At 47.2% G+C, this 251760-nt stretch overlaps 4 protein-coding genes across 9 annotated transcripts; 2 read left to right on the forward strand and 2 right to left on the reverse strand.

Annotated features, from left to right (window-relative positions):
- Positions 1-31515: 31515 nt before the first annotated feature.
- Positions 31516-60106, forward strand: SETDB1 (SET domain bifurcated histone lysine methyltransferase 1). 2 transcript variants are annotated; one of them, XM_073639569.1, is made up of 22 exons: positions 31516-31696; positions 43433-43646; positions 44011-44168; positions 44377-44414; positions 44591-44669; positions 46566-46751; positions 49450-49651; positions 50205-50278; positions 50372-50562; positions 50697-50826; positions 50898-51024; positions 51293-51802; positions 51885-52463; positions 52843-52959; positions 53254-53423; positions 54109-54644; positions 56968-56996; positions 57093-57213; positions 57306-57453; positions 57618-57832; positions 58273-58361; positions 59777-60106. In XM_073639569.1, exons 2-22 carry the CDS (start codon positions 43435-43437, stop codon positions 59892-59894), a joined length of 4029 nt encoding a protein of 1342 aa, XP_073495670.1. In that variant the 5' UTR covers positions 31516-31696; positions 43433-43434; the 3' UTR covers positions 59895-60106. The 2 variants fall into 2 exon arrangements, with proteins under 2 accessions (XP_073495670.1, XP_073495669.1); XM_073639568.1 differs by lacking the exon at positions 31516-31696 and adding an exon at positions 42750-42910.
- Positions 60107-61417: 1311 nt separating this feature from the next.
- CERS2 (ceramide synthase 2) lies at positions 61418-81271 on the reverse strand. The gene is made up of 11 exons (XM_073639570.1): positions 81121-81271; positions 66815-66988; positions 66042-66159; positions 64865-64983; positions 64561-64618; positions 64379-64429; positions 64206-64298; positions 63933-64061; positions 63539-63645; positions 63084-63237; positions 61418-62391 (listed from the first exon to the last, which is right to left on the reverse strand). The coding sequence occupies exons 2-11, from the start codon at positions 66985-66987 to the stop codon at positions 62260-62262; spliced, it is 1134 nt and encodes a 377-aa protein (XP_073495671.1). The 5' UTR covers position 66988; positions 81121-81271; the 3' UTR covers positions 61418-62259.
- Positions 81272-81336: 65 nt separating this feature from the next.
- Positions 81337-188999, forward strand: ANXA9 (annexin A9). Of its 5 annotated transcripts, none has more exons than XM_073639576.1 (13): positions 81337-81457; positions 161273-161338; positions 170523-170619; positions 171234-171325; positions 171869-171982; positions 172992-173082; positions 183917-183996; positions 184070-184129; positions 184244-184334; positions 185246-185341; positions 185673-185731; positions 188239-188361; positions 188773-188999. In XM_073639576.1, exons 2-13 carry the CDS (start codon positions 161291-161293, stop codon positions 188833-188835), a joined length of 1014 nt encoding a protein of 337 aa, XP_073495677.1. In that variant the 5' UTR covers positions 81337-81457; positions 161273-161290; the 3' UTR covers positions 188836-188999. The 5 variants fall into 5 exon arrangements, with proteins under 5 accessions (XP_073495677.1, XP_073495676.1, XP_073495678.1 ...); XM_073639575.1 differs by lacking the exon at positions 81337-81457 and adding an exon at positions 148759-148891; XM_073639577.1 differs by lacking the exon at positions 81337-81457 and adding an exon at positions 148782-148800.
- Positions 188873-202593, reverse strand: LOC141154110 (phospholipase A2 inhibitor and Ly6/PLAUR domain-containing protein-like). Its single transcript, XM_073639578.1, has 5 exons — positions 202484-202593; positions 197213-197320; positions 194789-194929; positions 193438-193563; positions 188873-192071 (listed from the first exon to the last, which is right to left on the reverse strand). The coding sequence occupies exons 1-5, from the start codon at positions 202533-202535 to the stop codon at positions 191884-191886; spliced, it is 615 nt and encodes a 204-aa protein (XP_073495679.1). The 5' UTR covers positions 202536-202593; the 3' UTR covers positions 188873-191883.
- Positions 202594-251760: the final 49167 nt, after the last annotated feature.

Below are 251760 nucleotides of genomic sequence, written 5' to 3' on the forward strand. Positions count from 1 at the left end.
GCATACCAGGATAGGGATGAGGGGTGCCATGCATACCAGGACAGGGATGAGGGGTGCCATGCATACCAGGATAGGGATGATGGGTGCCATGCATACCAGGACAGGGATGAGGGGTGCCATGCATACCAGGTCTGGGATGAGGGGTGCCATGCATACCAGGACAGGGATGAGGGGTGCCATGCATACCAGGACAGGGATTAGGGGTGCCATGCATACCAGGATAGGGATGAGGGGTGCCATGCATACCAGGACAGGGATGAGGGGTGCCTTGCATACCAGGACAGGGATGAGGGGTGCCATGCATACCAGGACAGGGATGAGGGGTGCCATGCATACTAGGACAGGGATGAGGGGTGCCATGCATATCAGGATAGGTATGAAGGGTGCCATGCATACCAGGATAAGGATGAGGGGTGCCATGCATACCAGGATGGAGGGATGCCAGGCATACCAGGATGGGGATGGGGACCACGTATAAAAGAAAGGGGGGCGGCATATATACTAGGATGGGGGATATTGTCAGAATTGGGGGACATTACCCCTATACCAGTGTCAGCAGAAGACCCCCGCCCCCTTATAAGTGCATCATGACCACATTTTTTGCTTAAATTTTTATTTTTTTATTTTCCTCCTCTAAAACCTAGGTGCGTCTTATGGTCCGGTGCATCTTATAGTCCGGAAAATACGGTAACTATATCTCCAGATTCGGTAACCAAAGACACTTGTAAAAAACAACCAGTAGTATGCCTAAGAGATCATTTCAAACTGTTAGGATCAGTCTCCTTATTTCTTAATGATTTTTTTTTATTTCCTCTTTACTTTTAAGAAATTCATTGTTGTATTTGAAACACTGAATCATTACATGACCCATCCGGCTGCAGTATGAACAGAAACGAGCAGGTGCTTCATGTTCAATTTCCTCCTTGGACTCTCTGCAGGCCCTAATTTGCATGGGTTCAAAGCCAGTGACATGGGCTCTTCCAGTGACAAAGGGGAGGGACTATAAACCATCATATCTCATATCTGGCAAGAAAAATCCTGACAGAATCGACTTCGGAAAGCTTAGTCATTCTAGGAGATCTCCACTGCCCAGTGTCTGAACTGAGAGCAGTAGTCCTCCACTTTACGATATCCCTGAACCAACCTGCGGATCATTGATTCAACAACAGCAACTTTATCGGGGTCATCATAAATGAACCCCAGAGCAGAGAAAAAAGCTTCAACAGAGGAAACACTGGAGAATCCTAAAGCAGAGGAAATGCCCAAACCTGAGGATCTCTACGGAGGGACAACAGAACAATAGCCACACGTTGACACTCTCCCCCGGACAAGGCAGATCGGAGACGAAACAGTCTGGTAAATTTGCCTTAGGCTCAGATAACTGGTTACTGTGGAGTAGAACCTGCATCGCGGTGGAAAATGCAAGCTGTTGTTCCTGCTTGATATCTGCCACTTCCAAAGACAAAGTCCGCAATTGCTTTCACAGGGCGTCCATGATGACTTCTGGGCACACAACAAGTGGAGTGAGCTGGTGATAGTGTTATGAGTGCCAAAGCATATTCACACAGGTAACATACCAACCAGGAAGACACACCTAAAGCTGACAGGTCCCTAATCACAGAGGTTGGCACCCTAAGATAACGCAATTGCAACCCCACTTGACGGCGGCTTACCCTGAATGTCCTTATCAGCTCCTATGAACGCTAGAGTAACAGTTCCCCAAGGAATAAAGGAATCACACACAAAAAACTGCAACCAACACAAACTACAGCAAAGTGAATGAATCCAAGAAAGTCTATCACCAGAAGGAAACACCAGTAAGGGAAGGTATTTAATGCTGCACCCAAAAGGTGATAGGACAGATAAACAGAGTAAATGAAAAACACCTGTTGCCCAAAACTGACAGAAACAAAGACAACGCAACAAAAACATCCAAAGAAAAGGTGTATCTGTTGTGGCTCAGAAGAAAGAGACACCGACCACAGAAGACAGAATCAAGGGTTCGAATACAGATGCATGACACTGCCGTATAGCAGGAACACCCCACAAGACCTGACTTATACCGGTAACACCCCACAAGACGTGCCGTATACCCAGAACACCCCACAGGACCTGCTGTATACCGGGAACACCCTGTAAGACCCATCATATTACAGGAACACCCCACAATACCTGCCGAATACCGATAACACCCCACAGGACCTGCCGTATACCTGAAACACCCCACAGGACCTGACATATACCGGGAACACCCCACAAGACCCACCGTATTCCAGGAACACCCCACAAGACCCGCCATATACCGGGAACATCTCACAAAACCCGCCGTATACTGGGAACACCAAACAATTCCCATGGTATACCGGGAACACCACACAAGACCTGACATATACTGGGAACACCCCACAACACCTGCCGTATACCGGTAAAACCCCACAAGAGCTGCCGTATACCAGGAACATCCCACAAGACCAGCTGTATATCAGGAACACCACACAAGACCGGCTGTATGCGGGAACACCCCACAAGACCTGCCGTATACCATGGACACCCCACAAGACCTGCCGTATACAGGGAACACCCCACAAGACCTGCCGTATACCGGGAACACCCCACAAGACCAGCTGTATACGGGAACACCACACAAGACTTGCCGTATACCAGGAACACCCCACAAGACCAGCTGTGTACAGGGAACACCCCACAAGACCTGCTGTATACAGGGAACACCCCACAAGACCTGCCGTATACTGGGAACGCCCCCCACAAGACCTGCCATATACCGGAAACACCACACAAGACCTGCCGTATACATGGAAGACCCCACGAGACGTGCCGTTTCTATGTAACATCCCACAAGACCTGCCGTATACAGGGAACACCCCAAAAGTCCTGCTGTATACTGGGAACACCCCACAAGACCTGCCGTATACAGGGAACATCCCACAAGACCTGCTGTATACCGGGAACACCCCACAAGACCTGCTGTATACCGGTGTAACAGTCCAGATTAACCCCCTGCCCAGAATACACCCGGTGTTAAAGTGGCTTAGGCCAGATTATAGCCCGGGTATAGTCTGGCCTAGGCCACACTATACCCCGGGGTATAAATTGGCATAGGCCAGATTATACCCCTCTGGGCCAGAATATACCCCGGATATATTATGGCCTAGCCCAAACTATACCCCGGAGTATAAAGTGGCCTAGGCCAGATGATACCCCTCCTGGTCAGAAATATACCCCAGCTGCTGTAGATCATATTTTTCAGGCTTTTGAGAACCATTGAGTGATATACTCAACAACGGGGCCCCAGGCAGCGCACGGGGCCCCAGGCTGCACACAGGGGGCAGAAACAGCGCACAGGGCCCCAGACAGCGCACAGGGGGGCAGAGACAGCGCGCAAGGGGGTGGGGAGAGACAGCGCGCAAGGGAGTGGGGAGAGACAGCGCGCAGGGCCCCTGAGCGCTATCTCTGCCCCCCTGTGCATTGTCTCTGCCCCCCGTGCGCTGACTGGGACCCCCTGTGCGCTGTCTGGGACCCCCTGTGCGATGTCTGGGGTCCCGTTCTTGAGTATATCACTCAATCCTGTGCGATGTCTGGGGCCCCTGTGTGATGTCTGCGGCCCCTGTGCGATGTCTGCGGCCCCTGTGCGATGTCTGGGGCCCCTGTGCGATGTCTGGGGCCCCTGTGCGCTGTTTGGAACCCCCTCTGCGATGTCTGGGGCCCCGTTCTTGAGTATATCACTCAATCCTGTGCGATGTCTGGGGCCCCTGTGCGATGTTTGGGGCCCCTGTGCGATGTGTTATGTCTGGGGCCACTGTGTGATGTCTGGGGCCCCTATGCCCTGTTTGGGACCCCCTGTGCGATGTCTGGGGCCCCGTTCTTGAGTATATCACTCAATCCTGTGCGACGTCTGGGGCCCCTGCGTGATGTGTGATGTCTGCGGCCCCTGTGCGCTGTATGGGAACCCCTGTGCGATGTCTGGGGCCCCGTTCTTAAGTATATCACTCAATCCTGTGCAATGTCTGGGGCCCCTGTGCGATGTCTGGGGCCCCGTTCTTAAGTATATCACTCAATCCTGTGCAATGTCTGGGGCCCCTGTGCGATATGTGATGTCTGGGGCCCCTGTGTGATGTAAGGGGCCCCGTTCTTGAGTATATTAAAGATTAAAGTATATTAAAGATCAGATTTTTCACGTTTATGAGCACCATTGAGTGATATACTCAAGAATTACATAATTTTTCAACATTTTATTGTTTAAAACTCTAAACACACAGACTTTTTTTTACTTCAATCAGAAAACCTTGACGGTTCATAAAAACCTTGACTGTTCAGGATATAATAAAAGTCATAACATTCTGAAACTTCAACTTATAAATGTTCCTTTACATGGGGCGATTATTGGTTCCAGAGAGGCTTTCGGCCGATAATCGTACTCATGGCTGGTGACAGGACACTACAATATAAACGTTCAAAGGTAAACACTGACAACATTAAAATGATCCTGCTTCTTTTCAAGATAAAGTGCATGTTCTGTTGTTGACTGCAGATTGAAGCTTGCGGGAAAGGTCAACCAATCCATGGTGTCACCGATTTTTGTGTGGATGACGATGTCACAACTGAACAGATTTGCTGTGGCCATGACTTCTGCATCAGTTGCCCAGACTCCATCACGAGAGATGCCAGAGGTGTTCACATATTCATTCACATCTTGATTAAAGTAGCCCTGTAGTTTTTTGGACAAGTCCGTTTTCATGTGGTGGATCACTCTAGCTCTGAGAAGGGAGTAGTTGTCCTCTGTTTCTGTCAGGATATAGCTGATGGCCCGAAAGTAGCAGTTCCCATCACCTTTGGTTTTATATGTACGCCGTGGTTGTCCAAGATCTCTTGCGCATCCAAAGTACACAACCCTACTAAAGGTAAGGTCAGGGGCGGACACAGACTGTAGTGGGCCCCTGTGCAAGAAATTTTGGGGGGCCCCCCCTGCCCTTCATAAGGCAACAAAGTTATGTAAACATAACTCCCCATGTGCATCTCTCACCCCCCCATGTGCAGCTCTCATCCCACCCATGTGCAGCTCTCATCCCACCCATGTGCAGCTCTCACCCCCCGTGCATCTCTCATCCCCCCCATGTGCATCTCTCATCCCCCCCATGTGCATCTCTCATCCCCCCATGTGCATCTCTCATCCCCCCCATGTGCATCTCTCACCCCCCCATGTGCATCTCTCATCCCCCCATGTGCATCTCTCATCCCCCCCATGTGCATCTCTCACCCCCCCATGTGCATCTCTCATCCCCCCCATGTGCATCTCTCATCCCCCCCATGTGCATCTCTCACCCCCCCCATGTGCATCTCTCATCCCCCCCATGTGCATCTCTCACCCCCCCATGTGCATCTCTCACCCCCACCATGTGCATCTCTCATCCCCCCCCGTGCATCTCTCACCCCCCCATGTGCATCTCTCACCCCCACCATGTGCATCTCTCACCCCCCCATGTGCATCTCTCACCCCCCCATGTGCATCTCTCACCCCCCCATGTGCATCTCTCATCCCCCCCGTGCATCTCTGATTCCCCCCACACCTAGTTAATTAATTGTATTTAAAAAAAATAAAACTTGTTATACTTACCCCCATGCAATCCCTGCAGAATCCTGGCGCTCGTCCACGTCGCTGCCACCAGGTTCTCCTGACGTTCGGCCATGTGACGGCGCCACATACATAGCCATCAGCTTTTGTTTTGGCCAAAAGATTTTTAAAGCCGCCACCACGATAAGGTAGACTCTTCTGGGCGGGCCCTACTCTAACCTATTAAAATTTTCTTAAAATATCCAATACTCTTTTTAGATATATTTTTATTTAGTTTTCTTTAAGGGAATGTGTCATATACATTTTTTTTTTAAATGACCAATAATACCACATACAGGGAATACCGCCACACCATGACCAGACCACATATTACCACAACATAGTGACCGAATAATACCACACAGAAGGGAGAAAAACTGCCACACCATGACCAGACCACATATTACCACTACATTACTAATATTACCACCAGTGTCATTATACACGGGAGCTCTATACATGGTATGTATAACGTAAGTGTCCAGGTAATCTAGTGATCACCAGTGAAATTATACACAGGAGCTCTGTATATAGTGTCAGTGTACAGGTAATACAGTGACATTATACACAGGAGCTCTGTATATAGTGTACAGGTAATACAGTGATCATCAGTGACATTATACACAGGAGCTCTGTATATAGTGTCAGTGTACAGGTAATACAGGGATCACCAGTGACATTATACACAGGAGCTCTGTATATAGTGTCAGTGTACAGGTAATACAGTGATCACCAGTGAAATTATACACAGGAGCTCTGTATATAGTGTCAGTGTACAGGTAATACAGTGATCACCAGTGACATTATACACAGGAGCTCTGTATATAGTGTCAGTGTACAGGTAATACAGTGATCACCAGTGACATTATACACAGTGTACATGTAATAGACTGACTCACCGGTGACGTCTCTAGGTGAAGTCCTTCATCTTCGCTTTTCTCCTTCATCCAGCACAGACCGCCATCACGTCTTCCAGCCAGGACTCGTCTCTGCATAAAATAACACAGTTATCTAGAGCACATTCCCCAACTTCTACATTACGCAGCTGAATACAGACGTGCATCCACCATCAATATATGGTTAGTTATTAGGCAACCTACCATTCCAAATATAAATTGTAATCCACCACTGTGCCCCCATTAACTGTAAATAGGCACTTAATATATAATTTAATTAGAACCTCTACTCTTTCCGCCAATTTGTTACCAGTCACACTCCTGCATCCGCAACGCCCCCTACTCTATACTTCCTGCTCCCCGCATTCAATATTTACATGCACCCCCTGCCCCAATTCATTATATCATGTCCGTGCTCTCCCCACCCCATCATCATTTATCATTTACTCTCCCCCACCCCACATTCGTTATGTGCAGCTCATTATCCCCCTACTCCCAATTCCCCCATGTGCAGCTCTCATCAGGGCCGGCGTCAGCACCCGGCGCACCCGGGCAAATGCCGGGGCCCTGAGCAGGCAGAGGGGCCCACTGGCGGTCGCGCACCGCGCTGGGCTATGGGCGGAGGAGAGCGGTGTCAGCGCCCGCCCTTCTCCGCCGCTTGCTCAGGGCCCCGGCAGCCGGATACTTACCTCTCCCCGTGCCTCCGCAGATCAGCTGTCTTCCTGGTGCGCGCTCCCTGTGACGTCTCAGGTCAGAGGGCGCGGTGACGTCTTTACACCGCGCCCTCCCCTGAGCCGTCACAGGGAGCGCTGAGCGGGAAGACACCGACAACGCTGCAGCAGCGGGCAGCAGGCAGCGGGCAGCAGGTAGCAGGTGAGGAGAAGGGAGGTGAGTATTTGATTTTTTTTTTTTTAATGTATGGAGGCATCGGGCAGTATAAAGAGAAGGGGGGGGGGGCATCCTGCATGGGGCAGTATAAAGAGAAGGGGGGGACATCCTGCATGGGGCATTATAAGGTGGGGAACAGCCTGCATGGAGCATTATAAGGGGGGGGCAGCCTGTATGGGGCATTATGTGGGGGGGGGTAACAGCCTGCATGGAGCATTAAAAGGGGGGGGGGCCTGTATGGGGCATTATGTGGGGGGGAACAGCCTGCATGGAGCATTATAAGGGGGGGGGGGCATCCTGCATGGGGCATTATAAAGAGGGGGGGGCATCCTGCATGGGGCATTATAAAGAGGGGGGGGACATCCTGCATGGGGCATTATATAGAGGAGGGGGTGACATCCTGCATGGGGCATTATAAGGTGGGGAACAGCCTGCATGGGGCATTATAAGGGGGGACAGCCTGCATGGAGCATTATAAGGGGGGGGGCATCCTGCATGGGGCATTATAAAGAGGGGGGGGCATCCTGCATGGGGCATTATAAAGAGGGGGGGGACATCCTGCATGGGGCATTATATAGAGGAGGGGGTGACATCCTGCATGGGGCATTATAAGGTGGGGAACAGCCTGCATGGGGCATTATAAGGGGGGGCAGCCTGTATGGGGCATTATGTGGGGGGGGTAACAGCCTGCATGGAGCATTAAAAGGGGGGGGGGCCTGTATGGGGCATTATGTGGGGGGGAACAGCCTGCATGGAGCATTATAAGGGGGGGGGCATCCTGCATGGGGCATTATAAAGAGGGGGGGGCATCCTGCATGGGGCATTATATAGAGGGGGGGGTGACATCCTGCATGGGGCATTATAAGGTGGGGAACAGCCTGCATGGGGCATTATAAAGGGGGGGCAGCCTGCATAGTGCATTATGTGGGGGGGAACAGCCTGCATGGAGCATTATAAGGGGGGGGCAACCTGTATGGGGCATTATGTGGGGGGTAACAGCCTGCATGGAGCATTAAAAGGGGGGAGCCTGTATGGGGCATTATGTCGGGGGTAACAGCCTGCATGGAGCATTATAAGGGGGGGACAGCCTGTATGGGGCATTATGTGGGGGGTAACAGCCTGCATGCAGCATTATATGGGGGCCAGTATCCTGTATGGAGAGTTATAAGGGGACCGGTATCCTGTATGGAGCGTTATAAGGGGACCGGTATCCTGTATGGAGCGTTATATGGGGGCCAGTATCCTGTATGGAGCTTTATAAGGGGACCAGTATCCTGTATGGAGCGTTATATGGGGGCCAGTATTCCGTATGGAGCCTTATATGGGTGCCAGTATTCCGTATGGAGCCTTATATGGAGGCCAGTATTCCGTATGGAGCCTTATATGGGGGCCAGTATTCCGTATGGAGCCTTATATGGGGGCCAGTATTCCGTATGGGGCATAATATGGGGGCCAGTATTCCGTATGGGGCATAATATGGGGGCCAGTATTCCGTATGGAGCCTTATATGGGGGCCAGTATTCCGTATGGAGCCTTATATGGGGGCCAGTATTCCGTATGGAGCCTTATATGGGGGGCCAGTATTCCGTATGGAGATGGGGGGCCAGTATTCCTAGTACCTTAGTATTCCGTTAGGCCCAGTATTCCGTATGGGGCCTTATATGGGGGCCAGTATTCCGTATATGGGGCCTTATATGGGGGCCAGTATTCCGTATGGAGCCTTACATGGGGGCCAGTATTCCATATGGGGCCTTACATGGGGGCCAGTATTCCGTATGGAGCCTTATATGGGGGCCAGTATTCCGTATGGAGCCTATATGGGGGCCAGTATTCCGTATGGAGCCTTATATGGGGGCCAGTATTCGTATGAAGCGTTATGGGGGCCAGTATTCCGTATGAGCCTTATATGGGGGCCAGTATTCCGTATGGAGCCTTATATGGGGCCAGTATTCCGTATGGAGCCTTATATGGGGGCCAGTATTCCGTATGGGAGCCTTATATGGGGGCCAGTATCCGTATGGAGCCTTAATGGGGCCAGTATTCCGCATGGGGCCTTATATGGGGGCCAGTATTCCCGTATGGAGCCTTATATGGGGGCCAGTATTCTGTGTGTAGCGATTCACCGGTTTCTGAGCTATTGTGGAATTTACAATAGATATCACTCATGTAATGTAAGAAGTTAAATCTTTGCATTGTACTATATATATATATATTTCTCCGCTTTATCTCTGCATCATGAATCGTGGTATGTGTTAAAGGGGCCCACTGAGACTCTTCGCCCGGGCCCAGAAAACTGGAGCCGGCCCCTGGCTCTCATCCCCCTCCATGTGCCCCTCTCTCACCCCCTCCCCCCCACATGTGTGCCCCTCTCTCACCCCCTCCCCCCCACATGTGCCCCTCTCTCATCCCCCTCCCCCACATGTGCCCCTCTCTCATCCCCCTCCCCCACCTGTGCCCCTCTCTCATCCCCCTCCCCCACATGGCCCCTCTCTCATCCCCCTCCCCACATGTGCCCCTCTCTCATCCCCTCCCCAGTGCCCCTCTCTCATCCCCCTCCCCCACATGTGCATCTCCCATCTCCCCCCCCACACATGTGCATCTCCATCTCCCCCCCCCACACATGTGCATCTCCCATCTCCCCCCCCACACATGTGCATCTCCCATCTCCCCCCCACACATGTGCATCATCCCATCTCCCCACACATGTGCATCTCCCATCTCCCCCACACATGTGGCATCTCCCATCTCCCCCCCCCACACACGTGCATCTCCCATCCCCCCCCCCACACACATGTGCATCTCCCATCTCCCCCCCACACACACACATGTGCATCTCCCATCTCCCCCCCACACACACACATGTGCATCTCCCATCTCCCCCCCCACACACACACATGTGCATCTCCCATCTCCCCCCCCACACACACACATGTGCATCTCCCATCTCCCCCCCCAACACACATGTGCATCTCCCATCTCCCCCCCCACACACACACAGTGCATCTCCCCATCTCCCCCCCACACACACACATGTGCATCTCCACTCTCCCCCCCCCCCCACACACACTGTGCATCTCCCATCTCACCCCCCCACACACACATGTGCATCTCCCATCTCCCCCCCCAACACACACAATGTGCATCTCCCATCTCCCCCCCCCCACACACACACATGTGCATCTCCCTCTCCCCCCCCCCACACACATACATACACACACACACACACACACATTTGTATCTCCCATCTCCCCCCCCCCACACTGCCCCACTCCCACACACACACATGTGCATCTCACTCTCCCCCCCACACACACACATGTGCATCTCCCATCTCCCCCCCCACACACACACATCACACACACAACACACACATGTGCTTCTCCCTCTCTCCACTCCTAGTTAATTGTTTAATAAAAATAAAACATGTTATACTTACCCCCATGCGCTCCCTGCGAATCCTGGCGCTCGTCCAAATCGCTGACAGCAGGTTCTCCTGACTTCCGGCCATGTGACGGCGCCGTCACATGACCGGAAGTCAGGGGAATCATGAAGGCGCTGCTGCAACAGCGCAGCTCAGCGCCTGAAATGTCCCCGGACCCGGCGCATAGCATGGGGCCGGGGGCCCCATGAGGAGAGAGACGCACAAGAGGGGGGCCCCTACCGGCCGGGCCCCATACTGGAGTCAGGGCAGTCATGCCCTGATGGCGGCCCTGCTGGAGGCTGGAGGGCCCCCTCTCCCTCGGGGCCCCCGTTCAATGAACCGGCTGCACGGGCGGTAGTTCCGCCCCTGGGTAAGGTCAAGAGTGGTGGTAAGATACTTCCTTCCTGAACTTGGTAGTGGGTTGAAAGTCTTGGTTTGCTTGTGTTTGTGTGGCAGAGTCCACTGGGACAGTCATCAGGGGACTGGGGTGGTAGAGAAGTCTCTTCATCCTGGTGAATCTTAAGGTTGCTGGCATGGTAGGTGTAACGGGTCTGGGAGGCGGAACCTCTGAGCAACTTATACAAGGGGGCGGTCCTTGTAAGGGAAGCGGGTGGCGACCAGGGAAGACAGGCAGGTAGTCACAGCGGTGACCGGGACAGTCTCTGGGTAAACGGGCAGGAGGTCCACGGCAAGTGACCGGGACAGTCTCTGGGTAAACGGGCAGGAGTCACAGCAAGTGACCGGGGCAGTCTCTGGGTGAACGGGCAGGAGGTCACGGCAAGTGACCGGGACAGTCTCTGGGTAACGGGTAGGTATGACCTGTGACGGCTGAGCCTCCAGGTAGGCTAGCAGGCAGATGGCAGATGTGTGCTCCCAGGTGAGCAGGCGAGAGTCTCTGGATAAGCAGGTGGTCACAGCATGTGACGGCGGAGCCTCCAGGTAGGCTAACAGGCAGGTAGCAGATGAGCGCTCCCAGGTGAGCGGGCAAGAGTCTCTGGACTGGCAGGTGGTCACAGCACGTGACGGCGGAGCCTCCAGGTAGGCTAACAGGCAGGTAGCAGATGAGCGCTCCCAGGTGAGCGGGCAAGAGTCTCTGGACTGGCAGGTGGTCACAGCACGTGACGGCGGAGCCTCCAGGTAGGCTAACAGGCAGGTAGCAGATGAGCGCTCCCAGGTGAGCGGGCAAGAGTCTCTGGACTGGCAGGTGGTCACAGCACGTGACGGCAGAGCCTCCAGGTAGGCTAGCAGACAGGTAGCAGGTGAGCGCTCCCAGGTGAGCGGGCAAGCTGGTCCATAGACAGACTGACAGATGTCGGAAGGCAGACCGTCGGACCTCAGGCTAGCATGCAGGTAAGCGGATAACAGGCAGGAATCAGACAGCAAACTGGCAGCAAACTGGCAGGTAACTGGAAACGGGACCTGAGGGCTGAAGCAGAGTAGTGAACAGTGCAACATTGCTCGGGCACCTCATTTTGGAGGAGGTGCCTTATATATGGTGAAGTCCTCCGGCCATTGGCCGGGGACTCCTTAGGACGGCGCGCGCGGCCCCTTTAAGAGGGGGGGAGCGCGCGCGCCTAAGCACCGTGGCCAGGAGGAGCGCGCGCTGCCAGCAGAGCGGGAGGAGGACGCCGGGGCTCGGAGCGGAGAGGTGAGGGGAACAGCGTCCCTGCCTAACAGAGGGCAGGGACGCCGACGCTACAGTAGGTGTTGCTTGGTATCTTGCCAGTCTTATTGTTCTTAAGTTTTACTCGTCCCTTGGTTAAGGATTCCACAACCAAGTAGGGTCCAACCCAGCGTGGTTCCATCTTTCTACCCATGCGATGAATATGATATTGATTCTTGATATAAACAATGGTGCCAGCAGTGATTTCTTTGTTGCTGTTGTGTCGGCGATCAAAGGCACACTTTTGGTGTACCTGAGCAGAATGGATGTTGGTACTTACAGTTGAATGGATCCTGTTATGAACGGTTGTGAGTGTATTTAGCACATCAGGGTTGGCATCATCTGAAAGAGACATGACATCCACAGTGTCATTTGCTGATGGATTGAGGTCAATAGGAAGCTTAGTTTTTCGTCCATACATGACCTCAAATGGAGTGCACTTGGGTTGAGGCATGCACAGATGCAGGGCCGGCCTTTGGGGCGTGCCAGCTGTGCAACTGCACAGGGCGCCTCAAACTTGAGAGTGAAGGGGGGCGCTGCGCTGGCTCCCTCCCCGTCGGTATTTTTCTTATGGAAGAGCAGAGAGGGAGCGCCCAGCGTTTCTTCTGTGCTCAGGCGCCGGCGCCCCCTCTCTGCTCTGAAATGTCCGGCCGGGACCCGGGCGCGCTGCACTCTCTCCTCCTCACACACAGGGGCGGAACTACCGCCCGTGCAGCCGGTTCATTGAACGGGGGCCCCGAGGGAGAGGGGGGCCCTTCAGCCTCCAGCAGGGCCGCCATCAGGGCATGACTGCCCTGACTCCAGTATGGGGCCCGGCCTGTAGGGGCCCCCTTGGGGGCCCCCCTCTTGTGTGTCTCTCTCCTCATGGGGCCCCCGGCCCCATGCTAAGCGCCGGGGCCGGAACATCTCTGTCATGATTTCTCTGACTTCCGGTCATGTGACGGCACCGTCACATGACCGGAAGTCAGGAGAACCTGGTGTCATCGATTTGGACGAGGATTCTGCAGGGATCGCATGGGGGTAAGTATAACAAGTTTTTTTTTTTTTTTAAATACAATTTACTAGGAGTGGGGGGAATGGGAGGTGCACATGTGGGGGAGGGGAATGAGAGAGGTGCACATGTGGGGGAGGGGGATGAGAGAGGTGCACATGTGGGGGAGGGGGATGAGAGGTGTGCACATGTGGGGGAGGGGGATGAGAGAGGTGCACATGTGGGGGAGGGGATGAGAGAGGTGCACATGTGGGGGAGGGGGATGAGAGATGTGCACATGGGGGGATGAGAGAGGTGCACATGTGGGGGAGGGGGATGAGAGAGGTGCACATGTGGGGGAGGGGGATGAGAGAGGTGCACATGTGGGGGAGTGGGATGAGAGAGGTGCACATGTGGGGGAGGGGGATGAGAGAGGTGCACATGTGGGGGAGGGGGATGAGAGATGTGCACATGGGGGGGATGAGAGAGGTGCACATGTGGGGGAGGGGGATGAGAGAGGTGCACATGTGGGGGAGGGGGATGAGAGAGGTGCACATGTGGGGGAGTGGGATGAGAGAGGTGCACATGTGGGGGAGGGGGATGAGAGAGGGGCACATGTGGGGGAGGGGGATGAGAGATGTGCACATGGGGGGGTGAGAGCTGCACATGGGGGAATTGGGAGAAAATGAGCTGCACATGGGGGAATTGGGAGTAGGGGGATAATGAGCTGCACATAATGAATGTGGGGTGGGGGACAGTAAATGATGATGGGGTGGGGAGAGCAGGACATGATATAATGAATTGGGGCAGGGGGTGCATGTAAATAATGAATGCGGGGAGCAGGAAGTATAGAGTAGGGGGCGTTGCGGATGCAGGAGTGTAACTGGTAACAAATTGGCGGAAAGAGTAGAGGTTCTAATTAAATTATATATTAAGTGCCTATTTACAGTTAATGGGGGCACCGTGGTGGATTACAATTTATATTTGGAATGGTAGGTTGTATAATAACTAACCATATATTGATGGTGGATACACGTCTGTATTCAGCTGCGTAATGTAGAAGTTGGGGAATGTGCTCTAGATAACTGTGTTATTTTATGCAGAGACGAGTCCTGGCTGGAAGACGTAATGGCGGTCTGTGCTGGATGAAGGAGAAAAGCGTAGCTGAAGGACTTCACCTAGAGACGTCACCAGTGAGTCAGTGTATTACATGTACACTTACACTATATACTATGTACCGGGCTCCTGTGTATAATGTCACTGGTGATCACTGTATTACCTGTACACTGACACTATATACAGAGCTCCTGTGTATAATGTCACTGATGATCACTGTATTACCTGTACACTGACACTATATACAGAGCTCCTGTGTATAATGTCACTGGTGATCACTAGATTACCTGGACACTTACATTATACATACCATGTATAGAGCTCCCGTGCATAATGACACTTATGGTAATATTAGTAATGTGGTGGTAATATTAGTAATGTGGTGGTAATATGTGGTCTGGTCATGGTGTGGCAGTTTTTCCCCCTTCTGTGTGGTATTATTCGGTCACTATGTTGTGGTAATATGTGGTCTGGTCATGGTGTGGCAGTATTCCCTGTATGTGGTATTATTGGTCATTTTTAAAAAAAAATGTATATGACACATTCCCTTAAAGAAAACTAAATAAAAATATATCTAAAAAGAGTATTGGATATTTTAAGAAAATTTTAATAGGTTAGAGTAGGGCCCTGCCAGAAGAGTCTACCTTATCGTGGTGGCGGCTTTAAAACTTTTCAACTTTTGTTGCTTGTTATTACTTGATCATTTGATTAATAAAAAATGCACTTGTTGTTTTCACCTACATGAGTTTAATTTTTTTTCTTTGGGGGGGGGCGCCAAGAGGGATTTCGCACAGGGCGCCATATACCCTAAGGCCGGCCCTGCACAGATGTGTGATAGGCAAACAAAACACCAGGGATGAACTGGTCCCAGTTGGTTCCTTGGTCATTGACAAGCTTGCTAAGAGATTCTTTGAGTGTTCGATTGTCACGTTCCCGCTGGCCATTTGTTTGTGGGTGGTAGGCAGATGAAATGCGATGATCTGTTTGAAAATGGTCCATCAGGTTGTCGATGATCGAGTTCACAAACTCTCTTCCCTGGTCGCTAATCAAAGTGTCTATACAGCCTAAGCGGCAAATAATGGTGTACAAAAATTTTGCTACTGACATGGCACTCTTGTCTGGAACAGCTGTTTCTTCAGTCCACTTGGAGAAATGATCAGTGACAGCAACTATATATTTGTTGCCGTTTTATGTTTCCTGAAGAGGACCGATCATATCAATCCCAACTAAGCTCCATACTTTTCCAGGCACTGGTATATGTTATGATCTGCTACAAGCACTAAGGAAAGACAGGAGATCTGTCCCTACAATAGAACTAAGCTAGATCCCTACGATGTAACGGGGAACCTGATCCTGCGATCAGACCCGCTAAAGTCCTCAGCTAGTCTGAACGAAGACCTATAGATGTGAGGGAGGGATCCCTACAAGAACTAGGGACTGGGAGAAAGATGGACACCTCCTAGCAGAAATTGTAGCAGTAAAAAGACAAACAAACAACATAGAACATAGAGGTCAAAAGACCTAGCTAAACTGACTGAGAAAGGTAACAAAGCACCTGGCTAGCTTAAGAGTAGAAATTACAATGAAGTCCAGCAAGGCCAGAAGGGCGGAGCAGGATTAAATAGGCAAAAACGGTCATGTGACCAGCATAATAGAAAAAACCTAACAGGAGAGTTCTAACAGTACCCCCTTTTCTATGAGGTGTAGCGCCGGCGTCCCTGCCCTCTGCTAGGCAGGGACGCTGTTCCCCTCACCTCTCTGCTCCGAGCCCGGCGTCCTCCTCCCGCTCTGCTGGCAGCGCGCGCTCCTTCCCGGCCACTGTGCTTAGGGCGCGCGCGCTCCCTCCCTCTTAAAGGGGCCGCGCGCGCCGTCCTAAGGAGTCCCCGGCCAATGGCCGGAGGACTTCACCATATATAAGGCACCTCCTCCAAAATGGAGGTGCCCGAGCAATGTTGTTGCACTGTTCACTACTCTGCTTCAGCCCTCAGGTCCCGTTGCCAGTTACCTGTCAGTTACCTGCCTGATTCCTGCCAGAGTCCTGCCAGTTTGCTGTCTGTTTCCTGCCTGATATTCCTGCTACCTGCTTGCTAGCCTGAGGTCCGACGTTCTGCCTTCCTACTCCTGTCAGTCTGTCTATGGACCAGCTTGGCCGCTCACCTGGGAGCGCACATCTGCTACCTGCCTGCTAGCCTACCTGGAGGCTCCGCCGTCACGTGCTGTGACCACCTGCTATTCCAGAGACTCCTGCCCGCTCACCTGGGAGCGCTCCTCCGCTACCTGCCTGCTTGCCTACCTGGAGGCTCCGCCGTCACGTGCTGTGATCACCTGCTATTCCAGAGACTCTTGCCCGCTCACCTGGGAGCGCTCCTCCGCTACCTGCTTGTTTGCCTACCTGGAAGATCCGCCGTCACATGCTGTGACCACCCGTTCATCCAGAGACTCTTGCTTGCTCACCTGGGAGCATACATCTTCCATCTGCCTGCTAGCCTACCTGGAGGTTCAGCCATCACAGGTCGTACCTACCCTTTACCCAGAGACTGCCCCGGTCACTTGCCGTGACCTCCAGCCCGTTCATCCAGAGACTGCCCAGGTCACTTGCCGTGACCTCCAGCCCGTTCTTCCAGAGACTGCCCCGGTCACTTGCCGTGACCTCCAGCTCGTTCATCCAGAGACTGCCCCGGTCATTTGCCGTGACCTCCTGCCCGTTCACCCAGAGACTGTCCCGGTCACCTGCTGTGACTGCCTGCCCGTCTTCCCTGGTCGCCACCCGCTCCCTTACAAGGACCGCCCCCTTGTATAGTAGCTCTGAGGTTCCGCCTCCCAGACCCGTTACAGTTTGCTCAGGCCATGGAACCCGGTGGCACCCAAGCTCCCTCGCTCTCGGACCTCTGTCATGAACTGTCCCGTCAGAGGTCCCAACAGGAGTCCATCCTGGGTCACCTGCGGAATGTCAATTCTCGCCTGGACACTCTGACTGCTCCACCAGCAACCACCGCCAGTGCCATGACTCGCAACCCGATACCATGGTATCCTACCCCGGACCCCGGCTTTCTGCACCTCCTCGCTTCGGAGGCGACTCCGCTCAGGCTCGGGGCTTCATAAATCAGTGCACCCTGCACTTTGAACTCCTGTCCCACCAGTTTAACTCCGACCGGGCCAAAATTGCCTTCATCATGTCCCATCTCACCGGGGAGGCCCTGGCCTGGCTAAATCCTCTATGGGAGAGAGGAGACCCCCTGGTGTCCGACTTGCCTGACTTTCTCACGGCTTTCCGGAAAGTCTTCGACGAACCCGGACGGAAGACCTCATCCGCATCATCTCTGCTACGCCTCCACCAGGGAAATCTCACCGTGGGCCAATATGCCATACGGTTCCGTACCCTTGCCTCGGAGCTGGCTTGGGATAACGACGCTCTGGTGTCTGTCTTCTGGGAGGGTCTGTCCGGCCGTATTAAAGATGAACTTGCCGGTCGAGACATTCCTACCACTCTCGATGACCTTATAACTCTTGCCACCCGGATTGACCTACGGTTCCAGGAGCGTGCCAAAGAGGTCACCCGTGAGAGGAGGTTTCCACGTCTAGCTCCTACTTTTCAGAAACCCGTCACTCCCTCCGTTTCTCCCCAGGTACACTCTCCTGAGCCTATGCAGGTCGACCAGACCAAGATGGTCAAAACCCGTCAGGACTTACGCCGTGCCGAAGGGAGCTGCTTCTACTGTGGCAGTAAGGAGCACCGGATCCGTACCTGCCCGGAGAGGTCGGGAAACGCCTGTGTCTAGGTTCGCTCAGAGAGGTCGACCTAGACAAGAATAAATCCTCTCCATCTCTGCTACTGTCAGTCTCTATTATCTGCGGGGAGAATCGTTATTTCGAACTAGCCCAACTTGACTCTGGAGCGGCCGGGAATCTTATTTCACAGTCCCTGGTAGAAAAATACCGAATTCCCACCAAACCTCTGGCTGTACCATTATCTGTCGCTGCTGTGGATGGGGGCCTCTTACCACGTCCCATCCAACTCATCACCGAATCCATAACTCTGCAGGTGGGAATGCTGCATTCCGAGAGCATCTCTTTTCATGTTCTGCCTGGACTCTCTCACGCCCTCTTACTAGGTCTACCTTGGCTCCAGAGACATGCACCCGTGCTTGACTGGCAGACCGGAGAAGTCCTTCGCTGGGGACAGGACTGTCATAAGACTTGTTTGGTTCCTGTTCATCCCGTCCGTCCTTCTCCTACCCCAACTAATCTACCTGGACTTCCGATTCCCTATTGGTCATTTGCTGATGTCTTTAATAAAAAGGAGGCAGAGACATTACCTCCTCATAGACCATACGACTGTCCTATCGACCTGTTACCCGGTACTACTCCTCCCCGTGGGCGTATTTACCCATTGTCCGCTGCTGAGACCCGGTCGATGTCCGAATATATTGAGGAGAATTTGGCCAGGGGATTCATCCGGAAATCTACCTCCCCGGCGGGAGCAGGCTTCTTCTTCGTAAAAAAGAAGGACGGCTCTCTCCGTCCCTGTATAGACTATAGAGGCCTTAACCAGATCACGGTGAAGAATAAGTACCCCCTTCCGCTCATTCCAGAATTATTTGATCGCCTGAGGGGGGCTAGAGTCTTCACCAAACTGGACCTCCGTGGGGCGTACAACCTGGTCCGTATCCGTCAAGGGGATGAATGGAAGACTGCATTCAACACCCGGGACGGCCACTATGAATATCTGGTAATGCCCTTTGGTCTCTGTAACGCTCCTGCCGTCTTTCAAGAGTTGGTCAATGACATCTTCCGGGACCTTCTCTACTCCTGCGTTGTGGTGTACCTGGACGACATCTTGGTCTTCTCTCCGGATCTCCAGACTCACCGGAGGGACGTTCGTCAGGTCCTGCTCAGGCTCAGGCAGAACCACCTCTTCGCTAAATATGAGAAGTGCCTCTTTGAGCAGACCTCGCTTCCGTTTTTGGGCTACATTATTTCTCAGACCGGCCTACGAATGGATCCAGAGAAACTGTCTGCCATCGAGAAATGGCCCCGACCGGAGGGGTTGAAGGCCATTCAGCGGTTCCTGGGCTTCGCCAACTACTACCGCCTCTTCATACCACACTTCTCTTCCCGGACTGCCCCAATTTCCGCGCTCACCCGTAAGGGTACTAATCCCAAGGAGTGGCCGTCCGAAGCAGAGGAGGCCTTTCTTTCCTTAAAACAGGCCTTCTCTTCCGCCCCGGTGCTGCATCGTCCGGACGGCAACAAGCAGTTCTTTCTGGAGGTTGACGCCTCCTCCTCTGGAGCCGGAGCTGTACTTACTCAAAAATCTTCTTCCGGGAGGATGGTAACTTGCGGCTTCTTCTCCAAACTCTTCTCCTCTTCTGAGCGCAATTATTCCATAGGAGACCGAGAGTTATTGGCCATCAAGCTGGCATTGGAGGAGTGGCGTTACCTACTCGAGGGGGCTCTTCATCCGGTAATAATTTACACTGACCACAAGAACTTGGCTTATCTCCAGCATGCCCAGAGACTTAATCCGCGCCAAGCCCGGTGGTCCTTGTTTTTTGCTCGCTTTGATTTTGTTCTACATTTTCGCCCGGCTGACAAGAACATCAAAGCGGACGCCTTGTCCCGATCCTTTCTGGTATCTGACCTCGAGGAAGAACCTAAACATATCATCGATCCCGCCAGAGTAATGCAGGTGGCTCCCGTGAGTCTAAATCGTCTCCCTCCCGGTAAGACGTTCGTATCGGTACCTGATCGGGAGAAGATCCTACACTGGGGTCATTCGTCTAAACTAGCTGGCCACGCCGATCAGAAAAAGACCCTCCAGCTTATTACCCGGCACTACTGGTGGCCTAACCTGCACAAGGATGTAATAGACTTTGTTTCTGCCTGTGTGTCCTGCGCCCGCAACAAGGTTCCGAGACACCTGCCAGCCGGTCGCCTCCTTCCTCTGCCAGTACCTGCTGCCCCCTGGCAGCATATAGCGATGGACTTCATAACTGATCTTCCCGTCTCTGCCGGTTGTACGGTCATTTGGGTGGTCGCTGACCGCTTTTCCAAGATGGCTCACTTCATTCCCCTGCCAGGCCTCCCGTCTGCACCCGAGCTGGCTAAAGACTTTATCCGCCACATCTTCCGTCTTCATGGCCTGCCCCGTCACATCGTGTCGGATCGTGGGGTACAGTTCACTTCTCGTTTCTGGAGAGCCACTTGTAAATTGCTAGACGTCACCCTGGACTTCTCCTCCGCTTACCACCCACAGTCTAATGGTCAAGTGGAGCGGATCAATCAGATCCTGACCAGTTACCTCCGGCACTTCGTTAATGCCCACCATTCTGACTGGGTGGATCTCCTGCCATTGGCCGAATTCTCGTACAACAATCACGAGAGCGAATCTTCCTCCAAATCCCCGTTTTTTGTAGTCTTCGGTCAGCATCCTCGGATCCCGTTTCCCGTCTCCACCTCGGTGGACAATCCGGCTGCGGAATCTCTTGTTAACAAATTTTCCTCCATATGGGAGAGTACCCGGTCCGCACTCCTTCTGTCATCCGAGCGTATGAAAAGACATGCTGACAAAAAACGTCTGGATCCTCCTCAATTCCGTCCAGGGGATAAGGTCTGGCTCTCGTCCAAGTATGTCCGGCTCAAGATTCCTTCCTATAAGTTAGGGCCTCGGTTCATCGGTCCTCTGGAGGTCATCAGTCAGATCAACCCGGTGGCCTATAAATTGAAACTCCCGGCCAACTTGCGGATCCCTAACTCCTTCCATGTATCTCTCCTCAAACCTGTGGTACTTAACTCTTTTTCCAAGTCTACAGGCACGCCTCCTGCTCCGGTTTCCGCTGAAAACGAATTTGAGGTAGAGAACATTCTGGCCACCAAAAGGGTAAGAGGGAAGACCTTTTTTCTAGTAGATTGGAAGGGGTTTGGTCCTGAAGAGAGAACGTGGGAGCCCAGGGAGAACTTTCATGCCCCTCTCATCCTTGCTAAATTTCTGTCTGGCCTAAAAAAGGGGGGGCCTAAAGGGGGGGGTACTGTAGCGCCGGCGTCCCTGCCCTCTGCTAGGCAGGGACGCTGTTCCCCTCACCTCTCTGCTCCGAGCCCGGCGTCCTCCTCCCGCTCTGCTGGCAGCGCGCGCTCCTTCCCGGCCACTGTGCTTAGGGCGCGCGCTCCCTCCCTCTTAAAGGGGCCGCGCGCGCCGTCCTAAGGAGTCCCCGGCCAATGGCCGGAGGACTTCACCATATATAAGGCACCTCCTCCAAAATGGAGGTGCCCGAGCAATGTTGTTGCACTGTTCACTACTCTGCTTCAGCCCTCAGGTCCCGTTGCCAGTTACCTGTCAGTTACCTGCCTGATTCCTGCCAGTTTGCTGTCTGTTTCCTGCCTGATATTCCTGCTACCTGCTTGCTAGCCTGAGGTCCGACGGTCTGCCTTCCTACTCCTGTCAGTCTGTCTATGGACCAGCTTGGCCGCTCACCTGGGAGCGCACATCTGCTACCTGCCTGCTAGCCTACCTGGAGGCTCCGCCGTCACGTGCTGTGACCACCTGCTATTCCAGAGACTCCTGGGAGCGCTCCTCCGCTACCTGCCTGCTTGCCTACCTGGAGGCTCCGCCGTCACGTGCTGTGACCACCTGCTATTCCAGAGACTCTTGCCCGCTCACCTGGGAGCGCTCCTCCGCTACCTGCCTGTTTGCCTACCTGGAAGATCCGCCGTCACATGCTGTGACCACCCGTTCATCCAGAGACTCTCGCTTGCTCACCTGGGAGCATACATCTTCCATCTGCCTGCTAGCCTACCTGGAGGTTCAGCCATCACAGGTCGTACCTACCCTTTACCCAGAGACTGCCCCGGTCACTTGCCGTGACCTCCAGCCCGTTCATCCAGAGACTGCCCCGGTCACTTGCCGTGACCTCCAGCCCGTTCTTCCAGAGACTGCCCCGGTCACTTGCCGTGACCTCCAGCTCGTTCATCCAGAGACTGCCCCGGTCATTTGCCGTGACCTCCTGCCCGTTCACCCAGAGACTGTCCCGGTCACCTGCTGTGACTGCCTGCCCGTCTTCCCTGGTCGCCACCCGCTCCCTTACAAGGACCGCCCCCTTGTATAGTAGCTCTGAGGTTCCGCCTCCCAGACCCGTTACATGAGGATCCTCCGGATCCCCTAGGCCCAGGCTTATCAGGAAACCTCTTGTGAAACGCTCTGACAAGTCTGGAAGCAGAAACATCATCTGCCCTCACCCATGAGTTATCCTCGGGACCGAAACCCTTCCAAGCGACGAGATACTGCAAACTCCCTCTATACCGTCTAGAATTAAGGATGCGGGAAATTTCATATTCCCCGTCCTCCACCACCGGAGAAACAGTGGCAGTGGCGTCTCTATCTGATACATAAGCTTTTTTCAATAGAGAAACATGAAACACTGGATTAATCTTCCAGGAGGTAGGAACCTCCAACCTAACAGCAGATTGGTTAACTACCTGAAGCACCTTAAAGGGCCCTACAAACTTGGGACCCAATTTTTTAGAAGGAATCCTCAACCGCAGATTCTTAGAGGACAACCAAACCATGTCACCAACCGTAAACAAAACCTCTTGACGTTTCCTGTCAAAGTACCTCTTAGATTTTTTGTTAGCCTCCTGAAGATTACCACGCACATCCGTCCAAACTCTTTCCAAATCACCGGAAAAACTCTCCTCCTGAGGCACAGCCGATACCAATTTGGAGAATGATCCAAAAGACGGATGTCTCCCAGAACAACAAAAAAAAGGCGAACACCCAGCAGAAGAGGATGTATGGTTGTTAAGAGCAAATTCAGCAAGAGGCAGAAACTCAGACCACCCCTCTTGATTGTCTGCCACAAAACAACGCAAGAACTGCTCAACATCCTGGTTCTTCCTTTCTGTCTGGCCATTAGACTCAGGATGATATCCAGATGAAAATGACAAATGAACTCCCAACCTGTCACAAAAGGCACGCCAAAAACGAGCCACGAACTGAGGTCCCCTATCAGAAACAATGTCAGTAGGAACGCCATGGAGTCTGACAATCTCCTTGACAAAGGCCTTAGCGAGTGTCTTAGCGCAGGGCAGTTTGATGAAGGGAACCAAGTGACACATCTTGCTAAAACGGTCCACGACCACCCAGATGACTGTGAAACCCTCAGAGGGGGGAAGGTCAGTAATAAAGTCCATAGCCAGATGTGTCCAGGGTGCACTAGGAACCTCCAGAGGGCAAAGCAACCCCGCAGCAGGAGTATGTGAAGACTTAGATCTAGCACACACAGTACATTGACGCACCCACTTAATGACCTCCTTCTGCCATCCAGGCCACCAAAAACTGCGAGCCACAAGTCTCTTGGTCTCAGAAATTCCAGGATGACCTGCCAACCGAGACTCATGACACTCAACAAACAAATCTCTCCTAAAGGTCCTAGGCACAAACAACCTCCCATGGGGAGTGTTAGATGGGGCATTCTCCTGTGCTTTAAGAATCTCATCTTCCAAAACGTAGTCCAATGCAGCAATCACAACACCTTCTTGTAAAATGCTCTCCTCCTCCTCAGCACCGACCATGGGAGAAAAGCTGCGAGACAAAGCATCAGCTTTAATATTCTTGGTACCCGGGATGTAAGTAACGGAAAAATTAAACCGCAAAAAAAAAGTGCCCACCTAGCCTGACGGGCATTCAAGCGCTTGGCAGCATCAAGATAGATCAGATTTTTATGATCAGTGAAAACCTGAATGGGAAAATAAGCACCTTCCAAGAGATGACGCCAGTGTTCAAATGCGAGTTTAATAGCCAGCAATTCCTGATTACCAGTATCGTAATAAAGTTCAGTCTCAGAAATTTTTTTTGAAAAAAAGGCACAGGGATGTACTCCATCCTTGTTTTCCTGAGACAACACCGCGCCGACCCCCACCGAAGAAGCATCAACCTCAACCAAAAACGGCTTAGTCACATCAGGCTGCATAAGGATGGGGGCAGAGCTGAACCTCTCCTTTAGAAACACAAAAGCTTCAATGGCCTCAGTAGTCCACTGAACCGCATTAGCACCTTTCCTGGTGAGATCAGTCAGTGGTTTAACAATAATAGAAAATTTTTTAATGAATTTTCTGTAATAATTGGCGAAACCCAAAAACCTCTGTATCGATTTCAAACCAATAGGCCTAGTCCATTCCTGCACAGCTTGAACTTTCACCGGGTCCATCTCAAAGCCCTCGCTGGAGATAATGTAGCCCAAAAAACTAATTCTCTGTACAGCGAACTCACATTTCTCCAGCTTAGCAAAAAGCGAATTGTCAATCAATAACTGCAATACCTCACGTACGCTCCGCCAATGAGACTCCAGATCCGGCGAATAAATCAAAATGTCATCCAAATACACAACCACATTTCTGCCGATCAAAGGTCTAAGGATGTCATTAATAAGATTCTGAAAAAATGCTGGTGCATTGGTAAGACCAAAAGGCATAACCAGATTCTCAAAATGACCCACAGGAGTGTTAAAAGCAGTCTTCCATTCATCACCCTCCTTCATACGCAACAAATTGTATGCCCCCTTAAGGTCAATTTTAGAGAACCACTTGGCCCCCACTAACTGGTTAAACAAATCAGGAATCAATGGCAGTGGGTAGGGATTGCGTACAGTAATTTTATTAATCTCGCGAAAGTCCAAACAAGGACGTAAACCGCCGTCCTTTTTTTTAACAAAAACAAATCCAACAGTCACAGGTGACTTAGAGAGTCAGATATGACCGGCGGCCAAGCTTGTCTGTATGTATTCCTCCAAAGCCTTTCTCTCAGGAATAGTCAGATTAAATAAACGACTTTTAGGAAGAGTCGCTCCAGGGACAAATTCAATGGTACAATCATAGTCTCTATGGGGAGGCAAAATTTGCGACTCCCCCTCAGAAAAAAATTTCCAAAAATCCTGAATAGGTACAGGTAATTCCCCTTTATCCACAGCAGCAATGCGCCCGTTACAACACTTGTCATAACACTTAGGGCTCCAGGACTTAATTTCATTGGTAGACCAATTCAGTACAGGATTGTGCAATTTTAACCAGGGCAACCCCAAAACTATTGGAGAAGGCAAATTATTTAATACCACCAAATCCAAATTTTCTTGGTGAATACCATTAATAGTGAGGGGAAATTCATAAACCTTGTGAGTAACATATTTCAAGGGAGAGCCATCGACAGAAACCACGGCAATAGGGGATGACAAAGGTTTGGGTTTTAAATTAAGTTTTTCCAAGAATCCCCCATCAATCACATTCAGAGTTGAACCACAATCCACAAATACCCGAAATTCAATTAATTCTTCCTGAGCTGCGGTAGTAGCAGAAAGAAATACACCCTTAGTGTTTAAACAGGCTATACGGGCGTAACTGACCTTTTTTTGTCTTTGTTCATACGAAGCACACAGTTCTTAATGAAATGGTCAGATTTGCAGCAATAAAAGCACAAACCTTCAGAAAACTTACGGTCTTTTTCCTGAGAGCGGGGTGACATCGCCCCAATCTCCATCGGCTCTCCAGTGTCAGTACAGACCCTCTCAAGACTCGGAGCTGACATGGCAGAGGATTTACTCTCATTAACCCTTGCACGCAGTCTCCTGTCCACCCGTATAGCTAATTGCATAGCCTCCTGCAAGTTTCCAGGTGTAGGATAAGCAATCAGCAGATCCTTAACCCTTTCACCTAGCCCAGCAAGAAACAAACTTTTCAGAGCTGAATCGTTCCACCCCACCTGAGCAGACCACCGACGGAAGCGAGTACAATAATTTTCCACATTACCTGATCCCTGCCTCAATTCCGTCTCAGCTGATGAGACACGATCAGGATCATCATACAACAACCCCAAAGCAGAAAAAAAACTATCCACTGATCTAAAGCACGGATCACTAGGTTGGAGAGAAAAGGCCCATCCCTGAGGTTCTTTGCGCAAAAGTGACATTATGAACCCTGTGCAATGTGATTCATCACCAGAGGATCTGGGTCTCAAATGAAAATACAACAAACATGCATTTTTAAAGGAAAAAAAATCTTGTTGTTCACCAAAAAATAAATCAGGCAATCGTACCTTTGGCTCCACAAAATGCGCTCCAGAACAGCTACTCACGTGTTGTTGGAGCTCGGCCACCTCCAGAGAGAGTCCCTGCAGGCGTTGAGCCAAATCCTGAACCGACACCATGATGGAAACTGGAGGTCTTTCCTTAGAGAAATTTTTTGGGCTGGACTTACTGTTATGATCTGCTACAAGCACTAAGGAAAGACAGGAGATCTGTCCCTACAATAGAACTAAGCTAGATCCCTACGATGTAACGGGGAACCTGATCCTGCGATCAGACCCGCTAAAGTCCTCAGCTAGTCTGAACGAAGACCTATAGATGTGAGGGAGGGATCCCTACAAGAACTAGGGACTGGGAAAAAGATGGACACCTCCTAGCAGAAATTGTAGCAGTAAAAAGACAAACAAACAACATAGAACATAAAGGTCAAAAGACCTAGCTAAACTGACTGAGAAAGGTTACAAAGTACCTGGCTAGCTTAAGAGTAGAAATTACAATGGAGTCCAGCATGGCCAGAAGGGCGGAGCAGGATTAAATAGGCAAAAACGGTCATGTGACCAGCAAAATAGAAAAAAACTAACAGGAGAGTTCTAACAGTATACTGTTGAGTGGTGGCACTTCTTTGCTGATTTTGGGACTTGTGACAAAACATTTTTGACAGGCTTTGACATGTTGGTGAACATTGTTCTTCATTCCCTTCCAGTAATAATGGTCAGAAATTTTAGCAAATGTTTTATCTCTGCCAAAATGGCCACCAGAAGTTGGGTTGTCGTGACAGGCCTTCAGGATATTTGGCAGTCGTCTTTTAGTGAGAGCCTCCTTTTTTCCATAGTATATAATCCCTTTCTCTGCTCGATATGGCTTAGATGTTTGTCTAAACTGGGACTTGGCATTTGAACGTTTCTCTGGAGGTAGATCGTAGATCCACTTGGGGGACTTTTGTTCTGTTGCAGTGTACGTAGAATCTCAAAAGCTGATCATACCTTCCATTGTTGTCAAAATTGGAAAACGTTTTTGTTGGAGGTGTTCCAAGTTCACTTTATATACAGTACCTTATCAGGATAGAATAGGAACTCACACTGGAGAACTTAAAGTGCATATCATAGAGAGCAGGGAGAAACATACATAACAAGTCACAACACATAACATTAACTATGCACTGATGGAACTGCACCATCTACTGTCAGTTCAATGTAATGCCTCCAACACATGCGGTAAGTCTAGTCCACCCGTTCCCATTCACTAGATTTGCTGCTGATTTTCCACAGGGAAAAAATCAGCAGCCAATCTGCATCAAAATCCGCATCCCAATGATGTGGATTTTTTGTACAGAATCACAGCAGATTTCTCCGTGTCACGTGGAAGAGGGAAATCTGCTGCAGACCGCATCAAAATCTGACAAAAGCCGCATGAAATGGTATATGGTTTGTGCATGTGCATCTATATATAGTGTAGCACTACAGCAGCAAAAACACACTAATATTCTGCCCTAGAGGAGTATAGACCATGGGTATATTATAGGCTAGGCCAAACTATACCCCGGGGTATTAATTGGACTAGGCCAGATTATACTCCTCCGCGCCAGAATATACCCCAGCTGCTGTAGATCAGATTTTTCACGCTTATGAGAACCATTGAGTGATATACTCAAGAACGGGGCCCCAGAAGTCGCACAGGGGCCCCAAACATCGCACAGGATTGAGTGATATACTCAAGAACGGGGCCCCAGACATCGCTCAGGGGGTCCCAAACAGTGCACAGGGGGGCAGAGGCAGCACACAGGGGCCCTGCGCGCTGTCTCCCCCCCCCCCCTGCGTGCTATCTCTGCCCCTCTGTGCGCTGTCTCTGGCTCCCTGTGCGCTGTCTGCGGCCCCTGTGTGCTGCCTGGGGCCCCTGTGCACTTACTGGGGCCCCGTTCTTGAGTATATCACTCAATGGTTCTCAAAAGCATGAAAAATCTGATCTACAGCAGCTGGGGGTATATTCTGGCCCAGAGGGGTATAATCTGGGCCACTTTAACCCCGAGTATATTCTGGGCGGGGGGTTAATTTGGCCTGTTTACCGGGAACACCACACAAGACCTGCCGTATACCAGGAAGATCCCACAAGACCTGCCGTATACCGGGAACACCCCACAAGACCTGCCGTATACCGGGAACATCCCACAAGACCTGCCGTATACCGGGAACATCCCACAAGACCTGCTGTATACAGGGAACACCACACACGACCAGCCATTACCGGGAACACCCCACAAGACCTGCCGTATACAGGGAACACCACACAAGACCTGCCGTATACCAGAAACACCCCACAAGACCTGCTGTATACAGGGAACACCCCACAAGACCTGCCGTATACAGGGAACACCCCACAAGACCTGCTGTATACAGGTAACACCACACAAGACCTGCCGTATACCAGGAACACCCCACAAGACCTGCTGTATACCGGGAACACCCCACAAGACCTGCTGTATACTGGGAACACCCCACAAGACCTGCTGTATACAGGGAACACCCCACAAGACCTGCTGTATACAGGGAACACCCCAAAAGACCTGCTGTATACCCGGAACACCCCACAAGACCTGCTGTATACAGGGAACACCCCACAAGACCTGCTGTATACAGGGAAGACCCCACAAGACCTGCTGTATACCGGGAACATCCCACAAGACCTGCCGTATACAGGGAACCCCCCACAAGACCTGCCGTATACAGGGAACCCCCCACAAGACCTGCTCTATACAGGGAACACCCCACAAGACCTGCTGTATACAGGGAACACCACACAAGACCTGCTCTATACAGGGAACATCCCACAAGACCTGCTGTATACAGGGAACACCCCACAAGACCTGCTGTATACAGGGAACACCCCACAAGACCTGCCATATACCGGGAACATCCCACAAGACCTGCCGTATACAGGGAACACCCCACAAGACCTGCCGTATACAGGGAACCCCCCACAAGACCAGCTGTATACAGGGAACACCACACAAGACCTGCTGTATACCGGGAACATCCCACAAGACCTGCCGTATACCGGGAACATCCCACAAGACCTGCCGTATACCGGGAACATCCCACAAGACCTGCTGTATACAGGGAACACCCCACAAGACCTGCCGTATACCGGGAACACCCCACAAGACCTGCTGTATACAGGGAAGACCCCACAAGACCTGCCGTATACCGGGAACACCCCACAAGACCTGCCATATACCGGGAACATCCCACAAGACCTGCCGTATACAGGGAACACCCCACAAGACCTGCCGTATACAGGGAACCCCCCACAAGACCAGCCGTATACAGGGAACACCACACAAGACCTGCCGTATACCGGGAACACCACACAAGACCTGCCGTATACCGGGAACATCACACAAGACCTGCCGTATACCGGGAACATCCCACAAGACCTGCCGTATACCGGGAACATCCCACAAGACCTGCTGTATACAGGGAACATCCCACAAGAACCTGCCGTATACTGGGAACACCACACAAGACCTGCCGTATACCGGGAACACCCCACAAGACCTGCCGTATACCGGGAACACCCCACAAGACCTGCCATATACAGGGAACACCCCACAAGACCTGCCGTATACCGGGAACACCCCACAAGACCTGCCGTATACAGGGAACCCCCCACAAGACCAGCCGTATACCGGGAACACCCCACAAGACCTGCCGTATACCGGGAACACCCCACAAGACCTGCCGTATACAGGGAACCCCCCACAAGACCAGCCGTATACAGGGAACACCACACAAGACCTGCCGTATACCGGGAACATCCCACAAGACCTGCTGTATACAGGGAACATCCCACAAGACCTGCCGTATACTGGGAACACCACACAAGACCTGCCGTATACCGGGAACACCCCACAAGACCTGCTGTATACAGGGAACATCCCACAAGACCTGCCATATACAGGGAACACCCCACAAGACCTGCCATATACAGGGAACACTACATAAGACCTGCCGTATACAGGGAACACTACATAAGACCTGCCATATACAGGGAACACCCCACAAGACCTGCCGTATACCGGGAACACCCCACTAGACCTGCTGTATACAGGGAACACCCCACAAGACCTGCTGTATACAGGGAACATCCCACAAGACCTGCCATATACAGGGAACACCCCACAAGACCTGCCATATACAGGGAACACTACATAAGACCTGCCGTATACAGGGAACATCCCACAAGACCTGCCATATACAGGGAACACCCCACAAGACCTGCCATATACAGGGAACACTACATAAGACCTGCCGTATACAGGGAACACCCCACAAGACCTGCCATATACAGGGAACACCCCACAAGACCTGCCGTATACCGGGAACACCCCACTAGACCTGCCGTATACAGGTAACACCCCACAAGACCTGCCGTATACAGGGAACACCCCACAAGACCAGCCGTATACCGGGAACACCCCACAAGTACACGGACTGTGACATTTCTATGTATGAAACCTGTATTAATGAGTGAATCACTTTGTAAACTAGCTAAGAAATGACATAAAAATGCCTGTTTTTTTTTTTTTTTTAACTAAAGTTTAAACCTGGCTAATTCCTATTCAGTCTACGGGAGGGCCTCTCACTTGTCAATCATGTAGTAACCACGCCCCTTCCATCCTTTAGCTACTGATTGTATGTTTTATTTGTCAATCACATGCTAGGCACACCTCCTCGACAGTTCTCAACCTTCATTGGTCTCTTTTCTTGTCAATCATATAATAACGCCTCTCTATTTACATAATCCCGCCCATTGAATGATAATCACGCCCTTATAGTAAAAGCGCGCACTTTTCTCCTCTCTGGCTCCTCCTATTTTCTCAGACTCCGCCTTTTCGCCTTGTCCTAGCTGCTGCGGTGACGTCACTTCCAGACAGTGCGCAGGTTCGGTTCCGGAGGGAAGGTTTCCGGCTCGTCACCCCGGCAACCGAAGATAGGAGAAGTACCGGAAAACGGGGAGGAAGAAAAAAGCGCGGAACTGTGCAGCTGCCGGTATGGTGACCCCTGGTCTGGCCGAATGTGCTCACAATGCAGAGACACGTGTGTGGAGCCCTGTAATCCGTGTAGTAAGAGTAGGTGCCAGATTAGCAATTAGTCTGGATTATTGGACAGGTCCAGAAAAATTTCATGCAGAAAACTAATACGAATTGTGGGTAATTGTGAAGGTTGATGGGAGTAGTGGCCCAGGGGTGTATGAGCGCTGATGTTTGGTGCGGCCAGTATCCCTCGGTAATGGTCATGTGATCGCTTCAGGGTCGGTTTTCAGCCATTGGATGAGGTGGTCATGTGACACGGGGCTGCCGGGAGCACATGACACATTTGGGTTTTTTTTGGTCAATTTTTATTTTGGGGTGAGTTTGCTTTTTAACTCCTTATTTTACAGGAAACAATCCCCCTCTACTCCGCGCACACGGTGGTCCTCTCGTCTCCGGGACAGAATTAGAATACGGCTTTAAGTCCCCCCTCAAAGGGGATATTGGGGGAAGAGTGGCAGAAAATGAGCAACTTTGCAATTTACCTTAAGATAAAAAAAAAAAAAAAAATCTGGTCTCAAGAATGAAAGGAATATATTTTTTACTTATATTGTTTACTGCTCGTTTCCTAGGTCACCGGCCATAGCTATCGTCTTATCAGAGGTGGCTTCTTTACTAGTCATGGAGGCGGCCTTCTATATACTGGGCGGAAACACTGCCTAAAAATACAAGGAGCAATGGTTTATCAATTAATTACCAAAATGAATAAACTAAAGAGGAGTGTAAATCCCATCATCATTATCTGGTGACCGCCCGTCACCCCCATCGTTCCGTATCTGGTGACCGCCCGTCACCCCCATCGTTCCGTATCTGGTGACCGCCCGTCACCCCCATCGTTCCGTATCTGGTGACCGCCCGTCACCCCCATCGTCCGTGTCTGGTGACCGCCCGTCACCCCCATCGTCCGTGTCTGGTGACCGCCCGTCACCCCCATCGTCCGTGTCTGGTGACCGCCCGTCACCCCCATCGTCCGTGTCTGGTGACCGCCCGTCACCCCCATCGTCCGTGTCTGGTGACCGCGCGTCACCCCCATCGTCCGTGTCTGGTGACCGCCCGTCACCCCCATCGTCCGTGTCTGGTGACCGCCCGTCACCCCCATCGTCCGTGTCTGGTGACCGCCCGTCACCCCCATCGTCCGTGTCTGGTGACCGCCCGTCACCCCCATCGTCCGTGTCTGGTGACCTCCCGTCACCCCCATCGTCCGTGTCTGGTGACCGCCCATCACCTCCATCTCTTATTCTCGTCACTTGTACACAGGTCATGAAGGATCTTGGCAGGAGATTGTGCCAATCATCTTGGAGCACTGACCCCAGATCTTCTGTGTATGAGGCTTGTGCGGATCCTTCTCTCTCTCCATGTGATCCCACAGACGGGATGATGTGAGATCAGGGCTCTGGGGCCGGATCGTCACCTCCAGGACACCTCGTTATTAATAACATTGGCTGTATATTGGGAGTTGTCCGGCTGCAGAATACATTTTCAGCCAGATGCCTCCTGATGATATTACATGATGGAGAAGTATCTCCTGGATTTCTCAGCATTGAGGACACCACTAATCCTGACCAAATCCAAACTCCATTAGCTGACATGCAGCCAGAGACTTCCCGGAGCATCCACCATCTTCACTGTTTCTGCAGACCCTCATTATTGTGCCGCTCTCCTGCCCTGGGGGCAAATTGCCTTCTGTTACATCCATAGATTTCACATTGTTGCCATTTTTTCTTCACTCCTGTATTTATTTTTTTCCCTCATAGTTGAGTCACTTGGCCTCGTGTCCATGTGGGGAGGTGTAATTTATGGTTGTAATTCTCCCAAGAAGACGACTTCTGGCCAGACATCTCCAAACATTAGATGGGAGAAGCTGGTCCCACTGGTGGCTGCCTGTTCTGAGCTGATGGCACTGCTGGGCATCTTCCTGTGTCTTTCATCTGCTTCACAAAGTTTCCTTGGCCAGCCACTGTGTCTACTTGTCCTCAACTTTTCCCATTTCTTGGTGTCCTCAATGCTGAGAAATCCAGGCAGATACTTCTCTATCATGTAATACCATCAGGGAGGCGTTTGATTGCCTCCAAATGTATTCTGCAATTGGACAACGACCCCCAACATCCAGCTAATGTCATTAATAACAAGGAGTCCTGGAGGTGACGATCCGACCCCGGAGCCCTGATCTCACATCATCCCGTCTGTGGGATCACATGGAGAGACAGAAGGATCCCCACAAGCCTCATACACAGAAGATCTGGGGTCAGTGCTCCAAGATGTTTGGCCTCCTGCCGAGATCCTCCATGACCTGTGTACAAGTGACAAGAAGAAGTGATGGAGGCGCCGGGCGGTCACCAGACTCTGGCTGATGGAGGCGACGGGCGGTCACCAGACTCTGGCTGATGGAGGCGACGGGCGGTCACCAGACTCTGGCTAATGGAGGCGACGGGCGGTCACCAGACGCTGACGGTGGAGGCGACGGGCGGTCACCAGACGCTGACGGTGGAGGCGACGGGCGGTCACCAGACGCTGACGGTGGAGGCGACGGGCGGTCACCAAATATTGAGAGGATTTATATTTCTCTTTTGTTCGTTGACTTTGCGTTTTGATAATTGATGAGAATAAGCTAATAACCCTTCTGTTCTGGAAGCCTCTTACTCTGTAGCTTTTTTCCCAAGTGCCTAAAACATTTGCGCAGTGCTGGAATAGCATTGGAGAGCACCAAGTTCGGGTCATTGGTGCAAGCAGACCGCTGGTGTGAACGATCAGCCCTCAGGATCTCACCGCCCTCCGTAGGTAGGAAGCCATCAGGCAGGGGAAAGTGACCCGCTGCTAACAATCAATCATGGGAAAGCCACTTTAACCCCTTCACCCCCGAGCCTGTTTTCACCTTCCTGACCAGGCCACATTTTACAATTCTGACCACTGTCACTTTGAGGTAATACCTCTGGGAGCTTCAATGGATCCCCCTGATTCTGAGATTGTTTTTTTTTTTTCGTGACATATTGTGCTTCATAATAGTGGTAAATTTCTGATGATATTTTTTGCGTTTGATTTGTGAAAATATCTGAATTTTGGCCAATTTATTTATTTATTTTAAACCATAACCTTTTTTTTAATTGATATTGTCTTTCATTTATATTATCAATATGATATAAAGTATGACGAAAATTTTTACATTTTGTAATTTTCAAACTTTGAATGTTTATGCCCTTAAACCAGAAAGTTATTTCACACAAAATAGTTAATAAATAACATGCCCCACATGTCTACTTTAATGGTTCAAAAATGATGCAGATGTAATTTTCTTTTGTTAGAACAGTTAAACTTGATTAGCGATTTCTCATTTTTTTCCATCAAAATTTACAAAATCAATTTTTTTAGGGACCACATCATATTTGAAGTGACTTTGAGGGGTCTATATGACAGAAAATACCCAAAAGTGACACTGTTCTAAAAACTGCACCCCTCAAGGTGCTCAAAACCACATTCTAGAAGTTTATTAATTCTTCACAGGAATTAATGCAATGTGGAAGGAAAAATGAAACTTTTTCCCACAAAAATGTTGATTTTTTTGCTCAAAATTAGGCATTTTCTCAAGAGTACCCCATATGTGGGGGAAAACTACTGTTTGGGCGCACGGCAGGGCTCAGAAGGTAAGGAGCACCAACTGAATTCTGGAGCGCAATTTTGTGTGGAATAGATTGCTGATGTCATGTCACATTTGAAGAGCCCCTGACATGGCAAAATCAGGAGAAACACCCACAAATGACCCCATTTTGTAAACTACATCTCTCGAGGAATTCATTTAGGGGTGTAGTGAGCATTTTTAATCCTCAGGCAGTTCATAGAATTGTATAACATTGGGCTGAGTCAATGAAAAATTACCATTGTTTCGACTAAAATGCTTCCTTGGCCCCAGGTTTTTAATTTTCATATAGAATAATAGGAGAAAATGAACCATACAGCTTGTTGTGCAATTTCTCCTGAGTGCGCCAATACCCTACATGTAATCAGGAAATACTTTAAAGGCACAGTGCAAAGCTCAGAAGGGAAGGAGCGCCATATTATACTGCAGATTCTACAGTTATGGTTTGCGGGTCCCATGACCCACTGGGAGAGCCCCTGAGGTGCCAGAACAGCAGATTCCCCCATAAGTGACCCCCATGTTACAAACTACACCTCTCAATGAATTCTTCTAGGGGTGCAGTGATCATATTGATACCACATGTGGGTCACAGAGTTTTATACCATTGTGTAGTAAAGAAAAAATAATTACAATTAAAATTTTATTTTTACTACCCAGACTTTACATTTTCATACAGCGAAATGGGTAAAAATGGCACCAAAATTTGTCCCACAATTTCTGCTGAACGTAGAAATATCCCATATGTGGTACTGTACAGTACTGCTTAGCCATGCGGCGAGACTCGGGAGGGACGGAGCGCTATTTGCCTCCGGGAACGCAGATTTTCCTTGAATAGTTTGTGGTCTCCATATACAGAGCCCCTAAGTGCTAGAAGAGCAGAATCCCCCCTCAAGCCCTCAAGTGAGAGCTGTAATTTTTCCGTAGGAAAAAGAGTTTCCAGCGTCCCGAACTTCTTTTAAAAATAATCTTTTAATGAAATATTCTTTAAAATGAAGGTAACAACCTTTACCAGAGACAAATGCATATAAAATTCCATGTAGAATTGCTACAAACAGTAATTTATAAATCTATAATTTTTCCATATTTCGGCCGACAGAGTCATGTGACGGCTTGTTTTTTTTTTTTTTTGCGGGATGAGTTGACGTTTTTATTAGTACCATTTTTGGTCACCTAATGTTTTTTGATCACTTTCTGTTCCGATTTTTGGGAGGCAGAATGAACAAATACCAGCAGCTCAGGAATTTTTTTTGTTTGTTCTTTTTCTATGCCATTTTGCGTGTGGTAAAATTGATACAGCAGCTTTATTCTTTGGGTCCGTACGATTACAGCGATACTAGATTTAGGCTATGTGCCCACGATGCAGAAATGCTCCCGATTTTTTCCTGAGCGTTTCTGCATCTCCCTGGCAGAGAAAAACACATGCGGATTGTGCATGCGGATTGTGCATGCGGATTGTACATGTGTTTTTCCTTCCAGGGACATGCGGATGTGAAGTGTTCTTCACTTGCATTTCTGCATGCGGGTTATCAAGCGCTTTTCCAAGCGATTTTAGCATCACTTGGAAAAGGGCTTGACAACTTGGTCAACCGGTATGGATTTATATAGTGTGTCCAAGTAATAGTTCAAAAAAAGAATAAAAATGGTAAAAAATAAAAAAAAAAACATTATACTCACCTTCCGATGGCCCCCGGTCTCCTCAGCGATGCGTCCGATGTCTTGGGCGACTCACGGTGGTGTAAAAGGACGTTCCATGACGTCATTTAGTCATGTGACAGGTCACATGACTAAATGACGTCATGGAAGGTCCTTTTAGACCAGCTCAAAGCCGCCGGGGAGCCAGGACAAAAGTAAGTATAATGTTTTTTTTTTTTTTTTATTTCAAATTCTTTTTTTTTACAGATACTATGGTACCCGGGTCTGGAGGAGAGTCTCCTCTTCTCCAAACCCGGGTACCATCCACACATTGAACTGCTTAATATCCGCATGTGCACATGTAGTGATGCGGATATTAAGTGATTCAATGCAAGTCAATGGCGGCAAAAACACCGCGATTACTCAATATTAATGGCAGTGTTGCGGATTTTTCCGCAATGATAATCTGCAGCGGAAATTTCCGCAGCATGGGCACAGCACATGCGGATTATCATTGGGGAACATGGCAGACCTTCTACCAAGCGTTTTTTAAGGGTTTCCGCTTCGGAATTGCCGCTTCCAGAAACGCTTAAAAAACGCATAGTGGGCACACAGCCTTATATACACTGCTCAAAAAAATAAAGGGAAGACTCAAATAACACATCCTAGATCTGAACGAATGAAATATTCTCATTGAATACTTTGTTCTGTACAAAGTTGAATGTGCTGACAACAAAATCACACAAAAATCATCAATGGAAATCACATTTATTAACCAATGGAGGCCTGGATTTGGAGTCACCCCCAAAATTAAAGTGGAAAAACACACTACAGGCTGATCCAACTTTGATGTAATGTCCTTAAAACAAGTCAAAATGAGTCTCAGTATTGTGTGTGGTCTCCACGTGCCTGTATGACCTCCCTACAACGCCTGGGCATGCTCCTGATGAGGCTGAGTATTGTGTGTGGCCTCCACGTGCCTGTATGACCTCCCTACAACGCCTGGGCATGCTCCTGATGTGGCTCAGTATTGTGTGTGGCCTCCACGTGCCTGTATGACCTCCCTACAACGCCTGGGCATGCTCCTGATGAGGCTGAGTATTGTGTGTGGCCTCCACGTGCCTGTATGACCTCCCTACAACACCTGGGCATGCTCCTGATGAGGCTCAGTATTGTGTGTGGCCTCCACGTGCCTGTATGACCTCCCTACAACGCCTGGGCATGCTCCTGATGAGGCTCAGTAATGTGTGTGGCCTCCACGTGCCTGTATGACCTCCCTACAACGCCTGGGCATGCTCCTGATGAGGTTGCGGATGGTCTCCTGTGGGGTCTCCTCCCAGACCTGGACTAAAGCATCCGCCAACTCCTGGACAGTCTGTGGTGCAACGTGACGTTGGTGGATGGAGCGAGACATGATGTCCCAGATGTGCTCAATTGGATTCAGGTCTGGGGAACGGGCGGCCAGTCCATAGCTTCCATGCCTTCATCTTGCAGTAACTGCTGACACACTCCAGCCACATGAGGTCTGGCATTGTCCTGCATTAGGAGGAACCCAGGGCCAACCGCACCAGCATATGGGCTCACAAGGGGTCTGAGGATCTCATCTTGGTACCTAATGGCAGTCAGGCTACCTCTGGCGAGCACATGGAGGGCTGTGCGGCCCTCCAAAGAAATGCCACCCCACACCATTACTGACCCACTGCCAAACCGGTCATGCTGAAGGATGTTGCAGGCAGCAGATCGCTCTCCACGGCGTCTCCAGACTCTGTCACGTCTGTCACATGTGCTCAGTGTGAGCCTGCTTTCATCTGTGAAGAGCACAGAGCGCCAGTGGCGACTGTGCCAATCCTGGTGTTCTGTGGCAAATGCCAAGTGTCCTGCACGGTGTTGGGCTGTGAGCACAACCCCAATCTGTGGACGTCGGGCCCTCATACTACCCTCATGGAGTCAGTTTCTAACCGTTTGTGCAGACACATGCTCATTTGTGGCCCGCTGGAGGTCGTTTTGCAGGGCTCTGGCAGTGCTCCTCCTGTTTCTCCTTGCACAAAGGCGGAGGTAGCGGTCCTGCTGCTGGGTTGTTGCCCTCCTACGACCCCCTCCACGTCTCCTGGTGTACTGGCCTGTCTCCTGGTAGCACCTCCAGCCTCTGGACACTACGCTGACAGACACAGCAAACCTTCTTGCCACAGCTCGCATTGATGTGCCATCCTGGATGAGCTGCACTACCTGAGCAACTTCTGTGGGTTGTAGAGTACGTCTCATGCTACCACGAGTGTGAAAGCACAACCAACATTCAAAAGTGATCAAAACATCAGCCAGAAAGCATTGGTACTGAGATGTGGCCTGTGGTCCCCACCTGCAGAACCACTCCTTTATTGAGGGTGTCTTGATAATTGGCGATAATTTCCATCTATTGTCTATTTCATTTGCACAACAGCATGTGAAATTGATTGTCAATCAGTGTTGCTTCCTAAGTGGACAGTTTGATTTCACAGAAGTTTGATTTACTTGGAGTTATATTCTGTTGTTTAAGTGTTCCCTGTATTTTTTTGAGCAGTGTCGTTTTTTATGTTTTGGAGCTTTTACACTAACTATTTTATAGAAAAAAAAATAATTATTTTGCATTGCTTTATGCGGAGAGTTGTAACTTTTTTATTTTTCGGCTGATGAAGCTGTATGGCGGCTTTTTTTTTTTTGCGGGACAAGACTTTTCAGAGATACAATTCTTATTTTCTCTCGTCTTTTTGATCATGTTTTAGTCCCCTATTTGTTCGGCGGAATGATGAAAACCATAGTTTTTTACCACGGTGTTTTTTTTTTTTTTAGTGTTCACTGAAGGGGTTAACTAGTGGGAAAGTGTTATAGGTGAGGTTCCGGACTCGGCGATACCAAATCGTGTTTTGTTTTTTTTACATATGTGTATTTATTGGTATAATAATTTTTTTTCATTTATTTTGTGATTTTCTTTTACATATTTTAAAAATGTGTTTTCCTTTTTTACTTTTTATTTAGTCTTTAGTCTTTTATTTAGTCTGTATGGGACTTCAATTTTTATTTCTCTGATCGCTGGTCTCATGCATACACATGTATAGTAATGCATGAGACTTTACAGCTTTAGGCTGCGTTCACACATTGCGTATTTCCCTGCGTTTTTTTTATGCTGCATATTTTCCTGCTTTTTTTACCTGCGTTTTTTTAAGCAGGTAAAAAAAGCACCTCCATTCACACACTGCGTAAAAAAGCGCAGCAAAAAACGCAGTGTGAAAATGAAGGGTGACGTGTACTGTCTGTGTGTCGTGTGTGTACTGTCTGTGTCTGTGTCCTGTGTGTGTCCCTAGCAGTGTATGTACAGACTATGGATACTCACCTACCCGATGGATGAGAGACGCGTCTGCTCCGTCCCGCGCTTGTAGCATCTGCCGTGAAGCGATCAGCTGATTGTCACATGACCGGCTTGTAATCAGCTGACCAGAAGCCGGTTACAAGCCGGTTAGCTAACAGCTGATCGGCTCACCGGCAGATGCTGGAAGCGCGGGATTGGAGTGGACCGGACCGGACGCCTCTCCCCTAACATCGGGTAGGTGAGTATCCATCCTGCGCCTCCGTAAAAAAGCGATGGAATTACGCAGTGTGTGAACACCGCTGCATAATTCCATCGCTTATAATGGGCACAATAGAGAGAAAGCGCAGGACGCAGCTGCGTAAAGAATTGACATGCCAGTTCTTTACGCTGCTGCGCTTTCCCACTGCGTAAAATTACACAGTGTCTGAACGGCAAAGTGAATTTCCCATTCACTTCGCTGGCAGACACAAAGCACATTGCGTATTTTCAAAAAGCGCGCGCAAAAAAGCTAGCGAAAATATGCATTGTGTGAACGCAGCCTTACACTGTCAGATCGCTTGTTATACCCTGCTGCTGGCTGGGTGTAAAAGGTCACCGTACCTGGCTGACACTGAGGTCGTCATGTGACCTCCGGCTGCCATGACAACCATCGGCTCCCCCCATGATCACGGCACGGGGTGTGAGGGGGAAGCCCCTCACAAACATCTAAATTCTGCGATCGCTATTGATCGTGGCATCTAGAAGATAACGCAGGGTTAATATCACCTGGGACCTGAGCCAATCAGATCCCAATGATGTTGCTGGTCAGAGCCATCAGTCTGCACCGGAATCTCGCTGCATGCAGGACTCTGGGGGTCCTGAGCGCTGGGAGACCGCCTGCCGCAGAGAAACGTCATCACTGTGCTACACAGTATTTGGGATAAGGGACCCGCTCTGCTTGTGGCCGCAGGGCCCGGCGCCCCGCTCTGCTTGTGGCCGCAGGGCCCGGCGCCCCGCTCTGCTTGTGGCCGCAGGGCCCGGCGCCCCGCTCTGCTTGTGGCCGCAGGGCCCGGCGCCCCGCTCTGCTTGTGGCCGCAGGGCCCGGCGCCCCGCTCTGCTTGTGGCCGCAGGGCCCGGCGCCCCGCTCTGCTTGTGGCCGCAGGGCCCGGCGCCCCGCTCTGCTGGTGGCCGCAGGGCCCGGCGCCCCGCTCTGCTGGTGGCCGCAGGGCCCGGCGCCCCGCTCTGCTGGTGGCCGCAGGGCCCGGCGCCCCGCTCTGCTGGTGGCCGCAGGGCCCGGCGCCCCGCTCTGCTGGTGGCCGCAGGGCCCGGCGCCCCGCTCTGCTGGTGGCCGCAGGGCCCGGCGCCCCGCTCTGCTGGTGGCCGCAGGGCCCGGCGCCCCGCTCTGCTGGTGGCCGCAGGGCCCGGCGCCCCGCTCTGCTGGTGGCTGCAGGGCCCGACGCTCCGACCCACAACATCACTCATTCTTCAGATGTCGGTCACTGTACAACCCCTTTAAGTACTGGTCAATTTTGCACTTTTTTTTCCTTGTAAAAATGTGGAATGCCGAAAGATTCCTAGTGCAGGTGTCATCTCGATGGAAAAGCGGGGAACTACCACGTCCACAGATTGTCAGCCTGCCATTCTCTAGGTGTCAGTGCATTCTCAGAATTGGGATTTCACAGCAGGATGGAAATCGTAGAGGAAAGGATAGAAAGTGGGGATGAGCCAATTGATTCACAGGACTCTGCTCCAAGAGCCTACGGTCTCACTGCTTTAACAGTAAAGAATCCTTTCTATCAGAGATGAGAGAATCAGTGTCCAGGACCCGTGAGAATCCTTTCCTATCTGCCGACATCCCCCAGCTTCTTCTTATTTTATTCTGCCAGGTGGTGCGCAGGGTTCCTGTTATTGGATTTTCTCCTTTCTGATAGAAAGGATTCTTTACTGTTAGAGCAGTTGGACCCGATAGAAGATAATAACAGACATGAAAAATCACGCATCTTTCGTGACATGGATCGGTTCTGATGTTGGCGAGAGGGAAAATTGCAGGTGACAAATGCCAACAAATCGAATCTACTTGATTATCTTCCTGGAAATGAGCGACAGTAGAGGCGACCTGCGCTGCTGATATCCTATATAGCGCTGCTGATATCCTATATAGCGCTGCTGATCTCCTATATAGCGCTGCTGATCTCCTATATAGCGCTGCTGATCTCCTATAGCGCTGCTGATCTCCTATAGCGCTCTTGTGGCCTGGTCCTGCTTCATCATACTTTGCAGCAGATGTCGCTTTCCAGCTTCTCTCCTTTGTGGCTCACCCTCCCCTCCCCCACCTCCTGCCTTGCACATTTTTGTGACTCTTTGTACTTGACAGCAGGATTTTTAGCTGTCTGGAAATCGGGTGGGCGGGCAGGCGCGGGTGGGGGATGGGGAGCTAAGAGGAGGAGCGGAGAGCAGCCAGACAAGAGGGGCATCAGATTACGGCAGCTGCTGGAGGCTGGCACCTCACTCACTGCTCTCCCTGCACATGCTCAGACTGCTGGTGACCAGGATTTCCCAGAGATCCCATCGTTAATCCAAAATGGACTGTAAGTTCTCCCTAAAGTACCAGTGATCGGCATATTTATTGTTCTTTCTACCACACGGTAAAAGCGTGGTGTGAACAGAGCCCGATTGCATCTTCGCTGTATGGGGTATTAATAATGCAGCCAGCAGGTGGCAGGAGCGCTCAGCCACCATTAAGTGATCATCCCGGATTAGATGGGAGCAAGTCATTATTTTTTTTTATTTTCTTGTATGGGGAAAATGAATAGTATGGCAGTAGCCATTAGCTGCCACAAGGGGGCAGACTATTATCTGTGTTTGATCCTATTAGGACGTAGATGCAGTTTTTTTTTTTTTCCTAATTTATTATTATTAGTATTAATTTTATTTAGAGTCTTCAGATGCTGTGATTATAAAATTTTACATCTTTATTGTATTTTTAAAAACTTTTTTGTGAGGGTCCCCATAGGGGACTTGAACCTATGATGGCACAGTTTGGGGTACGACACAGTTGGCACAAGTGTTTCACCACTGAAAATTATTATTTTTTTGTTTTTCCACTGCAGCCATGGATGACCCGGAGATGGCTGAACTGGAGAACATGGTGGTGGAAGAACTGGGCATATCGATGAAGGAGCTGCGGGAATTCATAGACCGGGAGGTGGAGAAGAACGAGCTGGTGAAGCAGAAGAAGGCGCAGCTGCTGGAACTGGAGGAGCTGGTGAAGCGGAAGGAGGAGGAGGTGGCCGGTGTGGACAGCCTGTACGACAACGCCTCAAGGTGAGGGAGCATCGGCGTCTACCTGGGGGTCTGCGCAGGAGCACCCTATTGGGGTGATCTGTCCTTGGGATAAGACATCAGTGGGGTCCGACACCCGGGTCCGTGTCAGCACACAGTGTACGTAGCCAGAGCACCACAGCGCCATACTCTGTGTAGTGGCCATGCTCAGTACTGCAACGTAGCTCCCTTTAAAGTGAATGGGACCGTAGGGTAGGCTGTAGGTTCCTTTCCTGCCCCTTTCCTGTGACCTGATTATGCCTCCGGGGTGCCCCTATAAGATGCACTTGTCCTGCAGATGTCTACTAACGTTGCATGATATAGCAGTGGTAAATAGATGCAGTGTCTGACGGTTCCATATTTTCAGGGCTCTGGATAACTGCGAGTCGTTAGTGAAGACCCTGTATAAAGAAATGGGCATCGCCTACAAAGAGAGCAGCTCGGACGACGAAACTTCAAAGCCGGTGGAAGTCATCGAGATTCCTGACGAGGATGACGACGATGACGTTCTGAGCATCGGATCTGGTCAGTGACAAATGTCTTACAAATGGAGATGAGGCTTTAATGCATTCACGACCATGTAACGTAACTTTACCTGCGTCATATGGTCGCAGGAGCTGAGCCCGCAGCATACCAGCAGTGACCGGAGCGAACTCTGATCACTGCTGTTTCACCTGCAAAGTTCCCTAACCGACTATAAAAAAGTAAAAGAAAATGTGTTATTCTCTTTCAGGGGAAGAAGTTAGTAAGACGCCAAAGGAAAAGCATCTAGTAAGTACGATGTAACATATACAGGTGAAAAGTCTGTAAGCCTGTGCTCGAAGAGGTGGTCTCGTCAGTGCAGCCCCTTCATAAGCTGCTGTATAAGAGCACCTCTCACTTTGTATGCTATGGTGCAGATTCAACCCCTTTTGATAGGAATGTTTTTTTCCATTTTTTTTTTTTAGTTAAAAAATGCAATGTCTGCCATGAAGAAATGCAAACAAGATGTCCAAAACTTAGTGGAAGCCATTCAGAAGAAGTCCGGTATGTACCCTACATTATACTGTGCACACTCCCTGCCCGCCGCGCTCTGCTTGTGTGCCCCGCTCCCTGCCCGCCGCGCTCTGCTTGTGTGCCCCGCTCCCTGCCCGCCGCGCTCTGCTTGTGTGCCCCGCTCCCTGCCCGCCGCGCTCTGCTTGTGTGCCCCGCTCCCTGCCCGCCGCGCTCTGCTTGTGTGCCCCGCTCCCTGCCCGCCGCGCTCTGCTTGTGTGCCCCGCTCCCTGCCCGCCGCGCTCTGCTTGTGTGCCCCGCTCCCTGCCCGCCGCGCTCTGCTTGTGTGCCCCGCTCCCTGCCCGCCGCGCTCTGCTTGTGTGCCCCGCTCCCTGCCCGCCGCGCTCTGCTTGTGTGCCCCGCTCCCTGCCCGCCGCGCTCTGCTTGTGTGCCCCGCTCCCTGCCCGCCGCGCTCTGCTTGTGTGCCCCGCTCCCTGCCCGCCGCGCTCTGCTTGTGTGCCCCGCTCCCTGCCCGCCGCGCTCTGCTTGTGTGCCCCGCTCCCTGCCTTCCGCGCTGTGCTTGTGTGCCCCGCTCCCTGCCTTCCGCGCTGTGCTTGTGTGCCCCGCTCCCTGCCCGCCGCGCTCTGCTTGTGTGCCCCGCTCCCTGCCCGCCGCGCTCTGCTTGTGTGCCCCGCTCCCTGCCCGCCGCGCTCTGCTTGTGTGCCCCGCTCCCTGCCCGCCGCGCTCTGCTTGTGTGCCCCGCTCCCTGCCCGCCGCGCTCTGCTTGTGTGCCCCGCTCCCTGCCCGCCGCGCTCTGCTTGTGTGCCCCGCTCCCTGCCCGCCGCGCTCTGCTTGTGTGCCCCGCTCCCTGCCCGCCGCGCTCTGCTTGTGTGCCCCGCTCCCTGCCCGCCGCGCTCTGCTTGTGTGCCCCGCTCCCTGCCCGCCGCGCTCTGCTTGTGTGCCCCGCTCCCTGCCCGCCGCGCTCTGCTTGTGTGCCCCGCTCCCTGCCCGCCGCGCTCTGCTTGTGTGCCCCGCTCCCTGCCTTCCGCGCTGTGCTTGTGTGCCCCGCTCCCTGCCTTCCGCGCTGTGCTTGTGTGCCCCGCTCCCTGCCCGCCGCGCTCTGCTTGTGTGCCCCGCTCCCTGGCCGCCGCGCTCTGCTTGTGTGCCCCGCTCCCTGGCCGCCGCGCTCTGCTTGTGTGCCGCGCTCTGCTTGTGTGCCCCGCTCCCTGGCCGCCGCGCTCTGCTTGTGTGCCGCGCTCTGCTTGTGTGCCCCGCTCCCTGCCCGCCGCGCTCTGCTTGTGTGCCCCGCTCCCTGCCCGCCGCGCTCTGCTTGTGTGCCTCGCTCCCAGCCCGCCGCGCTCTGCTTGTGTGCCTCGCTCCCAGCCCGCCGCGCTCTGCTTGTGTGCCCCGCTCCCAGCCCGCCGCGCTCTGCTTGTGTGCCCCGCTCCCAGCCCGCCGCGCTCTGCTTGTGTGCCCCGCTCCCAGCCCGCCGCGCTCTGCTTGTGTGCCCCGCTCCCAGCCCGCCGCGCTCTGCTTGTGTGCCCCGCTCCCAGCCCGCCGCGCTCTGCTTGTGTGCCCCGCTCCCAGCCCGCCGCGCTCTGCTTGTGTGCCCCGCTCCCAGCCCGCCGCGCTCTGCTTGTGTGCCCCGCTCCCAGCCCGCCGCGCTCTGCTTGTGTGCCCCGCTCCCAGCCCGCCGCGCTCTGCTTGTCTTTGTTCCATGCAATAAAGGCCTTGCTGCATAATCTGATGAGCGGCACTTTTCACTTTTCCTTGGATGACATTTGCTAACTCTGAGCTCCCTCAGTAGCTGCTGTACTCGGCATATTGTTCTACCAGAGAGGGCTGCTTACGCTGGTACATGTTGGCACTGGTGCCCGCATAGCCTCTCTTTGTGCTCCTTTTGTCACACTTTGGCTTGGTTAGGTCTGACATACGAGTCTATTGTTGCAGATGGACCACAGACGCGACTTTCCTCTCACCCGTCATCGCCTACCAGCTCCATGGGCGCCTCCAACCAGGCTGGCACAGCCCACGATGTAAACAAAGATGGAGACCTTCTGGTCAGCATGCGAATACTGGGAAAGAAGCGGACCAAAACATGGCACAAAGGAACGCTCATCTCCATCCAGATGGTCGGTGAGTGACAGAGATGGAGAGGGATTTGTTCTTTTCAGTTAATTAACCCCGTTAAGATTTCCAGACAAAAGGATTTGTCCTTCTTTTGGGGACAATTTACATATGTATATATTTTTTCACATATTTACTTACATAGTAACATAGTTTTTAAGGTTGAAGGAAGACTTAAGTCCATTTAGTTCAGCCCATAGCCTAACATGTTGATCCAGAGGAAGGCAAAAAAAAAACCATGTGACAAACACTAAGCTCCACATTGGGGAAAAAAATTCCTTCCCGACTCCATACGACAATCAGACTAGTTCCCTGGATCAACGCCCTATCAAGGAATCTAGTATTTATAACCTGTAATATTATACTTTTCAAGAAAGGCATCCAGACCCTTCTTAAATTTAAAAAGTGAATCACTCATTACAACATCATGCGGCAGAGAGCTCCATAGTCTCACTGCTCTTACAGTAAAGAATCCCCGTCTGTGATTATGATTAAACCTTCTTTCCTCCAGACGTAGAAGATGCCCCCTTGTCCTCGTCTCAGGCCTCAGAGTAAAAAGATCAGTAGAAAGGTCTTTGTACTGTCCCCTCATATACTTGTACATAGTAATAAGATCACCCCTAAGCCTTCGTTTTTCCACAGTAAATAACCCCAAGTGTAATAACCTGTCTTGGTATTGCAGACCCCCCAGTCCTCTAATAACCTGTCTTGGTATTGCAGACCCCCCAGTCCTCTAATAACCTGTCTTGGTATTGCAGACCCCCCAGTCCTTTAATAACCTTGGTCGCTCTTCTCTGCACCCGCTCTAGTTCAGCTATGTCTTTCTTATACACCGGAGACCAGAACTGTACACAGTATTCTAAGTGTGGTCACACTAATGACTTGTATAGAGGTAAAATTATCTTCTCCTCATGAGCATCTATGCCTCTTTTAATGCATCCCATTATTTTATTTGCCTTTGCAGCAGCTGCCTGACACTGACCACTAAACGTGACCTTGTCGTCCACCAATACACCCAGGACTTTTTCAGTGACAGTTTTGCCCAGTGTTTTACAATTAAGCATATAATTATACATTTTATTTCCTCTGCCCAAGTGCATTACCTTACATTTATCCACATTAAAGCTCATTTGCCATTTATCAGCCCAAGCTTCTAGTTTACATAGATCCTCCTGTAATATAAAATTGTCCTCCTCTGTATTGATTACCCTGCAGAGTTTAGTGTCATCGGCAAATACTGAAATATTACTCTGTATGCCCCCTACAAGGTCATTAATAAATATGTTAAAAAGAAGGGGGCCCAATACTGACCCCTGTGGTACCCCACTGTTAACTGAGACCCAGTCTGAGAGTTTTCCATTAATAACCACCCTTTGTTTCCTATCACTGAGCCAATTCTTAACCCACATACATATATTTTCCCCTATCCCCATTGTTCTCATTTTATGTATCAACCTTTTGTGTGGAACCGTATCAAAAGCTTTTGAAAAGTCCATATACACAACATCCACTGCATTTCCTTGGTTCAGTCCAGAACTTCCCTCATCATAAAAGCTGATCAGATTAGTCTGACAGGAACGGTCCCTCGTAAACCCATGTTGATATTGGCTCATGAGGTTATTCTTCTTCAGATACTCTAGTATAGCATCTCTTAGGAAACCCTCCAGGATTTTACCCACAGTAGAGGTTAAGCTTACTGGCCTATAATTTCCAAGTTCGGTTTTTGTCCCCTTTTTGAATATTGGCACCACATTTGCTAGACGCCAGTCCTGTGGTACAGACCCTGTTATTATGGAATCTTTAAAGATTAAAAATAATGGTCTATCTATGACGTTACTTAATTCCTGCAGTACTCGCGGGTGTATCCCATCCGGGCCCGGGGATTTGTCAACTTTAGTGATTTTTAGACGCCGCCGCACTTCCTGCTGGGTTAAGCAAGTGACATTTACTGGAGAATTTTTGTCATCACTAATCATGTTTTCTGTCATGCGATTTTCTTGTGTAAATACGGTTGAAAAAAAATCATTTAGCATATCGGCTTTTTCCTCATCCTCATCCACCATTTCACCCAGACTATTTTTAAGGGGGCCAACACTATCATTTTTTAGTTTTTTACTATTTATGTAGTTAAAGAATATTTTGGGATTATTTTTACTTTCTCTGGCAATGATTCTCTCTGTCTCAATCTTTGCTGCCTTGATTTGGTTTTTACAGAATTTATTTAATTTTCTATATTTATTTAATGCCTCATCACTACCTACTTGCTTTAGTTCTCTAAATGCTTTCTTTTTGTCACTTATTGCGCCCCTTACAGCTCTATTTAGCCATAGTGGTTTCCTCCTATTTCTAGCATGTTTATTCCCATAGGGTATATATTGTGCACAGGTCCTATTCAGGATGCTAATAAATGTCTCCCATTTGCTTTGTGTAGTTTTATGTCTCAGGATATCGTCCCAGTTTATGGCACTAAGATCATCTCTCAACCGTTGGAAATTTGCCTTCCTGAAGTTTAGTGGTTATTTGTGGCTAAACATAATTTTTGTAAATGGATTTCATAAAAAATTTTGCCTTCTATTGCTGGCTGCAGAATGAGTTAACTGAGAATCCATCAGTGAGCCCGTTGTAACGCTCCAATAACGCTTTCTATGGATCGTCATCTTTCTGTTTTTGTGCGTGCTGAGATGCAGTAATGTGTTCCCCTCCTCAGGGCCCGGAAAAAAATATAAAGTCAAGTTTGATAACAAGGGGAAGAGCCTGCTGTCCGGGAACCACATAGCGTACGACTACCACCCTTCACCCGAAAAACTGTTTGTAGGAAGCAGAGTGGTGGCCAAGTACAAGGACGGGAACCAAGTGTGGCTGTATGCCGGCATCGTAGCCGAGCCCCCCAACAACAAGAATAAGATGAGGTAACCAAAGAATCCATCTATTTCCAGAACTGCAACATTTTTAGTTATGGGAAGACATGTGCGTCACACACTTGTGGTCTCCAACCTGCGTCTCCCCGGCTCTCGGGGTGTCAGAGCATGCTGGGAGCTGTCATTGTCTATCTGCTGGCAAGCTACAGATGGCAACCACTGCTTCAAAGGGTTATTCTCCTCTTCATAGTCTGGCATTGTCGGATAGTGCTTGTAATAACAAGCACTTTTGCAATTTACTGTGGGTTAAAATTTTGAGCTGTTCTTGAGATATTAACACTTTTTTCTTTTGTATATAGCTCGTTGCCTAGGTGACCGACCACCGCTGCTATCAAGCAGTAAACAAAAGTGTTAATATCTTTGGAACGGCTGCAAATTTTAATTAGCAGTAAATTGCAAAATTGCTTGTTTTCACAAGCTCTAGCTGACCATATCGATTTATGAACCTGGGTTTAACCCTTTAAATATTTGGCACCTTGTATGGTTTGATTTATACCTTTGTCAGGTTCTATATGATGATAAAACATCAACTACTGTTTCTTAGGTTTCTGATCTTCTTTGATGATGGCTACGCCTCTTATGTCACGCAGTCGGAGCTGTACCCTGTCTGCAGACCACGTGAGTGTTGACCTAAGCCAAATCCACATGTGGCAGATTTGCTGCCAATTTTACCTGTGGCTGATGAGTTTTTTTCTTCTTTTTTTTTTGTAGTGGCTAAATCTTGGGAGGACATAGAAGATGTGTCGTGTCGGGACTTCATTGAGGAATATGTCACCGCATACCCAAACCGTCCAATGGTTTTACTCAAGAGCGGGCAGATGATCAAGACGGAGTGGGAGGGCACTTGGTGGAAATCCAAGGTGGAGGAAGTGGACGGCAGCCTGGTGAAGATCTTATTTCTGGTAAGGAGATATGTTTCTATCCTTCTCACCCCACTGTATCTGGAGCACACGGATAGCATTTAACGCCTACCCGACGTGTGAAGTGCATGTACATCGCTTGTCCAGATCTTCCTCCATTACCCTTTCTATTTCAGGATGATAAGCGGTGCGAATGGATCTACCGAGGATCCACTCGTCTAGAGCCCATGTTCAGCATGAAGACGTCCACCGCTACCACTCAGGAGAAGAAACAGGCGGGACAGCAGAGGACGCGCCCCAACGTGGGTGAGTGTTTTGTCTTTTTCGTGTACGGTATTGATTTCCACGTATGACTAATTCCTCCCCCCATGTGTCAGGTGCTGTGCGGAGCAAAGGGCCGGTGGTGCAGTACACCCACGACCTCACCGGAAGCGAGTCTCCATTTAAGCCCACGGAGCCTTCCTCCCCTCAGTCAATACCGTCGCCACAGCTCATCGACACAGAGTAAGTCCGATCGCTCACATGTTAACCGTCTCCACTCATCCTGATGGGCGCCATATACATAGGGAATATTTTTTTCTCTCTATAGAAAAGTCTAGTTGACAGGTTAGCATGCGAGTGCTTGGAGGTATACAGCGGGCGATACTCCTGACCTATGTGTCGTCTGGTCGTCTCAGATATCCCGCCTACAGTTTTCTGCCAGTTTCTGGTTCGGATGTAGGCTTAGATAAGTGTCTTCATATTTATGACTCCTGTTTGTTTCTGGTTTCAGCTCAGACAGCCAACAGGCGCAGTCTAAGAAGCAAGTGGCCAAGAAAAGCACGTCGTTCCGTCCAGGATCGGTGGGCTCCGGACAGTCATCCCCCATACCCATCGAGCCCGTCACTGGATTGCGCCCCGTTCTTCCAAACCAACTCAACCAGACCTTCCAGCCCATCCAGCAGATCCAAGCCATCCAGCAGATCCAGCCCATCCAGCAGATCCAGCCCATCCAGCAGATCCAGCCCATCCAGCAGATCCAGCCCATCCAGCAAATGCAACCCATACAGCAATTGCAACCCATACAGCAAATGCAACCCATCCAGCAGATCCAACCCATCCAGCAGATTCAGCAGATCCAGCAAATTCAGCAGATCCAACCCATCCAGCAGATCCAACAGATCCAGCAGATCCAAACCATTCAGACAATCCAAGCGATTCAGACTTTTCCCACCATTCAGGCCATTCAGACGCTTCATCCCAATCACACCATCCAAGCCATACAGATGGCTCAGCCCAACAGGTGAGCTGCTTTCCACTAACGGACCTCCAATATGGCTTCCAGGTGTTGGATATTGATCTTTTTCCCTCCTGTCTCCGTACAGGTTTATTACCACCAATCCCACGTTCCAGATAATCCAGACCAGCCAAATGCCGACAGAGATAAGTTACAGGGCCCCGAGGGAAAAACTCTTCTACCTACCTCACGTGTGCAACCCCAACTGCTTGTCGCGAGTCCGAGCCATTTCCCACCGGGGCAAGAACCCCATGTTGGTCCCTCTCCTTTATGATTTCCGGCGGATGACTGCAAGGAGGCGCGTGAACCGCAAGATGGGGTTCCACGTGATCTACAAAACGCCGTGTGGGCTGAGCCTGCGAACCATGCCTGAAATCGAACGCTACATCTTCGAGTCCAAGTGCGACAAACTGTATTTAGAAATGTTCTGCCTGGACCCCTACGTGTTGGTGGACCGCAAGTTCCAGCCTCAGAAGCCCTTTTATTACATCCCAGACATCACGTACGGCAAGGAGGATGTGCCCCTGTCCTGCGTTAACGAGATAGACAGGACACCCCCTCCGCAGGTAGACTACAGCAAAGAGCGCATCCCCGGCCGAGGAGTGTTCATTAACACCGGAGCGGACTTCCTGGTGGGATGTGACTGCGCGGACGGATGTCGGGACAGGTAGGAAGAAGCACAGAAGGTCCACACATGAAGTCATGGGGGCCAGTAGAGCTGCCGGGGATACCGGTATGTTCACAGGACTCTGGTTTGATGATCATTGACTACTGACGTGAACACTGGCCCAGGGTCTTGCTTGGCTGGGGCATTTACATGGCTAAACAGAAGCGATCAGAGCTAGCTCCTTTCGCATCTGTAAGAGGCAGGCGCTGGCTGTACAACATTGCGTGGATCGGTCTCCGCTCCTGAGACCCCTCTGTGCACCTGCAACGTCCCTAGGACTCCAGCTATTACATCCTTGGGAGAGAAAAGGTTACGAGGATTTTCCTTTTTACATGCGACAGGTTCTCATGGATGATCTCTTGACATATTTTTGTTTCAGATCCAAATGTGCTTGTCATCAGCTAACAATTGACGCCACCCGCTGCACCCCCGGGGCACAGATGAATACGTCCGCAGGTTACACCCACAAGAGGCTGGAGGAATGTCTGCCTACCGGGTGAGGAGCGTCAGGTCACAACCAGTTCCTTATGGGACTCATTCTGATTATGAGGGAGGCTGAAAATCTTTCCCTTAAAGTAACGCTCCAGGCTTCATGCTCCTCAGCTTATGGGATGCTGCCCGTAGTTGGTGCGCTCCTAAAGATTGACAACCTCGGGCTGGCGGCGTGTTGGCGCTGGTGGTCCACAATGTGCGCGCCTTCCTGCTGCTAGCAGCGACTGCTTTGTCCCAGGGGTGATGAGAGCTAAGGGGTTGAGAGAACCCCCTTTCTAATGTTTTCGTCTCCTTGCAGGGTGTATGAATGCAACAAGAGATGTAAGTGCAACCACAACATGTGCACGAACCGCCTGGTGCAGCACGGCCTCCAAGTACGTCTCCAGCTCTTCAAAACCCAGAACAAGGGCTGGGGGATTCGCTGTCTGGACGACATAGCCAAGGGTTCCTTCGTCTGTATATACGCAGGTACGACTCACTGACTGCCCGTGGACACACAAGGTTCACGTTTGTCCTACCCACACTGATCCGACACTTGGAGGCTACACCAGCTGTGGTTGAGCTGTTGGACAGTGATGGTGATTTGCCAATGATTTAAAGGGATTAAGCTTTTCAGCATGAGGTGAGCATAAGACGATTCCAGCAATGTGTCACTTACTGGGCTCCTTGCTGTACTTTTGATAATATCTCTGCTTCAGCTCCTCTAGTCCACTTATCCCCGCCCACACCACTGATTGGCTGCTTCCTACCTACAGTGTACCAGAAAGCTACCAATCAGTGGCGTGGGCGGGATTATACAGTGCATATATATATATATATATATATATATATATATATATATATATATATATATATTATGGAGGACTACTTAGCTGAAGTTTATTAGTGAGAAGATGAGCTTAGATGCAGCAGAAATATCAGCAATTTATCAAAACTACAGCAGGAAGCCCAATAACTTGACCCAGAATCAACCACTTTGCTTAGTGAGCCAAGTCTTTGAGCAATGCCAAAAGGCTGTAAGGTGTTTTTATTCTAAAAAAAAAAATCCATAGTGGTCTGAGAAATCTCAGGGGAGTTCAGTGGCTGTCTGATTAGTGACACCAGAAGAGCCATTTTCTACGTGAAGTAATTTTCCCGATCTATCTTCCTTCAGGTAAAATTTTGACAGATGACTTTGCGGACAAGGAAGGTCTAGAGATGGGCGACGAATACTTCGCCAACTTGGACCACATCGAGAGCGTGGAGAACTACAAAGAAGGGTACGAGAGTGAAGTGAAGTCGTCCTCCGACAGCAGTGGCGTAGACATCAAGGAGGACGGAGAAGAAAACAGCGCCAGTGATGACCAGGAGGAGTCCAACGACAGCTCGGATGACAACTTTGGAAAGAATGAGGACCTCACCACCAGTTCTGTGTGGCGGAGCTACGCCACGCGCCGGCAAACCAGGGGGCAGAAGGAAAACGGGACGTCTGAGTCTGCCTCGAAGGACTCGGCGTTAGTCCGACAAGCCAGCCAAGAGGAAAACACGGACTGCAAGCTGCCGGAGGAGACCTCCAAAAATAAGGTGGCTTCTTGGCTGAGCTCTAACACCATGACGGACACGTACATGGACTCTGACAGCCGGTCGTCTCTCAAACTTGGAGACGCATCTGATGCGGAGAAACTGCCAAAGAAGGAGGAACGCGGAAAGGTGAGGAGGAGCGAGTGTTGTTTAGAGGGGGTTCACAATAATAACGCCCATGGTCTCCCGGGCAAGTTTCATTTGTTCCTTTAGGCTGGGACTATAATAGGACTCGACAAGTCGATGCTGCCCCCTTCCTGGTCAGATTTTTAGCCCACATCTTGCAAAGCAGTCATTTATAAAAAAAAATAAAAATGCACAATGCCAGAGACATGTGAAAGTGATCACTTGTCCTCACGATGAAAGGAGAATCTGATAGCTGAGGAGTAAAAAATGGGAACAATGCCACAAACAAGTTAAAGGGGCTTCTACTACTTACCAGCCATATCCTTGCCACCTTAATTACATCAGCATTTGCCCCTTCATTGTAGGGAGCAGAGTAATGGGATTCCTAGTCCAGTACCTGTGTTTCTGTGTAGACAGGGCTGCTCTGCTTTTCTCTAAGAAGGGTCTACAGGATGTGAAATATTACTAATTTTAAAACCAGGCCCTAATGGCGCTTCCATGTAAACATCCAGCCCTGCCCAATCTCTTTGAGTGGGAGTAGAGGGTCCACCCCTGCTCTTTTGGGGCATCTGGCACCTCTGGTTATAACTCCCCCCAAGGAGTCTTCATTCCAATACCCCCCCATGCACGTTTTCAGATTTGCCATCAAACATGTTTGCCTCATCAAGTTGAACGGATCGATAGTCTAACACTGAACCTCTAAATTGCAAACCAAAATGTCATGGTTTTGTGTGTCTGATGGCGATGCCCTTGGTGGATATCCAGGATTCACAGATTTCTACATCCTGAAAGTGCTTAGCTGTCTAGGATTGCCACCATCAAATATGACCAAACCACAGACCCCAGGATTCTGTCATCATAGCCCTCCTTCACCCTCTGAAGGATCGTAACCACTCCCTACCTGGACAACATGGAGATCAAGGTTGTTTCTAGGCTGACTAGTTAGGTCTTTTTCAAAAGGGCCCTGGACACCTGGATCCTCTTCCTTTGAGTCATCAATTGGTTGAGTTTCCTGCAAATAAAGGAGAAGAGGACACCCAGGTCCTCTTCGGTTCAGTCTTCTGCGAATAGCTTTGGACACTCTGATCCTCTTAGGCTGGGTTATCAATTGGTTGGGTCTTCTGTGAATAACTCTGGACAGCTAGGTCCTCTTCTTTTGGGTCATCTACGAAGAACTCTGGACATCTAGTTCCTCTTCGGTTGGGTTATCAATTGGTTGGGTCTTCTGCGGATAACTTCAAGGGTTATCAATTGGTTGGGTCTTCAACAAATAACTCTGGACACCTGGGTCCTCTTAGGCGGGGTTGCCATTTGGTTGGGTCTTCTGTGAATAACTCTGTGGACGCTTGGGTCCTCTTTGGTTGGATCTTCTTCAGATAACTCTGGACACTTCTGTCCTCTTCGGTTGGGTTATCAGTTGGTTGGGTCTTCTTTGAATAACTCTGGACAACTGGGTCCTCTTCGGTTGGGTTTTCTGTGACTGACTCTGGACAACTGACACAACATCATTGTTGTAACTGTCCAAATTCCGTAAGTCAACCTCTGGATCGCAGACTCCCTCAGCCAAGACTGGGTCAACTCAGGAGACTGGACTATCCATCAAGATGTTTTCAAGGTTTCCGATGACAAGGACATCTTGGCTTTCAGCAAGATCACAAGCTATCCAGCTTTCTTCACTTGAGCCCAAAACCCTTATACAAGAGTCATGGATGTGCTCATTTTTCCAGGGAACTAGCTTGCCCCCTTAACCTCGTTTTCTCCAAGAACGCTGACTGAAAGGGCATGCAGGCGATCGTCCTACAGCTCTGGATTGGCTTCTAGGGCTTAGTAAAGCGATGCTTCCAGCAACTTCCTCCAACTAGGGACTCTAGCCAGGCCCCCTCTTTCACCCGAATCTAGCAATTCTTCTTCATCTGTTACAGACACATTGCGAATTTTATGAGCTGCTGATTGATACAGTGCTTACTATAGAGTGTCCCATCTCAAGGGTCAGGTCTTCAGCCAGCCCTCTCTCGTGGTCTCATCGTTGTCTTAGATAGTTGGCTGTCTACTCGTCTAGAGACGGTTATCGGGATCTGTATTGGAAGATGTCCTTCAGGCTCATGACTGAGTTAGGGTGGGTTTACAGTAGCCAATGGCCACTGATCTGCTGCCTGTTTGGGAACTGTACTTACCACGCACACAGAATATCCTTGTTTTCGGCATCTTTTGGACGATGTGTTGCCAATAACTATGACTTTTAAGCAAAAATCATTTGAGAGAAGAGCACAAATGAAAATGGCCGTGTACACTACTAATGTTCCCTTTATTCTCTGTTGTCACACAGGACGCGGATGAAGCCGGCAAGGCCGCTGGGTAGGTACAGATGGAAGTGTCGGACATAATGAGGACGTTTCTTATACCTGGCATCATAGTCTTCTTACAGTTTCTTACTTTCTCCATGCCTAAAAGGGAAAAAAACAGGTTATACGGCTACAACCCGAGCCCGGCGCAACCTCACGGTATCAGAAGACCAGTCAGCAAGACCTCCATGCACCAGAACCGGCGCCAGTCCAACACACAGACCAACGATGTACGCAGATGCCATTGTGTCTGCCAGGGACCTGATTTTGAGGGTGGTCCTTCTCCATATGCTGATATTTTATTTATCTCCTTTTCTTTTAGGAGGTCCTGACCTTATCCAGCAGCTCGGAGAGCGGCGGAAGTAAGAAACCGGCCGCCCAGACGAACGCTAACGACAGCGACGACATCCAGACTATCTCCTCCGGCTCCGATGTGGATGAGGACAAAAAGAACGTCTCCTTCAGCAAAGGTAAACCCCTATCCGGCTGGACCCCAACTCCCCCCTTCCTCCGTGATTATTATACTCACTGTGCTGGTGCTAGCTGTGTTACACTGCCGGCACCTCCAGAGCCGAGCTCTGATCGCTGCTGCTTCAGCGGGAACTTTAGTTCATGTTCTATCCACTTTTTCCAGGCGGACCGGTGGTAAAGAGACAAGTGGCAGTAAAATCCACCCGAGGATTCGCCCTGAAATCCACTTACGGTATCACAGTCAAGCCCAACATGGCGTCGGCTGACCGGGGCGAAGGAGGAGGCGGGCGCAGGGCGACCCGCCAGTTCTATGATGGGGAGGAGTCCTGTTACATCATCGATGCTAAATTGGAAGGAAACTTGGGCCGATACCTAAACGTAAGTTGCTTTACATGTTGCCGATGCCATGTGGTTAAGTTTTATTATTTAAAGGGGTAGATTAATGCTAGGAAATAATCACCTATCCCGATCACTGAGGGTTTAACCACTGAAAACCTCAGAACGGGACTCGGTCACACGGGCTTCTTCTAACGGCAGATATAGCGATCATCACTGCCATGATCACCTGCGGCTCCATTTACTCTCTTCAGCGCCCTGGTTCTCGGGATCAGGGGGGTTTCAGCAATCCTCAGTGAATGGGATAGGGCATAACTTCCTCGCTTGAGAATACCCCTTTAGCCTATTTTGAGCTGCATTAGCCGACTTCCGGGAAAAGACTTGTGCTTGGCGATGGTTGGCTTTGTGTAGAGAGGTCTGCCCTGTGTGTGTGAGAATACTCCCATCCTCCACCTCACCCAACCCTCTCTGTCCCATTCCAGCACAGCTGCAGTCCTAACCTGTTTGTCCAGAACGTGTTTGTGGACACTCACGACCTGCGCTTCCCCTGGGTGGCCTTCTTCGCCAGCAAGTAAGTAATCTGCTTAACATTCCTGCACTTTCCCACTAATTACATGACGTGTTGTGTGTGCGGAGACTGGGAACGCTCTGTGCCTCGCTCATGGCACCGTGCCTTTCCTGTAGATTCACACCCAGTCAATGGCTATTGAAGGGGGGGGGGGCGGGCATGTTGGATTTCACATGTCCGATCCTCTACCCCACTGGAGATCAGTAGCAGCATGACAAATCTGCCAGTGCTCATTCTTGGCCCATAAGCGGCGTCTTGTATGTGCCATCTGCTTCAGATTAGAGAACTCGCATCTATATTGATCGGCTTCTATTGCCTCTAGAAAAGCAAATCTCCTGATTTTTCCCTTGACTTTGCTTAAAGGGATAACATCACAAACTGCACGATAAAGCCAGTGACTTTGCAATTTACCTCTCCTTAAGAATGGAAAGATTTTTAATGCTATAGTTTACTTCTCAGGTTGTAAGTTACCGACCACCTCTGCAGTCTTCTCAGCAGTGGCCTGAAGCTGGCTGGAACCGGTCTACTCGTCTCTGTACCTGATGCTGCCTTTGCTTGCACCCTTAGAGAGCATGCAGTTTGGGCCGGGATGCAGTGTTAGACTCGCTTCTGTTAATCAAGCAGGGGCTCTTGAAGTAGACAAACTCCTTTAGGTTATGTTCACACACATTGTGTTTTGCAGCAGATTTTTATGCAAATTTTCAGCTGCGTCTTGCAGTACCAGCAAAGTCTCTGAGAAACCAGGATTCTCTGATCACACATGTAGCTTTTAGTTTGCTGTGTATTTTCTGCCTCGCTTGTGTATTTGGAAAATAGAGCATCTCATTTCTTCAGCATTTTTGCAGCATTTTTTTCACCTATCAGACGTAATGGGTGGTGAAAAAAACGCTGCAAATGCGCACCAGAAAATGCAGCGTTTTTGATTGCAAAATAGAATGGGAGTCTTTTTTTTTTCACAGAACTTTATGTGCATGCCTAAATAGAGACAGAAGGACAGTGAAAAAAAATGCAGCAAAAAAAAAAAAAGCAGGAAAACCTGCTTTTTTGATGCAGCTGTTTTTCTGCCAGAGAAAAGTTGGCAGCAGCTTTGCAGCAGAAAAAAATACGTGTGTGAACATAGCCTTGCTTTGACCCTACACCTTGGCACTGATAGAGGGACATGTCTAACCCTACCGGGTGCTAAGATGGGGGTGTATTGTCCTTATGCTTCCAAGGGGGCTGTTAGATGGTGTATTTGAACCACTTCTTTAGGGGGGAGCACCAAAACGCACAATCACTCTAATGCCCGGGTGGTAGGTGGTCTGCAGACGCACAACCTCCATGTGACCACACTACTAGAAAGCAGTCCTTGTGCTCTGTGCATGGACCCCTGTCTCCTGCGGTGTAATCATTAACCCCTCTGCTTTGTGCTCTGGTAGGAGGATACGAGCGGGCACCGAGCTCACCTGGGACTACAACTACGAGGTGGGCAGCGTGGAGGGCAAGAAGCTGCTGTGCTGCTGCGGGTCCACCGAGTGCAGGGGCCGTCTGCTCTAACGCCCTTCTGCCACATATCTGATCCTGGTGCTGACAAGACCCCCCTCCTGCCTCCGTCACATGAGTGTCCCCAGACCCTGCCACCCCTCCATTACTGCCTCCCCATCCCCTGGGGCTGAGGAGAGGTGACATCTTAGTCTTTATTTCTGGTTAGGTTTATACATACATTTTTTTTTTTCATGTTCAAATAATAAAAGTTAGTGTTATTATGACATCATGATTTCATTAGGGGGAAAGGGCTCTCTGGTCAGGACCCTCTTCCTTTTATCTCCTTACCAAATGCTGCAGAATAGCGGTGGTTTGGGGTCCTGAGACCACCGAGCTGTGTGTGGCCCATATCCTCTCTATTGAGCTTGTACGTGTTCATGCTGGAGGAGTTTGAGTGATGGGGGCGCAGGAAGGGGTATAATGTATACAAAATGTGAGATTGGGGAGAACGTTAGAGGAGGCAGGGGCTCGAACAGGTACTTCAGGTCCGCGCTGTACAAGCTCGTGTAGCCTCCATTGCAGGACACAGCGGCATAAACCCATGCTTTTTTTTCTCTTTTGGAGGCAGAAACTGGTCTGTCTCCTCGTGACACTAAGCTAAAATGAATGGCTTTTCAGTAGGCGGTTGTAGCCCGCTTTTGGAGTTGTAATGTGTATTGTCAGCCTCGTGGTGGCAGCAGTGTACACACGGTCTCCTGTATCCCCCAATGAAACAACCTGCACCCCCATTGTCTGTATTGCAGGACACTGCTGCTTACACACGTGGTTGCCCTGTGTCCCCGCTGAATTGAGGAGAGGATTTTGGGTAGGCGATGTAAAATTTCTTTTGCTGGACATAACAGCATACAGCCCCAGTGTCCTGTGTCCCCAGAGGAGCGACAGAAAAGGACTTTAGGTACTCCCCATAAATTCTCTTGTAGGCCTCATTGTCGGACACGGCCGCCTACAGCCATGTGGTTCTTGTGTCCTCAGTGACCCCCACAGAACAATTCCTTGTAGGGGCTTATTCCCAATCTCTAGGATAGCGGACCCACAGTGATCACAATAAAGCTTCACAGCCACCATGTTGGATGGAGGTGAACAAGTCCCCACCATTGTGAGGGGACTGTCAAAAGTATTGGCAGTAAATCCAGAGAAATTGATTTCCCACCACCGATGTTATAGCCCTTCATTCTCTGGAGCAGTTATCCTAGAGCTGGAGCCAGGAACACACTTTACAAAGGGAATATGGCATCAGACAATCACATTGTATGTTCAATGTATATAGATTTTTTTTGGTTTTTACCTTTTAGAAATCTTGAAAGTTTCCATATTGGCAAACAGGTTATACAAGACTATTTCACACACACATTAGCAGCAATAAGTCTGTGCCAGTATTTAGTATTGATGCATGTAATCAGTGTGTGCAAAATGTCATTCTAAACCTGACTCTGATGATAATGAGACTGCTGAAAAGATAGTAAATGGCCCCAGGGACCAGTGTGAAGAGAGCAAGATGACTTGTTTGGTTTAATAAAAATCATGAGAGAGAAGAATTTAAAAGACAAAACCTGATTTAAAGGAGAATGTGTTACTAGAAAATGACCTACTGCTTAGGTCATGTAATCACAGCCCAGCCATTATTCCAAAGATCACGGATCTCATTTATCACATTGCAATTTATTAGTCCACTAGGAAGATGGCGGCGGTCCGAAGGCCGGCCAGGGAGCAGGTAAAAGATAATGGCATCAGGATATACCCTCAAAGTTTAAAATTGACTGGAGAGAAAAATCCAATGGTCTCTGTAGAAAATAAGGCAACATCTGGCTCCAAGAAGGAGAAATCAGAGCTACGGTAATAAATACATCCGCTACCGCAATAAGACGACGACTAATTCCAGATAGCGGTCAGCGATCATCCAACATGGAGAAGGTGCAGTATTCACATTGATTGTCAACATGGCGAATCATGGTACTGAGCTAAGAAACAAACCGTCCTCATCGGTCGGGCAAGACAGTGGTTCAACCCAGGGAGCCGGGCATCAAAACTCAAGACGAAGGGCAAGGCAAACGAATAATGCCATCGCTGCGATCATCCAGGTCATCAACTCATTCTCCAGACCAAAAAGAAAGAAGAAAGTCATCTCTGGAGTGTACATCGGGAAGGAACCGGTCCCTCCGATCCAAGCAGCAGCAGGCAAAGGCGAAACAGGCTTTATACACCATAATGGGGAGAAGACAGATTTCTAGATTAATGTAAAAAAAAAAAAAAAAAAATATAAAAATGTCCAGTGGAGACACTCCACTCATCACCTTCCATGGTTAGTAAGGAAGGTCTCCGAGATGTTGGCAAGGTAGGTATCAGTAGTGTGAGAGGGAGGGGAGTCGGTATTGGGCCCTCATTCCGCCTTGTGGTGGTTGTTGTTTTGCAAAGAATGACCATTGGATACCACCCCGTTCTTGGCGGGTTCTTCATCGTCTTCATCTGGAATGTCAGTTTCGTCTTTGTCACTTCTCTCATCTTGCTCCAGCTATTAGAAAACAAGTGAAAGTTACTCTCAGACAAGAGAACAACCCTGAGAAAGGTCAGGCTCGAGCGTGGGCCGGGTACTCGGGCACATGGGCCCTCGTCCTTACAAGCCTGCGAAACGGCACAGAGTTGCAAAAGCTGACCAGAATGGTGCTGTAGTAGCATTAGGAGGTCCTGCTAGGATACATATAAAGGCTGCCCATTTAAAAGGGTTATTCCAATCATCAAAAATGAGTGTTTTTACAAGCACTGTCCAAAAACAAGTACATTTGCAATTTACTGCTTATTAAAATTTGGAGTAGTTCTTGATATATTAACACTTTTCTTGCGTTTATATCTTGTTGGCGAGGAGACCAACCAATGTGGCTTTCTAGCTTGCCTAGTGGTAAAGGGTTTGTAAGCACTGCGCATGTTTTACTGTCTTAGCAGCGATGGTCGGTCTCCAAGGAAACGAGCTGTAAATAATTGATCTCAAAAATGGCAGAAAATTGCTTGTATTTAACAGTACCTTCTAAATCATTTATAAAAATGGGAATAATCCTTTAGCATTACACTGTATTCAAATGGATTATGAAAGTGATTACACCAGCCTCATCAAGTCTAAGATCTGTTTAACACTGTGAGAAACCTGACGACAGATTCACAGTTATCTGTCAATTCTTCCCCAAAAACATACATAAACGTGTGCCTTACCTTGCCCGTAAGAAACTTGTGGGCCATGCCAAGGATAAGGTAAGCCCAGAATATGTGCAGACATTGTAGTACCCACAGCATGGCATTGAAAAAGTAATAACCAAAGAAGGCTGGGTAAATCTCTACGGGGTAAACCCAGGTGCAATGGAGGATCCTGCAAAAGATGAGAGAAGAAAAGTCTGACAACATCTGGAGAAGTGAAAACAGGCTCTAGGGCGTCTGGGCCGGCAGCCAACGAGCCAGGCGCTAGGGCGCCGGCAGCCAACGAGCCAGGCGCTAGGGCGCCGGCAGCCAACGAGCCAGGCGCTAGGGCGCCGGCAGCCAACGAGCCAGGCGCTAGGGCGCCGGCAGCCAACAAGCCAGTATCAGCGTTAGGAGGTTTCTGATTGAAAGGCCTCTGGCGGTAAAGAAGAAATGGTGGGATATTGACCGTTTTGATGACTTCAGCCACTCACCAGAACGGAAAGATGATGATCCTTGTGACGATGAAGACAAAAGCGAACACCACAAACAGGTTGTTACAGGTCTCCTTCCAGCCGGCGTAGTTAAACATCTTTGCAGACTGTAATGAGAGAAAAAACACAAACAAACACTGTCACATCCCCTTCATTGGTGCTACTCCAAAACCATGGCTGTGAATACCTCCACTGCTTTATGGAGCAAGTCAATGAGTAGATTATCCACTGTGCCTGACATTCACCTGAAAAGGAGGGTGGAGCTTCTCTCAGCCAATCAGCCTCTGCACAAAGCTCCGCCCCAACTGTCCTTTCCAGTTGAAGGCCAGGCACACCAAGTGTTTATGGTACCAACTGAGCCTTCAGAACAGATACATATATTACAAGAGCTTACCTCTAGGAAAAAATCAGAGGCGTCATGAATGACCAATACCAAAGTACCCACGCGGATGTAGTTAGCGCACCACGAGAAGCTGATTAGCACAATTGTGGCCACGTGGTGGATGATCTGCTCCTGAAAGTCCTGGATGAGACAAAAAACAAAAAAATCTTATCTAAAAAGAATTAACATTGCAATCTGCAGTATACGTCTTACACTCCATTCATAATTCTGACTTTAGCCCCCTGATGACAGAAGAGCGAGGAGTAGCTGAAGATCAACACTAACCTTCCGCTTGACGTCAAACGCCACTCTGAAGAGTAGAGACCAGTAAAATCCCAGCGAGATCATGTAATACCAGTACTGGGATGGGAGCATAGTCTGCAGGAGGAGAGAGATGGTGAGCAGGACCCACAGAGGCGAGGGGGCTCAGTACACATTCCTGGCAATATGGGAAGTACCTGCTTAGGGAAATCTCTCCACACCTCTCGCAGATCCTGAAACCAGGGTTTCTGCACAAAGGTAACAAAAATAAATAATCTATACACATCATACATCCATATACGTTACACACAAGGTCGCCCTTTACGATAACTACTATGAGCGTCAACACAATAACATCACACAGCAGAGGAGTACTCACGTCTGCCAGGACGGCAATGCCAGCAATGAAAGCAAGAAGATAATAGGTGAATCTCCAACTGTGAAAATAAGAGGCAGACCTCTGATTGGCCAGGAGTAAGAACACAAATTCCCCCCTAAAAAATGCAAGTCTTTAAAAGATCCACCCCACTTTTAGCCATGCTATGGGAACTGCCATGATTTGGAAGATCGCCGCACTACTTTTACATTTCTTGGTCCGTCTTCCATTATGACCAGTGGAATCTTGTGCTGCAGTTACTCCATCTGATATGATAGGTGGCGCTATAGACATGATCAGCATGTACCTGGCTTCCCGAAACTTTTTCTGTAGACTCGGCCGGTCCTGGTTTCTTCTCCGGCGGAACCATCTCTCCACCTGGCGTACAGTAATTTTACTTGCCCTCGACAAGTTTTCCAGCTCTCCCTGTCAGGAATCGTGCAATAATGATAATATCATACCACACAATGACATGCTGGAACTGTCTGAGCACCAAAGCCCCGGCCCGTAAGGAGGGGCGTGGGGAGCCCCCCAGCCAAAGCCCCGGCCCGCAGGAAGGGCGCGCACCCCCAGCCAAAGCCCCGGCCCGCAGGAAGGGCGCGCACCCCCAGCCAAAGCCCCGGCCCGCAGGAAGGGCGCGCACCCCCAGCCAAAGCCCCGGCCTGTAAGGAGGGGCGTGGCGAGCCCTCCAGCCAAAGCCCCGGCCCGCAGGAAGGGCGCGCCCCCCCAGCCAAAGCCCCGGCCCGCAGGAAGGGCGCGCCCCCCCCAGCCAAAGCCCCGGCCCGCAGGAAGGGCGCGCCCCCCCCCCAGCCAAAGCCCCGGCCCGCAGGAAGGGCGCGCCCCCCCAGCCAAAGCCCCGGCCCGCAGGAAGGGCGCGCCCCCCCCAGCCAAAGCCCCGGCCCGCAGGAAGGGCGCGCCCCCCCCCCAGCCAAAGCCCCGGCCCGCAGGAAGGGCGCACCCCCCCAGCCAAAGCCCCGGCCCGCAGGAAGGGTGCGCACCCCCAGCCAAAGCCCCGGCCTGTAAGGAGGGGCGTGGCGAGCCCTCCAGCCAAAGCCCCGGCCTGCAGGAAGGGCGCGCCCCCCCAGCCAAAGCCCCAGCCCGCAGGAAGGGCGCGCACCCCCAGCCAAAGCCCCGGCGCGCACCCCCAGCCAAAGCCCCGACCTGTAAGGAGGGGCGTGGCGAGCCCTCCAGCCAAAGCCCCGGCGCGCCCCCCCCCCCCCAGCCAAAGCCCCGGCCCGCAGGAAGGGCGCGCCCCCCCCAGCCAAAGCCCCGGCCCGTAGGAGGGGCGCGCCCCCCCCAGCCAAAGCCCCGGCCCATAGGGGCATCCCAACCAAATCTAGAACCCTTTATGCATAGAGGTTTTCCAGCCGACCTTTAATCTCATTGCCTACGGTGACATCAGACATACCAGACCCGAATCCCACCCAATGGTGACATCATCCCCCCCCCCCCTTCCGGCCCCACTTCCCAAAGTGACATCACACCTGCTTGGGATGTTTTGAGCAGCTTTTATAGAAGGACTCCAGGACCGGATTATGTGCCGCCCGCAGCTTCACCTTGTCCTTCACGCCCAGTACCTTGGCGAATGGGGAAGCCACATAACTGCAAGACATATCACAGGAAATTCATATACAAGACACAGGTCAGGGATATACTCCGCTCCGGCGTACATACATGTGAAGGAGCAGACCTGCAGTGCAAAGTATGAGGCCAACAGTTGATTATATAATTTAAATTAATAAAACTAAAATCAAGGAATACGATCACATCCAGGTCTGAACGGGGGCAAAAATAAAAACAATTCAAAGAAGTTTTATACTTTTAGTACTGGATGCATGCAGGCACGCCCAGTTGTTAATTTATTCACACATTTCCAGAAACAGGAATAGCAGGACACAGCGTAATAATAAAAAAGATGAGCCACAATTGTATTATGGAGAATATAAGTATTTACTAAAAGAGACATGTCAGGAGAGCGGACGGAGAGAAGGGTTCTAGAAATCATTTTGAATTGTCGATATCTTTATATGTCTGGATGACCTAAGATTAAAATGATAAAGTCTAATGCTATACATGAAATAAGAGGCCGAAAACCCCCCGAAAACAACTGGCATTGAGTGTACAAAAATAAAATTAAATAATAATAGCTGCCATACCACACTTGACCACTAGATGTCCCCAAGAGCCAACGATCTGATCGACATGGTCGAATCTCAATCTCCCCAAGTTTCATCACGGGAAACACGAATATACTTACATCTCAAAGAAGTACCGTACTATAAGGAAGAGGAAAGCGAGAGGGATGGAGATGTACAAGTCGGAAGCTTTGGCGTATACCCGGCCATCCTGATCTTCGAGGTCTGTCCACGTCAGGTTCTTCGGAAGCCAGAGCCGGTGCCACCAGAAGTAGTCGTAAGCAGTTTGCAACATCCTGCGGGGGAAGAGAGAGGTTGCTAGAAAACGTTCACTTCTGATGAGGCCGGTACACGGCACAGATAGCAGAGGTATTACAAGACCGGAACCGGCGAGCTTCAGCTCAGAATACACAGAGAAAGATTCAAGTGTAGCAAATCCTCAGCTGTATAGGGTATTACAACAGAAAACTAGAGGTCTCCATGCACTGACAGCTAGTCTCCTTGCAGAGGACATCACACAATCACTGCAGCTAATCATCGGCCACCGATTAGCTGCAGAGGTCATTTACTGATTGTGCCAGAAGAGATGAGATATTGCGGGGGGGGGGGGTCTAGTAGTAAATAATGGACAATCCCTTTAAGATTTAATTAAAACCAAGTAGCAGAGGCAGAGCAGCTTGTTTCTGTATAATGGTTGACGCCCTGGGAGAGCGGCGGCTGGAAGCCACCCCGGAGATGTCCGCACACGCAGCAGTGCCCCGACGAGTCCGCCCAGTCTCACTTCCAAGTCTTGCAGGTTCCATGTGCCGAAGGGGGAAATTATTTGCCTGAGATCTGTTTCCATTTGTAAATCTATGCAAAGCTTCATCTAAACATGAGGATCAGCAGCTTCATCAGGAGGTCGGCTCAGGCCAATCTGCATTCTAGGGAGCCACTATGGCACACAGCTTAAGGCTTTAAAGGGCTCATTCCCATCTTCATAAATGGGTGTTTCTGAAAAGTACTTGTAAAAACAAGCAATTTTGCAATTTGCTGCTTATTAAAGTTTTCAGCCGTTCGAGATATTAAATACTTTGCACCTCTGATTGCTAAAGAGGAAAAAAAGGAGGAGTTTGGAGTTTTCCCCTTGGGGTTGGTTGATCAAATGACTGCTTTCTCAACAGCGCCACTCATGTCCATAGGATGGGTCGAGTACTGCAGCCCAGCCACGAGTTTTTGAATGCAATACCATACATAGCCTGTGTACAAGGGTGGCACCGTTAGTATATTAGGAGCATGCTTTTTTTCCTCCATCAGCCAGAGGTGGGTTGTCCCGTCCTTGTGGAGATATAGCACACTATCCAGCTGATCAGTCTTCGGCAGCTACTTCCATGCAGTTTTCTAAGTCTGTATTGGAGGAAAAAAAAGTCTATTTCCACTTCCCCTCATCTCCCCAACTATATCCATCTATATTTTTTTTATGTATCACTTTTACTATATTAACATCGCTGCCCCTTTAATGTAAATTACACATGTCACATGACCACAGGCTGGTGGTCACTTAGAGCAAGCAAGGTCTAACAGTCAATAAAATGGATAGGAACCATTAAATACTGGAGCAGGAAAGGAAGAAGCCATGCCGCTAGTGAGCCCATATTGGTCTGACCCCTTGTAACAGAGACCATAAGGGCACAATTTGAGAAGATGGAGCTCCCCTTTAAGAGAGTAAGTTTTTGAGTGGAGACGGCCTGGGGCTGCTAAATGCAACAGCTCCGCCGCTTCATGCGACTCCGCTGTGTAACCTTATATTTGTTCTTTGATCATTAGCAAACATGTTGGGAGGCTTTTTGCTGTGTGGGAGCGTTGCTTTTATCTGCTGTACAACTGTCACCTTGTGACAATGGCTCTGCGCTCCCCCCATAATGAGACGTAACACTGCGCAAGATACAGGAAACTGGATGCTCAAGGTGGGCAAACCACCGGCTCCATCAGGGACCACTCCTTTCAGAACGCGGCTCAACTGACTGCCGAAATGCCACCAACTCTCAGCAAGCAGTTGTATTTGCCTTCAGGCTGTCTCTGCTGCGGTGACCGTTTATTTCGGTGGCTGCCCCGGGCAGTGAGGTTTACCCCTCGTTAGTAGTAGCCTGTGCTGCAAGCTAGGAAGAGGGGCCTCAGCGGACACAGATGAAGGGGTTAAGTAGTAAATCCTTTAATGGCAGTAGTTTATCAACCCCTTTAAGAAGGGGAGGCGTTTCACTTATCTCCACCATCAAGCCAGTTGGGTTTACATGAAAACACAAATGTAGACACATTTAAAGGGGGCCGGTGGAGATAGTTACATAGCATGGAGGACGGCGGGACAGATCCACAAGGACCAGCAAAGGGCAGAACACACCGGTAGGTAAAGGACCAGTCAGGCACCTTAGTAAGTCTGGGCCAATGGGTGTAAAGACCGCACTTCAGTCGACAGAGGAACGGGCAAAAAATAGAAACTACAAATATAAAATGGGTTTTGAATTTTAAAAAGAAACAAACTGCTACTGTAACAGTCAAGCTGAAGGCAAATGTCAGGCTCTGCCCCCAGGACCTGCACTAGCCAGCAAGCAAACCACTACTGTAACCAAGCAGAAGCCAAGTGTCAGGCTCTGCCCCCAGGACCTGCACTAGCCAGCAAGCAAACCACTACTGTAACCAAGCAGAAGCCAAGTGTCAGGCTCCGCCCCCAGGACCTGCACTAGCCAGCAAGCAAACCACTACTGTAACCAAGCAGAAGCCAAGTGTCAGGCTCCGCCCCCAGGACCTGCACTAGCCAGCAAGCAAACCACTACTGTAACCAAGCAGAAGCCAAGTGTCAGGCTCCGCCCCCAGGACCTGCACTAGCCAGCAAGCAAACCACTACTGTAACCAAGCAGAAGCCAAGTGTCAGGCTCCGCCCCCAGGACCTGCACTAGCCAGCAAGCAAACCACTACTGTAACCAAGCAGAAGCCAAGTGTCAGGCTCCGCCCCCAGGACCTGCACTAGCCAGCAAGCAAACCACTACTGTAACCAAGCAGAAGCCAAGTGTCAGGCTCCGCCCCCAGGACCTGCACTAGCCAGCAAGCAAACCACTACTGTAACCAAGCAGAAGCCAAGTGTCAGGCTCCGCCCCCAGGACCTGCACTAGCCAGCAAGCAAACCACTACTGTAACCAAGCAGAAGCCAAGTGTCAGGCTCTGCCCCCAGGACCTGCACTAGCCAGCAAGCAAACCACTACTGTAACCAAGCAGAAGCCAAGTGTCAGGCTCTGCCCCCAGGACCTGCACTAGCCAGCAAGCAAACCACTACTGTAACCAAGCAGAAGCCAAGTATCAGGCTCTGCCCCCAGGACCTGCACTAGCCAGCAAGCGAACCACTACTGTAACCAAGCAGAAGCCAAGTGTCAGGCTCTGCCCCCAGGACCTGCACTAGCCAGCAAGCAAACCACTCGTAACCAAGCAGAAGCCAAGTGTCAGGCTCCGCCCCCAGGACCTGCACTAGCCAGCAAGCAAACCACTACTGTAACCAAGCAGAAGCCAAGTGTCAGGCTCCGCCCCCAGGACCTGCACTAGCCAGCAAGCAAACCACTACTGTAACCAAGCAGAAGCCAAGTGTCAGGCTCCGCCCCCAGGACCTGCACTAGCCAGCAAGCAAACCACTACTGTAACCAAGCAGAAGCCAAGTGTCAGGCTCCGCCCCCAGGACCTGCACTAGCCAGCAAGCAAACCACTACTGTAACCAAGCAGAAGCCAAGTGTCAGGCTCCGCCCCCAGGACCTGCACTAGCCAGCAAGCAAACCACTACTGTAACCAAGCAGAAGCCAAGTGTCAGGCTCCGCCCCCAGGACCTGCACTAGGCAGCAAGCAAACCACTACTGTAACCAAGCAGAAGCCAAGTGTCAGGCTCTGCCCCCAGGACCTGCACTAGGCAGCAAGCAAACCACTACTGTAACCAAACAGAAGCCAAGTGTCAGGCTCCGCCCCCAGGACCTGCACTAGCCAGCAAGCAAACCACTACTGTAACCAAGCAGAAGCCAAGTGTCAGACTCCGCCCCCAGGACCTGCACTAGCCAGCAAGCAAACCACTACTGTAACCAAGCAGAAGCCAAGTGTCAGGCTCCGCCCCCAAGATCTGCACTGGGCAGCAAGCAAACCACTACTGTAATTGCCAAGCAGAAGCCAAGTGTCAGGCTCCGCCCCCAAGATCTGCACTGGGCAGCAAGCGAACCACTACTGTAACTGCCAAGCAGAAGCCAAGTTTCAGGCTCCGCCCCCAAGATCTGCACTGGGCAGCAAGCGAACCACTGCTGTAACTGCCAAGCAGAAGCCAAGTGTCAGGCTCTGCCCCCAGGACCTGCACTAGCCAGCAAGCGAACCACTGCTGTAACTGCCAAGCAGAAGCCAAGTGTCAGGCTCCGCCCCCAAGATCTGCACTGGGCAGCAAGCGAACCACTACTGTAATTGCCAAGCAGAAGCCAAGTGTCAGGCTCCGCCCCCAAGATCTGCACTGGGCAGCAAGCGAACCACTACTGTAACTGCCAAGCAGAAGCCAAGTGTCAGGCTCTGCCCCCAAGACCTGCACTAGGCAGCAAGCGAACCACTACTGTAACTGCCAAGCAGAAGCCAAGTGTCAGGCTCTGCCCCCAAGATCTGCACTGGGCAGCAAGCGAACCACTACTGTAACTGCCAAGCAGAAGCCAAGTGTCAGGCTCTGCCCCCAGGACCTGCATTAGGCAGCTGCAGTTTTGCTCAGAGTGACTCTTTAGGCTTCTTTAAAGATGTTGTTAGAATCTATGAATTCATAATTTTGTGTCAAAACTATAAGAGCAAGTTTTTGAACGGACGTATGATGCCCTTGTCAGAGACTCTGGCACCCCCGCTCTAGCGCAGTGCTGCCCCATGTGATACCTTTACCCCCCACCCCACTGACTACAGCTCTGTCCTACAGTGCCGCCTGATCTGACGGCGCCAGCAGTGGCCCTGGGCAGCTGCCAATGGACTTTGGTCTTATTTTTTTTCTGGGTGGTGAGAAAGTAGATAAAAACGACAAGTTCTCAGCTGTGGCCGTGGTCACCGTGTAACACACACACACACACACACACACACACACTTTACTCTATGGACCGGTCCATTCAGAGCCCCTGCCTAACCGTTACAGCACTACTGACTTCAGGGACGGAGCAGCCGTGATCAGAGACGTCTCTGTTCCCAATAAGCATCACAGCGCGATCACCGTGATCTAATATTACATCAAGTGGCAGAAATGGGTTATCCGGGATTACAAACACATGGCCATCTTCTTCCAAAACCAGCGCCACCTTTGTCCACAGGCTGCATCTGGAATTACAGCTTGGCACCACTGAATTCAGTCAAATACGATCTCAGTAAGTCGGCGTGCAAGTAACACCATGGAAATGTTAATTAATTAATGACGGGGAGGATTCGCCTGCAGATGCCACGTCCCTATGGATTTCCCTAATTGCAGAGAAGACACAATGTTTCTGTGCGTTGGGCCAGGTGCAGCGGATTAATTAGCGCGCGCTGTGCTGTGGGCGGCTGTCAGGGGAGAACTGCACAATATGGAGATGCCGGGGCGAAAGGGGCACGGTCTATCAGTGCTGAAAAACACAAATGGTTAAAGATACCTGACGGCACAATAGCCCAGAGGCCACAGTGACCAGCGCTGGGTGACAGGAGGCCGGGAAAGCCTGAAATTCTACTGTGTGTAACAAGTGATTGCAGGATCAGGTCACCTAAAGTTACTTTAAAAGTTTAGAAAAAAAAAACAAAAACATAAAAGTAAAGAAATAACCATAAAAAGTTACCACTCCGTGAGTAGAAAGATCCAAGAAATGAACATGAACATATTTGATATTGTGGCATAATAAGCAACTGTCAAAACTAAATAAAAAAGTAAAATACAACCGACCGACCCGGGTTTCTTGTAAAAGAAAAACATAATGCCGGACCATTTAGATATAAAAGGAGGAAAAGGAAAAAAAAGTTATGGCTCTTGGAAGACGGGGAGGAAAAAACTAAAGCAAAAAAAATAAAATAAAGTGATCATATCTTTAGAGTTACAGTGGAAGATCAACCGAACTACCCCATACCATATACACTGGCTTGTGAAAGTATTCACTCCCTTTTGGCTTTTTACCTATTTTGTTACATTATAACCTGTGTGTAAATATTATTGTAATCCGATTGTGTGTGATACATCAGCACTAAATAGTCTAAATTGGTGAAGTGAGAAAAATATAGGAATAAATTACATTTATGGGATCAAATAGCTATAAATTGGTATGTGCTTATGTATTCACCCCTTTTGCTACGAAGCCCCTAAAAATTTATGGTGCAAGTAATTCCCTTCATAAGTCCCAGATCATGGTTCCCCACCCTGGGAGACCACCAACGTCTAAGTATATTAACCAATACAGGCAATGACGGTTGCATGGGGTCCAAGACCCCCATCCCGTATTTGTACGTATGCTATACCCCCCCCATCCCGTATTTGTACGTATGCTATACCCCCTCCATCCCGTATTTGTACGTATGCTATACCCCCCCCATCCCGTATTTGTACGTATGCTATACCCCCTCCATCCCGTATTTGTACGTATGCTATACCCCCCATCCCGTATTTGTACGTATGCTATACCCCCCCATCCCGTATTTGTACGTATGCTATACCCCCCCCATCCCGTATTTGTACGTATGCTATGCCCCCCCATCCCGTATTTGTACGTATGCTATGCCCCCCCATCCCGTATTTGTACGTATGCTATGCCCCCCCATCCCGTATTTGTACGTATGCTATGCCCCCCCATCCCTTATTTGTACGTATGCTATGCCCCCCCCATCCCTTATTTGTACGTATGCTATGCCCCCCCCATCCCTTATTTGTACGTATGCTATGCCCCCCCCATCCCGTATTTGTACGTATGCTATGCCCCCCCCATCCCGTATTTGTACGTATGCTATGCCCCCCCATCCCGTATTTGTACGTATGCTATGCCCCCCCCATCCCGTATTTGTACGTATGCTATGCCCCCCCCATCCCGTATTTGTACGTATGCTATGCCCCCCCATCCCGTATTTGTACGTATGCTATGCCCCCCCATCCCGTATTTGTACGTATGCTATGCCCCCCCCATCCCGTATTTGTACGTATGCTATGCCCCCCCCATCCCGTATTTGTACGTATGCTATGCCCCCCCATCCCGTATTTGTACGTATGCTATGCCCCCCCCATCCCGTATTTGTACGTATGCTATGCCCCCCCCATCCCGTATTTGTACGTATGCTATGCCCCCCCCATCCCGTATTTGTACGTATGCTATGCCCCCCCCATCCCGTATTTGTACGTATGCTATGCCCCCCCCATCCCGTATTTGTACGTATGCTATGCCCCCCCCATCCCGTATTTGTACGTATGCTATGCCCCCCCCATCCCGTATTTGTACGTATGCTATGCCCCCCCCATCCCGTATTTGTACGTATGCTATGCCCCCCCCATCCCGTATTTGTACGTATGCTATGCCCCCCCATCCCGTATTTGTACGTATGCTATGCCCCCCCCATCCCGTATTTGTACGTATGCTATGCCCCCCCATCCCGTATTTGTACGTATGCTATGCCCCCCCCATCCCGTATTTGTACGTATGCTATGCCCCCCCCATCCCGTATTTGTACGTATGCTATGCCCCCCCCATCCCGTATTTGTACGTATTCTATACCCCCCATCCCGTATTTGTACGTATTCTATACCCCCCATCCCGTATTTGTACGTATTCTATACCCCCCATCCCATATTTGTACGTATTCTATACCCCCCATCCCATATTTGTACGTATTCTATACCCCCCCATCCCATATTTGTACGTATTCTATACCCCCCCATCCCATATTTGTACGTATTCTATACCCCCCCATCCCATATTTGTACGTATTCTATACCCCCCATCCCATATTAGTACGAATTCTATACCCCAATCACAATATTGATAATAAAGGGCAGAATCCACACTGACATTTGGGGAGCGCCTCTGTAGCCCAGACGTGAGTGCATTGTGCAATCGCAGCGTGTCATCGAGCAAGACTGAGTCATCAGGAGCACATGTACTCGGGTGACAGGCTGACATGACTGTCCAGCCGGGTGACCTGCGGGTGCACCGAGCGCTCTTCTAGGAGTTGCATTATTCACGCCATTTTCTCCATGCAATCCGTCCCGACAGACTGTTTTTGTAGCAGAGCAAATGCTATCGCTCTCTGTTATCAGCCATTCCAGGCTGGGGCAGGGCAGACTACGGTGATCTTTTTGTGGGATGACAAAAGGGAAATTTGGCAGTCATCTTTCTCCAAAGTAGTCACCGACTAGCCGCAGTATGTGCCGCCATGCTTACAGTCACTGCCTCGCCAACTGCAGTGATCCCTGGGAAGAAGATATGCAAATTAGCTTTAAAAGCTGGCTCTTCAGTGCCATCTTCTGGCGATAGCTGCCTTATAAAATAAAGATATTTTAGGCAAACCACAAGGGAAAGGCACCAGCCAAATGGGTGCGACATGGACGACTCTCCCCAGGAAGAAGAAAAGGGTCGGACATGCTGAAACCACATGCTCAGTCCTTCTTTCCCTGACAGATTCGGAGCCCCGTACACAGACAACAGGTCCCGCCGACGTCAATGTAATAATCATGATGGGAAACTAGGTGGAGTTCCCCTTTAAGCAGAGCTTGGGATTATAGCAGTAGTGGTGTTTACCATCACTCCCGCCTGGGGCCGGTGGAAATTTCCAGCTCGGTGTATACTGTATACAGCGCGGCCTCAGAAAAGATACAGTGCGGCTCCGATTTGCCTATTACTACAGGGCGGTATGGAAATCCGGGGGCAGCGCTCTCCGACAGCCCCCAATGCCTATTTACCTAACCGGCACCATCAAGCCCAACAATGCAAATGTTTACTGTCCTCCATAACTACAGCGCCCTCCCCAGCACCGCAGCATTAACCCCCTGGTGACTGATCCCAAAGGGAACCCAGTGCGCATCTCTTGGGGCCACATGCCCACGAGATCGGGCCACGTATTGAGGCAACATGGGGCAGCGGGCGGTCACAAGACATCAGGTACAGAGAGAGCGGCCTGGATATCCTACATTACATACGCTATACACACAGCGCGCACACACTACATACAACATTACGGTAAACACACTATATACACAGCACATGCATAACATTACACACACACCCCACACATTATACACTACATACACACTATGCACAGAACATTACACACATTATACATTATCTGTAATATATACGGTGATGGAAATGGGAAGAGGAGAAGCAGAAACCACATTCCAGCCTGTCCGTGCATTAGAATAATGTGCCCGTGGTAAATTAATAACTATGTGCCTCAAGGTCATCCCTTCAATTGCCAATATAAAGTAGTGGGGAGGGAGGGTAGTCGTCTCTAACAGCGTAAAACCAGGGCTGCTTTCTTTGAGGAACAGCACCACATCTGTTCCCAGGTTGTGTCTGGTACTGCAACTCTTCTCCACTGAACTAAATAAGGTTAAGTTGCAATACCAGACACAACCTGTAGGCAGATGTGGCACTCTTTCTGCTTCAAAGCAGCCATGTTTATTTTTTCCAGATACTTTACAACGCCTTTAAGCCTTTCCGGACATGTGACATATTGGTATCTCCTTTGTTGGGTGCTGGTGTATGGAGGGGGCTCAGCAGCTGAGCCAGCACAGGTCACAGCGTCAGCTGCGTTACACAGCCGGCACCTGCCTCTAACAGCAGCGACTGGCGACAGCTCCAATCACTGCGGACAATCTATGGCGCCCCCTCTTCTTTCCAATGTCCATTAAAGCCCACCTCCACCCCATGATGAGGTTATAGGGTATCCATGGGTGGCTCTTTTTAATGTGGACTTTGGAAAAGATTCCAAGTGTAAAGAGAAACATGTCGACTTCTGTTTAAAAGGAAATAAAAATATTGAAATTTGATTTCATAAATTAAAGCAGAGGAAAAAAAAAAGCACCCGAAACAGGAAACAAAAAACCCCAAAACTTGATTTTCAGCCTCAAAAATCCACTTAAACAGTGTGAACATGACCTTAAATGTGAATGTGGATTAATAAGGATGTAACAGGCAAGGTGATAAGAGTGAGCGCACATCGAAACGCACGCATGGTTTCACCCAACGGGGCTCCAGGGCGGTTCTAAGTTGGCGGCCATGTTGACGGCAGTGGATGTATTGTCTTTGGTCACCGGTCACCCAGAGACGGATATATATTTTTCAATTAGGATATGTGCACACAGTCATACACGTGGCAGATTGTCTGTCCAGACTTATAATCGGCTGCTCATTACAGTCCAAGCGCTGTGGATCAGATCTCCCCTAGCGGACCGATGCTGAGGATTTCACATTCGCTGTCTGACAACTTAGTCCACGGCCCCCCTATCAGTATTCGGTCAGTATTTTCTCTCAGGAGTGGGTGATAAATGCAGAATTGGTGACTTGTTTCTATTATACCTTTTCTCTGGTTGTTCCTCACCTGGTTTTGGCTCCTGAGAAAAAATACTGATCGAATACTGACCAAATACTGATAGTGGGGCCGTGGCCTTAAGCTGAAAATTTTCACAGCTAATTTTACCCTGCACACTGAGGGTTTTTTTTTGCAAAGTTTTCGAAGAAACACTCAGAAAACCACAATGAGTTTAAAAACTAATCAATTTCGATTGACTAGTTAGAGTATTTGCCTCAAAAACTCAGCAAAAAACCTTCAGTGTAAACACACGTTAAGGCTTCACACTAAGGTTAAGTGTACACGTAGCGTTTCTGATGCGTTTTCGCAGCGGTTTTTCTGCGCGGAAACGCATCAAAAACACTTGGTAATCACTCTGCCAGCTATCGTAATTGCAATCCATGATGTGGAAATTTCCACTCAGGATTTAAAACGCAACATGACCTTTCTATGCAGCATTTCCGCAGTCCATTGACTTTATAAATATTATACCTGCGGATTTGCTGCGGTTCAATTAAAGTCAATGGGCTGCGGAAAAACTGCAAAAACGCTGCATAAGTGGTACCTGGATCAGCTGGGGGGAGTAGTAGTCTCCTCAGCTGAGCTGGGACTGCGTGCGGTGTAAAGTAAAAAATTAAAAAAAAAAACACTATGCTCACCTGTCCGGCACCCCACGGTGTCCTCGCAATTTCCCCCAGCGTCCTGATTCCTCGGCGGCCGGCGGTACACTGCCAGGAGCGCGCTCGCTCCCAGCAGTGTACATCGCTGCGCTGCCAGGACCAGGGTTCACGTGACCTCTCAGCTGAAGATCAGCTGAGAGCTCACGTGGCCTCACTTTATGGCACCGGTGCTGCGTGGGAACATTCTCAAGAATGTTCCCACCAGTACTGATGAGGAGGTCACAGGGGCTGATGGCGGACAAGTGAGGGATATGTTTTTTTTGTTTTGTTTTCACAGGAAATCGAGGGATTCGGGGACAGTGTGTGAAATAAAAAATGTTTTTAAAACGGTGTGTCATTTTATTTCATTAAAATACTTTATTCTGCCCGTGTCTTTTATGGAAAAAGTGGCGAAAACTTTACTACGCTGATATAGACACCCTCCATTACTAACCTGGGCTTCAGGTCAGCCGCCAATACAAGGCCATTTCTGGGACTGCTGAGGGGTGATATTATTAGCCGCGGAGGGGGCTAGTATCCATGGCCCCTTCCCTGGTTATTAATGTCAGCCCGCCACTGTCTGTTTAGCCTTTTCTGGTTAGATTTTATAGGGGGGCCCTACGTCAACTTTTTTCTGGGGTCCCACTGTACTCTAGCCAGTAAAGGCTACACAAACAGCTGTGAGCTGTTATAAATAGCCAGGGAACATTTTCGGCTAATGGCCCCTTCCCCGGCTACTAATATTAGCCCCAGCGGTCGGCTGTTCCTCTGCTGGTTATGAAAATTACGTGGGAGCCCACGCCATTTATTTTTAATTTTTTAGGCTCTGTGCCCACGATCCGGACGTAGCAGCGCTTTGGATGCATATTTTTTCCTGCGTCCAAAATGTTGCATTCTATTGAACGCAGGTAAATCCACATGTGTTCACTGAACCATGCGTATTTACCGCATTCAATACTTTATAGTGGTCAAATTTCTGTTGCGGTGACTAGCGACTCCGCTAGAGAATTTGACATGCTGCGGTCCTGAATGCTAATGAGATTGGGCGCATGGGATTAGCTGACACCTAGCTCTTTTGTTTGGTGATGACAAGGCTAATTAAAGAGTTAAATAAACACACAGAATAAACCCTTAATTTGAAATACAACAGGCACAGACACATTCTTAAATTAACCAATATACTCACCCCAGTTCTGACATTAATCCAAGGGTTAAAGCGATGTCCCACGTTACTTTTCAAATAACTTTATTTAGCTCCAAAAAGCATGCATTGATGTACAAAAACATGTTTTTTTCCGCAGCGTTTTTCCAGCCAAGGAGATGCAGAAACGCTGCAGAAATTTCTGCTTCAAATCCTGAGCGTGCGCACATAGCCTAAGTTTTGGGGTAAGGGGTAGTGTCGCCATTTTTCAGGCCCCCAAACCTTCTGTTATTTTTCACTGTAGCTATGTCAGGGCTGAGCAGACATTTTTAAATAGTAACATATGATTTCTTAATACATTGTATTTTTGGAAAGTGCGATGACCCCAAAAAAAACAGCAATTTCTATGTTTTGCCCTTTAAAATGTTTAATGTACGGGGTAATTTTATATTTTCTTAGATTGGATTTTTACAGCTGCAGCGATATCAAATGTCCTTTTTTTGTACTGGGTAAAAAAAAGTTTATTTAAACCTTGTTATTTTTTAAATATGTGGTTTTTTTTTAACATGATAATAATAATAAATATTATTAAACTGATTGTTTGGACCATAAACCACAATGCTTTAATACTGCGACATATAGGGACCATCTTTGAATACAAATTGTGCAGTGCTCATGTACGTGGCTGCATAACAACGGTCTTTATTGATGCAAATAAAAAAAACTTAAAAAAAAAAAAAAAAAACACACAAAAAGCAAAAAAAACAAAAACAAACCTTTATAAGATACAGCCAGATACATAGAACTGGTATCATGAGTGAGCACGTGAGCAAAACCTGCACCGATGTACTGATAACGGGTCACGTTCATAAGAGGCACTTAGATAACAAAAAAAAGAATAATTCTATAGTAAAAACAACAATCGCCTACGAAGCCCGGACATAGGAGCACCAAGATGTCGGTAGCAGGAGCCTTCGGTGGAGCCCCAGCGGACGTGGTGACCCGTCGGGTGGCAGCTGTATAACACAGGAGGCACCCACAGGGTACGGAGCAGGTTCAGCTCCTGAGCCCGCTCCATACCCCGCGTACCTGGGACATTTATAAATGCTGGTGCCCCGATCTGTAGAGCGGCACCGAGCCGCTGACCTCAGTAGAACGTATCAGAACCATATCGCTCCCCAGCCAGAACATTACACCGTTCAGCTTCCCGTCTAGCGGAGACCCCGCAGCTTCTAACAACACAAGGAAACCCACCCTCAGCCAAACATTCTGGAAGGAAGCCCCCACAGCGGTGACCTGCCCTGTTCAATCCTCCAGTCTAATGTTCATTATAACTTTCCACTGACAGGTGATGGCCCATAAGTGACTATCAGAAGGTCCGTCTGACCACAAGGACCACCACTGCCTGCTCATTGAATGCTATGGGATACACGGCAGATCGTCCCCATTGAGGCTCTCAGAAGTGGAGTCCAAATCTAGCCCATTCAGTTGCCTTAAAGGGATTGTCCAACCCCTTTAAAATCGTTACAAAGCACAACCAAGGTCTTCCCTAAATAACCAGGTCAACCATTGTGAGGTGAAAATGCTACACAGAAGACTCCTTAACTAAGAAACCAAACGTTCCTGCAGACAAACCAGAACAGGAAAGAGAGGAGCAGTTTCCCATAACAGCCAATCAGATCTCTGCTTACAGTCATGCAAAAACCAAAGCTGTACTCTTATTGGTTGCAGCACTTAAAGACTAAGAAGTTTCCCATAACAACCAATCAGATCTCTGCTTATAGTCCTGTTAAAATATAACAGCTGTCATCTGTTGGGTTGTTGTGAGACTAAGAAGAAGAGCCCATAACAACCAATCAAATCTCTGCTCATAAAGCAGCAAAAAAAATAAAAAATAAGAGCTGTACCTTGATTGGTTCACAGAGCAAAGAGGTGCTCATATAAACCAATCAGATAACAGCTGTCATTACTCCCGCTAGAAGCTGCGATCTCATTGGTTGCAGTAGCGTTGCGGCCACCTGTGTGAGTGCTGTCAGTCCCAGGAGCAGCCCGTGCTGTGTGGACCGCGCTGCGCTCAGTGACCGGCGGCAGCGTCACTCACCTGTCTGGGGGCAGCGCTGTGCCGGGTCCGAGGTCTGGGGACAGAAGGGAGCACAAGTCACCGCTCTCCCCGGGAGCTCACCGCTTCTGACGTCGCCTTTCACCCCACCCCTGGCTGCAAATCCTATGAGAGGAAGGGCCGGCGACTCCTCTTCCTCCAGAGAGTCCACTCCCCTCCATCCCGGGCCTCCTCCCGCTCCTCCCGCCGTCACTCACTCCCGAGCAGAGGACGCCGCAGCAAGGCCGCACACTCCCAGCACCACAGATCCCCTGTTCACACGCTGCGATAGCTGCACTGGCGTTACTCTGCTCTCTGGCTCATTATTGCACCTTTTCAGGTAAAAACAAAGGGTTAGTTTAAAATTTTACACTTAAATGACCTGTGCGTAAATGCTGGACGGGACCCACAAAAATAATGAAAAAAGGAATTAAAGGAATGAACATAAATTATTAATCCCAAACTGTGGAATAGGAGTTTTAAGTATTTAATGAACATGGAATATATGGAGATAATAGAGGAATGAACATGGAATATATGGAGATTACAGGGGAATGAACATGGAATATATGGAGATAATATGGGAATGAACATGGAATATATGGAGATAATATGGGAATGAACATAGAAAATATGGAGATAATAGAGGAATGAACATGGAATATATGGAGATAATATGGGAATGAACATGGAATATATGGAGATAATATGGGAATGAACATAGAAAATATGGAGATAATAGAGGAATGAACATGGAATATATGGAGATAATAGAGGAATGAACATGGAATATATGGAGATAATATGGGAATGAACATGGAATATATGGAGATAATATGGGAATGAACATAGAAAATATGGAGATAATAGAGGAATGAACATGGAATATATGGAGATAATAGAGAAATGAACATGGAATATATGGAGGTAATAGAGGAATGAACATGGAATATATGGAGATAATATGGGAATGAACATGGAATATATGGAGATAATATGGGAATGAACATGGAATATATGGAGATAATATGGGAATGAACATAGAAAATATGGAGATAATAGAGGAATGAACATGGAATATATGGAGATAATAGAGGAATGAACATGGAATATATGGAGATAATAGAGAAATGAACATGGAATATATGGAGATAATAGAGAAATGAACATGGAATATATGGAGATAATAGAGGAATGAACATGGAATATATGGAGATAATAGAGGAATGAACATGGAATATATGGAGATAATATGGGAATGAACATGGAATATATGGAGGTAATAGAGGAATGAACATGGAATATATGGAGATAATAGAGGAATGAACATGGAATATATGGAGATAATATGGGAATGAACATGGAATATATGGAGGTAATAGAGGAATGAACATGGAATATATGGAGATAATATGGGAATGAACATAGAAAATATGGAGGTAATAGAGGAATGAACATGGAATATATGGAGGTAATAGAGGAATGAACATGGAATATATGGAGATAATAGAGGAATGAACATGGAATATATGGAGATAATAGAGGAATGAACATGCAATATATGGAGATAATAGGGGAATGAACATGGAATATATGGAGATAATAGAGGAATGAACATGGAATAAGTGGAGATAAAGGAATGAACATGGAATATATGGAGATTACAGAAGAATGAACATGGAATATATGGAGATAATAGAGGAATGAACATGGAATATATGGAGATTACAGAAGAATGAACATGAAATATATGGAGATAATAAGGGAATGAACATGGAATATAAGGAGATAATAAGGGAATCAACATGGAATATATGGAGATAATAGGGGAATGAACATGAAATATGGAAATTACAGGGGAATTAACATTGAATATATGGAGAATAAAGGAGAATGAACATGGAATATATGGATATTACAGGAGAATGAACATGGAATATATAGAGGTAATAGGGGAATGAACATGGAATATATGGAGATAATAGAGGAATGAACATGGAATAAGTGGAGATAAAGGAATGAACATGGAATATATGCAGATAATAGAGGAATGAACATGGAATATATGGAGATTACAGAAGAATGAACATGGAATATATGGAGATAATAGAGGAATGAACATGGAATATATGGAGATTACAGAAGAATGAACATGGAATATATGGAGATAATATGGGAATGAACATGGAATATATGGAGATAATATGGGAATGAACATAGAAAATATGGAGATAATAGAGGAATGAACATGGAATATATGGAGATAATAGAGAAATGAACATGGAATATATGGAGGTAATAGAGGAATGAACATGGAATATATGGAGATAATATGGGAATGAACATGGAATATATGGAGATAATATGGGAATGAACATGGAATATATGGAGATAATATGGGAATGAACATGGAATATATGGAGATAATATGGGAATGAACATAGAAAATATGGAGATAATAGAGGAATGAACATGGAATATATGGAGATAATAGAGGAATGAACATGGAATATATGGAGATAATATGGGAATGAACATGGAATATATGGAGATAATATGGGAATGAACATAGAAAATATGGAGATAATAGAGGAATGAACATGGAATATATGGAGGTAATAGAGGAATGAACATGGAATATATGGAGATAATAGAGGAATGAACATGGAATATATGGAGATAATAGAGGAATGAACATGGAATATATGGAGATAATATGGGAATGAACATGGAATATATGGAGATAATATGGGAATGAACATGGAATATATGGAGATAATATGGGAATGAACATAGAAAATATGGAGATAATAGAGGAATGAACATGGAATATATGGAGATAATAGAGAAATGAACATGGAATATATGGAGGTAATAGAGGAATGAACATGGAATATATGGAGATAATAGAGAAATGAACATGGAATATATGGAGGTAATAGAGGAATGAACATGGAATATATGGAGGTAATATGGGAATGAACATGGAATATATGGAGATAATATGGGAATGAACATGGAATATATGGAGATAATATGGGAATGAACATGGAATATATGGAGATAATATGGGAATGAACATAGAAAATATGGAGATAATAGAGGAATGAACATGGAATATATGGAGGTAATAGAGGAATGAACATGGAATATATGGAGATAATAGAGAAATGAACATGGAATATATGGAGATAATAGAGGAATGAACATGGAATATATGGAGGTAATAGAGGAATGAACATGGAATATATGGAGGTAATATGGGAATGAACATGGAATATATGGAGATAATATGGGAATGAACATAGAAAATATGGAGGTAATAGAGGAATGAACATGGAATAGGTAAACAGCGGGTTACTAAGTGCGCGCGTGCCCCTAGTAACCCGATGTTTACCATAGTTACCAGCCAGATCGTTGGTCCCGCTGGTCACACACAGCGATGTGTGCCGGCCAGCGGGAGGCCAACGACCAAAAAATGGTCCAGGACACTTTGCAACGATCAGCGACCTCACAGCAGGGGCCTGATCGTTGCAAAGTGTCACACATAGCGACATCGCTGGTGAGGTCACTGGTGAGTCACCAAAACCGTGACACAGCAGCGATCTCGCTATGTGAGACGGGGGCTTTAGGCAGAGTTTACAAGGCTGCGCCCCCGCTACCGGAGTCCCCCGCTACCGGAGTCCACTGTGACTGATACTAAACCGCTAAGATCAAGGAGCAAACAGAATGTGAGCAGTATATTCCATGTTCATTCCTCTATTATCTCCATATATTCCATGTTCATTCCCCTGTAATCTCCATATATTCCATGTTCATTCTCCTGTAATCTCCATATATTCCATGTCCATTCCCCTGTAATCTCCATATATTCCATGTTCATTCCCCTGTAATCTCCATATATTCCATGTTCATTCCCCTGTAATCTCCATATATTCCATGTTCATTCTCCTGTAATCTCCATATATTCCATGTTCATTCCCCTGTAATCTCCATATATTCCATGTTCATTCCCCTGTAATCTCCATATATTCCATGTTCATTCTCCTGTAATCTCCATATATTCCATGTTCATTCCCCTGTAATCTCCATATATTCCATGTTCATTCCCCTGTAAACTCCATATATTCCATGTTCATTCCCCTGTAATCTACATATATGGTATTCCATGTTCATTCCCCTGTAATTAACAAACAAACAAAGCAGCACACTGTATGAAATATGAATAGCATTACTGCTGCAGAAAATAGAAATAAATGAGAAATCTTAGTGCATAAATTGTCCAATTCATGTGTACCTGGTAGCCGCGATAAGGCGTTTCTCAAAATACCAGGACCCTACCAATGTGTGTGGAGCCGCTAGCTCCATAAAATACTAACAAACAAAGCAGCACACTGCAATGCTAAGTATGCAAACATGAAATATATGAAATTTGAATAGCATTACTGCACCTAGTAAGCACCTGTTCACACCTATTTCTTGTATTGGAAGTGCGGTCAGTTTTTTCTGTTTCTATGTTTAAGCTTTGACTGAGCACTCCACCTCTATGCTGCAGGTGGTTTTAATTGCAGAAGGATCTTACTTTCCCACACATAAGCAGACGGATGTCCCTTAGAGAGGTATTCACATTGATAGGGTCCTGATATTTTGAGAAACGCCTTATCGCGGCTACCAGGTACACATGAATTGGCCAATTTATGCGCTAAGATTTCTAATTTATTTATATTTTCTACAGCAGTAATGCTATTGAAATTTCATATATTTCATGTTCGCTTACTTAGCGTTGCAGTGTGCTGTTTTGTTTGTTAGTTGTATATGGAGGTAGCTGCTCCTAGTAAGCACCTGTTCACATCTATTTCTTGTATTGGAAGTGCCGTCAGTTTTTTCTTTTTCTATTCCTCTGTAATTGTCACGCAAGGTGTGGGAAAGACTAAGTGAAACACGAAGGGAAGAGAGGAAGGGAGCCTCGACTCTAGGGAAAGGGGGGAGTGGAGACCTCCTAGGCTGATCTGATATCACCCTTTCTCCCCTATCATCCCTTTATTGGTTCCTCACCAATCTCCACACATGAACCTAAACCCTGTATTTCCCTAGCGCTTGGCCCTGGATAGGGAAGAGGGGTGAGCAATAGTCAGTCCGCACTAACAAAGAAAGACAACAAAGGAGACAAACACAGGGGGAAAAGTAACTTAGCTTGAGCCGACTTCAGAGAGATTACTGCTAACATCTGCAAAGCACCAAAGAGGAAGTAAGCAGACTGCAACAGCTCCAAGCCTTCACAAGAGAAGAAATGAATATAACCGGCGCCTCCCTGTAGCAAACAACAAGTATTTAAACACCAAGGCCTGGGTGTCAATTAGCAAGAGGGAAGAAGCCGCTGGGTCCTAGAGTGAGACAGCTAAGAAGGTGTCTGTAATGCCAAATGAATAGATCTTCTGCCATCATTTACAGGGCGACTGTCACTTCATGACATTAATCTCAATATATTCTAAATTATTCCCCTGTAATCTCCATATATTCCATGTAATCTCCATATATTCCATGTCATTCCCTGTAATCTACATATATTCCATGTTTATTCCCCTGTAATCTACATATATTCCATGTTCATTCCCCTGTAATCTACAAATATTCCATGTTCATTCCACTGTAATCTCCATATATTTCATGTTCATTCCCCTGTAATCTCCATATATACTATGTTCATTCCCCTATTATCTCCATATATTCCATGTTCATTCCTATTATTTCCATATATTCCATGTTCATTCCCCCGCAATCTAAATATATTCCATGTTCATTCCCCTATTATCTCCATATATGTCATGTCATTCCCCTGTAAACTCCATATATTCCATGTAATTTTCCTGTAATATCCATATATTCCATGTTCATTCCCCTATCATCTCCATATATTTCATGTTCATTCCCTTATTATCTCCATATATTTCATGCTCATTTACCTGTAATCTACATATATTCGATGTTCATTCTCCTGTAATCTACATATATTCCATGTTCATTCCCCTGTGATCTACATATATTCCATGTTCATTCCCCTGTAATTTCCATATATTACATGTTCATTACCCTGTAATCTCCATATATTCCATATTCATTCCCCTATTATCCTCACATATTCCATGTTCATTCCCCTATTATCTCCATATATTCCATATTCATTCCCCTATTATCTTCACATATTCCATGTTCATTCCCTTATTAACCCTATATATTCCATGCTCATTGCCCTGTAATCTCCATATATTTCATGTTCAGTCCCCTATTATCTTCACATATTCCATGTTCATTCCCTTATTAACCCCATATATTCCACGTTCATTCCCCTGTAATCTCCATATATTCCATGTTCATTCCCCTGTAATCTCCATATATTCCATGTTCATTCCTCTATTATCTCCATATATTCCATGTCATTCCCCTGTAATCTCCATATATTCCATATTCAATCCCCTATTATCTCCATAATAGCGTTGCAGTGTGCTGTTTTGTTTGTCAGTTGTATATGGAGGTAGCTGCTCCTAGTAAGCACCTGTTCACATCTATTTCTTGTATTGGAAGTGCCGTCAGTTTTTTCTTTTTCTATTCCTCTGTAATTGTCACGCAAGGTGTGGGAAAGACTAAGTGAAACACGAAGGGAAGAGAGGAAGGGAGCCTCGACTCTAGGGAAAGGGGGGAGTGGAGACCTCCTAGGCTGATCTGATATCACCCTTTCTCCCCTATCATCCCTTTATTGGTTCATTCCCCTGTAATCTCCATATATTCCATGTTCATTCCCCAATTATCTCCATATATTCCATATTCATTCCTCTATTATCTCCATATATTCCATGTCATTCCCCTGTAATCTCCATATATTCCATATTCAATCCCCTATTATCTCCATATATTCCATGTTCATTCACCTGTAATCTCCATATATTCCATGTTCATTCCCCTGTAATCTCCATATTTTCCATGTTCATTCCCCTGTAATCTCCATATATTCTATGTTCATTCCCCTATTATCTCCATATATTCATTGTTCATATATTCCATGTCATTCCCCTGTAATCTACATATATTCCATGTTCATTCCCCTATTATCTCCATATATTCATTGTTCATTCCCCTATTATCTCCATATATTCAATGTCATTACCCTGTAGTCTCCATATATTCCATGTCATTCCTCTGTAATAGTCACGCAAGATGTGGGAAAGACTAAGTGCAACACGAAGGGAAGAGGGGAAGGGAGCCCAGACTCTAGGGAAAGGGAGAGTGGAGACCTTCTAGGCTCCTCACCAATCGCCACACAGGAACCTAAACCCTGTATTTCCCTAGCGCTTGGCCCTAGATAGGGAAGGGGGCGGGGTGAGCACTAGTCAGTCCCCACTAATAACTAAAGACAACAAGAGAGACAAACACGGGGAAACGTAACTTAGCTTGAGCTGACTTCAGAAAGAAAACTCATAATGTCCTCAAACCTCCAAAGAGGAAGTAAGCAGACTGCAACAACTCCAAGCCTTCACAGGAGAACAAGTGAATATAACTGGCACCTCCCTGTAGCAAACAACAAGTATTTAAACACCCAGGCCTGGGTGTCAATTCGCAAGAGGGAGGTAGCCGTTGGGTTCTAGAGTGAGACAGCTAAGAACGTGTCTGTAATGCCAAAAGAAGAGATCTTCTGCACCCAACTGCAGGGTGACTGTCACTTCTGATGCACCCATGACAGTAATCTCCATATATTCTATGTCACTCCCCTGTACTCTCCATATATTCCATATTCATTCCCCTGTAATCTCCATATATTCCATGACATTCCCATGTAATCTACATGGATTCCATGTTCATTCCCCTGTAATCTACATATATTCCATGTTCATTGCCCTGTAATCTCCATATATTTCATGTTCATTCCCCTATAATCTACATATATTCCGTGTTCATTCCCCTGTAATCTCCATATATTTCATGCACATCCCCTATTATCTCCATATATTCCATGTTCATCCCCCTATTATCTCCATATATTCCATGTTCATTCCCTTATTAACCCCATATAATCCATGTCATTCCCCTGTAATCTTCATACATTCCATGTCACTTTCCTGTAATCTACATATATTCCATGTCATTCCCCTGTAATCTCCATATATTCCATGTTCATTCCCCTATTATCTCCAAATATTCCATGTTCATTCTCCTATTATCTCCATATATTTCATGTTCATTCCATTATTATCTCCATATATTCCATGTTCATTCTCCTGTAATCTCCATATTTTCAATGTTAATTCCCTTATTATCAACATATATTCCATGTTCGTTCCCTTATTAATCCTATATATTCCATGTTCATTAGCCTGTAATTTCCATATAGTCCATGTTCATTCCCCTGTAATCTCCATATATTCCATGTTCATTCCCATGTAATCTCCATATATTCCATATTCATTTCCCTATTATCGCCATATATTTCATGTTCATTCCCTTATTATCTCCATATATTTCATCTTCATTCCCCTATTATCTCCATATATTCTATGTCCATTCCTTTATTATATCCATATATTCCATATTAATTTCCCTATTATGTCCATATATTCCATGTTCATTCCCTTATTATTTCCATTTATTCCGTGTTCATTCTATTATCTCCATATAATCCATGTTCATTCCTCTATCATCTCCATATATTCCATGTTCATTCCCTTATTATCTCCATATATTCCGTGTTCATTCTCCTATTATCTCCATATATTCCATGTTCATTCCCTTATCATTATATATTCCATGTTCATTTCTCTGTAATCTCCATATATTCCATGTTCATTCCCTTATTATCTCCATATATTCCATGACATTCCCTTATTATCCCTATATGTTCAATGTTCATTCCACTGTAATCTACATATATTCCATGTTTATTCCCCTATAATCTACATATATTCCATGTTCATTCCCCTGTAATCTCCATATATTCCATGTACATTACCCTGTAATTTCTATATCTTCCATTTTCATTCCCGTGTAATATCTATATTCCATGTTCATTGCCATGTAATCTCTATATATTCCATGTTCATTCCCCTACTATCGCCATATATTCCATGTTCATTCCTTTATTAACCCCATATATTCCATGTTCATTCCCCTGTAATCGCCATATATTCCATGTTCATTCACCTATTATCTCCATATATTCCATGTCATTCCCCTGTAATCTCCAGATATTCCATGTCATTCCCCTGTGATCTCCATATATTCCATGTCATTCCCCAGTAATTTCCATATATTCGATGTTCATTCCCCTATTATCTCCATATATTCCATGTTATTCCCGTATTATCTCCACATATTCCATGTTCATTCCCTTATTATCTCCATATATTCCATGCCATTCCCATACAATCTCCATATATTTCATGTTCATTCCCCTGTAATCTACATATATTCCATATTCATTCCCCTGTACTCTACATGTATTTCATGTTCATTCCATTATTATCTCCATATATTCCATGTTCATTCTCCTGTAATCTCCATATTTTCAATGTTAATTCCCTTATTATCAACATATATTCCATGTCCGTTCCCTTATTAATCCTATATAATCCATGTTCATTAGCCTGTAATTTCCATATAGTCCATGTTCATTCCCCTGTAATCTCCATATATTCCATGTCATTCCCCTGTAATCTCCATATATTCCATGTTCATTCCCCTATTATCTCCAAATATTCCATGTTCATTCTCCTATTATCTCCATATATTTCATGTTCATTCCATTATTATCTCCATATATTCCATGTTCATTCTCCTGTAATCTCCATATTTTCAATGTTAATTCCCTTATTATCAACATATATTCCATGTTCGTTCCCTTATTAATCCTATATATTCCATGTTCATTAGCCTGTAATTTCCATATAGTCCATGTTCATTCCCCTGTAATCTCCATATATTCCATGTTCATTCCCATGTAATCTCCATATATTCCATATTCATTTCCCTATTATCGCCATATATTTCATGTTCATTCCCTTATTATCTCCATATATTTCATCTTCATTCCCCTATTATCTCCATATATTCTATGTCCATTCCTTTATTATATCCATATATTCCATATTAATTTCCCTATTATGTCCATATATTCCATGTTCATTCCCTTATTATTTCCATTTATTCCGTGTTCATTCTATTATCTCCATATAATCCATGTTCATTCCTCTATCATCTCCATATATTCCATGTTCATTCCCTTATTATCTCCATATATTCCGTGTTCATTCTCCTATTATCTCCATATATTCCATGTTCATTCCCTTATCATTATATATTCCATGTTCATTTCTCTGTAATCTCCATATATTCCATGTTCATTCCCTTATTATCTCCATATATTCCATGACATTCCCTTATTATCCCTATATGTTCAATGTTCATTCCACTGTAATCTACATATATTCCATGTTTATTCCCCTATAATCTACATATATTCCATGTTCATTCCCCTGTAATCTCCATATATTCCATGTACATTACCCTGTAATTTCTATATCTTCCATTTTCATTCCCGTGTAATATCTATATTCCATGTTCATTGCCATGTAATCTCTATATATTCCATGTTCATTCCCCTACTATCGCCATATATTCCATGTTCATTCCTTTATTAACCCCATATATTCCATGTTCATTCCCCTGTAATCGCCATATATTCCATGTTCATTCACCTATTATCTCCATATATTCCATGTCATTCCCCTGTAATCTCCAGATATTCCATGTCATTCCCCTGTGATCTCCATATATTCCATGTCATTCCCCAGTAATTTCCATATATTCGATGTTCATTCCCCTATTATCTCCATATATTCCATGTTATTCCCGTATTATCTCCACATATTCCATGTTCATTCCCTTATTATCTCCATATATTCCATGCCATTCCCATACAATCTCCATATATTTCATGTTCATTCCCCTGTAATCTACATATATTCCATATTCATTCCCCTGTACTCTACATGTATTTCATGTTCATTCCATTATTATCTCCATATATTCCATGTTCATTCTCCTGTAATCTCCATATTTTCAATGTTAATTCCCTTATTATCAACATATATTCCATGTCCGTTCCCTTATTAATCCTATATAATCCATGTTCATTAGCCTGTAATTTCCATATAGTCCATGTTCATTCCCCTGTAATATCCATATATTCCATGTTCATTCCCCTGTAATCTCCATATATTCCATGTTCATTCCCCTGTAATCTCCATATATTCCATGTTCATTCCCCTGTAATCTACATATATTTCATGTTCATTCCATTATTATCTCCATATATTCCATGTTCATTCTCCTGTAATCTCCATATTTTCAATGTTAATTCCCTTATTATCAACATATATTCCATGTCCGTTCCCTAATTAATCCTATATATTCCATGTTCATTAGCCTGTAATTTCCATATAGTCCATGTTCATTCCCCTGTAATCTCCATATATTCCATGTTCATTCCCCTGTAATCTCCATATATTCATTTCCCTATTATCGCCATATACTCCATGTTCATTCCCTTATTATCTCCATATATTTCATCTTCATTCCCCTATTATCTCCATATATTCTATGTTCTTTCCTTTATTATATCCATATATTCCATATTAATTTCCCTATTATGTCCATATATTCCATGTTCATTCCCCTGTAATCTACATATATTCCATGTTCATTCCCTTATTATTTCCATTTATTCCGTGTTCATTCTATTATCTCCATATAATCCATGTTCATTCATCTATCATCTCCATATATTCCATGTTCATTCCCTTATTATCTCCATATATTCTGTGTTCATTCTCCTATTATCTCCATATATTCCATGTTCATTCCCTTATCATTATATATTCCATGTTCATTTCTCTGTAATCTCCATATATTCCATGTTCATTCCCTTATTATCTCCATATATTCCATGACATTCCCTTATTATCCCTATATGTTCAATGTTCATTCCACTGTAATCTACATATATTCCATGTTTATTCCCCTATAATCTACATATATTCCAAGTACATTCCCCTGTAATTTCTATATCTTCCATTTTCATTCCCGTGTAATATCTATATTCCATGTTCATTGCCCTGTAATCTCTATATATTCCATGTTCATTCCCCTACTATCGCCATATATTCCATGTTCATTCCTTTATTAACCCCATATATTCCATGTTCATTCCCCTGTAATCGCCATATATTCCATGTTCATTCCCCTGTAATCTCCATATATTCCATGTTCATTCCCCTGTAATCTCCATATATTCCAGGTTTATGTTCCTATTTCTTCATATATTCCATGTTCATTCCCCTGTAATCTCCAGATATTCCATGTCATGCCCCTGTGATCTTCATATATTCCATGTCATTCCCCAGTAATTTCCATATATTCGATGTTCATTCCCCTATTATCTCCATATATTCCATGTTATTCCCGTATTATCTCCACATATTCCATGTTCATTCCCTTATTATCTCCATATATTCCATGCCATTCCCATACAATCTCCATATATTTCATGTTCATTCCCCTGTAATCTACATATATTCCATGTTCATTCCCCTGTAATCTACATATATTCCATGTTCATTCCCCTGTAATCTACATGTATTCCATATTCATTCTCCTATTATCTCAATATAATTCATGTTCATTACATTACTATCTCCATATATTCCATGTTCATTCACTTATTAACCCCATATATTACATGTTGATTCCTCTATTATCTCCACATATTCCATGTTCATTTCCCTGTTATCTCCATATATTCCATGTTCATTCCGTTATTATCTTCATATATTCCATGTTCATTCCCTTATTATCTCAATATATTCCATGTTCATTCTCTAGTAATCTCCATATATTCAATGTTAATTCCCCTGTAATATCCAAATATTTCATGTTCATTCCCCTATTATCTCCATATATATCATGTTCACTCCCCTATTATCTCCATATATTTCATGTTCATTCCTCTATTATACCCATATATTCCACGTTCATTCTTCTGTAATCTCCATATATTCCATGTTCATTTCTTTATTATCTCCATATATTCCATGTTCTTTCCTCTATTATCTCCATATATTCCATGTTCATTCCTTTATTATCTCCATATATTCCATGTTCATTCCTCTATTATCTTTGTATATTCCATATTCATTCCCATATTATCTCCATATATTCCATGTTCATTCTTCTGTAATCTCCATATATTCCATGTTCATTCCTTTATTATCTCCATATATTCCATGTTCATTCCTTTATTATCTCCATATATTCCATGTTCATTCTCTTATTATTTCCATATATTGCATGTTCATTCCCTTATCTCCATATATATCATGTTCATTCATCTGTTATCTCCATATATTCCATGTTCATTCCTTTATTATCTCCATATATTCCATGTTCATTCCTTTATTATCTCCATATATTCCATGTTCATTCTCTTATTATTTCCATATATTGCATGTTCATTCCCTTATCTCCATATATATCATGTTCATTCATCTGTTATCTCTATATATTCCATGTTCATTCCCTTATCTCCATATATTACATGTTCATTCTTCTGTAATCTCCATATATTCCATGTTCATTCCTTTATTATATCCATATATTCCATGTTCATTCCTCTATTATCTCCATATATTCCATGTTCATTCCTTTATTATCTCCATATATTCCATGTTCATTCCTCTATTATCTCCATATATTCCATGTTCACCCCCCTATTATCTCCATATATTCCATGTTCATTCCTTTATTATCTCCATATATTCCATGTTCATTCCTCTATTATCTCCATATATTCCATGTTCACCCCCCTATTATCTCCATATATTCCATGTTCATTCCTCTATTATCTCCATATATTCCATGTTCATTCCTTTATTATCTCCATATATTCCATGTTCATTCCTCTATTATCTCCATATATTCCATGTTCACCCCCCTATTATCTCCATATATTCCATGTTCATTCCTTTATTATCTCCATATATTCCATGTTCATTCCTCTATTATCTCCATATATTCCATGTTCACCCCCCTATTATCTCCATATATTCCATGTTCATTCCTCTATTATCTCCATATATTCCATGTTCATTCCTCTATTATCTCCATATATTCTGTGTTCATTCCCTTATCATTATATATTCCATGTTAATTCCCCTGTAATCTCCATATATTCCATGTCCATTCCCTTATTATCGCCATATATGCCATGTCATTCCCTTATTATCTCCATACAGTGGTGGCCAAAAGTATTGGCACCCCTGCAACTCTGTCAGATAATACTCAGTTTCTTCCTGAAAATGATTGCAATCACAAATTCTTTGGTATTATTATCTTCATTTAATTTGTCTTCAATGAAAAAACACAAAAAGAATTGTCCTAAAGACAAATTGGATATAATTCCACACCAAACCTAAAAAAGGGGGTGGACAAAAGTATTGGCACTGTTTGAAAAATCATGTGATGCTTCTCTAATTGGTGTAATTAACAGCACCTGTAACTTACCTGTGGCACCTAACAGGTGTTGGCAATAACTAAATCACACTTGCAGCCAGTTAACATGGATTAAAGTTGACTCAACCTCTGTCCTGTGTCCTTGTGTGTACCACATTGAGCATGGAGAAAAGGAAGAAGACCAAAGAACTGTCTGAGGACTTGAGAAACCAAATTGTGAGGAAGCATGAGCAATCTCAAGGCTACAAGTCCATCTCCAAAGACCTGAATGTTCCTGTGTCTTCTGTGCGCAGTGTCATCAAGACGTTTAAAGCCCATGGCACTGTGGCTAACCTCCCTAGATGTGGACGGAAAAGAAAAATTGACGAGAGATTTCAACGCAAGATTGTGCGGATGGTGGATAAAGAACCTTGACTAACATCCAAACAAGTTCAAGCTGCCCTGCAGTCCGAGGGTACAACAGTGTCAACCCGTACTATCCATCGGCGTCTGAATGAAAAGGGACTGTATGGTAGGATACCCAGGAAGACCCCACTTCTTACCCCGAGACATAAGAAAGCCAGGCTGGAGTTTGCCAAAACTTACCTGAGAAAGCCTAAAACGTTTTGGAAGAATGTTCTCTGGTCAGATGAGACAAAAGTAGAGCTTTTTGGGAAAAAAGCATCAACATAGAGTGTATAGGAAAAAAAAAGAGGCGTTCAAAGAAAAGAACACCGTCCCTACAGTCAAACATGGTGGAGGTTCCCTGATGTTTTGGGGTTGCTTTGCTGCCTCTGGCACTGGACTGCTTGACCGTGTGCATGGCATTATGAAGTCTGAAGATTACCAACAAATTTTGCAGCATAATGTAGGGCCCAGTGTGAGAAAGCTGGGTCTCCCTCAGAGGTCATGGGTCTTCCAGCAGGACAATGACCCAAAACACACTTCCAAAAGCACTATAAAATAGTTTGAGAGAAAGCACTGGAGACTTCTAAGGTGGCCAGCAATGAGTCCAGACCTGAATCCCATAGAACACCTGTGGAGAGATCTCAAAATGGTAGTTTGGAGAAGGCACCCTTCAAATATCAGGGACCTGGAGCAGTTTGCCAAAGAAGAATGGTCTACAATTCCAGCAGAGCATTGTAAGAAACTCATTGATGGTTACCGGAAGCGGTTGTTCGCAGTTATTTTGGCTAAAGGTTGTGCAACCAAGTATTAGGCTGAGGGTGCCAATACTTTTGTCTGGCCCATTTTTGGAGTTTTGTGTGAAATGATCAATGATTTGATTTTTGCTTCATTCTCTTTTGTGTTTTTTCCTTGCAAGCAAATGAAATGAAGATAATAAGACCAAAGAATTTGTGATTGCAATCATTTTCAGGAAGAAACTGAGTATTATCTGACAGAATTGCAGGGGTGCCAATACTTTTGGCCACCACTGTATGTTCCATGTTCATTCCACTTTAATCTACATATATTCCATGTTTATTCCCCTATAATCTACATATATTCCATGTTAATTCCCCTGTAATCTCCATATATTCCATGTCATTGCCCAGTAATTTCCATATATTCGATGTTCATTCCCCTATTATATCCATATATTCCATGTTCATTCCTGTATTATCTCCATATATTCCATGTTCATTCCTGTATTATCTCCATATATTCCATGTTCATTCCTTTATTATCTCCATATATTCCATGTTCATTCCTCTATTATCTTTGTATATTCCATATTCATTCCCATATTATCTCCATCTATTCCATGTTCATTCTTCTGTAATCTCCATATATTCCATGTTCATTCCATTATTATATCCATATATTCCATGTTCATTCCTCTATTATCTCCATATATTCCATATTCATTCCCCTATTACCTCTATATATTCCATGTTCATTCCTCTATTATCTCCATATATTCCATGTTCATTCCTCTATTATCTCCATATATTCCATGTTCATTCCTCTATTATCTCCATATATTCCATGTTCATTCCCTTATTAACCCCATATATTCCATGTATATTGCCCTGTAATCTCCATATATTCAATGTTAATTCCCTTATTATCACCATATATTCCATGTTCATTCCTCTATTATCTCCATATATTCCATGTTCATTCCTCTATTATCTCCATATATTCCATGTTCATTCACCTATTATCTCCATATATTCCATGTCATTCCCCTGTAATCTCCAGATATTCCATGTCATTCCCCAATAATTTCCATATATTCGATGTTCATTCCCCTACTATCGCCATATATTCCATGTTCATTCCTTTATTAACCCCATATATTCCATGTGCATTCCCCTGTAATCTCCATATATTCTTTGTTCATGTTCCTATTTCTCCATATATTCCATGTTCATTCACCTATTATCTCCATATATTCCATGTCATTCCCCTGTGATTTCCATATATTCCATGTCATTCCCCAGTAATTTCCATATATTTGTTCATTCCTATTATCTCCATATATTCCATGTCATTCCTGTATTATGTCCATATATTTCATGTTCATTCCCCTGTAATCTACATGTATTCCATGTTCATTCCCCTGTAATCTCCATATATTCCATGTCCATGTTCCTATTTCTCCATATATTCCATGTTCATTCACCTATTATCTCCATATATTTCATGTCATTCCCCTGTAATCTTCAGATATTCCATGTTTATTCCCTTATTATCTCCATATATTCCATGTTCATTCCCCTGTAATCTCCATATATTCCATGTTCATTCCCCTGTAATCTACATATATTCCATGTTCATTCCCTTATTATCTCCATATATTCCATGTTCAATCCATTATCTCCATATATTCCATGTTCATTCCCTTATCTCCATATATTCAATGTTCATTCTCTTATTATCTCCATATATTACATGTTCATTCTCCTGTAATATCCATATATTCCATGTTCATTCTCCTTTATTCTCCATATATTCAATGTTAATTCCCCTGTAATTTCCATATTTCATGTTCATTCCCCTATTATCTCCATATATTCCATGCTCATTCCCTTATTATCTCCTTATATTCCATGTTCATTCCCTTATTATCTCCATATATTCCATGTTCATTCTTCTGTAATCTCCATATATTCCATGTTCATTCCTCTATTATCTCCATATATTCCATGTTCATTCTTCTGTAATCTCCATATATTCCATGTTCATTCCTCTATTATCTGCATATATTCCATGTTCATTCCTTTATCTCCACTTATTCCATGTTCATTCCTCTATTATCTCCATATATTCCATGTTCATTCCCCTATTACCTCTATATATTCCATGTTCATTCTCCTGTAATATCCATATATTCCATGTTCATTCTCCTTTATTCTCCATATATTCAATGTTAATTCCCCTGTAATTTCCATATTTCATGTTCATTCCCCTATTATCTCCATATATTCCATGTTGATTCCCTTATTATCTCCTTATATTCCATGTTCATTCCCTTATTATCTCCATATATTCCATGTTCATTCTTCTGTAATCTCCATATATTCCATGTTCATTCCTCTATTATCTCCATATATTCCATGTTCATTCTTCTGTAATCTCCATATATTCCATGTTCATTCCTTTATCTCCACTTATTCCATGTTCATTCCTCTATTATCTCCATATATTCCATGTTCATTCCCCTATTATCTCCATATATTGCATGTTCATTCCTCTATTATCTCCATATATTCCATGTTCATTCCTCTATTATCTCCATATATTCCATGTTCATTCCTCTATTACCTCCATATATTCCATGTTCATTCCTCTATTACCTCCATATTTTCTATGTTCATTCCCATATTATCTCCATATATTCCATGTTCATTCCTCTATTACCTCCATATATTCCATGTTCATTCCCATATTATCTCCATATATTCCATGTTCATTCCTCTATTATCTCCATATATTCCATGTTCATTCCTCTATTATCTCCATATATTCCATGTTCATTCCCATATTATCTCCATATATTCCATGTTCATTCCTCTATTATCTCCATATATTCCATGTTCATTCCTCTATTATCTCCATATATTCCATGTTCATTCCTCTATTATCTCCATATATTCCATGTTCATTTCTCTATTATCTCCATATATTCCATGTTCATTTCTCTATTATCTCCATATATTCCATGTTCATTCCTCTATTATCTCCATATATTCCATGTTCATTCCCCTATTATCTCCATATATTCCATGTTCATTCCCCTATTATCTCCATATATTGCATGTTCATTCCTCTATTATCTCCATATATTCCATGTTCATTCCTCTATTATCTCCATATATTCCATGTTCATTCCTCTATTATCTCCATATATTCCATGTTCATTCCTCTATTATCTCCATATATTCCATGTTCATTCCTCTATTATCTCCATATATTCCATGTTCATTCCTCTATTATCTCCATATATTCCATGTTCATTCCCATATTATCTCCATATATTCCATGTTCATTCCTCTATTATCTCCATATATTCCATGTTCATTCCTCTATTATCTCCATATATTCCATGTTCATTCCTCTATTACCTCCATATATTCCATGTTCATTCCTCTATTATCTCCATATATTCCATGTTCATTCCTCTATTACCTCCATATATTCCATGTTCATTCCTCTATTATCTCCATATATTCCATGTTCATTCCCCTGTAATCTCCATATATTCCATGGATACCACTCTGCTACGGTGCGCGGAGGCTCCCGCGCACCGTAGCAGAGTGGTATCCATGGTAAACAGCGGGTTACTAGGGGCACACGCGCACTTAGTAACCCGATGTTTACCATAGTTACCAGCCTGCTCCTGCTTCAGCAGGCTGGCAACGGGAGCAGGACATCGTGGAACGATTCTTTCCACGATATCGCTGCTCCCCTGATCGCTGGTGAGCCTGCCTGTTTGACAGCTCACCAGCGATCACATAGCGACGCAGCAACGATCCCTGACAGGTCGTATCGTTGTCGGGATCGCTGCTGCATCGCTTAGTGTGACGGGGCCCTTAGCCTCTCTGCAGGGTTAGATGCCGACTGCCCAGGTGTTTAACCTCTATTAACAGTTCAGGCATCTTCCAAACTTGCTCAGCAAGGAGCTAGAGATTGTGAAATCTTTGTGGTGGTGGGAAGGATTTCCTGCAATCAATGTTGGGCTATGAGCTTTCTAGCCATGTGCAATATTCTGGCTATTGCTAGTTTCATTGGCTCAGAGGTCGGAATATCTTCCTCGTATCTAAGGAGTTAGACATAAAGGGTCAGATCAATTGGAGTCTCATATATCGAGCTCGATATTCCAGAATCTGGATAACCTGGAACAAGACCACATTAAATCAGCAGTGTTCATTCCCCGCCTATCAAGCACAGGGAATATAATATAAACCTGTTTATGTGGAATATGTGCTCATTCCCTACTATCTACATATATTCCATGTTCACTCAATGTCTTAGATGGCCAAAAACCCTATTACACCTCTCCATATTTTTGGACCATTAAGTTGTATTTATTCATTTTCTTCATTCTTTTTAGTACATCCTTCACTTGGCGCATCTATAGGGCCCAATTACCTATAGAGGAGCCAGACTCCACTCCATCTGATGCTCAGCATTGTGCTTGGTGATGTAAGGCTGCATGCAGCTGCTCGGCCATGAAGCTCCCCGTGGGGGAGCAGTGTTTGTGCTGATATCAGAGGAGGTCTGGACTTTGCGATTATGGGGTCAGCAGAGCGGTGGCGACTTTTCTGTCCTTTGCTTCTCAGCACTCGGCCCCCCACTCTGTAACATTACAGGGTCTGCACTTTGAGGCTGAGTTGCTGCTGTTCCTTCCACTTCTCAATAATATCACTCACAGGTGATGGGGGAAGGAAGATATAGGAGGAAGAAATGTTGTGGACGGACTTGTTACACCAGTGGCTCCTATTACAGGACCGCGCTGGTCACATTAGTAAAGGCAGACAGCATGTCGGGGGACAGAGGTGTAACGAGGCGCAGAGCGGTAGTTGTGGGCGAGGTACTCGTGCTTCACACCCTGGCACTCTACATGAAGATGGGGGTCCTGGCTGGGTGTGTGGGCTTAGTCTATGGGGGTGCTACACCCTTTCAGGCCACATGATGCCGGTAACTTCGGCTGACCAGGACCGGATATTGGGAAGATCAATGCGGGAGACCACCAGTCCAAAATATACACTTGTTTACTGAACAGTAACTTGATGGAGATTATGTACAATAGATAGCTGTTGCATAACGTCACAAACGTTTCCTTTACAACACGGAGCATCTTCCGTCTCTCTACCTCGTCCAGGCTTACTTGTTTCTGCCTCCAGGTCCTCTGTCTTCCCCACAGCTCAGCCCAGTACTGCAGTCCAGTAAGTGACAGTCCTGTCTTCAACCCGCGGTCCTGCATCTTCCTCTCCCTTAGGGGAACTAGTTTGCCACTATGGCCGGTACTTAGCTTCTCTGCTTGCTGATCCCTTAGCTATCTGTGTGGCGAACTTGGGGCCGTACTGCAAGGCGTCCTATCCCAGGACCTGTCTTCGGTGCATCACTCCATCCTCCGGTCACTTCTCTCTTACTCTGGATCTCGCTATCTACTGTCGCGGTCTCCAATTATGTCAGGGACACCCACGTCATGAGGCTCTGCTGACTAGTCAGACCTTAGTCAAAAAGGCTACGTGACAGTCCTATATGGGTGCTCAGATAGGATTCCACTCCGTAATAAGCAATTGAACAAGAATCCCGCACTCCAAATGTTGTGACAAAATTTCGAAAAAATACTTTATTTACATTATCCTTAAATGTGCATACTATTGACGTTTCGGCCCAATCTGGCCTTCATCAGAACTAAAAGTTAATAAACAAAATATAACATGAATACATATTCATAGAGTATTCAAGATTATAATTCACTATGCAAAAATTGGATTTAGTGAGACATGCACATTATATGTAGCAAAAGTCGTTACAATATAACAAGAGTCAAAACCGATAAGTGGAAGACAATGGCTGAGTACATTAAATGTGGCTCACAGGCATATACAATCATATTAGATAGTATAGAGTGTTAAGGGTCCGGTTGGTGGAACCTCTGTGCTATGATGCAAGGAGGGACCAGAGGTGCGTAGCTAAGTGCCCACCCGGACCGACCCTGGCCACACGGCGGCTTAGTCGACTCCGTGAACCAAGGAGGGAACGGGCAGGTGAACCAGGTGCTACTCTGGGGCCGACCTTGTGTGAGAGTAGGCGACTCCCACGGGTCAGGTGGCTGAGGGTGAGGTACTGCGGCAGGTAGCTTGACGGGTGATCCGGGTAGGCAAGCAGGCGGGTACGGCTGGTAGCCTGACAGGTGATCCGGGTAGACAAGCAGGCGGACACAGCAGGTAACCTGACAGGTGATCCGGGTAGGCAAGCAGGCGGGCACGGCAGGTAGACAGGCTGGCGGGCACGGCAGGTAGACAGGCTGGCGGGCATGGCTGACAGACAGGCTTGTGGGCACTGGGACCTGAGGGCTGAGGAGAGTGTTAACACACAAACAACAACCTTGCGCAGGCACCTCCATTTTGGAGGAGGTACTTTAAATAGGGGTGGTCCTCCGGCCATTGACCGGGCACTCTTTAGGACGGCGCGCGCGGCCCCTTTAAGAGGGAGGGAGCGCGCGCACGCCCTAAGCACAGTGCCCGGGAAGCTGCGCGAGGTGCGCGCATCAGCAGCAGGGGAGCTGGAGGACGCCGGACCAGGAGGCAGAGACGTCGGCCCTACATAGAGTCTCACATTAAATCATGCAAAACACAGCCTAATAAATGTAGATATAAACCAGACTAACACTACACATTCAGAGGAGAGAGATATTACCCAATATCGCTGCCCAATAGATATTCAGAAAATCTGTGAGTGCTGCAAAAGAAGGGATAACATAGGGCACTACCTGTTTACACACTCTCAGCAAATAATGTGCATTCAGTGACCTCTAAATAAGTACATAGTACTCACCAGAACCATAAGAGAGAAAAGCATGGGCACAACAGCGCTGCTGAGGAAGAGCACGACCGTGCTATTGGTATAGCGCTGGAGAACTAGAACACTTAGCGTTCTTATGTAGCGTATAGGTACTTCCGGATTGTGACGTCAATCCGGTTCATAGGAGCCACATGATGTGTACATGTGCGCGTCACCAGAAGTGACGCGTCAGGATGAAAGTGTCGCCTTCAGGCGCCATATTGGTAGGTAATAGGAGTGAGGAGGTTAATGTTATTACCCTACTGTTTGCATGGTAAAGAATTAGAAGGCAAATACAGCTTAATATATTATATTTATCCAGAATATCACTGCTGATTTAGAAGATTAGAATAAAAATAAAGGGAGAGAAATCTGAGTTATTACGGAGGACATTAAAAATAAAAATAAAATCGAAGGTGGACCATAAAAAACAACAATAATTGTATGAAGGCATGTGTGCCACAATTGAGGTAAATAAGGAACTAATGTGACGGTAAATGAAAGGGAAGAAGAAGAAGAGGAAAAGGGGAAAAAGGAGAAGGAAAGGTGAAGGAAGGGAAGGGGGAAAGGGAAAAGAAGGAGGGGAGGAAAACAAGGGGGGATAAAAAGGGGGGAAGAAGAAGGAAAAGGGGGGGAGGGAAAAGAAAAGAAAAAAACGTGATATAGGAAATAACCAGATGATAAAGGCCAAAACAAAGGGGGGATAAACAAGAAATACCACCATACTAGTCTACGTGACGTGGAAGGAGAGGAGAAGTCAGCTTATATGGGTCTGTTAGGAAAAATAAGAAAAAAAACATATCATTAGATAAAACTCAGAATTTCATAATCCCTATTTAATCCATTTTGTTCTAGAGCATACAATTTGTGAATCCAGAAGGGTTCACGACACTTCATTGTCTTGATTCTGTTTCCACCACTCCTAGGTACCGGTATATGTTCAAGAGCCTGGAATTTTAGTTGGCCAATATTTTGTTTCTTTTGTTCGAAGTGATGAGGAATGGGCAGATATGTCTTACCGCATCGAATACTGGATTTATGTTGTGACATGCAGTCTCGTATATGCTGGGTGGTTTCACTCACATACACGAGACCGCATGGACATTTTATAGCATAAACCACATAAGAGGAATCACAGGTGAAAACTTTCAAATCAATAGCTTCCCCTGTATGGGGGGTGAAAGAATTTATCACATTTCTGAACATTGCCGCACTGAGGACAATGTAGGCAAGGGAATGTTCCTCTCTTAGGGGTATTGAGAAAGGTTTTTCTTGGGAGTTTTTTTCTAGAGCCAATGTCTGCACGTACTAATCTACCACAAAGATTTGTAGGTCACCGGAAACATGGTAAGAAGGGTGATTTAAACTCAACAATCTTGGGGTAGCTATCCTGTAGCAAATGCCAAAACATCTGAATGCTCTTGTGTGTCTTATACATATATGGGTGAAATGTATGTATGAATGGTATCCTTTTCCCTATTTTATCTCTTGGGTTCTTGGTTGATTTCCTACTCTTATTCAATAAAGTTTGGGGATACCCTCTGTTCAGAAATTTAGTTTCAATTTCATCTAAATATGTATTTCTAGTCTGAAGATTTGAGACAATCCAGATTATGTGACTAAATTGAGATCGAGGGATAGATTCTTACGTGGCTTTTTGGTGGCAACTAGAAAAAAACAACGGGTTATTGCAATCGGTTTCCTTCACAAAGAGATCTACCTCTAATTGTCCGTCAGCCTTCTTGATAACCCTTGTGTCCAAAAAGCTAATGGACTGAACATCATAATGTAAAACAAATTGCAGTTTAGGCCATATCTGATTCAACTGAGTATGAAAAGTGAGAAGGGAGTCCAATGGGCCCCGCCAAATGCAAAACACGTCATCTATATATCGTCGCCATAGTATGGCGTTTTGTTGAAAAATCTGATTGGTATAGACAAATTCTTCCTCAAAATGAGCCACAAAGCAATTTGCATAAGGCGGGGCCACGTTGGACCCCATCGCAGTACCCTGTACCTGAAGATAAAAATCGTCACCAAACAAAAATAAATTTTCTTTTAGTACAAGATTAAGAAGTTCCATACAAAACTCAGCTGTCTTCCTATTATCAAAAGAAGAAAAAAAGCAATCTTTCAACTGCCTCCAGACCTTTCTGGTGTTGAATTGAGGTATATAGACTACTTACATCCCAGGTTACCAAGAAGGAGGAATTCGGAACTTCTTTCAATTCATGTATCATTTTAATAAAATCTCCTGTATCTAAGATGTAGGATTTAGCATTTCTTACCAGAGGGGATAAGACTTTTTCTACTAGAATGCTAAGTGGAGATAAAATTGAGTCCGTGGACGGTACTATGGGATGTCCAGGGGGCTTATGGAGGCTCTTATGCACCTTCAGTAAAACATAAAATACCGGCGTGATAGGGTGATGGTTGATTAGAAATTCACTTACTTTCTTGTCAATTGTACCATTTTGTAAAAATGTATCAATGGTTTCTTTTATTTTCAAAGCTCCTTTAGATATAGGATTAGATGTTAATAGTTAGTACACTTCTGTGCAGGGGCGGACACAGACTGTAGTGGGCCCCTGTGCAAGAAATTTTTTGCCCCCCCCCCCCTGCGCTTCATAAGGCAACAAAGTTATGTAAACATAACCCCCCCATGTGCAGCTCTCATCCCCCCCATGTGCAGCTCACCCCCCCGATGCATCTCTCATCCCCCCCGTGCATCTCTCACCCCCCCATGTGCATCTCTCACCCCCCCATGTGCATCTCTCACCCCCCCATGTGCATCTCTCACCCCCCCATGTGCATCTCTCACCCCCCCGTGCATCTCTCACCCCCCCATGTGCATCTCTTATCTCCCCCCCATGTGCATCTCTTATCTCCCCCCCATGTGCATCTCTTATCTCCCCCCCCATGTACATCTCTTATCTCCCCCCACATGTGCACCTCTCACCCCCCTCCCCCCACATGTGCACCTCTCTCATCCCCCTCCCCCCACATGTGCACCTCTCTCATCCCTCCCACCCCATGTGCACCTCTCTCATCCCCCCCACCCCATGTGCATCTTTTATCATCTCCCCCCCATGTGCATATCTTATCTCCCCCCCCCCACACACACACACACACATGTGCATCTCCCATTCCCCCCACTCCTAGTAAATTGTATTTTAAAAAAAACAAAACTTGTTATACTTACCCCCATGCGATCCCTGCAGAATCCTGGCGCTCGTCCAAATCGCTGACACCAGGTTCTCCTGACTTCCGGCCATGTGACGGCGCCGTCACATGACCGGAAGTCAGGGGAATCATGAAGGCGCTGCCGCAGGAGCGCAGCGCAGCGCTGAGATGTCCCGGACCCGGCGCTTAGCATGGGGCCGGGGGCCCCATGAGGAGAGAGACTCACAAGAGGAGGGCCCCTACCGGCTGGGCCCCATACTGGAGTCAGGGCAGACATGCCCTGATGGCGGCCCTGCTTGAGGCTGGAGGGGCCCCCTCTCCCTCGGGGCCCCCGTTCAATGAACCGGCTGCACGGGCGGTAGTTTCGCCCCTGCTTCTGTGTCTGATAACTGTCGTATGATCTTTTCTATGTAATCTTTTTGGTCCATTATCACAACTGCTCCGCCTTTGTCTGCGGGCTTAATAATTAAGTCTTTATCCTTAATTAGAGATTGTAAGGCAAGATGTTCTGGGTTGGACATATTGGTTGGACAATGGAATTTTCCACTGGATATATCCTTTTTGAAAAGATCAACTTCACGGTTGATCAGGCCAATAAAGGTTTCCACAGGTGGACTATCCTTCGGGGGCATAAAACTACTTTTAATTCGAAGACCAAGGTCTTTTAAATTTATTGGTGTGGAGGCAGTTGAGATTGGGTTAGTTATGGAGGTATTATCCAAATCAAAATGTGTTCTTAATCTTAAGGCTCTGTAAAAACGTTGCAAGTCCATGTCCAATTGGAACGTATCCAACTTGTAAATTTGATAAAAAGAGTGTCCCTTTTGTAGGAGGGATAACTGGGTAGGACTCAAGTTTTTTGCTGAAATATTTATTACTAATGGGGTCTCCATACCTGTGACCTTGTTTGTATCGAAGTTGACGGGATTCCTGAGGTATTGCCCCCCTCTTCTCGTCTTCCTTTTTGGTATATGCATTTCTTTTCTCCTAAAAAAGGAGGACGCTTTTGATGTGAATAGTGTTCGGTATCCGAACTGGAGTAAGTTGTATCTGATGCAGCTCGGCGATTTCGGTAGGAGCCTTCTGGCGGGAAGGAATCTTGCCATCTGTATACTCTATTATTCCTATAATCTTCCGTGTCTCTCAGGAATTTAGATCTTTTTTTCTTGACGATGTTGTGCTAGTCCAGTCTCTATCCTCTCCTTCGTTGCTTTGAAATCCTCGCTTGGCATAGAAGATGATAGTTAGGATTCAATTGATTGGATACATTCTTTTACAGTAACTATAGACTTTTGTAAATATTCTAATGTGAGGGTCATAAGGTCTATCGAACACTTGTTCAAGATCTGTTCGAACTTCTTACAGACGCAGGGAAACTCTTAAACCTCGGGGTATTCTCTGTGCTCTTAGGTATTCTGCTATCGTGGCAGTATGCAATTCCAGATTTATTATATGCCTGTAGTCATGCTCGTAGTCTCTTGTACGAAATTCATGTGACGGAATTTGCAAAAGTTAATTCGAAATAGTTACATGTGAGATAATGTCAGCCACTTCAGTCGTACTATAAGAAAAGACTTCGCGGGACATTATACAAAAAATAGGGTGACCTTAGGTCTTCTTCTATGGCATGCTGGGCCCAATCTGATGTCCTGACAAGAAACAGTTTCTGTCCCTTCACCTTAGCCCCTCCCACTCCGGGCTAGTCCCAATCATTAACCCTAACTCTCCCTTCTGTAGGGTGGAATACAACACTATCACCAATAACGCATGTCCCAATACACATTACACACTACAACAATCTGTAATATAACCAGGGATGTGTCCTTCTGTCCAAAGCCTCTATAGACAGAGCATGCTCAGAATGGTGACATGACGACAATATGTCCAGGATGAGAGAGAGACAAATTCATGAGTACACCCCTATATTATTAGCACACTATATATACAGCGCTCAGCATAAGTGAGTACACCCCCCCTGTATTCTTAGTACGTTATACATACAGCGCTCAGCGCAAGTCAGTACACCCCCCCTGTATTCTCAGTACGTTATATATACAGCGCTCAGTGTGAGTACACTCCCCGTATTCTCAGTACTTTATATATACAGCGTTCAGCGTAAGTGAGTACACCCCCTTTATTCTCAGCTCGTTATACACTGCTCAAAAAAATAAAGGGTACACTCAAATAACACATCCTAGATCTGAATGAATGAAATATTCTCATTGAATACTTTGTTCTGTATAAAGTTGAATGTGCTGACAACAAAATCACACAAAAATCATCAATGGAAATCACATTTATTAACCAGTGGAGGCCTGGATTTGGAGTCACCCCCAAAATAAAAGTGGAAAAACACACTACAAGCTGATCCAACTTTGATGTAACGTCCTTAAAACAAGTCAAAATGAGGTTCAGTATTGTGTGTGGCCTCCACGTGCCTGTATGACCTCCCTACAACGCCTGGGCATGCTCCTGATGAGGCTGAGTATTGTGTGTGGCCTCCACGTGCCTGTATGACCTCCCTACAACGCCTGGGCATGCTCCTGATGAGGCTGAGTATTGTGTGTGGCCTCCACGTGCCTGTATGACCTCCCTACAATGCCTGGGCATGCTCCTGATGAGGCTGAGTATTGTGTGTGGCCTCCACGTGCCTGTATGACCTCCCTACAACACCTGGGCATGCTCCTGATGAGGCTCAGTATTGTGTGTGGCCTCCACGTGCCTGTATGACCTCCCTCCAACGCCTGGGCATGCTCCTGATGAGGCTCAGTATTGTGTGTGGCCTCCACGTGCCTGAATGACCTCCCTACAACGCCTGGGCATGCTCCTGATGAGGCTGAGTATTGTGTGTGGCCTCCACGTGCCTGTATGACCTCCCTACAACGCCTGGGCATGCTCCTGATGAGGCTGAGTATTGTGTGTGGCCTCCACGTGCCTGTATGACCTCCCTACAACGCCTGGACATGCTCCTGATGAGGCTGAGTATTGTGTGTGGCCTCCACGTGCCTGTATGACCTCCCTACAACGCCTGGGCATGCTCCTGATGAGGCTGAGTATTGTGTGTGGCCTCCACGTGCCTGTATGACCTCCCTACAATGCCTGGGCATGCTCCTGATGAGGCTGAGTATTGTGTGTGGCCTCCACGTGCCTGTATGACCTCCCTACAACACCTGGGCATGCTCCTGATGAGGCTGAGTATTGTGTGTGGCCTCCACGTGCCTGTATGACCTCCCTACAATGCCTGGGCATGCTCCTGATGAGGCTGAGTATTGTGTGTGGCCTCCACGTGCCTGTATGACCTCCCTACAATGCCTGGGCATGCTCCTGATGAGGCTGAGTATTGTGTGTGGCCTCCACGTGCCTGTATGACCTCCCTACAACACCTGGGCATGCTCCTGATGAGGCTGAGTATTGTGTGTGGCCTCCACGTGCCTGTATGACCTCCCTGCAACACCTGGGCATGCTCCTGATGAGGCTGAGTATTGTGTGTGGCCTCCACGTGCCTGTATGACCTCCCTACAACGCCTGGGCATGCTCCTGATGAGGCTGAGTATTGTGTGTGGCCTCCACGTGCCTGTATGACCTCCCTCCAACGCCTGGGCATGCTCCTGATGAGGCTGAGTATTGTGTGTGGCCTCCACGTGCCTGTATGACCTCCCTACAACGCCTGGGCATGCTCCTGATGAGGCTGAGTATTGTGTGTGGCCTCCACGTGCCTGTATGACCTCCCTACAATGCCTGGGCATGCTCCTGATGAGGCTGAGTATTGTGTGTGGCCTCCACGTGCCTGTATGACCTCCCTACAACGCCTGGGCATGCTCCTGATGAGGCTGAGTATTGTGTGTGGCCTCCACGTGCCTGTATGACCTCCCTACAACGCCTGGGCATGCTCCTGATGAGGCTGAGTATTGTGTGTGGCCTCCATGTGCCTATATGACCTCCCTACAACGCCTGGGCATGCTCCTGATGAGGCTCAGTATTGTGTGTGGCCTCCACGTGCCTGTATGACCTCCCTACAACGCCTGGGCATGCTCCTGATGAGGTTGTGGATGGTCTCCTGTGGTATCTCCTCCCAGACCTGGACTAAAGCATCCGCCAACTCCTGGACAGTCTGTGGTGCAACGTGATGTTGGTGGATGGAGCGAGACATGATGTCCCAGATGTGCTCAATCGGATTCAGGTCTGGGGAACGGGCGGCCAGTCCATAGCTTCAATGCCTTCATCTTGCAGGAACTGATGACACACTCCAGCCACATGAGGTCTGGCATTGTCCTGCATTAGGAGGAACCCAGGGCCAACCGCACCAGCATATGGTCTCACAAGGGGTCTGAGGATCTCATCTCGGTACCTAATGGCAGTCAGGCTACCTCTGGCGAGCGCATGGAGGGCTGTGCGGCCCTCCAAAGAAATGCCACTCCACACCATTACTGACCCACTGCCAAACCGGTCATGCTGAAGGATGTTGCAGGCAGTAGATCGCTCTCCACGGCGTCTCCAGACTCTGTCACGTCTGTCACATGTGCTCAGTGTGAACCTGCTTTCATCTGTGAAGAGCACAGGGCGCCAGTGGCGACTTTGCCAATCATGGTGTTCTGTGGCAAATGCCAAGCGTCCTGCACGGTGTTGGGCTGTGAGCACAACCCCCATCTGTGGACGTCGGGCCCTCATACCACCCTCATGGAGTCGGTTTCTAACCATTTGTGCAGACACATGCATATTTGTGGCCTGCTGGAGGACATTTTGCAGGGCTCTGGCAGTGCTCCTCCTGTTCCTCCTTGCACAAAGGCGGAGGTAGCGGTCCTGCTGCTGAGTTGTTGCCTCATACGGCCCCCTCCACGTCTCCTGCTGTACTGGCCTGTCTCCTTGTAGCGCCTCCAGCCTCTGGACACTATGCTGACAGACACAGCAAACCTTTTTGCCACAGCTCGCATTGATGTGCCATCCTGGATGAGCTGCACTACCTGAGCAACTTCTGTGGGTTGTAGAGTCCGTCTCTAGCTACCACGAGTGTGAAAGCACAACCAACATTCAAAAGTGACCAAAACATCAGCCAGAAAGCATTGGTACTGAGATGTGGTCTGTGGTCCCCACCTGCAGAACCACTCCTTTATTGAGGGTGTCTTGATAATTGGCGATAATTTCCATCTATTGTCTATTCCATTTGCACAACAGCATGTGAAATTGATTGTCAATCAGTGTTGCTTCCTAAGTGGACAGTTTGATTTCACAGAAGTTTGATTCACTTGGAGTTATATTCTGTTGTTTAAGTGTTCCCTGTATTTTTTGGAGCAGTGTATATACAGCGCTCAGCGTTAGTGAGTACACCCCCTGTATTCTCAGTACGTTATATAGACACTGCTCAGCGTAACTGAGTACACCCCCTGTATTCTCAGTATGTTATATATACTGCGCTCAGCGTAAGTGAGTACACCCCCTTGTATTTTCAGTACGTTATACATACAGCGCTTAGCGTAAGTGAGTACACCCCCTTGTATTTTCAGTACGTTATACATACAGTGCTCAGCATAAGTGAGTACACCCTCCTGTATTCTCAGTATGTTATACATACAGAGCTCAGCGTAAGTGAGTACACCTTCCTGTATTCTCAGTATGTTATACATACAGAGCTCAGCGTAAGTGAGTACACCCTCCTGTATTCTCAGTATGTTATACTTACAGCGCTTAGCGTAAGTGAGTACACCCTCCTGTATTCTCAGTATGTTATACATACAACGCTCAGCTTAAGTGACTGCACCCTCTGTATTCTCCATACATTATATATACAGCGCTCAGCGTAAGTGAGTAAACCCTCTGTATTCTCCGTACGTTATATATATAGTGCTCAGCGTAAGTGAGTACACCCCTGTATTATCAGTACATTATATATACAGCGCTCAGCGTAAGTGACTACACCCCCCTGGATTCTCAGTACGTTATATAGACTGTGCTCAGCATAAATGAGTACACCCCCTTGTATTCTCGGTACGTTATAAAGACAGCGCTCAGCATAAGTGAGTACACCCCCCTGTATTCTCAGTACGTTATACATACAGCACTCAGCGTAAGTGAGTACACCCCCTGTATTCTCAGTACATCATATATACAGAGCTCAACAAAAGTGAGTACACCCCCCTGTATTCTCAGTACGTTATACATACAGCGCTCAGCGTAAGTGAGTACACTCCCCTGTATTCTCAGTACATCATATATATATGCTGGACGCGTCCTTCGGTCCGAAGCCTGGAATGGGTGGCGCCTGCGCAGTGAGGCGTTGGAGTCAGCACATGTGCATACCGCACTACGGCGGCATTTTATTGAAGACACTGTATATGTGAATTCGCAGACAGTGTCTTTAAAAAGTGGCGCAGGATAGCGCTGTATGTGCACGTTCTGACTCCGGCGCCATTAACAAAATTAAAAATGTTCCAATAAAAATGCTCGCCACCCTGGCATAGAACGGGTTCAATAGCTAGTACACATATATCATAACAGTGCTCATGTCTTCAAGGGTGAACGTGGGCAATAAGACCATCTCCTTAGATAGGTTATACACCAGCAATGGGGCTGGATGTTATATATCAGGGGGTGGAGGGACAGATGTTATACCCTGTGGGCAATGGGACCAGATGTTATTGTGGTGCCCCTGAGGGTTCAGTCGCCACAGAGGTACTGCACCTCACCCAGAGGTGTGGTATCCCCTTCTCTCAGGTAAGGAGGGAGTGCTGCCCGGAACCCCAACACCAGCATCCAGCACTACACTGCTCCAGGCCGGCTGGAGGGGCAACATGCAGAGCGCAGCTGCTGAGCCCTGACCCTGGCTGGAGTGGGGGGGAACCCAAAGGTAGGGGGAACCAGTAGTGGGTGTGGGTGGCGGAAGCAGTTAAGGGGAGCACTTTGGTAGGAGTATAAAATAGGGAAGCCATCTTAGGGTGGCAGATAAGTTAAGTGGAGTGGTGAGAGGACAGTTCAGAAGAACAGTCTGGGAGCAGAGTCTCACTAGGAGCTCTGCTCCACAACCAGGGGCCTAGTGACAGAGGCCCAGGAGGGGAGCAGGGGGTAGGCTCCGTTCTAAGAAGGGATCCCAGGGGGTACGGCGAGTGCAGGACGACACCCGTACGCCCCGCATCTGACAGAAGACAGAGGGATCGTAGGCCGCAAGAAGGGGACCGGCCCCTGGCCCAGTCGTGTACTTCAAGTCTCGGCTGGAGACTCGGCTTCAAGAACACCCGAGCGGGATTGAGAGTGGGCAGCGCAGGACAGGAGGGAGAAAGACCCAGCGTGAAGTCGGTCTAGCTAGGAACACAAGAAAGTGGGGTTCTGTCCGGTACTCCTAATCTGCCTGAGGAAGTGCTGAACCCCTGCCTGGTGTACGCAGCGCGATGTGGGAGGCTGGCACCCGTACAGTGCACCAGTGGAACTGCCATAAGAACTGTGAGTAAAGACTCGGATGACTGCACCGCACGGCCTCCGTCCATTCTTTGTCTGCGTCACCTTTCCCTCACTGCACTACAACGCCCAGCGCAACCACCATCTATCCCTACACTGCCCTGGAGCTAGCTCTACCTGTGGAGATCCACACCAACCCTGCTGCCGTAACACCAGCTCCAGAGGACTGCTTCGCAGCGGCGGCTCCTTTTGGCCTCAATCCAGAGGTGGCGTCACGAACACTTTCCAAAAACACCATACAAAAGTACCCCCCTTTTGCACTGACCACCCTGGGTCACGGACCGGGCCAGCCACCGTGATACTCACCTACCGGCATACACAGAGGCCCGGCTGCCAAGTACCCCACGGCCCAGGGGGCGCGTCATTATACACTGGGGCAGAGGGGCCGGATGTTATACACTGGGGCAGAGGGGCCGGATGTTATACACTGGGGCAGAGGGGCCGGATGTTATACACTGAGGCAGAGGGGCCGGATGTTATACACTGGGGCAGAGGGGCCGGATGTTATACACTGGGGCAGAGGGGCCGGATGTTATATACTGGAGCAGAGGGGCCGGATGTTATACACTGGGACAGAGGGGCCGGATGTTATACACTGGGGGAGAGTGGTTGGATGTTATACACTGGGGCAGAGGGGCCGGATGTTATACACTGGGGGGCAGAGGGGCCGGATGTTATACACTGGGGGGCGAGGGGCCGGATGTTATACACTGGGGCAGAGGGGCCGGATGTTATACACTGGGGGAGAGTGGTTGGATGTTGTACACCATCGTCATAGCCCTCTCATCTATTGATAGCTTTTCCTGCCATATATCTGAACCATCCATGTTGTGATGTGATTGTTGCCTTCGTGAAATGAAGTCATATAGTGGATTTCCCCCTTTGAACCGGACATTTTGATGTAATATATATAGGGAGGAAGGAAGCATTGATGATGGTGGATTTTTTTGTGTGATTTTTGTTTTTATTTCACACTATTATTTTATTTCTCGTTTTCTAATCTCTTTTGGATTACAGCCGCCTATCCTCTCCTGCAATATGTATTTAAGATATATGTCACTCTGTATAAAATTATGGTGCCACGATGCGATACCACTCCATATACTCAGTGAAGAAGAAATCCAGCACTCAGAGTTGCAGAAAAAAAATCAGATTTATTAATAAAGCAATCCAAAAACAGTGACGTTTCGGTCTAAAGGATCTTCTTCAGACAGATTGCATATGGTTCACTGCTTGTAACAGAGCTGTGGGGAATAGGGGTTGAATGCCCATAGGATTTGCAAATATTTCCAAGGGTCTGTCATCTGGGTTTCCCATCAATGCTGATGAATTCATTAAAAGTGAAAATACAAATGTTCTCATTACCCCGCCAAAATAAAGAAAACAGGACAGGACCACAGAGGTCCCAGTGCTTTGAATATGTGAAATTTTGCACCCCAGTGGGACAAAGGGAACAAAATGACTGAGCAATGAAAATTTACACAATGGCAAGGTGGGTGTATAAAAGACCTCCGTGAGGTCATAGACAAGGGTACTGTCTTTTTATACGGGATTTGTCATGAATACAAGTTTTTACCCTTCCACAGCTAATTTACGAAGTTCCCATCACTGAGATGGGGAGTATTGGGCCATCGCTCGGTAAAACTGGGTCATACCCGGGATCAGAAAGGGTCCCAGTAATGGGACCCCCAGCGATCAGTAAGTCCTCTCCTGTCCTTTGCATAGGTGATAATTTGAATTCTTCGTACAGCAGACCCCCTTTTAATTTGAGGGTGCTTGATTCTTTCAATTGAGAAGGCAACTTTTTTTCCCGGGACTGACAATCACTACTTTATAGACAAACACATACTGGGTGAAATGCAATAAAAACTATATAGTCCCAACCCAAATCTTGGCACCGCTCCTGGGCATGCCCTGCCAAGGGATTAACTAAGCAGAGTTTCTCACAGGCCGATAGCGATCATTTACAGCAGGTGATTCATGCGACTCCCGAGTCATTACCTTGTGTGCACCTCATCCAGCAGTGTATGACTATAGGGAGGACATCACAATGTCTGATAATATCCACATCTGCAGAGAACAATGTGGGCTGACTGATGATCATACGTGGCCATATAATTGGTGCCGTACCCCTGGAAGGTCTATTTGTTCCCGGATCCAGAAATACTATACACAGCATTTATCATGATAGCAGTTGTCCAAAATTCTACTTGTGCCACCGCCACTAAGGACTTCTTACTTTTTTTGGCTGTTTATTCAACATTTCTCGGTCCCCCGGGAGGCCATCTCTCCCATGGCAGAAGGTGGAGAGCATTTCCTAGCAGGCTGATGTTTTTCGGCACTCAAGGCTAGGGGCTAACGTTAAGTTTCCGACGCATTCAGGAGGGCATTTCCACCCACATTACATCTGTTTTTTACGGCTTATGGATATTTTTCCTGTTTCTTTTTTTATGGCTCCCATACTCATCAGATGAAAGTGGGCCAACAAACAATTAGATTTCTTTCAGCCAGTTCTAATCATCAGCTGCAAAAAGTCCAATGTGCCCGGCCGGTGTTTTGAACGATTTGGAACATTTGCTAGTTACTCGCTCACAAAATGAACATTTGTTTATTTCTCCGAACCATTCAACTTTCCTTGGACTGATGATATTGGTAGAGATAAGGATCCACAATGTCTGATATTGGACTGCCGATCCTTTTGTTCTTGGCTAAATAAACCACCGCTAGAGTAGTCTGTCTGCATCTCTCTCGCGCGTAGAAAACACAACAGCGCTCGGCAGAACACAGTGCGCTCCTGTGTATGGAGGAATCGGGAGAGATAGCTGAACAATGGTTGGCCCGGTGGCGAACAGTCCTGAAGCTGGCCATACACATGAGATGACAATGGAACGATGAAAGGTCATGTGTCGTTCTTACAAATCCTCCTTTGTAGAACAGCAGCGTACACACATCCAATTACAATGTACAAATATCTTTTAGATGAAGCCATACACTTCTAAAGAATAATCAGTTTAATGAAGTAAAGTTTTGCGAACAATCTTCACGTACACATTACGCCAAGCACCATAGTCTTACGAAAATATCAGACACGCCCAATGAATCTATCGGACAACTACAACAAAAGTGGATCGCTTTCCACCTAAAAACCATACAAGGAACCAACGATTTGTTCGAAATTGTGTATTTAGTACAACTTTAGTATAATGTGTATTGAGGCCTTTAGTCTACTAGCAAATATTCTTTGGGATCTCTCTACAAGTCTACAGCATTTGACACTGTAGATCACCAACTTTTCCTGATCATGTACCTCTTTTCATGACAGCACTTCCTCACTCCTAAAAAACACCAGTTATCGTGTCTGACAAATTTGAGAACACATAAAATACTTATATATAGTGTACATGGAAGATTTGCAACAACTCCTTTAATTTTACGGTTCTTCGTGTCCTAATTAGACCAGTGGGTGGAGACTACTTCTGGCAAATGAGCCACTAAGACCTTCTATATTTCACCATGGCATACTACTAGGTAATGGTGTTTGCACAGGCTCAGTACCTGAGCAATAACCGTGAGAGCTTGAAATGACCGCCAGGTTTTTGCTGAACAGCTGGGATCTGGTAGGTCTCAGATTGTAAGCACCAGATGATTAAATTGTCGGCTGCCAATGAGAAATCATGGCATCTGGGGTCCTAACAAAGATCCCTAGGTCTGCTACTAGCATCTAAGTATTACACCATACAGAGGCATGCAATGTTTTGGAGTATTAAGTATTTCAAGGCATTATAGAAGTGATCATGTTCCCCCTCCGAAAAAAAACATTAACATTTTTTTTTTTAAATAGTCTACAAATAATATATATATATTTGGTTCTGCTGCAATTGTAATGACCCTTAAAACCACTGGTAGAGTGGTAGAATTTATGGTTTTTTTTAATTCTCACCTCCCCCCAAACAAAAAATATATATATAAAATCATTAAATAAATTACAAGGAACATCAATTGGTACCAATAAAAAATAAGAAACCGACACAGGAAACAACATTTTTCTTCTCTATCAAATATTATTTTATTGAACAAAGACCTGAAAAGGTATAAAAAATCCCAAAGTTAGGTACAGGTTCATCATATTCGTATCAACCCTGTAGAATTTTACACCGCGGCAAATAGGTCGGGAAAAAAACACACAAAAAAAGTGGCCAAGTTCCTTTTTTTAATCTGGTAGAGAAATAGTCGGAAGAGAAATAGTTTAATACATTTAGTTACGGTCTGGCAGCTCAAGATCAGAGTCCAGAAATGCAGCCACTGTAGGAGGCAGCAAAACAGGAGCCGAGATTAGGAGCAACAGTGGAGCAACTCCAGGTCCAAGCCTGGGGATTTAGGAAGGATTAGGGGCGGTCAGAAAAATAGAAGGTCCTAAGGACGAGGAAACGAAAGCTCAAGACGGTGAATCCAGGCTGACTGTCTCCAAGATCAGAGTAGAAAGAAAAAGGAGCAGCTGCCATCTGACAACTGTTCCATCACCTCCATAGTGAAGCAACAGCTGGCATTTGACAGCCACATTCTTCACATTCTTCTGGGTGATCGACTCCAAAGGGAATTAACAGGGTCCAGGAAGTTTTAGGACCATTGATCTATGTCTCATCTTTTGAGGGAAGGTGGGATCCATCTACGTCTCACTCCATCCACCCTGTTCTGAAGAGAAGAGGAGTAATCACCAAAATATACAACTTTTTTGGATTTGAGGTGACCAAAAAACAGTAATTCTGACACTTTTTCATGGCCCCTTGAGACCCATGAGATATTCTAAACCCCATTCCAACTTTCTGCGCCGCCCCAGCGTGGATATATGTGAAAGTGACGATTATCAGGCGGTAATTACTGCGTGGTGTAACACAATCCTGCGTAGGCTTCCATTAGACAGAACATTGCAATTACCTGCAGCCCAGACCGTGTCATTAGGTGACAGCAGAGGAAATACATTAGCGGCGTAGCTCTAATCAGATCGCGCTACTTCTTGTATCAAGTCAATTGCTCAGTAGGGTCAGCACAACCGGACAGGAAATTATTGTGATGCCGCCCGCTTCATTGTAAAGACACACGGCCATTATTGTAATCATATGCTAGGCGGGAAATCATCTCAGACTAACACCAGAAGGACCCCATTGACTATGACATCATAACAAAAACTATATGGATGCCACTGATCATGAAAGCAAAATGGAGACCAGGACCCCATTGACAATGACACCATAACGGAAACCCCAAGAATCCCATTGACTAAGACAACAAAATTGAAACAAGTTGTACCCTATTGTCTACGACACCGTAATGGAAATCAGATGGATCCCATTGACTACTTCATCTTAAAGGAAACTATAGGGACCTTGTTGACAATGATACTATAACGGAAACCCCAATCCCATTGACTATGACACCAAAATGGAAACCATTTGTACCCTAATGAATAAGACATCATATTGGAAACCAGATGGATCCCATTGACTACGACACCATAATGGAAAGTAGATGGATCCCATTGACTACGACACCATAATGGAAACCAGATGGATCCCATTGACAATGACACCATAACGGCAACTCCAAGGATCCCATTGACTATGACACCAACATGGAAACCAGTTTGTACCCTAATGAATAAGACACCATAATGGAAACCAGATTGATACCATTGACTACGACACCATAATGGAAACCAGATGGATCCCATTGACTACAACACCATAAAGGGTCTTCCGTTGGCGTAACACTACTCAGACAACACAGGGTGAGGGTAAAACAGCGTGGCAATACTTTATTGAACCACAAAGCAGACAATAAATACACAGAATAGTCTCACCCTTCCTTCTCCGCCTGCCTGGGATAGAACAGATGCGACTTTGGAGACTTCCAGGGCCGACTACCTCAACCAGTGGCCCCCTGCTTTTGACGGGCCCCCATAGAGAGGAGGTAGCGGAAAGCTTAGGAAGCTAGTAGTCCAACGAGGTACAAGTCCAGAGGCCCGAGGGTCACACCCTAGCCTCTCCGAGAGTTTCCATGGGGCCAGATGACTGGCAAGTCCCAATCTGGCTTCTCCGAATGTCTCCGTGGATTGCAGGCGACCGGTGTTTCCCTAATGGCAACCCCAAACAACATATCCATGGGGCCAGGTGACTTCTTCGTTCCAACCTGGTCTCCCCAAAATGTATCCATGTCTCTCTGATGGTCAGTGGAGCAGATCTGAATCTTTCAAGTCAGCGCCGGTACCCTTAGGCTAGAATCATGTAGAATACAAATCTGTGTCTCTTTGGGTAATGCCATGCAATCAATCTGCTGTCCTGAAGGATGTCAATCATTCTCCTTGTAAAGTCTTTCAGATACTACTTGATTCTGCTTGAAGCACTACAGACATCCCTGTTTAAATTCTCTCTGCTACAGAAGCACGTGTCCTTTTTAAGTCTACATCCACAGGTCAAGGGTCATTAGTCACATGTCAGAGGTAAAGGTGCAGGACTCAGCTATCATTGTTTAAGCTAATCTAGTGACATAGTTGGTATCACAGGGGCTGTTGTAAATAAACATCTAGTTGACTTTTAGTACAATTTGTCATTAGCATAGCAAACATGATTGATTCCAAATGAATAGAATTCAACATTCAGGCTAATACAAATACTGGTCTGTTCTTATTGACCAGACACAAATACACAAAGATAACAGAGTATTTCTCTTGGGTTAACAAATCTAAATGTCTGGCTTATTAAGATTTTAGGCTGTATCGTCACAATCCCATTGACTATGACACCATAATTGAAATCAGATGGATCCCATTGGCTACAACATCATAATGGAAACCAGATGGATCCAATTGACAATGACACAATAACGGAAAGCCCAAGGATTTCATTGACTATGACACTAAGATGGAAACCAGTTATGCCCGATTGACTACGACACCATAATAGAAACCAGACGTATCCTATTAACTACTTTGTCTTGAAGGAAGCCATTGACAATGACAGACCCCATTGACAATGACACCATAACGGAAACTCAATGAACTCCATTGACTATGATACCATAATGGAAACCAGACTGACCCCACTGGCAATAAAAATGGGGTCTGCTTGAGTTCATATGATCACTACAGTCTTCACTTTGCCCTCAGGTCACGTACTGTGCTTATTAGCATCACTTTTGAGCACCCACTGGACAACTCCTTTAAGAAAATGTCTGGAAACCCCTAGACATTGGATCAGTCAACAGCAACCTTGTATGTTATGACTTGATCATGGTTTTTCAGGATCCAACGATTATCTGATGACACGACTCATTCAAAACAATAAGAGTGAGATCAGACGAGGGTCCCTGCCGATACTGGAAATTATGCCATTCCATCCCGCCACACCAGAGATCAATAATTGTCTGCAGCGGTCAGGAGACTGAACGACGAAACATCAACACTTGACGAACTGGCAGTAATTGGTAATCATTTTTTTCTATTTATTACACATTATTTCCTTCCAATGTTATAGGCATATACTTTAAAAAATCTAAACTAAAACAAGAAAAAAAAATCTAACGAGCAACCGGAGAAAAAACTGGAGTAAAAGTCCAACTTCTTGCAATATAATATTGATTATCCAGCACTTAATCTACGGAATGGAAACTGGCAAATACTTTAATACCGGGAGTCAAAAATAAATACCGCCACAGGTGATAGGGCAAAGTCTTTAAAGGCCCTGTCACACATAACGAGATCGCTAGCGAGATCGTTATTGCGTCACGGTTTTGGGATCGTTGGGGAGATGTCAAACATGCAGAACTTTCCAACGATCTCGGCCGCCTCAGCAATCTAACCAATGATCTCGGTGGTCGTTGGGACGCTTTCACACTGCAGCTATTTCAACGATCCACACCTTGATAGGGACTGTACTGTGTCAGAAAGGCGTACATAAAATTACTTTCCGCGCTCCCCTCATCTCCAATTGGTGGACACTACTACGTTCTGACTGGGTGGCCTTGTTTTAACACTGCGTCTCTGGTCAGATGGGATCTCTACTGCGTCTCCATTAAAAATGGAAACTCATACGAGACCCCAAACAATACCTACCTCGCTAAAGATGCCTGATTTCTTCAAAGTGGAGTCACAGCCGGAGAACGCTGGTGGGTTCTGAAAACAAGGACGCAGTAGCGACCACTAATCGGGGACGAGGAGCGCAGAAAAGTCCAAGTTATGCACGCCTACATGTCTCAGTTCTGAATCGCTAATGAGGTCGTTGATAAGGTGTCAAATACAGCGATGCACACTGCCCAGCGGGAGAGCAACGACCCAGGAATGGTCCAGGAAGCTTTGTAACGATCAGCGATCTCACAGCAGGGGCCTGATCGTTGCTACCTGTCAGACATAACGAGATCGCTAGCGAGATCGCTATTGCGTCACCAAAACCGTGACTGATTAGCGATCTCGCTAGCGATCTCGTTATGTGTGACGGAGCCTTAAAGGTTCACTAAGGTCAAAGGCCAACTAAGGTGAAGAGTGATCACTAAAAACCAGTACAATAGAAATGGAAAAATACTCAACACAGGCCTTAGTCATAAAGTGCCGTCTACACTGCTGGAGAATGTGCCGTGCATCTCAACACAGCAGTACAGTGGATGGCATTTTATCCAATCGGAACGGAATTTGACCTGTGGTGCAGATATTAGAGGCTCTGTCACTTCCCATAAATGGGTATTTTTTACCTGGTGTAAATGCCGCTGTTCTCCTGAATCTGGAGATGTTTTTCTTTTCCCCCTGCTCCTCTCCGTTCCTGAGATATGACCCCTTCTTCCTTGTATATAAGTCTAGTCTTGTTTCCCAAGTGGGAGTGATCCTCAAGGTGACGCCCACAGATATGTGATAACCCCGCCCACTTCACTAACCAGACTAGACTTATATACAGGGAAGAAGAGGCCATATCTCAGGAGCGAAGAGGAGCAGGGAGAAAAGAAAAACATCCCCGGATTCAGGAGAACAGCGACATCTACACCTGGTAAAAATATATACAGTTGAAACCAGAAGTTTCCATCCACTATATATAAAGACACATCTGCATGTGTTTCTCAATATCTGACATGAAATTAGAATAAACCTTTCCCGTTTTAGGACAATTAGGATTACCATAATGTTTAATATTTGCCAAATGGCAGAATAATGAGAGGAGAGAATGTTTTAAGACATTTTTATTACTTACTGCAAAGTCAGAAGTTTCCATACATTTCATTAGTATTTGGTCCCATTGCCCTTAACCTGAATGACTTGGGTCACACATTTGGGATCTCCTTCCACAGCTTCTCACAATAGTTGGTGGAATGTGGGCCGATGTAACGGGTCTGGGAGGCGGAACCTCTGAGCTACTATACAAGGGGGCGGTCCTTGTAAGGGAGCGGGTGGCAATCAGGGATGACGGGCAGGCAGTCACAGCAGGTGACCGGGACAGTCTCTGAGTGGACGGGCTGGAGGTCACGGAAAGTGACCGGGGCAGTCTCTGGATAAACGGGCAGGGAGTTACGGCAAGTGACCGGGGCAGTCTCTGGATGAACGGGCAGGGAGTTACGGCAAGTGACCGGGGCAGTCTCTGGGTAAAGGGTAGGTACGACCTGTGATGGCAGAGCCTCCGGGTAGGCTAGCAGGCAGATGGTAGATGTGTGCTCCCAGGTGAGCAAGCGAGAGTCTCTGGAATGGTAGGTGGTCACAGCACGTGACGGCGAAGCCTCCAGGTAGGCTAGCAGGCAGGTAACAGGTGGGCGCTCCCAGGTGAGCGGGCAGGAGTCTCTGGAAAGGCAGATGGTCACAGCACGTGACGGCGGAGCCTCCAGGTAGGCTAGCAGGCAGGTAACAGGTGTGCGCTCCCAGGTGAGCGGGCAGGAGTCTCTGGAAAGGCAGATGGTCACAGCACGTGACGGCGGAGCCTCCAGGTAGGCTAGCAGGCAGGTAACAGGTGTGCGCTCCCAGGTAAGCGGGCAAGCTGGTCCATAGACAGACTGACAGGAGTTGGAAGGCAGACCGTCGGACCTCAGGCTAGCAGGCAGGTGACTGGATATCAGGCAGGACAAAGGCAGCAAGCTGGCAGGAATCTGGCAGGTAACTGGCAGGTAACTGGCAACGGGACCTCAGGGCTGAAGCACAGGTGAGACACAGGTGCAAACAACATTGCTCGGGCACCTCCATTTTGGAGGAGGTGCCCTTTATATGGGAGGTCCTCCGGCAATTGGCCGGGGACTCCTTAGGACAGCGCGCGCGGTCCCTTTAAGAGAGGGGGAGCGCGCGCGCGCGCCCTAAGCACACTGCCGGGGAAGGAGCGCGCGCCGGAAGCAGCGGGGAGAGCAGCGCTGGAGGACGCCGCGCCAGGAGCGGGGAGGTGAGAGGGACGGCGTCTCTGCCTAGAACGGGGCAGAGACGTCGATGCTACAGTACCCCCCCCTTTAGGCCCCCTCTTTTTTAGGCCAGAAAGAAATTTTTCAAGGAGAAGCGGGGCGTTGATGTTCTCCCTGGGTTCCCAAGTTCTCTCCTCAGGACCAAACCCCTTCCAATCTACCAGAAAAAAGGTTTTTCCTCTTACCCTTTTGGAGGCCAGAATACTCTCTACCTCAAAGATGTCATCAGCGGAAACCGGAGCAGGAGGGGCACCTGGATTTTTGGAAAAAGAGTTAAAGACAACGGGTTTGAGGAGAGATACGTGGAAGGAGTTGGGGATCCGTAGGGTGGCCGGGAGTTTTAATTTGTAGGCCACAGGGTTAATTTGCCTGAGGACTTCGAAGGGGCCGATGAATCGAGGACCCAACTTGTAGGAGGGTATTTTGAGCCGCACATGTTTGGATGAGAGCCAAACCTTGTCTCCCGGACGGAATTGGGGCGGATCCAGACGTCTCTTATCAGCATATCTCTTCATCCGCTCAGAGGAGAGAAGAAGAGCGGACCTGGTGCTCTCCCAAATAGTAGAAAATTCGCTGACAAGAGACTCCGCAGCAGGGTTGTCCACAGAAACGGAGACAGGAAGTGGAATCCGGGGATGTTGGCCACCAACTATAAAGAATGGGGATTTGGAAGAGGACTCGCTCTCATGGTTGTTATAAGAGAACTCGGCCCACGGTAGAAGATCCACCCAGTCCGAGTGGTGAGCATCCACGAAGTGCCGGAGGTAGCTGGACAAGATCTGATTGATCCGCTCCACTTGACCATTGGACTGAGGGTGGTAAGCGGAGGAGAAATCCAGGGTAATGTCCAGCAGCTTACAAGTGGCTCTCCAGAAACGAGAGGTGAACTGAACCCCACGATCCGACACGATGTGGAGGGGCAGACCATGGAGACGGAAGATGTGGCGGATAAAGTCTTTAGCCAACTCGGGTGCAGACGGAAGACCAGGCAGGGGAATGAAGTGGGCCATCTTAGAAAAACGGTCAGCGACAACCCAAATGACGGTACAACCGGCAGAAACTGGAAGGTCGGTGATAAAGTCCATAGCGATGTGTTGCCAAGGAGCAGCAGGTACGGGAAGGGGCAGGAGATGGCCGGCAGGTAGATGTCGGGGAACTTTGTTACGAGCACAGGATGAACAGGCCGCGACGAAGTCTACCACGTCCTTACGTAGGGTAGGCCACCAGTAATGCCGGGCAATAAGTTGAAAGGTCTTTTTTTGGCCAGCATGGCCAGCTAGTTTAGAAGAATGTCCCCAGCGAAGAACCCTCTCCCGATCTGGCACAGCTATGAACGTCTTACCGGGTGGAAGACAAGTTAGATCCAAGGGAGCCACATTCATCACCTTGGAGGAGTCGATGATGTGCGTAGGTTCCTCCTCTTGATCGGAGGACAGGAAAGACCGAGACAAGGCATCAGCTTTGACGTTCTTGTCCGCCGGACGGAAATGAAGAGTGAAGTCGAAGCGGGCAAAAAACAACGACCACCGGGCCTGGCGAGGATTGAGCCTCTGGGCATTTTGGAGATATGCCAGGTTTTTGTGATCCGTGTAGATAATTACCGGGTAGAGAGCCCCTTCAAGCAGATAGCGCCACTCTCCTAGTGCCAATTTGATGGCTAGCAATTCCCGGTCTCCAATGGAGTAGTTGCGCTCCGACGAGAAGAAGATTTTGGAGAAGAAGCCGCACGTTACCATTCTCCCGGTAGAAGACTTCTGGGTGAGCACCGCTCCGGCTCCGGAGGAGGAAGCATCAACCTCCAGGTAGAATTGTTTATTACCGTCCGGACGGTGCAGGACGGGAGCAGAGGCGAAGGCTTTCTTTAGGGAAAGGAAGGCCTCCTCGGCTTCAGGCGACCATATCCTGGGGTTAGCCCCCTTACGGGTAAGTGCAGATATGGGAGCAGTCCGAGACGAGAAGTGTGGGATGAAAAGACGATAATAATTAGCGAAGCCCAGGAATCGCTGTATCGCCTTCAAACCTTCAGGACGAGGCCATTTTAGAACGGAAGAGAGCTTCTCGGGATCCATTTGCAGACCTGTTTGGGAGATGACATAGCCCAAGAACGGAAGGGAGGTCTGATCGAAGAGGCACTTCTCGTATTTGGCGTAAAGGTGGTTCTGCCGAAGCCTAAGCAGGACCTGACGAACATCCCTCCGGTGTGTGGGGAGATCCGGAGAGAAGACCAAGATATCGTCCAGGTATACCACTACGCAGGAGTACAGGAGGTCACGGAAGATGTCATTGACTAGTTCCTGAAAGACCGCGGGAGCATTACAGAGACCGAAGGGCATCACAAGGTACTCGTAGTGACCGTCCCGGGTATTGAATGCCGTCTTCCACTCATCTCCTTGACGGATACGGACCAGATTATACGCTCCTCGAAGATCCAGCTTGGAGAAGATCCTGGCGCCCTTGAGCCGGTCAAACAATTCGGAGATGAGTGGCAGGGGATATTTGTTTTTTACCGTAATGAGATTGAGTCCTCTGTAGTCAATACAGGGACGTAGCGAGCCGTCTTTCTTTTTGACAAAGAAGAATCCGGCTCCAGCCGGGGAGGTGGATTTTCGGATAAATCCCCTAGCCAGATTCTCTTCAATGTACTCAGACATGGCTCGGGTCTCGGCTGCAGATAACGGGTAGATACGCCCACGGGGAGGAGTGGTGCCAGGTACCAGGTCGATCGGGCAATCGTATGGCCTATGGGGCGGCAACGTCTCAGCTTCCTTCTTACCGAAGACGTCCGCATAGGGCCAGTAGGGAGCCGGGAGACCAGGTAAGTTAGCTGGAGTAGGCTGAGGGCGAAGTGGACGGAACGGAACCAGGCAGGTCCTATGGCAGTCAGGACCCCATCGGAGTACTTCACCGGACCGCCAGTTCAATACGGGTTCATGTGTCTGGAGCCAAGGTAGACCTAGCAACAAGGAGTGAGAAAGTCCGGACAGCACATGGAATGAGATCTCCTCAGAGTGCAGCATTCCCACCTGTAGGGTTATAGGTTCGGTGACGAGCAGGATGGTCTCCGAGAGAAGTCTTCCATCCAAGGAAGCAACTGACAATGGCTCCGCCAGGGACTTGGTGGGAATATGGTATCTCTCTACCAGAGACTGGGCGATGAGGTTTCCAGCAGCTCCAGAATCCAGATGGGCGAGTTCGAAGAGACGGTTTTCTCCCCAAGCAATAGAGACCGGTAAGGTCAGAGACGGAGAGGACTTACTTTTGTCTAGGACGACCTCTCCGAGTGGTCCTAGACACTGGCGTTTCCCGGCTTTTCCGGGCAGGAACGGATGAAGTGCTTCTTACTGCCACAATAGAAACAGCTTCCCTCGGCTCGGCGAGATTCTTGGCGAGAACCGACCATCTTGGTCTGGTCGACCTGCATAGGCTCAGGAGAGACGGAGGGAGTGACGGGTTGCTGAAAAGTAGGAGCTAGGCGTGGAAACCTCCTCTCACGGGTGACCTCTTTGGCACGCTCCTGGAACCGCAGGTCAATCCGGGTGGCAAGAGCTATCAGGTCATCGAGGGTGGTAGGAATGTCCCGACCGGCAAGTTCATCTTTAATACGGCCGGACAGACCCTCCCAGAAGACTGAAACCAGAGCGTCATTATCCCAGGCCAGCTCCGAGGCAAGGGTACGGAACCGTATGGTATATTGGCCCACGGTGAGGCTTCCCTGACGGAGGCGTAGCAGTGACGATGCGGATGAGGTCTTCCGTCCGGGTTCGTCGAAGACTTTCCGGAAGGCCGTGAGAAAGGCAGGCAAGTTGGACACCAGGGGGTCTCCTCTCTCCCATAGAGGATTTAGCCAGGCCAGAGCCTCTCCGGTGAGATGGGACATGATGAAGGCAATTTTGGCCCGGTCGGAGTTAAACTGGTGGGACAGGAGTTCAAAGTGCAGGGTGCACTGATTTATGAAGCCCCGAGTCTGAGCGGAGTCGCCTCCGAAGCGAGGAGGTGCAGAAAGCCGGGGTCCGGGGTAGGATACCATAGTGTTGGTGGACAGCGGAGCTGTCGGATTGCGAATCATGGCGCTGGCGGAGGTTGCTGGCGGAGCAGTCAGAGTGTCCAGGCGAGAATTGACATTCCGCAGGTGACCCAGGATGGACTCCTGTTGGGACCTCTGGCGGGACAGTTCATGACACAGGTCCGAGAGCGAGGGAGCTTGGGTGCCACCGGGTTCCATGGCCCGAGCAAACTGTAACGGGTCTGGGAGGCGGAACCTCTGAGCTACTATACAAGGGGGCGGTCCTTGTAAGGGAGCGGGTGGCAATCAGGGATGACGGGCAGGCAGTCACAGCAGGTGACCGGGACAGTCTCTGAGTGGACGGGCTGGAGGTCACAGAAAGTGACCGGGGCAGTCTCTGGATAAACGGGCAGGGAGTTACGGCAAGTGACCGGGGCAGTCTCTGGATGAACGGGCAGGGAGTTACGGCAAGTGACCGGGGCAGTCTCTGGGTAAAGGGTAGGTACGACCTGTGATGGCAGAGCCTCCAGGTAGGCTAGCAGGCAGATGGTAGATGTGTGCTCCCAGGTGAGCAAGCGAGAGTCTCTGGAATGGTAGGTGGTCACAGCACGTGACGGCGAAGCCTCCAGGTAGGCTAGCAGGCAGGTAACAGGTGGGCGCTCCCAGGTGAGCGGGCAGGAGTCTCTGGAAAGGCAGATGGTCACAGCACGTGACGGCGGAGCCTCCAGGTAGGCTAGCAGGCAGGTAACAGGTGTGCGCTCCCAGGTGAGCGGGCAAGCTGGTCCATAGACAGACTGACAGGAGTTGGAAGGCAGACCGTCGGACCTCAGGCTAGCAGGCAGGTGACTGGATATCAGGCAGGACAAAGGCAGCAAGCTGGGAGGAAAATGGCAGGTAACTGGCAGGTAACTGGCAACGGGACCTGAGGGCTGAAGCACAGGTGAGACACAGGTGCAAACAACATTGCTCGGGCACCTCCATTTTGGAGGAGGTGCCCTTTATATGGGAGGTCCTCCGGCAATTGGCCGGGGACTCCTTAGGACGGCGCGCGCGGTCCCTTTAAGAGAGGGGGAGCGCGCGCGCGCCCTAAGCACACTGCCGGGGAAGGAGCGCGCGCCGGAAGCAGCGGGGAGAGCAGCGCTGGAGGACGCCGCGCCAGGAGCGGGGAGGTGAGAGGGACGGCGTCTCTGCCTAGAACGGGGCAGAGACGTCGATGCTACAGCCGATTCCTCCTGACAAAACTGGTGTAACTGATCCAGGTTTGTAGGTCGCCTTGCTCGCAGCCTTTTCAGCTTTGCCCATAAATTTTCAATAGGATTGAGATCAGGGCTTTGTGATGGTCACTCCACAACATTGATTTTGTTATCCTTAAGCCACTTTGTTACCATTTTGGCAGTATGCTTTGGGTCATTGTCCATTTGGAAGACCCATTTCCGCCCAAGCTTTAGGTTCCTGGCTGATGTCATGAGATGTTGCTTCATTATAGCCACATAATCTTCTTTTCTCATGATGCCATCTTTTTTTTGAAGTGCACCAGTCCCTCCTGCAGCAAAACAACCCAACAATATGATGCTGCCACCCCCGTGTTTCACAGTTGGGATGGTGTTCTTAGGCTTCCAAGCTTCTCCCCTTTTTCCTCCAAACAAATGTGGCGCCTGAGGGTTCAGTCGCCACAGGGGTACTGCAGCTCAGATAGAGGTGTGGTATCTCCTCTTCCAGGTAAGGATGGAGCATCATTCAGGACCCCACTTCACACTCAACACTACAACTCTCCTATCCTGTAGGGGGCCTAAATGCACCAGGGTGCTGCCCCGGTCCAGGAAAGAGGAGATGGGGGGAACCAAAGATAGGGGGAACCAAGTAGTGGGTGAGGGTGGAGGAAACACTTACAGGAAACACTTATAGAAACATATATAATATATGGCCATCTTAAGTTCAAGGTCTTTTGATTGTGGTCTTCTGCCAGGGTCCAGCAAGAGTCTGTAGCTGGCTGAAGATTCACAGTCCTCGCTCTCTGGCCTAGAGACGAGGAACGGGTCAGAGTTAACCAGTGACTCTGCCCGGTCAGGGTCCTGTTCTAAGAAGGCCTTGGAGGGGAGCAGAGGAGATAGGCTCCACAGGCAAAAGGATCCCTGCGGGATACGGACGGAGTGGAGTCGCCACCTGTATCCTTCAAACTGCGTTTACCCAGTGGGACCCGGCCTTACACCACGTTCATACCACATACAGTCAGGAGAAGACTCAGTGGGAGAACTTACTAAGGAGAGGAACACACCAGCGGGGTCTCGACAGGTGCTCCTGATCTACCTGGGAAATGCTGAACCCCCTTCCTGGTGGCTGCAGTACGCCGTGTGTAGCAGAGAGAACCTTTGCGGCTGAAAGTTCATCTAAAGTGAGTAAAGACCCGGATGATTTCATTCACCGCCTCCGCTTGTTTATTCCTGCCCGGCACTGCACCCACCATAACTCCACACAGTTCATCAAACTCTGCCCTGAGGCCTACTCCGCCTGTGGGGAGTAGTACCAACCGAGCTGCCAGAACATCAGCCTCAGAGGACTGTAGCTGCGCTGGTAATCTTCACCAGAAACCACAGGTGGCGTAGTCGAACAACCACTTATCCAATAGCCCATTTTCTTTTACTGTGACAACCCTGGGCACGGAACGGGTCTAGGCCAAGACTGCATCCCCACAACATCATCAAGGCCCGGCTCCGAGTATCCCCCATCAGCTCAGGGAGGGCGTCACAAAAACTGGCGTAGTCGGCAGGATTGCGTGCCCCCAGCAACGGAAGAAGATAATCCCCATTGCCGCCGGGTACTGTGCGCCTTTCACAAAAGACTGTCATTACACACTCAATGTGGCGCCCGCCCAAGAAGAACGGACGCCATTATGTGCAAAAACAACAGCAACCTAAGACCTCCCATCGTGGGCCTGGCTCCCCAATGGCGCCAAAAGTGCCGACCGCCCCCTCCAGCAGAGACTGTCCGCATAGTACTGTCCGTCAAGATGGATGGGACGTCCCAAGGAGTGCCCGTCAGCCAGCCGCCCCAAAAAGAGGAGGAGAAGAATACCGCACCCTGCAGCAGAGATGGACGCAGCCAAGGAGATGCCCTCCGTCGCTGGCCCACCAGCTGCTACCTCCCTCACTATGGAGGGAATCCACCTGACCGCGGAGGAGGCCGAGTTCCTCCACGGTGAAACGCAGGATCTGACCCGGAGGGTCGAAGAGGCCCAATGACTGGCCGCCGCCGAATGGAGAGAAGAGGTGCTGAGGAAGATCAAGGCCCGCCGCCAGAGCTCGTTGCGCCTGACCATTGAGGCCCCAGCCCAGGCGGAGGAAGCCCAGGAGGCCCTGTGCAGCCCAAGAGCGGGTAAGGACGAAACCCCAATCCCGGGCGCGGGACGCACCGAAGCCCTCCTAGATCTCCTGCCGTCACCCCTGTCCCTGGACGCCATCGTTTGGGAGCAACTCTTGGCTCCGCAGGCCGAGGCCCAAGCCACCGCCACTGCCGGAGACCTGCTATGCCTCCCGACTCCCAAGCCGGAGAACCCTGCACTCACCTGGGTGTACACCTGCCCCAACCCGGACTGGTCCGTACCAAGAGAGGGCCCGCAGCGACCCCCGCTATTGCCGCTTCCCGCACCTCCGGTCGCCTGCCCGGCGGCAGAAGAGTTTGCCTGGGACAACCAGGGGGGGCGACCTGATGGGCTTCCCCGGGAGACCCAGTCCGAAGCGCGGAGGCGGGAGGAGACCTGCTGTAAGGAGCTCCTCCAGCTCGACAAGGAGAGGCGAGAGAGGAGGATTTGCTGTGAGCGCCTGGTGGTGCGCACCAAGCCTGCGAAGTCACAGGCCCGTCAGGCGGAGGTCACCCGTCCAAGCCCCCGGGAAGAAGGCCTTATCATGCGCTTCCACCAGGAGGCAGGATGGGGCTTTATACGTAGCCCACAGTTCAGCCGGGACGTCTTTGTCAACCGGCGGGACGTCGAGCCGCGGCTGGAGCAGGGCCACCCTGGCCGGAACCTCTACCCGGGTGATCTAGTATCTTACACCCGCCACCACGGGGAGCGTAGGTGGTATGCCCTGGATGTACCCAGTGTATTCAAGGAAGATGCCCCCATGCACCTAGCTACAGAGGACCGGTCAGGCGCCGTTGAAAAGAATGAGCCTTTTCCCCGGTGGGGATACCATTGTTAAGCAGCCCCGGAGGATTCACCTCCCTGTTGTTTGAACTTTTGTTTTCATGTTCTTTTTTGCACCCGGATCATTTGAAACAAACATTTGTCCCTGCGGATGCTGAGCATGAGACAGACCAACATTGTATATAGTTTGCACCTATTTAGGTGCTCCCTATTGGTTTTATGCAAAACCACTTCTACCTCTGACCTCAGAAGCAAAACCTGTCTGGTGTGTCTCTGCTGGAGGTCCAACTCGGGATCTCCATGCCCTGCAGCCACCCCAGGGCCTACGTTGAGGGTTTTGGGCAGGTCCCTCATGCTGCGGAATTAGCACTTTCTACCATACTTTCTACAGTATTTTCTACCTGCATAATGTCTCTTTAACGTTTTATATATTTATACTATATATATATCCTGCAACGTTAAAAGTGTCCAAACCTCCCATAAAAGGAACATTGTTTTACTGTTTACAAAAGCATTTAAAAATTTGAATGTCTGTACCTAATACTTTGCTCTATTGCAGCCCGCGGACGTGCTGTGTTTCACCAGGGGGGAATGTGGCGCCCCTGAGGGTTCAGTCGCCACAGGGGTACTGCACCTCAGATAGAGGTCTGGTATCTCCTCTTCCAGGTAAGGATGGCGCATCACTCAGCACCCCACTTCACACTCAACACTACACCACTCCTGTCCTGCAGGGGGCCTAAATGCACCAGGGTGCTGCCCCGGTCTGGGATAGAGGAGATGGGGGGAACCAAAGATAGGGGGAACCAAGTAGTGGGTGAGGGTGGAGGAAACCATTACAGGAAACACTTATAGAAACATATATAATATATGGCCATCTTAAGTTCAAGGTCTTTGATTGAGGGTCTTCTGTCAGGGTCCAGCAAGAGTCTGTAGCTGGCTGAAGATACATGGTCCTCACTCTCTGGCCTAGAGACGAGGAGCGGGTCAGAGTTAACCAGTGTCTCTGCCCGGTCAGGGTCCTGTTCTAAGAAGGCCTTGGAGGGGAGCAGAGGAGATAGGCTCCACAGGCAAAAGGATCCCAAGGGGACACGGACGGAGCGGAGTCGCCACCTGTATTCTTTATTCTGGCCTAGCCAGAATATCTGGCCCCCGATATCTGACTTTGTCACTTAAAGTCTCAGTCAGAAAAGCCCAGAGGCTTAGTGGATCCCAGGGGGATATGGATGGAGTGGAGTCGCCACCTGTATCCTTCAAACTGCGTTTACCCAGTGGGACCCGGCCTTACACCACGTTCATACCACACACAGTCACTCAGTGGGAGAACAAACTAAGGAGAGGAACACACCAGAGGGGTCTCGACAGGTGCTCCTGATCTACCTGGGAAGTGCTGGACCCCCTTCCCGGTGGCCGCAGTACGCCGTGTGTAGCAGAGAGAAGCTTTGCATCTGAAAGTTCATCTAAAGTGAGTAAAGACCCGGATGACTTCATTCACCGCCTCCGCTTGTTTATTCCCGCGCGGCACTGCACGCACCATAACTCCACACAGTTCATCAAACTCTGCCCTGAGGCCTACCCCATCTGTGGGGAGTAGTACCAACCAAGCTGCCAGAACATGAGCCTCAGTGGACTGTTGCAGCGCTGGTGGCCTTCACCAGAAACCACAGGTGGCGTAGTCGAACAACCACTTATCCAATAGCCCATTTTCTTTTACTGTGACAACCCTGGGCACGGAACGGGTCTAGGCCAAGACTGCATCCCCACAACATCATCAAGGCCCGGCTACGAGTATCCCCCATCAGCTCAGGGAGGGCGTCACACATAACGATGGTCATTATGCCCAAAAAGTTTAATTTTAGTTTCATCAGACCACAGGACATGTCTCCAAAGATTAAGGTCTTTGTTCCTGTGTGCATTTGCAAACATTAATCTGGCTTTTTTATGTTTCTTTTGGAGTAATGGCTTCTTCCTGGCAGAGTGGCCTTTCAGCCCATGTTGATACAGTACTCGTTTCACTGTGGATATTGACACAATCTTACCAGCTTCCGCCATCATCTTCACAAGGTCTTTTGCTTTCGACCTTGGGTTGATATGCACATGTCGGACAAAAGCCGGTTAATCTCTGGGACACAGAACCCTTCTCCTTTCTGAGTGGTATGATGGCTGGACATTCCCATCTTGTTTGTACTTGCGTATAATTGTTTGTACAGATGAACGAGGCTCCTTCAGGTATCTTGAAATTGTACCCAAGGAAGAGCCAGACTTGTGCAAGTCCACAATTCTCTTCCTGATATCTTGGCTGATTTCTTTAGACTTTCCCATGATGCTACACAGAGAAGCATTGTGTTTCAGGTGTGCATTAAAATACATCCACAGGTGTGTATCTAACTCAGATGTTGCCAAAAAAACTATCAGAAGCTTCCAAACACATGACATTATCATATGGGCATTTCCAAAGAAGAAGAAACCGACAGCACTCAGCAAAATGGACGCCCGTTGACTCCAAGGAACCAACTTGGAAAAATTGCAGCAAATAAAGGAAAAACAGCATCCAATCCAGTGTGTTCAAGGTATCAAAATTGTAGTTTATTCCGCCAGATTACAACGTTTCCACTGTTCGCCGGTCTTTATCAAGCATGTTTACAACCCACAATGTGTTCACTTCTACAGTGCCTACAAGTAGTATTCAACCCCCTGCAGATTTAGCTGGTTGACACATGCGGAATTAACTTGGCATTGTGACATTTGTACTGTAGATCAGCCTGGAAGTGGGAAATGCACTGCAGCAAATTTTTTTTTTTTTTTTTTTTTTAAAGCGTTAAAAGTTAATTCAGAGTGTCATTTATTATTCAACCCCTCAAACCACAAGAATTCTGTTTGATCCCCCTAAAGTATTAAGAAGTAGTTCAGGCACCAAGAATAATGAGCTTCACATGTGTGGATTAAAGATCTCTTTTGCCAGCCTTTTCTGACTATTTAAGACCCTCCCCAAACTTGTGAACAGCACTCAGACATGGTCAACATGGGAAAGACAAAGGAGCATTCCAAGGCCATCAGAGACAAGATCGTGGAGGGTCACAAGGCTGGCAAGGGGTACAAAACCCTTTCCAAGGAGTTGGGCCTACCTGTCTCCACTGTTGGGAGCATCATCCGTAAGTGGAAGGCTTATGGAACTACTGTTAGCCTTCCACGGCCTGGACAGCCTTTGAAAGTGTCCTCCCGTGCCGAGGCTAGGCTTGTCCGAAGAGTCAAGGCTAACCCAAGGACAACAAGGAAGGAGCTCCGGGAAGATCTCATGGCAGTGGGGACATTGGTTTCAGTCAATACCATAAGTAATGTACTCCACCGCAATGGTCTCCGTTCCATACAAGCCCGTAAGGTACCTTTACTTTCAAAGCGTCATGTCAAGGCTCGTCTACAGTTTGCTCATGATCACTTGGAGGACTCTGAGACAGACTGGTTCAAGGTTCTATGGTCTGATGAGACCAAGATCGAGATCTTTGGTGCCAACCACACACGTGACGTTTGGAGACTGGATGGCACTGCATACGACCACAAGAATATCATCCCTACAGTCAAGCATGGTGGTGGCAGCATCATGCTGTGGGGCTGTTTCTCTGCCAAGGGGCCTGGCCATCTGGTCCGCATCCATGGGAAGATGGATAGCACGGCCTACCTGGAGATTTTGGCCAAGAACCTCCGCTCCTCCATCAAGGATCTTAAGATGGGTCGTAATTTCATCTTCCAACAAGACAACGACCCAAAGCACACAGCCAAGAAAACCAAGGCCTGGTTCAAGAGGGAAAAAGTCAAGGTGTTGGAGTGGCCTAGTCAGTCTCCTGACCTTAACCCAATTGAAAACTTGTGGAAGGAGCTCAAGAATAAAGTCCACATGAGACACCCAAAGAACCTAGATAACTTGGAGAAGACCTACATGGAGGAGTGGGCCAAGATAACTCCACAGACCTGTGCCGGCCTGATCAGGTCTTATAAAAGACGATTATTAGCTGTAATTGCAAACAAGGGTTATTCCACAAAATATTAAACATAGGGGTTGTATAATAATTGACCCACACTTTTATGTTTAAAATTTAATAAAATTCAACTGAGCAACATAACTTTTTGGTTTGTAAGATTTATGCTTCTGTTCATAAAACCTACTCTCGTTTGCAGTTTGAAGGCTCTAACTTATTTGCATCTTATCAAACCAGCTAAATCTGCAGGGGGTTGAATACTACTTGTAGGCACTGTATAGTGAGGTCTGCACAAGTGCACCAATCACCACAAGTGTCACCCACTTACATAAAATACAAAAATATACAAAATATCATCCTGAGACTTGTTGTTCTCCAAGTTACATCGACATACAACATCAAATATAATACAAAGAGTACAATATAAACCAAATATCACAAATTATTGCATTCTAGCATTACCAAACGTATGATAGCATATCAGTTAACATGGTGTCTCAGAGCTAATCATACTGAGTCCGAATGTGCATCATTGTTATACAATCAGCTAAAGAAGACGCAAGAGTATCGTGTCCTAAATCACAACAGCCGCATGGTATGGACCCCCACCTCCAAACAGAGCCTCATGGTGTGGACCCCCACCTCCAAACAGAGCCGCACGGTGTGGACCCCCACCTCCAAACAGAGCCTCATGGTGTGGACCCCCACCTCCACACAGAGCCTCATCGTGTGGACCCCCACCTCCACACAGAGCCTCATGGTGTGGACCCCCACCTCCACACAGAGCCTCATGGTGTGGACCCCCACCTCCACACAGAGCCTCATGGTGTGGACCCCCACCTCCAAACAAAGCCTCATGGTGTGGACCCCCACCTCCAAACAGATCCGCATGGTGAGGACCCCCACCTCCAAACAGAGCCTCACGGTGTGGACCCCCACCTCCAAACAGAGCCTCATGGTGTGGACCCCCACTTCCAAACAGAGCCTCACGGTGTGGACCCCCACCTCCAAACAGAGCCTCACGGTGTGGACCCTCACCTCCAAACAGAGCCGCATGGTGTGGACCCCTACCTCCAAACAGAGCCGCATGGTGTGGACCCCTACCTCCAAACAGAGCCGCATGGTGTGGAACCCTACCTCCAAACAGAGCCGCATGGTGTGGACCACCACCTCCAAACAGAGCCGCATGGTGTGGACCCCCACCTCCAAACAGAGCCGCATGGTGTGGACCCCCATCTCCAAACAGAGCCTCATGGTGTGGACCCCCACCTCCAAACAGAGCCTCATGGTGTGGACCCCCACCTCCAAACAGAGCCTCATGGTGTGGACCCCCACCTCCAAGCAGAGCCTCATGATGTGGACCCCCACCTCCACACAGAGCCTCATGGTGTGGAACCCTACCTCCAAACAGAGCCTCATGGTGTGGAACCCTACCTCCAAACAGAGTCTCATGGTGTGGACCCCTACCTCCAAACAGAGCCGCATGGTGTGGAACCCTACCTCCAAACAGAGCCGCATGGTGTGGACCACCACCTCCAAACAGAGCCGCATGGTGTGGACCCCCACCTCCAAACAGAGCCGCATGGTGTGGACCCCCATCTCCAAACAGAGCCTCATGGTGTGGACCCCCACCTCCAAACAGAGCCTCATGGTGTGGACCCCCACCTCCAAACAGAGCCGCATGGTGTGGACCCCCACCTCCAAACAGAGCCGCACGGTGTGGACCCCCACCTTCAAACAGAGCCTCATGGTGTGGACCCCCACCTCCAAACAGAGCCTCATGGTGTGGACTCCCACCTCCAAACAGAGCCGCATGGTGTGGACCCCCCACCTCCAAACAGAGCCGCATGGTGTGGACTCCCACCTCCAAACTGAGCCTCATGGTGTGGACCCCCACCTCCAAACAGAGCCTCATGGTGTGGACCCCCACCTCCAAGCAGAGCCTCATGGTGTGGACCCCCACCTCCAAACAGAGCCTCATGGTGTGGACCCCCACCTCCAAACAGAGCCTCATGGTGTGGACCCCCACCTCCAAGCAGAGCCTCATAGTGTGGACCCCCACCTCCAAACAGAGCCGCATGGTGTGGAACCCTACCTCCAAACAGAGCTTCATGGTGTGGACCACCACCTCCAAACAGAGCCGCATGGTGTGGACCCCCACCTCCAAACAGAGCCGCATGGTGTGGACCCCCATCTCCAAACAGAGCCTCATGGTGTGGACGCCCACCTCCAAACAGAGCCTCATGGTGTGGACCCCCACCTCCAAACAGAGCCTCATGGTGTGGACCCCCACCTCCAAGCAGAGCCTCATGATGTGGACCCCCACCTCCACACAGAGCCTCATGGTGTGGAACCCTACCTCCAAACAGAGCCTCATGGTGTGGACCCCCACCTCCAAACAGAGCCTCATGGTGTGGACCCCCACCTCCAAACAGAGCCGCATGGTGTGGACCCCCACCTCCAAACAGAGCCGCACGGTGTGGACCCCCACCTTCAAACAGAGCCTCATGGTGTGGACCCCCACCTCCAAACAGAGCCTCATGGTGTGGACTCCCACCTCCAAACAGAGCCGCATGGTGTGGACCCCCACCTCCAAACAGAGCCGCATGGTGTGGACTCCCACCTCCAAACTGAGCCTCATGGTGTGGACCCCCACCTCCAAACAGAGCCTCATGGTGTGGACCCCCACCTCCAAGCAGAGCCTCATGGTGTGGACCCCCACCTCCAAACAGAGCCTCATGGTGTGGACCCCCACCTCCAAGCAGAGCCTCATGGTGTGGACCCCCACCTCCACACAGAGCCTCATAGTGTGGACCCCCACCTCCAAACAGAGCCTCATGGTGTGGAACCCCACCTCCAAACAGAGCCTCATGGTGTGGACCTCCACCTCCAAGCAGAGCCTCATAGTGTGGACCCCCACCTCCAAACAGAGCCTCATAGTGTGGAACCCCACCTCCAAACAGAGCCTCATGGTGTGGACCCCCACCTCCAAGCAGAGCCTCATCGTGTGGACCCCCACCTCCACACAGAGCCTCATGGTGTGGACCCCCACCTCCAAACAGAGCCTCATGGTGTGGAACCCTACCTCCAAACAGAGCCTCATGGTGTGGACCCCCACCTCCAAACAGAGCCGCATGGTGTGGACCCCCACCTCCAAACAGAGCCTCATGGTGTGGACCCCCACCTCATTCCCATTTCACCTTCAGTTTCATTCTGGCTTTAGGTCGGAGTTAGACGGAACCTATAAAAACACCAGCCAATTACATGCGAAAATTGTGGAGGTACATGGCTCCATGACGGAGCTGCCTACTATCTACATGCACAAATCTGGGCCATAAATCGGCACGCTGTGATTGACTATTGGTCTGTGTGAAGTATGGCTATAATAGGTCCATGGTGCAGAAGTAAATATAATACTCTCATCTGAACGAGCCCCTACACGTCATCCCAGAGGAACCCCTGCAGTCATCAGTTCAAAATGTCATCTGCTTTCAGCCTCATGGAACCGGCTCTACCTGTTTCAGATAACTATCAAACTCCAGAAGACTCAACAGCAAATTGTGCAGATGCCCCAGTGTCCTCCGCGTTCAGGCGCCCCGGTGCCCTCCATGTGCAGCCGCCCTGGTGTCCTCCGCATGCAGGCGCCCCGGTGTCCTCCATGTGCAGGAGCCCCGGTGCCCTCCATGTGCAGTCTACCCGGTGCCCTCCATGTGCAGACCCCCTGGTGTCCTCCATGTGCAGGCACCCCGGTGTCCTCCGCATGCAGTCGCCCTGGTGCCCTCCATGTGCAGACGCCCTGGTGTCCTCCGCGTCCAGGCACCCCGGTGTCCTCCATGTGCTGGCACCCCGGTGTCCTCCATGTGCAGGCACCCCGGTGTCCTCCGCGTGCAGGCGCCTCGGTGTCCTCCATGTGCAGGCACCCCGGTGTTATCCATGTGCAGGCACCCCGTTGTGCTCCGCATGCAGTCGCCCTGGTGCCCTCCATGTGCAGGCACCCCGGTGTCCTCCATGTGCAGGCACCCCGGTGTCCTCCGCGTGCAGGCACCCCGGTGTCCTCCGCGTGCAGGCGCCTCGGTGTCCTCCATGTGCAGGCACCCCGGTGTTATCCATGTGCAGGCACCCCGGTGTCCTCCGCATGCAGTCGCCCTGGTGCCCTCCATGTGCAGACGCCCCGGTGTCCTCCATGTGCAGGCACCCCAGTGTTATCCATGTGCAGGCACCCCGTTGTGCTCCGCATGCAGTCGCCCTGGTGCCCTCCATGTGCAGGCAACCCGGTGTCCTCCATGTGCAGGCACCCCGGTGTCCTCCGCGTGCAGGCGTCTCGGTGTCCTCCATGTGCAGGCATCCCGGTGTCCTCCATGTGCAGGCATCCCGGTGTCCTCCGCATGCAGTTGCCCTGGTGCCCTCCATGTGCAGTGTCCTCCATGTGCAGGCACCCCGGTGTCCTCCGCACGCAGTCGCCCTGGTGCTCTCCATGTGCAGGAGCCCCGGTGCCCTCCATGTGCAGTCTCCCCGGTGCCCTCCATGTGCAGACCCCCTGGTGTCCTCCATGTGCAGGCACCCCGGTGTCCTCCATGTGCAGGCGCCTCGGTGTCCTCCATGTGCAGGCACCCCGGTGTTATCCATGTGCAGCCACCCCGGTGTCCTCCGCATGCAGCCACCCTGGTGCCCTCCATGTGCAGACGCCCCGGTGTCCTCCATGTGCAGGCACTCCGGTGTCCTCCGCACGCAGTCACCCTGGTGCTCTCCATGTGCAGGAGCCCCGGTGCCCTCCATGTGCAGTCTCCTCGGTGCCCTCCATGTGCAGACCCCCTGGTGTCCTCCATGTGCAGACCCCCTGGTGTCCTCCATGTGCAGGCACCCCGGTGTCCTCCATGTGCAGGCACCCCGGTGTCCTCCATGTGCAGGCGCCTCGGTGTCCTCCATGTGCAGGCACCCCGGTGTTATCCATGTGCAGCCACCCCGGTGTCCTCCGCATGCAGCCACCCTGGTGCCCTCCATGTGCAGACGCCCCGGTGTCCTCCATGTGCAGGCACTCCGGTGTCCTCCGCACGCAGTCACCCTGGTGCTCTCCATGTGCAGGAGCCCCGGTGCCCTCCATGTGCAGTCTCCTCGGTGCCCTCCATGTGCAGACCCCCTGGTGTCCTCCATGTGCAGACCCCCTGGTGTCCTCCATGTGCAGGCACCCCGGTGTCCTCCATATGCAGGTACCCCAGTGTCCTCCGCGTGCAGGCGCCTCGGTGTCCTCCATGTGCAGGCACCCCGATGTTATCCATGTGCAGGCACCCCGGTGTCCTCCGCATGCAGCCGCCCTGGTGCCCTCCATGTGCAGACGCCCCGGTGTCCTCCATGTGCAGACGCCCCGGTGTCCTCCATGTGCAGGCACCCTGGTGTACTCCGCACGCAGTCGCCCTGGTGCTCTCCATGTGCAGTCTCCCCGGTGCCCTCCATGTGCAGTCTCCCCGGTGCCCTCCATGTGCAGACCCCCTGGTGTCCTCCATGTGCAGGCACCCCAGTGTCCTCCGCATGCAGTCTCCCCGGTGCCCTCCATGTGCAGACCCCCTGGTGTCCTCCATGTGCAGGCAGCCCGGTGTCTTCCGCATGCAGTCGCCCTGGTGCCCTCCATGTGCAGACGCCCTGGTGTCCTCCGCGTGCAGGCGCCCCGGTGTCCTCCATGTGCAGGCACCCCGGTGTCCTCTACATGCAGTCGCCCTGGTGCTCTCCATGTGCAGGAGCCCCGGTGCCCTACATGTGCAGACCCCCTGGTGTCCTCCATGTGCAGGCACCCCGGTGTCCTCCGCATGCAGTCGCCCTGGTGCTGTCCATGTGCAGGCACCCCGGTGTCCTCCACATGCAGTCGCCCTGGTGCTCTCCATGTGCAGTCTCCCCGGTGCCCTCCGCATGCAGTCGCCCTGGTGTCCTCCGCGTGCAGGCACCCCGGTGTCCTCCGCGTGCAGGCGCCCCGGTGTCCTCCGCGTGCAGTCGCCCTTGTGCTCCCCATGTGCAGGAGCCCCGGTGCCCTTCATGTGCAGGCGCCCCGGTGTCCTCCGTGCGCAGGCGCCCTGGTGTCCTCTGCGTGCAGGCGCCCCGGTGTCCTGCACGTGCAGGCACCCCGGTGTCCTCCGCGTGCAGTCGCCCTTGTGCTCCCCATGTGCAGGAGCCCCGGTGCCTTTCATGTGCAGACGCCCCGGTGCCCTCCGCGTGCAGGCGCCCCGGTGTCCTCCGCATGCAGTCGCCCCAGTGCCCTCCATGTGCAGACCCCCTGGTGTCCTCCATGTGCAGGCAGCCCGGTGTCTTCCGCATGCAGTCGCCCTGGTGCCCTCCATGTGCAGACGCCCTGGTGTCCTCCGCGTGCAGTTGCCCCGGTGTCCTCCATGTGCAGGCACCCCGGTGTCCTCTGCATGCAGTCGCCCTGGTGCTCTCCATGTGCAGGAGCCCCGGTGCCCTACATGTGCAGACCCCCTGGTGTCCTCCATGTGCAGGCACCCCGGTGTCCTCCGCATGCAGTCGCCCTGGTGCTGTCCATGTGCAGGCACCCCGGTGTCCTCCACATGCAGTCGCCCTGGTGCTCTCCATGTGCAGTCTCCCCGGTGCCCTCCGCATGCAGTCGCCCTGGTGCCCTCCATGTGCAGACGCCCTGGTGTCCTCCGCGTGCAGGCACCCCGGTGTCCTCCATGTGCAGGCACCCCGGTGTCCTCTGCGTGCAGGCACCCCGGTGTCCTCCGCGTGCAGGCGCCCCGGTGTCCTCCGCATGCAGTCGCCCTTGTGCTCCCCATGTGCAGGAGCCCCGGTGCCCTTCATGTGCAGGCGCCCCGGTGTCCTCCGTGCGCAGGCGCCCTGGTGTCCTCTGCGTGCAGGCGCCCCGGTGTCCTGCACGTGCAGGCACCCCGGTGTCCTCCGCGTGCAGTCGCCCTTGTGCTCCCCATGTGCAGGAGCCCCGGTGCCTTTCATGTGCAGACGCCCCGGTGCCCTCCGCGTGCAGGCGCCCCGGTGTCCTCCGCATGCAGTCGCCCCAGTGCCCTCCATGTGCAGACCCCCTGGTGTCCTCCATGTGCAGGCAGCCCGGTGTCTTCCGCATGCAGTCGCCCTGGTGCCCTCCATGTGCAGACGCCCTGGTGTCCTCCGCGTGCAGTTGCCCCGGTGTCCTCCATGTGCAGGCACCCCGGTGTCCTCTGCATGCAGTCGCCCTGGTGCTCTCCATGTGCAGGAGCCCCGGTGCCCTACATGTGCAGACCCCCTGGTGTCCTCCATGTGCAGGCACCCCGGTGTCCTCCGCATGCAGTCGCCCTGGTGCTGTCCATGTGCAGGCACCCCGGTGTCCTCCACATGCAGTCGCCCTGGTGCTCTCCATGTGCAGTCTCCCCGGTGCCCTCCGCATGCAGTCGCCCTGGTGCCCTCCATGTGCAGACGCCCTGGTGTCCTCCGCGTGCAGGCACCCCGGTGTCCTCCATGTGCAGGCACCCCGGTGTCCTCTGCGTGCAGGCACCCCGGTGTCCTCCGCGTGCAGGCGCCCCGGTGTCCTCCGCATGCAGTCGCCCTTGTGCTCCCCATGTGCAGGAGCCCCGGTGCCCTTCATGTGCAGGCGCCCCGGTGTCCTCCGTGCGCAGGCGCCCTGGTGTCCTCTGCGTTCAGGCGCCCCGGTGTCCTACACGTGCAGGCGCCCCGGTGTCCTCCGCGTGCAGCCGCTCTTGTGCTCCCCATGTGCAGACGCCCCGGTGCCCTCCGCGTGCAGGCGCCCCGGTGTCCTCCGCATGCAGTCGCCCCGGTGCCCTCCATGTGCAGACCCCCTGGTGTCCTCCATGTGCAGGCAGCCCGGTGTCTTCCGCATGCAGTCGCCCTGGTGCCCTCCATGGGCAGACGCCCTGGTGTCCTCCGCGTGCAGGCGCCCCGGTGTCCTCCATGTGCAGGCACCCCGGTGTCCTCTGCATGCAGTCGCCCTGGTGCTCTCCATGTGCAGGAGCCCCGGTGCCCTACATGTGCAGAGCCCCTGGTGTCCTCCATGTGCAGGCACCCCGGTGTCCTCCGCATGCAGTCGCCCTGGTCCTGTCCATGTGCAGGCACCCCGGTGTCCTCCACATGCAGTCTCCCTGGTGCTCTCCATGTGCAGTCTCCCCGGTGCCCTCCATGTGCAGACGCCCTGGTGTCCTCCGCGTGCAGGCACCCCGGTGTCCTCCATGTGCAGGCACCCCGGTGTCCTCTGCGTGCAGGCACCCCGGTGTCCTCCGCGTGCAGGCGCCCCGGTGTCCTCCGCATGCAGTCGCCCTTGTGCTCCCCATGTGCAGGAGCCCCGGTGCCCTTCATGTGCAGGAGCCCCGTTGTCCTCCGTGCGCAGGCGCCCTGGTGTCCTGCACGTGCAGGCGCCCCGGTGTCCTCCGCGTGCAGTCGCCCTTGTGCTCCCCATGTGCAGGAGCCCCGGTGCCTTTCATGTGCAGACGCCCCGGTGCCCTCCGCGTGCAGGCGCCCCGGTGTCCTCCGCATGCAGTCGCCCCGGTGCCCTCCATGTGCAGACCCCCTGGTGTCCTCCATGTGCAGGCAGCCCGGTGTCTTCCGCATGCAGTCGCCCTGGTGCCCTCCATGTGCAGACGCCCTGGATTCCTCCGCGTGCAGGAGCCCCGGTGTCCTCCATGTGCAGGCACCCCGGTGTCCTCTGCATGCAGTCGCCCTGGTGCTCTCCATGTGCAGGAGCCCCGGTGCCCTACATGTGCAGACCCCCTGGTGTCCTCCATGTGCAGGCACCCCGGTGTCCTCCGCATGCAGTCGCCCTGGTGCTGTCCATGTGCAGGCACCCCGGTGTCCTCCACATGCAGTCGCCCTGGTGCTCTCCATGTGCAGTCTCCCCGGTGCCCTCCGCATGCAGTCGCCCTTGTGCTCCCCATGTGCAGGAGCCCCGGTGCCCTTCATGTGCAGGCGCCCCAGTGTCCTCCGCATGCAGTCGCCCTTGTGCTCCCCATGTGCAGGCGCCCCGGTGTCCTCCGTGCGCAGGCGCTCTGGTGTCCTCTGCGTGCAGGCGCCCCGGTGTCCTCTGCGTGCAGGCGCCCCGGTGTCCTGCACGTGCAGGCGCCCCGGTGTCCTGCACGTGCAGGCGCCCCGGTGTCCTCCGCGTGCAGGCGCCCTTGTGCTCCCCATGTGCAGGAGCCCCGGTGCCCTCCATGTGCAGGCGCCCCGGTGTCCTCCATGTGCAGGCGCCCCGGTGCCCTCCGCGCGCAGGCATCTCGGTGCAGACGGGGTGTCATTTTCATCACCCTTTAATTTTTTTTTCCCCATTATTTCTTTTTTTGACGGTAAAAATGAATAGCGTCATTAAAAAATACATCTCTTCCAGCAAAAAACAAGCCCTCGTACGGTTTTGGGGACAGAAAACTAAAAAAGTTATGGCTCCTGGAAGAAGGGGAGGAAAATAAATAGAGGACGTTAACCCCTTAGATGTCGCAGTCGATGGTGACCGAGGCGTCTAAGGGGTGTGACAGAATATAGCCCCATTGGTCCCTGTGTGAACAGTGTCACATTAGCTCTTCCTCCTACAGGCAGGTGGTGTAAGCCATCATGGTGGCGGCATTAGCCGGCAGACATTGAGGCTAATCATAGCCGGTGTGAGATGATGAGCGTTTCCCTGTGACCTATCAGTCGGCAGATCCTGGCAGCGAGCGATGCCATGTAATCAGCTCTGAATGCCGCTTATCACCGCCATTTATAACACAACCTTTACCCTCCTCCTGGTCAATGTTCTTTATATTATCTCTAGAATTTATACAACCAGCATGGCGGCGTATACAATGACGTGTCTATCATAGAGACGACTGCTCTGTACCGCCACCTAGTGGTGCATTCTGCAATATAACAAATGCCACAAAAAAGCCCCCATATGGCCACACTTACAGAAAAATAACAGCTGGTGGCTAATGGCTGCAGGGTTTGATAGAAGCGGCTTCTAAGCAGACGCAGCTCGGCCACGCGTACCATGCGCATCGAGGGCTATGTGTGACCCCAGCCACCCTCAACATACTTTAAGGGTGACGGGTCACTGGTCATAAATATGTATTTTGTGAACCCGGTGTAAATGTCGTTGTTCTCCTGAATCCGGCGATGTTTTACTTTTCTTCCTGCTCCTCTCCGTTCCTGAGATATGACCCCTTCTTCCTTGTATAAAAAGAATCTAATCTTGTTAGTCAAGTGGGCGTGATAATCAAGACGACACCCACTTGACTAACAACACTAAATTTACAGACAAGAAAGAGGAGGCCATATCTCAGGAACAGAGAGGCGCAGGAACAAAAGAGAAACATCGCCGGATTCAGGAGAACAGCGGCAGTAAAAATAGTGACATATTTATGGAAAGTGACAGGTTCCCTTTAACTCCTACTACAGCATTGCAGTGTATGGTATCAGTGATCAGGAGATCACAGGTTCAAGTCCCCTGAAGAAAACTAATGTAAAATATGTAAAAAAAAAAAAAAAAAAAGACAATTAATTTGTTCTTTTCAATTTCACGCCACTTGAATTATTTTTAAGTACATTGTACGGTAAAAATGAATGGTGTCGTTTAAAACTACAACTTGTCCTGCCATCCACCCCAAAAGCCCTGCTATGTCTATGCCAACGGGAGAATAAAAAGTTATGACTCTTGGAAGAAGGGAAGGAAAAAACCAAAAACACAAAATCACCCTGTCTTTTAGGGGTTAATCTAATGTGCAGCCTCATTACTCAGCAGGTGATGTTTTCACACAATTGCAGGAGGCAGTGACACCTAGTGGTCACATGTAATACCACATGCATATTACTAATAGGGGTTTAGTTATCCTTCTATTTACCTTTCTCTTGGACTTTTCTAACAAACGTATCATTTTTTTGGTGCCATTTTTCACTTAGTTTGCACCTAAACTCTGCAGCTTTGGCTTTGCCAGATGTTTTTAGACACATTTATGACTATGATGCTCTTTTGTGCATTTTTGAGCAGAACTGTGATTTTTTTTTTCTTATTTTTGCTCCTTTCTCCACTTTTTACTGCTGGCATCTTTGACTACAGATCTATACAATGTCTCCTTTTGCTGTTTATGTGGCGCTAAGGGTTGGGGTCCCAGTGGCCTGTCTGTGGCCTCTTCCGCTTTACCATTTTCACCTATGCACTTTCTCTATCTGTACTGCCCCCTATAGTCCTAGACCAGATACGTATTGGGCTGCATTGACATATTGTGGCCACTATGTTTTTTTTCTTGCTTTTTTTTGTATACCTGGGCTATCACCCCGACAATGCCGTTTCGCCTCAGCTTTTTCAAAGGGGTCTCTCTTGCTATAACAGTAAGTTACAATATGGAATCACTTTGGTTATGTTTATTCCACTGATGTACATTTGGGGTTCCCCACAGTGACAAATGAGGTTATAGGAAAGGCACTTGTGCTTTATATACTGATATACAGAGCTCTATTATTGCCCTTCTTTTTACTGTGGTACATGGAAATACTTCATTGATACGAAATAGGCTAAACCCTTACGACATTTCTAGCACTTGCACTTTTTCTACAGTTCTCAATCTCCATTAATTTATTATCACAATATTGAAATTTTGCTGCCGATTTGTAGTTACAGACCTGGCAATATCTGTCTGCTACAAATTTTGGATGCCTTCCGCTCGTTTATTAATTTTTTTTTTATATATTTGAAACATTAATAAAGCTTGAATTATTTTATTGTTTGTTACATGGACTAAATGAGTCAGGGGAAAGGCAAGGGTTAACAGGAGGATTATGCTATTAGGGTCAAGCTTCGGTGAGTTACCAGCAGTGAGTTGCTGAACCAGTCGGGCTGGAGAAATGGCTGCTGGAATGTGGTGGCATGGTGCCCGGAGCGGCCGGCCTCCCAGCTCTGTGTGAATAGAGGCCGCATTGTAGAATACGGAATGTGTGTGACGGGTGCAGCCCGGAGCGGAGTCATCAGCGGCAGCACAATATATCGCCGCCAGCCAGAGGTTTACTAGGTACAGTTGTAAATGGTAATGAATATGTGCACACTGCAGAAATAGTGCTACCCATGGTAAAGTAAAGCGCCATATTCCGTCATGAGAAAAAGTAAGTACACCCTCTTGGAATTCTGTGGTTTTACATACCAGGATATAATAAAAGAGAAATACGGTGTGTACAGCATCATTCATGGTCAACTTAATGACTACAAGGTGCTGGTATGCTGTGTTTGGTTTTCGCCAAACATCCCCGCTTTGGTCTCTTCTGACCAAAGGACAGAGTTCCAGAAGTCTTGTGGTTTGTTCAGATGCAACTTTTATCCATACTGCCATGTTCTTTCTAGAAACAAAAGGCTTTCTCCTGGTAACCTTTCCAAAAAAGCCGTACCTGTTTAGTCTATTTCAAATTGTACTGTCATCAACTTGAACATTTAACATTAAAAAGCCTTTAGAGTCTGAGCTGTAGCTCTTGGGTGTTTTTGCAATTTCTATTAGCATTGCACAGTCTGACCTTGGGGTGAATTCACTGGGATGTCCACTCCTAGGATGATTGTCAACTGTCTTAAATATTTTCCTCTTGTGAATAATCTTTCACTGTAGAATGATGGACTCAAATTTGTTTGGAAATGGCCTTATAACTCTTCCAAATTTGATGGACAGCAACCATTCTTTTTCTAAGTTGATTACTATTCTCTTCCCTCATTAGCATTGTGATAGCACAAGCCTGAATGTTCCAGACCAGCAAATTGCCAAAACTTCTGCTCTTACAGAAGTGGTCACACTTTCTGATATACAATCAAGGGCATCTGATTAGCAGCTCCTGGCTGCTGTTCACTTTCTTAATTCTTAATTAAGAACATAAGCAGACATATGTCCCTTAGAGATGTATTCACATTGCTAGGTTCCGGGTATTTTGAGAAATGCCTTACCGCGGCTGTCAGGTACACATGAATTGGACAATTTATGTGCTAAAATTTCTCATTTATTTCTATTTTCTACAGCAGTAATGCTATTCATATTTCATATATTTCATGTTCTCATACTTAGCGTTACAGTGTGCTGCTTTGTTTGTTAGTTGTATATGGAGGTAGCTGCTCCTAGTAAGCACCTGTTCACACCTGTTTCTTGTTTTGGAAGTGCCGTCAGTCTTTTCTGTTTCTAGGTTCTTGTCTCTCTACAGGAAGTGGGATGGGATTTTGTTTCTCTGCTCTTATTATCCTGTTTGTTAAATTGCATATGGAGAGCCAGCTTTCAATTTAAGGTAGGCGAGCCATTAGACAATGGTAGATATATGCAAGGAAGTGTAGAATGAGAAGTTCCAACACCTATAGTGCTGGCAGAAAGCTAATAAAGAGGAACCACTCACTTAAAAAAGTGGATGGCAATTTACAAAGTTTGAGAATCGGGACCGTTTTTGGACATTTTAGACTGAGCTTTGCACCAAAAGCAGTTTTATCTTTTTGTGGAGGCGGAGGGCAGCGAGGCCATGTTTTTTGACAGTTTGTTTCATGATGACAGTAATGAACAGGTTATAGTAGAATAGAAGCTATTCTCTGCCTGTAATGGGAGGGGGGGATTCATAACGAACAGGAAAGGGTGGATAACAGCACAATGAGGGCAGCCGGTCACCTGATTCCCAAAATCCGCCCTTGTGCCAGTGAATAGAGCAGGATCGCCACCCAGATACTATTCATCAGCACAACTCCATGTAAGTACTCGCCGTGTCCTCTCCGACATGTAAACTCTGCAGGTGAATGCGTCTCATGTACCTTTGAGGATTACGTAGCTTTTTTCCTCATACATATTCCTAAGGAGGCTTTTTATTAATGACCTCCGCACCACTGTGTGCAGCTCCCTTATCTGCACAGGTCCTACATTAACCCAATGATTATTGATTAAGACATGACGTTTAGTCTACAGTGCGACTATACTGTGAGCCGAAGAGCTTCTGCAGCAGCTTGGTAACCCTATAACAAAAAAAAAAAAAATCAACTATCTTTGCTGTATAGTAAAATAATAAGGGAAACAATCAGAAAGTGTCTGTCAAATAGAGAAAAATACTACAAGGAAACAGTCAGCGTGTATCTCCCTGTGCAGTATATGAAATTCATGTCTGGGAATAAAGCAGCAAGTGTGTCTCTGTGCACTATAGAAAGAGAATTCACTGCCTGCAAACAGTCGGCAAGCTGCTCATTGATGGCTTCCTAGTCACATGTATGAGCCCTAGTTATTACAGCTGATCCATGTGTGGCTACCAGCTGTAGTTTCCCAGCAGAATCAGCATGGGAATCGTATGTCATTTCTTTGAAGCGGATCCTAAAGGAAACCTCTCCAAACTATGCACTGTCACTAGTGTTGAGCGATACCTTCCGATATCGGGAAATATCGGATCGGATTGGATCGGACCGATACCGAAAAAGTATCGGATATCGCCGATTCCGATACCGGAAACCAATGCAAGTCAATGGGACATAAATATCGGAATTAAAATAAACCCTTTCTTTCCTTGTAGGTTATTTCTACATGAAGGAAAACAACTAAGAATAATGTAGAATGTATTGGGGGAGGTGGGGGAGACAATAAAGGCATAGAGGTTTAGCCCAGTCAAATGGAATAGCAGGAATTACTATTTTTTTATTATGTTCTGAGTTACGGAAATATTAACTATGTTAAGTATTTTTATATTTTGTCAGATATTTATGTTTCACTACTTCCATGCTCTTCACCTTCTTTTTTACTTCTCCCACACTTTCTCCTTCATCATCCTCAGCATCTTTTTCATCCACTTCTTCTTCACCTTCTTCTTCTTCACCTTCTTCGTATTATTCTTTTTTTTACATTCTTCATATTCTTCTTCTTCATCATATTCTTATTTGTGACAGGCATTCCTGTAGTTGTTATCTATAAAAGGTTGGACATTACACCTTTCGTTCTGCCCGTCACAAAAGATTTACAACAGGATTTGTCCGCGTTCAGTTTGGCCTGCAGCAGCAGGTCTTTTCCAGGGGCACCATGAGGAGGAACGGACTCACCCCCATACACTGCTTAGTCATCTTCTGCTTATAATTTAGATATTATCTTTTGCTCTGATTTTTAGTCTTATGCTTAATGTTCTTCCGCTTTTTGTTCTGCAGCTTCTTGTATTTCTGCTTCTTGGTTTTCTGTCTCTTGTTTTTCTGTATCTTGGTGCTTGTCTTCTCTTCTTTGTCTTCTTGGTCAACTTCTTCAGGGTCATCTTCTTGGTCTTCTTCGGGGTGGTCTTCAGGGTCGTCGTCTTCGGGGGTCCTCGTCTTCGGGGTCCTCGTCTTCTTCGGGTTGGTCTTCTGGGTCCTCGTCTTCGGGGTCCTCGTCTTCTTCGGGGTGGTCTTCAGGGTCCTCGTCTTCTTCGGGGTGGTCTTCAGGGTCCTCGTCTTCTTCGGGGTGGTCTTCAGGGTCCTCGTCTTCAGGGTCATTGTCTTCGGGGTCCTCGTCTTCTTAGGGTTGGTCTTCAGGGTCCTCGTCTTCAGGGTCCTCGTCAGGGAGATCCAGAGTGATTACCAAGAACCATTTCAAAAAGCTTGAACTTGGAAATGTAGCAGAAGGTACAAGAAAGCTGAGGAACTACCGAGGACCAGCTGACGGTACTGGAACCCGGATGGATAGCAGAAGGTACAAGAGCCAATGGAACTACCGAGGACCAGCTGATGTTACTGGAACTCGGTTACTAAGCAGGAGGTACCTGTGCCAGAAAGCACTACCAAGGACCAGCAGACGTTGGTGGAACTTGGATACCGAGAAGGAGGCACCTAATCCAAAGGCACTGCCGAGAACCAGCTGACGGTACTGGAACCCGGATGGGTAGCAGAAGGTACAAGAGCCAATGGAACTACCGAGGACCAGCTGATGTTACTGGAACCCGGATGGGTAGCAGAAGGTACAAGAGCCAATGGAACTACCGAGGACCAGCTGATGTTACTGGAACTCGGTTACTAAGCAGGAGGTACCTGTGCCAGAAAGCACTACCAAGGACCAGCAGACGTTGGTGGAACTTGGATACCGAGAAGGAGGCACCTAATCCAAAGGCACTGCCGAGAACCAGCTGACGGTACTGGAACCCGGATGGGTAGCAGAAGGTACCCATGTAAAAAAAAAGTTCAAGGCCGCGAGCCGGCCGCAGTTACCAAAACCCACAGTCCTACAGAGGGTGCTTGTCCTATTGGCACTATGGAACCAGCCTTCATTGCCAGATCCCGCAGCCCACATAGGAGTCACCTAAACTGCAGGCACCATAGAGTCGGCTAACCCGACCGCAACACGACAGGACAACGCATTGGAGGCAAAGTGACGTTGACACTACCCGGAAACAGCTGGCGTGCTGGAACCAGGCTGGGCAGGAGGGAGTACCCGTGCCAAAGACACTGCCGAGAACCAGCTGACGGTACTGGAACCCGGATGGGTAGCAGAAGGTACAAGAGCCAATGGAACTGCCGAGAACCAGCTGGCGGTGCTGGAGCCCAGGGTAAATACTAAAAACAGAAGAGCCAGAGGTGTATTTGGAGGAGGTTTTAAATCCGTACTACAGTGGATGTGGACAAAGCAGGAGAATTTGCCGGACACACAGCTGGGGATCAGCTGACGTTACTGAATCCCAATAACACTGGAGCAAGCGTTGACTGTGCAGACGGCACTTCTGAGCAGCAACTAGCGGTATTGGAGCCCAGGGTAAATACTAAAAACGGAGGAGCCAGAGGTGTAATTGGAGCAAGTTTTAAATAAGTAGCACAGTGAATATGGACAGAGCAGGAGAAATTGCCGTGAACACAGCAGGGGAACAGCTGACGTTACCGAACCCCAATAACACCGCAGCAAGTGTTGACTGTGCAGACGGCACTTCCGAGCGCCAACTGGCGGTGCTGGAGCCCAGGGATAAGAATGAAAACAGAGGAGCCAGAGGTGTAATTCGAGCAACTTTAAAATGTGTAGTACAGTGGATGTGGACAAAGCAGGAGAAATTGCCGTCCGCACAGCAGGAGAACAGCTGACGTTACTGAACCCCAATAACACGGCAGCAAGTGTTGACTGTGCAGACAGCACTTCCGAGCGCCAACTGGCGGTGTTGGAGCCCAGGGTAAATACTAAAAACGGAGGAGCCAGAGGTGTAATTGGAGCAAGTTTTAAATAAGTAGCACAGTGAATATGGACAGAGCAGGAGAAATTGCCGTGAACACAGCAGGGGAACAGCTGACGTTACCGAACCCCAATAACACCGCAGCAAGTGTTGACTGTGCAGACGGCACTTCCGAGCGCCAACTGGCGGTGCTGGAGCCCAGGGATAAGAATGAAAACAGAGGAGCCAGAGGTGTAATTGGAGCAACTTTAAAATCTGTAGTAGTGAGAATGTGGACAGAGCAGGAGAAATTGCCGTCCGCACAGCAGGGGAACAGCTGACGTTACTGAACCCCAATAACACGGCAGCAAGTGTTGACTGTGCAGACAGCACTTCCGAGCGCCAACTGGCGGTGTTGGAGCCCAGGGTAAATGCTAAAAACGGAGGAGCCAGAGGTGTAATTGGAGCAAGTTTTAAATAAGTAGCACAGTGAATATGGACAGAGCAGGAGAAATTGCCGTGAACACAGCAGGGGAACAGCTGACGTTACTGAACCCCAATAACATGGTAGCAAGTGTTGACTGTGCAGACGGCACTTCCGAGCGCCAACTGGCGGTGCTGGAGCCCAGGGATAAGAATGAAAACAGAGGAGCCAGAGGTGTAATTCGAGCAACTTTAAAATGTGTAGTACAGTGGATGTGGACAAAGCAGGAGAAATTGCCGTCCGCACAGCAGGAGAACAGCTTACGTTACTGAACCCCAATAACACGGCAGCAAGTGTTGACTGTGCAGACAGCACTTCCGAGCGCCAACTGGCGGTGTTGGAGCCCAGGGTAAATACTAAAAACGGAGGAGCCAGAGGTGTAATTGGAGCAAGTTTTAAATAAGTAGCACAGTGAATATGGACAGAGCAGGAGAAATTGCCGTGAACACAGCAGGGGAACAGCTGACGTTACCGAACCCCAATAACACCGCAGCAAGTGTTGACTGTGCAGACGGCACTTCCGAGCGCCAACTGGCGGTGCTGGAGCCCAGGGATAAGAATGAAAACAGAGGAGCCAGAGGTGTAATTGGAGCAACTTTAAAATCTGTAGTAGTGAGAATGTGGACAGAGCAGGAGAAATTGCCGTCCGCACAGCAGGGGAACAGCTGACGTTACTGAACCCCAATAACATGGTAGCAAGTGTTGACTGTGCAGACAGCACTTCCGAGCGCCAACTGGCGGTGCTGGAGCCCAGGGATAAGAATGAAAACAGAGGAGCCAGAGGAGTAATTGGAGCAACTTTAAAATGTGTAGTACAGTGGATGTGGACAAATCAAGAGAAATTGCCGTCCGCACAGCAGGAGAACAGCTGACGTTACTGAACCCCAATAACACGGCAGCAAGTGTTGACTGTGCAGACGGCACTTCCGAGCGCCAACTGGCGGTGTTGGAGCTCAGGGATTACAGTTCAGGTGGTAGAAACATGAACAGAACAGGAGACCTGGATACTGTTGCCAACCAATTATTTATTCTGGAAGAGGACTGGCAAATTCATGAGAGATCCAGGCCTTGTTCATTTTGAGAAAAGTAAGCCGGTCAACGTTATCGGAGGATAGTCGCATGCGACGGTCTGTTAGTACACCACCTGCGGCACTAAAGACGCGTTCCGATAATACACTAGCAGCAGGGCAAGCTAGCACCTCCAGTGCATACTGACTAAGCTCTGGCCATGTATCCAGCTTACAGACCCAAAACTTGAAGGGAGAAGAGCCGTCTGGGAGTACACTAAGAGGGCAAGACATGTAGTCTGTCACCATCTGACGGAAACGTTGCCTCCTGCTGACTGGAGCTGTCTGTGATGGTGTAGACATTTGTGGCGGCGGGGACACAAAACTTTGCCACATTTCGGCCATACTGGTCTTGCCTTGTGCTGAGGCGCTGCTTCTGCTCCCTCTTTGTGCAGAGCTTCCTCCACTGCCTCGACGCACTGAGCTGCTTTGTAAAGCACTAGCAGCACTGCTCTCGGTTGGAATGGAGAACATGATGGAATGCACCAGTGCGTCTTGGTACTCCCGCATTTTACGCTCCCGGTTCAATGGTGTTATGAGGCTTTGTAAGTTGTCCCGGTAGCGAGGATCTAGGAGGGTGGACACCCAATAATCAGCCGTGTTGAGAATGTGGGCGATGCGGCGGTCGTTTCTGAGGCACTGCAGCATGAAATCAACCATGTGCTGCAGACTGCCAACTGGCCAAGAAACGCTGTCCCCTGCTTGAGGCGTGATCTCTGCCTGCTCTGCATCACCCCACCCTCGCTCTAGATACTGACTACTAGAGCATTGTGTACCTCCCTCCTCTGGACAGATGTCTTCCTCATCCATTGACTCCTCCTCATCCTCCTCACAAAGTGTCCCCTGCCTAGGCCTTTGTGAGGAACCACGTTGCGCAGACTGTAGAGAAGCAGATGGCATTTGTGACTCCTCATCCTCCACCTCTTCCAAAACCTCGTCCCTTAGTGCTTGCAGTGTTTTTTCAAGCAGGCAGATAAGGGGGATAGTCATGCTGACTAGTGCATCATCTGCACTCGCCATCCGCGTGGAATAATCGAAGGCACGCAAAACGTGGCAAATGTCCTTCATAGAGGCCCACTCAGTGGTGGTGAAGTGTGAACGGCGCGCACTGCGACTTGTTTGCGCCTGCTGCAGCTGGTACTCCATTACTGCTGCCTGCTGCTCACACAACCTCTCCAACATATGTAACGTTGAATTCCACCTGGTGGGTAGGTCACATATGATGCGATGTTCCGGAAGACATAATCGGCGCTGCAGAGCTGCAATGCGTGATCTTGCATTGCTGGAACGCCGCAAGTGAGCGCATTCTATGCGGACCTTGTGAAGCAGTGCATCAAGATCCGGATAGTCCCTCAAAAAACTCTGCACGACCAAGTTGAGCACATGTGCCAGACATGGGATGTGAGTGAGGTTGCCTAGGCCCAGAGCTGCCACCAGATTTCGGCCATTGTCACACACTACCATGCCTGGCTGGAGATTCGCTGGCACAAACCACACGTCACTCTGCTGCTTGATGGCATTCCAGAGCTCCTGCGCTGTGTGGCTTCGATTCCCCAAAGAAATTAATTTTAATACGGCCTGTTGACGTTTGGCCACGGCTGTGCTCATATCGGTCATCATAACAGGTAACCAACCGTTCACGGGTCGATGTGGAGGTAGACCGTGACGGCTCCTGCAGCGCTGATTCAGAGGAACTGGAGTATGAGGAGGAGTCAATGTGTACAGACTGGATTCCTGCAATCCTTGGAGTTGGCAGAACACGTACAGCGCCACTCTCAAGATCTGTACCCGGCTCCACAACATTTACCCAATGGGCAGTGAGGGAAAGGTATCGTCCCTGTCCATGCTTACTGGTCCACGCATCAGTGGTCAGGTGGACCTTGCTACTGACGGCGTTTTGTAGCGCATGTTTAATTTTTCCCTCCACATGATGTTGCAGGGCAGGGACGGCTTGCCTGCTGAAATAAAAGCGGCTGGGCACGTTGTATTGTGGGACTGCCAATGCCATAAAGTTACGGAATGTGTCAGTCTCCACCAGCCTGAATGATAGCATTTCAAGGGCCAGTAGTTTAGCAATGCCAGCATTCAGAGCCTGTGCTCGGGGGTGGTTTGCCGAGTATGGGCGCCTTTTCTCCCATGCCTGTGCTAACGATGGCTGTAGACTGGCCTGGGAGTGTGAGGATGACTGGGAAAGTGGTGCTGTGGGTGGAATTACACTGTGTCTCTGTACAACAGTGCCAGAGATTCTTCCATGGCGATCCTGTGAGGAAGCCGAACCAGCTGTGTGTGAGCTGGAGGAAGAGGCTACAACACGAGCTGAAGAGGTGGTAGGTGGCGCTGTAGGTTGGCCTAGGTCTTCAGTGTGTTTGTGTAACTCCACCACGTGCTTGGTCCGCACATGTTTCCACATATTTGTGGTATTGAGGTTGCTGACACTTTTCCCTCTTTTCACCTTCTGATTACACAGCTTGCATTTGACAAAGCAAATGTCATCTGCAACTGTGTCAAAAAAGGACCAGGCACTGCAAGTCTTGGGAGCGCCCGCTTTGGATTTTGGAAGAGCCATGCTCCTAATGGGTGCCGAAGTGGAGGCTACAGGCAACCAAGTCTGCCCCCTCCCTCTCCCTCCTTTTTGGGCCGTTCGGGGAATCTCTTCCTCAGAGCTGCTCCCACCACCTTCCTGTCCCTCACGCCATGATGGGTCAAGGACCTCATCATCTACACCACCCTCTTCAAACAACTGCTTCTCCTGGGTAGTCTCGACAGCACAGTACGCACCAGAAAGTGGCACCTGAGTCTCATCATCAGATGCGTACTGAGGTGTGCTGCTGACCATAGGCACTGGCCCACCCGCCTCTTCAGATTCAGAGAGACAAAACGGTTGCGCATCACTGCATACTACCTCTTCTTCAAATTCTCGAATTCTGCTTGGCTGGCCCCCTCTTTCCAAGCCAAGAGATTCAGAGAACAGAAGTAGAGATGGCTCCTGTCCAGGGCTCTCTGACTGCCTGGGCAATTTGGCAGGTGGTGAAGAGACAGATGGGTGCTCTTCAGTGCTCAGGACCTGAGAGGATCTGGAACTAATTGAAGTCGATGCGTTAGCTGCCATCCATCCGACAACGGCTTCAATTTGGTCCTCGCGCAGCAGTGGGGTACGGCTAGCTCCTACAAAGCTGCGCATAAAGGACTGTTCCCTGGTAAAACTGGGGGATGCTGAGTCACTGGTGCCCGCAGCAGGCACAGAATCCCCACGTCCTCTCCCTGCAGGCACAGAATCCTCACGTCCTCTCCCTGCAGAAACTCCACGCCCACGCCCACGACCACGACCACATGCCTTACTCCCTGCCTTCTTCATCTTGGTAGACTGATAAAGATAGGCAGAAAAGTACTAAGGGCTTAGTGTGCTTATTCCTGAACAGCTGCTAACAGGTATAAGAAACACTAATTTTATAAAGTGTGGACTAGACTTTAATATGAGCTAATGTGGCCTACACAACTGTAAAGTGGAGTGTTTGGTGAACTTTATTTAGGTTTTTTTTGTCACAAAAAGACACTGGATGTGCCTAAAGATGTAATAACGATAGTATCACAAACTTTTTGTAGCTATTACAATGTAGGAAGGTAACCTACAATGCAATAGATGAGGCTGCAAAAAATAGGCTAATACTAATCTGGCTGGGGCTGCAGGGCCCAATGCTGCAGAAAGGCTCCTCTATCTACTCCTATATAGTGTGTTTGGAATCAATTTAGCTGAATATGGATGGAACCACCACACTAATAGGAGATATCAGGAAAAATTATGAATTGGCAATAAAGGACAATGTATGAGGCAGTGACACACACTGAGTGCACTACAACCAGACGGGGTTGAAGCACACACTACAGGGTGAGCTGCACTCACACACCAGACCTTGCAGACAGCGGTGAACAGTACAGATGCAGAGCACTGTGCACTAGTGCTGCAAGACGGAAAAAAATTCTCTATCTACTCCTATATAGTGTGTTTGGAACCAATTTAGCTGAATACAGATGGAACCACCACACTAATAGGAGATATCAGGAAAAATTATGAATTGGCAATAAAGGACAATGTATGAGGCAGTGACACACACTGAGTGCACTACAACCAGACGGGGTTGAAGCACACACTACAGGGTGAGCTGCACTCACACACCAGACCTTGCAGACAGCGGTGAACAGTACAGATGCAGAGCACTGTGCACTAGTGCTGCAAGACGGAAAAAAATTTCTCTATCTACTCCTATATAGTGTGTTTGGAACCAATTTAGCTGAATACAGATGGAACCACCACACTAATAGGAGATATCAGGAAAAATTATGAATTGGCAAAAAAGGACAATGTATGAGGCAGTGACACACACTGAGTGCACTACAACCAGACTTGGCTGAAGCACACACTACAGGGTGAGCTGCACTCACACACACAGACCTTGCAGATAGCGGTGAACAGCACAGGGAACTGTGCACTAGCACTGCAAGGCACAGTGATTTAGAAAGTAGCTTGGGTAAAGCAGTATAGAGCAAATAGGTAGCTAAAACTGTCCCTCAGAACAACAGCGTCCTATCCCTAACTGAATTCACAGCAGAGTGAGCTCAAAATGGCGGCGGTGGCTTTTATAGTGCATCATGACATCATTTCAGCAGCCAATCACAGCCATGCCATTAGTTAAGATGCCTACATGCCTAACAGGATGTGCCCACACTTCTTAGGATCCTCATTGGCTGAATAAAATGAAAATGTCTCATTGCATTATGGGAACTTCCGATTCCGGTATACGATATTGCAATAGTATCGGAATTAAGTATCGGAATTCCGATACCGCGAATATCGGCCGATACCCGATATTTCAGTATCGGAATGCTCAACACTAACTGTCACCTCAAAAGGCTGCAGTGCAAAACACTCTTCAAGAAAAAAAAACCTCTTCCAAAACTTTTCAATACAGCTTTAGGCTATATGCACAGTGAGGAGTTGTTTTTTTAGCAAAAACTGAAGTTTTTGAGGATTATTCTATGAGTTTCCTCTCAAAAAAGACTCCCTGTGCACACAGCCAGAACGGAAACTCTACAAATCTCTAAACTTCTAAAAAAAACTTGGAGGTTCAGCTCAGTTTCTGCTCTGAAAACTCTGCAAAAAGACTCTGTGTGCATACAGCCTTAGAGTATGTTCACAATGAGTTGTTTGAGGAGTTTTTGGAGCAGAAACTGAGCGTACACTCTCCAAATCTTCCTCAGAAACTTGAGTATTTCCGCTCCAAAAACTCATCATACTCAGTATGCACATATCCTCAGGAAAAAAATAATTTTCCAAAAAGAAGCATTTGTGCTTGAAAAACTAGTCTGACTTGTCCATGTCAAAAACTCCATAGCCTGATTGTCAAGCAGATAGGAAAACCTTTTCCACTAAGGTATGAGGGCTGGTGATAGTCCACATTTTCCTTGGTCTAATGGACATTTCTGGGAGGATGCGACAAGTTTCAGCGAGAAGAAGCGGAAGCGATTAGTTGTATAATTGTAAGAAAGCAGTGTATTTGTATGCTGTCGGTGGGAGGGGGGTCACTCTATGCAAAGGTATGCAAGTCATCCTGGACACAGCCTGTCACCGAGCTCCTCAGTTACTTCCACATTCTTTGACATTTTTCCATTCGAGAGCAAAAGTGTTGTCCACTCCCCTCGTTCCTCGCACTGGGACAGGCTTTGTGCTTGCTTAAGAACAGCCAAAACCTGTTATTCATTGTCAATAAAAGTCGGATCCAGGACTGTAGCAAACTTCTGGCCGAAATCACCAGGAATCTACTGTCACTTCACCCACAACTTCAATCTATATTTCAGATAGACCCTTGAGGAGCAATGACGTTGACTCAAGAAATCCTGAGCTCTCTACACCTGGCAGATAAGGTGAGTCGTGTCCTGTTCATGTTGCAGAGTGCAGTCGTCCTCTTTTAGAAGAGATGTTCCAACTTTAAAGGGTAATGGAAATGGAAGGGACCCAACGATTGAACTGAGCCTCCAATTCTAAAATTGGCACTTGGAGAAGATGCTCCAGGTTTGTGCACCGCTCAGGGGACCTGCCAAACTCTTCATGGGGTGGCCAATCAAGGGAATGCACTATAAAAGAGATCTGCCCTTTTCTCTTGCACCTCGGAGTCTGTCTTTGAGGTTTGGAAGGCAATGCCATCCGGTGTCCATTTTACAAAATTTGGCAATTTTTTTCTATAAACAAGTGTTCAGGTTTGATGCCCAAGATGACATTTCCAATCCTTGGTCCTATGGAAATCGACAATATTAGGTGGAGCAGATCTATTCTAGAATAGAAACGATCAATGGTCCATCAAATGGAACTTGTTGAGTGACAGGTAGTCATCCACATTGCAGGAATGTGTCGGTGCGGGCCGGTATGGATGGGGTATTGTTTAGATAGATATCACCATGTTTGATATACTTTGCACTAGAGGCTTTACGATCATGGAGCAGTGTTTTCCTGATGTAATGTTGTGGTTCAATGGAACTCTAGAGGTCCTCTAGAAAAGATTTGGGGATCAGGGTATGAAAAACTGACCTCTTTGCTCTGTTGACATGGGGTTCGAGATTTTTCAGAGAAGAACATTTTTAAAGATTCTATGGTAAAAAGTTTGGAATCACTAGTCTAGAGTTGAGCTTTAAATAGATATTCTTCATATTTATAGACTTGACAGAGTAGTAACTGGTCGAGTCACTACAAAAACTTCTGTAGGTCCCATTAAGTTCAGTCGGTAGACGCATGCCCTCCTTGGTGAATGGCAAGATCTTCTTGGCCCGTTTGTTTAGGGGTGACATGGATAGATCTCCGCGCTTTCATGGAAATCCAGCCAAAATGTAGTAGAATGACTGGTGGTACTTAACTGACAACCAGCATATCCAGTCCTCCAGGGAGATAAGTCATCACCAAAAGGTATCTGGCCGCAGCTTACTCCACTTGAGTAATCATTGACTCTTTAAGTAGGGGCGGAGGGGGAGCTGGGAGGAATACCTGTTGGCCAAATGAACTTCCAGCCGACAACTATCTAAAGTCCCGACAACACATTAGACGAAAGTTGTCCGAACACCTCAATGTTGGTGTAATCTTCTGACCTTTAGATACATAAAGGGGCCTCTTGACTCTTCTGACAGATGATATCGGAGAGAGAAGAATCCCAACATTGGGATACAATCCTTTTGTTTTCAGGAGATAAGCCACTGCCAGAGGACATCACTGCTGCGGCTAGTCACTGACCTAAGCAGCTCTTACTGTCTACATCGGCAGAGCTGGTGAGCTCAGTGATTGGCTGCAGCAGTGATGTGTGCTGTAGTCGTGATGTCACCGCTGCAGCCAATTTACAGAGAACAAAGCAGCAGTGAATAGGCAATGCTGAACCGAGTGAGGGTGAGTACCTGCTCTGTTGGTTATTGGGAAGCACTTTTTTTAAAGCCAAAAACTTTTTTAAGGTGTATGGGCGCCATCATTTTTTAGAGGCGCAGAAGGTCAGGAAACAAGTAAGAACTTTTGACTACTTTCTGATCAAGTAGGCTGTAATGTAGGAATAGACGATAGCGGGGAGACCAGGAGGATCTGGCTCATGTGTGTGAAGAAGACGGTCTTCTAACGGATGCTAAGATCTGCGGATGAGTTTCCCGAGATTAGAACATGCTGACCGTTCTCTTACTCCAGTATGGGTGCATTATCTGTTTCTTGTCCGTCCTGTTGTACTTGTTTTATGTCACTAGATCTCGTTTTCCTCATTCCTGCCCTCAACCTCGTGTACATTTTTTCTTTGCCTCTAGAGAAGAAGGGCATGAAATTGAAAGTTCATCTAATGCTTCCTACTTTACAATTATAAATTACCAGAATTTCTCAATTCCAAAGATGAGAAATTAAATTTTTCAGTAACATCTCGATTTTAAGTGACATATTTGATTTAGTCAATGGAGCCATTATCTTATTAGTGAAGGAAAGGAAATTACTGAAAAGAAAAGGAGCTGAGCACCCGGTGTTCTGTACGCTGTTCATATCTGGCCAAGTGTTGACCTTCCACAACCAACATCCACCGGACACAAGAACTAATTTCCCCTAGTGGCTGGAGGGTTCTGGGCTCCCCAACAAGACGAAAACCAATGACTGTTGTTACACGCACGCCTCCTAAGTTCAGATAGGGCGAGACGGGTTTCATGAATTCTTTGGAATCCTGGGGAACTGTTACTCAGGGCTGCAGCTTCTCTCAGGCACACGATAGATTCAATTGCTGACCAGACACATCTGACAAGAGTCTTTTTCAACAATTTAACAGTGGAATTTAATCTGAAGCACGGCCAGTGCAAATTCAGGGATATTACAGCAACAATCTTCATTACAGTACAGTCTGAGTTTCTTGAGCAACCGGCTCCAGTAACAATACAGTAGTTTCTTCACAAGGCACCGTATTACAGTCTCTTCAGTAGCATAATTCAGCATAGATTAGATCTCTTAGCCGCACACTTCTATGCATACACAACCACAGGTTTTTCCTTCACAAGGACACAATAGTACACAGTATTCTTTTTCCTGCATGGAGATGGAGGGGGGGGAGGGATTGATGAGGGAGATGATCCCTGTGACACAATTCTTTCCAGTCCTTATCTTCCTGACTGATAATACTCTACACTGTTAGTTCAGGGAGCTGAAAGTCCGTGTTGCCCAGCGACAGCCCCAAAACATCACTGCTCTAGAGGAGATCTGCATGGAGGAATGGACCAACATACCAGCAACAGTGTGTGCCAGCCTTGTGAAGAATTACAGAAAACGTTTGACCTCTGTCATTGCCAACAAGGGATATATAACAAAGTATTGAGATGAACTTTTCTAACTGACCAAATACTTATTTTCCACCAAAATTTGAAAAAAAATCCTTTCCAAATCAGACAATGTGATTTTTCAGGATTTGTTTTCTCATTTTGTCTCTCATAGTTCAGGTCTACCTATGATGTCAATTACAGGCCTCTCTCATCTTTTTAAGTGGGAGAACTTGCACAATTGGTGGCTGACTAAATACTTTTTTTCCCCACTGTATAAGGCTGAATCACAGGACTGGTATTCCTCCGACCCTGCGAGACGCTCAGACGCCACTTCTCTGCTATTTATGTCATCCCCTGATCTATTCCCCGTGTCTCCCGGTGGAGCTTCGCGATCGGCACCTGATGCTGTCTCTCCTCCATCTTTGTGAATTTCTTTTATTTTTACTCATGGGTATTAATGCTCGGCTCACTGCACCATTACTACCTGGAGGGACGAGCGTTTCTTCTGCATTGTCTGCATCATACATTGTTCTTTCTTGATACCATTTTGACGATCTGTTTTCATTTTTGGGGAAAACGTGGTGATCGAAAAACGTCAAATCTGATGTTTTGATTTTCTTTTTTCATTTCGGCATTCACCATTTTAATAGTTCCGGCAATTACGAACGTGTCATATTTTTTCTTGTTTTTTACATCTTGCGATTTCATTTTTGGGGGAAAGTAGGAGATTGAAACTTATATATATATTTTGTTCTTTTTAGACTGATTTTATATATTGTGACAGAGTCACTGGTATGGTATATGAGGGGAGGTATGTGTCGCACAGGTTGCTATCCTGTGTGAACTGAAACCAGTGGACTTTCTCCCAGCATGTTATACAGTATGCTGGTGGGTTAACTCACTTAAAGGGCGTGGTTTTAGGGGAATAACATAGTGATGGGAAGGACATCATTCCCCATACCTCCACCTCAGAGTGTGGCTGAGCATAGTTTAAAGGTTCAATCCTGTTTTTTTTTTCTTTGGGTTGTGTTTGGAGAGGCAAGGTCTCGAGACTGGACAGCCATAGCTCAGCAGGGAGCTTAAGGCTGGACATAACCTGTGTGGGCGACCCGCACACTCATATACGGACTGTGCTATAGTTTTATGTTTTGTTTTTTTGTTTTGCCAAGTAAGGCAGTGTTTATTTTGCTGGAATGCAGAGCTTTATGCCATATAATAAAGCCTGCAAAGAAAACAAGAAAACCCGGGTTCCTGAGTCTACTTCCGGAATTAGCCGAGCGAGTCTATATAGTGCGAAAAATGGTTTGGGGTGAGCTGGACCGCAGAGTGAAGGCAAAAGGGCCAACAAGTGCTAAGCATCTCTGGGAACTCCTTCAAGATTGTTGGAAGACCATTTCCAGTGACTACCTCTAGAAGCTTATCAAGAAAATGCCAAGAGTGTGCAAAGCAGTCATCAAAGCAAAAGGTGGCTACTTTGAAGAACCTAGAATATAAGACATATTTTCAGTTGTTTCACACTTTTTTGTTAAGTATATAATTCCACATGTGGTAATTCATAGTTTTGATGCCTTCAGTGTGAATGTACAATTTTCATAGTCATGAAAATACAGAAAAATCTTTAAATGAGAAGGTGTGTCCAAACTTTTGGTCTGTACTGTGTATATATATATATATATATATATATATATATATATATATATATATATATATACTGCTCAAAAAAATAAAGGGAACACTCAAATAACACATCCTAGATCTGAATGAATGAAATATTCTCATTGAATACTTTGTTCTGTACAAAGCTGAATGTGCTGACAACAAAATCACACAAAAATCATCAATGGAAGTCACATTTATTAACCAATGGATGCCTGGATTTGGAGTCACCCCCAAAATTAAAGTGGAAAAACACACTACAGGCTGATCCAACTTTGATGTAATGTCCTTAAAACAAGTCAAAATGAGGCTGAGTATTGTGTGTGGCCTCCACGTGCCTGTATGACCTCCCTACAACGCCTGGGCATGCTCCTGATGAGGCTGAGTATTGTGTGTGGCCTCCACGTGCCTGTATGACCTCCCTACAACGCCTGGGCATGCTCCTGATGAGGTTGAGTATTGTGTGTGGCCTCCACGTGCCTGTATGACCTCCCTACAACGCCTGGGCATGCTCCTGATGAGGCTCAGTATTGTGTGTGGCCTCCACGTGCCTGTATGACCTCCCTACAACACCTGGGCATGCTCCTGATGAGGCTGAGTATTGTGTGTGGCCTCCACGTGCCTGTATGACCTCCCTACAACGCCTGGGCATGCTCCTGATGAGGCTGAGTATTGTGTGTGGCCTCCACGTGCCTGTATGACCTCCCTACAACGCCTGGGCATGCTCCTGATGAGGCTCAGTATTGTGTGTGGCCTCCACGTGCCTGTATGACCTCCCTACAACGCCTGGGCATGCTCCTGATGAGGTTGCGGATGGTCTCCTGTGGGATCTCCTCCCAGACCTGGACTAAAGCATCTGCCAACTCCTGGACAGTCTGTGGTGCAACGTGACGTTGGTGGATGGAGCGAGACATGATGTGCTCAATTGGATTCAGGTCTGGGGAACGGGCGGCCAGTCCATAGCTTCAATGCCTTCATCTTGCAGGAACTGCAGACACACTCCAGCCACATGAGGTCTGGCATTGTCCTGCATTAGGAGGAACCCAGGGCCAACCGCACCAGCATATGGTCTCACAAGGGGTCTGAGGATCTCATCTCGGTACCTAATGGCAGTCAGGCTACCTCTGGTGAGCACATGGAGGGCTGTGCGGCCCTCCAAAGAAATGCCACCCCACACCATTACTGACCCACTGCCAAACCGGTCATGCTGAAGGATGTTGCAGGCAGCAGATCGCTCCCCACGGCGTCTCCAGACTCTGTCACGTCTGTCACATGTGCTCAGTGTGAACCTGCTTTCATCTGTGAAGAGCACAGGGCGCCAGTGGCGACTTTGCCAATCCTGGTGTTCTGTGGCAAATGCCAAGCGTCCTGCACGCTGTTGGGCTGTGAGCACAACCCCCATCTGTGGACGTCGGGCCCTCATACCACCCTCATGGAGTCGGTTTCTAACCGTTTGTGCACACACATGCACATTTGTGGCCTGCTGGAGGTCATTTTGCAGGGCTCTGGCAGTGCTCCTCCTGTTCCTCCTTGCACAAAGGCGGAGGTAGCGGGCCTGCTGCTGGGTTGTTGCTCTCCTACGGCCCCCTCCATGTCTCCTGGTGTACTGGCCTGTCTCCTGGTAGCACCTCCAGCCTCTGGACACTACGCTGACAGACACAGCAAACCTTCTTGCCACATCTCGCATTGATGTGCCATCCTGGATGAGCTGCACTACCTGAGCAACTTCTGTGGGTCGTAGAGTCCGTCTCATGCTACCACGAGTGTGAAAGCACAACCAACATTCAAAAGTGACCAAAACATCAGCCAGAAAGCATTGGTACTGAGATGTGGTCTGTGGTCCCCACCTGCAGAACCACTCCTTTATTGAGGGTGTCTTGATAATTGCCAATAACTTCCATCTATTGTCTATTCCATTTGCACAACAGCATGTGAAACTGATTGTCAATCAGTGTTGCTTCCTCAGTGGACAGTTTGATTTCACAGAAGTTTGATTTACTTGGAGTTATATTCTGTTGTTTAAGTGTTCCCTTTATTTTTTTGAGCAGTGTGTGTGTATATCTATCTATCTATCTATCTATCTATATATATTTTTTTTAGAGTTTTTGACACTTTTTATTAGTCTTGTTGGAGTCTGTGAGGAGCTGGCCACTTAGCATGGAGTCCGTTTCCATCAATATTATTATTGTGTTTTATTAGAAATTTGCTGGCTGTGTTTTATTAATGTTCTGCTTGCTCCTCAGTTTATATACACTAATTTCACTTGTAAAGTGTCCAGCATTCCAGTAATCTCATCAGTATCTCCGGAGCCTTAAGCCATTGTTCAGAGTCTAGGTCCATTGTGTGAGTGTTGAAAGAAGATCCAGTGAAGCCGTTACCACAGGGAGTTTCACATGCAGTCCCAGGTGATGAGTTCAGCCTGAGAAAAATACCTCCACTAATGCACACTTAGCTTTGAGGGGGCTGATCCCAGAGAAGGAGAAAAGAAGCCACATGTTTAGTCAACAGTTGTTGGAATGATGTTGAAGGGATAGGATCTAGTTTGAGGACCTGGACCAAGGATGGATTGATGGCATATGGAGTAGAGATCAACTGCCGACTGGGCTTGATAAATGTGCTACAGTTGTGGGATCTGTCGTCTGGCTTTGAAAAACTTTATTAACCCCTTAACTACTGGTGCCGTATTAGTACGCATATTTGTGTACTGCCCGTTCAGTGAGGGCTGCTGCGCTGAGCCCTCACTGAACCGAGCACATGTCAGCTGATTATTACAGCTGACATGTGCCCGCAACAGCCCCGGGTGGAATCGCGATCCACCCGCGGCTGTTAACATGTTGAATGCCGCTGTCAATCTCCGACAGCGGCATTAAACGCGCGCTTCCGGGTAGCGCGTCATAAGCCTTGCCCACCGGCGACCCCGTCACGTGATCGCGGGTCACCGATGGGTGGGCATGACAACCCAGGGTCTGCAGCAGACGCCTGTGGTTGTCATGATCTTGTCGCTATGAGCGCCACCTAGTGGTCGGCGCTCATAGCACAGGACCATTTCTGCTGCATGCAGGGGACCTGCTCGTCCCCTGTATGTAGCAGAGGCGATCGGACAGTTGCTGCTTCTAGTCTCGTATGGAGACTATAGAAGCATGCAAAAAGTAAAAAAAAAAAGTTTTTAAAAATATAAAAAAAATAAAAAAATATAAAAGTTTAAATCACCCCCCTTTCGCCCCATTCAAAATAAAATATATATAAAAAAACCCCTACATACACATATTTGGTATCGCCGCGTTCAGAATCGCCCGATCTATCAATATAAAAAAAGAATTAATCCGATCGGTAAACGGCGTAACGAGAAAAAAATTCTAAACGCCAGAATTACGTTTTTTGGTCGCCGCAAAATTGCAATAAAATGCAATAACGGGCGATCAAAACATCGGATCTACCCCAAATGTTATCAATAAAAACGTCAGCCCGGTGCGCAAAAAATAAGCCATCAACTAGCCCCAGATTACTAAAAATGGAGACGCTACAGGTCTCGGAAAATGGCGCTATTTTTTTTTTTTTTTAACCAAATTTTGGAATTTTTTTCACCACTTAAATATAAAAGAACCTATACATGTTTGGTGTCTATGAACTCGTAATGACCTGTAGAATAAGAAGGGCAGGTCAGTTTTAGCATTCAGTGAACGTGGTAAAAAAAATAAATAAAAAACAACTGTGGTATTGCACTTTTTTTGCAATTTTACCGCAATTGGAATTTTTTTCCCGTACAGGATATGGTAAAACTAGTAATGGCGTTGAAAAGTACAACTCGTCCTGCAAAAAATAAGCCCTCACATGGCCATATTGTCCAAAAAATAAAAACGCTATGGCTCTGGGAACAAGGGGAGCAAAAAACGAAAATGCAAAAAGGAAAAATGCTCCGGGGCTTAAGGGGTTAAAGGACTGTTGCTACTGGATACCTGTGCTTCTATCATTTTATCTGTCATGTGGAGGATCGTGGAATGTGAATACAGACTATACTGTCTGGAGATATGAAATCTGTGGGCCAATCAAAAGTTGGGAGACAGTGAGTATGGCCTGATACAAAGCCAGTGGAATTACTCATCCCGGGTGGGAACTTGACGACTGAGAGAACTGTATTTTGACCATTTACCTGGGGTTGTTGTAAAACCTTGATGTAAGGAATAAAATATTGTTGCATCGTTCACCTGCCTAGGTGATTATTAATACCCACAACCTCAGACTTTCAAAGCTGAAAACACATGAGTTACTCTCGGGTGCGACAACTGTGCTGTTCAGAGCGGGCTCAGCTCCTGAGCCTGTTTCATACAGTGATGGCACATGGTCGCCTTACCAGTATCGTTGCAGACCAATTGACCAGGAGCTTTTTTATCTACATTCATGCATGCTGAGTTCATCCGAGCATGCATGTGTATTTTATACAGAGAGGGGAAGAAGTCACTGACTGTCTTCCTTGATGACCAAGAATTGGTCATGTTGAATTCCAACATGCCCAATCCTTCTTTCCTTCTGCAGGTGATATACACATAAATTGGTGTGAATGTGAAATTAGTTTCCATACTGCCGTCTCAGCAACCCCAATAACTACAGTAATCAATTCCCATCCTGACTTCTTTACTAGGTTAGCGCATGGGGAACACTCGGCACCGTCAGACCCCTTAAAAATTTTGAGCCGGAATCTGATGTGGAAAAGATTACGGAAACACTGGACAATAAAGGTGAGGCCTGTGTGTACCCCGGAATCATAACCACATCACACCACCTAAATGTGGGAGAGGAGAGGGGAGGACAGGTGAGCGGGGCATGCTGTGTGCACAGGGCTGGAAGTAGGGACAAAGAACACGAAAAAGCAAAAAAAAAGTATAATTAAACTTGCTTGTTCCAGGAAAAAAAAAGCCAGCATAGTATGGTATGAAAAACAAAAAACAGAAAAAACAACATTCACTCATTATTGACCCCGCTGCTCCAGTGAAATTGTTCCAGTGGTCCCCAACAGTCAGTCTGGCTGCAGTGATCACTGGCCGTAAATCCTTGTGGCCACTGCAGCCAATTACTAGCCGCACATCTTTGTGACCACTGCAGCCAATTATTGGTCATATATCCATGTGACCACTGCAGCCAGCCAATTGTCATACATCCATGTAATCACTGCAGCCAATCATTGGCTATATGTATAGATATTTGCAATGAGGCCAGTGATTGCCTGCAGTGGTCACATCAGTAATCATGTTAGTGGCTCCTATACCAGTGATATTCACAGTGCCCTCTGCCCAATGACATCCACAGAGTCCCTTCTTCTTCTTTATCACTCTTCCATTATGTTTACTGACAGGTAACGTGCAGACGATCATCAACATTGTGACTGGTCTCAGCAATGATCAAAGACAAGAATTGGCGCGACTCTACAAGACAGAGCTCCAGAAGGTACGGCACTCAGAACTGTCCACCGGTATTGTAGGTATCTTTTACTAAATCCTTCCAAAATTGCACAGTGGTTGGGGGGCAAATGCCCTTTGGGTCTTCAGAAATAAGAATTAGGTATAGAGAAAAAATGCAGAAGATAATAACTGGGACCTAAACATAACTTGGGCACCAAATCCCCAACCACCAAGGAACTCCAAACATTATAGGAGTGCAAATTTTCCCTTAGGGATCACCACCGGATACTCTACATACTAATGTACTACAATAGTAAATCACATGAGCAAGCGCTCCACAATGTGCACCGAAGTCACACGACTACAGGCTTGAGAAAAATGTATGACTTTCGATACATGAAGACAAAAATGTCCACACGGTGACAAAACCTTGATTTTCTCTGAAAGTTGTAGCTGCCGCACATACTATTCTTCCCATCAGTCACTAAGACACTTCTAGAGATTTCTACTACCTACAAGGTTGGATAACTTCTCTGCTCCAGAGGCCGCACGTCGATAGTATTATGGTAAAGCCTGTTCTTCTCTGTAGGACTTGGTGGAGGACATCAAGAAAGCTGTCTCGGGAGACCTGGAGAAGGTCATTGTTGGGTTGCTGAAGACTCCTGCTGTATTTGATGCCCAAGAACTAAAATCGGCAATGAAGGTGAGAAGATCTGATATCATCAGTTCTCTTTACTACTTTTTTTCCTGGCCAGTAGATCACCTGGACGCTTGCTGTGCAGGGGAACTGCAACACACCTCCATTTTTGTAAATGTGGCCAGGAGCAGTTCCCTACATAGCGAGAACTAAGAACTAAAATCGGCAATGAAGCTGAGAACCTCTGATATCCTTGGTCTCTTCACTGTTTTTCCTGCCTATTAGATCTCCTGGACACTTGCTGTGCAGGGGAACTGCAGCACAGCTCCATTCATGTAATTGTGGCCAGTAGTTCCCTGCATAGCGAGAACATAGAAATAAAATCAGCAATGAAGGTGAGAACATCTGATATCCTCAGGTTCCTTCACTGCTTTTCCTTTCCCTGGACACTTTCTGTGCGGGGGAATTGCAGCACAGTTTCCTTCAAGTTAATGTGGCCAGGAGCAGTTCCCCGCATAGCAAGCGCTAAGGACTAAAATCATCATTGAAGATGAGAAGATCTACTATCATCAGGGCCCTTCTCTTATTTTTCCCTGCCCAGCACAGCTCCATTCATGTAAATGTGTCCGGCAGCAGTCCCCTGCACAGCGAGTGCCTGGATGGAGTTAAGTTCTACACCAGCAATGCGGCCTTTAAATGCACAGCATCGGTGATGCCCCAAAGGTCATACCACCACAGATCACAAGGTCATGGCATATCCTGTTGATCGTAATACCCCTTTAAGGACCCATTCAGATCTTATACACATATAACATTTCTGCAACAGTCTAGCTACCTGCCAACCCTATCTGTAGCCTAGAAAAACTACAACTCGTCATGTAAAAAACAAACCTTTATACAGCTCCGCCAATGGAAAAATGAAAAAAAAAATTATGGATTTCAGAAAGTTGGGACAAAAACCCAAATTTCATTTACATTTTTACATTTTTTTTTAACGACTAAAATAATTAAAAAAAACAACCCTAAATTGGAATAGAGGGACCTCCAGCATTAGTATTTCTATTTTGTGACGCAGGGTTTAGGTACCAATGAAGCAGCATTGACCGAAATCCTCTCCACCAGATCCAACGATCAGCTCCGAGAAATTCAGACGTGTTACAGGCAAGGTAAGCGGAGAATATCAGGTCAGACCTCTATAAACTAGGAGGGTCTTGAAGAGGATCTTAAGGGGATGTAATGATTTATTTGACTTCTTAGATACAAGTCGGGAGAGATGGAATATTGCTTGTTTTTGTTATTCTTTTTGCTAAATCTATGAAATGCCCTTCAGGATTGAAGGAACGGGGGTCCCAGTGGTCGGACCTCCATCAATCAGAAAGTTACCACCTACCATGTACATGGGTGTTAACTTTCATGGTTGGAACTAATTCTTTTAAGGACAAAGAAATGTCATAGACTATTATCATCTACAGGACCAGAAAGTGGCAAGGGGGCAGTATCCAGAATATTAACAGTGTGTTTCCATTTTGTTTTATCTAGGCAGTACCATTAAACACAATTAAATCACTGCTCACTAAAGATGAGTGTTACATACAGACAGGAGAACAGGAATCCCTCATGTCTGTGTGTTACATGGAGATAGGAGAGCAGGAATCCCTCATGTCTGTGTGTTACATGGAGATAGGAGAGCAGGAATCCCTCATGTCTGTGTATTACATGGAGACAGGAGAGCAGGAATCCCTCATGTCTGTGTGTTACATGGAGACAGGAGAGCAGGAATCCCTCATGTCTGTGTGTTACATGGAGACAGGAGAGCAGGAATCCCTCATGTCTGTGTGTTACATAGAGACAGGAGAGCGGGAATCCCTCATGTCTGTGTATTACATGGAGACAGGAGAGCAGGAATCCATCATGTCTGTGTGTTACATACAGACAGGAGAACAGGAATCCCTCATGTCTGTGTGTTACATGGAGATAGGAGAGCAGGAATCCCTCATGTCTGTGTGTTACATGGAGATAGGAGAGCAGGAATCCCTCATGTCTGTGTGTTACATGGAGACAGGAGAGCGGGAATCCCTCATGTCTGTGTGTTACATGGAGACAGGAGAGCAGGAATCCCTCATGTCTGTGTATTACATGGAGACAGGAGAGCAGGAATCCCTCATGTCTGTGTGTTACATACAGACAGGAGAGCAGGAATCCCTCATGTCTGTGTGTTACATGGAGACAGGAGAGCAGGAATCCCTCATGTCTGTGTGTTACATAGAGACAGGAGAGCGGGAATCCCTCATGTCTGTGTATTACATGGAGACAGGAGAGCAGGAATCCATCATGTCTGTGTGTTACATACAGACAGGAGAACAGGAATCCCTCATGTCTGTGTGTTACATGGAGATAGGAGAGCAGGAATCCCTCATGTCTGTGTGTTACATGGAGATAGGAGAGCAGGAATCCCTCATGTCTGTGTGTTACATGGAGACAGGAGAGCGGGAATCCCTCATGTCTGTGTGTTACATGGAGACAGGAGAGCGGGAATCCCTCATGTCTGTGTGTTACATGGAGACAGGAGAGCAGGAATCCCTCATGTCTGTGGGTTACATGGAGATAGGAGAGCAGGAATCCCTCATGTCTGTGTGTTACATACAGACAGGAGAGCAGGAATCCCTCATGTCTGTGTGTTACATGGAGACAGGAGAGCAGGAATCCCTCATGTCTGTGTGTTACATGGAGACAGGAGAGCGGGAATCCCTCATGTCTGTGGGTTACATGGAGATAGGAGAGCAGGAATCCCTCATGTCTGTGTGTTACATACAGACAGGAGAGCAGGAATCCCTCATGTCTGTGTGTTACATGGAGACAGGAGAGCAGGAATCCCTCATGTCTGTGTGTTACATGGAGACAGGAGAGCAGGAATCTCTCATGTCTGTGTGTTACATGGAGACTGGAGAGCAGGAATCCGTCATGTCTGTGTGTTACATGGAGACAGGAGAGCAGGAATCCCTCATGTCTGTGTGTTACATGGAGACAGGAGAGCAGGAATCCCTCATGTCTGTGTGTTACATGGAGACAGGAGAGCAGGAATCCCTCATGTCTGTGTGTTACATGGAGACAGAAGAGCGGAATCCCTCATGTCTGTGTGTTACATGGAGACAGGAGAGCGGGAATCCCTCATGTCTGTGTGTTACATACAGATAGGAGAGCAGGAATCCCTCATGTCTGTGTGTTATATGGAGACAGGAGAGCAGGAATCCCTCATTTCTCTGTTACATACAGACAGGAGAACAGGAATCCCTCATGTCTGTGTGTTACATGGAGACAGGAGAACAGGAATCCCTCATGTCTGTGTGTTACATACAGACAGGAGAGCAGGAATCCCTCATGTCTGTGTGTCACATGGAGACAGGAGAGCAGGAATCCCTCATTTCTCTGTTACATACAGACAGGAGAACAGGAATCCCTCATGTCTGTGTGTTACATGGAGACAGGAGAGCAGGAATCCCTCATGTCTGTGTGTTATATGGAGACATGAGAGCAGGAATCCCTCATGTCTGTGTGTTACATACAGATAGGAGAGCAGGAATCCCTCATGTCTGTGTGTTACATACAGATAGGAGAGCAGGAATCCCTCATGTCTGTGTGTTACATGGAGACAGGAGAGCAGGAATCCCTCATGTCTGTGTGTTACATGGAGACAGGAGAGCAGGAATCCCTCATGTCTGTGTGTTACATGGAGACAGGAGAGCAGGAATCCCTCATGTCTGTGGGTTACATACAGACAGGAGAGCAGGAATCCCTCATGTCTGTGTGTTACATGGAGACAGGAGAGCGGGAATCCCTCATGTCTGTGTGTTACATGGAGACAGGAGAGCAGGAATCCCTCATGTCTGTGTGTTACATGGAGACAGGAGAGCAGGAATCCCTCATGTCTGTGTGTTACATGGAGACAGGAGAGCAGGAATCCCTCATGTCTGTGTGTTACATGGAGACAGAAGAGCGGAATCCCTCATGTCTGTGAGTTACATGGAGACAGGAGAGTAGGAATCCCTCATGTCTGTGTGTTACATACAGACAGGAGAGCGGGAATCCCTCATGTCTGTGTGTTACATACAGATAGGAGAGCAGGAATCCCTCATGTCTGTGTGTTATATGGAGACAGGAGAGCAGGAATCCCTCATATCTGTGTGTTAAATGGAGACAGGAGAGCAGGAATCCCTCATGTCTGTGTGTTACATGGAGACAGGAGAGCAGGAATCCCTCATATCTGTGTGTTACATGGAGACAGGAGAGCGGGAATCCCTCATGTCTGTGTGTTACATGGAGACAGGAGAGCAGGAATCCCTCATTTCTCTGTTACATACAGACAGGAGAACAGGAATCCCTCATGTCTGTGTGTTACATGGAGACAGGAGAGCGGGAATCCCTCATGTCTGTGTGTTACATGGAGACAGGAGAGCAGGAATCCCTCATGTCTGTGTGTTATATGGAGACAGGAGAGCAGGAATCCCTCATTTCTCTGTTACATACAGACAGGAGAACAGGAATCCCTCATGTCTGTGTGTTACATGGAGACAGGAGAACAGGAATCCCTCATGTCTGTGTGTTACATACAGACAGGAGAGCAGGAATCCCTCATGTCTGTGTGTTACATGGAGACAGGAGAGCAGGAATCCCTCATTTCTCTGTTACATACAGACAGGAGAACAGGAATCCCTCATGTCTGTGTGTTACATGGAGACAGGAGAGCAGGAATCCCTCATGTCTGTGTGTTACATGGAGACAGGAGAGCAGGAATCCCTCATGTCTGTGTGTTACATGGAGACAGGAGAGCAGGAATCCCTCATGTCTGTGTGTTACATACACACAGGAGAGCGGGAATCCCTCATGTCCGTGTGTTACATGGAGACAGGAGAGCAGGAATCCCTCATGTCCGTGTGTTACATGGAGACAGGAGAGCAGGAATCCCTCATGTCTGTGTGTTACATGGAGACAGAAGAGCAGGAATCCCTCATGTCTGTGTGTTACATAGAGACAGGAGAGCAGGAATCCCTCATGTCTGTGCGTTACATGGAGACAGGAGAGCAGGAATCCCTCATGTCTGTGTGTTACATACAGACAGGAGAGCAGGAATCCCCCATGTCTGTGTGTTACATACAGACAGGAGAGCAGGAATCCCTCATGTCTGTGTGTTACATGGAGACAGAAGAGCAGGAATCCCTCATGTCTGTGTGTTACATACAGACAGGAGAGCAGGAATCCCTCATGTCTGTGTTATATACAGACAGGAGAGCGGGAATCCCTCATGTCTGTGTGTTACATACAGACAGGAGAGCGTGAATCCCTCATGTCTGTGTGTTACATGGAGAGCGGGAATCCCTCACGTCTGTGTGTTACATGGAGACAGGAGAGCAGGAATCCCTCATGTCTGTGTGTTACATGGAGAAAGGAGAGCAGGAATCCCTCACGTCTGTGTGTTACATGGAGACAGGAGAGCGGGAATCCCTCATGTCTGTGTGTTACATACAGACAGGAGAGCGGGAATCCCTCATGTCTGTGTGTTACATACAGACAGGAGAGCGGGAATCCCTCATGTCTGTGTGTTACATACAGACAGGAGAGCGGGAATCCCTCATGTCTGTGTGTTACATACAGACAGGAGAGCGGGAATCCCTCATGTCTGTGTGTTACATACAGACAGGAGAGCGGGAATCCCTCATGTCTGTGTGTTACATACAGACAGGAGAGCGGGAATCCCTCATGTCTGTGTGTTACATACAGACAGGAGAGCGGGAATCTCTCATGTCTGTGTGTTACATACAGACAGGAGAGCGGGAATCCCTCATGTCTGTGAGTTACATGGAGACAGGAGAGCAGGAATCCCTCATGTCTGTGTGTTACATGGAGATAGGAGAGCAGGAATCCCTCATGTCTGTGTGTTACATGGAGATAGGAGAGCAGGAATCCCTCATGTCTGTGTGTTACATAGAGACAGGAGAGCGGGAATCCCTCATGTCTGTGTATTACATGGAGACAGGAGAGCAGGAATCCATCATGTCTGTGTGTTACATACAGACAGGAGAACAGGAATCCCTCATGTCTGTGTGTTACATGGAGATAGGAGAGCAGGAATCCCTCATGTCTGTGTGTTACATGGAGATAGGAGAGCAGGAATCCCTCATGTCTGTGTGTTACATGGAGACAGGAGAGCGGGAATCCCTCATGTCTGTGTGTTACATGGAGACAGGAGAGCGGGAATCCCTCATGTCTGTGTGTTACATGGAGACAGGAGAGCAGGAATCCCTCATGTCTGTGGGTTACATGGAGATAGGAGAGCAGGAATCCCTCATGTCTGTGTGTTACATACAGACAGGAGAGCAGGAATCCCTCATGTCTGTGTGTTACATGGAGACAGGAGAGCAGGAATCCCTCATGTCTGTGTGTTACATGGAGACAGGAGAGCAGGAATCCCTCATGTCTGTGGGTTACATGGAGATAGGAGAGCAGGAATCCCTCATGTCTGTGTGTTACATGGAGACAGGAGAGCAGGAATCCCTCATGTCTGTGTGTTACATGGAGACAGGAGAGCAGGAATCCCTCATGTCTGTGTGTTACATGGAGACAGGAGAGCAGGAATCTCTCATGTCTGTGTGTTACATGGAGACTGGAGAGCAGGAATCCGTCATGTCTGTGTGTTACATGGAGACAGGAGAGCAGGAATCCCTCATGTCTGTGTGTTACATGGAGACAGGAGAGCAGGAATCCCTCATGTCTGTGTGTTACATGGAGACAGGAGAGCAGGAATCCCTCATGTCTGTGTGTTACATGGAGACAGAAGAGCGGAATCCCTCATGTCTGTGTGTTACATGGAGACAGGAGAGCGGGAATCCCTCATGTCTGTGTGTTACATACAGATAGGAGAGCAGGAATCCCTCATGTCTGTGTGTTATATGGAGACAGGAGAGCAGGAATCCCTCATTTCTCTGTTACATACAGACAGGAGAACAGGAATCCCTCATGTCTGTGTGTTACATGGAGACAGGAGAACAGGAATCCCTCATGTCTGTGTGTTACATACAGACAGGAGAGCAGGAATCCCTCATGTCTGTGTGTCACATGGAGACAGGAGAGCAGGAATCCCTCATTTCTCTGTTACATACAGACAGGAGAACAGGAATCCCTCATGTCTGTGTGTTACATGGAGACAGGAGAGCAGGAATCCCTCATGTCTGTGTGTTATATGGAGACATGAGAGCAGGAATCCCTCATGTCTGTGTGTTACATACAGATAGGAGAGCAGGAATCCCTCATGTCTGTGTGTTACATGGAGACAGGAGAGCAGGAATCTCTCATGTCTGTGTGTTACATGGAGACTGGAGAGCAGGAATCCGTCATGTCTGTGTGTTACATGGAGACAGGAGAGCAGGAATCCCTCATGTCTGTGTGTTACATGGAGACAGGAGAGCAGGAATCCCTCATGTCTGTGTGTTACATGGAGACAGGAGAGCAGGAATCCCTCATGTCTGTGTGTTACATGGAGACAGAAGAGCGGAATCCCTCATGTCTGTGTGTTACATGGAGACAGGAGAGCGGGAATCCCTCATGTCTGTGTGTTACATACAGATAGGAGAGCAGGAATCCCTCATGTCTGTGTGTTATATGGAGACAGGAGAGCAGGAATCCCTCATTTCTCTGTTACATACAGACAGGAGAACAGGAATCCCTCATGTCTGTGTGTTACATGGAGACAGGAGAACAGGAATCCCTCATGTCTGTGTGTTACATACAGACAGGAGAGCAGGAATCCCTCATGTCTGTGTGTCACATGGAGACAGGAGAGCAGGAATCCCTCATTTCTCTGTTACATACAGACAGGAGAACAGGAATCCCTCATGTCTGTGTGTTACATGGAGACAGGAGAGCAGGAATCCCTCATGTCTGTGTGTTATATGGAGACATGAGAGCAGGAATCCCTCATGTCTGTGTGTTACATACAGATAGGAGAGCAGGAATCCCTCATGTCTGTGTGTTACATGGAGACAGGAGAGCAGGAATCCCTCATGTCTGTGTGTTACATGGAGACAGGAGAGCAGGAATCCCTCATGTCTGTGTGTTACATGGAGACAGGAGAGCAGGAATCCCTCATGTCTGTGGGTTACATACAGACAGGAGAGCAGGAATCCCTCATGTCTGTGTGTTACATGGAGACAGGAGAGCGGGAATCCCTCATGTCTGTGTGTTACATGGAGACAGGAGAGCAGGAATCCCTCATGTCTGTGTGTTACATGGAGACAGGAGAGCAGGAATCCCTCATGTCTGTGTGTTACATGGAGACAGGAGAGCAGGAATCCCTCATGTCTGTGTGTTACATGGAGACAGAAGAGCGGAATCCCTCATGTCTGTGAGTTACATGGAGACAGGAGAGTAGGAATCCCTCATGTCTGTGTGTTACATACAGACAGGAGAGCGGGAATCCCTCATGTCTGTGTGTTACATACAGATAGGAGAGCAGGAATCCCTCATGTCTGTGTGTTATATGGAGACAGGAGAGCAGGAATCCCTCATATCTGTGTGTTACATGGAGACAGGAGAGCAGGAATCCCTCATGTCTGTGTGTTACATGGAGACAGGAGAGCAGGAATCCCTCATATCTGTGTGTTACATGGAGACAGGAGAGCGGGAATCCCTCATGTCTGTGTGTTACATGGAGACAGGAGAGCAGGAATCCCTCATTTCTCTGTTACATACAGACAGGAGAACAGGAATCCCTCATGTCTGTGTGTTACATGGAGACAGGAGAGCGGGAATCCCTCATGTCTGTGTGTTACATGGAGACAGGAGAGCAGGAATCCCTCATGTCTGTGTGTTATATGGAGACAGGAGAGCAGGAATCCCTCATTTCTCTGTTACATACAGACAGGAGAACAGGAATCCCTCATGTCTGTGTGTTACATGGAGACAGGAGAACAGGAATCCCTCATGTCTGTGTGTTACATACAGACAGGAGAGCAGGAATCCCTCATGTCTGTGTGTTACATGGAGACAGGAGAGCAGGAATCCCTCATTTCTCTGTTACATACAGACAGGAGAACAGGAATCCCTCATTTCTCTGTTACATACAGACAGGAGAGCAGGAATCCCTCATGTCTGTGTGTTACATGGAGACAGGAGAGCAGGAATCCCTCATGTCTGTGTGTTACATGGAGACAGGAGAGCAGGAATCCCTCATGTCTGTGTGTTACATGGAGACAGGAGAGCAGGAATCCCTCATGTCTGTGTGTTACATACACACAGGAGAGCGGGAATCCCTCATGTCCGTGTGTTACATGGAGACAGGAGAGCAGGAATCCCTCATGTCCGTGTGTTACATGGAGACAGGAGAGCAGGAATCCCTCATGTCTGTGTGTTACATGGAGACAGAAGAGCAGGAATCCCTCATGTCTGTGTGTTACATAGAGACAGGAGAGCAGGAATCCCTCATGTCTGTGCGTTACATGGAGACAGGAGAGCAGGAATCCCTCATGTCTGTGTGTTACATACAGACAGGAGAGCAGGAATCCCCCATGTCTGTGTGTTACATACAGACAGGAGAGCAGGAATCCCTCATGTCTGTGTGTTACATGGAGACAGAAGAGCAGGAATCCCTCATGTCTGTGTGTTACATACAGACAGGAGAGCAGGAATCCCTCATGTCTGTGTTATATACAGACAGGAGAGCGGGAATCCCTCATGTCTGTGTGTTACATACAGACAGGAGAGCGTGAATCCCTCATGTCTGTGTGTTACATGGAGAGCGGGAATCCCTCACGTCTGTGTGTTACATGGAGACAGGAGAGCAGGAATCCCTCATGTCTGTGTGTTACATGGAGAAAGGAGAGCAGGAATCCCTCACGTCTGTGTGTTACATGGAGACAGGAGAGCGGGAATCCCTCATGTCTGTGTGTTACATACAGACAGGAGAGCGGGAATCCCTCATGTCTGTGTGTTACATACAGACAGGAGAGCGGGAATCCCTCATGTCTGTGTGTTACATACAGACAGGAGAGCGGGAATCCCTCATGTCTGTGTGTTACATACAGACAGGAGAGCGGGAATCCCTCATGTCTGTGTGTTACATACAGACAGGAGAGCGGGAATCCCTCATGTCTGTGTGTTACATACAGACAGGAGAGCGGGAATCCCTCATGTCTGTGTGTTACATACAGACAGGAGAGCGGGAATCCCTCATGTCTGTGTGTTACATACAGACAGGAGAGCGGGAATCCCTCATGTCTGTGTGTTACATACAGACAGGAGAGCGGGAATCCCTCATGTCTGTGTGTTACATACAGACAGGAGAGCGGGAATCTCTCATGTCTGTGTGTTACATACAGACAGGAGAGCGGGAATCCCTCATGTCTGTGAGTTACATGGAGACAGGAGAGCAGGAATCCCTCATGTCTGTGTGTTACATGGAGACAGGAGGGCGGGAATCCCTCATGCCTGTGTGTTACATACAGACAGGAGGGCGGGAATCCCTCATGTCTGTGTGTTACCTGGAGACAGGAGAGCGGGAATCCCTCATGTCTGTGAGTTACATGGAGACAGGAGAGCAGGAATCCCTCATGTCTGTGTGTTACATGGAGACAGGAGGGCGGGAATCCCTCATGCCTGTGTGTTACATACAGACAGGAGGGCGGGAATCCCTCATGTCTGTGTGTTACCTGGAGACAGGAGAGCGGGAATCCGTCATGTCTGTGTGTCACATGGAGACAGGAGAGCGGGAATCCCTCATGTCTGTGTGTTACATACGGACAGGAGAGCTGGAATCCCTCATGTCTGTGTGTTACATGGAGACAGGAGAGCTGGAATCCCTCATGTCTGTGTGTTACATGGAGACAGGAGAGCGGGAATCCCTTATGTCTGTGTGTTACATACAGACAGGAGAGCGGGAATCCTTCATGTCTGTGTGTTACATACAGACCGGAGAGCGGGAATCCCTCATGTCTGTGTGTTACATGGAGACAGGAGAGCGGGAATCCCTCATGTCTGTGTGTTACATACAGACAGGAGAGCGGGAATCCTTCATGTCTGTGTGTTACATACAGACCGGAGAGCGGGAATCCCTCATGTCTGTGTGTTACATGGAGACAGGAGAGCAGGAATCCCTCATGTCTGTGTGTTACATACAGACAGGAGAGCAGGAATCCTTCATGTCTGTGTGTTACATGGAGACAGGAGAGCGGGAATCTCTCATGTCTGTGTGTTACATGGAGACAGGAGAGCAGGAATCCCTCATGTCTGTGTGTTACATACAGATAGGAGAGCAGGAATCCCTCATGTCTGTGTGTTACATACAGATAGGAGAGCAGGAATCCCTCATGTCTGTGTGTTACATACAGATAGGAGAGCAGGAATCCCTCATGTCTCTGTGTTACATGGAGACAGGAGAGCAGGAATCCCTCATGTCTGTGTGTTACATGGAGACAGGAGAGCGGGAATCCCTCATGTCTGTGTGTTACATGGAGACAGGAGAGCGGGAATCCCTCATGTCTGTGTGTTACATTCAGACAGGAGAGCGGGAATCCCTCATGTCTGTGTGTTACATTCAGACAGGAGAGCGGGAATCCTTCATGTCTGTGTGTTACATTCAGACAGGAGAGCGGGAATCCTTCATGTCTGTGTGTTACATTCAGACAGGAGAGCTGGTCTCCTTTTTGTCTGTGTATGTGCAATATAGCAGATCACCTTTACTCAGTAGCTCAGAGACAACTGAAAATTAGAGGTAAAGACTACATAGGGGAAAACTGACGAAAGCTGCAAGATACAAGTCAAATAAACCAGAAATTATATTATTCCTTATGAAAATTCACCCAAAATTTCAGGAACACTTTAAATAAATACCATAAAAATACAGGCTTCGAGAGCAGATCTGGGGAACATTAACTGTGTGGGACATGGGGTGTGTTTTAGTCGCCAACCTCGGCCAATGTGGACTGAAATCTTATTATGACGTCTTCATTATAGAGTATAAAGTCGAGCTGGAGAAGAACATTTCATCAGACACCAGTGAACCGTACACCGGACTTCTCCTAGCACTGGCCAAGGTGACAGCCATCACAGGTAGTGACTTTCTTATGGTTTATCAGGATAACGCTAGTGATATGTCTTTATTTCCAGGGCAAGAGAGAAAGTGATTCTGGGATAATTGACTATGGCCTCATTGAGCAGGAATCAAAGGTTGTATGTGGTTTCATATGGCGCCACCTTGTGGTGGAAGCTGGTACAGCAGTAAATAAGTGCATTTTTTTTTAAGGAGAATTACACCTTTAATTTTTGCACTTGTAATGGCAGATTCTCAGCGACCTGGGACCTAAGAATATGGCCAACAGCACTCAGTGGATCAAAATTTTGACAGAACGAAGCCACGGACACCTTAGGAGAGGTAAAATCACCTTCAATTGACCATCTAGGTTAGCAATGGTGTTGGGGTATTATAAATACTGGTGGAGTGCCATCTTTTAGGACCCTCATTCACCAGGGTAGTAGTATTTCTATGTCAGCCAATGAAAGTCAAAACAGTGATTGTCATAATGGTCGATCCTTCGTTGTTCGTAATTATTAACTATTTCTTTGGAGTAAAGGGGTATTCCAGCCTGAAGAGGTTTGGGTTACATTGGTCACTATATTGCCCCCCGCTGCACGACCTTGACAAAGCGGAGGCTGAATGAAGCAGCTCTTTCCACCATTACAATAGACTTTGAACAGAATCGTCGGGTCGACAGATCAATATGTGAATAATGCTTCTGGCCAGAATGTTCCATTAAAGACTTCAAAAAATTTTTTTCCCTGTTTTTATAAATGGGTGTTTTTGGATAGTGCGGGCAAAAACAAACAGTTTTCTAATTTACTGTCTATTAAAATTTTCATTCGTTTAGGAGATAGTCACACTATTGTTTAGTTTACAGCTTTGTTGCCTTGGAGACCAACCACCGCTGCTAGACAGTAGAATCTGTGCAGCGCTTACAAGCTTTTTTTCTTTTGAGTTTGTAAGCACTGCTTAAGCTGGCCAGGATCACTAGATCTCACTGTTGACTCCTAGTATCAACCAGCTTCAGCACAGTGTTTACAATCTAGAGAGCAGCGGTGGTCGGTCTCCCAGGCAACAAGTTGCAAACAAAAGAAAAGTGTTAATATCTCAAGAACGGCTGAAAATTTTAAGAAGCAGTAAATTGCAAATGTTCTTGTTTTTACACTCACTATCCAAAACTATCCATTTATGAAGATGGAGAATAACACTTTAAGGTAGAAGCCTTTATGCCATGAGTGATTATTGGCTTTCTATGCTGATTTTAGTGTTTGATCACTTCAAGAAATCAACGTCAGAAGACATAGAGGAAAGGATTAAGAGAAATTTTAAAGGCGACTTCCAGAAAGGAGTGCTAACATTAGGTGAGTGCCCAGATGACATGTGAGCTCTGCACTGACCTTAAAGGGTTTCTACCGAGTTAATAGGTTATCCCCTATCTGTAGGATGAACATTAAATCCTCCAACAGCTTATTCGCCTGGAAAAATAAAAAGTTACGGGATCATAAGACGGTGATACAAACCAATGAGTGAGCCCTTAGGGTATTCACACCTAATAAAGGGGTCATTTTTTCACAAGAGCAGCTTCAGCCGTGTAATAACACGTGATCTGATTATTTTCGTTGGACCCTTCTAGAATTGATGGTAATAGACAAGACTTTTACAAATTCAATCTCATTTATATTCTCGTCCTAGTGGCCGTGATTAGAGACACTCCACTCTTCTTCGCAGACAAACTGTACAGTGCAGTGAAGGTAAAAGACTCCATGTTATTAGTCATTTGTAACATCTCTGGTCTTGCTTTGGAAGCTCAGGGCCACTTGGACCTCACATGGACCACACCTGAGCATATTTCTTATCAGTTGTCACTGATTCAGGATGCTCCTTTTCAAGCCACAGCAGACCCGATGACAGACGGACTATGACTATACTTGTGTGGGATGGGAAAGCAGGACTCACAGGCTTTCTGTATGAATTGGTGGGGTAAGAAGGACTCACAGGCTTTATCTACAAGTAGACAGGGGAAGCAGGACTCACAGGCTTCTTCTATGAGTAGGTGGGGGAAGCAGGACTCACAGGCTTCATCTATGAGTAGGTGGGGGAAGCAGGACTCACAGGCTTCATGTATGAGTAGGTGGGGAAAGCAGGACTCATAGGCCTCCTCTATGAGTAGGTGGGGAAAGCAGGACTCACAGGCTTTTTCTATGAGTAGGTGGGGGAAGCAGGACTCACAGGCTTCATCTAAGAGTAGGTGGGGGAAGCAGGACTCATAGGCCTCCTCTATGAGTAGGTGGGGGAAGCAAGACTCACAGGCTTCATCTATGAGTAGATGGGGTAAGCAGGACTCACAGGCTTCCTCTATGAGTAGGCTGGGGAAGCAGGACTCACAGGCTTCACCTATGAGTAGGTGGGGGAAGCAGAACTCTCAGGCTTAATCTATGAGTAGGAGGGGGAAGCAGGACTCACAGGCTCCCTCTGAGTAGACAGGGGAAGCAGGACTCAGATGCTTTCTATATGAGTAGGTGGGGGAAGCAGGACTCACAGGCTTCATGTATTTGTAGGTGGGGGAAACAGGACTCACAGGCTTCCTCTATGAGTAGGTGGAGGAAGCAGGACTCACAGGCTTCCTCTATGAGTAGGTGGAGGAAGCAGGACTCAGAGGCTAAATCTATGAATTGGTGGGGCAAGAAGGACTCACAGGCTTCCTCTATGAGTAGGTGGGGGAAACATGACTCACAGGCTTCCTCTATGAGTAGGAGGGGGAAGCAGGACTCACAGGCTTCCTCTGAGTAGACAGGGGAAGCAGGACTCAGATGCTTTCTATATGAGTAGGTGGGGAAGCAGGACTCACAGGCTTCATGTATTTGTAGGTGGGGGAAACAGGACTCACAGGCTTCCTCTATGAGTAGGTGGAGGAAGCAGGACTCACAGGCTTCCTCTATGAGTAGGTGGAGGAAGCAGGACTCAGAGGCTAAATCTATGAATTGGTGGGGCAAGAAGGACTCACAGGCTTCCTCTATGAGTAGGCGGAGGAAGCAGGACTCAGAGGCTTAATCTATGAATTGGTGGGGCAAGAAGGACTCCCATGATTTCTCTATGAGTAAGTGGGGGAAGCAGGACTCACAGGCGACTTCTATGAATTGGTGGGGCAAGAAGGACTCACAGGCTTCCTCTATGAGTAGGTGGAGGAAGCAGGACTCACAGGCTTCCTCTATGAGTAGGTGGAGGAAGCAGGACTCAGAGGCTAAATCTATGAATTGGTGGGGCAAGAAGGACTCACAGGCTTCCTCTATGAGTAGGCGGAGGAAGCAGGACTCAGAGGCTTAATCTATGAATTGGTGGGGCAAGAAGGACTCCCATGATTTCTCTATGAGTAAGTGGGGGAAGCAGGACTCACAGGCGACTTCTATGAATTGGTGGGGCAAGAAGGACTCACAGGCTTCCTCTATGAGTAGGTGGGGGAATCAGGACTCACACAGGCTTCCTCTATAAGTAGGTGGAGGAAGCAGGACTCAGAGGCTTAATCTATGAATTGGTGGGGCAAGAAGGACTCACAGGCTTCTTCTATGAGTAGGAGGGGGAAGCAGGACTCACAGGCTTCTTCTGTGAATAGGTGGGGGAAGCAGGACTCACAGGCTTTCTCTATGAGTAGGTGGGGGAAGCCGGACTCACAGGCTTCACCTATGAGTAGGCAGGGGAAGCAGGACTCACAGGCTTCTTCTATGAGTAGGAGGGGGAAGCAGGACTCGTAGGCTTCTTCTATGAGTAGGTATGGGAAGCAGGACTCACAGGCTTTCTGTATGAGTAGGAGGGGGAAGCAGGGCTCACAGGCTTTCTCTATGAGTAGGTGGGGGAAGCAGGACTCACAGGCTTCACCTATGAGTAGGCAGGGGAAGCAGGACTCACAGGCTTCTTCTATGAGTAGGAGGGGGAAGCAGGACTCACAGGCTTCTTCTATGAGTAGGTATGGGAAGTAGGACTCACAGGCTTTCTGTATGAGTAGGAGGGGGAAGCAGGGCTCACAGGCTTTCTCTATGAGTAGGCAAGGGAAGCAGGACTCACAGGCTTTCTCTATGAGTAGGTGAGGGAAGCAGGACTCACAGGCTTTCTGTATGTTTTGTACAATGTAGTCAAATCTTTTTTTGCTGACTCTGCCAATGTGTATACAAAGCAGAACTAACGCAAAAAGGCAGCAGACATTTTATATTTTTACCTTGTATTTAAAACATTTCTAATTCATGTCACCGTCCTCCTCCCACAGGGCCTGGGGACGGATGACAGTACTCTTATACGTATCCTCATTTCTCGGAGTGAGGCTGATTTATTGAGTATCCGGGTGGCCTACAGAAGGAAATATGGAAAATCCCTCTATTCAACCATTCAGGTAATGTCTATTGGAGCCATAAAAATCTTAAAAGGGAGAGTCCACTTTTTAATGAATATTTCTGTAAAGCAATGAAACAAGAATATTTTTTACAGATTACTTAAGACACATTATTGGGAATGCATTTTTCTAATGTTATTTTAAAACTCAGAGCAGGAGGAGGCGCTGTTGCACTTCTTTTTATTAGAACTAAGCACCTGGGAACCACAGTGGTGAAATTTGGTACTGCAACTAAGAAATTTATGTAAGGATTGGGTTAGCGTTTGACCTTCTAAGAATTATAAATCTATTACTTTAACCAGCAAGAGAAGTTTCAAGATGTATCTACTTTATAAAATATATATTTTTACAAAAGAGGATACATTCCCTTTAACCGTCTATATGTAGTGATATAACACATTTCTCTTCCAGAGTGAAGCCAAGGGGAATTATCGATCTGCGTTACTTTTGCTGTGCAGGGCAGAGGACATATAATGGCGTATTATTTCATGTGCATGAGGATTCAGTGATATGATGTGGACAGTCAGCAGCCAACGTGGCCGCCATCTTTATCTGCCCTACACGTCCTCTCCGGCAGAGGGAACCATGACCCACGAATGTGCCCATACGTATCGTCCATTAAAAGTATCTTTCATAAATCTGGTGCTTCTCCATTATTCATAGTGATAATTGCGATTGGTACCAGCAAATATCCTGCCAACATAGCCACAGTATGCCTGCGGGCGCCAAGAATTATGCACACGTAGGCTGTAAAGAACAGATCCACGCACATTTTTTATTATCAGCCACCACCATTGCCTGGCTCCTACTGGACAACCGGAGAAGAATGGACTCTCGTCTGCTAAGAGGGATCTCCACCTGTCAGACATTAAGGACAAATACACAATATCATTCACTGATTTCCCTCTACATAGTGTTAGTCTCTCATATAATGATCCCCTCATTTAGTATCAGCCCTTGATGTGGTGAATCCCCTCACGGTATTATTCCGTCACCAAGGGGGGATAATTATTGTATGGGGGCACAAAGTAGTAAATATTTATCATTTAGAGGCATAAAGGGATAAATATCATGGGGGCACTACAGGGAAGATAATTATTGTATGGGGGCACAAAGGAGGAGATAATTATTGTATGCGGGCACAAAGCGGGAGATAATTATTTCCTGTTTTGTTGCCCAGTACAATAATTATCGTGTTGGGGCACAAAACGGGAGATAATTATTGTATGGGGGTGTGGCGCCCCTGCGCCCTGGGTCATGGACCGGGTCACCGCCACTGTGACATCTCCCCTAGCAATGTCAGGCCCAGCTACCGAGTACCCCACGGCTCAGGGGCGCGTCAGAGGCACCAAGCGGGAGATAATTATTGTATGGGGGCACCAAGCGGGAGATAATTATTGTATGGGGGCACCAAGCAGGAAATAATTATCGTGTTGGGGCACAAAGCGGGAGATAATTATTGTATAGGGGCACAAAGAGGGAGATAATTATTGTATGGGGTCACAAAAGAGGAGATAATTATTGTATGGGGGCACAAAGGAGGAGATAATTATTGTATGGGGTCACAAAAGAGGAGATAATTATTGTATGGGGGCACAGAGCAGGAGATAATTATTGTATGCGGGCACAAAGCGGGAGATAATTATTGTATGCGGGCACAAAGCGGGAGATAATTATTTTACGGGGCAACAAAACGGGAAATAATTATCGTGTTGGGGCACAAAGCGGGAGATAATTATTGTATAGGGGCCCAAAGAGGGAGATAATTATTGTATGGGGGTGTGGCGCCCCTGCGCCCTGGGTCGCGGACCGGGTCACCGCCACTGTGACATCTCCCCTAGCAACGACCGGCCTGGCTACCAAGTACCCCACGGCCCAGGGGGTGCGTCAGAGGCACCAAGCGGGAGATAATTATTGTATGGGGGCACCAAGCGGGAGATAATTATTGTATGGGGGCACCAAGCGGGAGATAATTATTGTATGGGGGCACAAAGGAGGAGATTATTGTATGGGGGCACCAAGCGGGAGATAATTATTGTATGGGGGCACCAAGCGGGAGATAATTATTGTATGGGGGCACCAAGCGTAGATAATTATTGTATGGGGGCACCAAGCGGAAGATAATTATTGTATGGGGGCACCAAGCGTAGATAATTATTGTATGGGGGCACCAAGCGGGAGATAATTATTGTATGGGGGCACCAAGCGTAGATAATTATTGTATGGGGGCACCAAGCGTAGATAATTATTGTATGGGGGCACCAAGCGGGAGATAATTATTGTATGGGGGCACCAAGCGGGAGATAATTATTGTATGGGGGCACCAAGCGTAGATAATTATTGTATGGGGGCACCAAGCGTAGATAATTATTGTATAGTAGCAACAAAACGGGAAATACTTATCGTGTTGGGGCACAAAGGGGGAGATAATTATTGTATGGGGGCAAAAAGGAGACATTATAAAGTGGACTTAACCTGCATAGGGGCACCATTATTGTCTGGAGGCAGAGAGGGGGCACTGTATATACCTTTGGAGTTAAATGTGGTGCGCCGTTAGTTTTGGTGGACATGGTGGGTGGCAAAGGGGGTAGAATTGTTACCATGTAGAGCACTACTATGGAGTTTGTTTAGTGGTGGGTAAAATATAGGGGGTGCTGGAAAAGCGATGAGCTAAAGATTTCTGTGTGTTACATTCTGAAGAAACAAGAAATGGTGATCTGAGGCAGAGAAGAACAGGAGAATTCACAGAGTACGGTCAGAGAGGTACCTACCTCTTTATGGTCACGGTATAGTGGTAATATTGGTACTGTGCTTTTAGTTAATGCTCCCTATGGTGGTATTTTTTGATCATGGCGTGGCAGTAATTTTGTTACTTGTATTGTACACTGGGTTCTGTATGGCGGTATTTGTTACCTCTTGTATTATTTGTTGCCTGTAAGTCTATGATGTCTACATATATTTGTATTTTCTTCTTTTTTTGAGGGAGAAGGAACTGATGTTTTTGTAGACCCAAGCGGAGCCAAAGAGCGCAGGCTGGTTGTGAGGGGAAAGTCGCCCTGGGGCCCATAAAACTCTGGTTACGCCCCAGAGAACTTATAGTACAGTAGTTATAGTGAGCGCTACAAAGTCATGTTTCTGACACGCATGTCGAAATAAAGAAAAGTAGACAAACCCTTTAAGATAAATTTGACATATCTATATATTTCCATAATGTATAAATGGAGCAACTAAACAGAAACAGAGAACATTATAAGATTCATGTAAGGAACCAATGACGACTTATATATAGTGACTAGAATATTTACTTGTCACTAAAGTTAGAGTAAGGTACCTAAAAATAATGCCATCTTCTAAATCTACACTCAATACAAGCCGGTACCTTTTGACTGTCTGCAACTTGCATTAGTGCATGAAAACATTAGCCCCCCACCCACCACCATAGTGGGTCTTACTCAGTGACTGATATCGTAAAGACACAGCATGTTCCAATGCCGAGGGTCCATGAAATCATGTTAGACATTCTTAGAAGACTAGTTTAACAAGTCCCAAGGTCAGAAAGAAGGTGCAGTACTGGAGGACAATAGCGGAGGCGCTGCTGCAAGCAATGCCCAGATGGATGACCACTCCGTCAATGTCAAAGGTCTGATCTCCAAAATTGCAGATGGAATCGGTTGCACAGCCCCGAATCTTAGTACCAAGACCTGGTCCCACTGGGAAAGAAATGTAAAAGTGTGATTTTTTTTTTTTTTTTTAAATATTTTGCATAGTCATATAGAAGAATGATGAGGTGTCAGTAGCACCCCATAATAATGCCATACTAAAACCATATTCATCTATATATCCATCTACACTAGCTATCATCCATCCACAGCACACGTACGCACTGCCGAACTCTGCTCTGTCCTAGAAGTGCCGCCTGTTCTCCGACAGGTGCAGAGGTCAGAAGCTCTCCCCAGTCTCAGAGTCCATGAGATGAAGTGATAGGCTCCGTCCTGACCTCCTACGACTTGTGAAGATATCCCTGACACGGAAACAAGCATCATAGATCTGTAGGTTTGTTATAAAGGGAAGCTACAAGTTTGGGCGAAAAAGTAATAAGGGGCGTATTAATCCCCTCCTTTATTCCCATACAAACGCATTGCTTTGGCAGAAAAATAGTGTGTGTCACATTTGTTTCCGAAACGTACGTACAAGCCACACAGCTTCCACGGTAGGGCACATTTTTTTTGTGTGATGATAGCTCTGACACCATATACATTGCCAAGGCTGGAAGATAGGATGGAGACTTCCTCAAGAGACTTAGGGGCATAATGTGACCAACAAGCAGGCTGGCAAAACGGTGGCACTGCCCCTTTTTTATTTCGCATGAACAAGGCAGGGGGAATTTTTGGTGGAACCATCAATTATCTGCTGCTCACAAGGAGGCAGCAGTGAGGAGACGTGGGGACTGCCCTTTCCGCGGCTAGGACCTCTGTTTTCAGAGTGGCACACAGTACTCATCCGCCATCTTGATGCATGAGAGATCGGTAATTTGGCAATAATATGGTATATGTGGTACGGTGCAAGTGATCAAACGAGGTTCAAATGCCCTGGGATGGGGGGGGAGGTAGAAAAATGTAAAATTAAAAGTGGTAAAAAAAAACTAAAAATATAAAATCACCTCAATTTTCCAATCTAAAAATAAAGCAATTAAGAAAATAAAAGAATAAAATAAACATATTTGTTATGGTCCATCCGGATCAATATGATCAATCAATATGTCAAATTAATTAACCCATACGGTGTAAAAATCGAAAAGCAAGAAAAACTATTATTGGTTACAGGACCAACCCCTAAAAATGCAAAAAAAAGGGGAATATTTACACCAAAACGGGTCCATTAGGTAATACAGCTTGCCGTGATATAAGCCAAGCCTCACAGCTTCATTTTTTTTTCTTTTTCATCCAAAGTTCTAGGATATATAATAATATTTAGGAAATTTTAATGAAGTTGCAGAGCCCTATAATACAAATAACGGTAAGGACGAGCACTGACTAACGCCTCGCTGTTCTTACATGACTTTATTCCTGGACTCACCCGTGGTCAGGTCCACGCTGGCGCAGTTCTTCTCATCTCCCATGCACTCAACCTTACACTGGTCCTGTGAGGGTGACGCGCACGTCGGGCAGGTCACCCCATTCTTCAGTGTGTTGGTGGGTGGCACTATGGGTATAATCAATAGTCTAATATTAAAGAGATATTCCAGGATGTTCTGTGTAGATCTTCTTAAAGGAGCTGCCCACTATAAAAAAAGTTTTTGAAGCCCAAAGGTGATTAAAAAACAGCAAAAAACAAACCACCCCATACTCAACTCCTATGTTCTGTTACTGGTGATGCAATGAGGATCTGTCCCCACTCATAGACATGTCATTTTCTTGGTGTAAACGCCCCTGTTCTCCTGAATCCGGCAATGTTTTTCTTTTCTCCCTGCGCCTCTCCGTTCTGGAGATACGGCCCCCTCTTCAGCGCATATAAATCTAGTCTTGTTAGCTAAGTGGGGGTGGTCCTCAAGAACACGCCCACTGACAATTGTTGAAGACCACGCCTAGTTGGCTAACATAACTAGATTTATATAGATGGCCATATCTCGGGGATGGAGAGACGTAGGAATAAAAGAAAAACATCGACGGATTCAGGAGAACAGCGACATTCACACCAAGTAAAATATTACATATTTATGATATTTATGGTAAATGACAGGTCCTCTATTTTTTAGATGTGTGAAATCATTAGCTATGAATGGGTTTATAAAATCATAGTTTTTTTTTTTTTTTACAAAAACATCATCACTCCTGTCCCATGTCTGGTGGCCATGGACAGATGTGACGCAGTTTTTTGGAAGAATGCAGCCCCATTTAAAGAACTCATTTGTACAAAGCCATACTTTGGTGCTCATAGAAGTCTACAGGGTCCTGCTACATGTCTGCTTTCATGTAGAGGCAGATAACTTTTTTTCTGTAGGGTTCTGTCTGACGCAGGCATTCTTCATTAGAAACAAGCAAAATACTCAAATATTAGCAAAATGTAATATTAGAGTTAGGACTGTCCCATAAGGGTTACCGTGACGTGGCGGGATGGCTTTTACATTATTTTGATCAAAATTATGTTAACTAAATACCCTTTATTATTTATCATTATTTTTGCACTATGCGATCTATCCATTTACTTCCAGTTATTTGGGCATTTTGCTTGTTTTTGGTTTCTCTCTGTCTAGTGGCCTTATGTGAACATGCATTTACATTTTGCATGCACATCAATTTACGTTTCAGTTCAGACTCCCAGGTTTATTCTTCATTAGAAGCAGCACAGGGACTTTGTATGGCGCCATACGGCTCCGCATGGGCAGATCTGACCTAGTGAATAATTAATGATAATCAGCTATACATACATTTGAGCGCCTCCGGTGTACAGCCAGGGGTTGTGCAGCAAGATGTGGACAGCATAGCCCGCGATGTCGAGGTAATACTTCCAAAAATGTCACATGTCGCCGCATTGGGTGCACAAGATCGTCCAAACAGAGTGTAATCTCCTGTAATTAGAGATGGGGAAGAACATATATTATGAAGGATGCTGATGTAAGTGATCTGGGCCCTCACACATTAGTTTTCAAAGTAATCTATTGTTCCCTGTTATCAGCCATTTTAGACTAGTGACAGGTACTCCTTTGGCAGTGAAAAAGTTAAATTTCAAACAAAAACGTTATTGTTCCCTTTTGACCTCCTGAGTCTATTGAGCAATATATCCAGGACTATTATCCCATGTATAGCTGTACCAGATTATCTTCTGGATTGGTTAAACTTTAACTAGAACAAATCTGAGGATCATCACCTGGGAGCATGGAAGATCATGTCACCGGAGACCGAGGCAGGGGAGTCAACGGCGGGGACCTACAGCAGTCCCAAGAATCGGGGATCTACAGTATGTCCACCATGTGAATGAAGTAGTACTGTCTATAGGAGCAGTGATCATGCATGTGCTTTACGGGGACCCCCATTCTCAAAATCGATTGAGACCCCCAACAGGTGGCCACCCAACTATCAGGCATTTTTCACAGGATAACACCTTTACGATTACTATAGTACATTGAAATGGGGTGCATTAAAAAAGAGAATAATCCCTTTCATAATCATGCGAAAAATGGAGAAAGTTCTAATAATGTCAAACTCCACCTCTTCCTCAGACAGACCACCCACGAGGAGCCACCATACTGTAAAGTCAATGGGAAATCTTAGCACACTCACTCGCTTTTCTCTATTTCTCATCTTTTAGCACAGTGTATGTTAATGTTATGTGACCTTTCACTGGATTTTTTTTATTTAAGCTGAGCACCTCCTCCAATCAATGCCTTTACCGTTTATGGAACAGTTTTTCGTCCTCTTCGGTGCCCCTCTGTTCCAAAGTTATGCCCCCCAGTAATATAGATGCAAATTTTACCTTCAACCTCTTGGGTGTATACCACACAACTGGGGGTGTATACCACACAACTGGGGGTGTATACCACACAACTGGTCATGTTTGGATTGGCTAGGGTACGAGGAGAACGCCCACAAAGAAGTTCTGTGGTGCACGCCCAGTTGGATGAAGGGACAATGTTCTTCTTTATTTCCAGAAGACATAACTTTGGAACGGAGGATCACAGAAGAAAAAGAAAAATTGTTCCAGAATTGTTAGAGCAGCACCAATTGGAGGAGGTATACAAATTACACTTAAAAAAAAAATATTGAAACATCTATTTTTTTAAAGTATCCATAGATATTTAATAGACAAGGGTTTATTTGGCCCCTGTTTGGATACAAGTTGAGGAGATCACATTTTTGGCTTCACTAGGCGGATCTATTCCATACAGGTGGGTGCATTCAGTAGATTTAGTTTATCCGGTGGTTATCTATGGGTAACAGGTGCCGCATTCTGGTTCCCATTCAATGAGTACATTGGGAGTTTTCCTGGACGCAGTGTAACATAAGCCTAACAATGACCGACTCCTACATTCTCAGGATGGACAGCATGTGACCAGACTTTATGTGAATGTAGTTTGTCTAGTTTTTCAGCTATTATCAGTAGATCATCTGGGGAACTTCTTATATCTCTGTATTGGTGGGTGGGGGAGAGGTTACACTACATCACAAAGAACATGGTGCTATTTGGAGGATAGGTCATTCATACCAGATCGGTGGGGGCACCGGGTGTCAGACGCGCACATAGCAGCTGTTATTAGCCCCGATGACGGTTGGATATAGATAGAAAATGGAACTGGAACTCTTGTAAAGTGGCCGTTCCCGGTACTGCAGCTCAGCGCCAATTAAAGTAAATAAAAAATGATCTTCTCCCTCCTCACACTGCTTACATCCGGCCACCGGGGGGAGCTGATAACTAATCGATGGAGGACCTGGGTGTCTGATATGGATATGTTATCGATATATAGTACTGCCCCCCCTTTAGGACCTGTCTCTAGGTGAGAAGCAATAGTTTTTTGCTCTTATTTTATTCCCTGTGCTCCCCTGAGTATTTCCTTTTTTGTTTTTTAAAAATCCACCACATAGTTCCAGAGATATTGGCCTTTTTATTTAGTACACATTTTTCTAAGGAGGCGGAGCAGCCTAAAGACCCGCCCCCAGAGAACCCGCTGAGCCACACCCCTAAAGACCATAAAAAGTAGCACCAAATAACAAAGCCCATATCTCTAGAACTGTATAGCGGATTTAAAAAAAAAAAAAAACTGGAATACTCAGGGGAGCAGCAGGAATAAGAAAAAGAGCAAAAACTGGCAACTTGTGACCTGGTGAAAGGCCCCCTTAAAGTATGGAAGACATACCAAGTGAAATGAGTCCAGACATACAGATACCGCCATCACAGTCCTTGGTCTGCCCGGTGCATTGTGGGGCAGTTATGTTGTAGCATTCAACGCATTTCAAAGCGTAACCTGTAAAAGAAATGGAACAGGGACACTTATAATCAGGTGTAAATCACAACCATTGCTTTTTTTCCGGTTTTGTAACATTCAGAATCGGGAGCATAAATCAATCCTTCAATTGTGGGCGGCTTTAATACAAAGTCAGAGTAGTATTGTTAGTACAACTCCCATTAGGTGGAGAGGAGTGTATTGGGGGTTGTGATAATCAATACTTGTTTGTACATCTATAAGGCGATGCTATCTGCAGCGCCCCCTACAGGTGATATTACACATTGTCCATTAAAATCACCAGGTTTAGCAAAAAAAATAAACAGCAATAGCCGCACTTAGGGAAGACTGTGCAATGAGCCAGACGTGTGCAGGGCTATGGAAACAGATAAAAGCACCGTACTAATTCTCTGACTCCCACAGAAGTGAATAGGAGTCACACAGAGTGTAATATTCGGTCATTGCACTTATGCCATTTTCATGATCTGCATTGACTTCAATGGGAGTGAGGGAAACGGTGCAGGCAAATATTCTTGTCTCGCACTTACTGATGTAAATTATTTAATGATATAATTACCTCCTTTATCCATGTATCACATAGCTGGAAAAAAGTCCTGTCATTGGTCCGAAATATCACATGGAACGTGAGTTATAGGAAACTGTCAGCACATTGTTACATATGGAAATAGTGGTATGGCTGTATAGGCGCTTCTCTCACAATAAAAACGACACCTTGTTTGTAGAAATACAATGTACCAGTCATGAGATATCGAACTTGAAAGCCTTATGCAAATCAGACTTGAAGTGCACTGGGGGGCGTGTCAAAGCACTCCCTGTACACACCTCCAGTGCACTTTCGACCTGATTTGCATAAGACTTCTACACTAGTTATTTCATGACTGGCACATCGGATTGCTACAAAAAAAAGTATCATTTTTATTGGGAGATAATGGTACAGCCATACAATTACTTCCATATTTACAAACATGATGACAGGAGCCCTTTAATAAAATAGTATACAGATTTGAAAATGCACACCTAACACATATCGTCTTGCACTTACAATTCTTAACTGGATTATATTATTCATTACAAAGACATTTTATCCCGTTATTGATGATAAGACTTATTTATTGTAATTTTTAGTGGTCGTAATAACATCCAAACTTTCCAGGCTTTTCAGTGCCCGTTTGATTTAAGTCTTCAAAGAAGCCAATAGCAACATCACACAGAATTTGTGTCCGCTCCTCCCCTCGGAGGTTGATCCAAACATCTTGGAGCACTGACCCCAGATCTTCTGTGTATGAGGCTTGTGCGGATCCTTGTGTCTCTTCATGTGATCCCAGACAGACTGGATGATGATGAGATCAGGGCTCCGGATCATCACATCCAGGACTCCTTGTTATTCTGTACACAGGATAGTTCTTAATGACATTTGGAATCCTGGGGGAACCGTTACTCAGGGCGACAATAGACCATGTGCTGCAGCTTCTCTCAGGCACACAGGGGTATTGACCCTCAGGCACAGACATGTAGGTTGTTTCACTTGCTGACCGGACACACTTGACAAGAGTCCTCATAAACGGTAGAACAGTAGCATTTAATAAGAAGCCGCACAGCCAGTGCAAGTTAAGTCTTATGAGCAACAGGCTCCAGTGACAAACAGTACCGTTTCCTTAGCAGCACAGCAGTTCACAGTCTTCCCAGTAGTACAGGATAGCACAGTTCTAATGCAAAGGCACATTAATGAACACAGCATTCCTTACAGCACAGTGAGATGGAGGGGGGGGGTTTGCTGAGGTAAATAATCCCTGTGGCACAATTTCTGCCAGTCCTTATCTTTCTGCCTGACAATACTCTGCACTGCTAGTTCAGGAACTCTACCTGACCTGTGCTTAGCTTCACTCCTGACTTGAATCCTTTTCACTTGCAGGAGCGCTTCTGTGAGATACATAACACACACACTACCTTTCTCTTCAGCTCCAGCCAGACAGTAAACAACTTCCCCACAATCCCCCTGGGGCTCTGCTAAAACTGTCCCTGTCTCCTGTGACTGTGTTAACCCCTTTAGTTGCTGATGCTTCTGGAGCACAACACTTCCTGTCTCATGTGCTTGTGTTACTTCTAATAGTTGCTGAATGCTTTTAAAGCAACAGCGCTATTTCTGCATGTCACACTCTGCAACAGCACTACTTCTGCATGTCACACACTCTGCAACGGCACTACTTCTGCATGTCACATGTATGTTTTGGGCTGTTGTCTTGCTGCAGAATAAATTTGGAGACAATCAGCATTGAGCACCATAGACCCAGTGGTCGACCAAGGAAACTTAGTGCAGCAGATGAAAGACACATCATGTTACTTCCCTTTGAAATTGGAAAATGTCCAGCAGTGCCATCAGCTCAGAACTGTCAGCAATCAGTGGGACCCAACTATATACATCTACTGTCCAGAAAAGTTTGGCCAGAATAGGTCTTTATAGAAGAATTGTGGCCATAAACCAAACCTTCAACATGGAAACAAGGACACGTGTCTCAAATATGCACAAAATATAGGAACTGGGTGTAGAAAAATGGCAGCAGGAGCTCTGGACTAATGAATCACAATGTGAAATATTTGATTGTAACAAAAGGCAGTTTGTTCCCAAAGCGCTGGAGAGCAGCACAATAATGAGGGTCTGCAGGAACAGTGAAACGTGCTGGAGGGTCCGGCAAGTTTGGGCAGCATTTGAGAGAATGGAGTTGGGGATTTGGTCAGAATTGATGGTATCCTCAGTGCTGAGAAATACAGACAGATACTTATCCATCATGTAATAGCATCAGGGAGGCGTCTGATTGCCTCCAAATGTATTCTGCAATGATCCCAAACATCCAGTCAATGACATTAAGAACTATCCTCAATGTAAAGAAAAGCAAAAAGTCCTGTGCGTGATGATCCGGAGACCTGATCTGACATCATCCCGTCTGTGGGATCACATGGAGAGACAGAATGATCGGCATAAGCCTCATACACAGAAGATCTGGGGTCAGTGCTCCAAGATGTTTGGATCAACCTTCTGCCAAGTTGCTTCAAAATCTGTATAATACAAGTGTATATAAATCCACCCGAGAGCACTAGACAATCCTGATGTCAATATATTCAGTTCACATAGGATATCGCAAGATAATAAAAATCCACGCGAATGTGCTCTAAGATGTAACAATACCTCTAGGTTATAAAATATTATGAGAGCTCTCACAAAACCTCAACTTAGCAATGTATAAAAAACATTTAAAGGGGAAAAAAACATAAAAGTACAAGATGTTATTCATCGACCATGATCTATAAAAAAAAATTATTTTGGCAATTAACCCTTTTGGTAAAAAAATGGAAAGGAGGGACGGTCGGCACTCCCACGGATAAAATCAAAAAGCTTCATTGGATCATCTTAAAAGATTTAAAAAACTGGATCCTTTCCAATTTTTTGCTATTTGCTGTGCTCACCAGCGGGTCCGGCACCCTCCGTTGAAGCATGTCTCCCTTGGTGTTGGATTTATCGTGAAGCTCCCCGACTCTCCCCCTCGTTTAACCCTTTTAGTGTTAAAGAATCCATAGTAAAAATCCAGTACTCCTCCCTTTGGAGTAAGGGTATATGCACAGAGTCTTTTTGCTGAGGTTTTTGGAGTAGAAACTCCAAGTTTTTGAAGAGGATCTGGAGAGTTTCCGCTCAGTTTCTGCTCCAAAACTCTGTGTATGTGACATTGTAGGATAATTGATTTAATTTAAAGATGAGCAAATATATTAGCGTCGAATAGAATTCTCCTGAAAATTTACAAAAATGTATTCCCTATGCTGATTAAGCAATCTTCGCAAGGAGAAACGTTTCCAGGTGTACGCCATGTCAGAGGCATCTCACCCAGCTAAACAAATCTCTTATTTTACACTGATGAGCGGCAAACACCCCAAAACACGTGTCCGCAAATGGAGCGTCTGCTTTGGTTTCTTATCCTAAGTCACATGACAGGTTCTTTAAAGGGATCGATATTGACTTGTTGGATTCCCAGAGTAGCATTGCATGATCTATACGTCCCCTTACGCCGATATGACACTGACCACAAGGAGATATGTTACCCCTTAAACCACCTATTAGGGGACTCTCACTTAGCCGAATCAGACTTTGCACTGATGAGCGGTAAACACCCCAAAACACTGTCTGCTTTGGCTTCTTATCCTAAGTCACATGACAGGCTCTTTAAAGGGAGCGATATTGACTTGTTGGATTCCCAGAGTAGCATTGCATAATCTATACGTCTCCTTACGCCGATATGACACTGACCAAAAGGAGATTGGTTACCCCTTAAACCACCTGTTATAGGAATCTCACCTAGCCGAATCAGACTTTCTGCTTTGCACTGATGAGCGGCAGACACCCCGAAACACGTGTCTGTAAACTGAGTGTCTAGCTTGCCCTTTGCAGAGTCGATATTGACTTTAAGAATTGCTTCTTCTCTATGGGAAAACATGTCTAAACCTGGTCCGTTTTGATGCCCAAACTAGCCCACTTGAGTGAATAGGTCCATGAAAGAAACAGGCAGTACATGGACAGCATCCAAAGTCTGCCTTTTTTATCAAAGACCGAATGCTACTAGACGCTTCAGAAACCTCCATCCACTTTTTGGGGGGTCATATGTGAAATATGGATAACACAGAAAAATGGGGAAAAAAAACAACAAACACACAGACTAAGACTGGATGAAAACGCCAACCATTCATTACCAAAAGGGATAATAAAAATTTGGTAAAGAAGTTATCCAACTTTACAAAACTTATATATATATATATTTACAGGCTGTTTGTCATTCTTTATTCTAGTAATTCCACTCTATACCTGGACCAGAAAGCACTGGATGAGCTGTGCTACAAGTTGTACTTATTGCATGTAAATGTAGGAAGGTATAGAGTGAAAAGTAGTAAAACTTATAAAAAAAAGAATAAAAAGTAAACCTATGGTCTTTTGTCCAGCGTGAAACTATGGGGAAAGTTCTTAATGTGTGCCAGGAGACTTCAGCTTCAAATATAAAGGGAAAACTCCAGAAAAAGCAACAACATAGGAGAAAACAACATAAAAACAGTAAAAAATTCAATTAAAAAAACATGGAAAGTCAACAGGAATTATTGAAATTATTAGAAAATAGAGTCCTTTACCTGGACTAACCAGATGTAGGAGTAGCCAGAGAGGTAGCAGCCCTGAGATCATGGTTTCTACTGAGACTCTGATGTGCTGCTGATCTTAGCGCTGCCTATAGGAGGGGTCAGCTGTGACTGCCCCCGTGTGACAGCACCATGCCCTCGTCTAAGACGAAAAGCCAGGAATATCATTGCAGTAAAAAGTTCCATAAGGAAATGTCCAAAACTTTCCAAAACAGTCTGGAGAGGTTTTTTTTCGCGTTATGAAGTTCTGCTGACTTTTTATAGAGTTGCAAATTTTTTTGGGAGGAAAATGTACTTCATTACCCACTTGGCGTATTTTTTTAAAATATTTTTTGGAGCATTGTACATTGGATTATTGTGCATTATTAACAAAAAAAAGCACAAAACAAGTAAAAAAAAGGCAAAAATATCACTACATTTGCACAAAAATCAATAAACTTTGTGCCTCATTTTGATAAATTTGGTGTAAAATCTGCTAAGGCTTAAAGGAAGATAAGACAAAAACATGACCAAATGCAAATGATGTTTCAATTAGGCATTTCTCACAATTTTTAAGATCTCTGCTTGTTGTCAGTGAATGGATAAATTAATTATCTTAGTCCATTGTTTTTCTTTTGTTCCTGTCTCTCTGTTCTTGAGATGTGGCCTTTTTTTCCCAAATCTAAATCTAGTTTTTTTTGTTAGCCATCTGGGAGGGATCCTCAAGACACCCATGGAGAAGACTTGATCACACCCACTTGGCTAAGTAGAATAGATTTTCATACAGGGAAGAGAAGGCTATATCTCAATATCTCAGGAATAAAGACACAGGAACAAAACTAAAACAGAAGAACAGCACCATTTACTCCAAGTCCTCTTTAAGGAAAATGAGTGTGTCAGACTCACCAAGTGAGGTGGATCCTCCAAGCCCAAGGTCTGGGTGGGCACAAAGGCCACAGGCGTCGATGCAGCAGATAGGTGTGGACACAGACAGGAGACTGCAGGCAAGTAGGCGGGATGGAGGAAACCACCGGCTGGTAGGGAGAACGCCAGAAATCTCAGGCAGGAGAGGACCAGGGAACCGCAGTCAGGCGGGTGGGGTGCAGGAAACGCAGGCAGGCTGGAGATGTCCAGGAGACTGCAGGCAGGTACGTGTAATACAGGAAACCACAGGCTGGTAGGGAGAATGCCAGAAATCTCAGGCAGGAGAGGACCAGGGAACCGCAGTCAGGTGGGTGGGGTGCAGGAAACGCAGGCAGGCGGGAGATGTTCAGGAGACTGCAGGCAGGTAGGTGTAATACAGGAAACCACAGGCAGGCAAGAGATGTCTGGGAGACTGCAGACAGCAGCTGAGCAGGTCAAGGTGTATAGAGCAAGCCAGAGTCTAGCAATACTGAAGTTCTAATACCAAGACACAGTGTGTGCTGATGAGCCTTATATAGGCCCAGGCTGATGCTCACATGGGATCACGCCGCGCCGTCTGCAAAGCCCGATGTGGAGCACAACAGAGTCTAGCGGACCGGGGTGAGGGAAGCAAGGTTCCAGGACAGGTGCGTAACAGGATTTTATAGAACAGCTGCACATTCCCCCTTAATGATACAGAATACTGAGCTGAAAAATAATGTATGAGACATGATCTTGAGTTCTTCTGGATCCACAAGTCCTCTGGTTGATTCCTCTAAAAGATGATGGTACAATATGAGGACACTTGAAAATTTACTGAGCATCTTGAGAATAAGACATATCCGAAATGACCTATGGTAGAAGCTTTTTTTTAGTGTGGACCTGACTGACAAGGTAGAGCAAGGGAAAAGAACGCTGGGAGCATTGACAGACTGGACCAGTGACATTCTATTTCAGATTCTGCGAGTGAGAGGAAATCATCCAGCCAAAATATCCCAGACGCCCGTGTGCAGTCCACGCTCCCCAACCGACCAGATAGGTGACCTGTGGACACATAAGGATTTATGAAAGTCCTTCTTGTTCTTAAAGAATTTGTACATTTTACTGTGTAAGGGCATGAAACAACAGTGACACCTACAGGTCTTCCTGCCATGAGCCAACATTTCTACAAAAAAAAGAACATTTTGTAAAACACAAAAGCCCCAATTCATCCTTTGTGGGACTTTAGGTCATTTTATTTGTCTTGATATTGTTAACTTTTTTTTTGCACTGGTAGATTTTATGCTAAAGTCATAAAAAATATAAATTTAGTGCATTTTTATTTTGGTCTTTTGCTCCTTTTTAGAATTAAATATTGCATGAGCCTTCAATAAGCTCTGAAATATTAAAAAAATGGGGTGTTGATTTGCACGGATTTTAAACCCCATTAGGGTTCTAAAGTACAATTATGTTGGGACATTTTTAAAACTTGCAAATGATGAATTAGCCGAAAACATCCGGATAATAAAAACAGCGATTATATTATCAAGCAAACCCCCAAAATGACGTACTAATAAAATGTAAAAATGGCATAAAACCCATAATCAATTTGGGACAAAAATAAAAGTGGCTAAAAAAAACACCCCTCCAAAAAGGTACAAAATGACTGATAAATTATGGCCAAAACACATAAAAGAAGTAATCAAAACGTAATGGTCATATAATAATACACTAGTAACAAAACAGTAATTTGTACTTCAAAATGGAAATTTTGCAGATAAAAACGTGGCCTTCACTAGGGGCAGCAGAATGCTTATGTATTTTTACCACTTTAGGCTTCAGTGGTAGCTTTATCATCCATGTGCAGCAATCAGCGTTAGAGGTGGACCTTAATATATCACAGATATGACATTATTGACAGGGCTGCCACTAGGAATTTCAGGGTCCCATACTGGCAAAATTTTCGGGCCCCCTTGAGACTCCACCCAGGCTCCACCCCAGCTCCGCCTCCACCCCTCGAACATTCCACAGTCCCACCGCCCACTCTTGGAAAAACTCCACTTCTTCACCACGTCCTCACCAATCACACTATAACAGTTCACATCGAACATCAGATCACATACATAGACAGTAGCTTTTATTTTGGCCAAAAGATTTTTTAAGCCGCCACCACGACAAGGAGACTCTTCTGGCCGGATCTTACTCTACTCTAACCTATTAAACATTTCTTATAATACCCAATATTCTTTTTAGGTATATTTTTATTTAGGGAATGTGTCACATACATTTTTTAAAATGACCAATAATACCACATACAAGAGACAAATACCATGACACCATGACCACACCACATATTACCACCACATAGTGACTGAATAATACTACATACAAGGGACAAATACCACCACACCATGACCACACCACATATTACCACCACATACAAGAGACAAATACCGCCACACCATGACCAGATCACATATTACCACAACATAGTGACTGAATAATACCACATACAAGGGACAAATACCGTCACACCATAACCAGATCACATATTACCACTACATAGTGACTTAATAATACCACATACAAGGGACAAATACCATCACACCGTGACCAGATTACATATTACCACCACATAGTGACTGGATAATACCACATACAAGGGACAAATACCGCCACACCGTGACCAGACCACATGCTATCACCACGTAATGACCGAATACTACAATACTAATCATAAATAAAGAAACAGAATACTAATATTACCCTAAGTACCATTATACACAGGAGCCATGTACAATATATACAGTTTATAGTGTCAGTGTACAGATAACACACTGACTCACCAGTGACGTCTATAGGTGAAGTCCTTCATCTTCTCTTTTCTTCTTCATACTGCACAGACTGCCATCACTTCTTCCAGCCAGGACTCGTCTCTGCATAAAATAACACCGTTATCTAAAGCCGTTTCCTGAGCGCATTCCCCAATTTTCCCCAACTTCTACACTACATCAGATGAAGATAAAAAGTGACAGTGTCGCCCTGCACAGTAAGAGGACCTCCCTCACTGAAAACAGTATCCTTAAAAATAAAATATATCACAGCAGTAATAATATCCTTTAATTAGCCCATACAGTAATAATGTCCCATATCTTGCCCCCATGTCTCCATCCTGCCCCATGTCTCCATAATTAGCCCCCACAGTAATAATGTCCCACATCCTGCTCCCATATGTACTCCATTCTGGACCCCAAATGTCTCCATTCTGCCCCCAAATGTCTCTCTTTTCTGCCCCCAAATGCCTCTTTTTTCTGCCCTCATTGTCCATCTTCCTGTCCTGATGCGGCTTTGAAAAAAAAAAAAAGTTAAAAAAAGAAGCTTTTTCTCACCTTCCGGCACTCCAGCACTGGGCTCTCCCATCGCCGGAAGCACAATTGCTGCCGCATGACTGTGACGTCATACGCCAGTGACGTGCGTGCTGACGTCAGCAGCCAGCCTGTAAGTAACCGGCAGCTGTTAACTAATGCCGTGCGGGAATCTTCACACATAGCAATAGATTTAAAGTGAACCTGCGTCCGATGACACAGGTTCACTGAACCAACAGAATGCTGCCGCTGGGTCCCTGTGAGATGAACGGGCCCCGACCGAGCCCTCTCTGCTCACTGTGCCCCATACACCAGTAAGGGCAGTAAGGCCCTGATGACGGCCCTGATTACTGACATGCCATTAATGTCTAGGGTCAAAATGCCCTTTAAAACTATAATATAATTCCAGAAGACTGGAATATAAAAGTTGTACATTTTTGCTTAACGGTTATTTTCTAAAAATGGATGGGACTTTGTGAAAAAGGGGTATTGCCAATCACTGTCTGACAAATTAATATAATTTACAGAAGAAAATGGCATAAATTAGAGCAGAAATCAACTCCTGCCCACAGCATAGTTGAAAACATTTTCAATTTCTGACCAAGAATAAATTAGTGTAAAAGGGCTCACAAACCGTGCCCATTGCGGTTCCCTTTTTTGGCTGATATAAATTCATAAAAAAAGAAAAGATTGGATATGTCTAAACAAATCTGTTGTAAGGAATAAGGTTAGTGTTCCTAGTGTTGAAAAACATTTGCCAGCTTTCCCAGTCTTTAGCATATTATAACTTCTTAGCTACACAGTGATACATTCCCTGTCTCCATATCAGAAATTTTTGGAGATATGTGTATTCAAAAAAAGAATTTTAGGTGGAATTTAAAAGATTTAAAAGTCTTAGAAAGCAAAATAATAATATTTACTGAAATCTAAGTTCCTCCCTCCTTATCATTGATACATGCATTTTTTGAACTAGCCCTAATTAATACTGTCTATCAAAATTGGGGAATCGAATACATCTATAAAAGACATGACAGAATTTAGGACCTCAGATTCTTTAGTACTAATTATATGGGCATCTATATTTTGTATACTCAATGAGGTACTTGGTATGAAGTAAGCATGGAAAGACTATACACAAAGCCAATCACTAGTGGACAGTATTACACTTTACATATAAGGGTGCACTTCCCTTATGGGTTCCTTCTGGACCAGTCTGGAGGAAGGAGGGAGTGTGTGGCCATCAGGTTCCACTCCACCCCTGCAAATATCTGGCTCTCCTCTTTTGGGAGAGCCACCTAGACTGGGCTCCTGGATTCACTGGGGTGAATGCCAGGACCACACATGGCTATTGCCTTGTCCATGGTAATGAAACCAGGGGTTACTTATGCCATAGATGATGTCTCAGATAATACTTCAGTGCCTCAACGTGTTTCCCCTACTAAAGGTTCATCAGGAGGCCCAATGGTTAGGATGTCCACATTAGACAGTCAATATAGATAGCCTGAGACATCATCTATGGGATAAGTGACCCCTGGTTTCATTACCATATACAAGGAACACAGCACTTTACTAGGATAATATTGTGTTTACATATGGACATTCTGATTTAATCCTAAAGATACCAATCACAGACACCTTATTTATCTATATGTAACTGTCTTGGTCACATGATATTAATAACTTACAATATGGAGTAGAATGCACAGTTTGTAAATCAGTGATAAACCTGGCTAGTCTTTGATACCGGTGAATTGGCTTATAGCTCTAATACCACATGACGTTGGTATTGTCAATTCCAGGTGGGTTGGTCTCCCCACCCCATCTTACTTCTAATCACCCCCTCCCCCAAAAAAATGACAGACACTATGGCTTGGGTGTAACTGGCCGCAGTGGCCTTTATTAAAGCAATAATAACGTGTTACATATATATATGGAAAAAAATCAGGCAGCACTCCAGTTCAAGGAAAAATTGTGGACTTTAATCCAGCACCAAGTGGTGCAACGTTTCGACCTCACAACACGGTCTTTGTCAAGCACAGTGTTACCAAAGAATAGTGCACTTTTTATACATATCTCTTCAATTTACCAATATACAAAAATTTGCATACATTAAATACAAATCATAATCAAAAATGTATAAAAATTACATTGTAGTAAATATAAGAGCAATCATGGTGTTTACATATATAAGGTGCATATTAAAGTGTAAAGAACCATATCCAACTGTACCTACAATCATTAATACAGAGAGATTAACAATGATTAAAAATGTGAAAGACCTACGTTGTATACATAACCATTATAAATCACCTGGAGCACTCAGACCCTTCATCAAGTTGTAGTTCCACCATAATAGCTTTCTCAGAGCACAACTGAGCACGTCAGAAGTCGGATAATCCCAATTGGCCACTAGACGGTGGTGTCAGCGATGATGTCAGCGCACATGCTCACCAGGCACCTCCACGCCCCGCTCCACCATTAAAAGTGCTGGCATCTCATATAATTAAAAAACATTGGAAAACTTTGAGTAATGGCCTGCCTGAGGTTACTGAATTTAAAAATCCCCTCACATGTCGTATAGGCGTAATAAAAACATTAAAGACCAATTGGTGCCTTCAGACGTGGGCTCATTCAAAAAAAAAAAGCAGACCTCTCTTACAGAGGTACAGAGAGTGGGCTATTTCCCGTGTCTGAACTGCATCAATTGTTCTGCTATGCTTAACCCCTTTCTGACGTGTGACCTAATAGTACGTCATGGTGACCTGGGTCGATTGGACCAATGACGTACTATTAGGTCATATGGCGATCGCACCCGCACAAAAGTGATGCGGGGCAATCGCCGCCGGGTGTCAGCTGATAGTCACAGCTGACACCCGGTACTATGTGCAGGGAGTGATCCCGCACCGCTCCCGGCACATTAACCCCCTCAATGCTGCGATCAAAGTCGATCGCAGCATTGCGGGGGCAAGGGGGGGTGATCGCAATACGTACCTCCTCTCCCGGCCTCCAGCGCTGTCTGCCGCGGCTTCCCGGATGTTGCCATGACGACCCGATGTCGTCAAGACAACATCCGGGTCACCAGACAGCAGGAAGATATTTTGGTCATGCACAGTGCATGACCAAAATATCTTCTGCAGCTGCAGCACTGACAGCCTGTATAGCACAGGGATGGTGCTGCATTCCTGTGCTATACAGGCGATCAGAATAAAAAAAGTGAAAGTCCCAGAGTGGGACACAGAATAAAAGTCCAAAAAGTGTTAAAAAATAAAAAATAAAAATAAAAAAAAGAATCCACCAAAAATAAAAATATAATGTACCCATCAATAAATATTACACTGTGTTCCAAATTATTATGCAAATAGTATTTTCTCAGATTTTCCCAAATTACCTATATGAATTCCAGTCATTGTAATTTTCCAGTCAAATAACTATTATGAGTACAATTGAAAGGTTTCTGTACAAACTGCCTATGATAACAGGATATTTTTAAAAAAATAAAATACTCAAACTGCACTCAAAATGCATGTTCCAAATTATTATGCACAGCAGAGTTTTCAACCTTTTCATTTTAATAAAGAACAAAAAAATGGTCATTTTTGACATTATAAGCATTAGCAGGTTATTACAAACTGAAATCAAACAGTTTTCAACTCAAAACTTTATTCTAGGTGATGTTACATTTGCACATAGGACCCCTTGTTCGAAAGGAGCTTCTGAACTCTCTTGTCCATTGAATTTGTCAGGTTTTGGATGGTTTCTGCTTCAATTGTTTTGCATGAGGACAGAATACCCTCCCAGAGCTGTTGCTTAGATGTGAACTGCCTCCCGCCATCATAGACACTCCTTTTGATGATGCTCCAGAGGTTCTCAATGGGGTTGAGGTCAGGGGAGCATGGGTGCCACACCATAAGTTTGTCCCCTTTTATGCCCACAGCAGCCAGAGATGCAGATGTGTTATGTGCAGCATGAGACGGGGCATTATCATGCATGAAAATGATCTTGCTGCGGAATGCACGGTTCTTCTTCTTGAGCCATGGAAGGAAGTGCTGTTTGAGAAACTCAACATACATTATGGAGTTCATCTTTACCCCTTCAGGGATCCTAAAAGGGCCGACAATCTCTCTCCCCATGATTCCAGCCCAAAACATTACTCCACCTCCTCCTTGTTAGCACCGTAGCCGTGTTTGCATGGGGTGTCCATCAACCAGCCATCCTCCACTCCATCCATCTAGACCATCGAGATCATTTCATGCATGATAATGCCCCGTCTCATGCTGCACATAACACATCTGCATCTCTGGCTGCTATGGGCATAAAAGGGGACAAATTTATGGTGTGGCACCCATGCTCCCCTGACCTCAACCCCATTGAGAACTTCTGGGGCATCATCAAAAGGAGTGTCTATGATGGCGGGAGGCAGTTCACATCTAAGCAACAGCTCTGGGAGGGTATTCTGTCCTCATGCAAAACAATTGAAGCAGAAACCATCCAAAACCTGACAAATTCAATGGACGACAGAGTTCAGAAGCTCCTTTCGAACAAGGGGTCCTATGTGCAAATGTAACATCACCTAGAATAAAGTTTTGAGTTGAAAACTGTTTGATTTCAGTGTGTAATAACCTGCTAATGCTTATAATTTAAAAAATGACCATTTTTTTGTTCCTTATTAAAATGAAAAGGTTGAAAACTCTGCTGTGCATAATAATTTGGAACATGCATTTTGAGTGCAGTTTGAGTTTTTTATTTTTAAAAAAATATCCTGTTATCATAGGCAGTTTGTACAAAAACCTTTCAATTGTACTCTAATAGTTATTTGACTGGAAAATTACAATGACTGGAATTCATATAGGTAATTTGGGAAAATCTGCGAAAATATTATTTGCATAATAATTTGGAACACAGTGTATTATGAAAAAAAAAACCAAAAACAATAAAAGTGCACATATTTGGTATCGCTGCGTCCGGAACGACCTGACCTATAAAACTGTCCCACTAGTTAACACCTTTAGTGAACACGTTAAAAAAAAAAAAAAAAAAAACGAAGCAAAAAACAATGCTTTATCATCATATCGCCAAACAAAAAATGGTATAACACCAAATCAAAAAGACGAATATAAATAAAAATGGTACCACTGAAAACATCATCTTGTCCCGCAAAAAAACAAGCCACCATACAGCTTCATCAGCCGAAAAATAAAAAAGTTATAGCTCTCAGAATAAAGCGATGAAAAAAAATATTTTTTTCTATAAAATAGCTTTTATTGTGTAAAAGCGCCAAAACATATAAAAACGATATAAATGTGGTACCGCTGTAAACGTACTGACCTGAAGAATAAAGCTGCCTCATCAATTTTACCACACGCGGAACAGCATAAAAAAACTCCCATAAAAACAATTCTGGAATTGTTGTTTTTTGTTTATTCTGCCTCACAAAAATCGGAATAGAAAGCGATCAAAAAATGTCACGTGCCTGAAAATGGTACCAATAAAAACGTCAAGTCATCCCGCAAAAAACAAGCTGTCACATGACTCTGTTGGCCAAAATATGGAAAAATTATAACTCTCAAAATATGGCGATGCAAAAACTAGATTTTACAAAAAAATACGTCTTTTAGTGTGTGACAGCTGTCAATCATAAAAACCTGATATGAATCTGGTATCTCTGTAATTGCACCGACCCGAAGAATATACCGCACGAGGAACGGAGTAAAGAATAAACTCTAGGGTTGTGCTAGGGTTGGGGTTAGGATTGGGCTAGGGTTAGGGTTGGGCTAGGGTTAGGATTGGGGTTAGGGCTAGGGTTAGGGTTGGGGTTATGGTTGGGCTAGGGTTGAAGTTGAGATTAGGGTTAGGGCTGGGGTTGGGATTTTTTTCAAAAGTAAAAAAAAAAGATGACTATATGGCGACTAGTGTTGAGCGCAAGTGCTCGCTACATGAGTTTGCATCGGGTGCTCGGGTATGCATTGAGTATCGTGGGTGCTCGAGTGACATGCTCAAGTCTCCGCCCCATATGCTTCGTGGCCAAAAAAAACTTGCGGGGATTGCCTGCCATGCACGAGCGATCCCCGCATGTTTTTTTTGGGGTGTCTAATAACCATGAAACATGCGGGCGGGGACTCGAGCATGTCACTCTAGTACCCGTGATACATGGTGCGTACCCGTGTGCCTGATGCAAACTCAAGTAGCGAGCACTTGCGCTCAAGACTAATGACAACTTATTCAATATGATAACCTAATGTTATCATATTCTGTGTCGTACCTCTGGGTTCAAAATGTTCACTATACCCCTTGATAAAGTCCTTGAGGGGTGTAGTTTCCAAAATGAGGTCACTTGTGGGGTGGTTTCCACTATTTAGGCACATCAGGGGCTTTCCAAACGCGACATGGCGTCCGCTCTCTATTCCAGCCGATTTTGAGTTCAAAAATTCACACAGTGCTCCTTCCCTTCTGAACTCTGCCGTGCCCCCAAACACTGTATTTTCCCCACATATGGGGTATTGGCGTACTCAGGAGAAATTGCACAACAGTTTTTGGGGTCCATTTTCTCCTCTTACCCTTGTGAAAATAAAAAAATTGGGGCTAAAACATCATTTTTGTGGAAAAAGTTTGATTTTTTTATTTTCACTGCTCCATGATATAAACTTCTGTAAAGGACTTGGGGGTTCAGGGTGCTCAGCACACATCTAGATAAGTTTCCTGAGGGGTCTAGTTTCCAAAATGGTGTCATTTGTGGGGGTTTTCCACTGTTTAGGCACATCAGGGGCACATCCGCTAAGTATTCAAGCAAATTTTACATTCAAAAAGTCAAATGGCGCTTCTTCTCTTCCGAGCTCTGCCGTGCACCCAAACAGTGGTTTTCCCCAACATATGGGGTATCTGCTTACTCAGGAGGAATTGGACAACAAATAGCATGGTGTAATTTCTCATGTTACCCTCATGAAAATGCAAAATTGGAGGCTGAAAAACATTTTTGTGGGGAAAATATGAAAATGTTATTTTTACAGCTCAATGTTCTAAACTTCTGTGAAGCACCTGGGGGTTCAAGGTGCTCACCACACATCTAGATAGTTCCCTGAGGGGTGTAGCTTCCAAAATTGCATCACTTGTGGGGGGTTTCCACTGTTTAGGCACATCAGGGGCTCTCCAAGCGCAACATGGCGTCCGCTAATTATTCAAGCAAATTTTACAATCAAAAAGTCAAATGGCGCTCCTTCCCTTCCGAACCCTGCCGTGTGCCCAAACAGTGTTTTTTCCCCACGTGTGGGGTATCTGCGTGCTCAGGGGAAATTTCACAACAAATTTTGTGGTCCATTTTTTCCTGTTACCCCTGCGAAAATAAAAAAATTGGGTCTAAAGTAAAATTTTTGTGAAAAAAGTTAAATGTTAATTTTTTTCTTCCACATTCCAAAAATTCCTGTGAAGCACCTGAAGAGTTAATAAAGTTCTTGAATGTGGTTTTGAGCACCTTGGGGGTGAAGCTTTTAGAATTGTCACTTTTGGGTATTTTCTGTCATAAAGACCCCTCAAAGTCACGTCAAATGTGATGTGCTCCCTAAAAAAATGGTTTTGTAAATTTTGTTGGAAAAATGAGAAATCGCTGGTCATCTTTTAACCCTTAGGCTGTGTGCCCACGATGCGTTTTTTAAGCGTTTCCACAGCGGCAAAAACGCTGCATAAATGCTTTAAAAACGCATGGTAGAAGAAGGTCTGCCATGTTCTCCAATGACAATCCGCATGTGCTGTGCACATGCTGCGGAAAGTTCCGCTGCGGATTATCATTGCGGAAAAAAACGCAGCACAATCAATTATTTTGCGGAAGCGCGGCGTTTTTGCCGTCATTGACTTGCATTGGAACGCATGGATTCCGCATCACTGTATATGTAGATGCGCATTCCATGCGTTCTATTGTGCGGATGGTACCCGGGTCTAGAGAAGAGGAGACTCTCCTCCGGACCCGGGTACCATAGAAAACTGTGAAAAAAAAAGAATAAAATAAAAATTAAATATGATACTTACCTTCTGGCAGCCCCCGATGTGCTCGTCCTCCCTTGCCGGCAAATCGCGATGGACTGAAGGACCTGCGCTGACGTCATAGTCATGTGACGGGTCACGCGATGCTGACTTTGGCAGGTCCTTCAGTGTACCGCTGCCGGCGGTCAGCACTGAGCGAAGCAAGACTGCGGGAGCCATCGGAAGGTAAGTAGAGATTTATTTTTTTACCATTCTTTCGGTCACACTATATAAATCCATGCCAGTTGCATGGATTTATATAGTGTGACCAAGTTGACAAGCACTTTCCAAGTGATGCTAAAATCGCCTGGAAAGCGCTTCTCAACCCGCATGCGGAAATGCAAGTGAAGAACGCTTCACATCCGCATGTCCCTGGCAGGAAAACGCATGTACAATCCGCATGTACAATCCGCATGTACAATCCGCATGTACAATCCGCATGCGTTTTTTTCTGCCAGGGAGATGCAGAAACGCTCAGGAAAAATCCGGGACATTTCTGCATCGTGGGCACATAGCCTTATAGCTCCCTAATAAAAAAAAAAATTGGTTCCAAAATTGTGCTGATGTAAAGTAAACATGTGGGAAATGTTATTTATTAAGTATTTTGTGTGACATATCTCTCTGATTTAAGGGCATAAACATTCAAAGTTTGAAAATTGCAACATTTTCAAAATTTTCGCCAAATTTCCGTTTTTTTTCACAAATAAACGCAAGTGATATCGAAGAAATTTTACCACAATCATGAAGTACAATATGTCACGAAAAAACAATCTCAGAATCAGGGGAATACGTTGAAGCTCCAGAGTAATTACCTCATAAAGTGACAGTAGTCAGAATGGTAAAAATTGGCCCGGTCATTAAAGCGCAAACCACCCTCGGGGGTAGAGGGGTTAAAGGGTCATCTTTTATTGATAGACGTACTCAGATTAGTTATAGAATTAATTCATTTTTGACTTGTGAATCTGACTTTATTGTATACCTTTTAGAGTGTCCATGCTTTATGTGGTATCTTGGCGAAACAACATGTGACTTTAAAACACGGTTTAGCCAACACAAATATTCCATATGTAAAAAAAGAATGGATTTACCAGTGTCCAAGCACTTTGTTGAAATCAGGATAGAGACCTAAGGTTTCGTATCATAGATCATGTACCCCCCCGAGACAAGGTGGTAACAGGGTAGCCATTTTGAAACAGAAAGAGATGCAATGGAAATACCAACTAAAACCCCTAAAACCTGATGGTCTCAATGTTGATTTTAAGACTCATTCTTTGTCTTAAGTGTTAATTGATGTTGATGGATTTTTTTTTTTTTTTTTTTAATTATTCTTGTAAAAAAATAAAAAATGTTCTCTATATACCCTCATAGATCTCTTCTTGTATTTGACTCTGAAATGAGTTTATTTGTATTAATTTGAGCCAAGTTTGGTTCATTATTTATTTATTTTTTTTAATTAATTGCTTAATTTTGTTTTTTTATTTTTAAAGGTTGAATCCCTGGATATAAACTCTTCCCAATAATTGTTGTATGTTCTTCTTGTATGACGTATAAAGTATATGAGGTAAATGTAATCCCAAGGCCCTGATTTTGTGAGTGACATCTGGCACCTAGTTTATATGGTGAATTCCTGTCGGCGCGTGCATTTAGCCCATAGTACATAGTGGTGACGCAGGGGGTTAATCCCTTCTGTGGTTGCTGTCTGTGTACTGGTACCCCGCCTCTGTCCTCTAGGGGGCATGTGGTGTGGTGCTTGTGGCTTATGCACAGCCATTTGTATGAGTGCTTTGGGTGTCCAGTTCATCACTTAATATGATTATTACAAGTGCCTTACTCCATTTAAGTATTGAGATTTATCTCATTTGTTAATAAACGCTGCTGTTTCTGATGAAATACTGTGTGGGCATAGTTGCCAGCACTTTTAATGGTGGAGCGGGGCGTGGAAGTGCCTGGTGAGCATGTGCACACACCACCGTCTAGTGGCCAATTGGGATTATCCGACTTCTGACGTGCTCAGTTGTGCTCTGAGAAAGCTGTTATGGTGGAACTACAACTTGATGAAGGGTCTGAGTGCTCCAGGTGATTTATAATGGTTATGTATTTTAAATACCACGTAGGTCTTTCACATTTTTAATCATTGTTAATCTCGCTGTATTAATGATTGTAGGTACAGTTGGATATGGTTCTTTACACTTTAATATGCGCCTTATATATGTAAACACCATGATTGTTCTTATATTTACTACAATGTAATTTTTATACATTTTTGATTATGATTTGTATTTAATGTATGCAAATTTTTGTATATTGGTAAATTGAAGAGATATGTATAAAAAGTGCACTATTCTATGGTAAGACTGTGCTTGACAAAGACCGTGTTGTGAGGTCGAGACGTTGCACCACTTGGTGCTGGATTAAAGTCCACAATTTTTCCTTGAACTGGAGTGCTGCCTGATTTTTTTCATTTATATATTTAGCGTTGGACAACCGCATTACTCAGGAAGTATTGCACCCAAAATCATACATAAAGACGCGGTAATCTTCTTGAAGGTAAGAAGGGGTCTGGTGCTCCCAGTGACAAAAAATCAACACACTACCAGCCCGGGAACACCATGAACCCTCCAATCCGGGGGGTTAAAACGGTTTGAAACCGCCACACCCGGGACTCGACATTCCTTTGTCATAAGTCCCGCAACTCACCAGACCCCAATACCACACATATAACCGAGGGATCCATGTCCTGTGGACACTTCCATACCAATTTATACCCACTTCAAGGACCCTACGTATGCCTATCCCCTAGCGGCAGCCCAGGCCCACCTCCGACTCACAAGGCGTGGTCCTACAGGGCTCAGGAGAGGAAAAAAACCCTGTGGGGGAAACCTCCAGGGAACCATGGCTGATGGACTGCCCTTCCCCTGGGCTTAGAAGGATGCTTATCATAGTGATTCCAGGCTCTGCATTTTTTTTTTATAATGTACACCAATAAACAATACATAGCAAACAATTCTCGGACTCCGGTTGAGCTACCCGTCATAAGCGATTGCCAATGAGACCTGCGAGGTCTCCCGTTTTCCAGGGAGGGTGGGCGGGACTTGTGTTGTGTTCGGAAGCTGGGGAGAAAAGACCAGGCCACCCCCCCGGTGGTCCTATAAGTTCCCCCTTAGCCCCCACCTTCTCTATACCTGTCCCCACCTATGCCGCACCCCCGTCGTGCCGGCTTCTGCCCTTATGCCTTTAGGCCATTGCTCCAGCCTTTTCTGTAAGCAGAAAAAGGATTAGCCCTCTGTTATGTTGGTGCTCTCAGGTAGTCAGTGATTTGGTCACATATCTGTTGGGTGAAGCAATTGTTTAAGTCCATTTAGATAATTGCTGGAAATTTGTTTTGCCTCCAACAGCATATTAAGGTCTATATGAGATATGTATCTACTAATGACAAGGAATTGATTGTTTATTGAGTGCTATGTGCACTGCAGTCTGCCACATTGCCTGCCTGCCTGCCTAGCACTGAATATATGCAGCTGGATTAGTCCTCAGAGGGACTGTTATTTGAGATGGATATGTGTATAATATATTGTGGAATACCTACATTAACTAAGAAACAAGCTAGTCTCTCCCTGACGCAGCAGCACCTCTCCCTACACTGCCTGATTCCGGGGTAGACTGTGACGAGCATGGCGGCGCCGGGTCTGATATAGACCTGATGACGCTGTGCGGCCAGCCTATCACTGTAATGCCACAACCAACATGGCTGTGGCATTACAGTGTGTGGCAGACAATCCCTGCATGTTCATTGGTTCTGTAAAGAGCGTCAAACATGCAGGGAGGAGACCCGAGCTCCCACCAAGCAACCCAGAAATACTGTGCTGTGCTCTTCACAGATGAAAGCAGGTTCACACTGAGCACATGTGACAGACGTGACAGAGTCTGGAGACGCCGTGGAGATCGATCTGCTACCTGCAACATCCTTCAGCATGACCGGTTTGACAGTGGGTCAGTAATGGTGTGGGGTGGCATTTCTTTGGAGGGCCGCACAGCCCTCCATGTGCTCGCCAGAGGTAGCCTGACTGCCATTAGGTACTGAGATGAGATCCTCAGACCCCTTGTGAGACCATATGCTGTTGCGGTTGGCCATGGGTCCCTCCTAATGTAGGACAATGCCAGACCTCATGTGGCTGGAGTGTGTCAGCAGTTCCTGCAAGATGAAGGCATTGAAGCTATGGACTGGCCCGTCTGTTCCCCAGACCTGAATCCGATTGAGCACATCTGGGACATCATGTCTCGCTCCATCCACCAACGTCACGTTGCATCACAGACTGTCCAGGAGTTGGCGGATGCTTTAGTCCAGATCTGGGAGGAGACCCCACAGGAGACCATCCGCAACCTCATCAGGAGCATGCCCAGGCATTGTAGGGAGGTCATACAGGCACGTGGAGGCCACACACAATACTCAGCCTCATCAGGAGCATGCCCAGGCGTTGTAGGGAGGTCATACAGGCACGTGGAGGCCACACACAATACTGAGCCTCATCAGGAGCATGCCCAGGCGTTGTAGGGAGGTTATACAGGCACGTGGAGGCCACACACAATACTGAGCCTCATCAGGAGCATGTCCAGGCGTTGTAGGGAGGTCATACAGGCACGTGGAGACCACACACAATACTGAGCCTCATCAGGAGCATGCCCAGGCGTTGTAGGGAGGTCATACAGGCACGTGGAGGCCACACACAATACTCAGCCTCATCAGGAGCATGCCCAGGCATTGTAGGGAGGTCAAACAGGCACGTGGAGGCCACACACAATACTCAGCCTCATCAGGAGCATGCCCAGGCGTTGTAGGGAGGTCACACAGGCACGGGGAGGCCACACACAATACTGAGCCTCATCAGGAGCATGCCCAGGCGTTGTAGGGAGGTTATACAGGCACGTGGAGGCCACACACAATACTGAGCCTCATCAGGAGCATGTCCAGGCGTTGTAGGGAGGTCATACAGGCACGTGGAGACCACACACAATACTGAGCCTCATCAGGAGCATGCCCAGGCGTTGTAGGGAGGTCATACAGGCACGTGGAGGCCACACACAATACTCAGCCTCATCAGGAGCATGTCCAGGCGTTGTAGGGAGGTCATACAGGCACGTGGAGGCCACACACAATACTCAGCCTCATCAGGAGCATGCCCAGGCGTTGTAGGGAGGTCATACAGGCACGTGGAGGCCACACACAATACTCAGCCTCATCAGGAGCATGCCCAGGCGTTGTAGGGAGGTCACACAGGCACGTGGAGGCCACACACAATACTGAGCCTCATCAGGAGCATGCCCAGGCGTTGTAGGGAGGTTATACAGGCACGTGGAGGCCACACACAATACTGAGCCTCATCAGGAGCATGTCCAGGCGTTGTAGGGAGGTCATACAGGCACGTGGAGACCACACACAATACTGAGCCTCATCAGGAGCATGTCCAGGCGTTGTAGGGAGGTCATACAGGCACGTGGAGACCACACACAATACTGAGCCTCATCAGGAGCATGCCCAGGCGTTGTAGGGAGGTCATACAGGCACGTGGAGGCCACACACAATACTCAGCCTCATCAGGAGCATGCCCAGGCGTTGTAGGGAGGTCATACAGACAAGTGGAGGCCACACACAATACTCAGCCTCATCAGGAGCATGCCCAGGCGTTGTAGGGAGGTCATACAGGCACGTGGAGGCCACACACAATACTGAGCCTCATCAGGAGCATGCCCAGGCGTTGTAGGGAGGTCATACAGGCACGTGGAGGCCACACACAATACTGAACCTCATTTTGACTTGTTTTAAGGACATTACATCAAAGTTGGATCAGCCTGTAGTGTGTTTTTCCACTTTAATTTTGGAGTTGACTCCAAATCCAGGCCTCCATTGGTTAATAAATGTGATTTCCATTGATGATTTTTGTGTGATTTTGTTGTCAGCACATTCAACTTTGTACAGAACAAAGTATTCAATGAGAAGATTTCATTCATTCAGATCTAGAATGTGTTATTCGAGTGTTCCCTTTATTTTTTTGAGCAGTGTATATAACCACCAGGAGGCAGTATTGATTTTTTTTTTAAGTGTACTCAAAAACACTAGGTGGCATAGGTCAACATAGCAGAGAAAAACAAGTTAGTGCATGATTATATTATTTTCACCCCTCTTGATGTAGCTGAGTGTAGACGACAGGCAAAACCTTGACGTAATCGTGCAAAGAATGCAGTATAGTATAGTTATAGTTAGTAAAGCCGAATAAAGACTTGCGTCCATCAAGTTCGACCTGTTAGTTCTGTAATTGCTAAAGTTGATCCAGAGGAGGGCAAAAACCCCAAATGATTTAGCCAATCTTCACCTGAGGAAAAATTCCCTCCCGACTCTGAAACCAGCAGTCAGAATAAATCCCTGTATCAACCTACTATTTTATTCTATTTTTAAGTATATGCTGAAATCTGCCTGGTATCTAGAAATGCATCCAGTCCCCGCTTGAACTGGTGTAGTGAATCCGACATTACCGTCTCCTCACTCAGTGAATTCCATATTCTCACTGCTCTTACCGTAAAGAACCCCTTCCTATGCTGGTGCTGAAACCTTTTCTCTTCCAGTCTTAGTGAGTGCCCTCTTGTTACCGTAATATCCCTCCTTTTGAACAAATCCCGGGCAAGATCTCTATACTGTCCCCTAACATATTTGTACACATTTATTATGTCCCCCCTCAACCTTCTCTTTTCCAGGCTGAATAGTCCTAGTTTTGCCAACCTCTCTGGGTATTGCAGTCCCTCCATTCCCTTTATTAATTTTGTTGCCCTCCTTTGTACCTTTTCAAGCTCATTTATATCCTTTCTATATATTGGGGCCCATAACTGAGCACAGTATTCCAAGTGTGGTCTGACCAGTGCTTTGTACAGTGGAAGAACAATGTTCTCCTCCTTTGCAGCTATACCTCTTCTGATGCATCCCATTACCCTGTTTGCCCTTACAGCAGCCGCCTGACTTTGGGCACTCCAATTTAGTTTGCGATCAATCAAGATGCCCAAGTCCTTCTCCATCTCTGAATTCCCCAATGGTTTCCCATTCAGTGAGTACTGGTGACTTCCATTTTTCCTTCCCATATGTATGACCTTACATTTCTCCTCGTTAAACCTCATTTGCCATTTAATGCTCCACCTACCCAGCTTATCCAAATCCCTCTGTAGGTCTGCACTGTCCTCTTTTGTATTAATTGTTTTACATAACTTTGTGTCATCTGCAAATATTGATATTTTACTATTTATCCCGTTGACTATGTCGTTAATAAAGATATTAAATAACATTGGGCCTAGTACAGACCCCTGTGGTACCCCACTAGTGACGCTTGCCCAATCTGAGTATATTCCATTTATAACCACCCTCTGCCTTCTATCCTTTAGCCAGTTAGCTACCCACTTGCAGACATTTTCCCCAGCCCCATCATTCTCATTTTGTATACCAACCTATTATGTGGCACGCTATCGAACGCTTTTGAGAAGTCGAGATACACGACATCCACTGGTTCCCCCTGATCTACTCGAGAGCTCACCTCCTCGTAGAAGTCAATCAGGTTTGTTTGGCAGGAGCGATTCCTCATGAATCCATGTTGGTTCGGGGTTAATAGATTATTAGCATCAAGATGCTCCATGATTGCCTCATTAATAAAGCCTTCAAAAATTTTGCCCACAACGGACGTCAGACTCACCGGCCGATAGTTTCCGGCGTCACTTTTCGCTCCCTTTTTGAATATTGGCACTACATTCGCCTGTCGCCAATCAAGTGGCACAGACCCAGTCTCAACAGAGTCCTTAAATATAAGATATAAGGGTCTGTCTATCACATTACTTAGTTCCCTTAGTACCCGTGGGTGTATGCCATCAGGTCCTGGTGATTTGTTTATTTTAATGTTACTGAGGCGTTTCTGTACCCCAGCTTGGGTTAGATTTGTCATACTTAGTGGAGGATTAAGTTTGTCACTTCTCATTTCTCCTGTTAGTTCTTTTTCCTTTGTGAAAGTTGACGAAAAAAATGTATTTAATAGATTAGCTTTATCCTCATCTTTCTCTATGATTTTGCCTTCCTCACTTTTTATCGGTCCAATATTATCCGATTTAATCCTTTTACTATTTATATACGTAAAGAACAGTTTGGGATTTGATCTACTTTCCCTAGCAATACGTCTCTCTGTTTCCTCCTTCGCTATTTTTATTTGTTTTTTGCAGGTTCTCGATTTTTCCTTGTAACACATTAGTGCCTCCTTACTGTTTTCCTGTTTTAATCTCTTGAATGCCTCTTTTTTGCTATTTAACGCCCCTTTTACGTTCTTGTTCAACCATATTGGTTTCCTCTTATTTCTGGCCCTTTTATTCCCATACGGTATATATCTCTCGCACTGAGTATTCAGAATTCTTTTGAAGGTTTCCCATTTACTATTCGTATTTCCTTTGATTAAGAACTTTGTCCCAGTCTATAAGTTGAAGGTTTTCTTTCAGCTGATCAAACTTCGCCCTCCTAAAGTTTAATGTTTTAGTTGTTCCCTTATTGATAACCCTACTGAAGGGCATTTTGAAGTCGATAATATTATGGTCACTATTACCTAGGTGCTCCCCTATCTGTACCTCAGTTATTCTATCAGGCCTATTAGTCAATATTAAGTCCAACACGGCCTTCCCTCTCGTTGGTTCCTGCACTAGTTGGGAGAGATAATTATCCTTGATATTTGTCAAGAACCTTTTTCCTTTCTGCGATCTACAGGTTTCTGTTTCCCAGTCAATATCCGGGTAGTTGAAGTCCCCCATTACAATCACTTCATTATGTTTTGCTACTTTGTCTATTTGTCCTAATAGCAGTTTCTCATTCTCCTCTGTTATATTGGGTGGCTTATAGCAGACCCCCAGTAATATTTTATTATTATTTTTTGCCCCCTCTATCTCTACCCACATGGACTCGACCCCCTCTTCTCCCTCTCCTATATCTTCCCTTAGTCTGGGCTTTAGACGTGACTTTACATATAAGCAGACTCCTCCGCCTTTCCCCTGTTTCCGGTCCCTTCTAAATAAACTATAATCTGTTAAATTTACCGCCCAGTCGTAGCTATCGTCTAGCCAAGTCTCTGTTATACCTACGATGTCATACCTCTCCTCCGATATAAGCGCCCGCAGCTCATCCGCCTTATTGGTCAGGCTTCTTGCGTTGGTCAGCATGCAAGATAAAACTTTGGGGTTATTTAGCATCCTATTCTTCTCTAACGATCTAACTGTACTATCCCCACCCCCCTCTCCACCCTCATTATATTCACTTCTCCCCTTCCCCCTTGCTTGCCTCACATCCCACCTATTTCCTTGGTTTCCCCCCCCCGTCTCTAGTTTAAAAACTCCTCCAACCTATTAGCCATCTTCTTCCCCAGCACCGCTGCACCCTCCCCATTGAGGTGCAGCCCGTCCCTACGGTAGAGCCTGTAGCCGACAGCGAAGTCGGCCCAGTTCTCCATGAACCCAAACCCTTCTGCCTTGCACCAACTCTTTAGCCACTTATTCACCTCCCTAACCTCCCGTTGGCGCTCCTGTGTGGCTCGCGGGATTGGTAGTATTTCTGAGAAAACTACCTTGGAGGTCCTTGCCCTAAGCTTCCTACCTAGATCCCTGAAATCATTTTTAAGGACCCTCCATCTACCACTCACTTTGTCATTGGTGCCAATGTGGACCATGACCGCTGGGTCTTCGCCAGCCCCACCCAGTAACCTGTCAACCCGATCCGCGATGTGCCGGACTCGAGTGCCAGGGAGGCAGCACACCATTCGGCGATCCCGGTCTTTGTGACAGATTGCCCTGTCTGTCCCCCTAATAATAGAGTCACCCACTACCAGGACCTGTCTAGCCTGCCCTACACTTCCCCCCTCCCCCTCATTACTGGAGCATACACTCCCCCGGCGGTCAGAGGATCTGTCGTGCTCCAATAATGCCGGTTCTGAACCAGCCTTCCTATACTTCTTCCCTCTATCCCTCCTAACTGTTATCCAGCTCCCTGCCTGTTCAGCCTGCGCTTCCCCACTAAGCTCCACCCCCAGTGTTGACCCATTGAGTGTCTGCTCAGTGAGCAGCAAACTCCGTTCCATGTTGTCGATGCTCCTCAGTACCGCTATCTGAGCACTTAGATCCAGGATTTGGGCTTCCAAGTGCACGATATGCTCACATCTCTCGCAGCAGTATGGATCCCTGAGCGGTAGCTCAGGTAATGCATACATTGTAGTATATCCTCAGGTCCCTGTGCACTTCTGCTGCTGTGCTGTGCTCTCTGAATTAGCCTTAAAGAGAATTTCATACAAATGATGGTAAAAGTTTATATCTGACCAAGGATAACATCTGCGTGGAGTCTGTATCTTCACTGTGTTTGGAAGCGGTTCTTCTAGTCTTACTGGTTTCCTCCTTATGTCCAAAAATATACTAAGAGGTTATTTGGTTTCCTGTGTGCGTTTGAGTCCTAAATAGAGAAAATGGATCATGCTCCATTATGGACAGGGAACGTTGTAAATGGTGATAATCTCTGTACAGCGCTGCAGCATATGTTGGCGCTATTTAAAGGACACAGATACAGTTGAAGTTGGGACATATCGCCAACTTCACTGTGATGGCTCCTCAAATTCAGGACTTTCCTGTGGATCTGGTACAGTTGGGAGGTATGACTAACTACACATATACATGCTAATTGAAGAGAGCTTGTGCACAGCATCCCAAACCAACAATGGCTGCTCTGCATACAGTAGTTTACCTAGAAGCATTAGAGCCAGCAGCTTGTGACCTCTCTGCTCTTTATACCTTACCTGAGCAGTGCAGGTGATTAGCTATAATCATATAGAAAACCTGGAGGAGGGAGATACACAGATCCTGCTACCAAACTCCATGGCTGACTCCTCCACACGGTACAAGACCGGGACCCAGGTGAAATGTACATGTGACGCTCGCATGCCCTGCCCTGGGAAGATGGGGGATACTCAGAGCCGGGTCAGATGTTGCAGGGGGATGCAGCCGTGGCCTGGACCCGTTCCGTGCCCAGGGCCGTCACATTAAAAATTATGTTAGGGCTTTCCGGGTTGAGTGGTAATTGTCGACTACGCCACCTGTGGTGTCTGGTGAAGGGGCCACCAGCGCCGCTACAGTCCGCTGAGGCCCGGTGTCATGGCGGCTATAGTTCTCGCTGCTCCCCACAGGCGGAGCGCGGCCTCAGAGCAGGCAAGGCAGGATAGAGGAGGGTTAGTAGTGCGGGGAGTAAGGGCGCGTAATGAACAGTCCGGAGGCCATAGGGATGAACTTCCAAGGCTTTACTCACAGTTCTCTCTCAAGCAGCGCAAGGCTTCTCCCTGCTCCTCGCGGAGTCCTGCGGCCACCAGGGACGGGGGTCCGACTACCTCCGAGGAAGTCCAGTGTGAGGTAGCATCCCTACACCAGAGTGTTCCTGCACTACAGACTTCACCCTTTCCCGTCTGTGCGTGTGTATATAGGCCGGGTCTCCCTCTGAGCTCCTCTCAGGTGTAGGGCTCGGGTGGCAATTCCTCTCCATCCGAGGCCCGGCGGGATCCTCAGGGCCTAACCGGGCTTTCCCGTCCTGGACGTAGAGTACGAGGTCAGGTGTCGGGGGCCGGTACCCCTCTCGCAGCCGGAATCCCTTTGAATAGATCAGCTAGGCGAGGACAGGTGGCGTACTCCGCTCCGTCTGTGTTATGATCTGCTACAGAGACTAACGAAAGACAGGAGATCTGTCCCTACAATAGAACTAAACTAGATCCCTACGATGTAACGGGGAACCTGATCCTGCGATCAGACCCGCTAAAGTCCTCGGCTAGTCTGTACGAAGACCTATAGATGTGAGGGAGGGATCCCTACAAGAACTAGGGACTGGGATAAGTTGGACACCTCCTAGCAGAAATAGTAGCAGTCAAAGACAAACACACAACAAAAAGCATAGAGGTCAGAAGACCTAGCAAAACTAACAGAGAACGGCAACAGAGCACCAAGCTAGCTCAAGAGTAGTAAATACAATGAAGTCCAGCAAGGCCAGGAGGGCGGAGCCGGATTAAATAGGCAAAAATGGTCATGTGACCAGCAAACTAAAAAAAAACTAACAGGAGAGTTCTAACAGTACCCCCTCTTCTAAGAGGATCCTCTGGATCCCCTAGGCCCAGGCTTACCAGGAAACCTCCTGTGAAACGCTCTGACAAGTCTGGAAGCAGAAACATCATCCGCCCTCACCTATGAGTTATCCTCAGGTCCGAAACCCTTCCAAGCGACGAGATACTGCAAACTCCCTCTATACCGTCTAGAATTTAGGATGCGGGAAATTTCATATTCCCCGACCTCCACCACCGGAGGAACAGTGGCAGAGGCGTCACCATCCGACACATCAGCTTTTTTTAACAGAGAAACATGAAACACCGGGTTAATCTTCCAGGACGTAGGAACCTCCAACCTAACAGCAGATTGGTTAACTATCTGAAGCACCTTAAAGGGCCCTACGAACTTGGGACCCAATTTTTTAGAAGGAATCCTCAATCGCAGATTCTTAGAGGACAACCAAACCATGTCACCAACAGCAAACAAAACCTCTTGCCGTTTCCTATCAAAGTACCTCTTAGATTTTTTGTTAGCCTCCTGAAGATTACCACGCACATCCGTCCAAACTCTCTCCAAATCACCGGAAAAACTCTCCTCCTCAGGCACAGCCGAAACCAATTTGGAGAATGACCCAAAAGACGGATGTCTTCCAGAACAACAAAAAAAAGGCGAACACCCAGCAGAAGAGGATGTATGGTTGTTAAGAGCAAATTCAGCAAGTGGCAGAAGCTCAGACCACCCCTCTTGATTGTCTGCCACAAAACAACGCAAGAACTGCTCAACATCCTGGTTCTTCCTTTCTGTCTGGCCATTAGACTCAGGATGATATCCGGATGAAAACGACAAATGAACTCCCAACCTGTCACAAAAGGCACGCCAAAAACGAGCCACGAACTGAGGTCCCCTATCAGAAACAATGTCAGTAGGAACACCATGTAGTCTGACAATTTCCTTGACAAAGGCCTTAGCGAGTGTCTTAGCGCAAGGCAGTTTGATGAAGGGAACCAAGTGACACATCTTGCTAAAACGGTCCACGACCACCCAGATGACCGTGAAACCTTCAGAGGGGGGAAGGTCAGTAATAAAGTCCATAGCCAGATGTGTCCAAGGTGCACTAGGAACCTCCAGAGGGCAAAGCAACCCCGCAGCAGGAGTATGTGAGGACTTAGATCTAGCACATATAGTACATTGACGCACCCACTTAATGACTTCCTTCTGCCATCCAGGCCACCAAAAACTGCGACCCACAAGTCTCTTGGTCTCAGAAATTCCTGGATGACCTGCCAACCGAGACTCATGACACTCAACAAACAAATCTCTCCTAAAGGTCCTAGGCACAAACAACCTCCCATGGGGAGTGTTAGATGGGGCATTCTCCTGAGCTTTAAGAATCTCATCCTCCAAAACGGAGTCCAAAGCAGCAATCACAACACCTTCTTGTAAAATGGTCTCCTCTTCCTCCTCAACACCGACCATGGGAGAAAAGCTGTGAGACAAAGCATCCGCTTTAACATTCTTGGTACCCGGGATGTAAGTAACGGAAAAATTAAACCGCAAGAAAAAAAGTGCCCACCTAGCCTGACGGGCATTCAAGCGCTTGGCAGCATCAAGATAGATCAGATTTTTATGATCAGTGAAAACCTGAATGGGAAATTCAGCACCTTCCAAGAGGTGACGCCAGTGTTCAAATGCGAGTTTAATCGCCAGCAATTCCCGATTACCAATATCGTAATTAAGTTCAGTCTCAGAAAATTTTTTTGAAAAAAAGGCACAGGGATGTACTCCATCCTTGTTTTCCTGAGACAACACCGCACCGACCCCCACCGAAGCATCAACCTCAACCAAAAACGGCTTAGTCACATCAGGCTGCATAAGGATGGGAGCAGAGGTGAACCTCTCCTTTAGAAACACAAAAGCTTCAATGGCCTCAGAAGTCCACTGAACCGCATTAGCACCTTTCCTGGTGAGATCGGTCAGCGGTTTGACAATAGAAATTTTTTTTATGAATTTTCTGTAATAATTGGCGAAACCCAAAAACCTCTGTATCGATTTCAAACCAATAGGCCTAGGCCATTCCTGCACAGCTTTAACTTTAACCGGGTCCATCTCAAAACCTTCACTGGAGATAATGTAGCCCAAAAAACTAATTCTCTGTACAGCGAACTCACATTTCTCCAGCTTAGCAAAAAGTGAATTGTCCATTAATAACTGTAATACCTCACGTACGCTCCGCCAATGAGACTCCAGATCAGGCGAATAAATCAGAATGTCATCCAAATACACAACCACATTTTTGCCGATTAAAGGTCTAAGGATGTCATTAATAAGATTCTGAAAAAATGCTGGAGCATTGGTAAGACCAAAAGGCATCACCAGATTCTCAAAATGACCCACAGGAGTGTTAAAAGCAGTCTTCCATTCATCACCCTCCTTCATGCGCAACAAATTGTATGCCCCCCGGAGATCAATTTTAGAGAACCACTTGGCCCCCACTAACTGGTTAAATAAATCAGGAATCAATGGCAGTGGGTAAGGATTGCGTACAGTAATTTTATTAATCTCACGAAAGTCCAGACAAGGACGTAAACCACCATCTTTTTTTTTTACAAAAAAAAATCCAACAGCCACAGGAGACTTGGAAGGCCTAATGTGACCGGCGGCCAAGCTTGTCTGTATGTATTCCTCCAAAGCCTTTCTCTCAGGAATAGTAAGATTAAATAAACGACTTTTAGGAAGAGTCGCTCCAGGGACAAATTCAATGGTACAATCATAGTCTCTATGGGGAGGCAAAATTTGTGACTCCTCCTCAGAGAAAACTCTCCAAAAATCCTGAATAGGTACAGGTAATTCCCCTTTATCCACAGCAGCAATGCGCCCGTTACAACACTTGTCATAACACTTAGGGCTCCAGGACTTAATTTCATTGGTAGACCAATCCAGTACAGGATTGTGCAATTTTAACCAGGGTAACCCCAATATTACTGGAGAAGGCAAATTATCCAATACCACCAAATCCAAATTCTCTTGATGAATACCATTAATAGTGAGGGGAAATTCACAGACCTTATGAGTAACACTCTTCAAGGGAGAGCCATCAACAGAAACCACAGCAATAGGGGATGACAAAGTTTTAGGTTCTAATCTAAGTTTTTCCAAGAATCCCCCATCAATCACATTCAGAGTAGAACCACAATCCACAAATACCCGAAATTCAATTAATTCATCCTGAGCAGCAGTAGTGGCAGATAGGAATACTCCCTTAGAATTTAAACAGGCTATACGTGCATGACTGACCATTTTTTTTTCTTTCTTCATACGAAGCACACAGTTCTTAATAAAATGACCAGAATTTCCGCAATAGAAGCACAAGCCTTCAGAAAGCCTGCGGTCTTTTTCCTGGGAGCGGGGTGCCATCGCCCCAATCTTCATCGGCTCTCCATTGTCAGCACAGACCCTCTCAGGACTCGGAGCTGACATAGCAGAGGCTTTGCTCTCATTAACCCTTGCACGCAGTCTCCTGTCCACCCGTATAGCTAATTGCATTGCCTCCTGCAAGTTTCCAGGTGTGGGATAAGCAATCAGTAAATCCTTAACCCTTTCACCTAGCCCTGCAAGAAACAAGCTTTTCAAAGCTGAATCGTTCCACCCCACCTGGGCAGACCACCGACGGAAGTGAGAACAATATTTTTCCACATTACCTGATCCCTGCCTCAGATGTCTCAATTCAGACTCAGCAGATGAGACACGATCAGGATCATCGTACAACAAACCCAAAGCAGAAAAAAAACTATCCACTGATCTAAAGCACGGATCACTAGGTTGGAGAGAGAAGGCCCATCCCTGAGGATCTTTGCGCAAAAGTGACATTATGAACCCTATGCGCTGTGATTTATCACCAGAGGATCCGGGTCTCAAACGAAAATACAATAAACAAGCATTTTTAAAAGAAAAAAAATCTTGTTGTTCGCCAAAAAATAGATCAGGCAGACGTACTTTTGGTTCCACAAAATGTGCTCCAGAACAGCTACTCACGTGTTGTTGGAGCTTGGCCACCTCCAGAGAGAGTCCCTGCAAGCGTTGAGCCAAATCTTGAACCGAGACCATGATGGAAAACTGGAGGTCTTTCCTTAGAGAAATTTTTTTTTTTTTCTTTTAGGGCTGGACTTACTGTTATGATCTGCTACAGAGGCTAAGGAAAGACAGGAGATCTGTCCCTACAATAGAACTAAACTAGATCCCTACGATGTAACGGGGAACCTGATCCTGCGATCAGACCCTCTAAAGTCCTCGGCTAGTCTGTACGAAGACCTATAGATGTGAGGGAGGGATTCCTACAAGAACTAGGGACTGGGATAAGTTGGACACCTCCTAGCAGAAATAGTAGCAGTCAAAGACAAACACACAACAAAAAGCATAGAGGTCAGAAGACCTAGCAAAACTAACAGAGAACGGCAACAGAGCACCAAGCTAGCTCAAGAGTAGTAAATACAATGAAGTCCAGCAAGGCCAGGAGGGCGGAGCCGGATTAAATAGGCAAAAATGGTCATGTGACCAGCAAACTAAAAAAAAACCTAACAGGAGAGTTCTAACAGTCTGCATCCTCCCCGGGACCCATTTGCTAGGGAGCCACACTCTAAAGCTCCCGGGCCTTCTTGATCCTGGTCCTTGGTCGGGGTGAGACATTCCTTGTCTTTAACCTCCCTCTCGTTCCATAGATCGGGGTACGAGGGCTGTGTCCCATGCCGGTGCAGGCCCACACAGGATCTGCGCTCCCGGAGGGAAGTCACATTACACACAGTATTTTGACAGCACAGTACGACCACTTGACAGACACACTGTCAGAGACTAGAGAACAGACCAACGAAGAACCAAAAAGGACCTAAGGACCAAGATCAAAGATGGCATTCTATTAAATATGAAATTTGAAGTGTAACTTACTAGTGTTCCTCCACCCACACCCACTAACTGGTTCCTACCACTTTGTGTTCCCCAGTCTCCCTGTAACCAGGGGAGCAGCACCTAGTGCATACTAGCTCCCTCTGGTGGAATGTGGTGTTGGATGCAAAAGGCTGGAACACTACCATCACACCGGCCTTACCTCAGAGGAGGAACACTACACTCCATTAAAGAAGTGCAGCATTCCTGTGGCGGTCGAACCCTCAGGGGCGCCACATACACACCATCAATACATAGCAAAGCGTTAAAAAAATATAATTTTTAGGAAAAATGTGTTCATTTTTTTTGAGCCCATTGAAAAACCATAGGCAAATTTATATCATATCCTTTATAAATAAATATTTCTCCTGTGCATCCCCCCTACTCTGGAATGCTCTACCCAAACATATCAGACTCTCGCCTACCATGGAACCTTCAAAAGGAACCTGAAGACCCACCTCTTCCGACAAGCCTACAACCCTCGCTCCACCATCCCGCTGCACGACCACCACTACCCTCACCTACTGTATCCTCCCCCATTACCTGTAGGCTGTGAGCCCTCGCGAGCAGGGTCCTCGCTCCTCCTGTACCAGTCGCTGACTTGTTTTTTTCAAAATTATTGTACTTGTTTTATTCACATGTAAAGCGCCATGGAATAAATGGCGCTATAATAATAAATAATAATAATTATAATAAATACAGGACTAACTAATAGGAGACAGCTAGAGTTGTCTACATCGGCACAGTCATAGTGCTCAGTGATTGGCTGCAATGGTGATGTGCTGTGTAGTGGTGCAGTGACCACTGCAGCCAGTGAACAGTGATTGGGGGCACGGTGGAAAAGGCAGCAGTGGACCCTGTAAGGGGGGTGAGTTAGAGATCGTTTTATTATTTGATCCAGCTTAGGCCTGTAGAGGGGAGCCACGGGGCCGTTACCATCATACTGTGTGCCAGAACTATCTTTTCTTCGCCCAATGCTCCCTCTACTATTAAGGACTGAGACCGCATTGTGTGCTGCATTGGAGGATTTGCTGTACCTACGGTTACACCGTTCATGGAACAGACACCGACTTCAAGCAAGACAGGAGATCGTAGATCCGGGTTAACAGACTCCCTTTTACTGTGCAATTCTTCCATACACGGCTGCAGTATACAGATCAAGACAAGTTCTTTGGTTAGTGAAGTACCCTTGGTAATGTGCCTTTCCAGTATTTGCTCTCATCCCCTTCCTGAGACCCAACATAATCCACTTCTTCTGCATCCCAGCTGAGAATCTCCCTTCTTGGGATATAGAGGCCTAGCCCTGAGCACCTCTGACAGGCCATGAGCCTAGGACTATGCAGTCCAGATTCTGTCTCAAATGTGTCCTCATTCTGTTCTGACAACTTGCACTAGTAAAACACTTCTTCACTGCTGTCACTACTAATGGAGTCTGTTTTCCTGTCTGCTAAGTCTTCCTCCACACTCCCGTCTCTCTCTGTACATGGGACAGAACCTACACCGGTCCTGAGCAATCGTGTATTGAACCCAGGAATGGAGTGCCCTGACACAGGCCTCCCCTAACGTCAGGTGTACTCTGCCTAACACTCCTCACTACTCACTCTCCCCCAACTCTTTCTGCAACCTGGAAATGATTTTCTATAAAACCATCCTAAAACCCCTCCCAGCTAATGATGTAACCCCTGTATTAACTACCTAGTGTCTAAGCAACGCAGTGTACTAAATCCCTATCTCTATTGTATGGTTCACCCTTCTGGGCAGACCTCCTGCATCCCAGTGACGGCCTTAGGCAAAGCCTATAAGAGAACTGGCATACAATAATCGGCTAATAGGGATTTCACACAAGAAACACTTTTATCACATAAATAACCATAAACACAAATAACAATTATTAACCCCTTGTTCAACTCGACGTCTTCATCACCCCTAGCCCCCTACATGCCCCCAGTTCAGAACTTGGTCGTCCCCGACCATTCTACTTATATACCTATAAACACATTACTAAAACATTTTCTCTTACAACCCCCAACTTTTCTTCTCCCGTGAACGATGTCCTGGTCTATAAGCATGGTTGGCCATTGCAGAACAGCCTGACCGTTGTGTCCACTGAACAGTGTCCTTGGTAGCAAGGCAACAAGCCCTCAGATGGTAAAACAATGCTGCAAGTGGCAACGACCACTCAGGGAAAACACTGTCCCGGACTGTAGAAGGGGAGGTTTATGGCTCAGACTGGCCTCAAACTCTGCCACATGGGACGGCTTCCGAAGAATAAAGACAAAACTCATTTCCTCAGCTTTCTGAAGTAGTCCTCCTGAATCAACTGGACACAGGTGTTTGAAGATGACGGCGATTCCACCTCCATGGGACATTGCTGTCTCCCCTTGTCTACTTCTTGGACATTAGTCCCGGTCATCACCATGTTGGTGGCATTGTTAATAAAGACACTTGAGACGGTTACTGGGGGTGTTGCAGGTGCTGAAGCTAAGGCTTCCTGGGGTTGAATTGAGGTTGGAGTGAAACTTTCCGGTTCTTGGGTCTGGGTGCCCGTCTCCATGGTGTGAGACGACTTCTGAGTGGCGGAGGATTGGTGCATGGACTGGGCAGATGGGGGTAGGTGTCAACGCTGATGACGTTGCGCCCGCTCGAATGCCACTTCCTATTCCCAGCGAGTGGTCTTCTCAGCCAATGAGGGGCGCGTGACACCCACCGCGTACCAGCCCTTCATAAAGTTCACTTTTTCTCCGACATGTAAGCTATGTAGGCCGTACGGCAAGGTATCTCTCTTTACCATAGCGCGGTTCACGTATATGTCATCGCCTGTTCCTTGTTCTTTTATAAAGCCGAATCCTCTAATCATATTGAAATCTACTACCCTCCCCTCGGTGCACTGCTCCTCGAACTGAGCCCACCTCGGGCCTGACAGCCATTCCCGCTCGAACACATCAGCCTACATGCACTCCTCCACCACGTACGGTAACTCCCTCGGCCAGCGGAAGCTGAGGGGAGAAGATCCCAGGCGGATAGAGGGTCTCAGCGTCCATGGTCCTAATCAAACTCATCGGGCATGGACAGTGGTGGAGACTCAGGTGCTGGCAGCGCGATAGGAACAGGCCGAGGGGCAAGGGCAGGCCGCGGAGCGGGGACCGGCCGCATAATGGGAGCTCTCAGGGGAAGCATGGTGGGAAGGGGAAGCTCTTCTTCCTCTTCGGCCATCTGAGGGTACACAAAAGGCCCAAGGGGAGAGCACCGACCTGACTCGCTGACCCACTCCAACGGCGGCATCCTGTCTTCCCTGTCCATCTGGGTCCAGTATGTCATGCTGATCTCATGCTGGACCAGACCCAGCTCCAGTCGCGGTATGGCCTCCTAGCGTGCAGCAACATGGGGGCTTCTTCCTCCTCCTCCTCCAGTACAACTTTCCCGGCTGCAGCCCCCGGTGTTGTCACATAGATGAATTCCTCATCCGAGGTACAGTCCATGTTCTCCGATCCCTTAGTATAGCACACGGTGCAGCTCATTTTTCTCCGTAGCAGCTCCATCAACACGTCCACACGCTCGCTGTGCTGGAAAGAGAATGGCGCCGGCAAGTCACTTCCAGTGCGTTTCCCGCTCGATAAACCCCACCTTTCCGGTGGTCGCACCAGTGACGCGGACGACATCTCCGCAGTCACTCCTCCAGACTTCTCCTCTTGCCGTGCCCCCTGATCTCATTGTCTCTTACCAGGTGAGGCCTCTCTCCTCCTGGCACGCCCTTTCTTCTGTACGGCTCCACCTCTCTTGGGCTGGGACTTGGTTCTGTAACACCCCGTGAAGGATGGTCATCTGGTGGGCCGTACTCGCCATTTTCACGCCTTTGGTCTCTTACCATGCCCACGAAGGGCCGAACTTCTTCTCCTCGGACACGCGGTCGCCGCCATCTTGAGAACCACGTTGCTGTCCGCCATTTTGGGGAAACACACCGCCATGCACCATTCTGGCACTTACATCACTTTTCACTTTTAAGGTACTGAATTCTTCTTTCTTGTCACTTAACTTCTCACCATCCACCATTCTGGCATCGCCATCCCCTATTCTGGCATTTTTCATCTTTTTCTTCACCTGCACGATACTTGTTTCTTTCCTTTTTCTTGGTTTCCCTGCTTTCTTCAGTTTATTTACTTTCAAGGGCCTGATACCCTGCTCGCAGCACCACTTGTATAGGGGAGCACACGGGGCCATTACCAGCACGCTGTGTGCCGCAACTATCTTTTCTTTGCCCATTGCCCCCTCTACTATTAAGGACTGAGACCGGAGTGTGTGCTGCATTGGAGGATTTGCTGTACTCACTGTTACACCATTCATGGAACCGACACCGACTTCAAGTAAGACAGGAGATCGTAGATCCGGGTTAACAGACTCACTTTTACTGTGCAATTCTTCCATACATGGCTGCAGTATACAGATCAAGATGAGTTCTTTGGTTAGTAAAGTGCCCTTGGTAATGTGCCTTTCCATTGTTTGCTCTTGTCCCTTCCTGAGACCCAACATAATCCATTTCTTCTGTGACCCAGCCGAGAATCTCCCTATTTGGGATATAGAGGCCTTGCCTTGAGCAACTCTGACAGGCCATGAGCCTAGGACAGTGCCGGCGTCCAGATTCCTTCTCAAATGTGTCCTCATTCTGTTCTGACAACTTGCACTAGTAAAACACTTCTTCATTGCTGTCACTGCTAATGGAATCTGCTTTCCTGTCTGCTCAGTCTTCCTCCACACTCCGTCTCTCTCTGTACATGGGACAGAACCTACACTGGTCCTGTGCTATCGAGTCTTGAACCCAGGAATGGAGTGGCCAGACACAGACCTGCCCTAATGGCAGGCGTACTCTGCCTAACGCTCCTCACTAATCACTCTCCCCCAACTCTGCCTGCAACCCGGAAATTATTTTCTATAATTACTGCTCTAATGCTGTAACTCTTCCCAGCTAATGACGTAACCCCTGTATTAACTACCTAAGCAACGTAGTGTACTAAATCCTTATCTCTATTGTATGGTTCCCCTCTGGGTAGACCTCCCACATCCCAGGGACGGCCTTAGGCAAAAGCCTATAGGAGAGCCGTCATACAATAATCGGCCATAGGTATTTCACACAAGAAACACTTTTATCACATAAATAACCATAAACACATATAACAATTATTAACCCCATCTTCAGCTTGACGTCTTCATCACACCCAGCCCCCTACAGGCCCATGGAGTACAGAAAGATTTATCCAGAAAACTTCTTTAAAGCCAAATTCAGGTCTTTGCAGTGAATATCCTAGGAGGAATGCAGTGACATTCGTTGTCTAAAAAATGTTTCAGAGTTACTCCGCAGGACACTGGTATTTCTGAACCGTAAAAATGTAAACATTAAAGATCCGGCTTCACTAGTTTAAACAAAGCAGAAAATGGTAGGAGGCGCTCTTCTGTACACCCAGGAGAATAGGAGGCACTTGTACTGAATGTTCGGCTCCATGCCAAGTGCATTCACACAAGCAGACTATGGGTCTGTGGCAATGAGCAGTTATTACACACGCAGCTGTAAACACTTTTTATTCACTTTGCATGGAAGCTTGAAGGTCAAAAAGCTGCTAATTTGAATAAGCATTACATGGCGCTTGCAGTTCTCCACCCTGTTAACAAAAGTTATATGATTGCAACAGCCCTGGGATGACAAAAGTCCACTTACAAGGCGTTCTTTGGTTCTATAGGGGTGCAGGAATATCTCAATAAAGTGGTGAATGTGCACTCATAAACCCAGAGCTTGCTGTTTTGTTAAAAATACTATAGACCCCCATTAACACCTTTAATGAATTGGGGCCTTAACTGCCAGGTTCACCCATAAATTGCAGATAATCTTTGCGAGTCCGAGCTGGGAGACATATTGTGATCAGGTTATTGTCAAAAGGACCCTTCAAGAAAGCAGAGATTTTTCAAACTGGAGAACCACTTTTATATTGCAGTCACAGCTTGCAAAGCAACTCCATTAAGTATCATTGAATGTGATGTTACCCGAGACAATATTAACCGAAGTAAACTGGAACTGATAGTAAAAATCTTATGAAAAAAGTAATTTACTCTTACCAAAAATAAAGTGGCATAAGTGGGCAGATAAAGGTACCCATGGTGGTACCCTCTTTCTAGTAACAGTCTTAAAAGAAAAAACATCTGTTAAACAATGACAATTAGGCCATGTTCATACTATCAGTATTTGGTCAGTATTTTACGTCAGTATTTGTAAGTCAAAACCAGGAGTGGAGCAATCAGAGGAAAAGTATAATAGAAACACGTCACCACTTCTGTATTTATCACCCACTCCTGGTTTTGGCTTATAAATACTGACGTAAAATACTGACCAAATACTGATAGTGCGAACATGACCTTAGAGGAAAGCTAGGTATACAAATGTGTTTCTTAAAGTAAAGCAGAATAACTAATTTTAAAAGTACACTATATGGCATTTGTGAACGGTCAGGTCATTACAAGAAGGAAAAAGCACAGCAGTCAGCTTCCTGATAGCAGAGAACAAGTTTGTGCAGGATTACGGTTCACTCCTCCTTTCCTATTTATGTAGCTGTGGAGTCCAGAGAGACGAAGTCTTAGGCTATGTTCACACACGTGTTTTGCTGCGTATTTTGCTGCAGATTTTTATGCAAATTTTCAGCTGCGTCTTGCAGAACCAGAAAATCTATGAGAATCCAGGATTCTCTGTTCACACATGTAGCTTTTAGTTTGCTGTGTATTTTCTGCCTTGCTTGCTTATTTGGAAAATAGAGCATCTCGCTTATTTCAGCATTTCTGCAGCAGAAAATGCACATGCGTATTTGCTGCGTTTTTTCACCCATAGAAAGTAATGGGTGGTCAAAAATACCCAACAAATACGCACATTTTTTACGCAGCTGTTTTCCTCTCAGAGAAAAGTTAGCAGCAGATTTGCAGCAGAAAAAAACACAACGTGTGTGAACATAGCCTTATACTATGCCATGCAGCCCCAGTCTCATCCATCTATATCTCTCTCCTTTCCTTTATCCCTTTGGATCTATGACTAATTCTTGCTTTACTTCCGCTTTGTTCTCTCTAAATCTAGTGTTATAGTACTGACTATCGTTGCTGAGGTTTGGATAGCCACTAACTACACTTTGCTTTTGTGTTGCGCTACTGATGTCAATCCAAGATTACTCCAAAGACCTAAACCTATTGAGCAATGAGATTTAATACAAATCATTAGCGCGCTTCCTGCCCTATTTATACAGGCCGGCGAGCAATGATGGGGACAGAATGATCGCTAAACAAGCATTTTGCTCATTTATTGGTTGACTGCCGGCAGATAATCCGGCATAATTGTTCACTGATTGTATAACAGGGTCATTTTCTATAACAAAATCCAGAACTCTCAGAATAGGTAGTAAGTGTTGAATTCTGACCACGGATAATATCTGCGCAGAGTTGGTCTATGTGACGGGGTGTGTGACAGAGCAGCAGGGACCGGTGAACAATCCACAAGAGCTTTATTGGGATTGGAAGAATGTTCCACCGAACATGGATATGATTCCTTAGAGTCTGCAATGTGGCCGCAACAATAGGAAGAAATTCGGTGGCTCCACCCAGTAATCCGACACCAAGGTAATTGGAAGGACAGCCCTTAGACTAGGTCCTCAAATCCAGCAGGGTGGGCAAGACATCAGAATACCACGTGTTCGATGATCCCCAATCTGTAATAGTCCGTACACTAGCAGCAGGACCTGGCCACAGCAGCAGATCCTTGCCCTTCCAAAACATCAGCCTTTCCTTTTTTCTTCTTGGGATCAGCTCTCTGGTTGCGTAGGGATACTCTCACCCCACCCAACTTAACCATCAGGTGCATTTAATTCAAAGAGTTAAAGAAGCTCCCAGAAGCCCCATCTCCTGCCAGTCTGAAAAGTTGTGTATCAGCAAGCCCTCCCCCCATGGAGAGATGCCTCACTCTTCTCTTTAGTTTATTGCTACATGGACCCTTTAAAGCAGTGTTTCCCAAACCGCATCCTCACGGCCCCCCACAGGTCATGTTTTCAGGATCTCCTTAGTATTACACAGGTGAGAGAATTCCTGATGCCTTGATGATACTTCAATCACCTGTGTAATACTAAGGAGATCCTGAAAACATGACCTGTAGGGGGCCGTGAGGATGGGGTTTGGGAAACACTGCTTTAAAGTAAGAATTCATGGGCAGCACGGTGGCTCAGTGGTTAGCACTGTATGGTGGCTCAGTGGTTAGCACTGCAGTCTTGCAGCGCTGGGGTCCTGGGTTCAAATCCCACCAAGGACAACATCTGCAAGGAGATTGTATGTTCTCCCCGTGTTTGCGTGGGTTTCCTCTGGGTTCTCCGCTTTCCTCCCACACTCCAAAGACAGACTGATAGGGAATCTAGATTGTAAACCCCAATGGAGACAGTGACGAAGATGACTATAAAACGCTGTGGAATTATTGGCACTATATACAGTACAGACCAAAAGTTTGGACACACCTCATTTAACGATTTTTCTGTACATTCATGACTATGAAAATTGTACATTCACACTGAAGGCATCAAAACTATGAATTAACACATGTGGAATTATATACTTAACAAAAAAGTGTGAAACAACTGAAAATATATCTTATATTCTAGGTTCTTCACAGTAGCCTCCTTTTGCTTTGATGACTGCTTTGCTTTGATAATGCCCGTGCAAAGTTTTTGTGGTGAATAATTCTTTGGCCACTATAATGCGATAAAATGCCTCTGTAGCCCGAATATTACTCTGCAGTGGAGGGATCTTCCTGAACTTTGACCACAGACAGAACTGTAAAAATGGAAACCTAAATCTGTTTTTCCAGGGTTAACAAAACAGAAAATGCTCACTCATGAGAATAGGAGGACTTTGTACTTGGCCGCATGCCAAGCAATATCCTAGTGTGCTGTTTCTACACCCAACAAGCTGCATTGCACAGATATGGGGGAGGGGAAGAACTTATGATGTGACAAACCGGATAAAGTGAAGGAAGTGACAGTATAAGGTGACAATGAGCAGAGAATATATTGTAGACAGTTTTTACACCAAATCCCTCGCCTGAGTGAAGGTCGATAAGCTGCTCCTCGTAATAAACTTGACACAGAGCTTGGACTTTGTTGTACAGTAAAGTTATATAATGGCTACCAGACTAGGGGATGACTATAGTCATGTATCTATTGGGACAAACACTGAATGTGCAGACAAGGAGCCTGAATATGCTGCGTTTTAATAACAAACATTCTGGCGTATGGTTGCATATATCCTACTAGTGAGCTTTGGGTTAATACACGAGGGTCGCCAGTTTGGGGTGCAAAAGTTACAAAGAACATCTCTTGGCCTGGAGGACCAGTCCTGTCCTGAACTACATAGACAACTGTAGCACCCTGAGGATTCGGCTGCTACAGGGGTATTGCACCTCAACCCAGAGGTGTGATATTCCACTCCCGGGTAAGGATGGAGTGTGGAACTGAGCTCGGTAGACTGCATGCACTACACACATCCCATTTCCGGGGAACAGGCCGACGGTACTCCCACTTAGAAATGTGCAGGTACGACCGAGTCTGTTCCTGGCTGGAGTGGGAGGGGGGTGGTACATCCCAAGTAGTGTAGGGGCAGATAGGGGGAGCAGCCTGGGTAAAGATAGGAGCTCATTGGGTGCTGGTCACCTGAGCTCACACATAGAGGGTGTATATAAGGTGGGCACCAACTAAGAACAGGGTCAGTTGCAGAGAGAAAGTCAGCGAGCAGAGGAGAAGAGAGACCCAGAGTGAGAGAGGAGAAAGAGAGACCCAGAGGGGGAAACAGAAGAAGAGGACTCTAAGAACCCAAATTAAATCCCCGGGTGAAGAGTCGGCACAGGGTACCAGAACCCAAGCTGGTGGGGGCAAAAACACACCCCAGCCAGAGACCGGAGGCCGTGGGCAGCGTTTGCCACGGCCACCCACCACATCCACCACGAAGGCATACCACGTGGAGGGTCAGGGAACCCAAGGCCAAGGGTCTCCCAACAGAAGGCCCGAGGGAGCTGGACCTGGGTGGATCAATAGTGGGGACGGCCAGAGAAAGGACAGAAGGAGAGCTCAGGGTCACGCTCCGGACTTATTTGGGGGTTGGCTGGATCCAGAACCTGGTGGACGCAGCACGGCTCGGGAGGTCACTCGAAGCTGGAGTGACCGGAACATCAGCAGTGAGTAAACATCCTAAACTGCATAACCCGACTCTGTCTCTGATTGCCGTCTACACTGCATCACCACAACTCCCATCCTCTGCACCTGATCCCCCTGAGGCTATACCCCTCCCGTTGGGGGTTATCCTATCAAGCTGCACCAACACCACCAGCCTCAGCGGACCCTGCTGCAGCGGCGGCCACAGTGACCGCAACACAACGGGTGGCGTAGTCGACATTAAGAACTTAATAACATCTGTAGGACTGCCACATACAACTGAGTTTGACACCCTGGGCACGGACCGGGTCACAGCCGCTCGGAAGACTACAACTCCCATCTGATCCGGCTCCGGATATTCCCCCTAAAGAATATGGCCCAGGGGGCGCGTCACAACCCACTGATGTGATGGGTTCTGTGTAATGCTTAATCTCCCCTATGGTGGCACTGTTGGGAAATTGAACACTTATTGCCAGTATCTTCCATAGATCACTACTGATCTCTGAAGGTCCGAGCAGGGGGACACTGCAACATCTCAACTGGAGAAGTGGATCCTCAAAGCCCTTGGTCTGGAAGAGCAGCTAAGGAACACGGACTGAAGACTGGGATGCAGCGTGGAGCAGGGGAGCTATTGTGGCAAGACAGCAGCGGGTATAGCAGAGATGTAATCAACGAGGGGGTTGGATAGACTCACCAGCAAAGGAACTGGTGTATTTGGGATGAACAGAACAAAATCCATCCATATGGGCAGCACGGTGGCTCAGTGGTTAGCACTGCAGCCTTGCAGTGCTGGGGTCCTGGGTCCAAATCCCACAATGGACAACATCTGCAAGAAGTTTGTATGTTCTCCCGTGTTTGCGTGGGTTTCCTCCGGGTTCTCCGGTTTCCTCCCACACGCCAAAGACATACTGATAGGGAATTCATATCGTGAGCCCCAATGGGGACAGTGCCAACAATATAGCAGACCAGAGTTTGCAGTACAGTCCACAATTGCAGAGAGGTTTAGCAGTCGTTTACAGCAGGGCAAAGCAAGGTGAACCTCATAATTGGAGAAAAAGAAAAAAGTCCATAGTAGCAGCGAACGCCATCTACAAAAATTCTCAGGTGGCGTCCCAACATCTGAGGGGAGCTAAATGTGTCACATGAGCGTATTCATAAATCCAATCTGCAGAAGAGCAGAAGGACCCAGCTACTGAGTATAGAGAACCCAGCGATCGGAACTTGATATAGAAGAGGTAAGAGGCACATTGTAATCAGGATATAATCCAGGGACCCTTCTTTGTCCTCCTTAGAGAACAGCATTAAACTCACAGAGTGATATATTTCTAATATGTGGATACATCTGCAAGATGGCAACTGATTGTCAGCTTCCACCCATGTTAAAGAAAATTCCAACTTTTAACCCGTATTTCTGCTACCAATAGCAATAAAGGCATTATAGAAGAAAGACAGCCTAGAAATTAAATAGACCCTCTAGTCTGTGGTGAGTGAAATAAACCTGTCCGGCCCTTCATCTATCTGGGCTTTGTTAGGTCCTCATCAGCCATGACATCCCTTTGGAGGCTCTTATGGTCACCTTGTTCCCTGGAATGTAGTTCTGCAATCATACTGCAGAGTGGCCGTGTTATCCGGACTTATCTCATCCTGAGCTCTGCAGTTATCAGCTGGATAAGCCAGTCAGGACTCTTAGTTCTCTTACTCATTTCCGGGTGATTGCTAATATTTACTTGCCAGTCTATGTGTCGGATTCAGTTCCTGATCTCAGTTTATTGCAGCTCATTTGTTCCTTCTTCTGGATCTACACTTTTTTCTATTGTTATCGGTCTGCACTTTAAGCCCTCTCTCTCTGTCTACTATCACACTGCTGATCACCACTGAGGACTCCTGGCTAGCACAACTAAAGTTTTTGTTTTTGGGCTGCGCCAACAATGCCTATCCAAGACTAGCCCAGGGACCGCAACCGGTGATTCCTAGATCCAATGGGATGAACTTTCATTGTTGAATTCTAGCAATTGATAACATCTGCAGGAGGTTAGTATGTTCTCTCCAGGATTCCAGGAGGAAGTGTCCCTATCTGTTTCCTCTGGGTTCTCCTCACATTCCTAAAAAAGTAGTTAATTGGCTTTCTACGAAGTTAGTCCAAGTGCGAGGCTTAAAAGGGTTGTCCACTATTCTGACAACCCCTTCTTAAATACTGTATTCTAAAGTGTTTTAAAAAATATATGTACGGGGGCGTGGCCAGCTATGGATCTGTGAAGACACACACACCAGAGCTCCTCCACATCAGTTGTGAAAAGATCTGATTAACCGGCTCTACAAGGCATGAGAAAAGCCAAAAAGGGCAGGAGTACTGTCTCTGCATCACCAACAGCCATTGTGCAGGGAAATATCCAAGCTCATCTCCTGCGCAGCAGCTTATCAGCACCTGTAACAGCTACCACAACAACAGAGACCTGGACACAGAGGAGGTAATATGCAATCAGTTCCTGCCTCCCCATCCCAATTGCTTGCTTTGGAGACTCACTCCAGCCACAGTATGATCTCTGCTGAAGATCGTGGCTTCTGCAGGGTAATCACTACTGGAGTTACATCTCCTACAAGCACACATGTTATGTCCAAGATGGCGCTGGCCTCCTGTGTGGAGTCAGAGACAGACAGGCACAGAGGGGGCAGGAGGGAGTGAATGCAGACCACCCACTACACAGAGATACAGTGGAAAGTGAAAGTGGAGTTTTGTGCATCTGAAACAGAACAGGATCTGGCAGCTCCACACAGAAGATTAATTAACCCTATCCCTCCTGATTACATACCTCCACAGAGGGCCCTATCCACATAGGGAAATACAGCTGGCTTACAAAAAGCATTTAATCACAGCTCACTGTGTGCTCAGGATCATATATTAACCCCTTTGGAGCCTGCTCAGAATCTCATGGATCTCTCTTCAGAGCATCTCACAGAGTTTCCACAACTTCTAAGAACACAAACCAAACAATCCATGGTTGATGCCACTAAATATCCTACCTCCACAGAACCCTCAATTGCACCACAACCAGCACCATCATGGGCCACGAGCTCACGACCAGTGACTTTGGCTGACATTCAAACACTTTTGCAATCTTTCCCAACTAAAGAGGATATGACATCATTTGCAAAATACATCATAGAGGAGTGCAAACAGGAATTCGCAAAACTGCAATCTGATCTGGTTACCCTGACAACGAGAGTGGACACCATAGAACAGAACATGACTATTACCTCTGCCACTATCACAGCGCTCCAGGATACAATACACGTCCAATCTGCCCATATCATCAACCTCCAATCTCACCTGGACGACTTGGAGAACCGCGGAAGATGAAACAATCTACGCATCAGGGGCTTGCCGGAATCGGTGGTTACTGGGACTTACCCTCCACTCTTAATCACATATTCAATAAAATACTAGGGCCCCCCCCTACCTCCGTGATAGAGCTAGACAGAGCTCACAGGGCATTACGCCCTATAGACTTAGACCCCAATAAACCAAGAGATGTCATCTCTCAAGTCCACTACTACAAAGCTAAGGAGGAGATCCTGCTCAAATCCAGGGACAACTCTGCAACAATGTACAAAGGCAAGCGGTTGATGATCCTCCCTGACTTGTCTAGGCGGACATTATCAATGAGAGCAGCTTTGAAACCACTCACAGATGCACTCAGGGAACGGGATATCCCCTACAGTTGGGGTTTCCCGTTCTCCCTTCAAGTTAGACACAATGGACGCTCGGCGAGACTACTCACACCGGGAGACCTGCCGGAGTTTTTAAAACAACTCAATCTCCCACAAATATCGATCCCACAGTGGTTCCAGTTTTTCACACTGTCTTTGGCTTTAGAGGATGGCGGACCTCGCTGTGGGCGGGACAGAGAGGCTTCATCTTCTATTAATCTCCCCCAGAGAGTCACTAAGCGCTCCCAGCGACCGCCGCAGATGCCCAGAAAAGGACCCTGAACCTGGAGGCCCATGTTTAGTGGCGTACTCCATTTGAACTGTCCGTTAGTCTTAAGATAGCCTAACATCTTCTCCTGAAAGTAGTCAGGAGGGAAAAATGGGTAGCTCCACTGGGGAGCACATACAAATATCTGACCAAATGCATAGGTCTTAATGCCTTAACCTTGCTAGCACCTATCAACAGAATATTCACCTGGATTTGTTGACCCCACTGTAACCCCGTGGGAGTTTAATAGTTTTGCCTTTCAGTAAGTTTCAGTAATGTTTTTCATAGTCGGTTGGTTAGTCTTTTTTCCTGCAATGCAATTCTCAAAAAGAGTGTTAGTGTTCACGATGCTTAGCTGTCACTTTCCCCCTGAAGGGACACCGCCAGGCGATCGGGTACCCCCATACGCTTGGTTCTACTTAAAATGGTTACTTATACCCCAAACAGTAGTTCTTTCCTTACTGTTTCTTTTGTTATGTTTGTTTCACCCTATTGTCTTTTTCCCACAGTTGCTTCAAATGTCCATCGATGCTTGCAATCATTTCACTCTGAGGGGAGCAGACCGCCGAGAGATTCAACCCAATGGCGACACTTAAGTATGCCTCCTTCAATGTGAAGGGGTTTAACATCCCGGAAAAAAGGGCCCAAATTCTTAGATTATTTCACAAAAAAAAGGTACAGATCGCGTGCTTACAGGAAACACACTTTAAAGAACATCATACCCCTACCCCTAAAAAAAAATATTATACCCACTGGCACCTGTGTAATAACACCCAATCTAAGAGTAAGGGAGTTGCTATCCTCATTCACAAAAGCCTGACACACGAGTTTGTCGAATGCATTAAAGATCCAAATGCAAGATATATGCTCCTAATTTAAAAAATTGAAGGCAGACTTTTCACAATCATCAATGCTTATACCCCTAACCAGGGTCAAACTCAGTTCATTCTCGACCTAATAGACAAAGCCATTCCCATTGTCCAGGGTACAGTCATTCTGTGTGGAGACCTCAATTTAACACTAGATCCTACATTAGATAATTCAACAGGAAAAGCATCTCTATCTTATTCAGCTATCAAAAAAGTAAAGAGGGCATTTCTCCAACCACAGCTCTGTGACGTTTGGCGCCTCACGCACCCGACTGTCAAAGATTATACCTTTTATTCCTCCCCCCATGATTCTTACAGCAGTATTGACTATATCCTGGTACAACACCGAGCCTTATCTTGGCAGCCGGAGACGGAGATAGGGACTATGCTTTGGTCTGACCATGCTCCCATATTCTGTTCTCTCGTTATTCCCAATCTACCCAAGCTTTCAAGGTCGTGGAAACTAAACGAATCCTTGTTACTGGACCCGGTGTGCACCCAGGATGTAACCAACACAATATCAAACTTTGAGGAAGACCACAAATTTGACGTATCTTCCCCCACAATCAAATGGGAGGCACTGAAATGCGTTCTTAGGGGTCTATTCATTAAACATGGCTCCCGATTGAAGCGAGATGGGCACATAACCTCAATCTCGCTCTGCATAAAGTAGAAACCCTTGAGGTAGCCCACAAACAAGCCCTCTCCACAGCAACACTCCGAGACCTATTAGCAGCCAGACAGGAAGCCAAAAACCTATTAGACTTGGGATATAGACGCTATCTCCAGGTCTGTAGCAGTAAGTTCTATGAACATAGCAATAAATGTGGACGCATGCTAGCGAGAGCTCTAAAATCCCAACAAGCCCAAAATCACATCCCAAAAATAAAAGACAACTCGGGTCAAATGCTAAACAAAACGGAAGATATTACAACTGAATTCCATAAATATTATACTCAACTATACAATCTCGATGGTATACCAAACAACACATCCCCTGTTAATACTTCCTTGATTGGGACAGACACGCCTGAGACACAAGCACAGAAATGTTTAAAAATGTCTCCCGCCACATCTCTAGATGAACCCTTAACAGAGTCCAAATTGCAGTTAGCTACCCAGTCGTTAGCGAGTGGAAAAAGTCCAGGCCCAGATGGATATACAGTCAAATTCTATAAAACATTCCTTCCCCTCCTTTCACCTCTCCTGCTGGGAGGATTTAATCACGCATCCTGCACAAACCCCTTCCCTCCCCAAACTACAGAGGCACATATCACTGTTCTCCCCAAAAAGGGTGGGGACCCACACTTATGTTCTAGCTATAGACCAATCTCTCTGCTGAACGTGGATCTGAAGATCTAAGCGAAAATATTTGCGAACAGGCTGCAACCTTTCTTAACCGCACACATACACTTGGATCAGGTGGGATTCCTCCCTGGGCGGGAAGCTCGGGACAACACCTTAAAGACAATTGACATTATTCATCATGCCCAATCAAGAGGTATCCCTCTACTGATACTCTCGTTGGATGCTGAGAAAGCATTCGATAGAGTCTCCTGGCACGCCATATATTACGCTTAAAAAGCTTGGGGTAGGGGACCCTTTTATAGCCAAAATCATGGCTCTGTATCGCAATCCGTCAGCTAGGCTGAAGATAAATGGAACATTATCATCACCTTTCATAATAACCAATGGGACAAGGCAGGGATGTCCTCTGTCCCCTCTCTTATACATCCTAGTGACGGAGCACCTGCTCTCATCAATTCGCCATAACCCCAATATTAGGTGGATTGAGGTGGGAGGCACCGAGTACAAGTGCTCTCTATTTGCTGATGATGTCCTAGTATATATCACTCAATCACATATATCCATCCCTGCTGTTATGGCTGAAATAGATCACTTTGTTACATGGTAAAATTTTAAAATCAATGCAGCGAAGTCTGAGGCCCTCGATGTCTCCCTCCCCAAATCCATATAGGATTCCATCCAGTCCAACTTTCCCTTTGCCTGGCCCTCACAGGGTATCAAATACTTAGGAATTCCTATTCATAGAGACCTCTCCCGTCTATTTTATCTTAATTTTGGGCCCTTTATTGAACAACTCCATAGAGATCTTACTTCTTGGCCGGTGAAGGATTTTTCCTGGTTCGGCAGAATAAATATACTAAAAATGAACGTCCTACCTAAACTCTTATACCTCTTCCAAACCATTCCCGTGGTAATTCCCTCATATTTTTGGAAAAGACTGCGCAGTAGCTTTTGCAGATTTATCTGGGCAAGTGGGCATCCACGCATTCGGGGGGACGTTCTGATCAGACACAAACAAAAGGGGGGCCTTAGCCTTCCGGATTGTAGAAGGTATTACATGGCAGCAGTACATGCTAGAATCCTGGACTTCTTCCACCATTCGGAGGGGAAATTATGGGTCAAAATAGCTCAATGCATTTGTCCTAAAGCTCTTACCACTGTCCCATGGTGCGCCCATTTAACTGTCCCCTCTCTTGGCCTCATGTCATATAGTACTTATGCCACTGCTTTGGCTTTGAGATCCCATAAAAAAAGCTTATCCTTAATCAACCCCCAGGGCCCCTTGCTCCCGATTTCAGATAATCCAGATTTCCCACCAGGACTATCTGCAAATAGATTTCTCGGTTCAAACAAATCCCATCCGATATTCTTTTCTCATGTCATCTCCAATACTTCGCTGCTCCCCCTCAATGACTTGTTACAGGGAAGAGCCACTTCCCCGAAGGCTAATTTTGAATATAGCCAGTTACAACACTTCTATTCAACTGTGAAGAAGCGCACACATCTTCATAGAGATCTCACAAACTTTGAAAAATTGAGCCTATCATTGTCACCCCCTACACACTCCATCTCCCTACTGTATAATCTCCTCATTGCCCAGGTAACTGACAATAGGCCAGGATTCTGCGGTGCATGGGAAAGGGAACTGGGGAAGTCCTTCTCTGACTCACAATGGGATAAATGTTTCTTCCTAACACATAAAACCTCAATAGGGTCCAAAGCTCAGGAAACCTCCTTCAAAATTATCTCTAGATGGTACCGGGTACCAGCAGTCCTTCATAGATGGTATCCAGTGGTCTCAGACAGATGTTGGAGATGTGGGGAGGGGGAAGGGACAATGTCACACATATGGTGGCATGCCCTATAATAAATGCATTTTGGGAAAAGGTGGTTCCCATGATTGAGAAAATAACTGGTTTGACTATCCCTAATACGCCAGAAGCCCTCCTTTTATCAATGTTACCAATAAGTAAACGTAGTTATAAAAGGTCATCAATAGGCTACCTAATACAGGCGGCTAAGAATGTCATTCCACGACACTGGAAAAGCAGAGACCCACCCACTGTGGAGGAATGGTTTGCGGAGATCTCCCTCCTTAATAGGATGGAGCATCTGATTGCCATCTCGCCGGCTGATGTTGATAGATACTGTGTGATTTGGAGGGATTGGATGGATTTCCAAAACTCTGACGCCTACCATCTAGCCCCCAACTAAAGTTATCCGGGATGTCGTCACAACAATGATCATAATCGCACTCTATTGATTGGTGGTCTGCCGTGGTCCACTCCCTCTCTCTTTCATATGGAAAAATACATGCTTGATCTGGATACTGATGGAAAACCCTCCCTGTACCCCCCAATGTACTGTAGTTATGCATAGATTTATAGTTACGCTACCCCTTTTACTATGTATATTGTATTTTCTTGTACTTTTTCAACACAAAAATAAAAAACTTGAATTTGAAAAAAAATATATGTACATCACTCTCGCAACATTATTTTGCCATGTGACCACTGCGGGTAATCAGTAGACACTAATGGGCCAAAGTTCTCACATTATACTTGGGCATCCGAGTTTCATCCAGTGTAAGTGTAAGCGGAGCAGCCTATTAACGGCCATCAATTGGCTGCAACGTTCACATGGTATAATGTCGCACGGGCATTGGGAGACATGGTGCAGACATTTCTAGAACAGCATCTTTGTGGGAGTTTTGTTTCTTTTTTCCCACTGGGAATACAGTACTTAAGAAGTAGCAGTCTGAGTAATGGTCAAACCTAGGGGCGTAACAATTGCAGAGGGTGTGACCGTGACCGAGCTTATGTGGGAGGGGGGCCGGCAACACCTGCGCCTATTTCAGCTGGATGTGTGCCCTCGGAAGCATATTCAGCTAGAATGTATTGTGGCACAGGGATCCTCTGGCTCCCTGCTCTATAATACACATTGTTGGCCAATCAGAGGCCGGCAGCTGACGTCTGCATGCTTGTCAATAGCGGCCCAAGGCAGTGATGTCATGCGCCATGGCGGGTGCTCCGAAGTCAGCTGCCGTCTCAAGAAGAGGACACATCATGGGAGTGGGGGAAGGTAAGAGGATTTTTTTTTAATATGTTGGAGAAGAAATGGGCACATTATTACTGGAGGGGGCCCAGGATGGAGGACATTATTACTGGAAAGGGCCCAGGATGAGGGACATTATTACTGGAGGGGTCCAGGATGGAGGACATTATTACAGGAGGGGGCCCAGGATGGGAGACAATATTACTGGAAGGGGCCCAGGATGAGGGACAATATTACTGGAAGGGGCCCATGATGGGGGACATCATTATATGTCACCAGTCACCAGATGAGTCACCAGATGAGTTATGATGGGAAGTCTCCAATACATTGACCTGCTCATAATCAGAGGTGTGAACCATGCCCTCTTGGACCAATAAGGACATATTAATATCATTGAGGCCTGCTCCCTCTTGATCTTCTGCAGGACTCTGGGAATCATCAGTATAGGCGGGAACACTTCTGCTAACCGGAACCTGCATGGTATTGCTAGAGCGTCCAGTGCCCAAGGTCTGTCGCTCTTGTAGAGGGAGCAAAAACGATCTACCTTTGTATT

Source organism: Phyllobates terribilis, unplaced genomic scaffold (genome assembly GCF_046119375.1).
Source record: "Phyllobates terribilis strain yellow unplaced genomic scaffold, ASM4611937v1 Scaffold_7__3_contigs__length_470593459, whole genome shotgun sequence".
Lineage (NCBI taxonomy): Eukaryota > Metazoa > Chordata > Amphibia > Anura > Dendrobatidae > Phyllobates > Phyllobates terribilis.

Coding starts and splice junctions, on each gene's coding strand:
- ANXA9 (XM_073639576.1), top strand. CDS start 161,291: ATGACGTTGACTCAAGAAATCCTGAGCTCTCTACACCTGGCAGATAAG. Junction 170,620..171,233: donor GGAAACACTGGACAATAAAG/GTGAGGCCTGTG, acceptor GTTTACTGACAG/GTAACGTGCAGACGATCATC. Junction 185,342..185,672: donor GAAAGGAGTGCTAACATTAG/GTGAGTGCCCAG, acceptor TTCTCGTCCTAG/TGGCCGTGATTAGAGACACT.
- SETDB1 (XM_073639568.1), top strand. Junction 52,960..53,253: donor GAGGAATGTCTGCCTACCGG/GTGAGGAGCGTC, acceptor GTCTCCTTGCAG/GGTGTATGAATGCAACAAGA. Junction 56,997..57,092: donor GAAGCCGGCAAGGCCGCTGG/GTAGGTACAGAT, acceptor CATGCCTAAAAG/GGAAAAAAACAGGTTATACG.
- CERS2 (XM_073639570.1), bottom strand. CDS start 66,987: ATGTTGCAAACTGCTTACGACTACTTCTGGTGGCACCGGCTCTGGCTT. Junction 64,299..64,378: donor GGAGAGATTTCCCTAAGCAG/GTACTTCCCATA, acceptor CTCCTCCTGCAG/ACTATGCTCCCATCCCAGTA. Junction 63,646..63,932: donor CCTCTGATTTTTTCCTAGAG/GTAAGCTCTTGT, acceptor CTCTCATTACAG/TCTGCAAAGATGTTTAACTA.
- LOC141154110 (XM_073639578.1), bottom strand. CDS start 202,535: ATGATCTCAGGGCTGCTACCTCTCTGGCTACTCCTACATCTGGTTAGT. Junction 193,564..194,788: donor TACACCGGAGGCGCTCAAAT/GTATGTATAGCT, acceptor TTATACCCATAG/TGCCACCCACCAACACACTG. Junction 192,072..193,437: donor CAGCGTGGACCTGACCACGG/GTGAGTCCAGGA, acceptor TTTCTTTCCCAG/TGGGACCAGGTCTTGGTACT.